Below are 286,966 nucleotides of genomic sequence, written 5' to 3'. Positions count from 1 at the left end.
ACGGATAAGGCTGTTGCCATTTTAGGGGAACAGAAAGAAACCAAACCCCATCTCCTGTCCTTCTCCCAGCCCTCTCCCTATCAACGGAGCCCTGCCAGCCTCCTCGAAGGGGGCCCCAGACACCTCGAGCGCCTGCGCTGGGAGTTCCTACCTGTTCGCTTGTTTACAGCTCCCCAGCTCAGACCTGATGTCTGCTCTCTCCTCTCAGCTAATTGGCAGACAGAGGCCTCGAGGGCTTTGGTTCGGTGCCATCAGACTCCTGCTAGCTCCGGCGGTCGTGTTCTTCCCCAGACAATGACTTCAGTAGCCTCCGGGCACCCCAGAACCTCCTCACAAACATCTCTCATAACTGCCTTATTAACTGATCGCTGTAGTAAGATAACAATTAACACCCTTACTTGTGTCTCAGCTCAGCCAAAAATATTCTCAAGTGGACTTAGAAATGCATAAAATGAATAAATGATTTATGTTTACTATTTTTAATGGAGCTATTTATTAGCAACGCTCTAATAAAGAGCACCATCAAAACACTCCTGATTTCGTTAAGGATTTAGAAGGTGGTAATGCAAAGCTGTTGGGAATAAAATGGGGAAACACTCCCCAAGCCAAATTCTGCTCCCAGTTGTATTTAAATATCTCACTGAGCTGAATCCTAGAGAGAATTTTGGCCAGAAAAGCATTGAAATGAGCGACATTGTTGTCATCTACTCCTTCCAGCTTGCCCATTCAGAACCTGTACCAGCCAGGGAAGGGTGCCTACCCTGGAAGTGCAGGCATGAAATCCCAAGGGCAGGATGTGTATATCTGCAGCGGATCAGAAGGGCTCTGTTTGCACACGCACTCTGCCTTCTGTCTGTACGAGGCACGAGACAGCGGGGAATTCGGCCGCAGCCGATGGGAGATGAGAGACAGGGAAGCTGTGCTGAGCTTTTCATGGGCCCTCCCCTGCAAACAGCACTGCCACTGCACCAGGCCAGTGTTCATTTCATGTGAAATAGTGAAAAAACCAAAAAAAGCTAGTGGGGTGATGAAAGATTTCTTAATGCAGGCACTTGAAATAAACTCTGTTCCATTTCTATCATGGCAGCCTGGGGTACTTGTGCTGGCTTCAGGATGCAGGCCATCATCACAGCACCAGCATCTCTGACCTCCATGGGAAGGGGGAATGTTCATGCAGCAAATCCTCCCTAATTGACATTGTTCCTTACAGTAATCACATGCTAGTTAGGAAAACACACTGACTTTTAGAGAGAGCCCTGATGCAGGCTGTGAATGCTGTGCCTTGCACTATTGCTGGGTGACAAGAAATGCTGCCCTTCCTCCATGTCCTGTCCAAAAGTGAAGGCACTAACTTTGTGTTTAAGGTCCAGGTGCATTTTGGAGCCTTGGCATATGAGAACAGAGCATGGGAACTCTTTGCAGTGGGTGGGTTTGCTCTAATTCTTCAGCCACAAATATTTTTTGCTGTGGTGTTGCTGAAATGAAGAGATGCGAATCCATCACAAGCTCCTGAGACACAGCTCACAACTCCCAGATTTATTTGACCAACCATCTAAATCACGTTGATTTATTCCAACTCTGAGAGAAGTCCTAAGCCCTGTCTCCCACTTGATTTTCAACAGCTCCTACTGACCTCTCCCTCAGTGGAAGTAAAGATGCAGGCACATAACCAGCTTGTGGGCTTATCCTGAGATACGTATTTGGTATTTAGGGTACTTCTGTTTGCACACACTCTATCCTGAAAATAGAATAGTTTTGTGAATACCATTAAATACCTGCAAATGTTTTCTTGCTGTCTTTGCTTACACAGTGTTCACCACCTCAAGTTCCCCAAAAGAATTTGAAATGCCTGGCTAGCAGCACCATTAGCAGCATCTGATTTTGCTTCTAGACGGACAGAATTTCAGCACATTCTGAAAAATCAGAGCCTTTGAAAGTGCTGGAGGTGGCAGCTCGTTAGTCTCTGAGGATGATGAAGATTTTGCCAAACTATCATTTTTTCACTAAGGTGTAAATAAAACATCCTGTGGATATTACCAGCATTTCTTAGACAGTCCTCTCAGTCGGTCACATACAAGCTGAAGGCTACAAAACCACGCTTGTCATGAAGAAATACAGCATGTTCAGATAACAACCATCCCAACCTCTCTGATGCATCTTAAAATGATATATTGCTCTATTTTTTTTTAATTTCCAGAAATAAAAACGAGCTTGCTTCAGGGTAGAGACAGTCTAAAAGCTTGTGCTAATAAATCTATGCAAGTTTAGTGGCGCTTAATACATATTCTGCTTCAAGTGCTTTTAAAATGCATTATCACCTTTAAGTAAATACAGTGGAAGGCTGCCAACTGCCTGGATGCTGTTCTGTGTAAATTTATGCATTTATATCATTAATGCAATGAAATGTTTAAACTTTCATTGAATTTTGCTAACTGATTTGCAGTTTGAATGGTAGTAATTTTATGCATTTATCAATTACCATTTAAGTAGCTGCTATAATATTTCTGTTTAGGCAGGCAAAGCACACTCACCAAAATACTTTTCATCTAAATTAGATTTGGGATGAAGTATATGAGGAATCACAAAACAGAGGGCACATCTCATAGTATGAAGAGTTCAGAGTTACTTGTTTCTGCTACAAAACAATATTGAGCCTTGCAGATAAATGTTGGGGCAGGGGTAGGGAGGGCATCTCAGGTTCTTTGCCTACTGGGCAAGTCCATCTCAGCAAGAGGGTCTAAATGGTGCCTTGTCAAAATTAGTGTCAGTCGATCCCGTGTCGGTGTTATGCTGACAAGCTGTGGCTCCATGGCACAGGGTGCTGTAAGGAATTCAGAAGATACCCTTTGCCCCTCTGAGTTGATGACCTGAAGGTGCATGGTTACTTCCTGTGGCTGTATGTGGCTGTACAGGGTGTGAGGTAGTGCTGGATGAAGGCTATGCTGTGTTTTGGGTCACCGTGCCACGTGATGGCTTTTGTGAGCTGTGGACGCCTCCCGCTCCCTTTGTTCTTGGCTGCTGGGTGCCTCCCCACCCAGCTCCCTGTCCTCACTGGTGTGGGTGCCTGTCCAGTACCAGGCATCACAATAACCATAGCAGCAACAGCTTGAGGAGGGAAAGGAGGGATTTCTGCAGGGACCCCCATCTCCATGTCCTGAACACTGGTAGTGTTAGGAGTGGCTGGACAAGGAGACCGGGTCTGCAGCCATGGGATGCTGATGGGCAGGACACAGCCCCATCTCCATCCTGGGTGGAGTGAAGGAGGCCACAGACCACATCTGTGTGCACACACATGGTATTGGCATGTTGGGTTTTGGTTGTTACTCAGAGAGGAAGTAGGCAAAGCTGAGTGGTGTTAAGACAAGTCTCCTTTGGGAGAGTGTTTCACCAACCCTTTTTTCCTAGTAAATTATGGAAATTTTGTTTTGAACTGTTCTTGCTCCAGCTATGCAGATCTGTAGGCTTCATGTGGGTTATGTATATGTAGCTGAGAGAAGATTTACCTACAAAGTGGCAGGAGGTATGGGGATCAGTAGCTGCAGCACTCTCACCTCCAATCGATGCCAATACACAGCAGCAGGCTATGCTTAGGACTTTTGATAAGCAAGCACTACCTGTTTGGGAGCCTACCCAGAGGTAAACATTACAGTGAAGTAATTATAAAAGATCTGTGTATTGACTTCTGGAATTTATGCTGATTTACTAGAAGTTTTTGGCAAAATAGTAACATATATACTAAGGATAACCTCTAATTTATAAGTGAGCTGATCTGCCTTAGCAGATGATAATTGCTCTTGAATTTTTATTATAAGAAAAAAAAAACAAAACACAACTATATAATGATCCAGGGTGGGGGGTGGGAGGGGTATTTGCCTGTTTTGCTCAAGTTACAAGTTTAGAAACAAGTGAAGAATAGATCAAGTGCCTTGTTTGAAGATACAGGAAAACATTTTCCAGTTCCCACTTGGATTTAGTTTTGAAGAGTGACTAATAAGAAGGTGGTGATTGCTTCATTAGTATGCACTGAACTGAGTGCACAATATAATTATATATTTCAGTTGTAATTAGGACATTTAATTGATTTGTTTTAACTAAATTAACAGACATCAGGGGAAAAAAATAAAATTGCTGCAGCTTTTGAAATGTTTTCCACACAGCCAGCTGGGTTCAGCTGAGCAGAAATATCTGTCTTGTTTCTGGATAACGTTGGGAAGATCAAACCCCTTGCTATTGAGAAACTGTTATGAAATAACCTTGCATTTCTTCAACAGTCTCCTTTATATGACAAAAATTTACCATTTGGTTTTCACCAAAATTCTTATGTGATGCACATGGATATCTTTAGGGAGAGAAAAAGTGGCAGAGTGACTCAAGCAGGAGATGTTTCCCTGCATTGCTGGAAGAAATAGGGTTAAAATGCAGATTTCCTGTTATTAGATTGGTTAATTGGTAACTGCTACCCTGTTAGGGAAATGCAAGCATTATTTAGAAACCAGCTTCTTCCTCCTTTTTAGGCACCTACTTCCCTCTGATTCTTTTCCTCGTTTTGCAACCTGGCTCCATACTTCTTCTTGGTTCTGGGTTATTCTAACAAGATGGCTTTTCACTTCCAGTTTTCAGCATGGAAGCAGAAATGCTGATACAGCATGAGAGAGGCTCTGCATGCGGTGTGGCTGCTAGAGACTCTTCGTGGAAGCATTACAAGGCCTCATCCATCATTGTTTTTACCAAGCCTTTCAAGAGAAGAGGAATAGTCTGTAAGTTGAGATCCATCTACAGTATTTACATTCAGCCACATGCTTTACATACCTGGACCACTTGATCCAGATGACCCCCAAGGGCTGCCAAAACTAGCCACCAACCGACCCTAGTGCTGAGAGGGCTGGACATCCCAACCCAAAAAGTGTTTAGATTATTGAGTTTCTCTGTGAAACTAGTTTGGCTTTTCACTTCTGTTTCTATTGATCATAAGCTATTCTGAATATTCCTGATTTGAGCACACCCACGTTACAACAATAAAGAACAGCCTCTGAAACTACACCATGCAACCTGTCCTGAGAAAAATGCTGCAAGTAAGTGTGGAGATATGACATGCCTTGGAGGCAGCGACGGTTTCCTGCTCATGCATATCTGTAGTAGCTGACTGCAAGGAGTAGTTTAGAAACCTCTGGCGTGAGAATGAGGTGGGGCAGCTGAAAGTGCTGTGGTTCCTAAATTTATTCCGCTCTTACGCTTACCAGAAGCTGTGGAATTGAGCTAAACACACATGGAACAGGAGAAAGAAAAGCTAAAGGAAAAGCAGTAGCTTGGTACCCTTCTGGTAAAACCTGCTGTAGTTTTTAGGAACAGTTCATAATCCACTGTTTACAAACAGCAGTGAATTCAACGTACAGCACAACTGACTCATATTGAGACAAAACCGCAAAAGAAAAAGAAGAAAGCAAGCAAAATCCCCAAATTGCCTCTGAGTTCTGACACAGGGCACTAAAAATAGGCAAATTCACAATGAGTGTTACAGCATGGCCAGCAGCTCCCCTCTATTAATGAGTGCAGAGGGACTCTGCACTAAATGGGTGAGACACAGATTTTACTCTGAAATGTTTTTCTTTGAAAATGCAGTTTCATTTGGACCCACAGATTTCTTCAGGAACATGTCAGAAACAATTTAATTTCATTGAGATATCTTGAGGCAAAGAGATCTTTTGATAACGTCAATCATTTCGTGTCAATATTTTCACAACACACAGTGCATATTTGTATTTCAGATGATCATTCACATTACATATTTTTTTCATTTCCCTTCAAGAAAATGTTCAGAATTAAGTTTGGAAGTCAGGGTGAGATGGATTCATTTGATCCAATGGAAATAATTCACTTGACAGATACTCCTTCCCTATTTTTTAATGCCTTTACTTGGGGAATAAGGAAATCTATTGCAACCCTGATAACACAGACTCAAAGCCTTTGGGAATATATTTGCTTTACCAGCAATGTGTCTTACCAGGAGATCTTGAAACGTGTGGTTTGCTCTAAAAACCTTTTTGTGTTAAGTGTGCTTGCATGGAGTGTTGGCTGGGTATTATGGTTCTGTTTAGGAATGAAAACAAGTTTTGAAATAGCAGCTTCCAATGAAAGAGTAATTGGAAGGGTTTTTTTTTTTTCTGAGCTGTAGGAGAAAGCAGAGTTCCCAAACACCCTTTAAAGCACGGGACGTTCTGAACTCTACAGTCAAACCAAATGAAAGTCATGGGGGACATGGAGAAAAAGCCTTGTACATGTGCTGTTGATTTGCACATGGGGTGTGAGGCTTTATTTTGCTTTGCTGTGAAAAGACAGCTCGACATTTAAAACTTGGCAACTTGCAGTGGGAGCAAGGGTGTGCCCCTGCTTGGGCAGGGCCAGCAGCTGCATCTGGGCCGGGGGTGCAGCAGGGAGATGCTGAGTGGATGGGGTTACATCTCCGGTGAGATCCAGAGAGCTGCTCATCCCTGTGATGTGGATCCTGGTTCTGATACCCCTTTCCTGTCCTCAAATCAAATCCTGCTTTTCAGACATTTGGAATACTCGTTGCTATAGTAGGATGACAGAATGTGCAGGAGCTTAGGATTTGCCTTATATGTGATGCTGTATTTCCATTTCCAACAGTCAAATGAGGAGACTGAAACTGCTGTTGGTTTTTGCCCTTCCCCACCCCATCAGGTTAGACCATTGGCTGTCTCATACTGGCTGTTACGAATCCAACTTCCATTTACATCTGTAAGGTCAATTCTGTCAGTGTTATTATTTATATATATTATACTTCTGCAGAAAAATATGGCAAAACAGGGAAGGAATTATGTATTTGGATCATCAGCACATCAGGAGGATTCACAGCAAGGAAAGAATTGGTCCATTTTACGACACTTTCTATCCCTTTGTATCCAAAATGTGTAGTTTATGGCTATAAAATGCTTTAAATATTTTATATCTTTAATGTAACAGTGTTGTCAAGAATTTTTCTGACAGAAAATACATGTAGGTAGTTGCTTGCTGTTTTGCACTCTAGGAAATCCAAAGTTGGCACTTTGGTGCCAACAGGAAGCAAAAAGGTCTGAAAGCAAAAGTGAAAGCACATCAACCCCTTTTGCCATTTGTTGGGGTGGGGGGAAATGCAAATTTTAAAAGCACAAAGAGTAATCAGAGCTCAACTTTTCACTTCCAATGAATATAGATTCCACAGCCAAAGAGTAAAATTACAGACTAGTCCCATGTCCCTTTTAAAAGTTGGAAGTTTATAGCCTTTATTTTAATTTAGGAAACCAAGAATCTGTTTATTTTAAGGCAAAAACACTTTAAAATGAAATCTTTTTGAATTCAAAAAGATGAAACCTCAAATTAAATGGCAGAGTTTGAATGCCCTGTTGAAGTCCTGTTGAACTCCTGCTGTATTCTGTTAGCAGAATACACAAGTTTCTGAAATCTGAAGAGAAACTGGAATAGGAGTAACAGTAGTAGTAAATTTCTTTAGGTTTGTAGCTATAAATGTGTGGGTGAAGAGTGTAAGAGAAGCCAGTGAAATGGGCTTAAGTGACTTTCTTAATTGGGAAGAAGCTGAAGTCAAAAGACAGAATCCATCAAACAAAAGGTAACTATTTCTTTACCCATGGGACTAGACCTGGGGAGCAAACCAAAGTATCAGTTAGGTGTAACCTTAGAGGTAGTCTACCAGTTTGCATGTAGCTGATGATCAGGCCTCAGTACTTCTCTAGGAATGCAGGAGCACATTCAGGCTATGGAAAGAGCCATGCAGATGGCAGGAGCAAAGGATTTGGGTGGATTGACTCATCAGATAATAAAATAGGGGAAACATATCTAATTATCTTGAAGAAGTCAACCTCAACAAAACCATAGTAAGAGAATTTGGGAGAACAGGAGATTGTTCTGCAGGGCCGTGGCAGGTTGCTGTATTGCTGATTCAGAGCTGAAGAGTGATGTACAAACAGTCACGTTTGAGAAGAGGCAGCAAGCTTGGGCTGAAGGCACACAGAGTATCAGCTGTGAGATTATAAAGAAAGTCTTTGTCTAATCCTAAAGAGGAGATCATTTTACCTGCATTTGCTGTCACAAGAGCAGCATGTTCCTTAGAAGGAGATATTTTATACCTGAATGTTGGACTCCACTATTGTGGAGAGCAAGCTGGGTTGAGTTTTGCAGGCCCTTTGTGGCCAATACGACCACATATTTTCACTCCTGCTAGAGAGATGCCAAGGCTAGGACCACTGCCAAGTAACTCTGGGGATTAGAAACCTATTTAACAGGTAACACACTAATTTCTGGCTCTTGTAATGTTACTCTTTGCTTATCTGTGTCCTCCAGGAGAATTTTACTTGCTTCAAGCCCTTGGGTTTGGTGTTTCAGAAGGGAAACGTGCTTGTGCACTAGTGCACCTAGTTGAGGTAACTCAGTTTTGGGGGTGTTTGGATAAAGGCTTGATTCAGAGGATCTCTTTAGTGATCACTTCAGAAAGCTTCCAATAGCACCTGGCACAAGGGTTCCTGAGAAACACTCCACATCTTGTTAGCTCTGCTTATTCAAGGGAAATGTTGAGTCTCCCTGTTGCTGTAGCAGAATTTGGTAAAATAACAATGTCTGTCTTTGAGCCTTTCCTGAAAGTGGTATGTGTTGCTTCAGTAGTTAATCATATCAAATAATCATATCAAATGCTTCAAACTGAGAAAAAAGTGTCTTTCTGGAGAACAGTGAGAGGCTGCAAAAAGGCACAAATATTTGCATTGGAAAGAATATTATTAATAACTCATATTCTTCCAAGAAATGTAACGTTTCAATGCCTGCTGGGCTTTGTTGTTTAAATCAATTAGCAGTCTGTACGGGTTAAGCTTCCTGACCAAATTATGAAGTGCAATAAAACTAAGAAACACATAGCAAAAGACCCCAAATTGTGTTGAGAGATAGATGGGATGTGTAGCAGAGAAAAAAACATGCTTCATGTGATGCTGGCTCATGAAGTATTTTACATTCAGCATAAACAGTATCCTGGCTGCTCTGTTGTGTAGATTCCGAATCTCATTTAATTCAATTTACTTTCCTCTTGTGGGCAGCTATAGCACCTTTTGCACTGATGTTAAGGGCTACAAATCCTGCATTCATCTCCTCAGCTACTACTTTCCCTGGGGCTCGAGGGAAAACTTAGATCTTGGAGGAGGCGAAAAGGGGTGCTTTGACCTGAGCTGAAGAGTTAATCTGATGAAGGTTTGAGTGTGGCCTCGGCTGAGCTCTATGCTCGGTTGTGGTATTGAGCCAGGGAAGGACCAAGCCAAAGAGCATATTCTGGCATCAGCTCTTGGAGGTTACAAGAACCTTATGTATCATTTTATTGTATTTTCTTTTCATGTGTATATAATCAATTCCAGTGGCGAGGCTTGTGTTTTGGTTCACACCGCCAAGCCAGGCAATTGCCTTGGCTCCATATTCAAACCTCTTGGCTTGCTGAACGTCAGAGCCTAAGCAGGGCTTCTATTTGTACTCCAATCTCATACAATTGGCCTGAGTTATGTGTGTTCCCTGAGAGCACATGCACGGCTGTGAATACTGATCCAACCTACTTAGGAGCCAAACACAGAGGTCAGTGAAGCAAATACTTTCACCTCCCCAACCTACCTTTCTTGCCTCCTGGCACAGTTTTGTGAGGCCCGAGCTTGACAAGTCTTCTAAGTCCCATATGCTGAGAACTGAAAATGAAATGAAGTAATAATGCTAATAGTGTAAATGTATCGACAGTCTCTGTTAACGTTCCCCAGCGACTTACTGGATTCTTGCAGTTCTGCACCTCAGAGAAACTCTAAGTTCTCTGGAAGAGGGAGGCACCAGCGGGGTTTTTTTGCAATGGCTTCTTCAGAGTGTTGGTTATCTTAGATTGCCTTAAACATTAAGTGCTGGAAAATACAGGCTCCCACAAATAAAAGTGATCAGTTCACCGTGAGGTATTTAAATTTCCAGTAATACCTAGGAAACGGTGGGATAGTGAACAAAGGAATGTATTAAATACATTAGCTTTGGATGAGCCTTACAGTCTTTGACTGAAGAGACTGACAGATGTGATTTGGCTACAGCTTTACTGGAGGCTGGTCAGAGATGCTATTCCAGTTGCAGCTGAACTGAATCAAGAAGCTGTGATTCTCAGGATGACCTAGCTCAAAAATAAGCAAATAATTAAATAAAGAAATAAGCCCAAACAATAATCTTACTAAGAGATATTTAAGCTAAGCTGGATCGTTTTGACACAGCCAGATTTGGGAGTGTCTGCACATGTGGTTATGTGGCTCATGGAAAAGGGTGGTAACCCCAAATGGGGGGCAGTGGATAAACAGCTGTGGGCAGGCTGGAGGTGGTAACCTCTGAACCTGGTTCAGCTGCTGCTGGAACAGCACCTCGGGCTGTGCCCTTACTTACACAACGCTGGGATTTCTTAACAGATGAGTTCTTAGATCGAAGAGCAAGCTGCTGGCCAAGTTTGCGATGGGATGTGCTGCATCCCAAAATGTGTGCACAAGTATACGCTCCCCAAACGTGTGTGCTAAGTGAACATTCAGTCCTGAAGAGCACCAGCACATAATACTGGCTCTGATTCCTCCCGTAGCCATCGTGGTTGGAGCACAGTATGTTCCAAACAGCACATTTTGCTGCATGAGTCTCAGCTGTAGATCTCGAGCAGAGAGCGGCTTCTATTAAATGCATCTGTACTTGTGTGTCTTTGGTCTGTATCAGATTCTCCTTAGGTTACTTAAACTGCTTCCAGACCAAGCTCACTCATGCCCCCACTGCTCCCTGATATGCTTAACCCTCTCCTCACCTACCATCCATCAATCTTTACAAGCCGCTTGCCTGAACCCGGTGCAGCGCCCAGCGCTGTTTCACCTTGCAAGAAGTTAGGAACTGGTTAAGAATGAAGCACACAAGCTGGGAATGAAGGCACTGCTCTACAAGTCTCTCTAAACACGAGGAGGAACCAAGGGCTGGGCTTTGCTGAAAGGTCACGGTGAGCTCACGCCGGCAGGAGGACAGCGTTTTGGGCAGGACTCTGACTGGGTGGAGGGAGCTGCCTGAATCGTTCCAGGACTGAACTGGCAAGAGGCTGTGCACAGGGGAAAGCCTGACCACACTAAAAGAAAAAAGGGTGGAGGGGGAATTGGATATGAGGGCTCCAAGCACTGGGTTGGTTTAGATTTGATGCAAAGAGATGGAAAGATGTGGTTTACCGCTATTAATACCTTTGTTTCATTTTTTTGCCCCCAGAGCATCTAAAAAGCTATGACAGGGTAATGAGGAGATGAACTGTGTGCTGTATCTTGAGGTTTTTCCTCAGGCTTTTTGTCCCCATATGCTCTCAATCTCTGCTGTGCTGCAGCGCTGCAATGCCTGTGAGAATGTGGATCACAGAGACCCTGTGGCAATTAGTCCTAGCCCAACCCATGGAAGGCCACAAAGATGATCAGGGAGCTGGAGCACCTCTGCTATGAGGACAGGCTGAGAGAATTGGGCTTGTTCAGTCTGGAGAAGAGAAGGCTCTGGGGAGACCTAATTGCAGCGTATCAATACTTAAAGGGGTCCTACAGGAAAGGGGAGAGGGGCTGTTCACCAGGGAGTGTGGTGATAGGAGATGGGTGATTGGCTTCAAGCTGAAAGAGGGCAGGCTTAGGGTAGACATTAGGAAGGAACTCATCACTATGAGGGGTGGTGAGCCCTGGAACGGGTTTCCCAGAGAGGTTGTGGAAGCCCTATCCCTGGAAGTGTGTAAGGACAGGTTAGATAGGACTTTAGGCAACCTCGTCTAGTGAAGGTCTCCCTGCCCGTGGCAGGGGGGTTGGAACTAGATGACCACTGAAGTCCCTTCCAACCCGCAGCACTCTATGATTCAATGATTCTAACTCCAAGTCTCAGGAGAAGCGTGAGAAACAGACTTTCAAATTGTATATTCACATTAGTTTTGCAATGTGAAGCTTGTGGATGTATGTTTGGTTGGGCATTGCTGAAGAAGGTGGATGCCCTGTGGAAGACCTTACTCTTCCCACCTGTGAGTCCTGCCCTGGGAGTCCCAGCTCTGCAGCGGACAGGCTGCAGCTGTCTGTGTCTCATCCAGAACAAAACACAGGGGCCAGACCTGCCTTTCCTGGCTGGTTTTTTTTTTCCTAAATGATAGTTCTGGTCATGCTCAGAAAGACCCGTGTCATTCAGCCCACACTGCAGGACTTTCCTGTCATGGGTACTGCCAGGGAGGACCATGTGCCAGAACCTGCCAAGCTGGAAGGATAAATTGCCCTGGACTTGCATGGGAGTTGTGAAACCTGTTGGACCCTGTGTCCTGCTGAGAAAGGAGGATTTCCTGGAGTGCTTGCACATGAACGGTGGGGGATGAGGACTGGGAAGCAGCTCTGGAGAAAGCATGAGAGGAAATAAACAACCAAGTGGGAATAGGAACTGATATGGATGTGTTTGAAGGCTCAGAGAGGGAGCAGGACTTTACATGCTTTGCTTCTGAATGCTTGGCCGTATGTTTAGACCTGTATAGAGACAAAAAATGACATTGTACAGAGCTTGTATGGTCTTCCAGCTTGAAAGGCTGAGGTCCAGTTTAGCTTAATTTGATTAGAATTATTTGATTAGAACAGATTTTATCCCTTCCAAAAATGAAGAAATACATGGTCGTTAGTTGTAGAGACAGTTTTATAGGTTCAGGTAGTCACCAGCGTGGCTTGAGAAGAGCATGGAGGCAAATCCTCAGTGTGGTGAGGACAGCAAGCTATCAAGATAAAGCAGAGGCAGTTTCTGTTCCCTGCAGAGGGTCATATTTATCTACTTCTTGGCTTAAGTTTTCTGAGTGACCATAGCCTGCTGATATAAATTTTAATTGCAACTTCAAATGATGCTGAGACCAGATGGATGAAGACTAAAGAAACACTGTTAGCTCTGCCCAGCTCCTCTCTGTTAGAGCTTTGCTTGCAGAATATGGAGAGTGGCATTGGGAGAGGACTTCTCTAAGTCTGATCTTGATCTATCAGCAGGGCAGGAATGAATGTTATCTCCATCAGTTTGTGTGGCAAAACTCCTCCTGAGCTGCACAGCCTGTGACAATGGGTTGTGAGGCCTTGCTCTGACCTACCTGGACCTGGAGGTGTTGGTACCTCAGCAGGGCCAGCTGCAGTGCTGGGACTGAAGGTCGTGTTTGCAGCCATCCTAACGTACAAATCAGGTTGTTCTGCCATCCAGCAACAGCGTTTTTCAGACACCAGAGAACCCCACTCCCTGCTCGCTGCCTGCTCTCCTGTGACTTGCTTCCAACACAAACGAAAGACTAGAAGCTTTGGGAGAACTTGTTGAGCATCTGCTGGGGTGACAATCGATGAATCCACTGCTTGACTCTTTCTCTGCTGGCATATGCAAGGCATGAGGGTATCCAAAGCAATGCAATGTCTTTGAGAAATGGGTAGTTTTATTTCATACCTAAAATTTAACGGTGGTTGCAGCTAATTTCACACAGCAAATTAGACAAAATACTTGAGCTACTTCCACCATCTGAACTCCACAGCAAATGAAAATAGCGTTTGGGAGGGTAACTTGAGAGTTACTTGAGAGGGTTAAATGTGTCTCACCGGTACGCTCAGTTTGACAGGCTGATGCACTTTGTCTAGATGATAGATATGAAAAACTAATATCTCAGTTTTCAGAGGGGCTCTGAAACCTAAAATCGAAACCAGATGTGCAACAAAAAAGAGCAGTGTATATTACAAAGTGTTGTGAAATAGCCCAAGGGAGGCAAGTAAGCAAAACCAGCCCTGTTTCTTAGCAACCTGCAAAACAAAACAAGCAACAGCTTGGTTGGCATCTGACAGGGCAGGTTTTGGTCTTTGCAGTGGAAAAGACTGGAGAAAACTTGGAATAATTCAGGAATTTTTGGTGACCCGGAAACACCTTTCTTTTCAACAGAGTAGTCACCTGATTTCTCTCTTTCCTGAGACCTCCTGCTGATGAATGTATGGCAGTTGAGAAACAGGGGTGCTCTCTTCTTGTCTTGCCCATCCTGCTCCATCCTGACACGCTGTGGAACACAGATCTCCCTCTTTTATTTTTCCTTTCTTTCCCTCTTACTAAACCCAATCATGCCAGTGAAAAGCAGGTGCAAAGTGAATGTAAAACCCAGTAAACTGAAAGATTTTGCAGAACCCTAAATGATGAGGTAAATATCCACGTGGGACTTTTGTGTAGGAATAGAAAAAAAAATCCAGTAAGTAAAAAGTAAAATACAGAATTAATAATTTCCAAAAGAGTATTTAAATCTGCGTTTGGAAACGGTGTTCCTTTCTAATTGTTTTCATTCAGCTTCTTAATTAAACTAATGCATTCTCTAGTCCCCACAAATAAAAAATTCACAGCTCAGCTCCCAAAATATTATAAGATAGGGAGAAAATTCAACCCCATCCATTCAGGGAAAGAGCTTCTGCTCCACAATGTCCATTGTAGGTGTTTCCCAAGACAGATCTACTGAGCAAATTCTTTCTGAGAAAATCCCTTCTAGCGTAGGCAACCCGTGGGGTATTCCTGTCATCTGCCTCACTCTAGGAGCTATAGCTTGAAGCAAAACCTCAGCATGCCCTGAGGTTTCTAATCAAAATTGCAAGAGGTAGAGTTTGTGATGGAGAGGGAAGAGTGGGTGGATTTCACTTGGCTTGGTTATTTTTAGAGAGGTTGAGGCTGCCAGTCAGCCAGTTTTGGTGTTTCTGGGTGTTTGGTTTGTGTTGTGGTTGGGGTTTTTTGGTTTTGTTTTTTTGTTTGGGTTTTTTGGTGGTGATGGGTTTTTTTTTTCTTTTTGGGTGTTTTTTTAACTGAATAAATTTCTTGTAGAAAATGCTATTCTGGCAGAATTAGAATTTTGGGGGAAGTTCATCTCAATGAAGTTTTCAATGGAAATGTTGATACTACTTGAGATTGAAATAGCGACTTTCATTTTGACTCCTTGTTTCAGACTTTACTTCTTTTTAGCTTCTAAAAATTACTCCAATATTAAAGATTAATTATAGATATGAATGGTTTGACATTATCAGCAAGAAATTCTTAATGAACTAATTTTGATCCTTTCAGCTAAAAATAACTCAGAGTTTCCATTCTGCAAAATATTTGGTGTTTTGTTTCTGTGTCTGATTAGCAGAAAAGCTAATGTCAGGGTCAGAACCTTCCATGGCATGAGACTCCCAATTTTTTTTGGCTACCTCCAGGGAAGTCTGTAAGTCACTACAGAGCTGACTGAATCTGAACCACTATCTTCAAAAGAAGGCATGGTTCTATTAGTCTTAGGTGCAAAGCTGGAAGGGAACGAGGTTGCGTTACTGACTTCTTTCTCACATACTGAACTTGTTGTTTTTCATGAGGCTTCTGGCAGTTCTGTAGGACATGAGGCATGAGCATGAGGCCTCCTCAGCTTCAAAGATGTGAGCAAGAATGATGCAAGTAATGGAAAGTGATCCTGATGTGACATGTGAAATAGGACAGTTATCTAACCTGGTCCTGTTTCATGGGACCCACGGGCACTGCCAGGGCTCAGCTCATTTTCCACACAGCATTTCAGTTCCACCTCTGGTGAATGAAAGTGTCAGGACTTGCTCTCTGGTGCTGCCAGGTGTCTGCTAGAATCAGTTTAACAATAAATTGTATCTCAAACAATGCACTGGAAGGAAAGCAGAACACTGGAACAGTACAACAAGCAGGAGGAGAAACTGCCTAACCCAAAGAAAATCAGAAAGGATCGAGACGGTGTCTGTGTGTCCTCCTGTACACACATTTCTTTCAGCAGGGGAGTCCCTGGCCCAAGCCCCTCAGTAACCAGCATGGATATAACTATCTTTTGGGTGGAAATGTGCTGATCTTTGCAACGTAGCATGATGCAGAAGTGCATTTTCCTGTTGATATGGACATACCCATCTATTTCAGCAGACAGATTGGTAGCTACAGGTACCGTGCAGCAAGCAGAGGCTGATCCCACGGGCGGTACGCAGCAAGCAGGGATGCAAGAGGGGTAGGTGTGCAGGTCTGGCCATCAGTGCTAGAGTCACCAAAGAACCATCTCTGTCATCAGAGAGCAGCAGCAGAGTGTCACGGGGATTCACCTCTCACTAACAACGTGACCCGCTTGCTCATCGTGCGTTTCTTTGTTGCCCCACACAACTCTTGCGGCTGCTCTTCCTGCACCAACAGGACAGTAATTCTTAGATTAAAAAATTACATGGCTGAGAACTGCCTCCACTCTGAGGTGTTTGCCAGTCTCCTATTTTTGCTGTTCATATTTAAGCTCACAGTAAGTACACCAGTGAGATCCTTCAGTGCAGGCCAGGTCAAACACAGCCGGCCAGGCAGGAGCAGCTGGTGTTTGCCATAGAGAGAAACATGTGGGCTTGTTTGCCATTATCCACAATGTTTAATAAATAAAAATGGTTCTTTTCAAATTGCAAAGGCTTTTATATTTGACTTGCATTGGCCAATAAAGTCCATTAGTGCCTGAATAAATGGTAATTAGTGGTAGGAGTCATAGTCATTAGTGTATGTTAGCTCCCTCTTTGTAAATCACAGTTGGCAGCCGTGGGATTCTTCAGAAGCCCTTGGCCAGTACCTGGGGCAGGAAGGAGAGGGGTCCATGGAGCATTTTGGAAGTGGCTGTTCCTGGGGATCTTTCTTATGGTTGCAATGGGGTAGAGAGCAGCTCATGATAGGGGACCTGCTTTGAGAAAATAGGAGACTTCCAGAGAGGGGATACTTTGGGGTAGATGGCAAGTCTAGCACTTGTAGGATATTCATGTCTCTTCCTTTGGTGTCCAAGATGCACCAAATTCATTACAGCCCTACTGTGTAAAATCAGCCCTGGATGATGTCTTCTGTGTTCCCCCATCAGGCTTCCAAACATCATTAGGTCTCTTCTCCTCCTCAGGTTGTGAAGGCAGCACTCCTGAAATGGCAGAGAGTAGGGAATGGTAGGGAAGGCACAGGACACAGGGATTCATTCACATAATTACAATTTTCTCTTGGGGCAGTGTTGCCTGAATTAACAGGCACATTTTGTCTAGTGGAACTTGGCAATATTTCAACTTTGGTAACACTTTGGAAACCAGCTTGACGTGGTTACACATTGGTTGTGCTCTTGCCACTCTTACTGGTCAAGGATTTCTCAGGGTGGAGGGTTTAGATTAGATGCATAGTGGTTACTTTTCTATTCTGTGTTTGAAATCAAAAGTATTTCTGTCTTAAAACTTCATTTCCAAGGGGTGGCAATCCTAGTCACGCCCTGATGCCAGTAATTGTCTTCACTTTATGCTGGTGAACCTGAGTATCTTTCACGATACAGCGCTATCATTCAGACTTCCAAGAAAGATGGGCAGAGAGATAGCCAGGCTGCGTGACTCAGTGTCAAATTATGTATCCGATCTAACACCCCTGAGTCAGTTCTGGTGCTTCTTGTAGGTACCTGTCCCAGAGATGGACAGATGAGGAGCTTCTAGTCACTGTACAGCTGTGTTTTGTCACAGGGTGAAAGTGTGCGAGATACAGATCAGATACAGCCGCTGCAAAACAAACTGAAACAGAGAGTCCCACAAAGAGGGTGGCTGCAGCCAGAGTTCATAAAGGGGCTCTATATGCTTTCTAATGTAATAAGCCTTTATTCTCCCTGGCTGGCTCTCCCAGTAATAGTAAGAGAAAAGCTAACATCCCTTTTCAATAGGAAAGAAGGACATTTATTTTATTCCTAACGGTTTTAACAAACCTCTCCATGATGAATTATATATTTATTGTAGCTGCACGCTCCACGGCCACAAATTCTTCCAGTCTCTTTCCAGCTGAAAGCTCCAATAAAAGACTTCCCCAGATAAAGGCCAGAGGACTTGAGCCACGGGGTTTGTACTTAGATTAATTCAGTTACTGTGATTTCTCTGGCCTGGAGACTTCACAGACCAAGTGAGTCAAGAGTACAGTAAGTGAAGATATAAAATAATTTAAAAAATAGTGATTGTGGAGCTGTGTGCCTCAGCTGCTACTAGCTTCCTTCCTTGATTTTTATTTTCCCTCTTTCCCCCATCAGCTATGGCTTTTCATCTCTTTCAGCCTTCTTTCCTTCTTACAAGACTGAGTCCAGGGGCGTTGACAACTTGTCTTCATTCAGAATAGATATAAAAAATAGATATATTCTTTTTGGAATAAAGGTGAAAAAGGAGCCATTACCCCCAAAGGAAGAATCATTTGCCAGCTAGGCTGAAATTCAGCTGTGTGGGCAGAGGGGATTGTTCAGGGAAGCTGCGTGCCCTGGGGAGCCGAAACACTGGGGAGTAGCCAGCGACGAGGCAGACAGACAATAAGAACTGGGAATAAGAACTGAAAATGCAGCCAGGAGAGATACTGAGGATAAAGCTGTGTGTCCATGGAGGGGAAGAGGAAAACAGGCTTTCAGCTCTGAGTGAGGAGCCCAACTCTGGCTGATCTAGTCCTGTTATGTTCTGAGAAACAGGACCTCATAAATAAGATTACACTGGGGAAATACCTGACACTGTTCTGTGGCTAATGGAAACATCTTAAAAGACTCTGAATATAGGCCAAGAATGTGGGTCAGTAGAGAAACTACTATTTATGTTTGGACCTGCCTATGAATACAGTATAATATCCAGCTGTTGAGAATACTAAGAGAAGTTGCAGAGAAGTTTTTTTAGGTATAAAATGCCAGAGACCCAGTCAGGTGATGCTGCTGTTAAAACTGCAACTCTACTTTCATCTCCCATGAATTTGGTGGGCAGCTTCTTAAAAGTTCCCCATTGGCAAGGTTATCTTCAGTCTGGTGAGTAAAAAGGATCTGTCCCTGAGTAAAAACCTCACTTAATCACAGCATAAAACCGAAATCTGAAGTAACATATACTGAAGGTGCATTTTACGTGGCTATTTAAGTATTTCTACTGACTTTCAGATTCAAAAAATGATCTCTCTCTACTTGTTGACTTGTCAAATCCATTTCTGTATTGGGAAACCTCCTGCTCGCAGGTTAGATGATCTCAGGGATGTTCACTGAGTTTGACCATGCAGGCTGCAAGTGAGCTGTACACACATGCAAAACCAGAGTTCTGAAAAGCTTGAGTTCCCCATCCACAAAACACTCATCATAAAATATTCTTGCCTTGTAAGGAACATCTGTTGCAGCATTTAGGATGTGATGCATCCCTTATAAAAAAAGGAGGAGGAAGGAAAGGTTGCAGGAGCCATTGATGCTGTGAAAAGGACGTTCATTAGAATTTCTCCACAAGAATAAGCAATGAGTGTTTTGGGATATGTAGGGCTGTGCTCCGTTTTGGAACTGGCCCATAGCATCAGCAGGAGCTTTCTGTTGGTGGGGTGGAGGACTTTGATTTCCATCAGAGCTGTGGGGTCTTGTTGCTTATTATAAAAAAATATATCACACTCTGTTCTTTACTACATCCATTGATGCAGGACAAAGGCTGTTACAGCCAAGTTGGGCTGTAAGTTTGTATTTTGTTTGGTCTAAGTTATTTTATGATCCAAATCTATAAGAAAGCAGCCAACATGCAACTCTGCACTCAAAGAAAATTACTTTTTTTTCCCCATAAATGCAATTTAGACAGTAATTGGAGTTAGCAAAGCTTTGAAGGTGCAGCTGGAGAGAAAAGTAGAGTGCCATGTAAAAGGGTGTAGTTGAGTAAAAGAAAGCCTTTCCAGAGGACATTGGGGGCCTGGAAGGGGAGAAATTGGCCATGAAACCTTCCAAACGAGGCCAGAGTGCAAGTTTATTGGAGTCTTCAACAGCTGCATTGCACTGGTGCCTGGAGCTCATGCTGATGGGCTGGATGTTGCACGCTACCATCTCTTGCTGAACCTAAGATGTGACTTACCTGTAACAGTATGAGTACAACCCTAGTTACTCCTGGTGGTGCGTATGAAGAGGGTGACTGAAAGCAGGCTTAAATTCCTTGTATGTGGCTATTAGCTCTGTCTGAAAGCCTTGAAGTTCTGCAAATAAACCCTTCCTGGGAAGCCAGAACAAATGCTGAAAATGATGTGCAAGAGAGGTCAAGTCACCAGATCAAGATGAGAGGGTGAGCCCAAGGTCCCAGTCAGGAACCGCCGGGTTGCCCCCGCCGCAGCGCACGGCGCCTTTCATCCCCCCTGAAGGAAGTGGAAGAAACTGTTTCATAACCCTTTGTCATGGGGTATGCTGCAGGTCATGTGGACAAAGCCATTTGTTCAAGTAGCTTAAGCTGCAGACTCCTCAAAAGCTGTTGAAATCTCACAGCCTCTCCTTCCTCAAAGGAGTAAAGCCCTGAATCCAAACTAAACACGGACAGTTCCTTCCCCCACTTAATCTTGAGCGCTGACCAAGACCTGCTTCTTTGTTCTCACAGTTCTCTATCTGGGAGATTTTTGCTGCCCGCTCTGCAGTATCCAATAGGCCAAGATGAACTAAAAAGTCATCTTTCACTCTGAAAAATGTTAAATCCTTGCAGTTTGTCAAACTTTTTCAAAGCAGCAGCATTAATAACGCTTGGTGTTTTGGCGGTTTGGCCCCGTCCCTCACTGCTGGTGTTGTTGTTGGTGTGTCACTGTCAGTATTTTGTACTGAACTATCTAACAGCTGTCTTGGCTTCCTTCCCCACTAAAACAACTGCTGCTTCACAAAGAACACAGATAATTTTGTCTTCCTTGATATTAACAGATCAAGAGAGGCCTTTGCCAATACAAACTCATCTTTTATTTTTACAGTCTGAGAGAGACCCTTGGTAGAATTTGTTGTTCTCTTTTATTCTCTGCTTGGAGACTAGTCGACATCTTATCTTTTCATTTCGAGTGATGCTGAGTGGGTGGGACATCTAGAAGGGGGATAAAATCTCTCACAAAAGAATCAAAGTCAAAAGGAAGCCAAAAGCAAAACAAAAAAGCCCTGCACAAGGCACCAAAATGAAAGGGCTTGTTTAAAGGCAGAACAGTAACAGAGCAGTCTTCATCTAGGTTTTAAACAGGCAGTAAGATGGGAGATGCTGTGTGGAGATTAACCTTCATCTCCAGCCATGTCCACAAATTCCATGCTTGAGTGTGGGAAGGATGGTGGCAACATACACCCCGTGGGAAATGCTGCTGTTCCTGCTCTAAAAGTCAGGACTGGACAAAGGTCTGCAGTACCCATAGCAGGACATTTTCCTCCTGCTCTACAGAGCTTCTCCATGTGGTGACAGAGGTGTTCATCATGGAGGTGTTCATGGTAGAGAGTCTGCAGGGTGGGATACTGGGTCATCACCAGTGTCTCCAGCAAGACTAAAGGGAAACCTGCCTATGGATGATTTCTGGGCTTGTCCTTAAGCTTCTGGTCCAGCTGCAGTCAGTGACAGGCATCCTGATGTGGGCACTGATTTCATACTCAATGGGAGGCCAAGACTTGGTATGTGGTATCTGCCATGGAAATGTTGATGACGGATGGTTAGTTGCACCCACTATCAAGCAGGAGGAGAGACTCCTTCCTGGTGTGGAACAGTCTACTTCTGTGATCATGCTGGGTCTAGTTTTTAGCACATCACATAGTTTTGGATAAAAGTAAGAACATTGCAAATAGTGGGGGATGGGTTAGAGGCAAATGCTAAACTCAAGTGAAATTTTGGGATAAAAATAGGGACAATATTTGGTTTTTAACCCTGAACCCCTTGAAGACTTAGCTTGTGATAGTTGCAAGCTATTCCTTTCCAGCAACTTGGTCTTTAAAATGCCTTCAGTTATGTGTTGCTAGTCTGTGAGGCCGAACTAAGGTCCTTCCCAGAGCATTCTCACATGCTGTGTCACAGTCATCTCAACACCCACAGAGCAGGCTGCCAGTGCTTCCTTTCACCTGCTTCTTCTAGAGTCCTCCAGCCAAAAATGTGGTGCTCTTCCCAGTTGTTTCCCTCCTGTTGCCTCTCTGCAGTAGAAGATTGGGATCTGTGGGTCTTTCTTATTCAGACTGGAGGAAGGTAACCCCATGTTTCAGTGCCCCATTGGCTTTGCAGTTGATAGTGGACTTCATTGCAAACTGCACAGTTCAGGGGGACAGAGGCAGCAGAATTAAGAGCTTTTCAGTACCCCAGATAAAACCCTGAGTTTGAAAGCAGAAGGGTGAGAATTTCATGCAATTTAACTCAAATTTAGAATTCCAAATTCAGGGCTTGACCTTCCCTGCATAAAATAAACACACACACCTGGTTGTGCATGTGTACACAGAGCCTGTTTAGCTGTGAAGGCCACCTCTTAGCACAGCTTGTCACAGAGCATTATTTCCAAGTTATATTCTTGGAGTCATGAGGGAAGCAAAGTAGTACAGCAGTGTGGGGGGGAAATCTGCTCGTTTCAGAGCAGTTAGGTGGGTAAACAGTAATACTTCTCACTCCCTTCCTCCCACATGGATAATGAGCTGAACGTGCACTATGAGTAATTTGTTTTTTACGAATTGAAATTGACCCTGGATTGGAGCATCTGTACCATACTTCATGTGTTGCTGAAGAAACTGAAGGCTTTATCATTTGAATTTGGGAAGGTGGCTGTTTCTGTAAAATGGAGTGAGATGAAATGACACAGAGAAATGTAAAAGATGCAAGAGATTGTTTTGAAGGGACTATGAGGTGGCTCAGCCCTGCCTAGAGGCCAAATGCCCAACAAAGCTGCTCTATCACTCCCCTTTTCAGCCAAAAAGGGGAGAAAGTATATATATTGGGAGGCTTAGGATTTGAGGTAAGGACAGAGAGGGATCAGTCTGCAATTAGTGTCATGGGCAAAACAGACTCAACACAGAATAAAGAAAACTAATTTATTACAACCACACTACACACCTGGTGATACCAGAGTTGGGTATGAGAAGTGCAGCCGGGTCTTAAAGCACCCTCCCCCCACCCTTCTTAGCAGACTTCACTTTATTCATGATTTTGCTCCCTTCTTCCCCCCCCAACATGGTGCAGAGAAGGGCAGGGAATGGGGAATAGGGGTTTTCAGTCCGTTCCTCCCGAGTTGTCTTCCTCCTTAGCTGGGGGGGCATTCCATACACACCCTTCCCCTGTGTCACCATGGGGTCCCACCCACACAAGACAGTCCTCCATGAACTTCTCCAGTGTGACTCCTCTCTATCAGGGAGTCATCTCCTCACCACATGCCTCAGCACAGCTCCTTCCATGGGGTGCTGACCTTTGGGCCCACACTGCTCCGGCCTGGTCCCCCACAGAGTCACAAGTCCCCAGGCAAACCTGCTGTGGCCTGGATCAATCTCTTCACAGGCTGTAGATGGTCTCTGCTCCCCATTATTATCCATGGGCTGCGGGGGGACATCTGCTTCACCATGGTCTTCTCCAGGGGCTGCAGGGGAATCTCTCCAGCACCTGGAGTTCCTCATTCTTCCGCTCCTCGCCACCTTCTTTCCTGGCCTTGGTATCCACACAGCTTCTTACATCTTCCCACTCCCTTCTCTGGTGGCAAAATGCACCTGCCTGTGGTTTTTTTTCTCCTAAATGTGATTCACAGAATCTTTTCCTAACATCTACTCTGACCCTGCCCTGGAAATGTCTCCCTGCAAACAAAAAAGGCCATCTGTTAGGTTGGTGGCCCACTCAGTGAGATGTTCCATGACTGAGATGTACCTTTACTTACTCTAATGATAGCAGACTCATGTACCCAACAGTCTCTTTGCCTTTCTGTGTTACCTGCTCATGTGTGTACAATACTCACCTTGTTTCTTTACATCTGGTGGCTTTTTTGCAGGCCTAGTTGAGATGCCCCCCTGTCAGATTAATGTGTATTTAATGACCAGTCTTGGGGAGCAAACAAGCAACTTGTAGATTGTGTGATGTAATCTGTGTAAAGAGAAGTATGTGTTGGCTGTGTTGGTGACCATCAGGTCACTCCATGACTGCAAATGCCACACAAAGCTGTGGCAGAATTGTTTTTTGTCTCCCACTTAGAAAAGAAAGCTCCTGTGATAGCTTGTGTGCCATAGCACACTGTGACTCTAATGGCTTTGCTATAAATAAAAGCAAAATATCTTCATGATATAATTCCTTCTGCAAATACATTGTTGGTGGTGTGTTAAAGGCATGTTTCGTAGCAAGATCAGGGTGCTCCACAACATTTGTGTGATACTAAGTGCCTGAGATGACTCCAAAGGCTGTGCCAAATGGAAGAATTCACAAGACTGCTCTTCTGCCTCTTTTCTGTGGGCTGTGTCTAGTCACAACCCAGCTGGCAAGCTGCCTCCAGGCAGAGAAACCTGATGGAAGTGGAGACCCGGCTCCCACTCCTGACTCATTGTCCAGGTGCAATGAGGTCCCACCACTTCGTAGGATGTTCCACTTAAACATAAGGAGGAACTTCTTTACTGTGTGGGTGGCTGAGCACTGGCACAGGCTGCCCAGAGAGGTTGTGGAGTCTCCTCCTCTGGAGACATTCAGAACCCACCTGGACACTGTCCTGTGCAACCTGCTCTGGGTGATCCTGCTCTGGCAGGGGGGTTGGACTGGGCGATCTCCAGAGAGATGATCTCCCCATCAGTCTGTGATTCTGTGGCTGCATGAAGCTCAAGTCTGTCTGTGAGCAAGGGAGTTTAGGCATCACCAAGATGTTTCCGTTTCAACGCTTGGTCTCTCAAGAACAAAAGAAAAAAGCAGAAGGGGAATTATTGCCCCATCCTCCCACACCACAGATCTCAGGCTTGTCAGGGTGAACAAATGGGAGGTACTGACAGGGCTGAGGGTGGGAGGCACAAGAAAGAGAGCCACATCCATGTTCTTCTCACCCCTTTCCTCACCAATGTAAATCCTGGTGAGCGTGTTCACTCCCCTGCCACGTTAACCCTCCTGAGGGCTGGTTGCATGGGAGCAGGACTCCAGTAGCTGGTGTGCAGGACCTTCCAACCATTTGCTGTTTCTCCCAGGCTTCCTCATCAATTTGCAAAATTCCAGCTCGAATCACTAACTTTGTATTTCCAGCTCCTCCTATGTGCTAAACCTGAGCGATCTGCTGGTGGCACAGCTCCACACTGAGATGGGTATGCCCTTCTCAGAGCTTCTGCATGGCTTGCAGGTTCAGTTATAAACTCTGTTTCAAGTTTACAGTTACACCCTGCCATGATCCCTGCCATGGTGGTCTGACTGAGGCACACAAGGCATAACTTTGGATAAGCATCACTTGAGTAACGTGCCCAAGCACATTTTAGTGCCCATCTTCCAATGGTGTCTAATAACTTGGGTTTGTTCCTTAATCAAACGTTTAGGTCTGACCTTTCCAAACTACTTACATAAAATACAAATATTGAGGCTTTTTAGAGCTCAGAAAATTATCTTCAAGTTGGAGGGAAGCAAAAATGATCACACTTCATCTGGAAATAGGAATAAGCAATATAATTGTTCCTCTTATGATGGTAAATATTCAGGTGAAACAATGTTATGATGAGTTCTACCTCTTGACAAGCACTCAGGTTCTAGAGTATAATTTTACTTTTACTTTACTTTTTGGGGTATAAGCTCATCCCTAAACTAGCAAGATCCTAAACTACCTTAGGTACATTCAGAAATTCTCCTACAAGTCTTGGGTTAGAAACATTGACTCATCAGAGACCTTAAGTGATGAGTGGTTTGAAACAAGATCAAGAACTCTGAGTTAATTAAATATACTGAAACCTCTTTCTTCCAAAATCTACTAATCCAAAGGACTTGGCCAGGGGAACGGTAATGTGTTATCCCTTCTGCCACTCCTGCTGCCATGGCTACACTTGGTCTTAAGTCAAAACTTTGGCTTTAAGGAAAAATAAAATAATAATACTAATAATAAAAAAGCAGCCCTCTGGTATGTCTGACTACAGACTAATATTAGCAAACAGAACCTTGAAATAGCACCGACGTTCATTAATCTGAACGCTGTTCTGGGCCAAAAATGCTCAGATTTCTGACGTTCACTGCAATTTTCTTCCCCATGCCACTATCAATAGCAGTCTTAATACCAACCTTTGAATATACTAATTACCTCAAACTGCCTTTAGGCAAATAAATAGTTCTGTGATGCAAGATGAGGGAAAGGACTTGGGTTTCTGAGTAGGTTAACTTGGAGGTTTTCCAGTCGGCAGATACGTATATGCCCTCATTGAGCTGTTTACAGCTTTGCTGCTACAGGAGTTTGGTCATGAATATTATGCCTATAGGTGGAAATTTAAGGCAAACTTGGGCATTCTGAGCTGTTCTTCAGCTGGTGAAGTCATCATAGCACAGCAGGAAGCAGGAGCCCTTCCAGCTGATGCCAGCTACCGCTTTGAGAATCTGTGAGATATCTGTGACCTCAGAGCTCAGCTCCATCTGTAAAGAAGGTTTCATGATTTCATACATACACTGAAGGCATGAGGAAGTATTCCTCATGAAATTAAAGGTATCAAAGGAGCATCTTCATGGGTTCTGAGAAAGTGAGAGCATGTCCTTCTAACATGGGTTTGTACATAATGCAGATTTTAAGTAAATGCTAACTGCTAAATTGTGTCTTCCTTTGTCTTCAGAGTATCTTCACTTGGCCTGAGAAAACAATCCCTAATGCCTACAAAACCCAAATTGTTGTCTTCTTATACACACCCTTGTTTGTCCTAATTGGTATCTGTGAATAAAGCTGGACACTCACTTACAGAGAGTTAATTTAGGATTTTAAGAATTATTCTTTCCTAGTGCTCTCTCAGCATCATCTACATAAATAGATCCAGAACATAGCTTGCAAATTTAGAAGGGACAGGCAGAGAGGACTTGGTTGTGGCTGGGTCAGCTGTGGTTGGTGTCCTGGCTTCACCATGGTGGATTCCTTGGGAGGATGACAGAGCCCGGTACCCACGTGCTTCACTGTTCCTTCGAGACAGCACGCGGTCACTGCTGTCACCTACCACCTCGCTGGAGATACCTCAGGCCTGGTCAGAAGGGACACGAATTGCCATTCATCGCTCAGATTTCTCTTAGGAGCTCTAAGCCAGTCAGGGATTATAAATAGGCTGAACAAGATAAGGAATGCTCGTGGTATTCCATATAGTTCCATTCCGTGCGCTCTAAACCAGCTTTGTCATCTCATTTTTTTCCCTAAAACTCTGGAAACTGATGGTTTTGCTAGGCTAAATGGTTTTGGTGACAGCACTGATTGCTGGACTTTTGGAACAGTACCCTAGGTAAGAGCACGCTTCCTAAAGTGTATTTTAAATATAAACCACCGGCTTCCCTCTGCAATAAAACACAGCGAGTGGGACTTGTCCTCATCCATTGTTCCCTCCCAGCAGTATTTAAAAGTGATGTGGTGCCTCATTTGAGCAAACACTTCATTCTGATCTCTCTAGCTTGCTGGGTTGTTTTTTGGGTTGGTTTTTTTTTTTTTTTGCCCTGGCTTTTGAGTCTTGCATCCCTAAACGGAGCATCATAGGCGGTCATGAGTCACTGCGCAGGAACTAAATGTCAAAGTTGAACTAAAGTTTACTGCCACAGTTGGTGTGAACAGTGTGACTGGCTGTGTGTCATTCTCATAGCATGGATGTCTGGCCAGGGGAAAGCTGGGTTACCCCCCTCTTAGAGGAGAGCATAGCTCGACAGGGGTGTCACCCAAAGCGTGGCAGCTTCTGCCTTGGTGATCTTTAAAACGTACGTTTGAGGGATTCAAGAGACCTTGAAAACAAATGTGGTGACCTGAAAGGATACGCAGGGCAAAGTGCCCTCCAAATGGAGCGAGCTGCCTCTGCGCCACGGGCTGACTCTGCAGACATGCTCGCACCCCAGCACCATGGCGTGCTTGCCCAGAACAGCTGCGTGTGGGTAACCCAGGAGATCTCCAACTTGAGGCGCCATGCAGAAGGGAAGGCTCTGCTGGGCTCTCTCCTGCAGTGTTATGCTGGAACAGTATGTGAAAATTGTCTGTCCCGGGTCCTCATCTGACCCCTTCCCGACACAACCCCTATAGCGCCTATGGGGAGAGCTAAGGGATTGGGATAGAAACTCTGCCTTGCTCCTGTGCTAGGAAGAAATGCTCACAATGCTTCTTTTGGCTCATTTCCTTCCCTAATGTCACCCCTGTCTTCACGGGCTCCCCTTTTTCAACTCAAAATGTTGAAAATAGGAGAAGATGGAGAGTCACTACAGCCTTGCTGGTGGCAGCAGAGACCGGGCTCCTTCTGCTACTGACTTGCCCAATAGCTCAAGTAAACTGTTTGGGTGTGTGAAGACTCTGGTTTGTCTGATGAAAACTGTGTGGGGGGTTTTCAGAACTATTTTCAGATCTATGCTGGAGCCTCTTGTTTCACTCTTAAGTACTACAAAACTTAACAAATTAAAATTAAAACCGAGAAGCAGAAACAAAAAAAGTTGCAAGAATTCCTTGCTACTTAAACTGAGACTCCTTGGGATGCAGGATCATCCTTTCTGAACACACAGCAAGCATTGGATGACCACTGTAAATCGTGAAAAATAGCTTATGACCATGGTTTTAGGCTATGATGTTAGCTCAGCACCTTGGATTTCTAGGAGCATTAAAGACGTACAGCATCTTGCAGTATGAATATTAGGTTTTTCTCCTTTCTTTTCTGGCTCTGAGGTTTAATTCCCATTCAGCAGAACTCCACGAATAAATAAAATAACTTAAAAAACTCCAACAGCTGACCAAATGCCCTCTTGCTATTTTTAGGTCTTTTATGGAACCGTGTTTATAGAATGTTATTTATAGATTTTTGATATGCTCCCAGCTAAGTTGCCTTGTTGGCTCTTTGCAGAAGCCTCTGCACTACTATAGTACATAGCAGCACCCCGGTAAGTGTCAACATTCCTCTGCAAAGCTGGCACTTCAGCAAGGACGTGCTAGGTACATGACCCAGCTCAGGAGGTACGTATTGTCCTACATAAAGTGTCAGTGCTGAGCCTGTTCCAGTTTTCTTAATTCCCATTGCCTCCATACAGCTTGAACATTATTACAGAAAAAGATTCATTCTCCTCCTAATTTGTGCCTCCTGTTCATAGTCCTTCATATTTCCTAGGGACAGGAGAGAAAAACTGGGAGCAGTGCCTTATGAGATTCTGAATCTCTGGAATGAAGTTCAGAGTAAGGAGGAGGGTTGCCATTTGCTACAGTTCCCTGGATCAAAGTGAATTAACCCAAACCTTTTTAGACAGGTATGAGACAGGGTAGGACATGTGGCTGGGACACACCTTGGCAGCAGAGACTTGGAGGACGTGAATAGTAGAGATGTGTGATTCTGACATGTGTCCCAAATCTGGTCCTTCCACAGATCAGTCATGGTTGTGCTTTGTGTAGTGGCTGGTTGGTGCTTGCTGGGACTGGGCTTGGGCTGACTGTCCCTGGTTCCAGAAAAGACGTAAGGTGCCAGGTCAGACTCTAAGCACTGCTGACTTGCAGCACCTGCAGCATGGCTTGGGTGCTGTCAGGATATTCCGCTTTGCTGTCAGACTCTGAATATTGCATGGACTCCTTGGGCACTTCTGGGACTGAGTCCTTTCCATAGGCTCTGCAGGAGTCAGCTGTTGTGACACCAAAAAGGCTGGAAGAGCCATGGCTAATGGTACGAGTGGTTAGGTTCAGCTGGAGGAGGCACCTGTAAGAAGCAGCTTTTCCCAAAACTTGAGAAAAGGTCAGAGCATGCAGAGCTGGCATTCTGGAACAGTCCTACTGCTTGTAACTCCTGCAACTCTATCCGTGTGAAGCCATTCCCACCTTTCAGCTCCTCTCCAGGAGAAAGTGAAACCATTTTAACTTTGCTAGAATACCTGGACATCACCCTTACCTTATGCGTAGACCACTTCAGCTTTGGCTTCTGTCTCATCAGACCCTAAAAATAACTAATTTTTGTCTCCAAAGTCTTGATATCTCTCCAAGCTCTGCTCTTATTGCTTTTGGGCCTCCATCTCTTGTGAGTCATATCTGTAAATTATATGAGTCGGGTTTCAGTGGTGACCATCTCAGATTGGCTGGCCATTTAAGGTGGAAAATCTCAGCACTGGTTCACGCTGGGTTTTTGGTCTAAGGAGGTCTTTGTGTTGTGAGTCTTTGCCATTCCCCTTCTCCCTTATTTTTTTTAAGCTGCATTTAGGGCTATTGCAAGGAAAGCTCTGTGGGCCTTGGAGGCATTATTTAAGATGTCCTTAAAACAGAAAAATGAGCTTCAAGGTCTCCAGTTTACCTAAGATGGGTGGTGTTTGCAGGTAACAAATAACTCGAGGAGCTGGAGTAGGCCTTGGCAAGCTGAAGGGCGCTTGGCCAGCCGGGCTGCGCTGAGCGGTGATGATGAGTATTGACAGGCACAAGCTGTGGGAAGTGCGTAGGTGCCTCCAGCTGCATGCCAGGAGTCTGCAGGGACACCCAGACAAGATGCACTTGCCATGCGGAAGGTAACACAGGAAACATTAAGTTTCCCGGAGCAGCGGCGGGGAATGGCAACGAGTGTCCTCTACCAGCTCCAACTGACAGAAAGGAAAGCACTTTGTCAGCTGCAGCTTCTGACAGAGTGAGGATTGTGGGTTTCTTCATTCAAAACCAAATTTCCTTCAATTGGCAAGCGGCTACTAGTGCTAATGTGAAGAGTTCTTCCAAACTCTGAGAGAGGGAATTTACACCGTGCTGAAAACAGCAATGAAATCACACTGCTTCCTTCCTCGCTGCAGCCAGCCTTTGTGCCGCGCTTAACGTGTGTGCTGTTCCAGCCTAGACAGGGGGACTGCTTAATACTGCTTGTCTGGAAGATCTGAACGTAATATAAGACAGCTATTCAAAGGCTACTGCTGTCTTGCCAGTGATTTATGGTACGCAGGAAAGATTCTGATGTGTCATGCTGCAGGGGGAAAGGAAAGCGGGACCGGGGTCATGAACAAAAAGGAATTTGCTTATCCGATTTCCGTCTCTTTCTGAGTTTGATTGGAACTCGCAGTTGTCAGGCTGTGTTTGAGTCTCCTCTTTACCAACGCCTCCTTAACTGCGGAAGGTCAAAACCAATTATTGTTTTGCCTCCAGGGACTTTCCTTCTTCAGAGAGACCTTACAGTGGAGATCCTCTAAACCCTTTTCCTTCCAATTAAGGCAGCAAATTCCTTTTTTTAGAGGGGGTTTTAGGGGGTGGGGGGGGGACAGTAATCGGGAGACTGATAGATTTATCAATAGCCTTGAAAAACAAAGCCTGTGTGTCTCAGGAAGCTTGAAATCTAATTCCTTTCAATGACTTTTCTCACTCTGAACTTTAAATCTGTCGTTTCATTACACAGGGAATGGAAAGCCCCTAATTTTCCCAGGCTACAGTTTTCCTCTGTTTTTTAACCCTCACATACCATATGGGTGCATGCCTCTGAGTACCTGTTGTTTTCAATTTTTCATGTAGATGTTAAAGTTCTGTTTTCAGAAGGAATTTACAGCCTTATGGACTGGGGGCACATGTGAGTGGCTGTGCCTATATTGACAGCTATCACCTGACAAGTAATTCAGAAGTCTTCCAGATCATCAGGGTGGAAAGGGAAAACATCCTAAGACTGCTTTAGATTCTCCTTTCATTTCTATTATGGACAGACTTGTTTTCAGTTTTATAGACTGTCGTCTCCTGCTCCAGTCCACTGATACCTACTAAAGCCTGTGTCAGCAGATGGAGAGGGTTTTTCAATTCACCTATGTATCACAAGCTGCTACCCTTATTCTTTCACCCATTGGAGGGGTAAATACACCATTTCCCCTGTATTTTGAAAGTGCCATTTATTGTGGGAGAAGTAGCAGCAAAGCAGACAGAAAATAATGCCTCTTGAGAAAGAAAATCCAACTGTAGAGGGACAGTAAGTAGAGGGGACAGTAGGTAGAGGATGCAATACTTCGGTGCTGCAATTGGTGCAATACTTTGGTACTGCAAGTGATACAATACGTTACAAAAATACTGTGTAATTGCTGTTTGTGTTGGGATGAACTGTAAAAACACAGTGCTTGGTGTGAGGTGTAACCCCTGCACTCTCCAGGTCCATCTGTATACTGTAACAACCAAGTGCTGAGATTATACTGACCACACCGGCTGCTCCAAGAAAAATACTAGGGTATGCATAATATTAAAGGAAGTCTGTGTTTCTGGAGCTGGCGGATTTAAGACCCTTGATGAAATGCATTCACAGCTTCACTGCAGAATTGCAGAACTATGATTATGTGATTCCAGGGCAGCTGCAGTCTCGTGGACTGAGGATAAGGCAGGAATTTGGAGATGTCACTCTTGTTCTTGATATGCCACAGTCCTGGGCAGGTTGTTTAAAAATCCTTTGGCTACCATTTTATGGCTCTATTTGAGATCACAGAATCATAGAATTGTAGAATGGTCTGGGTTGGAAGGGACCTCAAAGATCATAGAGTTCCAACCCCCCTGCCACAGGCAGGGCCACCAACCTCCAGGCCTGGAGCTACACAAGGTTGCCCAGGATCCCATCCAACCTGGCCTTGAACACTCCCAGGGATGGGGCACCCACCCCCTCTCGGGGCAACCTATTCCAGCACTTCACCACTCTCTCTGTAAAAAACTTCCCCTAATACCTAATTTAAACCTTCCTTCCTTTAGCTTTAATCCATCCCCCTTGTCCTGCCATTATCTACCCTTCTAAAAAGTTGATCCCCCTCCTGTTTCTCTGCTCCCTTGAGGTACTGGAAGGCTGCAGTGAGGTCCCCTTGCAGGATTCTCTTCTCCAGGCTGAACCAGCCCAACTCCCTCAGCCTCTCTTCATAGGGGAAGTACTCCAGATGTTTGCTTTTGGAGGACTCAGCTCACTCCTTTGACTACGTCACCCACAGAGAGCGTGGAGTGACTGGCTCGGATGCTCAGGTTCCATCCTAGATGCCTGCATTGAACCAGGTAGTTCCTGTCAGCTGTGCATAGCGGTGCTGATGAGTTCCCTGTCCCTCAAGATGCTGTTTGTGCTTGGTTAATAAAGGGTTAATCTATCACGAATATCTTGATGGGTCGTGACATACAAAGTTGAGTAAGCCTGGGGGGTGCTGACAGATGACTTACAATTCACTGTTCCTGTCTGCAACATGCACATGACAAGGGACAGCCAGGTATTAATCCTTAATATTCTCAGGTATGGCTGCGAAAGCAGAGGTGAGGGGGTACTGTCTTCCTTTGACACTGCACTAGCCCTTAGCCCTGAGATCACATCCAGCCAGACATCACAGCGGCAGCGCTGAGAAATGGTTTATTGGTTGAAAAGAATGATTCCTGTCTTACCCAGAGCAAAGAAGATCCTCCAGATCTAATAATAACAACTCGCTAATCTTGCCGCGCCAGACTAGCGCAGATAGCGCAGCGGAAATTTCCTTGTCAGCTTCGGGGAGAGCCTGTCCCCAAAGAGGGCTTTTCTTTTGATAAGGTGTCACTCCTGTCCCGTGCTGCTGAACCAGCCTGAATCAGCACGTCACCATGTGAATGCAGGAAGATCCCGGTCTCGGCCGCTGAGTCACATGAATAACTGGAATAGTTCTGCAAAGCAGAATTAATTCCCAGAACCTCTTCAGGCATCTACCAGCAGGCACATGCTTTTGCTCCAGCGTTACTTTACAGCTCTGTGATCTAGTGGAAAGGATACTGCTGATATTTTTAATTGAGATAGAGCAGTTTACCTGGTGGTGGTGGGGGGGGGGGGGGGGGGGGGGGGTAGAGTGTTAAACCTTACAAGTTTATTGTGGAGGCTCTCCTGCTTCCAAGAAGATTTAAGAATAAGCCACGACATAACAGAGCTATTAGGGTTAAGCTCAAATCAAATGTGCGATGACTCAGAGCTTGTAGTCCTCTCAAACCAAGTGCTGCTGGGGGAGGCTCGCTATTATTATTAACTATTGAGTAGCCTGTGGTTCCTGCAGCCTGTTTAGCCAGCAAAGACATCTAAGGAAACTCTGGGTTTTTTTATCTGTTGGGCTTTGTCAAAAAAGTCTGAGTTACAAGAACAGTAAATCACAGGGCTGAGATTCTGGTTTGGCAAAGCCCTTAGACTGCAGGCTTGAAATCTGGGCAGAGATATGAAATTCTCTGTACAACCTTTCAGTCCTAAAACTTGTAACTGCTGCCTGTATGTTAAGGAAATGAGCCCGGCTAACACAAGGTGGTGAGGGAACAAGGCTCTGTAGCAAATGCAGAATCCAGGTATGGCTCCAGAAATCAAACTGGGGTGTGAGGGCTGTAATAGTTGAGCAGAATGAAAGAGAGTGATAGGAAAGCAAGGAGAGGGTAAGTGGTTAATGAAAATGTTGAGAGTTTTTCCTTTTAAGCTCTATTTTTTGTTATCTGAATAACAGTGATAAGCTGACTGGGTACACAGGGGAATGAAGAGAAACACCACTTGGACTTCCACTTGTTGCTCTTGGATATATCTTGAATGAATGCAGGACAGCCTGCTCTACTGTCTGGCATCGCTGGTGGGAGGGACTGATTACCTGGCTTTTATTTCTGTCCTCTCTTCATTGCTCTAGGGTATTTAAAGTCCAAGTTTGTGCCATTGCTCTACAAAACACCGTAGTTTTTAATATACCTTAGTCCCTCAGACAACCTTCCATGGTGTTACCCTGGACCTGTTATTCTCAACAACCATCCCAAAAGAACTTGAAATTTAGAAGTTCAACAAAGTTGGGAACTATGACTGAAGAGATGCTCTGAGGCCAGTGGTTAGAAGTCTGGATGTCTGTGCTTTGTGTTCTACCCACAGATGAAAACGTGCCACTAGCTCGGGCTCAAAGGCAGTACCTTCCCCTCTGGTGTATCTCAGATGAACGCTCACCCAACCCAAACATTATTTCTGACATCTGTTGCTTGCTTGGATCTCAAAACTTGTGATAATAGTCAGAAGAAAGTATACAGTCCGGTAACCATGGAAACCTCATATAGTTTTTTCCTGTTTCTTTTTCTACTTTTCCTAGTGAATGAATTGCTGCTGAATCCAGCTGGATGGCAGCCCGAGAGACTGCAGTCCTCAGCCTAGCCACAGCACAGGGCAAACCTAGTCCAAAGCAATGAGCTTTCTCTTTGCATGCTCTCACCAAAATGCTATTTTCAGCAAGCAACTTTTTTCTCAGGAAGAGTAGTTCAATGCCCCAGGAAGAGTGACCGTTCCCAACTCTCTCTGGCTATGGCTAGAAAATAAAATAACCCAAACACAACGTAGCTCGTGACTCATATCCACATGATTCAACTCCTTCCCCCCATTCCAGCGTCCCAAGCAGGTGGCCTCACCCAGACGGCCTTCTGGGAACAGTCCCTGGCTGTTGCTGTCTCCAAAGTGTGCCCAGGCATCGTCTGGAAGAGCGCTAGCTGGGACAGGCCCATGCCATGCCAGGGACTGTCACAGAATCATAGACTGGTCTGGGTTGGAAGGGACCCCAAGGATCACAGAGTTCCAGCCCCCTGCCACAGGCAGGGCCACCAACCTCCAGGCCTGGAGCTACACAAGGTTGCCCAGAGCCCCATCCAACCTGGCCTTGAACACCTCCAGGGATATGCTTACACAACCTGAGGGATCATGGATCAAGCCTGTCCTGCCCCAAGGTTATGATGTAAACATATCTTCTGTGAAAGCTACAAGCAGAGAGGGCAACTAGTGCCAGTGGTGGCTTTGGATGTGTGATAGGGACATGAGAACAAGGCCAGTGCTGGCAGACTTCTGCTCTAAATGCTAGTTCACAGAAGAAACCACTCAAACCAGGGATTCCATCGGCAGAACAAGGATAGATGGGATTTTCAGGGACTGCCTGAGGTCATCTGGATGTTTTCACACAGTACCTACAGCTAGAGGATCTTGATGCATTCTTGCTGCACTGAGATGACACTATGATTCAGCTGCTACCTTTGGGTACACCACTGCAATAAGGTGGTTCAGGTGTACCTCACACAGCTGAGATGTTGTGCAAGTGTTCGCAGTGATGACATACACCTTGTCAGCACAATACATATCACAGACATACTGTCTGCTGCCAATAAAATGTTGCTCAAATTTGACTTGCTCTATTGTATTTTGCAATGAAGAGCATTTGCATGAGGGCTCAGTCCAAGGGATCACTGTGAGGCCCCCAGCATTTTCATTGTGACAGCAGCAGTGATGGAGCTGAACATCTCTCCTGGTGCTGCAATCACTGCTTTCAAAAAGCTATTTGCTTTATTTTCTGAGAATCCAGTCAGAAGCTTCACCCAAAAGAAACCAGTGTGTGGTTTCACTGTGGTCCTCTGAAGGAACTAGAGGAGTCCTGAAAACTATAGAGCTACTTTGTGTGATATTAATGCATGTGCCTTCCCATCTAGGAAGGGTTAAACAAATACATGGTGTGGTTCTGCTCAGCTTTGCCTCTCACTTGTTTTCCCCTCAGACAAACAGGAGGTTGATAGCAAAATCATGATTTTAGGGCTGTGTGGTTCAGACAATAGATCTGGTTGAGCAGTAAAGCTCAGTTTATGTTCCAAAATGAGGCAGGACAGGTATTTATTATAGGAAAGCCCCCAGAGTACAATAGTTAGTGGAATGCTCTTTCTATAAAATTTTACAACCAGTTTATAGAATTCCACAGAAAAGATTGTCAAGATGCAATCTTCATTATATTTCAGTCCAGATCTCTGTGTGGCTTCTAAGTACCTATATAAGTGTGCCTCTAAATGGACTTGTCCCTGGTCACATGGGAAGTGCGTCATGCCAGAATTGATATCATCATTGGATTATCCTACTTGTTAGCACTTTGAATCTTCGTAATGCACTTTGAAGTCTGCAGAGGAAGAGCTTCATGGGAATATTTGGAGAGCCTGATTCAGTTCTTAATTGGACTGACTCATGTTGAGTCACCAGGAGATCCATTAGCTGCATCTTAAAATCCAACACTTGGGTTTTGAGAGGACTGTGAGGAAATCAGACACCCCCAGCTGCTGCTGAGGTTCTGTAGGATTGGGATGTCTACTTTCATTGTGCTCTCTGGAAAATGCTGATTTCTAGTCCACCAAAGGCTCTGGCTGCCAAGGCAGCCACTTTCTATGTTCTTCTGACACCCAGTTGTCCAACTGCTTGCCAGGCAGCTTTGGAAAATTATCTCCCACTCCCTGGCTTCAGCATCACTGGCATCTATTACGCACAAAGAGTTCACCACACCCACACCTTGCCATGCTGCAGGAAGCACTTGGCCAACAGAAGCAAGTTAGAAACGCAAGAAGCATTTTCCTCTTCATTTCTAGGAAAGGCTTTTTACTCCATAAATCAAGTCCTTGAACAAAACAGCAAAAGGCAGTGAGTAAGGCACCTGATGACTAAAATAATTTAGGTTGTGGGAAGCAGCAGAATTTGATGTTGAATAAAAATCTGAGTGGGATTAATTTCACCTAACTTAAACCATTTTAAGTTAGGCATTCAGTCTAAGCAAACCATCCAGCTCATAATCTGTTGTCAGTGGGGACAAGTAGGTACTTTGAGATGGTGACTCATCCTGTCTGTCTTCATCCTGCCGGGTTGAAGTGAATTGCCCTTTGAAGTCGCTTCCTAATACCACTTCCTAATACTCTACAAAAAATGTAGAGAATCTGGGGTGGGTAGTTTAGCATTGCTGATTGACAGCTGAAGTTAGGTAAGATAAAGGCTAACACTAATACATTGCCATGTGCAAAGGACCATATTTAGTAAAAGAGAAGACTGTTAGTAAGACCAAAGTCTGATTTGTATGAAAACAACCACAGAAATTGCCTAAACTGTATATAATCATCCAGACTTAACTGGTCCTGAAAATGGTCATACTGGCACTGCCAGATACATGGATGTGGGATTGAGCATCTGCTCCTGCTTTGCAGATATTCCATGAGTGCCAGCAATTTTTCTCTGAACCTTGTTCCAGATTGCCCATGTACTGAAAGTGTCTTAGTAGCTTTCTTATAGGCAACACATGTAGTAGCTTTCAGCTCATCACCACTCCTTTTGGGGTAGAAAGAAAGGGAGGCATCTCATCTATGAACCACCCTGTGAATCTCTGCCCTGTAGGGCACTTTCCTACAGGAATACATTAGCAACACCACCAAAGAATGGATGACAGATGAGAGAACGAGCATTTCCAACTATTTGGATAATGAAAGGAAAAGAATTGGGCCACTCAGCCATAAAATGATAAAATTATACTTTGTGGAAGTTGGCCACACTCGTATATGTGTTGTGGAGCCACTTTATTTTCCTTCCTCTTGAGGATCCAGAGAAGGTTCTACAAACCCCAACAGCATACGAGGGCTGCCAAGATTTCCATCTTGTAGAAGAAATTTGGGCCAATATTTGCAAATTTGTGTTTGATGGAGAGAAAAAAATATATATATATAACCCTACAAAGGGTGTACAGAACTGAGGGTAAAACATTAACGCTGCAGCCTCACCTAAGGTGTGATTTTGCTTTTTTCATTTTGATACAATAAACCTCTAACACTAAGAAAAACGTGTCCTGACTTAGTTCCACTCACAAAAAAGGCCCCATGAAACAACAGAAGTGATCTGTGACAGCTCTCTGAACAGCAGAAGGTTTGACTTGAGAGTAACTGTGGGCAATTAAATATTGAATGTACTAAGAAGAATATTTCCTTTGTGTTCCTTACGCTGTTTCTTTGGTTAATTATATCATGCATCTATTGAATATGGAAAGCGTGCTGCTAAAAATGTTCCACTTCTAAAATTAATAACAATATGCCAGAAAACTAGAGGTGTTATGAATAATACTAGAAATGTTACAAATAATGACGACTATGGAGCCAATGGGCCTACTCCCACAAGTAAAAATTATCAGTCATGAGTAAGAATCGCAGGATGACAACTATAGTACCTTAAATCTTTGAAACACTTCACACACTTTCACCCCAGAGACACCTTGCAGCAAAAGAAGAGGAGAGATGCAGGACCTGATCCTGTACTGTTACGTCAAACAGACCTTTGCCAATGACTTCAATAGGTCTAGGATCAAGCTGTATAATTTGCCTAAGGTTGAACTGGATGTCAGTGGCTCAGGATGAGCTCAGGCTTCTGGACTCCAGCCCTGTGTACTGGCCATGAGAGCATACGTCCACTTACATAGTGTTATCTTTTAGCATGATGGTGACCATATAAATCACTCCTGCCTTCCAGTTTCACACCCTTCTAATGTTAACAGGGCTAGAAGTTTAGGAAGCAGCATTATGTCCCTTCCAACCCAAACTATTCTATCATTATACCTATCTGTCTGTCTATACATCTATCTATCTATACACACACATATACCTGAAAGCTGGACATGATCTCCCTTTCCTAAACCAGCTTGTGGACCATGGAGACTAATGCTGTTTGAAGTCTTTCTTTCTGATGGCCATGCTTACCACTCCTGGGAGAAAGAGTAGTAGTGGTGAAATACAGCTGGGGAAGTGGGGGCTGACACAGACCAGAATGGAAAAGCTTAGGGGACGGTGTAAATTACTGATTGGTTTTGGGGTTTTTTTGGTTTGGGTTTGTTTGGGGATTTTTTTTCCCCCCAGGAGATTGATAAATGTGTAATTCTGGAATAAAACCCATGATTTGGGAGGAGAGGAGATCCACAGAGCTAGACAGCAAAGGGAAGGGGTGGATCTGACCCTGGAGCTTACAGACTATTATTTGAGAAGAACATCAGGTGGGCTGTCTGACAGTGTGGTGGATATGTTGTCCTAGGGATAACATTTCCTATGTGCTCTGAGGACTTGGCGTAGACGCTGCACTTGTGTTCTGCCCACACCTGCACACGTATAATTCCCATTGACGTGGCTGATTCTTGTTTGTGAAAGGCTTAGTGAAGCCCCATCTTGCTTCACTTTGCATTATCAGCGTTCTAGTCTGAACTAACAGCTGAATTTGGGAGGATGGACTGAATCTGACTGACGTCTTTCTATAGATGTTACAGGGCTTTGGGCTGTCCCAGTTCTGTCCCAGAACTACTTAGGGAGCAACGAGTTCATCCCTCTCTAAAAAGAAATGAAGCATATTGGTTAATTGGGTGATTTCTGCTTTGTTAAGGGAAGGTGATTTTCAGAGGGTTTTAGAGAAGAAGGTGCCACCCCATAGTGGTAAGGACATCCCACGTGGAAAAAGGAGAGCTTTAAAATTGAAGAGAAATATCCAAATGGAAAGGCACAAAGCTAGAGGTGGCAGGAGAAGGGATGAGAGAAGGATGTTGAGAAATGGTGACTGGATCAGATGGGTGGGCAGTACCTCCTTGTGTCTGGCTGAGCCTTGGAATACAAAGCTTCACCACTGGTTCCGAGCACGTGAAAAAGCAAAAGGGTTAAGTAAAAGAGGTGCCATATGCAGAAGAGGGAGTGAGGAAGCTGATCTTAGCAGCAACGTTTGTGTATGTTGTGTCCTTTTAAAGCCACTGCACAATAGAGATGCAAGTTAAGAACTTCTATTTTGTTGGCAGAAGCAGAAGCTGGTACAGAGTGGGACAGGGGGTACTTCCAGTTACGAATGGCTGGGTCTGTCCCTCCAGGCAAGAACCTTGGATAGTTTTTCCCTGAGATGACACAGTCATTTTCCCTCCTTCTTACACTTTATCTAGCCCTGTACTTACTGACAGCAAAGGGAGTTTCCATTACATTTCCTCTGTCTTTGCCAGCCTTTGACATCTTACTTGATTTCAGATGCCAAAGAAGTTTTTTAGGGCTTAATTCTTGACAGATGTGGGGGTTTATCTAAACTGATTTTTAACACGCTTGCTCCGTCCCTCTGAGAGCTAGTGAGAAAGGAAAGGTAGGATGTGGGGGCACAGCATTACAGTGAGTCTGTGGGTGCTGCCTTGTACCCTTGGGAAATGGAAGTTAGCTTACTTCTCTTTTCCTGAAGGTGGCTTATTTTATGTTTACTGAAAACAAAAGCAAAGCAATAAACCCACTTTAAGAAGTTCCTTCTACTCTTGGAAGTTCATTTCTGCCCTCATGCTGCAGGTTACTGTCTTCCCTTTGTGCTACCTCCAACTGTGCATGGAGGTCTCCTTCAAATTAGAAATAATCTGAACTACAGAAAACAGACACCCCACCCCCCACCCCCCCCAATTTTTATTTGGATTTTTTTTAAATGCTAGTATTGTTTTAGTGACCCACTTCTCCCTGTAGTTCCACGGCAATTGTCTTGCCACATGAATGGGTGGCAAGTGTGGCACAGGGGCAGAAGCAAAGGATGGGGAAAGCCTTGCTGGTGTCATTAGGTTTCACTGAACCCTGGTTGCACAACTCCCTGCTGAGCAGCTGAAACACTTTGGTTTCACACTGTACCTCACCTTGCTTTAACTTGTTGCTGTGTTCGTGACCGGTAGCTATTAGCTGTCCCCTTCCTAAGCGAATCACCAGGAGCGCGTTGCACGAGAGAACTTCAGACCTCACTGAAGCTTCTTTAAGTTACTGACTTTAAGGCCTGGTCCTGCTTCCACTGTCATGACAGAACTCTCCTGATAGTGAGGCTGCCCACAAAGTTGAGAAGTCATTGTAAATGCTTTAATATCCACGGATTTAGGGATTTCCTCAAGCACTTTATAGTTATGTTCCCAGCTTTGTCTCTGTTTCACTGTCGATTGTCTACTGTTCTCCCTAATCCTCCCTGGGCTTTCTGGAGCTCTATCTTCCCTTCCCACTGACAGATAAAAATGTATCGTTGCTAGCTTTAATGTTCTTCATGTATTGAGATCTCAGTCCTTTCATGTAAACGGGGGGATGTTTTGGTGCTTTCTTTTAGTCTTGAGTTGTTTAAAGATAATTCATTCGATCTTTTATTCTGTTCCTATTAGCAACCTAACATCTGAGCTTTTAATTACTCTAACCTTGCTGTTTCATTAGTTAAAGCTTGCTTGTCACTTTGAAAATGGGAAGTATTAAATACTTTTGCCACATGATTATTTTATATTTGCCAAACAATTGACATCAGGACGTTTTTAATCTTCTCTTCATATCCATCGATGGGGTAACATCCCCTGTCACTTCCCTACAGAAGCCAAAGACATAGAATAAAACCATCCATAATTTCTTTAACATCATTTGAGTTCTGACAGGGAGAGACTGAGCTCTGTGCTACTCATCACTATCCTTGCCTCAGTTTCCCCCGCGTTTATGGTTCTCTTTCTGCTATGGATCCTTTCAAGTGGTTGCTTAAAAGGATCCCAGAAGGACTTGGCATAGTTGTGCTGATGCATCCCTCTGTAGCTCAGGACTTGATCTTTTTCTAAGACAATTTACCCGCAAAAGAGACGTTGATTTATTATTCAATAGTAGTCAACAAGTGATTCTCTGTTTGGTCTCGTGAATGACTTGCTTTCCCCAGGACGATTACTTTTACATGTTTGCCCTTATCATTGCTCCTTGTTATGTGCCACTTGAGCCACCACGTATTGTTTCCTTGTCACTAACTGGATAACTCCCAAACCCACAAAGACTCATCGCTTTGGTAAGGCGTTTTTTTGTGTGGATGATTGATGCATAGAGAGTTGTGTGAATACTCACAACAATGCTCTCTTTCAACATGCTCCCTCCTGGAGCTCTGTTAGGAACAAGTAAAAAAGAATTTGGCTGAAGGGAATTCAGTTTCTGTGCATGGGTACCTGCTGGTTGCACTTGCCCGAATTATACCACTCTCAGGGAGAGAAATATTTGGGTTTCCAGTCCACACTGATTTTAAGGCATGGAAAAATGATGATAGGAATAGAAACGGGGAGTTCTTCAGACTCAATTTTCAAGAAGACCGTTAGAGACCTTTTTCTGGTATAATTTGCAATCTTTTCCTACTCAGCGTTGATAATAAATATCTCTTGAGGACAGCAAACATGAATCTGTTGAGAATCTTGGACGAAGGGCTTTAATGATTTCATTTAAAGTGCAGTTCATTCAATTCCTGCAATCTGTCTGTCTCTTTCTTCAGTTCCTTATGTCTTTACTCAAAGAGTTCTCCTTTCCAATTAGGTGAATGAACCTCAGAATTGAGTAAGGCTGTCACAGGAAGTAAAATTAATATGACTGATTTTTATAATATAAATTGAAAGCAATTACCAGTTTTCTACCTTCAAGCTGGCTTGGAAAAATTTACACTTAACCCAGCAATACACCTTAATTAAAGGCCTATCTATCTAACCTTCTCCTTCTAGCAGAAGTCCTTCTGTGAGCTGTATTAAATTTACTACGGCATCATCTCTTTGCTAATAACCTTTTCGTGTAGTTTCAATTAAGTTTCTGGTCACATTGTAGCACTGAGGTAAGAGCTCTGTCTGACCTTTAGTAGGATATGGATAATAGAACATCCTTGGCTCATGTTCTCCTTTGGTAGCACAACCTCCTGGTTTTACTAAAAACATCTATGGAATATGTAGATGGCTAAACGTGCCTGTTGCATCAAGAAGGACTATGCCAGACAGCAGTAAAACAGGATGGACATCCGTTTGCAATCTCTGAGACTAGACAGTGCCTAAAAACCCTCACTTTTCCCGGGTTTTATGGCAAACACCACTGGGACAATGGGAATGATTCTTAGCAGAAGATAAAAATATTTTATTTTGACTGATATTTTCCATATGGCAAGGCATGCTTCTCCCCACGTGAACCCTGAGGAGCATATTTGGGACAAAGGGAGTAGTTACTTTCAGATGATTAGGACCACATCATATTTGAATTGAGATGTTAATGGTCTGGGGTTTGGACATCGAGTAGTATTGGCAGTTAATGATATAGAATAATAAGGGATGTTTATGATCCCTTCAAGCCCAAATTACTCCTGGGTGGGAAGGGTATATTTGGTAGCCAGCCAGAGTTTTGTCAATGTGAGTATCTGAACCAGCTGCTTTTCTTGCTGTTCTCCCGTGGTTGGATTAATCTGCTCTTCTTCATGTCTCTGTCTTTTTTCTTGTAACCTGTAGCTCATGATGCTTTGAAGAATTTTACTGCCAGAGGCATCTGTCGCATATTTTTCTCTTGATAGGTGGTTATCATTTTATTTCATGGAGTATGAATACCCCACTCCTCTTCAGCTCAGTCTTTTTGTTCTTGAATCAGCCTTTCCCTAATTTAGTTCAACAAATCACACGACCAGCCTCAGCTGAAAGTTGCCAAAGCACAAAGGGGACATCGTAGGTTAAATCTGCCAAGGTGACATATCTCTGCATTGATTCCTGTTGATATTTCTGTCCCTGTGGATGTCTGAGTGTTTAGGAAGCCTCATCTGGCATGTCCACTTCAAGGGGGGTCTAAAGATCAAAGCAGTACATTTGTCCCAGATGAGGCGGGGCTTGATATTTCAGATGGAGAACTTGATCTGGGACAGACCCTCACTGGATGCCAAGGGAAGAGCTCTGGGATGGGCTCAGCTCAGGGCAAGGTGCCACTCCTGCAACGACTGACTCACAGTTATTCCCACATGGGTTTGTCCTATTGACTCCAGTGCTGGTTTCAATGAGTTACTGGTTGAACCTGCTGGTAAATGTAGCGTATCAAAGAGTTGTGGAGCAATAACTTCCTCAGGCGGGTGCTTGGCTCGGAGCACTGCTTTGGAAGTAGCTGAGATCACAGATAATGCTTGGGGAGGTTGCATTATTTCTGAGGCAGTCCTGCCTTGGTTTAGATGCAGTCCAATGCATCTTGCCCTGGAGCAGCAGAATCTGACAGTCACTGTCTGGGCTGTCTCACCCTTAGTCAGCAGGACTCATGCTTCATCACTGTCCAAACTGAAAACGTATTCATCATCATCATCGTTTGTACACCTGTCATGATACCTCCTTCAGTTCTACCAGCATTTCCAGCCCAGTCCACCCATTTATCAGTTTCTTCCCTAATTATTTCCATACTTCCTTCTGTGTCATAGGCTGTGTTCCTGGTATGAACTCCATGACTTTTTCCACCAGGCTCTGAGCCTTTGCATATTTAGCCTTTCTTAAATACACATTTCAGCTTGTTTTTCTGGGGAACTGAATTTACTTCTAGACTTCTTAAGCTTTGTTCCCACTCTCCTACTCACTTTCCACTATCTGTCCAGAGATTGTTTAATATGCAAAGCACGCAAACACTTGCTAAATAATTATGCAAATATTTTTTCAATTGCTTTCATTGTGATTTTTATTATCATTGTTTTGGGTTTATGATTCGAAAGCGGAAGCTGAGTGAGCCAAGGTACCTGTCTGGGACTGGAGCTGGGACTAGACCCTGAACTTCCCAATTCCTGTTCAGGCTGGAGCACGTGGCTGTCTCCTCTGGGTGTTCTCCCCTGGAAAATTTTTATTTACAGAAACAGAAGTTCTGGAATTTGCATAACTTTTTAGCAGCAGTTTCTGCAGCATGCTCAAAGGACTGGGTTTTTTTTAATATTCAGGCCATGCCAGCTACTTTTCTGGTAAATCATTGTAAAGGAGATGACTGGGAACACTGACTGCTTCCCTCCTGCTAGACTGCCCCCCCGGAGTTTGCTGTAGTTGCTACCAGGCTGTTCTGTCACTGGGAGTAGGGGGGTGGCGTGAGAGAAAGCATTTCTGTGAAAGTGGGGTGCACACTGGAGAGTCTCCAGAGCCATGTGAGCCATGTGTTGGGGAATTGCAGTTGGGCTTGTGTTTTGGGGGATGTCACTGAACCGTGGTCCTGATTGCAGAGGAGGGAAGGGACTGTGGAGCAGCAGGTTGTGTTCTATAGATGAGGTGCAGAAGGGAACAGGAGGGCAAAGCCAAGGAGGGAGCTGCTGTGAGCAGTGCTGGTGCTCTGGGACTGGTCCCCCATCAACACCAGAGCAGCAGACTCATCCCTAAGGTACAGTCAGCTTTGCCCCTGCAGCCTGCAGGCTGGCTTCTGCTGCTTGGAGAGCTGGAACTGCAGAGAATAGCAGGGCTGGGGGCTCCAGAGGTACGGCAAGAGGCTCCACCACGTGCTGCACCATCTCCTCCTGTTACATGCCAAGAGGCAGCTGGCAGCCCGCTTCACTCATCATCATTGTCTTTCCCTCTTCAGGTAAATCCACCTCCCATCCAGTGAGAACATCCAACCCAGGGCTGAACATGCAGTGCAAAAAGGAGGGGACAGAATGCTGTTTTCCTGGATATCACTTTAGAAAGAACTGGAAGGAGGGAAACCTTTCCTATAACTTTAATTTCTGGAATGAAATAATTTTGGGATCTCATTTCTGGAACAACAGTTCTGCTTGCTAAGGCATGAACACAAGGGACTTCAGGGAAGGAACAGAGCTCTGTCCCTCTGTCCAGACACGCCTGCAACTGCTTCTGCTGTTTATCTCCCTCCCCCTGCACTGGAGACATTGGGAGGAGCTGAGGACAAGGTAGGAAGATCCTCAACAGACTGTGCAAAGCAGCACATCTTCCAATTGATCAGAGGGACAGTGAAGAATTCCACAGAGAAGCAATGCTATGGATCCTTGGAAAGATGTTCTGTAAAGAAGCTGGTAGTATCAGGCAGCCTAGGAGGCGGGATACTAGGAGTTCTGCAAGGGAAGGGCTTGGGCTGAGCAAGATGCCTGGCAAGAGGATGAATTTTTCTGGAAATTCATGAGAAAACATATGCACAATATTTAATTCTTTGGTGATTTAATCCAGAAACATTCTGTGTTTTCCATTTTTCAGAAATCTTACCATCTTGTTATGTGAGGCTTTTAAAAATATTTCTACTGGTTCTTCAGGTCGTAGGGAAAAGCTTCTCACAGATGATCCAGTTTGGAAGGGTGTCCAGAGTGCAAACTGCACCTCATCACAGCAACGTGTGGGTTTCCTCATAGAATTCACTGTACAACTATTTTTAGACATCACCAAGAGCCAGTCAGAGCTGCAACATGTATTTGGGTTTTTAGGCCATTCTTTCTACCTAAAATGTGGTAGAACTGTGAGAGGAATGATGGAACAGCCAGAAATGGCATCGTTTTGACACATGGAAGACAGTGATTCACTTCTTTCACAGGTACACGGACTACTGCAAACATGCAGCTCATAAAAATCTTGACAGTGTTTAAAGAAGCAGTTTGGTAGTGTCAGTCCCCTTATCATCATGCCAGCTTGCCTTTTTTTTTTTGACCATATAAGCAAAGGGCTTAAGGAACAGGTGAGTGGTTGAGCTGAGGAAATATAAGTGTCTTTTAAGGAAGAAGCAGTGTGCTTCAGTTGACATGTCTTCATCTGGACTTGTTCTGTGAATGAGGAGAGGACCTCAGTCTCTAAGGATGCTAATCCAGCACTTCTCACTGACCTTAAATCGACCTATGGAATTTAAACTGAACCAATGTACAAGTGACACAATTTCTGCTGAGAAAGTGCAATATGTGCCAACACTTTTAATATTACATTTCTTTCTCCTGCCTGTTTAATCTAGTATCTGATGTGAATGGAGGGAAAAAATCGTGTACAGCAAATTCATCGCACCCAAGTCTTAGAAAAGAAAGTGCAAATGCAAGAGTGTGACACAGAGTCCCCTCCTGTTAACAGACACTCACACAGATTCCTTCACGTTGCCAAAAGCACAGTCAGGCAACCTACAGCGTGTGTCTATGGAATTTGCTGAAGGGAGGGGACAGGTCTAATTTATGCACTTGGCCCTCAGACCCTGGTTTACCTCAATGCTTCTCAATGCACGAATTCTGTAAATCTTACTGGAAGGAGGAATGTCAGCCTACGCCAAGCTCTGGACATGCTGAAAATGTCGCTCGCACAGATGATGACTTGGGCTTAATTTGATGTTGTGGATGGGCCTGAACCAAACTCTCTTGTTCCAAACATCTCTAAATTTAGGAGGTTTTGGCATCCCAGTCCAGATATGAGTCAATAGTTCTCTGTGTTCCAAAAGAATAAGTATTAGGCTGCGAAGGTGGGAGTCGTTATGTAAATGGGATAATATAAAGGAATATCTATATTAATACTTCTGTTTGCCTTGGAGCTAGACTTTTGCCAAGGCTTAAGTGGACTTGGGATGAGCTGGACACATCCAATTAATATAAGTAATGTGACTTTTCTTGAACAAATGTGACTCCTCAGTGCACATTACAGCTGCTGAGCTCTGCTCTGCTGCATCTGGTCCTCGGAGGATTAGAAATCTGTATTCCAGTGTTGCTGCCCCACTTCTATTTTTGATTTGGTTCGGTACTAAATAAATGGGTTCTGATTTTCAGTGCTTCTGTCAGGGAAGTAAAAAATATTGGTGTGTGTTATTGATGGGTATACAAAAAAAAAAAGAAAGAATGTGAAATTAAGGATGATGTGTCCATGTGCAAATGAAGTGCATTGGAACCCCCAGATCTTTCCTGACGTCACTGCTGTGTGTGTATTTCTACGTCATGTAAAAGTCTTTTAAGGTTTCTCTCACTGCAGCATCTGAGTTTCTTCCACTGATGTCATCATCAACACCCAACACCCAACATGTTCTGTTGCTTCTCTCTCTTGACTAGAGGGAAACCACATGCATGGTTTATCGTGGGCTCAGGTGCTGGCTCGGACAGGTCAGGTGGAAAAAAAAACCTTGAGCTATACAGATCTACTGGGGGTTTGGTCAAGTGTGCAACTCTGCTTGGTTTTAAAGAAAAGAAAGGGGACTTAGATCCTCATCCTCAGACTCCTACAAAAGTTATTTAAATGTTTTGTGATTCACCTGTTGTCATTTACCAGTCTCACTCCAGGATGTCTCCTGGGATTCTCCCCTGGCAGATAAAAGGGGACAAAACCAGTGGCACTGAGGAACATTATTCCAACCTCTCTGATGGCTTCCCAAACTGGGAAGTTCACCCCGCTCCTCCACAGCCTTCTGCGTGGCTCACCACGATCTCCACCTTCACTTACTGTGTCCCTAACTGGAATTGTTCTTTCCAGTCCAGTGGTGCCTTGCTGCTGTGAACCACACTGGTTACACTGTGGTAGAAGAAGCCAGGCTTGTCCATCCTTCTTTGCTCTCTGAAATGCTGTGCATGTGGCATTGCCCACACATGGAAGCAGTAGGCAGGATAATGCAAGCATGGAGCAAGCACAACATACTACATGAGGATCAGCTTAGTATGTTGGATCGGTGACACTTTGCAGCATAACACAAACCTCTTGTTCTTTCTCACAGCTGTTCTCCCAAGCATTTTAAGCATACATTTGCCTTCAGCGTGCAGGAGATGTACATATTTCTCTTCCATTGACATGGTAGAAGAGACCCTTCTCACTTGCAGATTCGCTCTTTTAACAGGCATCCAGCACAAATGGGAATTAAGGACATGTGTGTGTCCAACAGAGAGTAGACCAGAACCAGCTGTAGGCACAAATAAATGCTTAGGAGGCCCATTTTTTCGAGCTGATTTGGTAACTCACAGTACAGCCAAATCTTCCTTTTTAGGAGTGGGAATAACAGGAAAAATAGAGGACCTCATCTTCAGATTGTATCACCCGTGGAAGAGGAGAGTCAGCAGGGAGAGAACTCGCCACATGAGGTTCTCCTCTTGCTGATGGAGCAGCTGGAGCAAATAAGGTTCGTCGTGGGCAAATGTGAGCTCATTTTGCCTCTACTCCAAGCTGGCAGAGAAGTCAGGGTGTTTTGGGCTCTGAGTCAATGCTGTGATAACTTGCTCGCGTGACTTTCTAATTGAAATTAGAGATCCCTCAAGATACTGAACTTGTGTGGCACAGACGTTCTCTCAGTCTGAGTTGTCTTACACTCCAAACCTTTTCAAATCATAAATCTAAGTGGAGTGTAGTGCCAATGCCAGGACCGTGTGGATGGTGGGAGAGACAGGCAGGGCTCTGAACACATCTCACTAGGAGATGCAGAGGTGAGTCATCCGCATTGTATGGTGACAGTGCAAGGACAAAGAGCACCGTCCTCAGCAAAGTCCTTTCAGAATTAGCTACACAAAAAGTTCAATCTTAAAAACAAAAGAAAATGGTATTATAGGAGGAAAGAAGTGGCAGTGAGCCACTTAATTTGATGCCAGTGGTATCTCAGAGTGAGCCATTTCCCAGAGGATTGTCAGAGATGCGAAATGAATTGTAAGAGCTGCTTTACAGGCATTTGTGGGCACACACACCTGCTTAGAGCAAGGGGAGAGACAGTGCGTAAATGTCTGGAATATTACATAAAAGCTGTCTGCTAGACTAGGCAGAGCAATTAAAATCCATCTCGCTTAAACGAACCCTGAGTGCAGGTCAAACAAATCTAATTTTTATTGTTCCTTAAGGAGATGTCTGTATAGGAGACAAAAGGGGATGCAGCCATCAGGTTAAAAAATCAAGATGCCTTTAAAAAATTAAATGTTCACAATAGTGCTACAGCAAGCTAGATAAATGATATATTACAGCGATGGTTTAAAACTAATTGATGACTAATGTTGTAATGCATTTGTAGCTACACTGATCTATTATATATCTTGGCCGAGCTGAAGGGACACTTCAAGGAGAAAAATTGCAAACTGTTTTAACCTGATGGAACTTGAGGAAAAAATAGTTACTTTAAGAGATAAATGGAAAGGTTGTGACCTCCTAATGTACATCTGGGTCTTGCAATGCAAAATCAAATTATCATTAAACAGAATGTGATCGGTGATGGAATTAAAACAACTACAAACCAGCACAGAAATTTCCACAGAGAAATACAAGAGTGCAGCTCGAGCTGGGACCATGAGCTGAGAAGCTGCCTGGCTGAAGAACTGGTGTAACAGGTTAGTATGGAATTGTATTGCCCTAAAATGAAAGTTTGTCTAATTGCAGACTTCAGGAAAAATGTAAGCATATTTACAGCAATTTACACATGTAAGACATTCTATAAACACTACTTAATTACTGTGTAAATAATTAACAATTTACCCTAAGTTCTGAATAACGTGTGGCTCTGGCTCTTGCAGGGGAGACAGGAAACCTCATTTTCCCCTCCTCATTTTTGTCGTGCCTGAGGCTCATGCCCGCTGGGTTTTACCCTTACGGTTGGAATTCAGAGAAGATGTCAGTCAGGCTCTGCTTATTTTCACATCTAATTCATGCAAAACCCAGGTTTCCTCCTGAGGCGGTGAACTGGCCCAGATTTGCTTCAAAGTTTGGCCTAGGTTAGTGAATGACTCACTTTAATGAAGGTACATCCATCTTCCTGGCTGGAACACAGTATGGGAAGTGTTGTCAAAGGGCAGATACCCCCCTAGAACCGGAGGTTACAGTTTCAGGACCGTAGAAACCAAAAGTAATAGCTCGATTCATCCCCTGGTTTCCTGTTGCCCAATATTAAGGACATTGAGTGGGTGTAAGAAGAACATCGTTACTCAACCCACAGCATCAATGTGGGGTTTTGCATGCTAAACAAGCTGCAAATGGCTGGAAGCTGAGCTGGGAGGAGTTGCAGCCAGTAAGCCTCTGTGGTCATAGGCTGTGTGCAAAGTTCTGTGGAATAAATATGGCAAGAGGTTGCAGATGAAGGTGACGCTTACAGGCGACTGCTCAAATATGGATTACCTTTTAAAGGCTGTGATTGAAAATCCCACTTAACACTGAGATCCTTAGGCTGAATTATTTCCTTTAAACAAGAGTATTATGAGAGCAGTCTCACAGAGACAGCCCTCACCATGGTTGGCACTAATTTTCTTCTGGCTATAAGTTTAGGCAGCAAGAACATGACTGGCCTGAGATATTATATGAGGGCAATGTTTGTTTTCCTCTATGATAAATGAACCACCCAGTGGGAAGGGGAATACCAGCAAATATTTTGTACCCTGAAGGGTATGACGTTCCAAAACCCCCAAAGCCTCTGAATATTCAGACTGCTGGGCGTTAGGCTTCCCCCTTTGCATTCATCCAGTTTTGGTTTGAAGCCCAATAGGAAAATAGTTCTCTAGCTCAAGATGGAGCAGCTGAAGTCTTAATTCTGGAGGTCTGTCTTTTAAAGGGGGGACTTGGCTCTCAGGTCAAAGCTTTAAGTTATTCAGATCATAGTGTTGGTGTCAATTTTCAGCACCATTAGAAACTCAGTGACACAGGCACCACTGAGCTGATTTAAAACACGCATTTTCTCAAAGGATGACAAACAGTCACATCCACAGCTCTGCCTGGGATTTCTTTCCCTTACAAATATACTAAAACAAAGCAACTCTTGTAACAGATATTTTTCCTCTAATATCAAGGTGACTTCCTAAGGCTTGGTGCTGAGGAAATAATTCTTTGATGGGCACTGACGAGGTGTCAGTTAAAATATCCCGTGCTATTTCCATGATTAACACATGCTGTAGGTAAGGAAACTGTCCTCGTGTTTGGATCACCCTCGTAAACAGTGATCCCAGCAACTTTTGGAGGAGGTGGTGTTGCGTACCCAGTCTCCTGTTCCTCCTACCTTTGAAACAATCAGCCACACCATACCCTGAAATAGGAGTGCAGTTACTGTTTATTTCCTTCCTCGATTTTTATCTTGCTTTGTAACATTTCCTGGCTGTGGCTGACAGAGATGGCAGAAATGTGCAGTATTTCTGATTTTTTTTTTTTGAGTCTTGCTTTTTATTTCACTTTCTGTTTTTCAGACTGGACAGTGATTGAAAAAGTTGATCAAAACTGTGATGGTTTTATCACTGCTTCAGAAAGACAAACTGTAAAAACCAAAGGTCAGCAACCAGAGTGTGATTTTAAAGAATGCTTAAAGCTGTTTCCTTCTGCTGCTTGTGCCTAACTCTGAATCCCAGCTGGTTTCTGTGCCAAAAGGGTTTTTAAACTTTTGTACATTGATTATTATATATGATTTAATTTACTGACAGCATTTGCTTCGTTTGATTTATGATTGTCAGATCAGTGTAAGAATGCAAGTAGTGAATTTAAAATGCACCTTTGATGGCTCTGTTATGTTTACCATCTTTCTCCATGTTCTTTCTAATACTATGTCAATAGTCTAAAGGAGATTTTGATGTGCTGCACTGAATATCCTGACTCACAAGAGAGCTCCACACTGGGTACATTGTTTACCAGTTCCCTACTGTCAAAAGCTCTTGCCTCCTTCTTCCCTCCTGACCCAAGATGATTAATCTTTCCCTAGTTTTGGTTCTGGTACGGCTTTGAAAGCGTGTTGATTTTCCCAGGAAGCCTTAAGTAAGAACCTAGGCATCTGCTTCGCGCTCTCTGGGCAGCTCAAACTGCAGAGGGAATAGGATAATCTCCCCCAGACCTCTGACAGCATTTCACTTCCACTGTTCACAACGCGCCCCCCGTCACGGTGCCCGGTACATGTAGCACGAGCAGGAAGAGCTGGGGAGACTCCTGTTTTCTGGGCCATGACCTGTGAAGCTGCAGGAGGTTAGGAAAGACCAGGTTAGCTCCAGGAAGGGGGAAGTGCTATAGCTCCTCTTCTCTGATTCTGCACGGCAGTCAGAAGTTTTCAGCATCAGTGAGAGCATCAGTGTGTATATTCTGATTTCCGTCTGTCATGCAAAGCATAAATCCCAAGCACCGTGTGAGATCAATCGTGCCCCAAATATTTAAGGTTACCTAAAATGAATTAACATGGAACATTTTTCTCCGGAGTCCTGTGTGGTGCAGACATTCCGTTAATCATATATCACAAGCTCAGGCAATACATTAAGTTTGGGAAATAGATTTGTGTAACAAAGATGAAGCAGAATTAACTGGATCCACAAATGTCTTTCTCCTCACAGCTGTCTGTAATTGTTTCATTACGTTTCTTTTTATCCTGTTTTGCTGTGACCACCTACTGGCAACATATCCATAAGGAAAGTAAAAAAAGCAGGGAATTCTTACGTGTAAGACATACAAAATAAATCCCGTGACGTTTTCTAGTGTGTGAATGCTCCTAAATGCCAGACTAAACCATCCCTCCAACGGGTTCTTTTACAGACTTTCCTTGTTCCAGAAACTTGGCCTGAGTTAGGAGAAAACCCCAAAACTGTCCCTTAAAAGTAGAATTGCATCAGTGTGGGTTAGATGTCGGGCCAAATTCTTTAATGGTGCAATTCCATGAAAATCAGAAATATTACACCAGGGCTGAATCTGCCCCGTGGTATAAAATTATCTCCCTAGAGGCAAGATTTTTGGAAACGGCATCATATTTTAATTATAAGCAGACAATTTGTTTTGGGTTGTATACAGAGCATGAAAATCGAACTGTTATAGAAACTAGCTACATATATGGTGATTTTATTCCTGTCTCTAGTGCTGTCTGGATCATTTGTGTACGATTTGCAGGTGGCTGAATGATCCTGCAGATTTCTTTTTATGTAGTTGAATAAGCTAGTGTTGAATTGAAGATTTTTCAAAGATAACAGTGCTGACTTTAGAACATAATTTTAGTTTTGCAATGAGTTTAGGAGAAAGGCTGCATGCTGTTTATAATCTGGGAAGTCCAGATTCCAGTTAACAGTCTTACCCTTGGAAAACAGACAATTATATTTTTCACAAATTAACAAATGCTGATGGTACTTTGCCTCCCATAACTGTGTTCACTAGTTTCTGAATTCAAAGGGCAAAACAAGATCTGCCTTTTGTTGAAAGTCCCAGCCACGGCAGCAGGACATGCTGCATGAAGTGTTGTAGAGCCTTCTTCAACCCTTCTCCACACTGACTGGATTTTGGCACCACTGTATGATATTTCCCCGCTGTAACAAGCTGTTTAAAGCAAGATGGTCATAGTCTATGGAAAATGTCTTGAAAGGATGTTGCAGAAAAATATTTAACCTCTTAGTTATTTTTCATGAGATGTAAGGTATTGTGAAATTGAAGGGGCTCAGCAGATTTTCGCATCTTGGCTTGTGAAATTAATTTCCAGCTCAAACAGATTGTGATTTCACGATTTTGCACATCTGGATTTTGCCATGCAGTTATGATGGAAGATACCTCTGACAAGTCTGCCTCCCAGACAGAGCTGGGCAGCGTGTCTGCTCCTGGTCAGTGCAGAGTCAAGTCCCGTCTGTGAGTTGTACTCTACCTGCCCTCACCTAGGAAGCTTCTGTCCCACCGGGTAAAGGCTGCAGTTGGCCCAGACATCAGCAGTCTCAGGAATTACTGGAATATAAATGTTAATGATAAAGTCCCATTTCTAATACTTAAGGAGTGTAAAGGGATATGTAGCAGTTGCAGGGATGGGTCAGGCATCAATGTGTGCAAAGACTATTGGGCACCCTCTCTGCTACTCTGCATGGTGGGCTGGTTCTCTGGACACACATTTGGGGAGCGGGGTCTTCTCCTTAAGCTGATCTGTGGAGATCTGGCAGTGTTCTCAGAGGGAAGCAGCTGATGGAAACATCACGTTCAGCCAGAATTCTGTCAGCATTCGCACCACAGAAGGAGACATTCTAAAGGTGGCAAAAGTCATGAGCATTTTCCCTTGGTGTATCACTGTGTGGCAACAAAGCCAACCTATTTTCCCATCAGGATCACAGCGAGTCGCAGAACTTCACTTGTGGCGGTGGCAGTGCGGTTTCGAGAGAAAAATCCCCGTGCTGTCTGGAATGCTCAACTGTTGGGTACCAGAGTCAGAAAACATCCTGCCTGCCGTGAACGTTAGGAAAACAGAGCAGCCCTGACTCAAGTGCCAAGTGGTTTTTTGGAAGGCTGACTCTCCTGAGAATAAAAGATTTTGGTATCCAGCCAAAGGGGCAGGCAGCAACAGGCCTTCGGCAAGACACTGGAATTCTGGTGGAGCCTGAAGTATGTATTGGCTCCTGAGTTTTGTATTGAAAGGTGAGCTACCCAAAAACTTAGGGGAATGGGTCACATTTATAAAATATTAATTATTTTTCTAGCTGTATTTAGAGCAGCGTAAAGCAGGGATTTCCCTTTTTGGCTGCATTAATATCAAAGAGTAACTTAATATCTCTTAAAAACAGGAAAAAGTCCCCCAAAGGAAATTTCCTTTTTTTCCTATTGTACACTCAAAAATCCCTTCTTGTCATTGCAGAGTATTCAGTTTTTTACTTCCCTATTTCCCTGTTTGGGTGAACAGTCCCAGTCTAATGACTCACTAAGCATTTCATCCAGAGTATTCCCCAGCTTCAATTTCCTATACGAGTGCTACACTGCTTCTTAAAAATGAGATTGAAACCCACCCTCAGGTGCTTCTATGAACTGCCAAAGCAAGCACATTAAGTGACCCTTTATAAATCTTTTCTCCCCTTCAGTTGTTATGCTAATCAATACCTAAGTAAGTGGATTTTTCAAATGCTCCAAGATCCATTTCTGCTTCTCTAAGTAAAACAATTCACTCTGCTTGTTTTGTTTTGGTGGATGGGTTAGGCTTGGATGAAGTTTTCTATATAGAGATTCTTGAAAACTCTACACGTAAGATTGCAAGAGAGGAGGAAATTGTTTATATATAACTTTTATATTACTAATTTCCTCTTTATCTTAATTTTAGAAGGTTTACCTCCCTTTGTGGTTTTATTTCTGCTGTTCCAAAGCCGCTCAGTAGCCAGCATGGCTGTCTCTAAGCTTCTACCTCTGAAAGAACTTAGGTAATGTGAAGTTAACTTAGCAATATTACTTATGCTGTCCTTGGATGTTCATCACTGAAGGATGCTGGATGAGAAATGCCCCAGCAATCTTTCTTTTTGTTCACACTTGCACTGAACCTGCATAAGAACTGTTTCCCCCCATCGTGGTAGTTTCAGCTATCAATATGTACCCATGCTTTCTGATGTGAGGCCCAAAAGCAAGCCCCACAGTGGTTTCTGTTCAGCCTCTGGGATGGAAGTCCACCCCACTGGACTGAAAGATCTTGTCTGACATATCTGAGAACCCAAAAACACAGGAATCAGAAGTGCCAGCAATTTTTCCACTTCTTTATTTGTACAAAACGCCCTTGTGACTGCAAAGCTCAGCCCAGTGTTGGCGTCTCCAGCACGGCTGTGGCGGGCCATTCAGGAAGGCATTCTGCATATGGTTTTCTGCTGGGCCGTCTCACTTATGTACATGGGCACTCCTGAAACGATGGTTCACCCAAACATTCAGCTGCAGGCTGGGCTGCTGGGTGGCTGAGAGACGTTTCTGTGTTGGTCTCAATGGAGCAGGACTGAATATTTCCTCACCGAGGCTGGAAAATGTTCCTTCCGTCTCTGTCCCCTTCACACACGTATTTTCTTTTCTTTATAGAATAAGTCATTTGTCTTTATCTCACCATTCACCTCTCCTTCTGATTGCAGTTAATGGAATTGTCACCTTTATGTACTCATGTTCCATTTCTCAACCTGTCTGGACTTTGGCCTCCAAAGGTTACCACTGCTAGTGAAGTAATATGATTAAGTGAGTCTTTTTAGACAGATTTATGCAAGATTTCTTCTCCAGCAAGTGTCACATCCAGTCTAGTTCTGCAAAAGAGAATATTTCAAAGATGCCAACTGTCATCTAAAACCACTAAATTGTTCTGCAGTGCCGGGTGAGAGGACTGCAGGCCGTCTCAGAGCAATGCTGATTTACGCTACCTGAAGCTGTATCCCCACAGCTTGAAATACGGGCTTTTGTTAATAATGACCAAATCCAGTGCTCCTGTCTCTCAGAAAGCACATTTAAAATGGAATTTTCATTAGTTACTGTGTAATGAAAAGGCAAAAGGGTGTATTTTAAGTGAATCTGCACAGAACCTTGGAAAAAGCAGGAGGTTACTTGAAGCTGTGGTATCTAAAGCAAAACTGCGACAGCAATGCTCTAAACAGGAAAAAAAAGATCTTGTGTTCCATCTAAGGAACATACATCTACAGGATATTTTCAAGTTTATAGAAGATTTTGAAATTGTAGAGGATTCTCTGAACTCGTATCTACTCTTCCTGCATTTGATACGAAACACAAATTAATCATCATTATTCTGCACTAATATAACACCTCTTAGCCCTCAGCTTTCAGAAAATTTCAAAGGACTAATGAATTAAGCCTCATGTGGTCTTGGGAATATATGATAATCTAAACTGATTCTTTCATTAAAAAAAAAAAGCCTTTTCAGCTCTTTGATTTTGGAGGCTGGAGGAGTCATAACTGTTCTTGAAAATATCTTCATCTGTCACCTGCTTAAAAAGGAGCCATGTGAGTGCTACAGAAGTGTAATGAAATGGAAAAAAAACATTAAGGGAAAGTTAATACATTTGTCTGTGTTTACAGACAGATAAGTATTTATTATTTTTCTTGCTGTTTATTGGAGCACAAAGACCTGGATAACTCAAGGTAGTAATGTGATACAGGTGAAAAATAGGAAAATCAATCTCTGTCTGTAACTAAATGGATGCATAGGGAATTCCTGTTGCCCTGTACAGTCACTAGCAAGACATGGTTTTGAACGTTACACATCATGCTGGGGTATGAGCACTCATCATCAGAAAAGATGGATTCTGACAGAAACAAGTGCAGAGAAAGCTTATTAAATAATCCAAAGCTTCCTGTTGTGAAGGAAAAAGCAAATGGTTAATGTTTAACTTAGTTTTACTTACAAAAGTAAAGAAGGGATTTAAACGGTGTCTACAAATTTGCTGTGGGAGGAGAACAGGTATTCTATTAAAAGAACGTGTCAGCAATCTGTGAGTGTACAGAGGACAGAAATAATGAAATTTGTTTTGAATGAATGGAGAAATGGGACTCTGGAACAAAGCATGGAAGAAGGGAGACAGTTGGGAGTGTGAAGAGCAAGAGGTCTAAGTGGAGTTCAGCACATGTGTGGAAAGGTTCACAGAATTTCATTGTCAGAGGTAGTAGAAGGACACTCAGGTTCTTTACTCTGGGCTTTATTTTACTGCTTTTCAGTTGAATAGAACATTTTGGTATATCTACAGTCACAGTACTTTGTTTTGGGTCACTGAACTAATGTGAAACAGCTTGTTTGTGTCTCTGAACTTTACACTTTCTCTCCACGGCACAGTTCCTTGGTCAGCGGTAGCCTTATGCTAAGATTTGTTCCCATGGGCCAGGTGCCCGAATGCCTGGACCGCTCTGACTCAGATGGGTCTCAGAGGAGAGAAATTTGCATCCCACTGCAGGAGGTGCGGACCTCCCGAGGAGCAGAGCTGAGCGTGAGAGCACACACTCCCACCGTGCAACGAGCTGACTGGGAATTACAGTCAGGAGGGTGGTATTTAAAAAAGAATAATAAATCTATCAAAGCAAGACTTTTGGACTGATCAAAAGAAAACTCCAAACACTTCAGTTTGGGTCTAATGTCCTTCCCTACTCCAACTAGACATGAGGTATTCCCAATGGAAAGTCGATTTTTACCCAGAAGATTTCAGTTTTGTAGAAGTGGTGTTTTCCATCAGAAAATCATTCCAACGGAAAATTACTAACTGGTTCTAATACAAAGTGACTAGCGAAGCTCTCAAAATGATTCAGTGGCAAAGCTGGAATGAGAACCCACAGCTCCTGACCACGAACCCTGTGCTCTAAACCACGAGACAACACTCATCTTTCCCTGAGCAAGGTCGTTCCTGCAGTATTTCTTCCCCTGGCCAAAGTGGGGAAACTCTGGAAATGTTGCAAGAGAGTTTTTTGCTACAAGATTTATTGCTGTAGAATATTTGGGGGATAATGGGAAGGCTCCCTGGAGCCTCCTGAGAAGCAGTCGGGCGTGGTAGGAGTGTGAGGGTTTCCATCAGCTCCTCCCGAGGTGGGTTGTGGGGGGACATGGTGGGGCCTGGTCCAACCCATGGCTGGAGCCTGCAGCCACTGCTGGCACATCTCTCTTTTCAAGGGACGCTTCAGAATGACAAGCGGATCCTACCGCCCCATCCTCCATTTTAAGCAAACCTTAAATAAACTCAAGGTTTATTCCTCACATCAGGAATTACCAAATTTTCAGGTAAAACTCTCAAATGGAGTAACCTGGTGCAGAAAATCTAACTTCTGGCTTGCAGTCCTGTTTTATTAATTTAAGAAGCAAGGATGTATTTATGGTTCAAGGTGGGGCATGTTTCAGACTGCTCTTGGTCCAGATGGACCCTTCTGCTTGTTTCCATCTATTTATTCTTCCCCTGGCTCTTGGTGTGGCTTCTTGCAAGCTGTATGCTTCTGAGACCCCCAGTATCTCTGCAGCCTCATAGGACAGTGGGGCCATGGCTGAGAAAAAAAGATTTAGCAACAACCCCTTTGACAAAAAGAGCCAAACCTCCTCCTCGTTTCTGTTTTATTTGCGTTTAAATAAAGGAGAAATACGATTCCCTTTCCGAGGCAAAAATACTCGGTATCAGTTGAATTCCTGACAGGGCACAGTGCACGCTCGGCTTTCCAGGGCAGTGCAGCTTGACAGCTATGCCTAACACACAGCAGATCCCTTTAACAGCGCTCGGGGCGAGCTCCACACGCGGGCCCCCAAATGCAAACCAGATGCCGGCACAGGCCGGCGCAGCCCTTCAAAGGCGAGCGGGGGAGGTTCGACCGCTCCCGCCTCCCCTTCCCCGCCCCAACAGGGGATGGCGGCGCAAGCGCGGCCGGGCTTGGCCCGGGGAGGTGGAGGGCGAGGGGGGAGGAGAAGCAGCGCGGAGGGTTTCCCGGCAGCGGCCGGCGGTCAGGAAATTGCCCTGTCAGGAAAAGCGCGGTTTCTGTACCCCGCTCCCTGCGCACCTAATTTAGTGTTTCAGTTTGGACAAGTAAGTGACTGACGCTCGCCGAGCCCTGGTTGCGACTGGCCGCGGCCGAGTGGGCTCCCCTCAGCCAGGCGAGGCGGGAATCGTCCCTGAGGCGAACGTGCTCCCTGAGGCGAACGTGCTCCCCCAGCCCCGCGCGCGCCTCCGCCGGCCGTTAACAGCCGTTAAGGTGCCGGCCCGGCCCGGCCTCCCCGAGCGGGCAGCCGGCCCTGACAGGCCCAGGCCGGCTCCTTCTCCGGCGCTGAAAGCAGAACGCGGTGACGTTCAGCAAACTCCTTCCCTGCCCGTGAGGTGCGGGCGGCTGAGAAGCCCCGCCGCATTTGCGGGGTTGCCTTTTAATTAAAACCCCCCTGTGTGTAACGGCCCCCGCCAGCCTTCCCTCAGGGAAGCCCTTGGCCTGCGCTGCCGGGCCGCACGCAGCTTGTCCGGAGCAGGCGTTGCCTTTGCGATTAAATAGCTCCAAATCAGTTTCAGAGCCTGGATTTTGCGTGGCTGGTGGAGCATTGTAGGATTTGCGTTCTCATCTCCCTGCCTGGCTTCCCAAAGCTCGCTCTTACTGATGTCTCTCAACATATAGCAGCCTATATATAACGGCTAGAGGTAATGAGATGGGTCTGCCCTTTCTCACAGTGCCTCAGGCAGGCGGCACAGGGGTGCACTGTGCCCCAGGAGGCACTGCAGGCTTTGCAGGGTTGGCGCAGGCATGTGGTTTTCTCGGGATGCCTCCTGCCGATCACGGTGTCGGAGTCACCGTCTTCCCAGAGCTTTAAATGGCAACGCTCAGGTGACCTGACGCAGGCAGTTGGGACACGTACATCACTTACATACTTGCTTAATCCTCCAGATCCCTGGGAGATTGCCTTAAATGTATTTCTTGCCCTTACTCAAGTGGTAGCTTCCAGTCTTGTATCTGGCACAGGTATTGCTGGCGCTGGCGTTGTGTTGCTGCTTACTTCTACCACTGCCGCCTCCTTCCTCTCCCTGTTCTCTTGCAGCTCTGCTTTCTCGCACCTTTGCAGCACTGTCTCCTTCATATGGCTGTTGCTCCTGCATTTTCACAAGGCTTGTGGGCTGGCATGGAGCCCACCCCACCTACCTGGTGGAGTTTACTTGAGCTCTGCTCCAGACCTCTCCGTAATGGCTGTGTTCCTTGCTAGTGACTGTGTAGGAACTGGTGACCTTGCAGATTCTTTTTCTACTGAGGTGCCCGGGACTTGTTAGCTAGTTCAGTAAATTTAGCATCAATATCTCTTCTTTGGAGAAATATATGTAAGGGAAAGAGAGGGCTTTCTCATCTCTGAGGGTCTTAGTAGTAAACAGACACATTCCTGTGAAGGTGGTCTCCTCTTTCATCCTTTCATCCTCATGTACTCCCTCATCCTGGAAGACCATTCACTTAATGTATTGAAATGAATACTTTTCTAAATGTATGTCAATAGAGTATGAAAATATATTGAAAATTTAAAGTGTCTTTAAATGTTAATGGCTCCTTTCAGGAACATGTACTGGCGTATGTTAAAAAACCCACAAAAACCCACAGGTTTTTTTTGTTTGATGTTTTGGTTTTTGTGTTTTCTTGATTTTTTTTTTTTTTCCTGGGAAGGGTGCCTGGGATGGGAGGATTAAAGAGGAAAACAGCGGGAATTGGGTTCTTGTAGGGACAGCTGTTCCCAGCTGTAAGAATAATGGCAGAAATAAATTTATAGTGTCAGGAGAGACTAAATAAGCTAGTATTACACTGGGAAGTTTTTTATGTGTATTCTTGGTCACTTTTGTTAGTCTGTCCTGTGTTTCTAAAAGTCCTCAGCTAAATTTTCATTATAAAATGTTTGTTCTCTTGAAAAAAACTCATCTTCTTTCCAAATAAGGGCTCTTAGCCATTTTGGTTTTTGTCCTCCCTCAACAAGTCTATCTTCTCTTTTTCATAAGCTGTTTTTCCTTTAAGTGTTCCTTTGATTGTTGTAGGGGTTGATCTGCTTCCTGGGAACTAGTAGATTTACAGGAGAGGATCAGAATAGCTCTCCTGTGTGTTCCTGTTTTGTGTCTGGGGCTTTTCTAATGACACGCTGAAATTTTCCCCTGGTACCTTCTGCTGGGATATCAAAGAGCCTGATGTACAAAATTGGCAGTAGTGGCATGGCCTTGGTAGAAATGTGTTTCTGAGCTTTAGTTTTCAAAGGGAAACCTCTGATCAGTGTTGTCTGGTGGGGTTTTTTTTTTTTGCTTGTGTTAATACTTTCTGATTGGTGTCTTGAGCTGCCTTCGGTTTCCCCTCTGTGTTTCCACATGTGAAAGGGAAAGTACTCACAGTCTTCATAAAGCTTGAAAATTTGTGACCTTCAGCTGTTTGAGGCAAGCAAGCTTAAAAGCTCTTGTTGGCTTCTGGGATGTTTTGAGAAAGTCATTGAAGGGAACTTAGAAGTGTTGGCCTGGTACCCTTTCAGGCTTCTTTCTGTGGGAGTTTGAAATGATGAGCCTGATAGGGTCAGTAAGGCAGCAGATTTTGCATTGATAAAACCAAAACAAACAACCTCCTCCGCCCCCCCAGCTGTGTGTGTAGGGACAAGGAAGAGAAATGACTGGCTCCAGATGAGCAGATGTGATTCTTCTTTAGCTGGAAAAAAGAAAGACGTAGACATGTTGCACATGTATAGTCTATGTAGATACTTATTTTTGTGCAGAATTTGTGTTTTAACTTAAGCTAACGTGCAGCCTCACTTGTTCTTAAGTAGTTGTGACAGGAACTTCAGGGCTAGAGTTTTTGGAATTGCAGCCCAAATAAATATTTAATATGAAAATGACAGATTACTTAGAGCTGTCATTCTTTTCATGCTCTTACTATGCAAGAGTGAACAAATACTGTATAGCAAACTGTGGATTCGGCCTGTAGACACGTTTGCTTCTGGGCCGTGCATCTTGAAAGAAGTGGTTTGCAGCATGTCTTTAAAAATTGATTTCACTGTTGCATCTACTACTGGCCTAAGTGTTCCAGTATCTGCCAGGAGTAATTATAGACAGTTGGTTCAGATGTTGCTCAAATGTGTAAGCCTTGATGGGAAATGCAGTGGATTTCAGCCAGAATGCTAATTTTGATGTTTTGTCATTTCATAAAACTCTGAACTCTGAACAAATTATTTTTATACTGATCTGATAAGTAATCACACAGCTAGTGCCAAATGTAACCTCGGTGTAGAGCTGGTCTCTGCAGATGTGAGTACATCGTCAGCATCAACCTCAGGTTGCTAATTTGGTATCTGCAGCAGCGTATTGGTGTTATTTACCCAGGTAACCACATGTACCCTGCACTGAAGCTCATGGTGCCGAAGCTGGTTTGACCCAGAGTGTGGTTTAAAGCTGGTGTGGGTATGGTTACATGAACTGCCTTTTGATTTGCATTCTACTCTAAATTATCTTTTATAGTCTAAACAGATATTTTGTAAATGAACATTGCTGTTCTAAGGATGTGTTTACTGCATGCTGCTTTTTTGTGTGTTTTGTTTGTTTTTGTTTTGTTTCTCCATTTCTGTTAAAGCATAGAAGAGAGTGAAAAAATGCACAAGTCACAGTACAGGCATCTGTCTCTCTTTTAAAGGCACTGAACAGAGAAGGTTCTTTCTGTCCAGCATGGGGTAGGTTAAAGTGATTGAGGCATATGAATAAGAAAGATCTTCCTCAGCATTAAATTAATAAGTTGATGGATCCAGCCACTTGGATCCATCCATCATTTTGGAGCCTGTTACCTCCTTTCAACTAGTCATGAAGCTGCTACAGCTAGAATTTATGTAATAATCAGGTGGCATTTTTTTTTCCCCTCAGAGTCAATGTAAACAAGATAGTATCTTCTTTCAGAGCTTCAAGCATTCTGCAGTGTCATTTGGGACATGTCTGTCTGCTAGATCATTAGCACAGCCTTTAGGGATGTGTGCAGCTGCAGTGTCAGAGGAGGGAATAGATCTAAATAGGTTGGTGTGCCTGAATTGTATCAATTGCTGTTTCCAGGCTGTGGAGGAGAGAGGGTGCTGCTATATACTCTCTTAATTCCTGAGTTTTTCCTGAGTGAGAATTGTGCCTCGGCATAAACTAATCAACATTTCCTCTGCTTGACAAATTGTAGGTTATGGCAGGCATTCAAAATCCTGCAGATGTGTGTGTGCACCTGTGATGTTCACAAGTGTCAAGAGTTTAATCCTGAGCTACTAACACGGCTGGGAGTTTTGCCACTGGCTTTAATGGATGCAGGATCAGACCCTGCCTTTGAAGTGATGGTCTGGGCCAAGAGAGCCCCGGAGGGATTTGGAGTTGTTGGGTTTCCCCCAGTAGTATGTGTCTCCTCATCTCATTTTGTATGTTCTTGTGGCTCTTTGCTCAGCCTTCCTTTTTCCTGAGAACTCCTCTCTGCAGCTGTTTCCTGCTGTTCCTGGTGTTGGACGAGCAGTGGAGCAGAGCGCTGAGCTGCTTTCTTTTGTGCAGCATAGTTAGAGCCTGGGAACAAATGGGGCAGCCCAGTTTACCACTCTCACGTTGCTTAATCTGAGAGAGAGCTGGCATGTCTTTGGTCTCACAGGCTGTCTCTGACCAGGCAGCCTGGGTGTTTTGCAAGGTGTTAGGCTCTGCATTGCAACAGGCATGAGACTATCAGGGCATGTGACAACCACGTGGCTGCCTCCATCTTCCTTCCAAAGAAAACAAGGGTGTCTTCTCTGACCCTATAGTTGGGAGGAGCTCCCAGATTCCTCTTTTTCGGCACTACTTTGAGGGCCAGTGTTTTGGGAACTGCCTGAACTTTGAAATCTTCAGGCTTCCACAGCCACCTCTCTGAGCTCCAAAGCAGCACCTCTTAGTTGACACCAACATGTTATTTTTCTACTGAGAGAGTCTGAGCAATATCTCTACCTATCCAAAGAGGTCCTGGGGTCATTTCTTGCTGCTTGTAAGTCCTTAGTACTGCACTGTACCATGGTACTTATCATTGCCACATCCATGAACAGTCATGGAGCAGAAAAATGCATCTTGACTTACCTGACCATGTTAAGATTGTGAGGTCAGCTCATCACCCATGGTCTGTAGACAGTTGCAGTGACCCCACTGGGGATGATTCAGAATACAATGTAATTGTGACTGCATGGAGAAGGTGAATGCAGAACAGTTACTTAGTGTCTCTTCTAGCTCATGAACAGAACTAGCTGGTGGCACACAGAGCAAATGAAAGGGCTTTTTCTTGCATTGTTTATACAGAACTTTCTAATTCATTCCCACAGTGCTTTGCAGTTACAAAAGATTCCCTGGATTTGAAAGAGTACAAACAAATTCAGAGAGGAAAATGCCTTCAAGTTCTGCTAATCCTAAAGAGAAGACTTCTGGCTCAGGAAGTACCTCTGCTATAGATAGCAGAAGGAAGAAGGTGTCTTGGGGAAGAATCAGTGAATGAAAAGGGTAGGCGTTTGCTTTTATCACTGCTTCTGCTGTTTGTGGCAGGATACTGTACCGTTCACTTGACCCAGGGCATCCACTCTCTAATCAGGGCCCAGGATGCCAGTGTTCATATTTGATCAGTGGTACTGTGGGCTCTGTCTGCCAGTGTGAGTTCAGGACACAAAGTGGAAGGAGAGCATAATTTTTCTGTTTTAGTACAAATCTCTTCTAGAGCAGATTCTAGGGGAAAAAAAAACAGCTCTGTTGTACATTTAAGAGCTGGTCATGCTGACATCTTTCTGCTGTTCATGAGTGAGGTATCTACGTAGGCAGTAGAAGCTGAAAATAAAAAAAAATTGGATCTCATTTCTTAGAATAATTTTGCTTAGTCATTTTAATTTCTCCACTAATTAGTTACACCAGGATAAACTGGGGTAAGTCTTGCTTTGTATTAGAGCAGGTGGAAATAGTTTGGCCTGGAAGTATTTAAAATACAACAGAGAGAATTAGAGGGCAGAAGGCAGTGATGAAGTCATGGCTTTGTCTTGGGTGCAGGGGAGAGAGATACTGAGAGACATTACAGAAGGTTAGTGCATAGTGAATTAATTATTTATAGGGAGAAAAGGAGATACTAGAAAGTAGTAGAATATTTTCAGTCCTGTGGTGGGATACAGTGGGGGTGCGGGCCAATTAGGAAGGTTCTGTTGGAATTAACTAGGTATTACGAAACTGAGAGTTGGGGTCTGATTTTGCTACTAAAACAAGGGCTCTTCCCTGTTTGTAGCTGTTTTTCCTTGTTCTGAAATGTGAGAAAGCCCTACAGAATTTACCAGGGAATAGATTAAATCTGGAATTACTTGGTTTTAGAAGGATACTTTCTCCAGCTTGTTTTTTATTTATTCCAGTTTTGTTACTGTTAACACAGTGCTCACTTTTCTGAGAAGGATGCCCTACATTTACAGGTTTCTCTTTTGGGAAGGATAAAGGGGAGATGAGGTGTGGTTTTTTTGTTCCTTGTCTGTGGTGTGTTTGCTGTTGGGTAACTGAAAAATAAATGCTTGTTGATAGTATAGCAAGGTCCTGTAGGCATTTAAGGATATTACTCTATATTTAAGGGTATTATTCTATATGAGTGCCCTTACTCTTAGTAAGGGTATTATTCTATATTAGTACTGCCCTTCAACACAGCATTATAATTCCCCATCTGCTCCCACTCTCCCACACAGACATGTGCTGCCTTTGTCTCTTTGCATCCAAACAGGAATTAAAGCTTCTGGAAGAGGAAAGGGAGTTTGTTCACTGTCTTCAAGGAGAGATTGCCACTCTACCAAAACCCACTTTTGATAGTATACTGTAACACTAGGATGCCAACAAAGTGCTGAATTTCCAGTATGATGTCAAAAGTGCTGCTTTTGTTTTATCTCCTTTCTGCAATTGAAAAGCAGTATTTAATAATTATTTATTTATTGTAGCTTTATTTTCTTTTAAACAGCTTTTATTTTTTTAGGACTTTCAACACGAAGATTATGAAGCCTGTTGAGCCTGTTAATCTTTTTTTTTTTTCTTGGTAATCCAAAGAAAAGCAGAGCTGTCCTACTAAAACTGTACTGTTTATCCATGATCAGTGGGACTGGGCAGCCTGCAGCGTTCCAAAGTTCAAAGTTTAAAAGAGACGTGCCAGTCCTTCATAATTCCTTGCATTTAAGGACAAAATACCACAGAATCTATACTTGTTGCTGATAAATACTTCTCCTGAGCTTTGTCCTGCTTGTGTGTGAGTGTGCAGCCTTCCTGTACTCTAGCTTTAACAGAGAGGTACGTCCTGGCAATTCGATACCCGTGAACTAAGGTAGGACAGACTGGGTTTAGTAGTTAGTTGTAATGAAGCAGTCATCTGGTTACTTAGTCATTCCTTTTAAATTAAAGTAAGCAATGTTAAGGATTTTCTTTTTTAAAAAGAAATATTTTTGCAAATGACACTTTCACCCCTCCTTTTTTTTTTCATTGCCTATGTGGGAAAACTAGCACATTTGTTTAAGGATAAACTGGGAAGTTTGTGGTTTCCAGCATGCACATTTTGAATAATATTTATACAGACTATTATTTAATGGGCCACATAAATATTTATCATATGCTGTAGCCCTTTGATCATAAATGCATGTTTGAAAAGCCATTCTGTCCCTGCTGTGATTTGCAAAGGAAAAGGCTATTGCTGTTTTAGTGCTTGGAGGGAATTTTGGCTTCTTGTCCTGTTTTAGCAGTTATAGTCATGGACTAACATGGTCAAGCTGGATGCATCTTTTAAAAACTTCCCCCCACCTCCTCCCCCTCTTTCTGTTTGCAGATTCAAATAATAAGTTGTAAATATGAGGCTGTAATTCTGCAGTGGACAGACTAAGCTGTGTTGAAATTTTGGAGGCCATTTTTCTTGATTCCAAGAGTCTAGGCTTCCTGAGGTACATAGTACATACTCCAGGGGTACAAAGTTAGTGGTGTTATCACCACTGCTTTCTGACACTTGGGAAATCCATAAACATGTATCATTTATGCATCAAATCATTTGGTGGCTTGTTAGGAGTATTGCACTCAAGGATTTGACCTCTCTGACTGGACCTTTAGGATTTACTATTTCAATTGTCTTTCCAGTTTGCTGTTTTCTTCATGATTGTATTGACTGTGGAAGCTGCATGCTAAGAATACAGTAGGTACAAAATCCAAACCAGAGCTTTAGTTACACAACAGTTTCCTTTGCACATGGCAATGAACGTTGGTGTCTGGATTCCAAAGCAAGAAGTTTGTGCTAAGGCCTTCTACCTCTGAACTCCATGAAAGTGTTCACTTCTAATTTGGAGCTGCTTCTTGTACCAAAGGAATCTTATGTAAACAAAACTGAATTACAACATTCCTTTTTCAATTCTTACTAAAGTACTTTGGCTAAAGATTTTTAGCCAACCTCACTGCTGAGTTCTTAGGTTCTGAAGAAACACCTCTAGGCGGAGTCCCTAATTGGTGACATTTATGACCTGGAGATGACAGTGCTTTTTGTGGACCCAGTTGACAAGTAGGTGGCATACCAAGTGATCAGTATTCCAGAAAAACCCTTGGCATCAAATGATGTTTTTGCAAGCAGATCAGATTCTGTTGCAGAGACACTATATCTTGGAAGGCCTTGGTAACATAGTGCTTGGTGTGTTTGAAAAGAGGATTAATATTTACTTGTAGGCTTTTTTCCTAAGATATCGAAGGATTGCTTTGTAAATCTAGTTGAGCTTTACTCAGAAGGACCTGCTAAAATGGGTTTGTGGTTCTTGTTATTGGACACTGTCACTTAACATTCTTGGGTCCACTGATGTGCAGGAATAAAACCGTGGTTATGCATAGGCTGGTGTGTACTGCTTGAGCATATAAACAAACTGCTTCCTGCGCAGTCACTCGCACATGCACATCCTGGTTGCTTAGTAAGGAAAAAGGAGAGTAAACATTACATGGGCTGATTGGGTTCCAGGTTTCAAATGTTTGTGGGAAGAATCCAATGCAAAGCCATAATTTTAAGTGCTGAGTAGGAGGTACTCTGAACTTAATTCTCTAACATCTGTTAAGCTTGTTCTCTAAGTAGCAAAAACACATTAATGAGCTAAAATCAAGGCTGCCATACAAGGAAGAGAAATAAAAATTCAGAGTCATATTATGCGTGTGTGTGACAACGTGGCAGGATGTAAAATACTCCTTTTGCTATTTGTATTTTGTGAAAAGCAAGAAAGATGCTTAAAAAAAAAATCTGCTTTGGTGCTTGTGGCTTATTCTTGTCTCTTTATGAGTCAGCAGCTAAAGGCAGTGCCGAAATAGGGAAAACAGGGATATCGGTGAGGCAGCTTCAGAAACAGTCTGATGCAATTTCTTTATAGTAAAATTTCTTGCAAGTAGCTATCAGAATCTGCAGCCAGCCTTTTAAGCTTTCAGGAGCTGGAGTGCAGAATTAAAAAGTGAACATCATCTGTTGAAAAGAATGTCTTAAAACTGCTTTTACAGCCAAGGGCTAAGAGGAAGATGTAGAGTGCTGTAAGTATCCCCAGCTGACAGATGCAGTATTAATCACTGATAGCAGGAGAATTGTCCTGTCTGTGATAGAGGCATTAGCTTGTTAGTCTGACCAGGTCACAGAGCCAGGGCCAGGAAAATAAAGTGAGCTTTCTTGCCAATATCCCTAGGAGTTGGGCTCATGGCTCATAGCTTGAACAGATGACCTTGCTTAGCAAGATCAGTGTGCATTGCATCTGATCTCCTGGGTGGAATCGATGTGCTGAAAGTATCACAATATGTTCTGTGGCTTTGAGTTTTTTTCTGGTTTCTGATATCATTAGAAGCTAATGATCTGTACACCTTCCTTTAGTGACCCTGCTGTGGTGTATGCAGAACACGGTGTGAAAATGGCTTTAGTTTTCACAGGCCTGCTCAGGGGCTTTAGTGATGGACAGAACTCACTCACCCTAGTGGCATCCAAAGAAAGAAGGAATAATTGTCCCTGGCCCCCAGCAATGGTAGTGGAATGACAGATTCAGGCCTTACAAAATGATCATATGAGACAGGCTGTGATAACAGATCTCCACAGGCTAACCATGTTTCTGTGAACCATTTAAGGATGAGGGGGAAAGTGGTAGTTTTCTTTAAACAAGGTGTTGACTTGCGCTGGTTGAAGTGCAAGTGAAACTTTGTCCTAGTTCATCTATCAGGCTGTCTAATTATTATCTGGCATGATCCTTGGAGTTTTCTGAGGTGGGGGACTGACCTTTTTTCATTTCTTTTTTTGTTCTTTATTTCACCTGCTACCTCTAACCCTCAGTGCTAATAGAATTGTAATAGCCATCAACGCAGTGATTACAGCCAAACAGTGAGGTGAAGAGCCACTTACATTGTGCCAACACTATGTTCAAACTGACGCCCAAGGATAAATCTTGACCTGTACTCAGGATATCAGAAGGGGGGAAAAAAAGGCTTGGTGTTCTGTTTCATAGGAACAAAAGAAGTTGAGTACAACTCATGAGGCTGTATGATCAGCTGTTAGTGCCTTTCAATGTTTTCTGTTCTGCTGCTATCTCTATCAGGGTTTTGGTATACTTTGCCACTATATAGTTGTGAAAAACAAGAAATAGAAATTGTGAATAATCATACTGTTCTGTAAGCAGTGCTTTGCAAATCTTCCCCCTTTGCCTATGCCTCTCCTTCTAACCAACCCATCTGCTGGACAGAAGTACTCCAGGTCACTTCTTTGGAAGAAGAAGGTGGGCTGGTTTTAAATAGAGTCATTTTGGTACTCTAAGTGCTGTGTATTCATCAAATTATAATTGATCCATCCATTTTCTGGAAACCAGAAGCTGTGTGTCAGCTGAGTTTTGCAGGTTTCAGAGGTTTAATAGGTTCATACAAGGACTAAGCTTGGTACTTTTCTGATGTTTCAAATACTTTTTATCAGCTCTTACTTGACATTCTCCAAGCTTGATTAAAATGTAAATGTTAGCTATTAATTAAGGACAAACTGTGAGAAATGAAGTACAGTGTATTTGTCACTGTATTAAATGTCAAATAGTTAAATATGAGAAGTGAAATAAGCAACTCATTGTGAATAATTAAATCAATTAACCTCCCTTTCTTTCCCCAAGATCTACACTTGTAGGTTGTCAGAGATTAGGGAGAGATTTCCTGGGATGTCCTTATACATTTTCAGCACATTATTTTCTGAATTTTTAAAATTGTGTGGATTGATGGTGAATAGCTCTTAAAAGCCTAACCAGTTTGTTTTGCAAGTTGGTTTGGTTTGGGTTTGGAGGGTTTCTTTTTCCTTTGGAGGACTCAAAATTGCATAATATGTACCAGATTGTAACTTTGCTACTTTAATTATCAGCATAGCTTTTTTGTTGAGAAGAAACTCTTCAGATTCTGCAGAAATTCAGCTTGACTTGCTGTCTTGTTGAGCAGCAGTATGCCTCTCATGAGCTGGTTGGTTCTGTGGGAGGCAGCAGCTCCTGGCTTCTCATTCTTCTTCAGTTCAGGGCTCAGTGGAGCTGGGCACATCACCCTTTCACTGCCTCAGGAGTATGATTTGTTTTCATGGAGGTAGTGAATCTGTGGGGGTTCTTGCTGTCTTGTCCAGTGTGAATCCAACTTAACAGGCGGCAGCAGCAGCTTCCCCATCTGCCTGAATTCAAGAAAACCCAGGAGTTTCTGGATTGAAATTTCTCTTCTGTGGAAAGCACCAGCTCCTGATTGCTGCTGAGTTTTGAACTGTATCCTTCCTTTCCTGTCTCTTTCCCTCTTTTTCACTTTGTGTAGGCATGAAACTGTATGACCATAACTCATTTCCTTGGTTGTGTGAGCGCATGGACTTTATAACATGCATATTTGTACATGTAAATTTACAGTTTGCTTTTCAGGAGCTTCTGTGCCATGTAGCTTACGTACAAACATTTGAGGAAAAACAGTACAACTAATGTAAGACTTGGAAAATCAAATTAATTAAAAAATGCCAAGTGAAGACTTGCTGCAGAAGTGAGTTACCGAGCAAAGTGCCTGAACAGCATCTCTTCTGTCCTGTTCAGCACAGTTTTCAGTCATTAGTCATTTTATCTGATTGAAATTCTTTTATTTTTTCCCCCCAAACAGGTTTTATTAAACATGGACAGTACGAAGCAGACCCCAGTAAAATACTATGTTGGAATCGATGTTGGGTCAGCCAGTGTCCGTGCGGCTTTGGTAGATGAGCTTGGGACAGTAGTGGCACATGCAGATCAGCCAATCCAAATTTGGGAGCCTCAACCAGACCACTACGAGCAATCCTCTGCAGACATATGGGCTGCCTGTTGCTCAGTCACAAAGGTATGCAAAGAAAGAGAAAATGAAGGAGCTATTTGTGGCAGGTAGCTCTTCAGGTTTTTAAAGTTTAAGGTCTTCCAGTCACTGGCCTTTAATGTTTATTTCAGTGCATGGTGTATTAGTGTCTGTCCTGTAACCATCCCTGTGCATTAAAGGCACCGTGGTGATGCAGCTGATGTGGCCTCACAAGGTCTGTTACACAGGTAAGGAGCTGAAGGCAAGCATGAAGGAAGCTCATGATCCAGCTGGCGGTAGAATGAAAGCCCTTCCTTTGCACTGTTAGGGCAGGGGAAGGACTTGCCCACATCCTGCAGGATTCACATCTGTGGGGTTTTTTTTGCTGGGTATGTTGTAGCTGCAAGACAGCTCTTTGGAGAGACAAGGTTGCTCAGAACGTGGTGATGCATGTGTTTAAAGATGTGCTTTGTGCTGCGCTGGAGTCACAAAGGAGAGTTTATCGTTGAGAAGTTGTAATCTGTTTTGTGGATGGTGCCTAACATAACGTCTGTCACCTGTGATCCTCATTAAGATGCCTGTCCAGTATTATAAAACCAAAATAAATTATATATTTCTGTAGATAGTATCAAGCATAAAACCAGATTGAAATTAACTTTCTTATAGGGAAATATTTGCACCCTCTGATCCAACAATCTGCCTCTGCGTGCTGGTGGTAAATTAGTGACCTTGCTTGGCAGTGCGCACGTAGGCCATTTCATCCTTCTTAATAAAGCCCCAGCTTGCTCCATGTACTAAGGTTGGCTTTTTAAATATTCATGGTATGCTTGGTAATTTGCAGATGGACAGTTCACCCATTCTCTTGTTATTGATCAGCCTTTTCAAACATTAATGAGCTTGGCTCTGTAGAAATGCCCTGAGATGAAGGAGACGAGGTGAGGGGGCAAGGAAGGAAAGGGAGTGACAGGAGTGGTAGGGAAGAACAGCATGATGTTAAAGCAGAGCAAGTCTTTTATTTTGCTTGTTCACTTTTTCTCTTTGTGATTGCTTTTTCTTGCTCTAGACCTCTTTAAATGCAATCTTTTATGTGTAAGCAATAAAATCTGGTCTCTGAAACTATAGCTTTACAGAACCAATAAGAGACTGGCACTGTAGCAAGTCCAGTGAAAGTCTTTTGTTATAGTGCTAATTAAAATAATGATTTTTTTATTGTTGCTGAGAAGTGACAATTTATTATTATGTTACAGTGTAGATGTCTTGCAACCTCACTTGGCACTTAATCTGTGTGGGTGTGGTGGGGTTTTTTTCCAGTGCTGCTGGAAGCCATGAAGTTCAGACCTTTTGGGGGTGGTGATTTTGTTTTGGAAAGTCTTCCAAAAGGTATGCTATCCAGGCTCTTGGTGGCAGAGCTTCTGAATAGGTGTGCATGGCAGAGGCATTATAACTGCTACAGGTTTTGACTAATTGTATTTTTTGGGACCCTTCATTATTGCAAGACAAAAAGCTGTGGCACAATATTGCCAAAGCAATTCTAGAAGAACATTGCTGAGTGAAGTCAGTGATGGAAACACTTGGCCCTAGCCCTGGATCTATGTTTCACATGCTGCTTATCTCCAAGTTTTTAGAAAAGAGAGAAAATTAACATCGCTAGTTTTCCATGCCTTTATTTTCTGATATTTTTGTGCTTCCTGCTTTTTTCCAGGACTGTGGCTAGTAAGATTAAAAGGCTCTTGAGCTTTTTATGGACCTTAGGAGACAGTTTTGAAAATCAAATAATTTTTTTGTGATTTGGTGTATTCTTGGTTAGTGGCAATGAAGAATACTGAATCTCAACAATTTCAGAGTTTGAGCTTGCATTTCTAATTTGCAACTCATTTTCTGTATTTATTAATTAACATGGTACATACACAAATATATTTGTATTCCTTTGTGTTGTGTATTTGCAGAAAGTTGTCTCTGGAGTAGATGCAAGCCAGATTCGAGGGGTTGGTTTTGATGCTACATGTTCCCTTGTTGTTGTGGATAAACAGTTCCAACCTTTGGCAGTCAACTGTGAAGGTGAGACTCCACCACAGAAATTGATGTTACTACTGTACATGTTTGGTCACAGTTGTGAACATACAATTTTACCCAAATGCCAAGTTAATGGGGTTGACTTGGAGGTACAGCTGATAGAAAATCTTTTTTTTAAACAAGAGGATTTTTTTTTCTGGTTTTACAATTTTAATTCCACTGCAAAATTAAATTTGGGATGAGAATTGCTTACTGTTTGGGTCTAATGTTTGGCATCCGAAGATCAAATCCATTTCTCTTTGCTCAGAGAGACTGCTTCTTAGAGAAATCTATGCTCATTTTCCTTTTGTACATGTTTTCTCCTCCTTTAGACCTTACTAATCCTGACTTTCATAGTATGTATAAATGCTCATCCACACTGAGTAAAGGAATGCTAAAAATGTGGTGTTAGTAGTGGTTAGTTAGTCCTAATTGTTTCTGTTGTGGAGCTGCAGGCAGGAGGCTCAGTTCATGTATTATATATTGTATATGTTATATATTGTATTGTGTATTTATTACAATGGTGTTCTATCTCTGTCTAGGACAGTTCTAAACTCCAGAAACAGTCTGTGTCCTTGCTTTAAAAAATTTACTTTTTTAATTAGTTTTTGAGTAGAAGGCTCAAGAAGACTCTGTGATGCACTTTTAGTGAATCCCATTTAAGATTAGGTGTGTGCTAAATCAGTAGTTACAGAGCCATAATCACAATTGTTTGGATGTTCCCTTGCTATTCTCAGATGTATTTGTCATCTCCTCCTGGCCTTCTCAGAAATACAGCTTTGCCCCCAAAATGTCCTTTGCTAAATTGAAATGAGATTATTTATTTTTCAGTTTGAGAGTCTCTTAGATCCTGTTCAATGCCTAATGATGTCTGGGGCTATTTTCGTCTATTGAGTCAAATTCAGTTCTCATTTTTTGGTCTCTGATACCCACAAGAAATTTGACTTTAAGTGGTGTTGTAGTTATATTAAAAGACATATTCAGTGTGACCAAGCACTGGTGTGGTTTCAGGCAGTCTCGGTTCTAAGCTGTATTTAAATCCATGTTAGAAATACCGGTGTGCCTCATACTTCTGCCTTGTCTTGGAGTATGTTTTCAAGTTTATGGTTGAGTGGCTGTGTTGTGAACATGAGTGCTCAGTGTACTTCACAAGAGAGGAATCTGAAGAGTCACCTGGATTACTCTTCCACCTGTTTATCTGTAGGTCAGTTTGGATAAAATGGTCTTTGCTTGTTTTTTCTCATGTGTTATGCAGACTTGCTAAATGTGTTTTTTTTTTTTTTTTTTGTTCCACATCCAAAATAAAAGCATTTCAGCAAAATACCCCCTGAAAGTATATCTGAAAAGATTAGGGTAGTAGTTCTCCTAACAATAGGAGAGAGAATCTCTTTAAGCAGCGAGCTGACTACCTGAGTTTGTAGAGTAATTACTCAGATTTTGTCACATTTTTAGTTCTTAGTCACCAAAATGCTGCTTCATGTTTTTAACTAAATATGCGTACTTAGTCAAGAAGATTGGATTTTTTTGAATGAAATACAGTCTACATGAGCATTGTATTTTGAAGTTCTTAGGTACTTACAAACCTTGTTCATTTCAGTCAGCGCTCTCAGTGCTCAGTATATCTTAAACTTGGTTCAGAGAACTAGAATTTTATATTTAGATGTCTACTGTGGATTATTAAAGTACTGAGATGGGGTTAAACCAGACCTAAAATAATCTTTTTTTTTTTTTTCTCCCCAAGGACAAAACTGTAGGAATATTATTATGTGGATGGACCATCGTGCAGTCAGTCAAGTTGACCGAATCAATGCAACACACCACAGGGTTTTGAGCTACGTAGGGGGAGTGATGTCTGTGGAAATGCAGCCACCTAAATTGCTCTGGATAAAGGAAGTGAGTATACCTAAGGCTGGTGCATTTTTACTAATGATTAATGGCCTTTTTTGTTTTCTGAGAGTGAAATTTCTAAAGAAAAAGTCTTCAGCCTTAGTGTTGAACCCAAATGGGTGCAAAGTAAGCTGTGATAAAATGTTTGAGGTTCCTGTTTTCCTCTCAGCTATTTTAGAAGTATCTTGATTTTATTGAAAATTAGTGATTTCTGATTGAAATATTTCATGTGCCTTTCTTAATTAATTTTATGTTTAGATATACATACAAATTTAGTTGCAGGTAATGAAAGAGTCCTGGAAGCATCCTAAGATTTAGTTATGGAGGCATGCTTCCTTCTCCAAGTATTTTAGCTGGGTATCCCTCCAGGCTTATAGGTGCTACTCCTGGGATTGGTTTACAGTGATTTGCAAACAGCCCCATCTCAGCAACAGGTATCCTGGCCAGAGGTACTGCCTTTGAGTCATTGCATCCAACAGCGAGGGTATGTGTGATGTCTTTGGTTGCTGTCCCATCTGTAGGAAGCAGACCATCTGTAGAGGGAAGGTGATCTGTTCATAATGTGGAACTCTGTCTCTTGTGTTTAAATTTGTGTTACAGAATGACATATGGCTTTTTAATAATAACTGTCAGATAAAAGGAGAAATACTTGCCACTTGAATTTTTTATAACATACTCCAGTCTGGCTTTTACATTTCATTTAAGTGATGCTTGCTGTCATTTTAACAAAGCTCAAATGTAAATTACTTTTTGCCAGTTTCAAGCAGCTGAAGTCTCCTTACAAACATGAAACATCATATAGTAACAAGGTACAGATTGAGGGAAGTCAAAGGAATTAACTGGTAGGAGATACTGACAGATTCGTGATAAGAGGATAATGAATGTTGTTTATAGATGCTATACTGAAATACAGATACCCATCTACTGGTTCTTTCCTTGTTGAGCTATGAGTATCATATGTCAATCATTTTATAAATAATAAAACATGAAGCTGTAAAAACCTTAAATGGATCCATTGTGCTTCAAACATTTCTGTATTGCACGATCTGGGATATCAGTACCTGACTGATCAGGAAAGGGCAGATTATGGGCTCTCCAAATGTGGTCACCCAGGGACATAAAACTATGCTATGGCCTCTGACATAACTGCTGTAGTATAAAGAGGAGGGCAAATATTGCAGGCCTTGTTCCCTCTGTGAGCAAATGGGTAGGAAATGGAATTCACCTTGCCCTTCACATCAGCCAGCAGCACAGATTGCCTGGCAGAAGGGCGTTACAGAACAGGGTTTGTTCATATGTCCCCTTTCAGCTCCTGACGTACCAGCTAAAGAGATTACTATCCTTAAGAGAGGGAGTTTTACCTTAGTATCTGCTTGTGGAACTGCTCACATGACAGTTTCTGCATCCTGAGTAGACTAGCAAAGACATACCATTAAACTCTTTAAACCTAATCCTGCTTAATCCAGGAACTTTACAGTAGCCCCTCAGCTGGCTCATGGGAAGGAACTATATTGTTTCTTAGGCAGTTGGTTGTAATCAGTTGAGATGCAGGCATGGAGCATTAAACTCTTTAGTTTGAGAGGTGTCTGATGAAGTTTTTGCTTATAGCTTCTATGCTTGGCTCAGTGTGGGAGAATGAAAGGAATTGTATGAAGAATCACAGTTCGTTTTCAGTGCCAATCACAGTAATGCCCCCATGCATTCCATGAACCTTTGCTGCTAGCCCTAAGAGTTCTGTTGGCCTCTGACAGGTAAAATTCAGCCTCATATAATGTAAATGTTCTCACTTTTTGCCAAAGAAGGCAAATTTTACTGTAACTTCGAATGTCAGGTTCTCCAAATAAGAGTGAAACTACCAGTTTGCACATAAGTTGTTATTCAGTGGAGTGTCTTCAAGTAGTCTACAAATAATGAATTACTTAAGTCTCTTCAGATTCTTTGTTATTAATAATTTATTAGACTATGACACAGTTATTAAAGGCACGGTCAAGAAAGCTACTTATAAAATAATGTTTAATTTTCCCTTCGTATTTTTTGAGTTGTATCATCTTTCTTTCCTGTGTTTAGTAGGTTTCTCTCCTGCTAATACTGCACAGTTCCCCAAGGCATGGCAGGGAGGGGGTTTTGATCTAGCTCTTCCAAGGAAAAACTGTTCTATGCTGATTGCAGGATTACTTCTTAAGCAAGTGATAGTATGCACGATGGCAAAAAGGAAGTTTGCTTTTCACATTCCTTGGGAGAGTTGCAAGATTAGCAGCTAGAAAGAAACATTTTCTTACTTTGTCCTTTTGAACTGAAAATATCCAAAGGCTTTGCAGAGTCCAAAGTGGAATTACGCTTCTCTTTCATTGCGGCATCTGATACTCAGAAGATAACTGTCCTGTACCTGGTTTGCACAGGTCACACGTTGAGTCATTTGGCCAGATGGGAGCTTCGTGGGCATAAAATTAGACTATTTTTAAAAATGTGGCCCTTGCTGTTGCTGAGGAGAGGGCCAAAGTGGGATTGTTATAAATACTGAATGTTACAGCTCAGCTATGCTGGCAGAACTGCTGGGAGGAGTTTCACAGTGCAGGCATCACTTCTCTGGAAAGTTTGATCAGGAAGCTTCTTTGCTTGGGATTGGTGATCGGTGCTGTGTACATTCTAGATCTGCTTGTATTGATCTAGGCTTTACAGAGAGGGTGCAGTGAGGGAAAGAACTGTTTTATATCTGAAGTTTTTACAAAATAACTTGGTTCTAATAATTAAAACAATTTATAGACCCACTGAAGTAGTCAACAGGGTTAACTTTTGTGTCATTGGGAGAATGTTTGGTACTTTTCTTTCACTTAAATCTCATGTATTTATAATAATAAACAGAAGTAATTTAAAGAACCTTAAAAGTAGACCTAATGAAATGTATTCTTTTCAGTGGATCAGTTCTTTGGAACTCTTAACATTGTTTTCTTGAGCTTCAGAGTTTATCTATGCTGACATAAATGTTTGAGTTTATTGCCCAACTGATTAATATTCAGGATATTCCTTTGACTTTTCCATAGTCTGTGGAGTCAGTCATATGAAACTACATTCTTGCTAATACAAGATAAATTGCACAATTGTGTCTGTAAACTAAATCAGTTTTAAACATCATTTAGGAGACTAGTGATGTATGGACTAACGAGATGGACTTTTGGAAACAGGTTATTTAAGATATTGATACTAAATGACCCTTTGGACTGTTAGACTTGCAGGTTACTCCTGTGTACGTTGTCATTAAGTCTCTCTCTCCATGCTAACCATACTGTGGAAGGCCACATTAGGACTAGATCCTGTCTTCTCTCTCTGCCATGGACTCTCCTAACTGTAGTATCTGAAAACCTGACCTCTGTGAGGGTCTGACACAGGTCAGTTCAGCATTGTTAAGTTGTAAAGTGATTAGCCTGTCCTTTAAAGAAAAGAATTTAATTTCTTTTACTTGAAGAATTTCCATCTAAGCAAATAAAAATAAAGAGTATGACTTAGCAACTTTACTCTGAATTCTTTAGAAGTAAAGGGAGGAGAAGGGGGGGGTGGGCTAAGGTGACCTAACTATGCTTTCCATTCCCATCACCTTCTTGATATTGTAGATGACCTCACTGCCTGTGAGGAATGAGATGATGTCATTCTACGAGAAGTAGATACTGGCCCTTATTTTTTATGGCTTCCTGTTACATTTGACTTTGCAGAAGGATGTTACAAGTTTTCTTCCAAGTCACAAGTTACTCTTGTCTGCTTCTTTCTGACTCTCTTCTCCATATAAGACTTTCTCTTGGAGACTTCTCTTCATGTCCTTACAATCCCACTGTGCACAGAAGAGATTAAACTGGAAAGATGAGGCTTCAGGGTGTATTCTGTTCTTCAATCTCTTCACCTTGATTCCATTTTGGTTTTGAATTAAGAAACTAAACTGTGAAGGCCATAATAGGTATTTTGAGATGTTTTGTTTGAATTGTATTGTCTTAACATTCAGTTAATTTTGATTGCTGGTGAATCATTTTACCCTCTAGTGCCTAGTGGTTAGTCTGCATGAAGTTAATTGGGTAATCTTGGTGCTTGTAGATAAGTGTTCACATGACAAAGCCACCACTGCAGGTGAGTTTGTGTGTTGGGGACAGCTGTTTGCAGTAAATCAACTAAATGCAGTAGCTACTGTATAGCCCGTGGGATGGTCTTGTTAAAGTGTGTATGTACATCTGTGGTCCACTTAGAAGGAACATTGTATTTCTCTGCCTCTGTAGACCAGGTGCGATAAGGAGTCCATCTTTGGTTTTCTAAAATAGCTACATTCTGGGGATACTGTTGCATTTGACTTCTGATCGTGGTCAGCTGAACTAAGAACATCAACTTTAGATAAGTAAAGAGTATTTTCCTTTCACAAATATTTAGTAATTAGCTGGAAGACAATTCTGACATAATCTTCCTGTCCCTGATAAGGAAAGTTTGAACTTAAACTGAAAAGCAAAGTAGTCCCTGGCAACTGGGTCTGGCAAAGTAATCAAATTCATACTGATTGCTGTTATTCCTTTAGTTTTCTCCATCATTTAGAATTACCTTGCAGAACATAATTGCAGTAGTTCTTTAGTTGCAAGTACATTATTTAATTTTTTTTTTTTCAGCTTTGCTAAGTGGGTTGTGCTGTCTTGTTGACTTTGGCTTATTAAATTGGATGTTCACTGCCAGAATGAGTATGTAGATAGTTCTGGTAGGTAAATGTGTGCATATGAGCTGAAAATACAGGTACATATTCCTTCACTTGGGAGTTGTTTTGCTGCAAAGGGTGTTTGTCAGGGCAACATGACTGTACTGATAGCTGTGCTATGGCAAATCAATGTGACAGCAGTGAGAGCATAGTTTAAACAGAACAATCTAAAAACTTCAGTGAGGGTTTGTCCAGCTCTAGAATTGGCCTGTTAGTATTTTCTTTTTCCCAGAGGTAGCAGAAGAAAAAATTTTGTTTACTAATTCCTGGCTGGAAATGTTGTTGTAGCTTGTGCCAAAACAAAAAGATGCTTATTAGGTTTTCCTCATACTAATGACAGTACAAATCAGCTATTTCTAAGAAATACTAGTCCCATTAAATCAGAGATGCTGCAGCTTTTTCTAAGTGGGTGGGGGATGCTGAACTGGGAGTGGGTATTTGCTTGGTAACTGTCTCCAAATGAAATGCAATCTTTCTATACTGTGCTTTCACAACTGTTCTTAGCATGGTGTATAAAAGAAAGGAAGAACCTCCCTTTAACAAAATAAAAAAAGTGTCACAGAGTGACTGGCTAGCATATCATCCCTCTGCAATCAGTAACTGAAATCAATAGGTTTTCAGTAATTTTCTTAATTATATTTTTTTCCTGGCACAGGGGCCAGTGATCTTCCTTTATGTTCCAGTTCACATCTTCAGTTACAACTGCTGTTTCATGCATCACTGTTTCTCTTTCTGTACACCTGTGACTTGCAGCTGCCAATGGGATAATTTGCAGAAACAGTTAAAACATCCTTTTCCCTGGTTGTGAAAGGAAGAAAAATAGTGGGTGTACTGGCATTAGTTTGGCAGCAGCCTCTCTGTTGATGTCTTCTCCGTTGCTTGCTGCCTTTGAAGCTGGCATTATGTTTTTTGAACGTGACTGAATGTTTTCCTATTAAAATAAATAATAAAATAATACATAAAAATAATAAGTTATAAATAACAAATTAAGAATTAGTTCAGGGTACTGAGTGTGGACCTGAACTTTGTTTAGAACTGTTTATAAATGCTTCCACAGTGCTGTTACCAAAATCCCTACAGAGTGCAGACTTATGAGTAAGTTTTACTTTGGACTGCTAAGTTTGACTTGTAGTTGCAGTTGCTAACCAAACTGGAGTACTGTTTGAGGAAAATAAAAAGGATTAACAGCTGGGAGATTTGAAGCACCCACAGCTTGAAGTATGTCTGTCTCCCAGCCGTATCTCTGTGATGAGGCTTACAGCATGGATGTGGATTGTCTTTCTTGCCTTGTTACAGCTTCTGCCAGCTCAGCCTTTACTGTGCTGTGTGTGTCCCTCTGTAGCCTGTTCTGACATGGACTCTGATTGCTCAGGGATCTGAAAAGACTCACACGTGTTTAAGACAGTGTCTTGGTGTAGAGACAGTGTGTTGCAGCAAGGCAGTTTTCTTCACATTCAGTACTAGCACTACCCTAAGACATTATTTTCCAAGCCTGCCCTGTCCCGCCACCCCAATTCCAGCCTTGAGATGAATCTGGTAATTCAGATACTTAATTCTTTACCAAGTAGAGTGCAGGTGCAGCTTGTAGTTGCAAAATTGATCAGTTTGCAGCCTTGGCCCTGGCAAGGACAGAATATCTGTTCAGCTCTGTCGCATGGCTTGGTATCTGATCTGAAGTGTGGGAAATCCAACTTCTGAGTCCTTGTCTTGTCTGAATTGGAGTAGGGCATGAGACATTAGTTTCTTACATCCCTGTGAATGTGTGCATTAAGTCCTCAGTAGTTCTCTTCCTTCCTTTCACACAATGTATGTTTGTTTTCTGTAGTTCAGAAAAAGAGGTATTGATGCACTACATACCCTGCTCTTACAGGTTACCTGGGAGCTTGAGATTCAGATTTGGGGTTGAATTGAGAAAAGCAGACAGTTCTTCAGTGAATGAGTATCACTTCTGGTTGTTAGATGACTTATTTTTTGACCTGATGTGGGACTTCAGTGCTCACACTAGCTTTCTTTTTTACACTAAACGTTTCTCTGCTTCCATCTGTCCCTCCTGGTTTTAATCTAGATTTCTAACACGCCAGTTTGGGATGATATTTGAATTTGTGGGTTTTGGCTGATTAGTAGCTATGAAATTCAGGCTTATAGCCTGTGCCAAAGGCATCAGGCATCTTCCTTCTAGCCCATCTTTAATCCTGTGGCCATCAGGGATCCAATATGAAGGCTGACTATAATGGCATTTAAGATAATTTGATTCATATTTAATCTGTATTACCAATAAAAAAGGCAGGGCATCTTTGCTTATATGCTCATTCTAATTCAGGTGGAAAAAAATGCATTTTCATGAACATTAGCTGTCTGAAGATCACTTTATCTTACAAGAAAATTATATACTTGGTAAAAGTAGAAATCAAATGATTCCTGTGCAGAAACAGACTGCCTCAGCAAGCCTGGAAAGTATGAATATTGAAGTAGACAAATACACAGTATTTAGCACAGTACAAAACTGTGCAGTATGGCTTCATGATAATATTTTGACCTGTCAAGGAATAAATGGGCAATGGCAGCTTCTCTTATGCTGTGTACCAGTTCCCTTACCCCTCGCTTTTCTAGACCCTTCTCTTCTAGGAAGACTAAAGGATACTGTACTTCATGATTCTTAAACTCTTTGCCCCCAAGTACTTGGGATTACCTGTAAGGGTCTCAAAAAAGAGCGTTTGGAGGTATAGTTGTTAAAAAGGCTCCAAACCCCCCAAGCAATCAGAGAGAGAGATGAAGAAAGGGGACTCCAGAAGTACCCGTGGAAAATAGAAATATTGAATTAGTTTCTTCACGAGTGAGTTTGGAGGGTGAGTCGCAGGATGTGAATACAGCATTGGGAACGTTCCCGGATCTTTTCCACAGTCCTTTTAATGTGGTCAGAGATTCCTGACTGTGAGTGAAAATAAATTAGAATTAACTTCAGTGAGTGTCGAAAACATGGAGACTTTTAAATTTGTTTGGAAAAAGCATAAGGGCATGCTATGATTACTTTTTTTTTTGTCTGTACTAATTAGTGATGACAAAGCATCAAGATGGCAAAGAATGAATCATTTGGATGTTCATGAAACAACATATTTTGGTGTCACTAACATGTGGCTTTTGGGAGTTCTTGAAGTAATAGACTGAGGATCCAAGTAGTATCTTTGATGAAATGGACTTGTTTCAAGAGGACAGTTATTCTTAAATCAGTTTCTTTTCTGGTTATCATTAATAGCCAAACTACTCCTGTTGCTTCTTGAGGACTGTCAGGTAATGTTAACAAGACATAATGGCCTTTGTTACAAAAATAATCAGGCTGAATGACCTTTGTACTGAACTATGGAGCACTTTTGCATTCACATATGAAGTTAAATTTTATGGGAGTAGCAGCCACATAGGTAAACTAAACCTGAGTGATGCAGAACAGGTATCTAAAGGTTGTGCCTTTTATGCTAAAAAGTTGTAATCAGAACATTTCTTTTTTGAACTTGGTAGAAACCCAGAAAATTTTAGTAGCTTTTGAAGATCTAAACTCAAAGAAAGCAGACTGTTTTGCATGATCCAAAACTAAACAAGATTTTGCTTTTTTTTGTTCTTATCCAGTTCCACCTTAGTTTCTGGAATTCATAAATTCCATTTCAGTAACTTTCTGAACTTCTAAGATACTGGTTTGATATGAAATAGTATCTGAATTAAGTTATAGAGCCAAACAGTATTTCTTAAAATGGAATTACCTTTGTTTTAATTCAGCGAGTTTATTCTTGATGCTGCATGGAATTAACTTTTGCTCCAGAAAACTGATGGCAGCTTTTAAAATGCAGATAATGTAAATTGTCAAATTGTCATGTTAGTTAATGATAATCTACTAAATAATTTCGAGGGGTGGGGGAACTTTGAAAAGCAAAGTATAACAACAAAGCTATTAGAACCTTTGCTGTAAATACTCTGGCCTCTTGCTTGACTCTGTACCCCAGGTTCTTACAGATCTTTTTGCAGGATAGGACTTGGAGTTGCTGTTGAGAAAGCTTATGCTTAGTGTTTAGTACTTCAGCTTCTCTGAAAAATCCTGTGCTGCTGGAATCTTCTACAAGAGTCTTAGCCTGAACTTGAGTAGAAGAACAAGGTGGGATCTGAAAGCTAAAGGACAAGAAGGCAAATAAATCATCCCTCAATTGGTTTTTTGTGCAGACATGAAGACCCACATAGTTTCCCATCTCACTTCTGAAGTGTCTCTCCAGCTCTGCCTTACCCTGCTAGATCCAACTGTTGACCTAACTTGTGTTCTTGCTGAAGCTGTGCAATCTATCAGGGCTTTGTGCCCAAAAGACCCCAGCTAGGATTTTCATTTCTAGCCCAACGGCTGTTCTGAAGTGAGAAAACTTTGTGCTGTTCAAGATATTTAACATGCTTATGGAGGTTTTTAAAGCACTCTTCCTGTGGAAGTCTGATTTGTGAACCTTGTGGTCAGCAGCACAGACTTTTGTTTGATTTTTGATATTCCTTAGCTATTTAAATGTGCTAAGGCCAGAGGTGGCCATTGTTTTATTGCAGGACAGTGTTACTCATTCTTTATGTCACACTGGAATAAAACATTACTCTTGGGGAGAGTTTCTTCCCATTCATCATCATCTGATACCTGTGGCAAGTGCAGAGATTGTTTTTGTGGAAAAGTAATTTTAAGATGCATTTCTATCATAAGCTGCAATCAGACTGAGCTTTGGTGGTAGAGAATAGAGTTTGGACCAGGTGACATGACCAGCCTCTTGCAGTAGACTTCTTGGTTTCTGGATGAGCTCTCTGCAGAGGATAGTGCTTGAAACTCTCTGTAAATGATCTATTTTAGTAGAAGATAATCTCTTAATTGGAGTTCAGCTGTCTTTAGTTGTCCCTCAGTTGAAGAAATAAGGTTGAATCTCTCTTCAGATGGCAGCAAGCAGTCGTACTGCTTTGTGTGTTAGGCATTTCAAGGAAATTTTGTGGAGGGACAGAGGTTGCAAAGAAAAACTTGTGTTAATTTTTCGTGTGAATTCATCTGCTTGCAGTGATGGCAACTGTAGGGTTGTAGTGTGGATTTAAAGCTGATGGTTACTGGTTAATCCTGCCAGTTGAGAGCTTCTGAATGTCCCAGCTGTGGGAAAAAAACTTCATTGAAAGCTTGCAGGTTCTTATACATTTCGATCATATTTTAGTCAGTTTGAAATAGATTTGAAAGCTTTGTTCTTTGTCTTCACAGAGCTGTTTGTTTTCTTCCTGTACTTAGAATTCAAAATACTAAATTTAAGATGGCTAATTTTAGAAAGTAGGGCATTCTTCAAGCAAATATTTCTTGAGAAAGTTCTCTACTGACTTTGAGACTATTCTGACATTGAACAGCTGACAGGGAACTCAGAGAGTCCACGTTATTGATCTGAAACATGTGCCTCTGAACTCTTCTTGGGAAGCTCTTATGGTCAGTGGAATGGGAAAGACTCAGTTCTTCAGGCAGTAGATCACTGTCAAGTAAGTAGAGCAGACTGGATGATCAGAATATTTGATTTGGAAAAACTGACAGTTTTACATAAATGTCAGGTTTTTAAATTGCATTGAAGTAAGGACATGATCGTGCCTGGCCTCTAATATCTGCATTTCTGATTTTTTTCTGTTAGAACTTGCAAGAATCATGCTGGGAGAAGGCAGGCTACTTCTTTGATCTTCCGGATTTCTTATCCTGGAAAGCCACAGGTGTCACTGCAAGGTATGTTAACTATAACGATATGATTTGGTCTATTTTCTTGTGTACATTTTTGCTTTAATTCATTTTGACTGGACATGCTGTTACATACATCTGTCTGTAATTCAGCCTGATCCAAAACATCTTGAACCTATCTTGTGCTTCCATCGTGCATTCCTGAACACAGTTGTTCCTGTGAGCAGGGTAATTCACAGATACAGTGTGTTGCTACAACTGTCAGTTAATTGATCTTGTACTCCATTTTGGAACATAAATATGATTGCTGTAGTTACTGTGAAATATGCTTCTAATAATTATTTGAAATCTGGTTTTGTTGACAAATTTATGGACTTTTTTGAGAACTGGAAGAATATACTTCTTTGCCATGTGGGAGAGATCTGGTAAGATCTTGTTTAAAATGGTCACTTTACTGTAAAACATGACAGTTCTATTGCTCCCCAGAAACATCCTAGAATACTCACTGAGCAGTTAAAACCGTTTGAGAAAACCCCTGTAAAATGTTGTTTAGAGTGTTATTTATTTCATATAAAAGTCTTCACAGACCAATTACATGCCCAGCTCACAGTTACTCTCACTGCAGTTTGTGAAGCTGAATCTGTGCAAAAGTTAGTCTAAAATGACAACTGGTCCCAGAATAGTTTTAACCTCTCTGGAGGTGGAAGATACCTCCATGTCAGACACGGTTCTCCTTGCCTGCTCAAATCTTCCTTCATTTGGGCTTTCAGTCAGATTCCACTGTATGCTGTGTAACTATGAGTTATGTAACAGGTGAACAACTCTCACCCCAAAGACTTTGCTATGTAAGCAGGCCTGTCCCCTGACCCAAATCTAACCTCAAGAAGATAAATCCCATGCTCCCAGATGATACACACATAGATTCCATCTTGTGAAAGTAGTCAAGACTTTGATTTAGAATTTAGTCAGGGGACTCTAGATGGAGAATGGTGACAGCCTTTTTCTCATAAATAGTATGAGTGCAATAGGTCAAATGCTCCTCAAATTTAGGCACAGTGACATGTGAGAAAAGTAGCCACCTGTCCTGAAGAGAACCTTTTTGAGGTAGTTGGAGGATATCATGACCAGAAAGTGGGTATGACTAAATGTCACGTTTACTGAGTTACAGATTCTTGCAATTCATCTACTCAAAGTTCTGTTTAACGGAGTGGGGGAACATTTTCCTCTGCCTTTACATGTGCTAGGAGTGTCTTTGTTCCACCATTCTGTTCTTCATTCAAGTAAGAAGGGTGCTTCTTGCTTGGTAGGGACCGTGGTTGAAACTCAATTCCAGACAGTTTTAATTTAGCTTTGTGGCCCAATGATGGTTAATAGATGGGATAAAATGTGTGAGCAAATAATGAAATGTTGGTCTTCTGGCCAGTAGCTGAAGAAGATAGAATAGATTACAGCCCATTTGAGTTTGGAATCAAATACTATTGGAAATTTATTTTTAAAGGAAAGGAAGTAGTTTTGGAGAGAGTGGTGATATATTTGAAAGAGAATTCTTAACTTGCTTGAACAGAGGAATTTCCAGCATTGATGAACAGAGTTCCCACTCTTCCTGGAGTCCTCCCTGATGCAGAGCATGTTCTTCGTGTCTTGTTTTTAATAGTGGCCAACATACTGTATAAAAGAAATCCTCTTCTGCCTGCCCGTCACTCTCTCCCTCTTTTTTAATCTCAACCTAGTGTAGCTTGTGAGGGGAGATGGAAAAGAAAAACAGTGCCTTCCTGCAGATTTAAAAAATGTAACTGTTACTGTGATTAATTCTTTAGCTGTTGAGCAATGAATGATGGTTTGAAGCTGCTGAAGTAATGGATCGCTGCTAACAACTGATCCCGCAGGAGTGGAGAATCTAGATTCCTTGTACTTGTTCCTGAACATTCCCATCTGCTGTGGTTTTCACAAAACTCTTGCCAAAGTTATGCCATGCTTGGTACTTGCTATTCCAACACAGTATTTGTCCATCTGCTTGTTTCATCTACCTGTCAGTGGTTATAATTTCTCTGAGGTCTTTGGGGAAGATCAGGTGTTTTCTTGGGTGTGTTTTGGTGCTGTCAGCTGGTGTCAGGCTGTCAAGGCTTGTCTAAACTTGATATGGCTCAGGCTTTGCTTTGGAAGTAGGTCTGAAAAGGATGGGTATGGTGGTAATGACAGCCTGGCTTTGGCTTGGTGTTCTTAGCTTTAACTCTGTGGAGGTGAGACAGAAAATCTCTTTAAAAAATAAATTAAAAAAATGCTGCAGAAGATTATACTCGCAAGTAGAGTTGACTGAATTTTTACTGGCAAGTTCATTTCCTTAGAAATGACATTTTGATTATTCAAAAGCTTCTGATTATATTGATCACAGAATCACAGAATCACAGAATCTTAGGGGTTGGAAGGGACCTCAAGAGATCATCGGGTCCAACCCCCCTGCCAAAGCAGGCTCCCTATCTCATATTACACAGATAGGCATCCAGACGAGACTTGAATATCTCCAGAGAAGGAGACTCAACCACCTCCCTGGGCAGCCTATTCCACTGCTCCGTCACCCTCACTGTGAAAAAGTTCTTCCGCATGTTGGTGCGGAACTTCCTATGCTCCAGCTTACAGCCATTGCCTCTAGTCCTGTCCCCACAGACCACTGAAAAGGGGCTGGCCAAATCCCCCTGCGTCCCAAGTCTAAGATATTTATAAACACTAATTAGGTCTCCCCTAAGCCTTCTTTTCTCAAGAATGTTGATGAATGTTGTAAGGGAGAAAGGAGCTTTGGGAAAAGATTTTCTGGATGAAATCTTCCTCTATCCTTTTGTCTGTTCCTGTTTTGGACATTCTCCTTTGCTGCCTTTAATGTGCTCCCCAAATTAAGCCCCTTGTTTTGGCTGTAGTAGAATGTTTTACAGGGTAACAAAGGAGGAAGAAAAAGACAGAATAAGAAATGTTTTTATGGAATCAAACCTTTCTTTTTTTTCCTCCTCTGCTTTACCCCATGAACACCTTTCTTGGGACTTTCCTTGTAGTTTGGTGAAGTTACTTCTCCTGATTATGCGCATAATACTAGGGAAACATGAAGTTATCAAGTATAAGACTCTGAGTACCTTTTCTTCCTTTGAGCACAAAGGAGCCTGTTCACAGGGCAAGACATAGTGTTAGTCATTGTGAATGATACATAACTTGGCCCTGATAAAAGAAAGATTTATTTAAATTTGTTTTGGGGATTTTTACCAAAATAAATGAAATTCTAAGGGTACTTTTATAGGAAACGCTTCTGCTTGCATCCAGACTATTACTCTTGCTGCTTTAAAATTTTTAGAGGCTCTTTAAAACATTTTGTATGTATTTAACATTTAAAAATATGTATAGTCTTTTTTTACTTCAGTGAGATTAGCAAGTGCACAAAGTTAAGTAGTGTGTGAGATCAGGTATTTGCAGTATTTGATGTGTGTTTCTAAGTATGAAATTGTTTGTCTTTCACCTTAGATTACGCTGACTGGAGTCGCCAGTTGTTTTTTCTATTAGATATATAAAAAACAGTAAATGCTTCTTATCTGAAAGGTGAAGACCCAAATCTCATATTCTGAGACTTTTACCTACTGACTTAAAAACTGCTATACGTCACACTGAGCAGCATCCAGCCATCAACTGCAAAGGATAACTTTCTTGATTCCCACTGTTCTTGTAAGATTCTTGTCTGTAAAATTAAAAATAGTATTTTTAATTATTTCTCCTTTGGGTTGATGAAGGACCACTGAATAGTTCTGAATGATCCAAACAGCTGGCTGTTCTGCATTAAAAAGGTTACTGACAGCTCTCCATGTAAAAGAAAAAATATATATAATTAAAAACTTTGGAACATTCCTACTCCTGGCCCCAAAGGTTGCAACAGTGAGTGTTGCTTTTGCTTCTAGAGTGCTCAGTTGTCTTATTTCAGAAATGTTGGTGTGGAGAGGAAAAGCGAGCTGTTTCTTTTACGGACACATAAGCAGTGCTTTTCAGAGGCTCAGCACTTTTACTCATGGTGAGCATGACTCACCCCTCTCTTCCACCCACCACCTACAACCTCTGATAACTTTATATGGTATTTTGGATAAAGCTATCTCAATAGAATCTAAATGCCAATCTGCTTTAGTTACAGGTTACTGTATTATGGATGGAGAGTTCTTATCAGAGATGCTCAACTGTAGCTGTATTAAGGATTGCATTGCAGATAAGAATATGGCTGAGCTGTTAAATTGGGTAGAATTCACACACAAATTTCTCAAGTAACCTGTGTCTTTAGATCCAGTGTTCAGTTTCAGGGCCATTTTCAATCATAAAGAACTCACTGTAAATTAGCTAGTCTCTACTGGATTTGTATGGTGTAAGATGAGCTGAAACCAAAAAGAGATGAAACTTGGGGAGGAGGATTTGGATACGTAGAGAAGAATATCATGCTGGTATTATTGAGATAGAGAGCATCCAACATCATTCTGCAAGCTGCCTCCCAAAATTATGAAACAAATTGTGCAGAACAATTCTTTTCTATTATTACACTCCAGATGTCTTGGTAGTTGGGGAAAGTAATGTGTTATCTAGTAGAGAAATCAGCTCATACCTGAATGTTGACCCAAATAATTTTCCTGTGGAAATACTTGTCCAGTCAGTCTTCAACTGATGCCATCACAACAGGGAAGATGATCTAACAGAGATGTCACATACACTTTTAGGGGATCTTTTGGAAATTATCTCCTTCTAACAGGTCTCGTGATCTTGAGTTTCTTCAGATAAAATCAAATTTATAAGAAAGAAATGGTTATGTTAATGGTATAGTAATTACAAATGGTAAAGTGAAAGACAAATGTTTGCAGTTCACGAACATTTCTGGGAACCACATAGCTGCTATTAGGTTTTATCTGTGTGAGAGTGTTATCTTTCTAATATACAGTATATAATCAACAGGAAAATACCTTGAATATTTTTTTCTTTCATTTATGAGAAAGAGGCTTGTCCCTTGGCTTGTGCATGTTTAAATAGCTGACTCTGTGTTAAGTAAGCAATGATTAAGTCCTTAAGGTTTATTTGTAACTTGTTCCCAGTTGCTTATCATTAGGGCTAGAGCTGGCTCTGTTGCACTGATTTAAATCCACAGCACTCCTTCAGTGTTAACAGGATTGATGCAGAGTACACTGGGATAAATAGAAGTAGAGTCTGGTCCATTGCTGAACTGCAGAGAGGGAAGTTTGTAATAAAACAGTAAAGCTAAAAAGGTCCTTTTGAATCCAAGAGTCTGGATTTGTCTCTGCTCTGTTATGTCCCCTGTGTGATCTGAAGTGAATTAAATCTACATCTTTGGAGGTGTTTAGACAGCTGAATACCTTTGAGGATTTGATTCTTGTTCATCCCTGTATTTGTTCTTCATCTGTTAAACTGATACTACATACACTCTTAGGAGGTTGCTTAGTTTAACTGCTGTGAGGTATTTCATCACTGTGGTTAGCAGAGTCCTCACCAAATATTTTATCCAGATAGGCTGGAAACTTTAAAAGAAGAGAGAGTTTGGAAGAGGAGCTTATGTTTAGAGTTGCTGTTGAAAAAACAAACTGGTGTGAGTTAAATGATTATCTGAAGGATGCCTGTGTCGTTTTAAAGGATTGGGCAATCCTGGTTAGTGAGTTGTGGTAACTGGAGCAGCACAGACACCAGATTCTCGGGGCCAGCTGCCCTTCCCTTCCTTCCTAGCCTTTGCCATGACTAATGTATACCCTTGCCTGGGATTCTGCTGTTTGACTGCTGCTTGTTTATATTTTGTGCCTACTTCAGAAGATGCCTGGTCTAGACATTAGCCCTCTCTCTGGTAGGAAAGGGGTAAGGGAATATTTCAGAAAGACTTCCTGATTAGCGCTGCAGCCCATGGGGCGGTGACAGTATCCTGAATTGCACTCGGGTTTTGTGTCCTGTTTATGAAATGAAACCCAAGACTTGAGACTTCCAGACTTGTTTGGAGAAGTCTCTGGAGAAGGGAGAATTATCTTGAAGGGGAGGGGAGGGATGGTATTTTTGTGGATTGGACAAACGAAGTACCATGAATTTCTTGTCAGGGAGCCAAAAGCAAGTGTCCCTGTGATGTTATCTTTGCCAAATGAAAGAATTCCACTCTTTCAGGCTTTTAATAAATTCAAAACATGTTCTTCAGAGCCTGGTGACACACAGACTGGGGTGGCGTAAGAAAATAGGAAACGTGTAGCTGTAAAAGTTATCAGAACTGTGAAGGGCAGGTGCAATGTAGGCCATTACTCTTAGGTTTTATTTTTTTAATTTAAAAACCGACACGTCCTTGAGTCTACAGAGTCATCTGAAAGAGTTCTGTGTGCTAAATAAGAAAATTGTTAGCAGGTCTCGTTAATGTTAGCCAGGAAGCACACAGGCAAACAGGAAGCTTTAGCTATTGTTATTGTACAAATGCCCTTTACAAAATATTAGCAAAAGAAGCTTAATGTGTTTTCCACAGAACAGGAGCCCTTCATAGCGTCTAACTGTATCTCTGCACACTGAAGAAAAACTGCATTGTCCCTTTCCAACAGCTTTGACATACATTGAGACGTTGCATTTCAGAGCCTTGTATTCAGTTCTTCAAATATTTACTGCTTTGATTATTTTTTTAAAGATGTTAGGATTGTTAATTAGCTGTGACAGTATCTAGCCCTTATTTTTCTATTGTGTTCATTTGCTGCTGAAAAAAGGAGTCAGCTAGGTCAGTATAGAAAAGGATTGGGGGCAGGCGCGGTAGTAGATGTATTACTGGCAGCGTGCCACAGAGACAGTGAACTCTGAGCCAACCATGAAGTCATTTTGAACTCAGGGAGTCTCACTAATCCAAGGCAATGTGTCTTAATTTGACAAAGCAAAGGCTGCTTGATAAGCAACCCCCGCTAGAAATGCTGTTAAACGGGGGTGTTTGTAAGTTTAGATTGTGGACAAGAAATGTGGTGATAGGAAAGGAATCATCTTGTTTTCAGGTTCTTACTCCCTCAAGCCCAAAAGCAGGCTTGGCTCTGTTCTCCCCGCAGTTCGGGCTGTGCAGTGGCTTGATGTGAAATTTGAGAAACATATGTAGTTTTCTATTTCAGGAAAATGATCTCAGGGATTGAATGTGTGTTTTGTTGGCTGTTAAGCTCTGATCTTGCCTAGTGTGGTAGTCTGAGAGTGTGTGTATATGTGTGTGTGTGCCTGTGTGATGGTTAAGACATTCTCCAGTACTTTACAAAAATAAAAATTTTTAAAAATCAGGGTTCGTGTATTCATTGCTGCTAAAGGTCTTGTTTCTCCAGTCTCAAAATGCAATGCCCTACATCATAAGAAGCCTCTTTATGTATATCAGAAAATGTTTCTGTCTTTTATTTTTCCATAATAGTCATTAACATTTAGTTGACCTGATGAGAGGTACGCGCACAAAGTTTTCCATCTATGCAAAGAAGCTGTGTTTAAAAAGACCTTTCATTGTTGATCCTGTGCAAAAGCAATGTGTGTGTATATATATATATGAACACAGCAATTATTAGTCACTCTGAGGGTAAGATAATAATCTCCCCTTAATAACGTTTGTAAAGAGATGGCCAAGAGTCTTTGAGATCTGGCTCACTGACGTCCTAACTAATGGTGGGACTGGATAACTCTGCTTTGCTGAAGCTGGGGCAGAGGTGGGAGGAGTGTCGGAGAAGGCTGTGGTGTTGAGGCCTGAAATTCTAAGGAAGACAAGGCAGAAACCACAGAGGAACTTGTTGTCTTTCAGTTCTCTTCATCTCATTTTTTTTTTTTTTTGCAATCATCTCAATTCTCTTCAGACACAGGCTGGGTGTTCAGGAGATGTATGTTTCTCTTGCTTTAGCTTCTGTGAATGCCATCAGGGATCAGGCCCTCACAGTACAAGGCATATTATAAACAATCTGTCATCTTCTTTGAACTTGTCCTTATGTGAAACACCATGGAAAGCCCCATGCAAAGCCTTTGTCCCTTGTGAAATTTGGTCTTTGTTTAGCAAAAGCTGTGTAACAATTGCTTTCTTGCATGGTTCTGAACCAGGTAAGAAAATAACCATGTTTATGAACTCTTCGGTCATTTACAGCCCCAGCAGTGTTTCAGTGTGCACATATATAATGAATGTATTCACAGTAAATTCTTAGAAACCACCCCCTGAAAACAATAACATTCCAGGAGTGTTCTCATCCAGTAAAGGAAAAGTAAGCTATGCAGCATAAAGTCTGTGCATTGTATGTGTACGCACAGTACTTAAAAGGATTAAAACTCACCTAAATTAATTAATCCATAAGGACCTCTTCCCTTTTTTTAAAAACCCACAACTTTTCTGTAATAGCTATCTTGCATATGAAAGGGTTTTAATAAATTCAGACTTAAAATGCTCTTCTTCAGCAAGAAGGTGATGTTATTATTTTATAGATTGGAAAATAGCCATGTAATTTGAAGGGTAACATTTGTTGAAGAGGTTAGCTGGGCACCCAGCTTTCTTAACTTGCAGTGAGAATTAAGTGTCCTATTCCATAGGCATTTTCACAGATCACACCATAAATTATTTATTCTGGACCAATTCTTCCTCCAGACTTCACAAACAGATGCTTTTCACCACTGAAGTGTTCCTCCCTTCACTTTCATTGTAATACATGGTTGTAACAACAGTCTTGGCCTGGAAGGCAGTGTGCTTACACATTTGGTTTATTTTTGTTGGCTGGCTATCTCAATCTGTTTAATGTTAGTAACTTTCACTGGAAATTCTCATCGTGCTTTAGGATGACACTGATGGTGTCAAGGTTGATCTATATTATCTCTTTAAAGCAGCATTAGCTTACATAGGACTTTTTCTCTTATTTGTTTTAACATTCATATTATCCAGAGAGGAGCCTTTTAACTGTGAAATATAAATAACCTGACAACGAAGACTTCAGAAGAAAATGATTCTTTGTCTGTGGCAGTGGTACCAACTTTGTCAACTCCCTAACCTTTAAAATCGTGTACTTTTATGCTTGACCTGTCATCTGCCTATAAAAATAACCTTAGATCAATGATACAGTGCCTTCAAGAATGTGTCTAAAGAAAGCAGACACTTCTGTATATGTGTTGTGTCATTTCTGCGTTGTGGTAGACCATCTGCTCTTTTAACTATAAGTAAGATCTGGTTATTGATTTCATGTAAGTGACTGGCTATGCCTTCTACTTGCACTAAGGTAGTGAATGCTTTTACTGTGGCTTGCAAGTTGATGTTTCCAGATAGTGTGCCTGGTATAATATAAATATATAATGTGTTACATGAGATCACCAAAGATTTGGTTTTTTCCTTCGTCCATTCTTTATTCCAGGGCCATTCCATGAAGCTGCTTGTTAGATGAAAGGTTGTAATTCAGTCTTCAGTGGATGAAATGTATATGTACTTATGGAATCAAAGACATTCCAAGAAAGATAGTTTATTTTCTTATTACCATCTTTAATTAAAATTTGATGGTAGGATTCCGACTGTCTGACTTGAGAGAAACAGATGAAGCAATAATGATTGCAGTGTGGTACAGCCAAGGTGACCAAAGTTACACTTACTGGTTTTCAGACCCTGCAGGCATGGGAAACATGGGATAGTTGAAATTTCAGGTTCCACTGTGGCTGTTAGTTTTATTTTGAAGTGAAGGGGAGAAGTGTTCTATTTTGTCTTTCAGTGTCAGCTGGCTTTAGATGATATTTGGAGTTTATATGTATTCGGCTCAGATTACTCGCATTTGGTTTTACATTGCCTCTGGAGCTGCTAATCCAAGTTAAAACCAGTGTTTGTCCACTTTACTTTGGTTCAAGTGCGCTATCTCAGATTTGTCAGCCTGAGTTATGGGCTTGCTGGTGTTCTGCTTTAAAGATGTATCCTCGGACTCTCCCGAGAGGGGGTTTGGAAACAAGAAGCATTCCTCAGAGAGCCTGTCCCTGCGTTACCCACAGCGCTGTCGTCAGCTCAGAGCCCAGAGCTTTGGCTCTCCGGTCACTCACAGGCTCTGCGTGCCAGTGGCTCTTAGGGTAGAAAGGAGTGTGTGGAAGTGGCCTAGCAGTTGCCTCTAGAACCCCCCCACAGGGCATTCTTATTAAAGTGGGAAAGAGAGCAGGAAAGCCCTTCTTACTGCAGAAGTTGATTGGGAAAAACTTACCCAAGGATGTGCAAAGAGAGATATGCCTCTTGTATTCCAAAACCACCCCACTCCCTGCCCAAAACCTGCTTAAATTTATACATATGTAATAATACACATTGTAGGTAATATACATTGTAGGGTGAAGGAAATAACTCCCAACTTAGATTCACTGCAGATTGAATCTTACCATTTTGAAACTTAGAGCTCTGAAAGATCCTCACCTCTCCTGCCAACCTAGTTTTCCAAGGTGAGTGAGTTCTTTTGAGAGGTGAGGCTGGATCTACACAATAAAGTGGTTTGAAGTTTAATTAAAAGTGTAGGGGAGGATATGCCACAAAATACACAGAAAACTATTTTCCTCCAGTTTCCATCATCTAAGATTCCCTCTGTGAGTTTGTTATGCTGGTTTCTTGTTGCAAATAACCTATCTAATAAAGGTTTTTTTTTGAGAAAAAGCATTGTGATACAATTTTACTTTCAAGAAGTAAAGTCAATGTGCTTCCTGTCTTAATGGAAGAAGTAGGTGTGATGTCCTTAATTCCTTGAACACAGCATCTGTATGCAAGGGGAATGCTGCATAGTACAAGAAGGGGAAGCAGGGAATGCGTAAGAGCATGATACGCTGTTGGCTGCTTCACGTTTGTCCTTCATGAACAGTGTCTTTCATCTGTCATACTGGGTAATGCTTGTCCATGTTGTATACAATTTGAATGTTTATCAAGGGTTCTTTAGTGTTCACCGTTCCTGCTGCTGCAGTACCACCAGGTAGGAATACAACAGGAGAGCTCTCTGGATGGGATTGCAGTTTGTTTCAGACTTCCTAGTTTTGTATACTTGTCTTGTAGCAACTCTTCATTTTGTGTATAGGGACAGTTCCTAAACAGATGTTGAATCTCAACATGGTCCTTGAAATTTCCTGCTATTTCTGACCTGCCTGTAACAAAACAATCCTTAGTTACCCCCATTAGCTCCACTGATATTTACTCCATCTAAGTAAATTTCCTCTTAAATATTTCTTTTTTAGGTTACTTAACTTGTCTTTGGTCCACATTTAAAGATATGCCTACTGAAAATGTTTAAGAGTCAAGAAATTTCTAATTGCCTAACCTATCAAGAGACTTAATAATTTATTCACTAAACTAGATAGTCATTTTCTTTGACACAAAGAGAATATTAGGTAGAAAAAGGAGGAGGGAGAATAAAAAGAAGGATGTCCAAATGGCATAGCATAAATTACCTTGTAGCTATGATATCAGCTGTGCTGAGGAAAAGCATTTCAGGCTGATCTCCAGTGCTTCATCCGCTATCTTGTTTATTTGTTGGTTTATCTGAAATGACCTCTGTGTGTGTGTTTGTATGCACACATGTGTGCATAAAATAGGGAATAGAGTTTTACCTTATTAAATTTGAAACTCTGCTTGGAGGAATATTGCTCAAGAAAACCACATCAGGCTAAACTCTTGAAAATGCAGTCTGGTTTAGAGAAAGCATTTTAATATATTGAAGCCCCAAGCCATCTACCTCTGCTCCTGAGAGCTCTACCTGAAAACTTCCAGGGCTGGATAATTTAAGGTTTGGGGGCTTTTAATCTTTCTGCAAGAAATACTAGTCTGATGCTTTATTTTCTTAAAGTCTGAACTTCACATAACTTTTTTTCAGAACTGTTTATCCTCACTCCAGACATGAACCTTGGAAAGGTGGCAGAAAAAACAAACAGCTGCTGTGTTTTTGGGCAGTCTGCATTCCTTTAAACTCTCTGAGATCAGACTTGTGCTGAGATTTTCAAATTATTTGTCCTAGGGCTTAACCACTTTCACTCCTGCTTAAAAGTCAGTGAGTTTGCCATACCGGTGCTTGTAAGAGCTGTCATGCAGAGCCTTAATGATTCAAGAACTATGAATATATGATGTGTTTTTAGGGCTTTTTATTATTGTTTCATTTCAATTTCACCTACGTTCCTCCCTAATCATCTTTCAGTTTTTGGACTCCAGTCTTTTTTTAACTTAATCATTTTGCTTAAGTTATCCTAGGGAATTTTGATTTCATCCTGGTTTTGGACTAAAGTTGATGAAAATAAAAATGTTGTTAATGGACCAAGGTGGGGGTAATTAAAAAGACTCTCACATTCCCAGCGCCCGTAGTTGGAAATGATCTTCTCTGAGCTTGGGTTTCTTTCCTTCACAAACGGGAGATGGGAAGAAGAGTCAGTGGTCCTGCCAGTGTTCTGTGCCCTCTTTACGTTCTGTGGAGCTTGGTAGAAGAGGTAGAAGAGTCAGGACAATGCAGGCTTGTGTGATGAGAGTATGTAATGGCCAGGGCCTTCATGTGGGTTTGCCTGTCAGACACATGTGCCTGTTTAGTAGCCTAAATCCCAGCATAGCTTGTAGTTTCCTCTCTTCCCAGTTCGTGGATCTTCCCTAAGGAAAGAGATTGGTTGTACCAGATGGGTATTTTTGTGATATGAGTTAAATATATTGGGCAGGATGCTGAGACCAAAGGCGTGTTTACTAGCAACTAGAGTTAATGGAAAAACAAAGCAGTCAGTCCAATTCTGAAGGGCTTTTCAGTTAACCATGTTCATTCTTTTCTTTGGGCCATTTTCCAGCAAAGCACTTAGGCACGTGCTTAAAGTTAAAGCATGTGCTTAAGTGCTTTGCTGGTCTGGGTCCTTTATTTGCTATCCAGGCATGTTGGTATGAACAGGCTGCTGGTTGTATGAATGTTTGTGGAGCTGTTCTGCTTAGACTGTTCACTTTCCTCCTCTGAACCTTTTGTCCACTTACCGCCCACAAAAAATACTTTGTGCTTTCAGTATGACACAGATAATGATTTGCAAACAGTCTGTAGCTTATTGATTGAGATTAATTGGCAGTGATTATGAATAAATTGTGTACTTGAAAAAATCAAAGTCAGTCCACCTAGAGAATTTTTCACTTCATGTCTTGCTTTAGCTGGGTAATCTGACTTGTCATATGATAGGAGCATCGTCAGACAGTTAAGATACTGTGGATTGAGCCCATTTTCTTCCAGAAAATTCTCTTTAAGTAACTACTGCCTTTTAGGTGTTGTTTTTTGATCTGGCTGTAGATTTCTTTGTTTGTTTCTGTTTTTCATTACTGCAGTCCAGAGTTGCGTATCTCTTATTACTGCAGGACAACAGGTCTTGTGCTGTTCCTCCTCCTCACTCTTATACCATCCATGGCAAGTCAGGGCAGGTGAACTCAGTTAAAATTATGACCTTAGGATTTCTCTCTGCATCTTGCAGCAGTGAAAGTTGGCCTTTCACTTCTAGAGCTATCTTAAACATCAGTGAGTTAATTTGCTTTGTGCTTTTCTTTGTCAAGGTGCAAACCACTTTACACTAAGGAAAATGGCTTAATTATGCAGAATGTACAGCCTGATATTGCTGACTTAATTGTTGGAGTTAGGACTCTGTATATAGAGTAAGTCAGGAACAATCCTGCAGTTGCTTATGCAAACAAGTGACTTACATAAATGCTCCAGTTGACGTCAAAGACAGTATTCGTTCAGGTCGGGTTACTCACACCTAGGTATTTGTAGGACCAAGCTCATAGATGAGCAGTAGTTTGCAAAATTGCTTTTTTTTTTAAAAAAAAAAAGAAGTTCTTAATTTCTCATACATAAAAATGTACAGAGTTTCTATGAGGAGTGATCTTTTTAATTCCATCACTCAATTTAGTAAAACAGACAATTGTGGAATTTTTTGCTTTTTTCTTAATTAAAAAAATATAAAGTGTTAAAGAAGGGAATAAAGTATGTTTTTATTTTTTTCAAGCAGCTAACCAATGGGCTTTTAAATGGACTTTTAGTCCGTTCTTCCCTGTGCTTGCTGCATTTACAAGTATATTTTCTGCAAGTATTTGCAGTATAATTCAAGTACCAAGAAAGGGAAAGACAAATCCTTGAGCATTGTTAGCACTCCATGAAAGGGTTCATTGGAGTTTACAGCAGTGGTAAACTCCACCCTTCTGGTTCAACCGTCACCTTTTGCAGTGTTTAGTTCAAGGCAAGCTGAGGCATTACCCAGCTTACCTGGGAGGGTTAGCTCCATCTCTGAGAGCGCTGTGGATGTTCATTCCCAGATGAAGTTGTTTTTAAGATTTAAATGAATGTAAAAACCATTCTGTCCACCTTCTTGTGTAACAGGCTGAAGCCTCTGAAACTAGTGCAGTAACTTTTCTATTAGCCGCTCTTCCAAGAACCCGTGGGTTGATTTGTTTGATTGTTACAGCAAATCAAAGTTGAGGTTCTTTTTGTCCAGTGTCTTCTCTTTTAGAAGGCTTAAGTGTTACTTAAGAGGAAAAAAAAGAGGGAGGAGTCCTAGAATTGTCATGTTAACTTCCTTGTGAGGGTAGTTTTTTTAAGTCATGCTCAGATAATGAGGGTTTAAGTTCTATTATGTTATTTCTCTCTATTATTATGAGTGGAAACAGTCTAGATACCCATGTAATGCAGTCTTTTTTTGTTAAGTTTTTGATCCCAGCAATACCCATCCTCTTTTTCAGTTGCATAATGGTTGCTTGATATTTTTGAATTAATGTATTACTGCTGTATTCAGAGGAATAATGACACCTGATTCATCTGCTTGTAGCCTTTCCTGTTTTCTGTACTGATCTCCCATTCCTCTCCCTACTGATGTAAATAAGCTGGGTTTTTTCTTTCTTACTTTATGGAAATTTATTTATGCCTTTACTCACTTCTGTTACTTGTTTCAGAACTCCTTGTGGTTCTACTTGGTGGGATTTCCTTTGGTTTGTGAAATCACACAGCTATCCAAATAAACCTGTTGAACTCCTTGCTTTTTTGAGATTAGCTCAAAAATTTGCCCTCTTCTACATGAATCAAATTCCATACATACAGTAGCAAGTATGTGGTGTACAGTGCAGCACATGATGTGTCTGAAATGAGCCATCTTGCTTTTTCTTTGATTTAAACACCTTATTTTAAAATCTAACCATCAAAAAAGTTTTTAAAGATTTATACTAATGTATTTAGTACTCAGGAATGACAGGACTTTTAAGAGTGTATGTGGACTGAACTGTGATGGGTGGTAACAGCACATCTCCCTGCCTGTGTAGGAATCCCTACTGCGCATCTTGGGGGTGCCTGTGGCAGCTCAATCCTGTCATCCTAACCTGAGTAAGACTTGAGGGAGGTTTGCCTGAGTGAAGGAGGAGGGTTTAATATTGGAGTTTAACATGTGAAATTGGATAAGTCTGCATCAAAATGTAGTTATTAAAACTTTCTTTTATTGCAGTAATCTTGGCAATTTCCCTGCTTCTGTTCTGGTTTCATTTAGGCTTTGGCCACAAGTGCATGACAGCCTAGGTTCCAGTTCAGCTCAGTCTGACTAAGCTGGTAAAAACTCCCATTAATTCAACTGACATTTCTTCAGGACTTTAGACTTGCACACACATTCAAGTACCATGTGAAATTTGCCTTCAAACAGTTTTGATGTTAGGAATAGATACGTTATTTACTCATGAATTAGTAAAATTCATAAAGTGAACTTGTGAAGAGATTTCTGGACTAGGAGTTGTCTCTCTCAAAATACCAATATTAGGGTTGTAAGGGTGGGTTTTTTCCTCACCACTGTAGTTCTACTCAATTGTATGAAAACAGCATAAACCACATCATGAGGTAGAGCATTGCTTATGTGAAGGTTTGCTTTCCTAATCTGTGTATAGTGTGTCAGTGTCCACATGGCTGCTGGCCAGACACTGCCCTCAGCATCATGCCACACTTTCTAAACCCCTGGAAGTCTACAGTTCTTCCCAAGTCTTTGCTCCCTGAACATGGATGTCAGCTGTGCGTGTCCTGTGTTTACCTTTCACACATAGAAGGATGAAGTATCTTGAAGCTAATAACTGCAGCCTTGCTATAGCCTGCTGATGCCAGTCCTGCAGAGTAATGAAGTTTGCTATAATCCAGCGAAGAGATGTAAGGATGTGTGTGGCGCTGTGACAGGCAGTGGCTGAAGCACCTACTGCTACTGACAGATGTTGGGTAGTGCATGTGTGGATGTGACTGCTGGTGTGCTGCCATTGTTGCACTGGGAGAAACGTGTGTTGCTGAAGGGAGTGATCTTGCTTTATCAAAAGCTGAGCTCTGGTGAGGGAGCTTGGCTGACACTTGACTTATTTTTTTATCAGTTACTTGTCATTGAGTGTTTGGTGCAGCCTTGAACTGTGGTAAATTTGCTCAAGCTTAGACTTCAGAGGAAGGCTGTATCCTGGCTCTGTATACTGAACCTGCCAGTTTTAACTGAGTGATAGTTTTAGCTGCCTGAAAAAGGCAACAGGAGAAGCTATATTTTTTTAAATACAAGCTCTTAATTGAAATAGATATTTGACTTCCTATTGCAGAGTGGTTTGCTTGAAATACTGAGCTTGAAAGAGTATATTTTCCTGACTACATTGAACTGAAACACTGCTGCTGTTGCATAATGGCAGGAGGTATGTCCAGAGGGCAGGCTGCCGGACTGGAGCAGCTACGTACGTGGGCTTTACTTCCAGTTTTGCTTTTCACTTGCCTTGCCATCTTTTGGATGATTTTTATAACCTCTTCACTGCTTATTAAGCTTTTAAAATTTACAGTGGCAAAGAGGTGCAGTTTTATATGTGTGCATGCTTTTTGTTACTCCCATATTTAAAGGTTTAGACTGTAGCTGTGTGTAGGAGATTTCTGTTATGTTCAGTGTCATTGTGTCTGAATGGTGTCTTTCTGCCTGGGTCTCTAGGCTGAGTCTCTGGAGTTCAAGATTCAATTCAGGGGTCTGAATGAGGTTTACTCCCTGACCCTTGTCCAAGACACTCAATTCCTTTTGCCTCTGTTTGCCATCTTTTAAGGGAATGGATTAATATTTCCAATCCCACATGCTATGTCTGATTTGTCTAGACAATACATTTTTGTGTCTAGGACTGCGTCTCATTATGTGTTTTTCAACAATGCTGAAGACAATGGGCTTGAATCTTGGTTGGGTGTCTGTAATATAATACAGAATTAAATTAATAAAAAAGCAAGCAGTCTGCTGACTGTTTGCTTCCCCTTGCCTCATGACATGGTGAGGCGCGTGTGGGTGGATAAAATAGTCTTATTTTGTACTTTCTGGTCCAACTCAACATGTTTAGCTCAATGCATCCCTGGGATGAATCCACTGAAATCACTGGATGTACACAAGGGATTAAGCTGACTCGGTATGTTGCTCTTGAGATGGGTGTTCCCCTTCAGGTCTGATGACATAACTTCTCCTAGGAATACTGAATTTAAGAGTCCAAGTCTTTAAATCTTCTGATACTGTGCTCCTAAAGAGAAACACACTTGTTGGACTCTGGTATAAACAGTAGAAGAAACATAGAAACAAACTCCTTTTAGTTAGTGTGATTCACCTTTTGCTATACAACTTCTTTTTTACATTTACAGTGTTTGATGCATTTTATTTATACTTTTTTAAATGACAGGTTTAAACAGATTACAGCAAACAATTACAGAAAGGTGCTTTCTCCCAAGCCAAAGTAAAGCTCTTTATGTGTATAAATACATGTGTGTATAAAAGTACAGAGTGCCAGTTTTCTTACAATACATACATCAAATGCATACTTTCACAAAGGTTACTTTTTTAAGGTACTTTATCCAACACAGCATTTTATTTATGTGGGTTGATCCTTAAGAGTCTTGAGTGTCACAGAAATGGTTTTCCCAACAGTCTGTCATTAAGTTCAGGTATATCTATATAATACACCATCAATCTCATACCTCTTCTGGAGTACAGGAAACATCTATGCTTTATACTTCTCAAGAGACTTCTGTGCTTATTGTGGTGGTAATTGGAGGTCACTCTTAACTCTGTTTGGGGTGGTTATTAGATTGATACCAGAGTTTAAAGCACTTTGCTGCTTTGAAGCCTTCTGCTGCTATGTAGTCTTTGAAAATGATCCTATTGTAGCTCTTTTTTTTTTTTTCTTTTTTTTTTTCTTTCAAAGTGGCACCCAGGGTTTAAATATAACATGGAATGTTGTCAGGGAGTGGCTGTAATTGGAGGAGATGAATTCTAGATGTGGGTGTAGAAAATTGTAAACTGTATTTTTTCATGCAATAAAATCTATCTCTCTAGGTAAGCAACATATTTGTGTAAAAAAAATTCTGTAGTTTAACAAGACAGCCAAAAAACCCTTAAGTGCTACAGCACGAACAGCAAATACTAGTGAGGTTTGAGTTAATTATTCCCTTTTCCCCTTCACAGAAGTAATTTTGATGTTTTGATTTACTAACTGAAAGACTTCCTTTCCTGCTCACTGATAGTTGCTGAGGACTGAGAGTGGGACTTCAGCTTGCACATGTGGTGTCATTTATTCACAATGGCCAAGAGCCTTCTGCCTCCTGTATCCTGACAAAAGACTGAAAAGCCCATCATCTGCCTTGAAATGATTCCTTGCATTGAGGTCCTGGAAATAATCTGCAAGGAAACTGTGTCGTGGTTGTACAGTAAATTATGTTCTTGTGTTTTCTTCCTGGATATTGTCAAGAGCTTTATATAATCTGAAATGCTGGTGACTAGCAAGTGGCCACAAGGACAGTATGTGTGAAATTTGCTTAACCAGTGCTTTTCTGCACATGGTGAAACCTTTGCCAGAGTTGGATCCCCTGCTTACTGCAGCACAGCACCAGTCATGGCCATACCTGTCTGCTCTGCCTGCCTCGGGACAGGTGCCCAAAGCCCAGGCACCGGTTTTGGCCTCGCATCTGTGGTGAAGGTTTCCTTGAGCTGCGATGCAGCCTGATCTAGTACCTCATCAGTCTGAAAGAGAAACTCTCCATTTCAGCTCACTGGAAACTGGATAAACCCCATTATTCCTTCAGCCCCGTGCATTTCCCTGCCTAATAGATATTTTTTGAAGTACTGGTGTAATACCTATGTATTTGATGGATGCCAGTCCCTTTAAAGGCTGTGATGTAGCTGCTGTTCCCTTCCTCTTACCTAGATTGGGCTTTGGCAGGGACATTTGCAGTAAAGTTGGTGATTGGAAGGAATCTCTTAGAACCATAAAATTTCATTGAATCATTAATGTGTCATGATGGAAATTCAATCAGATTCTTGAACTGTAATTTTAAGAGAAAAGCTGTGAAAACTTTAGGCCAATGTAGTACTGGGTGTTGGGGGGAGATTGGGGGGGAGGCAGGAATGTGTGTTTGCATCAGTTGCAGAAAAAGCACAAGAAAAAAGTGGTCTGAAAAGGGTTTGGAAAGGTCTTCTGTAATCAGGTATCACAATCTTCATTAACTTTGGTGTATCCAGCTCACAGGTCATGAGCTGTTCTATGTTCTTTGGGTTGGTGACTCTGTGGATTGGTATCTTCTACCAAACTGACATACTGTTAGTAGAAAAGTGTTGTTTTTACTACAACTTGTATTTTGTGAAACTGAAGAGCTATTTTCTGAGTTTCAGTTTTCCTCCCAGTGAATTCAATACTGAAGAGATTTCATGTGAGATAGTGAAGAGTTCTGGGGAAAAGAAAGAAAAAAAAAAAAAAAAGAAAAGGAGAACCCACATAATTTTTGTAACATTAACTCTTGAGGGTTGAGACCTGGAGTTTAATTTTAGTTCACCTGTGAAATACAACAAAATTGTCAAAGACCTCAGTGTTAACAAATATCATTTCATTGCATCATACAGGAGGAAGGAAATTCATCCTAGGGTTTTAGATGTATACATACTTACATATCTTTTCCTCTGCAGTTTTAGTGAAGATTTCAAAGTGGAGAGAAAGCTCTGTTTTTGCTGTGATAGTTAACATTTTTAAAAAACGTCTAAAAGGCAGTCCAAGTACCTTTTGCTGTTTATGATAAACATCAGTGCTATCCAGAGCATACAAAGGATGGACCGAGTAGAGCTGCTAATGCTGATTACTGTCATTCCCTTTCTGCCTTTATGGGCTGGGTTGAAGTCCTCAGCTGCTCAAAGACTGAAAGTCCAAGGCCTCTGAGTGCAACTGGAATGTGTCTACTGGTTGTCCCAGACAGGCTTCCCCACCTGTCCTTTTTGTTTGGCACGTTTAACGTCCTGGTGGAAGAAGAAAACCCATTTCAGGCGAGAGTCAAGTTGCACTGCTGTGCTGAGACAATGGCTTTGGGCAGGCAGGAATTTCATAAGCTTTGGGTCAAAGGCAACAATAACAGAAAGTGGTGTGCTGTAAATATTAGGAACTTGGGATTTGCACAGTTGGGTGGATGGAACAGACCCTGACGTGTTTCGGTTTCTGTACATGCAATTAAAGAGCTGTTGAATGGGTGAAAAGAGTAAAATGCAGACAGTGTATGTGAAATAGAGCACACCCAGGCTTACTTGACCCTGTGGTTTACAACTAATCTGCCTGAAAGATCTACTGTAGTAACTGAGTGACAACAGGTGCAGCTCTCTTACACCGTTGTGAACTTAACCCACCACTCTCTGATTCTGTTTAGCAAATGCTTAACCTGGGCAACATCTCATGGATTTTATGTGTTTCAAAACTCTCACACTTTTTCTCCTATTACCTGAGAAGCATTCCCTTAGGACAAATGGCACTCTTCTTTTCCTCTTTCCCCTGAAGCAGCCAAATACATGAGGCAGGCAGAGACACTGGTGTGGAAGGTATAAATAACAGTGGGGTGTGTGGATCTAATAATCTGGTTCTGTTTCAGAGGTTGTGTATTAATGTATATGGTGTTAGCTGTAATGGAGCAGGGTATAATTACATTTCCTACTGCTCTGTGATAACCTCTGCTGTATTTCAGGCTCTTGCAGTACCAATGCCCAGTTCTGTTTAATATAAAGCTTGGATGCTGGCAGTGTGTGGTGCTGTGCCTTAATTTTTTTGTCTGGAACATTTTTGCACAAACCACAGTCAGATCTGTGCCTGCATTAGAGTGGTGCAGTGCTTGTTTCTGTAAAAAGCCTTGAGACTCTGGGGTGCATAATTTGGGAGGACACTGACAGTTTGGTCCAGATGTCAGTCTGTGGAGATGCTCAGAACCTAAACTCTGGTTTTCAATTTGAATTCAAAAATCTGTTTTAAATTTGAAGTTTGCAGAACAGAAAGAAAACCATGTTTGAAGTTGTGGCAGTCACACTCCATTGTTTCAGGTCTCCTTCTTGCCTTCAGAATGCCACACAGCTTTCTTAGCTCTTGATTCTTTGTAGCTTTAAATAACTCTGGGCAACAGACCACAGAAAGTTACTTTATCCTACTGCAAAGCTATTTCTTTTGGGACCTGACCGTACCCTATCCAAGCTTCTGTAGGGCTTAGCTTTGGGACTGTCCCAAAGTTAACTATGCCTGTGAAATTAGTTATGTTAATGAGTTTTAATTAATTTCTGACCATTTAGGATGAATTAAACAGTCTGTTTTTCTTTAGAAGCAAGAGCAAAGCTTCCATTTGCTTCAGGATCAGCAAGACAGGGTACTCTGCCTTTAAAGCTGGTAGCTGACTCATTTCCCAGGCTAATTTGTATTTTGTAGTCCTGGAAAGTCATGTATAACTAACTTATAAATATATATATATATGAAAAATACCTTATGGATTCACTTTTTAGGAGAAAAAACATTTTTTCATTAACTGTCCTTGCTAATAGGACTTTGATATCAACCTATACTCAAAATATGGATGACTTCCAGAAGACTACTGCAGTTATAAAATAAGCCCCCAAAACTGTGCTTTGTTGTCAAAGATAGCAAATAGGGCAGAATCTCTGCCCAGTGAGGAGTCATGTCTTTGCTTGCTTTATCCCTTCTGGAGGGTGGGAGGTGGTGGTAGCAAAGAACAGACCAAAACATAAAGATCTGGAAACATCAGCAGGTGTGGAGAAGTTCTTTGTGACCTTTATCTTTTAGATACATTTTTGTGCAGATAACTAAGACCATACAGTATTTCCTGCTGCTTAATGAGTGCATCTGATTTCCCTCTCTCCAAGGACAGTGGGGTGAGACAGAATGCCCAGATTGATTAGACAAAGTGGGAAGAGCCATGTTATCAACTAACTTTGAGTGCCTGAGTTAATTTGACTGTGTGTCTAGTTGCCCTGGATGCTTTTGAAGGTTAGTGGGGGCAAACAGTTACTTCCAGACAGCATTTTGGGAATTATCAACGTTTATTCAGTCACTACAGGTTCCCTGAACATCATGGCTTTATTTTGAGGATGTACTGCTGGTGGATTTTTCACAGTGCTGAGATTCTGGTCATGAAGGGCTTCAGCACATCCCCAGCCAGTCCTCTGCTAAAGATGTGCAAAAACTCAGAGCTGGCCAGTAAGAGAAAGGATTGTGTAATATGCTGCACCCAGCCAAATCTACTTTGTAGTGAATGTGGCAGGGAGTCTTTTTTTTATCTTGAGGCTGTTGGATGCAAGTAGGATCCCATAGTTCTTTCTACACTAGAATTTGTTAGAAGCTCTAAACATAATCCTGTTCCTGTTAAAAATCTGGTTTAAATAGAAGTTTTCTACGCAAAAGGCTGTGGGTTGGGTTGGTTTTTTTTTTTTTTTTTTGCAGGAGGAGCAAATATGCAGGGGGAAAAAAACCCCAACAAACCAACAAGCAAATCCTTTTGTTCTGAACAGAGAAAGGAAATATTTCATTGGGAATATACTTGAGGACAAGAGACTTGAGATTTACAGTATTTCAGTCTGAGTACAGCCTGTGCTGCTAGCTGAGGGAACCCACGCCATGTGTTCTCAGGTCCTGCATTAGGTCAGGCAGTTGGGATAGGACTGTTGGGTAGATGATTGCCTGTTAACTTGGCACCTTTGGACATAGTTCATCCTGGTAGTGAAGTAAGGGGAACATTTGCTGCTATCTGTCTGGTTCATCCAGTTTCAGTTACTGGAAGCTTGGTGTTCATAGTCAAATAATTGAGGCAAGACTGCCACATAGTTCAGAAAAAAAAGGAATATAACCCAGTGAATGTCAGTACTGTTTCTGTTTAAAGTCTGCCCTTTGCCTCAAAATTTAGGAGTTGCCATGAAGTACAAAATGTTCTAATAGTTGTAGGTATAATGATTTGGTTCCTCAGCTTCCTCTTTACTGTAGTGCTTTTCCGGACATAGTTTTTCCCAGTTACAAATCTTGCTGCCACTTTCTCAGGGTGATACTCTGGAGGAGAATTGCTGAGCGAATGCCCATAAAGCTAAAAGACATCTATGCTCTTGATATTCCAAGGTTAAAAATCATGAGCAAACTGCTCGCTCTCTCTGTGCCTACAGCTCTCTAGGATATATAAATTGCTGTCATTATTAGAGCATCTCACCAGGTAAGTGGCAGGGATTTGAGTTTAACACATCACAGTTCTTTTGAAGCACAGAGTGAAGTTCATCTGTTATGGACATCTAAAAAAATTCCTTTATTCTTGAGCTGTTATTGAAGAGACCAGACTGTCTTTCTCAGAAATAATAAGGATTTGTGGGAAGGTATATTATTCAATTAAATATCTGCTCTTTATGTGGCAATTGAGTGGCAGCAAGGGTGGAATAAGGAGCTTAAATCCCAGAGCAATGTAAAAGCTCTGACTGTTTACAAGTGATTTGAGTTGGTTCTTAGGGTTATGAAACCTACCAGCATAATGGATTAGTGTTTTAGCTGAGATTTCAGGCTGGTTTTAATATCAGAACCTTCCATTTACAGATCTGTCAGTTAATTTACATTGGAAGAGTTGTCCTCCCCCACTCAAGTTTTCTGTGTTGTAATAAGTATTCAACCAGAAATCATCTATTTATCCTTCTTCTGTCAGCATTTTGCAGTTATAAATCTACACAAGGAGGATGAACATGCTCACAGCCCTGTTGCCCTTTCATGTTCAGGCATTTGCTGGATGGGCAAGGACCAGTCTGTCCCCATTCACACCGTTTTGGTGGGCCTGTGTATGTGATGTGATGTTGCTCAGAGTGAACTGTATGGAAGAACTGGCCCATTTAAAACATGCTCTTGGAGTTTGGCAAGGCTGCTCTGGTGTTTTTTCTGGATAAGCATGGAGTTTGAGGGAGTTGCTTTGGGATCTTGGAAGTGGGGAGCCATAACATCTAGCTCTCATCCTTAGAGCGTTTTTCAGGGTGTGGCAATAGTTTGTAGCATTGATCTAATTAGAAAAATACATATTCAGTTCTGATGATAATTTGTTATGATTTGGTATTCACCATATTTGGGAAAACTTGATGCATTGTTGTTTCATTCTTTATGTCTAAATTTTTCCTGAAGTGATGAAATAGAGATCATTTCAAATATTTGCCTTCTTTTTTCTTTTTAATGAGAAGCTTGAGCTGTTTTGGGGAAAATGTTTATTTTTTCTCAGTATTTTTTTCAGCCTAGAATTTATTTATTCACCCAGTTTTTTTCAAAGGTCCTAATTAGATTTCTGTGTCTGGCTTCTAAATCTTTGGAAATTGGAATTTCTTATATCAACATTGTCATTGCTGTAGTTACAGGTCATGTGTTTTTCTGCTTTCAAACCAGACACTAAACTCTAATTGTCTGATCTATTCTTAAAGTGATTAAGAAAAAAAAAAGGATGGGTGTGTATCAAAACTGAAGAGTAACCCTTAATCTCCACAGTACTTGCAAGGATATAAATAGTTATCTCTCTTTCTTTTTTATTCTTCTCAAGAATGTATGATGTTAATAAATTCTCTCCTTGCAAGGAGGAAATGATGCACCTTTATAAGCAGCAGATTGTGAATGAATATCACCAGTCCTCTGGTGGTAAAAACATGGTCACTCCAAAAGAACCAAATTAAATGAAACATGATGCATTTAAAATATGTAATACAGTAGTAGGACCTTAATTCTCTTATGCAGGTGCCGAAGTAGTTCACTTGGATGAAAGGGACGGTTTTCTAGAAATCAGTATTATTTGTAGACAGGAATTTAGTTATTTATTTTGCTTATGCAAGAAGTCAGACACTTCAGTACAATTCAGTTTGCTTTGAAGATACATGTCCAAATTGTCAACATCCTAAAACAAGTCTGTGAAAGCACACCTTGGCTAAAAATGAGTCCCAAATAAGCTGTCTCATAACACACCAAAGAAAATCTATCTCTGAAAGGGATTTCTCTTAGAGAACAGTTAAGATGTGTTTCCCTGAGATGCATCCAAGATGACCTTGCACTTGGTGGTATGGTAGGCAACTGAAATTTTCAGTAGCAGCTTTTTTAATACCTTTCATTTTACTGACTTTCGAAGCACAATTAAACACTGATCTTCTGAGATGCTTCTTAGTGTTCAGCCAGAAAAATTCTGTGCAAGACTAAACCTTCAGGGACATTATTTATATTTTGGGTGGGAATGATAGGTTGGGGATATGGATCATTCTAGGAGAAAAACATTCCATTTGGTAGAAAAGACATTTCTGCAGATTCTCTTGTCTTGTTTATATTCTGGTCCTGTAGTCTGCCCTTGGGATGCCATATGGTCCCAGGGATGTTCAGCATCAGCTTATCAGCAATGACACCCAAAACAAGAACTTAAAATTGCAGCCAGTTGCATCATGGCTAATGCTGCTTCAGCATGTCACTAGGTTGTCATCTGCTTCTGCTGAAATACAAACCCAGTTACAGGGGTTATGGAGAAGTTCTGATGGTTGGATGCCGTGTTGCTTATACACATTGACCTCATTGAGGCATTTTGTACCTGCAGGTATTGAAGCAGTGTCACTTAAGTTAAATATCAGTGCATCTCCTGGAAACTGTTACTCAGCTTGAGCACAAGTAATAGAAAGTTTTTCTAAGGACATACTGTATGTAAAACATTACATGAATCTTTCTGAGCTGCTTGCTAAAGAGCTGTTAGGTTCATGCTATGCTGTCTTCTAGGCACTTACATGGCCTGTTACTTGACTGATTTATGCAGTGAAGTGGCCAGACCAGGAGTTGTTTCAGCAGAGAAGAATCTTCAATGTAAGGTCCTTTTAAGGTAGCTCAAGACATATACTCCAAACAGCAATGACACTTTTTTTAAAGCTTAGCATTAAGCTGGGAATTTTTGACCAGGCATCATTTTGCACAAACTTCTTTAGAGTGACAAGTTTGAAACCAAATTAATTTTTCTGACTCTGTGTGTATATTGTCTCTTTTCTAGGTCCCTCTGTACTGTAGTGTGCAAGTGGACATACACATCTGATGGAGGCTGGGATGACAGTTTCTGGGAGACAATTGGTTTGGAAGATTTGGTGAAGGATAAGTATGAAAAAATAGGTATGTCAGGTTTGGGGGGAATTTTACACATATATAAAAATTTATATATATATACACACACACAATATATATACATATAAAAAGATGTTTTGCTGTATCCTTGTGAATGCCAGCAGAAAAGTTGCCAGATTTGATGAAGCGTCAGGTAGGTTGATAACAGTGCTGGAGGCCCATAGGTAAAAGCTTTCCCAAGTACACTTTTTACTTGGAATTGTCATCAAAAACTATGTTTAAATTTTGTATCTTCTAACCTTCTGAAAGGCCTCACTAGCTTTCCAGTACTGCTCAGTCTCAACAATAGGGAAGTAAATGGGAGTTCCAGCAATTGATTACATGAAGGAAGCAACTGGTGTGGGTATATTGGATGGCAGGCACCAAAAAATGCAATGTAATAATTTCTCACCATTCTGATAACATGTTTTGCAACCTGTACCAATTTCCCCTGTAGTAATTTTCAAAAATAAGTGCTACTTCTGCTTGTTAGTATGAAGATACTATTTTTTCACTCTCTTACAGCCTAAGTTTAATTAGAATGGTAGCCTTGCTAATAGCAATTCCTACAGCAGATATTCATTAGAAGTCCATAATGTTAATATACCAGAAAATTTCCAGGATAACTTTATTAGAATTTCCCTGTTAAGTTAATGGACTTTTAATGGATGTCCTAAGCAGACATGTCATTAACAAGAATATTACCAGACATGAATTAAAATACGCTCATTCATCAAAGTTAATTATCTGAAATATCCTTTGATTTTTTTTTTTTAATGTCTAGCACTTTGAACAAGTTTGTACAGCAGTTTAAATGCAGCAACAAGAAATGGAAATGGTGTAGGGAGGACTCTAGTGAAATGAAATGTAATGAAATCTATAAAACTTTCTGATCATCACAAAATGTACTATAAGTCATTTTCATGTTATCAGAAAATTGCACTTGAAAGCTTCCTTGAATAGATTTCAGCTTTACCCCTGCAACTGAAACTGCTTATGCAAAGGTATAAAACCTACTAGGACTATTATGCTTTTAGCTTCCTGAGGTTTTAGTTTGAATACAATTCTTACGACATCTATCACATGTGGCTTTTAGCAAATCTTCAACAAGTTAAAATAAGACTTGCAATAAATACATGGTTTTTACCAGAAAATTGAAAATCTTGGCAGCTGGTGGTCTTATGGAAGAGTATTTTAAAAATAAATTATTTATGAAGTGTAAGCTAAGGTTTTAATACAATATTTATGCAATGCACTTCAAGGACAGTGCAAAGCAATTTGCCATTTTAAGTAACTAAACATACATGTTTGAAATGATAAAGTAGCCATTAATGAAAAGGGCCTTTTGTTGTGATGGAAGCCTCATAAAGCTAATCTATATATGGCCCAACATTTAGCAAGGCAAAAATCATTAATTTTTCATGTCAGGCTTACATTTTTCTTAAAATGCAATGTTTACAAAATAAATCAGTAAATTAACTTCTGTTGATAGGCCTTTCTTGCAAGACAGAAATACTCTCCTGAGTTAATGGGGAAAGTGCTTAGTTCCCTGGGCAGTGGGATTGATTTTCAAGAAACGGACTGTATAGTACCTGAGTGCATCTCAGCTGGAATTGGAGCAGCAGAGTCTGACCTCCAGAATCGCACCAACCTGTGGGCTAGAACTTGAGGCTTCTGAAGAGCACGTACTTTTACTCACCTTGAGAAATCCTCTGATTTTCAGGTTCTTTAGCTAATTAATGTCTGTGTATCCAAAGTATAAAACACTTTTTGTTTTGCATAATAATGCTGAAACCTGGCCTTAGGTGGAGTCTGTGCTTTTTTCATGTCCATTTGTCTAACCTTGCCTTTTTAAAAGAGAAAGGTGCTGCATTCATTCTATTTGACTGTATGATAAAATCAGAAAAAAAGCAGGGTGGTCATCTTCATGTGTGTGTGTGAACAGAAGTGAGGAGTTCTCTGTATGAATATGGAAACGAAATAGCATCTATCCCTTCATTCCTTTGAATTTATCTTCTAAACTGCACCTGTTGGAATCTCTTGGGTTTAGCTTCTGAAGAAGACACAGACGCCAAAACAAAGCAACTCACTCCCTGCCCAGAAGCTACTCAAGAATGCTGAGGTCTGTGTTGTGAGCTGTGGATGTGCTTTGCTTTCTGCCACCCTGTACCTTATCAGTATATACATGGGAAAATGGGAATGATTACATAGTTCCAGTGAAAATTCTGGGGGGGGGGGGGGGGGGTTGCTTGTTTTTACTGAGTGTTCACAGTGTTGTTGGACTTGGGAAAGTGCACTCTGAGTAAGCTCAGCGTTCCTTTAATTTAAATTAATCAGGACAGTGTAGATCCACCTACCAGGAAAGTGCCAATCGGTCACTCGAGTAGCACTGGTCAAACTGTAGCTGGAATGGTCTAATAGACTGGAAGACTTCCTACCACCTTCCAAGGTGTCAGTGTTGGTGGTGAGGAACCACCAGTGCATAGACCTCCTCCCAGTAGCCCACAAATGCCACAGAGCACAATGAACACAGCATCACACCTTGCACAAACTCGACTCAAGCTATATGTCGCTTCAGGGTGTTGTCCTGTAAGTGAACAATCTCAGCTGCTGTTAACTTCAGCACATTAGGCAAAAGGAAGGCAATTTGCTTAAGTAACTCATATGGACAGAGAGTGTGCTTCCAGGAGGCACATCAGAGTGTGCTATGGCTGACGCAAAAGCATTCAAAGCAGTAGACTTTGCTGGCTTGCAGATCGAGGAAGTTGAAACTGCCAGATAACCTGGGTAGGAGCTTGAAGGCAGATTGTACATGGTCAAAAACTCCTCCTAAAATGAAAACAAAACCAAAACCCTAACAAATCTTTAGTAATTCTAGTGGAATTTCCTTTTCTGTTGTCAAGCTTGTCCAAGTCTGTGTATGTCTGCTCCGGGTTTACTTAGCTCAAATACAAGGATGTATTTTTATGCCTGCGAGTTCTCCTTGTAAAGGGAGATAACAGTATTTTTCTCACATATGTCTCCTAAATGGTTACCAGGCTCTGAGTCATCATTTCTTTCTAAACAAAGCTAAATGTCACAAGATAAAATTAGCAAAATTTTCTTACTGTAACAAAAGTAAATACATAGTTTACCAGTTTAAAATAGGCAAAAAAGCTATGTGGTTTTTAATCTCTAGTGAAACCATTATTGTTTTCAATCAGAGGAACTATAAATGAATAGTTATGACTAGACTTTTTTTTTAAATAGCTTTAACTTTCATGACACTGGAAATACTTATGGAAATTACATGAGAACAGCTTCATTAATGAGCATATTTCTTTATTCTGATAAATACATTTTAAAAATCACTTTTAAAATGTCTTGCCCTTTAAAAAAATATTTACTGTAATCAGAGTGGGGCTTGTGGTTCCAGGTAGTACGCTTCTCTTAGTTTCAGTTTAACTTAACATATGACCTTGTTGATAAGGGAGACCCTTGCATCTGACCTTTAGGATCTTCCACAAACATTTCCCACATCAAGGCGTGGGTTCACATATGAAAATTCCCAGGCCTTTGACATTTTACATTTCTCAGAGCAGGCTAACCTTTCAGGGAATCCACATAATAAGTTGTTTGTGGTTCCTTCCGTACATCATGAATTTACTGATCACGTTTGTGAAGGTAAGGAGTGTTATCTGGAGATACTACGAAATTTATTGATCCCATTAATTTGCCCACCAAGAGAGTAGAAGATGGCTTCTACTCAAAACCACTGTGAAAGTGTTGTCTACTACAGGCATTAGCATTTATCTGCTGTGGTGAGAGCACATGATTAGTATCTCTTTGTGGTATTATAAAACCTAGAAAGACATTAACAATTCCGTTAAAATTTCATGTACTATAGGCCTCTTAGGGTATTGAAGCATATATTCCATTTGGAGGCCAATGCCTGATAAATTTTCACCACAGCCCTCTACTTCAGTGGCTACTTAAGGGACCAAATAATGATTTTATTTTATTTTTTTTTTATTGAATGGTAATATTTCATGCCAGGTCTTTTTTGGGTTGAATATGGAGTGTTTGCCTGAGAGGCCACAGCAGGTACTGCAGAATAGCTTTTATTGTTCTTGTAGATCATGTATTGAAGGTTAAAAAGCTTATCTTTTGTAAAGGGGCGTTTGTCACCACCTTTCATCTGTGATGGGGTAGCACACTGATTTTAATGATGTATTTTTTTGAAAAGCAAGCTTTATACTTAGAAGCACAGTCTTCCAACGTGAGAAGGATTTCATAAACCCCTTTACCAACTTCTACTGACTAGGAATTTACAGCCACATCCTCAAAAGTGAATAAATACACATCTCATATGTATGGGATCTTTCTGAACATCTGAGGCAAAACTAGGAAAAAGCATTTGGATTGTTTAAATATCACAAGTTTTGTGGAGATTCAGTGCTTGCCTTGAATTCTGAGCACTTGAAATTAATATTCTAATGGAAATAACTCTGGCGTGGACAGTTTGTGGTTTCAACGGGTAAGAGTTTTGTAGACAAGCACCATCAACACTCCTGTTCACAAAATGATAAAGGCTTTCTTAAAATTACTTGGACTTTTTCCTTTAAACTTTCATATGACTGGTAGTAGGAGCTCAGAGTGTCTTAAGCCCTTGTCATTCTGTTTTGTAACTCTCAAACTGTAGCTTTCCTTACTCCGCTTTGGCATAAGCCTGGCAGGATTCTTTTGTGTTTGATTTTGACTTTGCAGGTAATGGTGTTGTGAGGAAGAACACCTTATGGTCTTTATACATCTCTCTGCTTATATCCCACTCTGGACCTTTTTACCCTCTCATCTATCTTAGCCACCTTCCAAAAGGATGCCTCCCATTTCCACAAATTGCCTCAGTACATCTCAAGTAGAATATTTCTTCTGATTTTTTAAAGGTTTTTTTTTTTTTTTTTTTCAATTAATAAGGGTTCAACATGATTCTGAAGTGTGTTTCTGGTTAGTGGTTTTTACTCCCATCCATCGGTACCTCAGTGTCACCCTCCCTGTGCCAGCATTCTGTTGGAGTGTGCAGCCCTGGCACTTTGCAATCTGTAGTCTGTAACCCCTCCCTTAATTTCAGAACTTTGGGGACTGAAAGCTTGATGTTTTCATGTAACTGGGCCCTTATATGTATCATTTTTGAGTGTCCTGAAAGGAAGGATCTGTAGAATTTTAAGACTGGATGTTCTTTTCTGATGTTCTGTCATTTGCAGTATGTACTCATACCATACATGATTTGGGACTTTGACGGGATAGCTGTGACTCTTGATTGGTACCTGCTGTCATTCTTACCAGGCACAAGCTTTGTGGTGTGCTGGGTTTCAAATGTAGGTGCAGCCCTATGTTCCTTTAGGCATTGAAAGAAGTGACAAAACAGCAAGCTGTTTACTCAAGGACATGTTACTACATGAGTGGTTATATTCTTGCATCTGCCAGGGTCTATTTCCACATGCAAAACTCAGGAAGATAATGGAAAACTAATGAAGGTAATGGTATTGTATACCTCACTTGTTACACTTAAATAGAGTCTGCTTAGGTTTTGTATTTTGCCAGAAGTAGTGTGTTTTCATACTTGGAAGTTCTTCACATTTATTTACATTCAGGCTGAAAACAGGAGATTCAGTCCAGGGTGGGAGAATACAGTCAGTGTTAACTTATGCTGCAGCAGCTGTGATGGGAGTGGTCAAGCTATTAGTTCGGCCAGATTTCTATCTCTTCCAAGGCCAGATGCTCTGGAGTATATGAGGGATTTCCTTGAAGACTGAGAGAAAGGGATGATGATTTTTTGTTGTTTTTTTTCAGGTCAGCTTGCAGCTGCCAGTTCTTCATAAAGCTTGATTGTAAGAACGAGCTTTAAACACCATACTTTGCAAATCCTAGAGAATAACAAGTAAAAGGATTAATTATGTGGTCCCTTTATCTGTCTTTCTGTAGTCTTTTGCTATCCCAAATAAATTACAACACGTTACAGCTTCAAACAAAATTAAAAGGATGAAATCAGAGGATATTTACACTTACATGATGTCAAAATCCATGGAATTTACAACTGAAGAGTGTTCCAAATATGCTAGGATTTTTCTGGCTTCCTGTCATTTCAGTCTGTCCAAGAGCTGTAGCAACTGTAAAGGAGCTGAAACTGGCACAGTGCAAAGAGGTTTTAGGGTGGCTCCTTCCTCAAGGCTTGAGGCATTATTTCATAACACATGATTCAGCACTAAGGACTTAGATTTTTTTTTTTCTCAGAAAAGCTACACATTTGTATGATTTCTGGTTTATTTTATGCTTTTTTCCATCTTGAGATTACTGAGTCACTTGAGTGGTTGAGGTTAGAAGGGACCTCTGGAAATTAGCTACTCCAGCTCCCCCAGCTCAGAGCAGGGTTATGTACAGCAGGTTGTCAAGGTGAGTTTTGAGTATATCCAAGGAAGGACATTCCAAAGTCTGCCTGGGCAACCTGTTCCAGTGTCTTGACCACCTTTCCCCAGTAAAATATGTATTTCTTTTGTTTAAATGTGGTTTCCTGTAGTTCAGTTTGTGCATGTTGCCACGTGTTCTTTCACTGGGTGCACTGAGAAGAGTCTTGCTCCATCACCTTTACTCCTTCCCATCGGGTATTTATATATGCATTGATAAGATCCACACCTCCATCCCACATCCAAGCCTTCTCTTTGCTGGCTTAAAGTCTCAAGTCCTACAGTCATGATGCCTCTGTCATTTTTGGGATCCTCTGGACTTGCTCCAGTATGTCCATGTTTCTCCTGTACTGGGGACCCTAGTATAAAACACAAGGCTCCAGAGCAGGCAGCGAGGAGCACCTCCCTTGCCTGTCAGTGGCACTCCTCCTAATGCAACCCTCTTGGCCGCCAGTGCTGCCAGGACGCGTCACTGGCTTGTGTTCAGTGTGGTGTCCACCCAACCTCATGGTCCTTTTCTGCCAAGCCGCTTAGCAGACAGTCAGCCCATCCTGGTGCATGGGGTCCTTCCATCTTACATGCAGAACTTTGCTTTTCCCTTTCTTGAGTTTCACAAGTGTCCTGTCGGCCAATTTCTCCAGCCTGAGTTATTCTTCCGCTTTCCAATAAGTGTTCTTTGATAGGCTGGGCTCAACTTGGGTAGCTCAGGTTTCTTCACAATGTTTCCTGGGTGACATTTTCCATTCCTCTTCCGCAGTAAGGAGAGGAACCATCGTTCACCCTGCTTATCAGCAGGCTGAGTCCTGCTGGCAGATGGCACCTTTCTCCCTCCTCTCTGTTTTGAGACATGAGGAGTACTGTGTGCTGTTCTTTCATCCTCAGGTTCCACCATAGCCTGGACAACTAATGCTAAAAGCTCGGAGCTTTCAAAAAATAACAAAAGATTTTTCCACTGTCCACTTGTAGAGTTCTGGTGTCAGGCTCTGTCTGCCTGGGGAATTGTATTTTCTTCTACTCTGGCAACACCATGGACTTGTGAATGTTCTTTTTCTAGTGTGAAAAGTAGGTGCTTTTTCTTTGAATTTCTGTTTTTGAAAGTAAGGAGAAGCTTTGAGCAGACTTTGAGCCTGCTGTGATTGTTTAATATTTAAATTTCTCAAATTTCTTTTCTTTTTCATACAGTTCTAAAAAAAGAAAAGAAAATAAAGTATTTCTCAGAATAGTTCTGGGTCATTTCTTCTTTTTACCCAACTCTTCCTCTGCCTGCTCCTGATTTGTTCTTCCTCTTTTTTTTTTCTGGGTGGTTTTTTTTTTCTGCTTAAGCCTCGTGCTGAGATAGCTTTTAAAACAGTGATGTCTGCTTTATGAGTCAGGACTCACAAAACCAGAAGGACTATTTAAAACAATTTGCTGACTTTTTTCAAGTCAGAAGCTGTTGGATTCCCTAAAATTAATGTTTAAGTAGTTTTAAGTGTATCTTAGAACCAATCTTGATTTTATAAGTTCCTGTGATGAGCAACCCACTTCAGCTTCCAGGTTGTTGTTTGTTAGTTGCTGTCGTTTCACAAAAATAAAAAATTAACTAAAGAATGTGCTTTATATTTCATCTGAACTTTAAATTCCTCCTCCTGTCTGGCAGACTGTAGGGACATGTCTGACCTGCACAGACTGAAATTTTCTACGTTTAAGGAAAACACAGAGCTGCTTAAGGTTTTTTACCCAAAACTCTTAGGTTAATTGTCATACCTCTCAATCCTTGTAATTGCTCTCCTGACTCATTTCTAAACTCATTTGTGTCTTCTCAGTACGGGTATTAGAACTGGATACTGTGTGAATGTGGTGGGAAATAAGATTGTGCAGGTATCAGAAGCTTAGCTGAAAGATTCACAAGTGTCCTTTGAGTAACCGATGGGGTTAGTTTTGGTTTGTCACTTCTTTCAGTTTTGAGAAAGGGGTAATTGTTTCTTCAGAGAGGAGTTGCTAGCATGTGCATTCTTAAAAACATCCAGGAATAAAAAACATTCTTAAGTAATAATCTGTAATTAATACAAGCTAAGTAGCCTGTAGAGCCAAGCTGAAGTCTGATTGCTTGCAACTCTGCAAGTATAGCAATAGTCATGCCACCTACATTGATGATCTTTGTGTTTAGCCCGGGGGGGATATTGTACTGTGAAGTGCAGGAAATCTAAATTATCTGCCTATTAAAACCATTGTTTGCAAGCAAAAATGTGAGATCAGGTAGGTGAGTTTGGATGCATGTACATTACATCTAGACACTTGGCATCCAAATGTATGTGCTATATGGTCACACACGTGTCAGCACGGTGAGTCGTGAGCCATACATTACGAGAGGTTTTCGTTCCACGCTCTGTCACTCAAATCTAGTAATGAAGACTCAGTCACACTGGTCAGTGTACACACCTAATGGCCCAATGATGCAGAATGGGTTTTTGTTTTTTTCCCTTGACCTTTAACTGGGAAAGCTTATCATTTATACTTGAAGTAGCTCTCTCTGATCTGGGCAAGAAGGCAGCAATCTTTGTTGAAGCAGGCACCTATGGTCTGCAGACCAATTTACTTTCCAGTTTAATGAATCAGGATCTGCATGCACATAGGGGGGTTTTGTTTTTGTTTTTTTTTGCTTTTGCCAGTATTTAGCAACCTAATATGTCTGCCTTAAGTAATTACATGCTAGGTAGTTGAGATGTAGTTCAGCCAAAGGCATAGCTCGATGGGACAGCGGGATGGAAAGGACCCAAATTAGATTTGCTTCAAGCTACTGTGGCAGCTCCCATGGACAGAGATGAATTTTGATGACTTTGTGATTTTGTTCAACCAACTAATTTTCTCACTTTTAAATAAGCCAGTCTATAATATCACAATTCGTTTTGGTTTTCCTGAATTAAAATTCTGAAGTTTTTAACTGCCAACTAGGAAATTTTATGGAGGGTATTTCCATGTTTAAAAGGCCCCAAATCTAACACTGTTTAACCACCATGCATTCAGTCCTAAGAAAAAAATGTTGTTATAATTGTATAGTGCAAATTGTTACCCTGTTTCCTTCTGATCTTAGTGCTATTTTTGCTAATCAGCTGGGTTAAATGTAGTAGAGCAATCAGCTGTACATATCTAAGTTAAATGCCAGTATTGTATGTCATTGGGAGGGGTATGTGGTAAGGTATGTGAGATAGGGTTGGGACAATGTATCAGAAGAGTTACATTATTTATTCCAATTCCTTGTATGTCCCAGACTTCTGGCATAGTGTGGATTATTGTAAAAGACACAAATTGTCTTTACAGATTGTCTGTAAGCTTTGTAATGAGCAAGGCACTGAGTGGGAAAATCCCTTATGTTGCTTATTATTAGATCCATTTGAATAGATGGTCCTTCTTTTCCTAAGATCCTCTTTTCTTTGGTGCTTATTTGGCACCATTCTGTTTACCAAGCTAACTTCTTCAATGCATGTTATATATGTTATATATGTCACTTATTTAATAGGATATCTGGCTTTTATGTTGTCTCTTAAATAAAAAAGCATTTAGATTGTCCAGTTTGGGGGAGGCTATAAAATGGGGACAGGATGTACTCATTTGGTTGTATTGCTTTCTGAGGCTGCTGGGATTTCAGCAAGGGATTGACATATCCAAGTTCAATTTGCTTATGTCAAGTTAGCAAAGAAAAAGGACATCTCCTTTTGATTTTCTCCCCTTTGTATTTTTATGCACTTGCAGAGCCAGATAAAAGTGCAGATGAAATTCAGCCACGTTTTGCATGATAGATGAAAAGCTGTTCAGTGAGTATGTCATAGTTGAGTCAGCTGGGCCCCCTGCTGCACTATGCTTTTGTTGTTTTTAAGAAGGTCTACTCCTAAAGTACTTAGTTCTGTTAAATATTAGTAAGCCTGTACAGTGAATTTTGATTACTGAAGTTGACTGAAGATGTATTGTCTGCCCTCTGTGTTGCGTCTGGTAAATAAGTGGTTGCTGTGGTAACCGCCTAAAAAGGTAGAGGGTCCTTGGTACCACATAAATTTGTTAAACAAAACCCGATCATAGCAAATTCTAACATTAGTCTTCGAAGAAGCATAAAAGAGGAGGAAGAGATTCAGACAGCTTTTTCCTTTTGTAAACTCACTGCTTTATAGGGGAAAAAATAGCTAGAAATAGTCCGTCTCGTCCGAAATGAAAAGGTTGTGGATTAAAGCATTGCATTAGTGAAACAGCTGTATGAATGTGAAACAGAAAGTTCTCCAGCTTCAGCCATTATGGGTTTGTTTGGTTAGGTCTAATTTTGGAAGTCATTATAGCAAAGGTAAATGACTTGCACAGGAGACTACTGTAAACAAAGGACTCGATACATTTACTTTGGCAGGAGCCCTGCAAAGAGTCGGTCCTTTCACTGCCTCTTTTATGCAGCCTTCGGTAATACTCCCGCTGCCTGCCTCTGTGTGCAGACAGCTCTCATTTCCCTTCCTCCCTCCCTGACAGCCTCTTTCCCTGGCAGGTAGGATTTAAGGGCGGCAGCACCTGCTGTTGAATGCTGCTGTGTAGCTGTAGAGTACCTTGATTTTTAGAGTAGCTGTCCTTTGACTTTTAAAGCTGCTGAGTTTTGCCCATGTAAGAATCTGTTCGCTGTCTCCCAGTCTAGGGCAGCAGTACAATGTGTTTCAGATGTTCTATCTTTAAATTGCAGTCCTTCCTTGGTGCCTGTTTGTGGTTTGTATTTTATCCTTTAATAGATTTATACCTACAGAATCTAAGCATATCGATGCTTAGCTGAGTTTTCCAGTTTTCTGTTGAAGAGTAAACCATGAGAATTCCAATTCCCTTTCCATGTAGTTCAGTCAAAGCTCTGCCTGTTCCACACCTACTTCCTCACGCTTGTCTGGTGAGGAGGCACCTTCCACAAGGACAGAGTGAGTGCCCATGCAGAGCCTGCCTCTCCCATTTTCCACAGCGCCTCATGAACATACCGTATGGGTGTAGCAGAGCTTTCATTGACTTCTGAAGCTGGGAGGAGGAAGTAGAGGGGCAGAGAACATCCCTTCCTTGCACTTTTTCTACACTTGCTGTTGGGTGAATTAGGAGACTCCTCCTTCACAAGCTATCTCACGGGTGACTTCTGTCTGCTGTCACTTCCAGACCTGTCAGGAAGTGATTTCAGCCACGGAATAATGTTCAGGTTTTACTTTACAAAACAGATGGGGTGTACTCTCCTGTTAATTATTATTTTTTTTTTTATTATAAGATTATTATGCTGCATGTTCAAATCACACGAAAACCATCCCTGCACATTCTTTCACACTTTATGCCAATGTGGGATAGCATTGATATATAACTAGAACCAAAGTAATGTAGAAGAGAGGATTATCTTTATTTCTGAAATTGCTCCCTTAGTGCTCATTAACTACAAATGCAGTAATTGGGAAGCTGGTAGGAAGATTATTTTTGTCTAATAGTAGTCCTGATCTCTAAAATGAAGTTTAACCACTTAATAATTAGACACTAAAATGTGTATGACCAGTCTGGCTGATACAAACAAGCCAACCATGGAACTGAGTGCCTGGAAAGAGGTTTTATTTCAGATTAATTTAATCTCACGCTTTATATACAAGATAGTTGTATGCTTTCAGGTCAGGCGATTTGATTCTGAAGAAAAAAGATGTGGTTTTAGCTGCATGAACTTTTTTGAACTTCCTTCCACCTGCAGGGTCTTTAAATGTCAGGATAAGCAGACAACTTTGTTTTTCTGGTGTTATTCTCCCATGTCTTAAAAAAACAGAAAGGTAATACAAAAGTTCTCTTTAAAGAGAAACATCCTGATCTCCAACTCATTGGGGAAAAAATGCAAAAGCTCTTTGCCTCTTGAAACAGCTAGCACAATATTTTCACTTTACACTAATGATGAGTAAAATGTAGACTTTTTCCCCTCTGAGGAGATAGTTTAATGTCATAATTTCCTTCTGCATAATCTATATGGGGAGGTTTGGTTACTGCCCCCTATACCTGTATATAAACACAAAATGAAGTGTAGAAGTTTGGGTTCTACATACTTGTTTTAATTTTCCAGTGTGAGATTCAGTCTGGTGTTTCTGTGGCAGTGGTGTAGCTCTCAGCAGAGTAGAAAGTCTGGGGGAAATGCATGCAGAGAAAGTGTGTGCTGTCTAATCCCAAAGTGCTCCCTGCACCACACCTGTCAGGAGTGGGCACCTTCCTTAACGTGAAGAACCAACATCGTTTAGAGCGAAGACAGTGTGATGTGTAAAATTGAATACCCTTTTCCACCTGTGAATTTACTATCATCATAATCTTCTTTTTGTCTAACATAAAGATAGTACAATTGCATTTCTAGACTGTGCTCATGGGCATGCACAATACTTTATAATATTCTGTTCCCCTTAACCTCTGTTGTGGAGGATGTTTTACTTCCTTTCTACACATCAGAGCATGCTTTAGATATAACATTTGCAATAGCATTGACTGTGAAGATAGGCTTGTTTTATGTTAAAAATGAGTTTTGTCAGCTCTGCCCTGAAGATATGTGGAAGTCAAAAGACACTACAGATAGGTGCTAAAAGCCACGGTATATGGGAGCTCCCATTGTGCCTTTCACTGCCCCTCTCCCACCAAACCTTTAGCTCACTGGGGAAGCGGGTGCACTTCCAGGAGCTGTTGGTCTCATGGCTTTGGCTGGGGTTATCCTCAGCAGCCAGAGGGATGGCTGCTGAGGGGGGGGATGTCCTTAAATTCTGAAAGCTTAATGAGTCTAGATTTGTTCTTCTAAGCTCTGAGCAATCTCCATGGCTGTGATTTACTTACTGAAACAATCTCTTTCCGCAAGAGAAAACTTAATGTGCATTATAGCAGCAGAGACAAATGCAGACAGGACCTGCCACCAGGCTCCCTGGTGACAGGACTGAGAAGGAAGGGTTGCACTGCTTGTCTTCGGGGTGACATTAATCTTCATCCTTTGTAAGGCCAGTAAGGACTCAAAAGGAGATCGTTTCAGTCTGTGAGGAAATACAGCTGCAATAGGAGGAATTTGCAGCTTAAGCCAGTCTCTTTTTCAGAGTTCCTGTTGCCATAGCTGCCCTATTCCTAGTAGAAATTGCTGGAAAGGGTGGAAATGGAAAAAAAACAATTGGCCCCTGCCTTGTGCAACAGGTGCAGTGTTCAGTTGTGAGCATGGGCTGAGCTGAAGCGCGTTCACACGCAGGGAATGGCTGCAGGCAGCCTCGGCAGTAACTACCGCCAGAACTTGGGATTTCTGCATAAGTATTTCCCTATCTCTTGGAAAGTTGCCAAGCAGAATTTAATTGCTTGTGGGGAAATCTTTTCTCTGTGGCTAAATAGGACATTGAATACTTTTGAACTTTTAAATTGCTGTGGGACAGCCTGCTTTAGCATGGTTGTATTTAATATATATAAAGATAATGAAAGACAGTTCTTCATCAGATAGAGTTCTTTGATGCTCTTTGTTGTTGTTGTTGTTTTATATATACCACACTAACTTGAGGGAGAGGAAAGGAGTTCTTGTAATAACATACACATTTGTTTTTCTGTTTAGTAAATTGACAGGTGTTTGGTTTTTCTTGTGTCTGCCCAGGAAACCACGTCTTGTCTCCTGGAGAGTCTGTTGGAAAAGGTCTGACGCCAGAAGCTGCAAAAGATCTCGGTCTCCCTGAAGGGATTGCAGTAGCAGCATCTCTCATTGATGCACATGCTGGAGGACTAGGTACTCACTCATGCATTTACTGTTCTTGGAAACAGGAGTGTGTTGAATTAATTTTAGAAAGCCATTTTTCTCACAGCCTTCTATGTATCCAGCAATTTGCTCTTACGAAATAGCATAACTCAAGTAAAAGAACCCTCACGATAACTGTTAATACCAGTATCTGTTTAGAGAAGGGGGCTGTCACTGTTTGTTTATTTTCAGCTGGATTTCTGAAATGTTTGTTAATTTCTCCTAGTTCCACTTTGAAATCCTGAACCGAAACACCATTGCATGTCAATGTGCTGAGAGTTTGTGTCTTCTGTTGCTCAAAACTTTGAGGATAGGCAAGAAAAAAAAATAACATTCTAAGGGAGAAGTGCTGTGTCTGAAGCTTGTTCACAGTTAATCTTTCTTTTTGGTTTCGAAGCCATTTGTGCTTTGTTTAAATAATGAAATAGAGACTTTTTCACATACAATTATGCTAGCACAATGTGGGATATATACCATAAAACATTGGTATTGGTCTTGAGGGTTTGAATATGTAAATACTGTGTGTCTAAACTAGCAAACAAGAGTGGAGAGAGAACTGGCTACTGCCTCAGGCCTGATGCTTAGATTACTTTTTTCTTTTCCAGCCCAGTATTGATGTGTGCCCAGTTTCAACTCTATTGAAATACATTTGGTGAGGCTCAACAGCTTCCTTTTCTTGCCATGCTGTTTGTCCTTATCTAAACAAAGTCAATAACAAAGTGATTCAATTTAACTTTTTCAGCAGGAAAGTGAGGGGTTTTTTTTAGTTTGATAGTTCAGAAAAAAGTCTTGACCTGAGAAAGTTTCAGTGTTACTGAAATAGTACTGTTCAATGGAAATCTATTGCTCATCAGAGTATTTTTCTCTAGATCTAAATGGAATATAATTAGCTACTAAAGTACTGGTTTTGTTTCAATTATTTTCTGGTGTTTTAAATCTTATTTGTTCTTCTAGAAGTTATGGCCTGGAACTTTAAAAATGTTTAAATCCATTTACTTGGCTTCTGATAACTGTTTCTGATGAGATTAAGTGGACATGCAGATTTTTTTTTTCTTACTGCCTCAAAAGTATTAGCTACAGGTTCAGCTGCAAAAAGGTAGACTGAGTTTTAGTGTAGTGGTTGTAGATGTGTTCCTCCTGTCTGTTTGTGTCAATTAGCAGCCTAATCGCATAAAAATGTGTTTAAAACTGTGCCCTGGCGAGTTTGTGTTCTTGTAAAGGATGTAATAATGCTGACCTGAAATAATGAACTTACTGAAAAACTGGACTGTCTCAGAGCACGTGAAGATGACAGTGGAGAGTCCTCATTTAATTGGCATCATTATGTGAATGCTGGATTCAGAGCACAAGTTTGCCCAGTGCATTTCATGTGCTGAAATCAATGAATTGAATTCCAAGAAGAATGGAGAGCAACTGTCTGTTCATTTGCTATAGAGTTGTGTAAAGAAACTCTAACATTAGAAATATGTAGCTGCTGGAATCCAGCAGAGTAAGACTTCATTGGATAGAGACAGTCTGCTTATGCTAGTCCTGTTTATCAGAATATGTTTTCCCAGATGGCACCACAAACACTAGCAGGCTACTGAAATCACTGCCAGGAGGAAAAAAAATGTATAGGTTGTTGTTGGAGAGGGAAGAGTTGGTGACAGGATGGGGGAACTGGCATGCTAATCACACACTGACTGAGCTGAGTCTGGGAAAAGAGGAAGATTTAAGATGGAAGTCTTCCTTCTTGCATCTGGGAAGGGTAATAAATAGGTGGGGGAACTAGTAGAAAAGAAAGTAAAATGTAAAACATTTGGATAGCAAAAGGGACAGCAGGAGAGTGTGAATGCATGCAAAGAGAATGAATAGCAAGGCTACATCTCAGATACTGAATAGCTCTCCTTCATCCATAGCTGTTAATAGCAAGAACCTTGATCTTTTTCAAGTCTAATTTAATCTACAGATTAAATACAGAGCTGAAAATCCTGAAGGGAAAACAGAAAAGCAAAGGGAGAACACAGTAGAACTAGGAAATAAAACTGCTCTGGTTAGATGTGCACTAAAGCATACTAATCTTTTAATAATGATAAAAGGAGCACAGATGAAGAAAGAGAAGAGATATTTAAAAGTGAATCAAAAAGTGAGGACATTGGAAATAAGTAACTCTTGATGTAAAATTTTTGTTTTGAACAGGCCCTGATGTGTGCTTCAGTGCTTTGTCATCTGTATTGAAATATTGAGGTTTACAGTTTGTTCGAAGGATATGACTTGCATATTAGTAAGAATCAGATTAGTCTGTGGGACAACAACATCTAGTGGGTGTCATTGTTCTTATTCCTGAACACGTTCTGCTGGTCATTTTAAAATTGTCTGTAACGAGAGAGTGGTGAAAAGGGCTCTTTTGTATCCTGCAGGCTAACCCAGAATGGCACGATGGACATCCTGTTTTCAGTGGTCATAATTTAGACACACTGTTCACATCTGCTTTTGGCTGGGTCCAAAGTGTGTTTCTGCTGGTCAGGTTCCTGAAGTTTGTGAAAGCTTCCAAGTTTTGAGTAAAATAAAGAATTATTTAATATGTATGTTTGTGGAGGCCACTTATGACTCCTGAAGTGGCCCATCTGATACCTATTACAGGAAAGTAAAAATCTAAAAGCTGAGTAGTTATGTCTTACATCTTGATGCACTGTACCAATTTAAGAGCCTACAGATAAAAATATGACTATGGAAGGCCAGTCTTTTGGGACTGGGCTCAGAAAAATGTTTACATTGTGCATTTTATAAAAGAAATCAGCGTTGTTTCATCAACAGTAGGTAACTTATTGAACAGTATTGAGAATACCTTGTCGCTGTGGAAGGGATCCAAAAGTACACATGCCAAAAGTTGCAACTTTTCTAAAATCTCTCCTTGGCTTTGTGTGATGTGCAGACTACTTGTGCTCAGGCTCTCTTGAGAATCTTCAAAAGATGTCGAATTTGCCTCAGACTGAAAAATTCCAATGAAGATAAAGGTGAAAGTGACTTATAACAGCAATTACATTATTTTTAGTGAACACAGTATTTAAGCTTTCATTGTTACAAGAATATTCCAGACTTATTTGCTGTCTGGCTTCAACTTATCAAAAATAGGAAGATTCTAGACACTAGTAAAGCCACTGACAAAATCCCACTGATTTCAGAAAGGCACAGAATGCATATTTTGCAGAAGGTGTGTTTTCTTAGTGATTAAAAAATACCTAAACACGAGGCTCTCCGTTCTTGTACTGCTTATGAAAATACATTTGCTGAAAGTTCAGTTTAAGAGAAGCGTCTCTGAAGTGTGATCAAGTTTTTAACTCCTTTAAGAAATTCTAATACAGTGTTGCCCAGTACAGGAAACTGCTTTTTTAGACAACCCTATCCAAAATTCTTAAAACGAGCTCATGCATGTCTGTGTTTAAGCAGAGGAAAACAAAACATATGAGGTAGAAGCCATACTTTCAGCTTTGTCTTACAAATAAAGTCTGTATGACAGTTATTCTAGTACATTGTTACAAGCCAGCTAGGATAAAGGATAAGTTTCTGAAGACTGTAAAATTTTACCCCTTGATTGGCTGATTGTTTGGCTAAGTTCCAACCATGATAATACCACGATAGCCATGGCAGTCACGATATATGAACTCCAACAGGCCAGTTGGATACCAGAATCTTGCAATGGTGACCTAGACAAGAAGCTGTTAATGGAATGTAGCATACTAACCAGCAGTAACACTTGGTGTCTTTCAAAGTGTCCAGCCAATGCTTGCATGATCCTGCTACACTGTGGAAAAAGATATATGCATTTTTATAGGTTTTTTTAGCAGGATTGGCCAACTGGTCACCAAACTGTGGGTTGCAGATGCAATGCAGAGTCTGGTGACTAGTTTGCCAGTTGAAAAATAATGCCTAAGAGAAGAAAAAGGTGAACAAAAGAATATTACTTGTTGGGTGGCTGCATTTTGCTGGGTGCAGCACAACAGGGTGCAAGAATGCAGCTTAGGAGAGGAGACAGGAGTTCCACTTCAGCCTCCCCTTATGTCAGTTAAGCGGGACGTGATGCATGCTGGAGCTTGGCTGTAGGTCTGTCCCATTCCATACACGAGCTCCTGGCTCCTCTCTGACATCTCCTGGGTATGTGTTTCTGCTGCAGGCTGAGTGCTTGCTGAGTTTGTCCTCTATCCTGTCTTGTCCTGCATGCAGAAGCTCCTCAGAGCCAGGCACAGTTCCTGTAAGGGAAGGAATAATCTGCCTTTAGATGGTTCTGTCTGACATGGACAGAACAGCAGCTGTCAAGACAACAAAACTGGCAGCCTTCCAGTCTCCTGCCAAGTTACTCCTTTCTCCAACTCATCCCCTGACAAAACACATCATGCACTATGTGCATGATAAACTGTGAACAAATAAACATATCTGCAGTCTACCCTACTGCCTTGCACAACGGGGCAGGCTTTAGTTCTGCACCTTACTGTACTACCTAAAAGAGCAAAGGTCAGGTTATAGTCAAAATAACTTAAAAATGACCATGATAAACACAAAAGAAGGAAGCAATCTTCTTGTGTCCTCATATATCTGGAATTAAAAATACATTTTAATCTGAGTTGATAAAATAATGTTTTTATTGCCTAAGTAGACTTTTTGCGATTTGTGGCAGCGGTGTGAGATACTCAGCAGTTATTTGTATGTGGAAAAGCTCTGTTTTGTGAGGGTTGGCTTGCTCTTTTATAATAGAATTTTAATTTTACTTTAATAGGAGTAATTGGAGCAGATGTGAAAGGACATAACCTACCATGTGAGAACCAGCCAATTACATCCCGAGTTGCTATGATCTGTGGAACATCTTCATGCCACATGGGGGTAGGTTGTATGTGTAGTCCTAATTTGTACAGGATATACTAATAATGGTTTTGAAGGGAAAAATGGCCTTTGTCCTTCTCACCCTTTTCCTTGATTTTTTTCTGGTAACTCTATCTTTACCTTTGGATATTAATTATATATTACCATGCATTTGCTATTAGGCAAGAACTTTAATAGTAGTAGAAATCAATACTGAAAAATGACATGGAAAGTAAAAACCATGATGCTGGAGTGGCTTAAAGAGCAGCCTGAAATCTGAGCCAAAGACCCTGAGCTTGAGTTATCCGTGACAAGCCTGTCACTAATGTGTTGCAGGAGTGTCTTTGGAGAAGGAGTGCATGTCTTCAGTCACAGCCCTTCTCCCCCACCTCTTCACTTAATCAGTATCAATCTTCTACCTCTGAAGTTGCTATGATATATAGAATTATGATACGTATCATGACTAAAAAGAAAGGAAAACCCCAATAAGCCGTTTTCACTTTGCTAATTTTTCTCAGTGAATTAATACAAAAGCTTTTTCAGAGATTGCAATTAAAATTTAGTGTCTGATTTTGAAATTTATACCTTTTTAAAATGTATGAGTCTGAAAGCATTCCATTTAGATAAGTACCCTTTTCTGCCACGTTTTTTATTTAAAACTCATTTTGGTCTTAAATTTAGACTGATTATAACTTGGATTTTTCCAAAATGAGCAAATGGCAATAGAAGTGCTATCGGTGTTAGAGAGGAATAACATGCTTTATGGAGAGAGCTCCAGGAGAGAAAAAGCAAGCAAGCTGATAATAAAATGTCAGGCTTAACAGTAAGTTAAGTTGTCGTGGTAGTAACAGCATGAATACATGGTGATCTTGAGCATGAATAAGTGGTGATCTTGTCGCATAGATTGTAGTTCAGCAAACCATTTGAGCACATGATTGAATTTAAAGATGTGAATAATCCCAGTATTGTGAAGCAGAGCATTTAACAAAAGCTTAAATCCTGTAGACCAGCTGGAATATGTTTGGATTCCTTCCTAAACAAGAGTTTGAAACCTCAGACTCCACTACTCTTAGCTTACTTTATCTCTGAAAAATGACATGGCTATCTCTGTCTATCACCGGGCAGGTAGGGCACACTGGAAATACTGGCTCTGAGAGAAGACACCCTCTGAACCTGCCACTACTTTTAATTATGTCCTCCTCTTTTTTTTTTTTTTTTTTTTTTTTGCAAGGAGGTTTCTGCCCTTTTCAGAAGAAGCTTTTTGTGTGAACTCTTCCTAACCTGTTTCATTTAGCTGAGTGAGTTTAAATTCTTAAATGAATTGGGCTAATAGGGACATAGTACTGGACCAAAATGAGCTGAGGTGCTCACAGACGGTTTCCCCAGGAGGTCTAAGGGCAATGTTGAGGAGCTGGAAATGGGCCAGTTGGCTTTAACTTATTCCTTCAGTATAACTAGCCCTGGAGGAGGACCTGTGTGTGGTTATTTATTAATTTTTAATATATGTATATTGATGATTTCAAACAGAGAACCCAGTTCACACCTGTAGTTTGCTTTTCTTCCGAAACAAGAGCTGGTATATCAGTATGACAACTTTCATGGCACTTTTTATGTGCATGCTCCACGACCATGAGAGTTGTGGCTGCGTTAAATATGCTAATGTAACAAAAGTGATAAAGTCCATGTTGATGCTAATCAATGTCTGTTATTAAAGTAACACCAAAGTCATACACAAACTGTGCACCACAGACAAGGTAGAAGCTTTAAAGTCTCTTAATTACTTGCATGCAAACTTGGGAATAGATGCTTTTGCCGTTTTTTGAGAGATTTAAGTAGATTTTTATTTAAATCTAACTACTCAGCATTTTATAATCATTTCTTTAACTGGCTTCCTTCACTTGGCTGCTCAGAGGTATAACAATCTCTAGCCAGCAGACAATAAGAAAACTCTAAGCTTCTCTGGATTTAATCTGCAAAAGGACTTTGGTTTTACTGTTCTTTTATCTATTACCTGCATAGTCTGCATGCAGCGAGTGTGGAGCACACAGAGCAGTTGTATTTGTGTTTTAATGAGACCTGTATGCAGCTGCATTTGGCTGAAATTAGCTGTTCCTTTTTTTAATTAGGGCTATAAAATGAAAGTATATTATACTTGTGTTTTGATAGAAATATATATTTTCTCTCTCCGTGTGCACCAAGGGACCCTCAGGGCTACAGAGATTAATCATCGAGTTTAATTTAATGCAGTGGGAGAGAGACCTGTGTGGTCAGGCGGGCATTAAAAAGTGCCTTTGATCTGCCTCAGGTGCACTGAGCCCCAGTGAGCCAGCAACAATAATACCTTTGTGAGATGATCAGAGACGAGAGAGGGAGAAAATGGCCTGTGTGGAAACTCAAGGCCGTCCTTTGTTGTGGTTCTGGCAAAGGAAAGAGCCAACTGTCAGGAGAAATTCAGAAAACAGAAAGCAGGGTGAAAGTACAGTTGGATTTCTTTCAAGGGATCGTAACAGGAAACTGTTCAGAGTCATCTACTACGCCTTTCTTTTCCCCCCTTCCTTCGTTTTTTGTGAGGGCAGAGGTACTACTGTTGGGGTGTGTGTGTGTTGGTACAGTATTTCCATTCTCTAGACCAAATAACTCTATGAGTCACCAAAGCAGGTACTGCTTGAACACAGCATTTACTTTAAACTTCAAGAGAAACTTCTCCATGACCCACTTTTCATTACCTCAAGGACTCTGGAGATCTGGAACAAAAGACTTGGCTAATCATGCCTTTGATATTTTAGAAAGTACAAATGTGGAACCTAATTTTACTCATGGCTATAATAGTTGTGGTAGAACTACCATTTTTAGGTGAGGATGTGCTTTTGGAATTAACTACTGACAGTTTGGGGTAATCAGACACACACAAAACATTCTGTGTTTCTGTTGAGATACTTGAATAGCTCACAAAAGCAGCAAGAAGCATCTTGTAATTAGGTTACTGATCCAAGTCCAGGTCTGAGTTGGTAGTTGCTGAAAGCCACTGCCACCTCAGGGCTCATCCATTATCCATGAGGAAAAAGGAAAGAAAAGATGAGTTTCTGAATATTTTTGAACACTTACTCATTTTACATGATTCTCTGCTGCCTCCTTTGCCTGAGCAGAACTCATCAGCAGAATTTACATCTAGAACAGCAAATAATCCGTCCTTTTACTTGTGAAGGATTGTCCCTTAGTTCAGGGCTGGGATTCATTTGCTGCAGCTTTGATCTCAGTGCAGCATAGGTATTGCTTTCATGTGAGGGATGCAGAGTGGCTGGCTTTTCTGAGTGGGCTGCTGCACGTCATCATGCTTTGTAAAGAGGGTGTCTAAGCTCCATCAGCCACGTTAGGTTCTAGAGCTTCTAGGAGACTTTGCTTTTGTAGGCATGGTGACCACACAAAACGTGAGAGTGGTTTTGCACAGTAAAATAGCAGCAAGTTTGAGGCATTGAAATAGGAGCTTGCATGTTATTCCTAACTAGCAGTTTGCATGGGTCTAGCAGACATGCCCCAACTTCTGGGAATAAGGTAATTGGTTTCCCGAAAAGCCTGTCCCTCTGCCAGTGTCTTACGGGTTTTATGGGATATTTTAAAAGTTTCAAAAATCCTTTGTTTTCTACTGAAACCTTTATGTGATCAGAGGGATTTCAGGTACAGATGTCTGTATTGTCTTGTCCCAGAACTGAACACAGACCATGCTTGCCTTTTTGCATGAGTTAACCACTGAGTTAACTCTCAGGTGCCAGTTAGCAAACAGCAGAACGGTACTATGAACAAGCAGCGTGACAGGGAACCTGTACACAGAAACTTCCTTTGTATTCCTTGGAACAAATGATCTAAGCAGTACAGCTGCTTCTTCCTGGCAGATAAACCTTGTGGTTTCCCATACCTGATACCAGCATAGAACTTTTCTTGAGGGCACTAAATTCCCATAATGATTTTTTTTCCCCTCAAAGTAAAATGTTTTATTAGACTGTAAGGTTTTTGCCAACTAGAGTATGTATTTGAGTAGATTTAGGCAACACCTAGCAGACTGGGACCAGACCAGGACTGGGTTTTGGTAGCCAGAAGTTGTGAAAGGAATTTTAATTTAAATGTTAAACTGAAATAAATGATCATTCTGGAGTGGGAAAACTGAGAGTGCTGAGCATTATGGAGTCACTGAGGCCTGTTCCCCCAGACTGGGACTTCTGTGGAGGATAAGGAGGAGTGCATGCAGACCTGCAGGAGTCAGAAATACTGAAGCCCAATCTAGGAGAGAGCTGGGATCTTCTTTTGGAACACCCCATGTTCTCTTTTGTTGTCTGCAGTATCGGATCCTTGCTAACCTTACATGTGTACAGGATGCATGCTCTTTATGTGTATTGAGTAAAATAGCCCTGTTCATGAAATGTGTATTAGCTCTCATTTCTGCCTGTTTTGTGGTGAATTAGGCTCACTTAGAGGTCAGTGTTCTCCTGTGCACTTGTCCCAGGACAGTTGTTCCATTATGAAAATATTTGTCATTCTTGCTCTAACACCTTTTTGGATTCATAGCTGAAGGAGGTATCCAGGGCAGCTTCTAATGGGAACATTTTCTGGCCCAATTTCAGCTTACTGAGGCAGGGGTGGTTGAATTTGCTGGCATTTTGAGTCCCAAATGCACAAGGTTTGTGTTCCTTCCTACTCGGAGTCTCTGAAATTTTTTTTTCTGTCTTTGATGACATGGTCTGTGTGCTTGCTCAGTCATTCCTTCTTCATCAGCTCTCTGTACTCAAAACTTCTTTTCTTGGGATTGTCAGGGTATCTTTTCACATTTAGATGGAGTCTCTTCCTTTGCATCTGTTTTTCTTAGTCGAGACTCTTGTCATTGGAACCGACTCACCTGGCCTGGTGTGCAGTTCTTTTTTCCTCAGGTACTACTGTGCTTGTGGTTTGAAGTTAAAATTGGAGAGGCACAAGGAATTTACCTCCTGTCTTTTCAGATTTACTTCTTGATCTAAAAGACAGAGCTTGGGCAACCACATGAACTGCAAAATGGGCAGATTGTTTTGCTGCCCTGGTGTTTACTATGGCTTATTTCAGGAAGAATATCCCATCCTCTCTCACCAAGCCTGGCTGGTATTTGCCTGTTTTCTGCTAAAGGAACTTCAACCCAATTTGCTTATTCTAAATTTGTTCATTTGATTCTTGTGATGACTGGCAAACACAATAGAGCTTCTTTGCTCCACAATATCCGCCCAAGCTGCCAGCTTTGTTCACACAAATAGAGTGTAAAGCACGTTTCCACCCCCAAAGCATGCACTGTACGTGTCCTTTGCAGTACATCCTGGAGTGGAGGCTGCAGAGACATGCTGGCTCAAAGTGTTCTCATAGCCTGATCTCTGTAATCTCGGTGGGAGCCAGACCAGCAAGTGGATTCAGTATATTTTGGCTCTGATACGATAGTCTCCTCTTCAGAACATGCCACGTTGTTAAAGCAGTCATCTCTTGAGTAATTACTACACAGGGACTTCTCAGCTGCTTGAAATCGTCTGTGATGAGAAGAAAACTTGCAGGGACTAAATAGGCTGGTGCTTGCTTTGCCAGCTATATTTAATCTAGTGGGGTGGCACTAAGCAACGTGTTTTTGGAGAGTGAGTCGGAGGACTGCGTGCAGCACTTCAGCCTCACACTCCTCAGCCACTGCTGCACACGCATCCCTGTCGTGAAACGTGCAGTCTCCGAGGGGACGGGGCCAGGAGCCCAGGGCATGGTGTCTGAGTGCCAACTGGCTGTGACCCAGGGTTTAGCAAAGGCAGCAATCTGTCCTTCTCCTGACCAGGGGAAAGGGGCTGGGTTTGGGAGGGTCAGGCAAGCGGGGAGAAGGGGGAGGAATGAAGTAGGAAAATAAATCAAACCAAAATCAAACCTATCGAAGCCTGGGCAGCCTAGATGAGGTTTTGAAATGTTCTGTGAGAGCTTTATGGAATTGGTAAGCGCCCATCCTCTTGGTTTTTTAATATTCTTCTCTTTTTGTAAGGCCTGCTCTGCACATGAGTCACAGAGCTAGTGTCTTTCAAATGGGAGAAATAAATTAGTATCGCAGGAACCTCTCCCTTGCTCTGTCCTCATTCAGTTCAATTCTGCTGGCTTATATATTGCATTTGGCAGCAGGCACAGTGCTGACTTCCCAGCTAATGAAGATGTTTCACAGTCAGGGAGGGCTGCATGAAATGAAAACCACATTTACTTCACGACTGTTGTTACAGGTTGCCTGTCCTTAGTTTACACAGATTTAGCCTTCAGAGGGAAAGGTCACAGAGCCCATTTAGGTGCCTTTTCAGCCTGTGGCCTTAGATGGGTTACACAGCCATAAAATTTCTTCTTCTACGTGTCCCTCAAAGAAGTCCTCCACACCCTTTTTTAATGAGACTGTCTTGTTCCATGTCCTAGCATCCTTGGTTTGAAAGAGAAACAAACAAAGCTGTAACATCCTCTTTGCTGGCATTAATTTGACATTGTATGCTTTGTTTGTGGCCTTTTGTTTTTAAAAGGCAAGAACTAAAATATTTCTGCTAGCAGGGTATATAAAAGATTGTTGCTTTTCTGACCTCCTTATTATATTAATAAAAGCTAGGAAGACTTCAGTAGTGGTGGGAGATCATGTGCAGGCAGCCTCCAAAACCCAAAGCACTTACTTGCAGAACTAGTAAACCACAAAGCTTAAGATCTTGAAATGTAAATAGGAAGTTGGAGAGTTTACTTTAGAGCCAGCAGTGGTGAGTCTGTATAATCTTTATTTCTGCTTGCCTCCCAGCCTTTCCTAAAGCCTGGCAGAGATGAAAGGGAGGCTTTCTCAGTAAATGAGTTATTAAAAGTTTCTATTATGAGCAAGATTCCTTTGTTCCTGGTCTGACATAGTTCAGAGCTCAGGTATGCCTTGGTGACTGGGAGAATGAGGCGTTCCTATTTAGTATGTGCCTATCAGAGACATCCAAGTTGGGCACCCCAGTGCTTTACTGGTAACCAGCCTGTTAGTGGGAATGTAGCTGAGAGCAGCGCCATCTCTGCTGTACGTAAACTGGGTAACACACAGCAAATTGCATACTCAACTCTCATTCCTATTGTGAGCAGGTCATTTGAGCTCAAAGACTCAGAAAATAGATGTGCCCAGAGTGAAGGCTTTGAAAGCTACTCTTGGATACTCTGTGAAGGCAGGAGGTATTCTCGAGGCGTCTCACTGACACGGGTGAAAACGCTTGCTGTGAAACTTCCAACAGACGTGGTGGTTTCCATGCTGCGGTTAACTGCAAACTCCCCTGTGTGACACACAGCCATGTATTAAGGTGTCAGATTTATAACACAAAGCTTTTCTGCAGAGTCTTCTTTCTCTCCGGTGGTCTTGCGGTTCTTTGCAGCAGCGCATGACTGAAGTAAGAGAATAGGACCTGTTATTTCGGTTTTGTTAGGTGGGAAACTGATGCACTTCATAGTTTAGTAAGGTTTTAATTGCAACGTCTTACTTTTAGAAACTTCCTCTGTCCACTGCTTTGGGACATCTTGACTTTGCCTTGTGTGTTGCGAAGCTCTTCTGCGTTCTGAAATGACAGCATTTGCACAGTACAGACAATAGTATGTCACACAGTATGATAAACACTGTAAACCAGAGATCTGTGTGCTTCCTTCCTTTGATTTGATATTCTTTTTGATGTAAGCACAGTGGATGTAAAGGCTTATGTTGGGCTTCTTCCAGGTCTGACAGCTAGTAGGACTCCTGTCCTGTTCCTCACTCCTTTTCCCATGTTTTGCCTTAGAGTGAACAAGAGAGACCGAGCTGCTTACATATTTATATTGACACTAGTAAGATTGATCTGGCCTGACTGCCAGAAATATTGGGCTGCCTAATTTGACCCTTTCTATTTAAAGCACTGTGGGACTGAAGGTTACCTGTTAGTAGATGTGGCTCTAGAAGATAGCACCTTGCCTTTTCATTTCCTAACTATATCAGTTGTGTATTTTAATAGGATTTGGGGGATCCTGTTTCTTCCATTGGTGGAAGCGGGTTGTATTCTGGATTCTGTAGCTAGGAAGGTTATTAAATTGCCTTCCTTCACTGACATTCAGATAGCATAGCATCACTGTGCTGTAGGGGACAGGATAAGACAACTTAATTTTGATTCATTCTATATTATTCTTGATTTGGTTCAGAAAAGTCCAGCAGCAGCAGCAGTGGCCCTTCACTGTCACACAAGATTTTTGCCTTTTTTGTATTCTTCAAAGGGATGCTAGCAGATTGGACCAGTAAAACACTCTCATCAATGCTGCAAACAAACCATTTCTGATGGGTCTCCTCTAGACCCAGAAGAATGTATTAGCCCAAAGCCTTGAACAAACCCAAGGTCTTCCTGAAGTGTTCTGTTCCAAGATGGGCTGGGTAAGGGGTTTCTCTCAGATCACAATCGTAGTTATGTGAAACAAATGGTCTTTCCAGTCCCCTTGCTTATCATGCTTTTGTGAATTTATTATGGTTCCTGCTTATTCATGTGTGTCTAGATCTCACAGTGAACAAAAAGGACTAATCTTTGTGCTCCTTTTCTTACAAGAATGTAGCTGAACTGTAGAAGAATAGCTGAGATACAAATTAAATGAGATGTGATAAGGGATGTCCTTGATCATAAAATACCGTATTGAATGAAAAACACTGTAGTAGTTTCCTCTTAGTTAAAATCTTTGAAGTAGCCAGATTTGCAATGAGCAGTGTCGTATTTAGTGTCAAAATCCCAGATTCTGTTTACTGTTGCTGGTTTGCTGTATGATTGTGTCACATTGTTGCCTTTCCTTTGTTTGCTCACTTGTAGTAGGAGCATGAAACTGAAGCTGTGCAGACAGAGGTCTTGCTAATGAAAGGTGTAGTATGTGAGTGCTGGGTATTCAGGGCTTTGTAGTGATGCAGATGCAGTGGTATTTCCAAGTAATTTTTTACTTTTCTTAACAGAAACAGATCCCCTGGGTTTGCCCCCAGGTAAACTTCTTCAGTATTTGGGCAGTAGGGCAGTAAGGCATTTTTCTCCTCTTCAAGTTGTATTCAGCCTCTCGTGAAGCCTCTCTTCATCTAAGTTTCCATTGCAGATCCAACTGTGGGTTGGGCAATATATTAGATGGGGCAAGGTTTATTAGCAAGAAAGTAAATCTCTTCCCATCTAATCATTCTGGAAGCAAAACGAGGAGAAGCATTAGCTGCTGTTTTTCTCCCAGTGTCAACTGGGAATCACAGTTTATTCTGAGTTCATTGTTTATAACTGTGGGTGAAGGCCTGAGGTCCTCTCTCAGTGTTTACTCTGTCTTTGGGAGTTTGTCTCAGTAAGTAAGGGCTGAATAAACACCAAGTAAGGTTCTCAGAATGTACCCATTTAGTTATTCTAATGTTTAAGAATACATTTTAAATTGTATGGGATAGCATGTCCCCTGTAATGTAAATCTCCTTCCAGTAACTCAGGGGTATCACAAGAGAAGATTTATTTTACCTGTAAGAATGAATCTATTGTTGGTAGTGGCCTTCACTGATGTAGAAGGAATACTTACCTAATGGGGAAAGAGGAAACCAAACCTCTAAAATGAATAAAAAGGGTCTTAAGGTAAATGGGAAGGGCTTCCAGAGTACGTAAATAGACTAGTCTTCATTTGATAAGATTTTGGGGTTTGTTGGTATTTCCTGTTCACTGCAGTGAGAACTGCAGGTTTTGAAGAATAATCCTCCCCCGTGAATCATAAGGTTAGGAATAATACCTACGTGTGAGAAACCCAAGGGTTTCCTGTTTAAAAGCCACATCTGAGATTTCTTTCCCACCCTTGCCTTGAATTTCTGTCACATCAGCTACTAAACTCCAAGTTCTTCAATGAACCAGCCATCAGATAGGACGAGTTGACTGAAGTGGGGTTACCAAGACCTGGACTGCGTGGCATGCCTGTTCGAGATCACGATGACATCACTGTGTGAGAGATGACAAGGATCTTAAGATACAATCTCCAGGAAAGGGTGTGAGACAGGATAGCTCTTGTCTTCTTACAGTTGACAGTTCTGCCATCTTTGGGTAAAGGTCAGCAACCCCTTATGGGAGAGCTTCTATTGTGCAAGCCCAGCACATCACCCTGCTGTCTTCTAGCCTTGGAGACAATGACTGGTCCTGCCTTGAACTGCACAGAGTTTGGCTGGGATGCTTGGTGGGGTTTTCTTAAGTATCATTTGGAGGTGGAGTTGTTTTCTTACCTGGTGGATGAGATGCAACATTCACCAGTGTGGGTGACATGGCTGCTCCCATGCACAGTTCTGAACCTTTCAGGTTGAGATGAGCTGGTATCTGAGGTGTGTTTAGGAGCCAGAACACAAGTGGAAGGGCTGTGAGCTAAAGGAATAATAATTCCAAGATCACTGAAAAAACTCCAGTGTTCTTGTAACAGACTTGGACTGATCTACAAGTCAGCTTTACAGTAAATGTCCTTTCTAACACACAAATGGAGATTTTTACTGTAAGGCTGCTGATGTTCCTGAAAAATATGTTTTGTTTGCAGTCTCAGATGGTGACTTTTGGAAACTGCGTCTCTTGTGTTGGTTGGAAGAAAGAACAGAATTGTGCTTGAACTTCAGCTCACTGGAGGCTAGGGGGACATTTTGGGGAAGAATTGTTGCCTGTTTACCCAGTTCATGTGCTCTTCCCAAAGCCATCTGCTACTGGCCACTGTTAACAACAGGTTAGTGGGCTGTATGGTCAGACTTTTGGATTTATTTATTTTTTTAAACCTTGAGAAGAGTTAGTTCATCTTGTGTTGAGCTTTCAGGAATTACATTTACCATAGCAGCACATCGTAGTGTTACACTGTGCATACTTAAAATGGCCTGCAGTTAGTTTTCTGTGCTGGAAGATTTATAATCTTCACATAAACTGGCTTTTTGTGACAGTGAGTATCTATCACTGGAAGAGAAATAAAAATAAATGGGTGGCATAAATTGTTCTAGCGCGTTTGAGGCCCTGTATCCCCAGTGAGCTATTGTTATGAGAGGCACAGAAGTAACTGCTGTGAGTCATAGAGCAGCATTGCTTTAGAAGGCTACATAATAGCATTTCAGCAGAGGACACAAGTGGAAGCTATCATGTAACCAGACAACCTTCCAGTCCATTTATCAAAACACTTGTAGTTCCCATTTCAAGGAAGGCGACACGGTAAATGTGAGGGGGGGGGGGGAAAGGTTAATCTGTATATCTGTATCCAGACATTTAACTAAATAAAACAATAAAATAAATCAATCCAGAACTGTTAGTGCTTAGGTGCTTAGCAAAAAGCTTCTGAATCCATCACAAATGTGAGCCTTTTTCTTTTTTCCTGTTTTGGATCTTGAAAACAATTTAATGGATTAAAGGGGATTTTTTGCCAATTTATGTAAGAAACCTTGACCTTTGGGAATACAAAAAAAAAAAAAAAGGATAATATGCTACTATATGCCTGTTGTATACTTTCCCAAGCCAAAACATAAAATATGCTTAGTGTTAATGCATACTGATAAAAGGCAGAAGTAAAGCTATGTGAACGTTCAAGCTTGGAACAGTCAAAATTCGTCTAAATTAAAGGGTTTGTTTCAAAGCTGAGCATCCAGTCAGGGTCCCTGATAAGACATTTGAAGTTCTTGCATTTCTAATCCAGGCAGATGGAAACCCTGAATGAGTCTGGAATGATTACCCATTAATTCATTCTTATTTAACTTCTTCCAGAGCAGAAACTCTCAAGTTGTCCCAGGCTGAGTTCCAAGTTTGCTTCCTGGAATAAACACAGGAGGTTAACTTTACACCCAAGGAACAAAAATCTTACAGGCATGCAAATTTTCTGCTGAGGACACCAGCATTGTTTTTCTCTGTCTGAGGATAGCAAACCCAGGGGCAGCTCTAGAGGTGGATGCTGTACTTAGACTTCTCTCTGCTCCCATTGTGATCTCCTGGACACCTGTGTCTTTTATGAGTCTGGATGACCTGAGTGTTACCTGAAACTACGCTCTAGACCCCCCTGACACTGTACCGATACAGAAGATCTTTGGTCCACTTGCTCCAGCAACTCTCAGGGCATTTCTAAGTTCTTGGGTCCAGTGTCTCAACCATCTGACAGTACACAGAGCCGTAGAATAGTTTGGTTCCTCATAAAACTTCAAAACAACGTTATTCTTCTCCAAAGAAAACAAGTACATCTGCCCCTATAATACCTTTAAGTTGATGCTGTCTTCTGAGAAGATCATCTGTTGGATCACAAGCAGCCTCCCCAGCCCATTGGTCTCAGGAGAACCTTTCTACCATTTTGGTCTTTTGGCCTGTTGCTCAATGCCAAGTATAGATCTTACTACCCAGATTTGTGCTTCATAAGTTTCAGTTTTATCTGAACAGTGTTCAGGACTTGCCTCAGGAGCCTTGGGATGCAACTTGCAAGGTGGTAGAGACACCTAACCCCACCTGCTGTTCTCTTCCATCACATGTGGGGATACTGACCCTGATTCATATGGATGACTCAGAATTGTTTTAGTGCATTATGGATGGATTACCCACATAAATGCAAATATGAGAGTCTGCTGCTCACAGTGGGCTAATAAAGCCTGCCAGCTCTCCATGGATCTCATAAAAGGTTGAGAAGGTTGTGTCTCTTCCAACACATTGACTGTATTTTTCTCCTCTTTAATTGCTTTTTTCACAATGTGGCTACAGGTAGTATGATTGCTTAATGCTGCTGGTACAGACACAATTAAGCCATGCTTTCCTTCTAGCCTGAATTTGTAAGTGGCCAGCTTCCAAACACTCATGTCCTATTACAGCTCCCATCTTTTACAAGTAGCAGGGAAAAGGAGGCCTGGAGCACCTCTCCTGTGAAGACAGGCTCAGAGAGTTGGGCTTGTTCAGCCTGGGGAAGTCAAAGCTCTGGGGAAGACCTTTGAGTACCTTCCAGTCCTTAAAGGTGCTACAAGAAAGCTGGAGAGCAGCTGGTGGCAAGGACATGGGGTGGTAGGACAAGAAGTAAAAGCTTGAAGCTGAAAGAAGGGAGATTTAGATTAGATATTGGGGAGAAATTGTTCCCTGTGAGGGTGGGGAGGCCCTGGCACAGGGTTCCTAGAGAAGCTGGGGCTGCCCCTGGATCAAGGAGCAGGTAGGGTGGGGCTTTGGGCACCCTGTCTAGTGGAGAGTGTCCCTGCCCATGGCAGAGGGTGGCACTGGGTGGGCTTTGAGGTCCCTTCCAACCCAAACCATTCCATGGTCCTATAGATGGTAGGCTGTCCCTTATGCTTTTACTGAGGCGTACATAGAAGGGACAGGCTCCTTATGTACAGCTAGGAGGTTTGTCTGAATGGAACAGAGCTAGAAGGACATTGCTGGAAGCCTTGTGAGAGTTCAGTGGCTAAGGATGGTACATTGTTTGCATTTCAGTATCATTTCTGGACTGGAGCACCCACACTGGCTTTGTTCTGTTCTTGTGAGGAAAAAATTGGTTGGGAAGGTTTAATGCAGCCCCAAATGCAGTGAGCCAAACTCGAGTTTCTTACAGCTGAGTTTCCTTGCCCTGATGAGGTAGGCAATATATAATGAAAACAAAATACATCCTCACCCTGTTTGATTTAATCATGCTGGGAATTTTCTTCTCTTTATGTCTCTGTCTCTCATTTTACTGACATCTTCTCCTGGCTGATAAGGAGATCTGTAAAAACACGTATTTTGTCAGAGGGGTGATATTTTTGTTGTTGTCTCACCATTTTTATAAAAGCTAATATTAAGGCAATGAAAATGAAGAGCATCTTGCTTCCAATATAATTTAAATTTTTCCCTGTTTTTTATATTCTGCTCTTGAATTTGGAGGTTTGAGTACAAAGAGGGGAAGTAAAAAATTTACAGAAGGAGAGCAGGGTACTGTCTTTTCCCTTCAGGAAAGTAGTAGAATTTCATAATGAGAAAAATACTATTCTTTTAAAAACAAATCTCAGTTGTTCACCTTTGCTGGTTAATATTTGAAGGCTAATATCGTTGCAAGCTTCTTTCATAACATAAGTATTAAAAAAATCCTAAAATCCTTTTGTATGGTCAAGTTAGAGTAGGGGTAGATGAAGACATTAACTGAATAATCCATAGAGTATATTTGCATGATGTCAGCAACTCTGCAGTAGCACTCCTGGCCCTGGTTTCCTGTGGAATGTGCGAGGTCCCTGGGATCTGTCACATGATACACCACAGAAAGATGATGAGCAGAGGTGGTTTTGCCAGGCAACTGACCTCCTAGTTTTTGCCTATAATTATTCATTCATGTGGCTGTACCCTAAGACATACTAATGCCATACATACCGTTGGCTGAAAACTGATGCAGCCTATTGAAAAAAATAAAATACCCCCAGTCAGCTCAGCTGAAGAGGCTGCACTTGGCTGCTGTCTGAAAATGGGCTGCTGCAAGGGTTCTGTTGCTCTGCTGAGGCTACAGTGAGTTAGTTAAGTCCCATAGCGTCCACTGTCAGGAGGTTTTCTCAGAAATGCAACTTCAAACTGGCTTCTGGTGGCAGACCTCCAAAACGCTGCTTATACAAGTGCAGCCTGTGACCTCTTGCATTCCCTGCTCTTGGTAGGAGCCTGGTCTTTTGCATTTTAAAAGGCAAAATAAAATACAGCTCAGAAAAACAGGGTGATTTTTTTTTCAAATGTATTTGTTGTTGTCGTCAGTTTTAAGTAATATTTTAATTGATGGCTTTAACTGCTTTAAGAACCAAAATCCTCTGGTTGAGGTGGGGTACCCTCAAACCCTGCCTTATTGCTTCTCCAGGGGATTAGTCTTAAAGCAGCAAATGTTTGAGTATGTGGTCATCCCCCTTGAGTGAGGAGCATGTCTAGTAAAGTCATGTCCAGTTCCTCCTCCCTCTTCTGTATCCAAGTATCTGGTGTCCTCCTTTTGAAGAGGTGTCTCTCACCTGTATGAACTTTGGCTAGCATTCTTAGTTACAGACACTAAATACTAGGGCCAACCTCCTTCCAGGATGGTGCCAGAGTCTGCATTTGGATACCTAAGGAGCTGGCTTCGTGTTCTGAGTTCCTGAGCCAGAAATGAATGGGAAATGAGGGTCTTTGGCTTTTTTTGAAGATCAGGGTACGTATTTAAGTGTCTACAAGCAAATGTTAGCAGGCATCTTCAGAGTATAAATCAGTGTATCTCCATGGAAGCTGATGGTTAATGTGTCTGTTTGTACAAGTGGAGGCTTTGGCTCCTCAGGCTGCATGCACTGGTCCAGATTAATTTCTCTTTATACCCATAAATATAAATTAAGTACAAATTGAATAACTAATATTATTGTGAATTAACATATTCTTTCATTAACAATCATAAAACAGTTTCAAATACTTTTCCTTATTTACCCTTGAATAAAAATCTCACGATGGAAATGTTTAATAATCTCAGTGACGTTTTCCTCTAATGAATTCTCATTAGATACAAAGCCAGGTTGTGCAGTCCTGTGTATATAGTCCCATTGCATAACTCACCTGAAATATTTTCAGAGGTGAGGCAGTCAGGTTGCCCTGGGAGTGTGGTTTCTTTATTGGGCATTAATCACAGACCTTGTTTGGTCTGTAGTTTGTAGACCACTTAATGTTTTATGGAAAATTTAGAAACTGAGAAGGAGTTCTGTGTGCGTCTCCTGCATATTTTGCTGCCCTTCTCACAAGGAATAATAGCTAACAGCAGTTCCAGAGACTTCATCCTACTTTGGGGTTGTACTGAAAGTTTTGTCTGGAAAATAACTGAACTGGAATACTAATTCCAAATTGCCATCAGAAATTTCACATCCCAGCCTGTATTTTGATGCATCCTCTCTTTATGCTTATAATTCTTTAACTTTTACTTAAAGGGATTACTGTGGTTGGGATTGGTTTGATTTTTGTCATACAGGTTTGTGATATTACTGAGCACAGCATAAAAGGTGTTTGTTTTAATGCTGCCACACATACCTTCAGTGGGTCTGCTGCACTTGCAACCTCGCTGAGCTGCTGGACTGGAACGTGCTGGACCTGTGTACTTAATGTCACTGTGGTGTGTAAATAAGCAGTCCTCTTCTCCCTTGGCCTCTCAATTACTTGTTTTGGGCGTATGCTCTCCTCTGAGCCCCCTCGGGCCAGCCGCCTCAGGCTCTGCGAGCTGAACAGGCAGACATTCCTCTGCCAGAGCTCTGGTCCTGCGAGTGATGGAGTGATCGCCCCTGACACTTACCTCCCGTGAGACTAAGGGCAGTGAGGGGGCATGAGGTGACATAAAAACATGTCTCCACTGCGGCTAACACAAAAGAAATCAACTGGGGCACAAAAATAGTACTATTGCAACTTTAGTGCTGCAGCTCATAAGTTTACGCTCTGACCAGTGCCCAGAACTCTGATTCTGTTGCCCGTTTTTTCCACTTTGGCTGATATCTGCCTTTCTGTTTGTCTCTTTCAACCTTTCCTGGCTTCACAGTCAGAAATCTTATGCTGCAAAAATATTGCCCCATGTCTTTGAATACTTCTGTTCCTCTTGCACACCCTTGGTAGATGGAGCTGGACAATTTGGTTTTGCTTTGATTGGTTCTTGTGCCATTCTTCTAACTTCATGGGAGTCTCTGAGGTTTAGTAACTTACTAGGTCCCTGAGTATGTAAACCTGGAACTTGGCAAAAAATGATGGAGTCTGTGTTCAGCAAGGCATTTATGAAAGTGATTTTGTTGCACAAGCCAAAATTCTTCAACTGCATGTAAACAGATTACCAAAATCATCCGTGGACAGATGTGCTCAGGCAGGATCCCCAAGTCCTCTTTCTGTCTCTGTGTTCTTGTCGCTCAAGTAACTTCCACGCTGCCAGTGGGATAAAGTTAGCCCTGTGCAAAGATTTGTGTGGCCTTGTCTTAATACCATTGCAGAGCAACTCTGTTGCTGTGGATGGCCCAAGGCATGCCAACCTGTCACATGGAGCAGAGCTATGTGACTTGCCACCACGAGCTATGCAGCTGCATAGCAAAGCGGTGATGGCCAGGGGACATAAGCTTAAAATATAATTGAATAAATTACCAGTGATATATGACCTATAGGAATTGGAATATTAATAAATTTTCATTTCCTTTGTGCTCTGAAGTACATTTCTTGGGTTCCAAGACCTTATTTTCTCAAGTATATTTTACATCAGGCTAAAGCTTGAATGCTGTCATGTTTTAATATGTAATTACTGCTAATAATAATAAATGTATTTTAAGAAGCTGACTGCATTCACTATAGTCTTTAACCTGGAGAATTGCCTCCAGAGCTGTGGAGAGGCTTAGTTTTCAACCCATTTAGTGCTTGAGAAGTAATGCCAGGGTGGCAGCTTTGGGGTAGGCATCAGTTCGCTGCAAATACAATTGTATTCCTCAGCTCCACCCAGTTGCTACAGATGCCACCAGAAAGTGCTGTTATTAAATCACACGTTCGGTAGCTATTACTATGACCTCGGGTTGAACCAGAAACCTAGAAATGAAACATTCTTGTGTTTCCCTTTGAATTCTCTCCTTTTTTTATGAATCTCTTTCATTCTTTGTCAGAGAGTTGTGGTTGGGTAGCTATATAAGACCCATCTGTCAGCAGAAGCAAAATGATACAGTTTTCTTAATACAGGATTTTATGCATCAGTGTAAACCCCCTGAATTGCATGAATGTCAGTGTTCTCAATCCACAGTCAGTCAGAAAGTTTGAAAGTTAAAAGTCAGCAGAGAAGTTAATGAAAGTATTTGATGTGTGGATGATCAAAGTTCAGAACTGTAAAGAGCATTTATTAGTTGGTGACTGATACAGTGGTTTTCCTTGTTTCTTTCCCTACTCTCCACTAATTCCTTAGATCTTTTCTCATACCTGCCCTTTCCTAACAAAAGCAGCTGTTACTCTGAATTTCTGGCTGTAGAAGCTGATAAGTGAGATGATTTTTAAACAAATTTTCTGACTTAACTTCACTAAAAAGGTTGTGACAGTAGAAGGAAGGCTTAATTTTGCTTTAATGTTAGTGGGTGTAAGTCAAGGATAGTTCTTCTGAAATTTGATTTTCTGTCTGCATTGCATACTGCGAGTAAAGAAAGAACTTGATAGTGCTACTAGAATGCTGCCAGAGATCAGTGGCCCAATATTTGGAGGCAGAAATGAAAATGGAATGAGATGGATATCACAGAATCACAAGGTTGGAAAAGACCTTTAAGATCATCAAGTCCAACCATTCCCATCCTAAGCTAAACCATATCCCTAAGTACCATCTACGCTTTTTTTGAACGCATCCAGGGTTGGTGAGTCACCCCCCTCCCTGGGCAGCCTTTCCAGGCCCTGACAACTCTTTCAGTAAAAAAATTTTTTCCTATCATCTAATCTGACCCTTCCCTGGTGCAGCTTGAGGCCATTTCCCCTTGTTCTATCTCCTGTCCCCTGGCTGAACAGACCATCACCCACCTCTCTGCACCCTCACTTCAAGTAGTTGTAGGTGGTGATAAGGTCTCCCCTCAGCCTCCTCTTCTCCAGGCTAAACATCCCCAGCTCCCTCATGGGATTTGCCCTCCAGCCCCTTCCCCAGCCTGGTTGCCCTTCTCTGGACTCGCTCCAGGACCTCAATGTCCTTCGTAAGTTGAGGAGCCCAGAGATATAAAGCAATATACCCTGTTAATATAAAGACTCAGCCAACTTTGCCCATAGTGTTATTGTAAGGAATCTGCGTGAGCCTCCGCCAGCAGCAGATGGTGTCAGCTAAGAAGAAAGCTCTGCTGAAGCTCCTGCTTCCATGAAACCGCTCTCATCAGCGTGGCCTGTTTTATTTTATCTTGTCTCTGATTGCCGTAACATTTACATAAACACAAGCATGTGCTTGATCATTATGGCTGGTCTAGCAAAACAAAGCGAAGTAAAATAAATCTCACAGCCTGACTTGCTCTTTTTATGGGATGGCGTATGCCTAGGTGATTCCCTCTTGTTAAGGTCTGTGTTGTTCCATTACTTGTACCAAATGACAGTCCTAAAAGCTGAACTGTCCTTAGATTGGCTTACTGGAGTTGTAAGTTACTCTGTACTGGTAAACAGTGCTTTTTTTACACATAGAATTTTAAAACAGAAGTGGATTTTTTTGCCTAAACTCAGTTAAATACATTACATATCTCATTTTAGTGCCATTTAAGCAGGTCCTTTCCTACTTTAGCATAGTTCTATATAGCATTATGTATTTTAAAGACATTTTTCATTTCTGTGGGCTGCCAGATGTGCTGCTGCTACCTTCTGATCTTAGATAGTTTGACATTGATTTTTCTAGCGCACACCAGGATTGAAATCTGGTCTGTAACTTGTCCAAATGATCTATTCATAACAAAAAGTGCCTTCTGGCAGTTGTACCACAGCTGAATATTGTTAAACCGAATTCATCATTTCATTTGTTTCTGATTGCTCTATAATGTTTACATATCTTACATATTAACATGATCTTTTATAAAGCACATGCCGAGGTTAAATCCTCCCAGATAGAACTTTTTTTTCCCCTCCTTTTTCTCCCTTTCAGAAGGTGTTGAACTCTTTTTGCCTTCAAATGAGCAGAAATCTTGGAACTCCTTAATGCTCCTCTCATCTGAAATGGTGGGGCCGAGTAAGTAGGAGTGTGTGTGCTGGGGAGACATGGGAAGGTGACATTTTCCTGCACAAAAGGATTCTTCCACAGATAGAATAACTGTGAGCTGTAATTGCTTGTCCAAGTATAATAGTGCTCTAAGTAAGCATCGTCATGGATGAGAGCAATAGTCTTCATGTGAATATGTTCAACTGAAATATTTATAGATTCTGCTTATGACTCAAAGTGTGAGTAGGTTCAGATTCTTCTCATCTCCCATCTTCAAATTCCTGCTGCAGTAACTGTGCAGAGATCATTTGAGTGTCTAGCACAGGATATTCTCTCTGTGTTTCAGTTTCACTACATGTAAAAACTAATAGACATTAATGTGCCTCACAATAGGAGTGTGCCACAGGATGGATTTAAGTTAAATAGAAGACAGAAAATCCGAGGCTCCCTTTGAATACTTATTTTAACTTTCAAAGAAGGATGACATCTCTTATTTGCTTAAAAAATAAAAATCAATTGCCTGTAAATCTAAAACAGATGTTGTTTTTCTACTGAAAAGATTAAGGATTTTCTTAAGCTCATTAAAGGAAAAAAAAATGACACCACACTGATGCTCCTATATCACCATAAGAATGTCTGAAGGCAGTAGAAAGCTATGAAAAGGAGGTGGTATTAGTGTAACAAAAATAGCTCTGAGTCTGGCAAATAGCGCTTAACTTCTGAGTGCTGTGGCAAACTTTGGTGGTTTCTCCAACCTTAGGCTTACGTCCAGTCCTGTGTTTTAGTGGGATTGGGTGGTGTGTATAGTCCAACAGAATTTGGACTTGTTATTAAGAAACTACAAATGCCAGCTGCTGTGCTGCGTGGCTTGAAAATCTCAAGCATCGTCCAAGTTATTTCACAGAGGGGAAATGGAAACCATTTGCTACTTCTTATGCATATATCTCTGGAAAAGGGTTCCTTCTATTGTTCCTCAAAGATTGAGAATCTTTTTTGGGGGAGTGTGATATTTCCCAATTTTCTTACTTTCCAAGTGCATCTAAACCCTGAGTCTACAAAATGTGAATTAAACTCATTAAGTGGAAGGAGGAGACAGGAAATCTGATGGTGCCGTATGCGGTACCAGCAAAGCTCAGCGTGATGGCTGGTGTTCTTTATTTCAATTAAAAGCTCCCAAAAAAGAAAAGAAAGGGTAACCTGGTACCCCAATGGCTATAGTCACCAGTGTGGCAATACACAACTCCCTTACATGTTGGGAGTTTGCTGGAATGTGGACAAACAGTACTTCAGTAGTAAGGTGGTAGGAAAGTCTCGCTGTAATTTGAGAAGAGCCAGCATGGAAATACCTTGCCCTGGCTAATTCATGTGGGCTTCCAAACTACTAGGGCAAAAATACTGGCTCCAGGGAGTTTGGTCTTTTAAGTAATCTGACCCTTTTAGTGGTATCAGATACAGGACAATTTGGTAAGCTGTGGACTAATGACAGAAGAAACATTTTAAAAAAATATAAAGTACATATATAAATTTAAAGTACATTGTCCTTCTTAATGTTTAGAACTTTCTGTGATTTCACAAAGCATCTTGGTGCCTATAATATCCTTAGACTATTCGGTTTCCTCAGCAATTAGATTTTAAGCTTGTTACATCTGGTGTAGCTGGATTCTTCCTTCAGAAATCACAGCAAGAGCAAAGAATACGGCAACGTTTGCTGCATCAAAAATATTTTGAGATGAGACTTCAAAAATCCAAAGCCCTTCTGCCCAAAACATTCCTTCCCACCTGTAGAGACACATGTTCTACCCACAGCTATAGGATGGGAATGAGACAAGGACACTTGGGTTCTCAGCAGGCTCCCATCACTAGTTTGGAGCAGATACTGGCTGGGGATTTTGACCTTATGCTATCTTCTCAGTAAGGTTTATTGTGTGGAATCGGTCTAAAATCAGGTTATTTTAGGATTTGCTTTCTGTTGCGCTTCACTTTGTTATTGAAATCTTAAAAAGAAGGCTCGCCCCATAGAGGTGTTGAAAACTCAAAGCTGTATTAATTTGTAGTTTTAAGAGAAAACAAAACAAAACCAAATGTCTTTGCAATGTTTTTGACGTAGCTTTGTCCACTTGGAGTCATAAATGCCTTTTTAAATTCAGAGCAGCTATTCTTGCTCTTTAATGGGTTTAGCCAGCCAAAATCTTACGCAGACGTACGGACTCATGTGCACACATGCATTGTTAGCAAAAGTAAATTGTCACGTTAGTCCTGATGGGAAGCAACTGAACAAGATTCTCACATTTGTTAGATGCTTTCCTAAGAGGAATCAGGTTTGCTTGAAGCTGTAGTGATGTATTTTGAGAAACCAGTTATTGTTGGTTTGTTTTCCGACTTCATGACAAGTATCAGCTGTAATGTAAGTTTATGGCTTGAGCAGACTATTGTTTGTGCAGCAACCACCCGGCTGGTGTATTTACTAAACATGTGTGATGCACAAATGCCAGCAAACTGCATCTTGGAGCATATTCCCTAGTTGCTAGCAAATACTGTCTGTAAAGTTTGGCCTCTCTAATTGTAGGGAGAATGTGCATCAGGTTCAACAGGAACATGCCTGAATTTTTAATTACTCCTCTTTGAATCTATTTTGACATGAAATCCAGGCCTTGTTGAAATCAGTAGTGAACAACAAGCATCCTTTAATGGGTCTACAGTTTTGGTAATGAAAGGCAAGGTCTAAATACAAAAAAGCTTTGTCCCATTGACTTAGACCTTCCTTTTTTTCTGTTCCAGCATTGTAAACGTGCAGACTTACTTCATATTAGGGAATTCTCATTTCCTCTTCTTGGAGCACCTCCCACCTCCTGGAGAGCAATAGTTGCAGCTTTAGCCTTCCCCTTAGCATGGACTAGTGGGAAGTGAATCCATGCATCATGTGGTGCTGTAGGACTGCATGTCTGCGTATATCTCAGATGTATATATCTGTTGGTCCTGGAGGAGCAAACAAGAAACATGCTTCAAAGAGAAGATGGGTAACCTGACAGTGGAGGGGATGACCTGTCTTCTCCAGGCCCTGCTGCAAGAATTATGCATTTGACCAGTGCAGAATACGTAACTAGTCTTTGTAGCAAGTACCAAGTTCCCCAGCCCTGTTCCCTGTCACGTGCTGTGCCTTACCAGACTAGATAGCATACCTGCATGTGCTTTCTGACTGGACTGGAAAGGAAGTCTAGAAAGTCTATCTAGTCTATTGAAAGTGGAACAGCTTTATAAGAGGAAGGAAGATGTTCTCCACCCTTAAAAACTAGTAATTTGCATTTTCTGAAGCAGAGAAAGGAAATGAACCAATGTCTCCCACATCCTGAGTGGTCTAACCACTAAAATATTGCACAGGAGCAGGTTATTGTATATGTGTGTGTTATATTTGTATGCAAGTGGTAGAATGTAGTCCAGTTTTTGAATGGTAGTGCTTAGATATCTGCCCTGATGAAAGGGGACACTAATGTGAAGGAAGGAGTGGTTTGTGTAAAGCTAAGCCTAAGTAAGGGGGAGAATCTGATGTTTACCCAGGTAGATGTTTCCTGTGGGCTAACACAGCCCTAGGTTTACAGCGCTGAAGCTCGCAGTTCTATGTAAGCCTTGGGAGTAGCTGGCAGATCTGTGGACCCCTCCTCGATCCTTAACTCTGAAGCCATATGTTATCAGTGCTCTGTAAGCACTGGTTGCCTGTTACATTGACTGTATTTTGTGAAAGCAATCAAGCTGAGTGTTGTATCCAACTGTTTGTTCTAACTAATCACAGAATCCATGGGGTTGGAAGGGACCTCGAGAGATCATTGGGTCCACCCCCCTTGCCAAAGCAGCTCCCCAGCTCATATTGCACAGGTCGGTGTCCAGATGGGTCTTGAATATCTCCAGAGATGGAGACTCCACAACCCCCTGGGCAGCCTGTCCCAGGGCTCCCTCACCCTCACTGTGTGAAAGTTCTTCCACATGTTGGTGTGGAACTTCCTGTGCTCCAACTTGCAGCCATTGCCCCTTGTCCTGTCTCCACAGAGCACTGAAAAGGGGCTGGCCATTTCCCCCTGCATCCCATACTTAAGATATTTATAAACATTAATATGTTAATTAATGGTGGGTTTTTTTCTGGAGATACAAGGTGGGTTCTCTCTCCCTATAAAACACAGCTCCTCTTCCTGAAATTCCTTATTTTGTGCATGGCCAGACCCAGCTGCACTGTAAGTCGGAGTGAATGAAGGCAGTTGTTCAACAGTGGCTGCAGCTGTGTGATCCCTACTAAAATTGATGCAAATGGGGGACGTATTTCTCCACATTCTCCTTAGAGTTCTCACCTATGCATCTCCACGCATGGTGGTAATGTCACTGGAGGAACAAGGATCAATTCAGTATTGGACTCTTTTTGCCAGACTGTAGTTGTGAAGTACCTACTTTGACAGGTAGTTTGATTCATGAGAACATTCTCTTGCTTTTCCAGGTCAGTGAAACACCCATTTTTGTGCCTGGTGTTTGGGGACCTTATTTCTCTGCAATGGTACCTGGATTGTGGTTGAATGAAGGAGGTCAAAGTGCTACAGGAAAACTGGTAAGTGTTAGGAGCCACAAACAGGCTCAGCATAGCTTCATCTTCAATTCAGCCACAGCTCTGCTTGAAACACCTCCATAAAATTATATTGCTGCTGAAATCAATGAATGATTAGTTGATCATTATGTCTCTTACAGACTCTTCATTTTCATACTGATTGGGGATTATGTATCAGGCAGAGCACTGAGGGCGTGTCTTCCTTTTATGATGGTGATTATTATCATTTTACAGGCAAATAGGAAGTCATTCTTTACTTTAGCAAGTGGCTGAGATAAACTTTGACGTGAAATATATATATATATATATATATATATATATCACTCATTGATGGGCATAAATGAAAGGTGTGTTGTATGGACAGAATAGTAATGTATTAACACGAGTCCTGTCCAGACAGGTACTACATGTATCATCACCTCAGTTCTTTCCTTGAGTGCAACAACTGACTGCATTAGTATCAATAAAAGATTAAAACCAGACTAGAGTCTCTAAATATGAATTTTCTTATTTACAGGAAGGCAGTGAGAGCTAAAGGTTGGACCCGATGATCTCTCGAGGTCCCTTCCAACCCCTACGATTCTGTGATTCTGTGAAAGCACTGCTGTTAAAATTAAAGAAAGGTTAGATGTATAGAACAGTATTTAGGCTTGAGCCCAAAAGTGTCAGCAACCTGGAAGCTTCTCCCCGTGTGTCTCCCTGCTCAGTCTGCAGAAACACTGCCTGCCCTTAGGGGTGAGGTGCCAAGCTTCTCTTGAGGAACTGCAGGAGGTGGGCCCAGACCTGTGGTATCCTGTTAGCTCACAGAATATCCAGGCGGGTTTGGTCTTTCACAAATAGCAGGCATAATTGCTGTCTTACTCAGGCCCAGCACCACCCACCTTTATAAAAGCCTGGTGATCCGACTACATGTCCAGGAAGTAGTAGACTGGGGCATCACAGCACTGATACATTCCATATGGAACAGTCACTGAATGAGAAACAGAAATAATCCTGGATTGGGAAACCCAGGCACACCCTAAGTGCTGAGCTGTGAACTGGTGTTCCCTTCTGTACTCTCCTCTGACGTTCCTCTCTGTACAGCGTCACAGCTCCAGTGGGAATCATCATCCCTCTTCCTCTCCTGCAGCCTCAGCAGCCCATCCCATCTCCAACCCATCCTTAGCCTCCTGGCTAAAGCGCTTTAACCGGGAGGTGGGACCACAGGTGCTTTAAATTTTTCAGGTCAACATAGAGCTGGCACCAAAGCATCCCATTTTATAGGTAACTGCTACAACCAGAAGTCAAACTAAATTACTGCCCATAACACCACCGTGTTAAAGGGGAGATGGCAAATCTTGTGTTTCTTTGTAAGAAGAGCTCTGGTTCTGGTACCAGAGAACAAGGTGCTCCTGAGTCATTAAAGAAATCGATGGGGAAAAAAGTATGGTCTTGTTAGGACCCTTAGCAGAAGTCAGCTCTGAGTACTGTTCAGTTTATTAGGGAAGCTGTTTTATTAAAGCATTCTTAGAATATCTTCTGTGGTTTTCTTGAGGTTGTTACGTAGAGAAAACACGTAGGGAGCCATAGGAGGAAACAGTGTGTGTGCTCTGTGTGGAGGATAGGTTGCATTCATTATCTTTGTCATTCTAAAGCTGTAGCTTTCTAAGATCCTGCTTTCTCATACTTGAAGCTTTCTGAAAATAAAAAAAAAACCCAGACATGTTTTGGGATTCTTTTCATTGCTTGATCACTCTCCAAAGGTGAATTCTTTTAGTGAAATTTGAACAGTCTGTTGAAGTTCTTAAAAGTAAAACTGATACACTTCCCTTTAAAAATCTCTAATTAGCTTTTTTTATTGATACAGCTGCAAAAAAGTGTGTTGGATTTTGAAAACTGATTCAGATAGAGACCAAATGAAGAACTAAGAATCCCACTTGATTGAAAAAGTTTGTTTGTTACGTATTAGATGGGCTTTTGCACTGGATTCTCAAAATTTATAGGGAGAAAGACATTGCACAACAGAGACAAAGGATGGCATGACATCATTACAAACTGTAAAATAACAAAGAACAGAAAGGGGTTTCTGGATGGAACCCTCATGTAGCCATGTCTTGAATTAAGGGCATTTGAACATCTAACTTCATAACTTGTGTACCATTTTTGTGTGAAGCATTTTCATAACACACCCATATATATGTGATTTTCATTTACAGATCTGTTTCTGAATTTATGAGCTGCTCCTGTGTTCCAAAGAGATTATACAAGATTGCAAAATTTAGGCCAGAGCTTTGTTTCTAATTCATGTATGTTTGAGTTTTGGTCTTCAATGCAGATCTCAGGAAGAAGAGGCGTGTTCCAATGTGTAGGCTTCGTTGTAGGTTTTCCTACCCTGGTTAAGGACTAGCCTCGTGCTGGTAAAGATTAAATACCTACTGTGCTTTGCTGCCAGTATCTATTGCCAGATATACTCAGTGCTCTTGAGTGGCTCTACTTTTGCCTCCTTAGTTTTTACTGTGACCTCTGATGGGGTATTATCAAGAGGCCACAAAATCTGCTGAAATACTGTCTGAAAAGCCCATGTCACTCTACCTGATACTGTGTTTTGTGAGTAATGGTTGCCACTCTGGAGTGAAGGGACAAACTGATCTATAAATTTAGTATGAGGCAGAACTTACATTGATTTTTTTTTTTTGCTTTTTTTTTTTGCAATAATTGCTTGTCAGGGTACATATTTTATTTCCTGCAGTCAACATATGGAGCATCTGTCAGGATGACAACACACCTTGTGTTAGTACAACAGTGCGATATAGAAAGATGTAGAGATTTGGGTAGGACTCAAGTGAGGGTGTGCACACAGGAGAATTGGAGGGACTAGAGGACATGCTTTCAGGTAGTGTTGGACAGAAAAAAGTCATCCTCTCAGCCTGCTCAGCTGACTGAGGAGTTGTGTGCTTAGCATTTTGCCTATTTTTGGTGCAGTGTTGGTTATGGTTTCTGTTTTTAAGCCAAATCCTGAATCCAGTAATGTCAGTGGGAGTTTTGGCATTGACTTCAGTAGGACTTAACACCTCATGAGTAATTTAGACACTCTCTTGTCTTTTTAAAGTTATGACACTGCTTTAACCTTTTCTGGGACCGAATTCTTAAGATTTAATCATCCCAAAAATGTTGCTTTCCTCTTTTCCAGATAGATCATGTGGTCCGAGGCCACGTCGCCTTCCCGGAATTACAGTCAAAAGCTGCAGCCAGGTCACTGTTCTTATTCCTTTACCACATACCTGCCTTACAAATTGATGATGCACTGCATTCCCAGCAGTGCTGTATCCTTATTCTGAAACTGGGGAAGTAACATTCTGATAGTGTCTTGGAAGTATTTACAAAGGCTGGCCAGGTGATTGCTCAAACATGAAAGCTTTAAACTCCCCTCAGATACCTTCAGTGGTGATAGTAACTTTCAGCTTTTCAACTTCTTTTATATCCAGCCCAGGTTATTTCTTGATTAGCCCTGGGCTAATGGTATGTCTTAATTTGTAGGTGACACTACTAAGCTCCAAGGATATGCTTTAGCTTCTTTAGAAATATAATATTCAATATTTTTCAAACAGCCATCTGAAGGAAGATCCAGCCACTATATGAACTCGTGAATGGCAGCACAAATAGAAACACAGGATGAATTTTCAGACAAAACTTAAGACATAGAAGTGAATTGAAGGTAACTGCAGGATTCCTTGAGCAGGAAGCTGTGTGTGATGTGGAATTTTAGTTTGGTCTGCTTTAGAAGTGGATGAAGACAGTCGAGACACTTCTGGCAGATCTGGCCTTTCTCAAGCTAGGCTTTGATTCCTGTAAAGATGGTTCATGTCCCTCCCAGGGAGATCTTAGCTGAATCATTAGGCACATTGGGTGAAAATGATTCTCTTTTAATTTCTTTTTCTTCCTTAGCTTAAAGAAAAAAACCCAAACCTACAAACAAACTCAAAACTGTCAAACTTGGCATTTTGTCTTCAGTTTATCTCTCTGACCTAAAAGCAAGGTTTGGTCCTGATAGGTGTGTTAAGCACATGCAGTTTTACAGTTATTTTCAGTCTTCCCTGGGGAATAAAACTACCTGGTTTCTCTGGATGACCCTTCCACACTTTGTAGTACCTAGTGCCCCACTTGTTTGTTATGAACTTGACCAGCATTCCCAGAAACGTATTGGACTTTGTTCAATATGAAATAGATTCATGCTTCCTAGAATTCTTTGTATTGTTCTTTAAAAGATGAAATCAGGAAATAAATGCATCTGTGTGTATTTGGAATAAGGATTGATCTGGGCTTTTTCCCCGAAATGTTGGCTTCCAGGCCCCTATATGAAACACAAGCATAAGATAAACAATTAGTCTGTAAACTTTTTTTGTTGTGTTGGAAAGATGAGTATAGAGTCACCTGTTTGCCAGTTCTAAGTCTGATACTGAACTGACTGACCACAGCTAATTTCGTAGAGCAAAAATCTTGGATTGCAATGCCAATGGCACACCAATTACAGAATATTGGGAATAGAGCTCCATGTTATCCAAGTGTATGGTGTCAGAACTTGGATTTGAGTCTCCTGCAGTCAGTAAATAGCACTGATAGAAAAGGTTATAATATTTTATTAGAAGGATGATAATATTTTATAAAGTTAATTTCCTCAATGCTTCACAGGTATTACTCTCCTAATTAAATGTTTGGATAGTTATAAATGTAATAAACAAGCCTCTTACTAATTCCCCCATCCCCCCTTTCCCTGTCCTTCTCAGATATTTGTTAGAGAATTTAATTTGAAGAACCAAAAAGCAAACAAGCCAAGAATTGGATACTTACATGTGCAATTGCATATGACCTTTCCTCCCCATGCTAGGTGTGACACTGTGAAGAGTGAGACTGGCTTTGTAGTGACAACACATGTGCATGGCTGGGTCATCAAAAAGCTACACCTGAGGTCACAAATCCATGGCTCCTACTTCTGCCTTCCCAAGCCCAGCTTTCCTTTCTCCCAGGCTCCCAGCGCTGCTGATAGGTTCTGCAGTGGCAAACTGCCTGCTGAGCAGCTGATCTCTGAAGCTTCTCTGTGCTGACTTCTGTTCCTTCACCTACACCAGGAGCAAGAGTTTGCAAGCTGTGTGTGCAATCACTCTGTCAGTAATTTGTGGTAACTTGTTAGGGCATGAGTGGCTTAGGCAGACTTGCCAGAAACCAGCTCCTACTGACCGCTTGCACTGAAGACTGGTCTTGTGCAACCCCCCCAGTACTATTCCTATGTTCTCTTTTCCCTTCTTTTACTGGAAGCAGAGAGGGTTGAATTACATGAGGATTGTCTGGAAAATTTAGCATTTGGTCTAACTAATTGGCATACACCATAAGAAACAAACCTTGGGGATTTTTTTCATGCTGTTCAGTTGCAGAAACTGCTGTGTGTACAGCACTTCTGGTCTTCAGTCTGTGTGCTGTGTAATCATCACTGATATGTTAAATCCTGTGTAGGTAGGATACAGTAGGGAATTTTTAAAAAATTTAAAATTATCATTTCTTTTAAAGTTTCAATGTTTTTGTTTCCTAGAATCACAATTTCTAATCCTCAGGAGGAAAAAAGATTATATCCCCTTTGGCACTTCATGAAGCACTATGTTTTAGGATAGAATTTCCTCTCCTATGCTTCTCGATGCCATTTCCCCATCTAAAGAGATGTCTCTGGAAAAAACTGTTCAAGTTACACAGTATCTATCAGCAATTCTGGGATCTTTCAGGCAGAATATAATAGTCATAGATTATCTGTACCTCTAGATGTTTTAGAGCCCTTTGTTTAGCTTTAGAAATCCAGGATTTTTTGGAATATATTTTTTTTTGAAAGCTACTTACTGGCATCTTTCAGGATTCCTGAACGGATTAAATACCAACCTCTTGTTGCTTTTGAAATTTCTGTCCTGAGCAGGAGAACATAACCCTGGGCAAACTTGCATTGGTTTCTTATTTTCCACTTGCAACATAGATCCTTTCTAATAGCAACAGCCCGTCCTCAACTCTGCAAGTCAGATCCAGTTGCTACTGATACCTCCTCGTAGAACTGAATAGAAAAAGCTGATGGTGTAATACTATGTATAGCACAAACATGGTAGAAACAGGAGCTGGCAGGTGTTTGAAGCAGTTTGCCAGTCACTCAGTCCAAATGTAGGGCCTTGAACCCGTATCTATATGTGGGGTGGTGAGGGGGAAGTAGAAGTTGTGGGAAAAAAAGTGGAATTCCAAGGTTATGTGGGTCCTAAGAATATTTGACTGAACTTGCACAGTGCTTGTGTTGTGTCAAAGCTCCAGGAATGGCTAATTCTTGAGAGAGTAATTGAGCAGGATGGAGATCAGGTAGAAGCTGGGGTGTCCGGTAGGTCTGTGCTTGAGTGAAGCTCTCCTTTCTTTTCCTTCCCAACAGTCAAGCCATGATTTAGACTGGAAATAAAATGATTTTGTCCGTAGCGTGTACTGCTGCTAGCACAGTATTCAGGGATGTAGAAAGCAGGTTTGCTTTTACAACAAGGGGGAAAAAATGATTGTGACCTGAAAATTATCATAATTCAGGTCCGGGAAGACACATAAAGTGCATTTTAAAGTACGTGAATAATGATGTGAATTAGTTATTTTAATGTCTTCCAAGTGGACTTCATTTTGAATGATATCCTCTGATATCATTACCATATACACATGGTAAGGTATAATTGAAAAAACATGCAGCTGAATGGTTGAATGCGAAGTATAAATATACAGCTGCTAGGAGGTCAGGAGTCAAACTAGTAAAGCATATGCCAAATTCCCTCAGGGATCTCATTAGTGCATGATTGAATATACATGTAGAGACTAAATGAATATCGCTGTTTGGGTCTACAGTGGATGAGACAATGACTAATCAATTGTAATTAGGGTTAGATGCTATTATTGACCCACATGTCTAGAATTAAATGCCCCGCTTGGAGATTTCCAAGGAGTTGAAAAATATATAGGAATCTGTTTATGATAGTGTGAGTGCTTGAAAAAAAATCTTCAGAGCATAATTGCAGCATTTTTCAAATGGAATGTCACTGGAGTCATGGCAAGCCAAGGCACTCAAGAATCCACCGTTAGTCCTAAGATTGCTCTCGGTCCGGGAAGGAGTCTGTTGGATGCTGTGGAGTTGGGTGTAGTATCTGAACTTAGATACAAGCGTATTTAGGCCCACGGTTGGCTCCTCCCTAAAATAGCAGCCACTTGCTTTCTCTCCTCCACCCTTAGTGCTGCATTTTAATCATAACACACACTGAAGTAATTATGGTTTAAAAAAGGAAAGCTGGAAGTCCAGTGCTGTTGATTAACCAGAGAAATTTTAAAGTATTTGTAAAGGAATTTGATTTTCATTTCTGTCTGGAATCCTCCTTATTCCTCTCAACTGTTTTTTTTATCTAGCTTTTGCTTTCACAGTGTCAGCACCTTTCTGTTTAAGACCAGCATCATCACATACACCCCCCACCCCCTCCAAATTATGAAAAAGCTCTGGCTCAGCTAGGGCACCTTTAGGAGGCAATGTCCAAACTCAGGATCACAACCTGCCTTTCTCTCCCCGCATCCCATCAAGGTGAGGGATTCAGGGGACTGTCACCATGCAGAGATTCCCCACCACCCGCACCCTGACACGCCACAGGCTCCTCAAGCAGTTGCTTTAGCCTTGCTCCCCCTTTCTTTTAAATTTGGGATTTGACATTCTTTGATGGATTTTCTGCATTTGATGGTAGTACAAATGTTTTATGTTTGATGAATAACCTCCCCCACTCTTTTTTCCAACTTGTTTTTCTTCCAGTGCTCACAGTATATATACATACTTGAACAGTCACCTGGATCTGATTAAGAAATCTTTGCCTGTGGGTTTCCTCACTGTTGATTTACATGTTTGGCCAGATTTCCATGGTAACAGATCTCCCTTAACAGATCTGACACTAAAGGGCATGGTAAGAAACAGCCTGTCTTTGCAAAAAGGTCAATACAAGGGGAAAAAAAAAGCTTGGAAGGAGATTTTTCCAATTTTGAGCATACTCCTCCTTAACTATTTAACCTATCCCATAGGATTTGGGTTTCTTGCTGCATTGCAAAGTGTGCTAATGTTTCAGTAGAAACCCAGAAATCATTATAGTTTAGATACCACCACAGCAATGTTTATTTTTTAAAAATACAAGGAGTGTGGTGTGTCTCCCAGTACCTTTCCTAGGAGTCACGTTTAATGACTGGCAATGCTTGCTGTTAGCTCACCTCTCCACCGAGTTCTGCGTATTTGTTGCAGTGAATTTCAACACAAATTTGGGTATTTCCCTCTCTAGGAAAGGAATGAAATAATCTGAGGAGAGAGTGCTTGATTTAAACAGATAAATGGTTGGTAAATGTGCTGTGTTAGACTTGTTGGGTAGTAAATTTCAAGAGGAATTGGAAAGCTCCTCTGCTTATTGTTACAGATGGGCATACCCACTCTCTTGATTGGAAATGGTGCACCATAGTGCTTCAGACATCTCTGTTCAAAGCTTAACCTGATCTGATTCTGACTTGGGGCTTTAAAATTGCTACTTTTGGAACTCAGAGGGCTTGAAATACTGTGTTCTCTACAAAGAAATTTTCAGAGCTTTTCAATCTGGAACCAGAAAGAGCAGGTTTTGGAAGCTCACCAGAGAACTGATGGGGAGGTTTTCAGCCCTTCTTTAAATGTTTGGATGTTTCTCTTCACTGAACTTGATGGTGGTAGATTGGCTAGGTCACAAGCCAGGATGTTACTGGGCAGGACTACAACAGAAGACTATCACAGGGGTATGATTGGATGATACCAAAATACCTGGTGATTAAGGCAATAATGTACTTCAAAATCGCATGTTGTCTTTGAAGTGAGCATCACCAGAACCAAAGTCTGCTGTATTTGAGGTTGGAAAGGGTGGGTGTCAGCACTGCAACACATTTGAAACCACAAATCAAGGAAATATTTTAAAAATTAGATGGCTTGTATATTTTTGGGTCCTGTATTATTTTCTGAAAGAAATGTTTTCTTATGCTGCAGCAGGATCAGAACTTCCTTGGTATAATGGCAGTATGCAAATACTGGTAATAGCAAGACATTTTTTTCCTGCCACAATTACGGCTGCATTCAGATTTTGCTTATGCTGATAGTAATCCAGAGTAACTACAGGGCAGTATTGATTTATGTCAGACGAAAGGAGGTTAAGATACAGTCTTTAATTATTAATTGTGTTTCAGTAGTAGGGTGCTTGGAAGGGAGGGGCAGAAATGCTTTTAAAAAGTTATTTTTATGTAATAGCATTTTCATATTAGTACATTAAATACATTCACGAGCAATATCTGAGTCATAACATAAAACTGTCAGAGTTAATCTATCTCTAATCCCATACAATATGCTGTTTGTTCTTTATTTCTTTGCAAGGGCAAGAACAATTTATGTGGTTCTTCCCCAGATCCAGGACTAACATGTTTAACATAACATTATGTGTACAGCTCACAAAAGTAGGGCTTAGAATTAGCACTTAAAACTTGTTACAGCAAGAAACCATAGAAAATTGTAACAGAGTTTTTGTTTGGCTGGGTTTGTAAGTTTTTCTTTTTGATCTTTGCACAGGTTGTTGGACTAACGTTGTCTCGAGGTCTGGATGAACTTGCCCTTATCTACTTGGCCACAATTCAAGCCGTTGCTGTAAGCCATTTTAAGTACATAAATGAATTGTCTTGTGTTCTGTAGCAGACTGATCGTTCCCTTCTGCTAAACTGGTTTCTAATAATAGATGAATTCACTTAACGGATTTCTTAAAGGAGCAAAATACTGTTTACCCCCATCGGTGACTACTCCGTACTGTAGGACAATCCCCAGCCAGACTGGGGAGGGGATCTTCCCCTGAGAAGTTTGCTCCTTATGGCAGTTTGGTAAATGAAACCTTTGCCTCTAGTGCAGATGTGAGCAGAGAGGCTGACGCTGCATGGGGCAGTGTTAACAGCATGGGCTGTCTAGAGGGAAGCTGAGAGAGTGGAAAAAAAAAGGCTTTGGCAGTTGGATGAAGGAACTCGTGCTCCCCTAAAATGCCTCAGCTTCGGATTGTTCCTAAATCCATGGATTTCCCCTGCTTGCCTGTTAGATGAGTCAGAACCCTGTACCACAGCGAGTCCGAATGGGTCTGTGATTCAGTTCCTAATGCTACAGACCGAGCAGACCAGGTCTCCTTCCTCCCCTCCGTTTCCTTGCTGCAAGGCAAGCCGTTGTCTTGCATGTGGCATATCCCACCCCTGGCTTTTTCTGTAAAGCAGAGAGAGGCTTTATGAAAATTACCTCTGCTCACGTGCAGGGGTGGGGAATTTTCTTGGAATACTTCTGTTTCTGCCCTAATTTTCTCTGAAACACAGGATTTCCAGCTCACAACAACAAATTCTATGTTAAAGTGGAAACTTGGGTCAAAGAAATTGCTTGGAAACCCTGCTGCAGGTTGTTTTCAGTGGGGCGTCCTGTCCCTGGGCATTTGGTGACTGAAATCAATGTTCCTTTGACAGCCTTTTTGTCATATATATTTTTTTTTTCCTTTTTATATATATTTTCTTAAGTTTGTTGAACTTGAGGTGTTTTTACAAAACAGTTTGATGAATTGGGGAGTTTTCCTGACAAAAAGTCTGTCCAGTTGGAAAACTTCCAAACTCCTCCAGTGGTTAAACAACAACTTTGCTAGGCTGGGTCAGCCATCTGGGATATGGAGGGTGGGCGGCTGCTGTAAATTTGCTGTGAATTGTACATCTTATGTGTTAACCCTCCCTCTTCAGCAAATAACTGAACTTAACCCCAGCTGGGAACTCATTGTTCTGAGTTTTGATCCTTTTTAAGATGAATGTAGCTTGGTTATACCTGATGCTTCAGTATAATCCCACCATTTAAATAAGAATGTCTAGCAGAGTTTAAAGGATGCCAGCAACTGATACTGCCCCCCTGTAAGAAACTTTCCAGTATCAAACAGGTGCTTCGTTACTGTGCTGTGCTAATGAAGTGGAAACGTTCTCTGCTGGAAATCATGGGAAAGTCACCTATTATCTCATTGTATGATACAACTCAAAATTTATCACAAGATGCAAATGCTGTGTTGAACACTAAACTCAGCATCTGCATTATCTTTTGGATAGCTAATTGCACTGACCATGGGATTTAATATAAAAAGGCCATGCTGTAGTTTTCATTGCAAATTAACAGAAATTCATTTTTCTTGGAACACTACAGAAACAGTAACTAGACAGTAGACACAGTAGACTTGGTTCTGGCTTTATATATTTACTAAATGTTGATGTGATACCCAGGAAATTTAATTTTTCCTCCCATACTCCATCAGTCCTGATTTTAGCTTCACTTTGGTTGAAGGAAATGCTTCTTGTTCAGGACAGCCCCAACCCTCTACTACTCTGTCTCACTCAAGTGCAAGATAGACTTTAAACGTAAGTAAAAACCTTGTAAAAAGTGTAGGCCTGCCCACAGAATGTTAATCTCTGGTTTTCTTTTCAGCAGGAGACGCTTTTTTCTTTCTATATAACATTTGCATTTGAAGCCCCTCAATTTGCATTTTCTCCAATCCAGGATTAAATTAGTTCCCCCCCGACCCACAGTGAAATAAGTCTGCCTTTAATTTCAATTGCTGTGTGAATACAATTTTCCAGGCAGGTAAACACAAAATCATTTTCACAGCGTGTTCTTTCTCAGGGTCTTTGACGTGTGTATGTTGTGAGAGAAGCTGTTAATAAATTTGAATTTCAGAAGCAGTGAAAGAGAATATCCTTTTAACTATTCATCCCAAAATGCGATGCAACAGTTAGACGATGAGAACATGATCAGAGATATAATCGTGGCCGTTGAGCCCCGTTCTGGGGAGACTGACTGTTTTTAGAGCAGTTTTATTTTTCCATAATTAAAACTGTGGCTGTGTGATTTGGAAATTAGCCCTCTGTGTCAATAGGGAAGCCATGGATTTAGTCGGCTGGTGTTAAAGTTCCTCATAACTGCTTTGCTTGAAAAACCGAAATGTATTTGAAGGCCTGTCCAAAGCAGTGCCAGTCATTCACAGCAAACCTCTCCAGTCTGATGAAATTCTCCTAGCTTCAATTTTCAGGAGTTTTTATTTGAAGAAGGGTTTATTTCAGGCTGTGGACCCCTTAATGAACTTGTGGTGTAGCATAAAGAAAACTTAAACGATAGTTTGTGAAAGCTTTGACCAGATTGTGTTTTGTGGGGAATCCACCTACAGTCAGCTTGGGCAAAATTTTGGCTTGAATTTGGCATTTTGTCAACATCTGAGGTATTACAAAGAACAGGGAATTATTTTTGGACAAATAGTTTGACAAAGAAATGGAAAATGTTTTTGCAAGAGGAAAGAGGGAGAGGGTTGAGAGGCAAAGCAAACAAAAAGAGAAAAGATTTTTTTAAGGAGGCAAAGCATTTGCTTTTATCATCCACTGAGTGAAAAACTGAGCGGTTCTAATTTGAGTTTCTCAGAATAGAGACTGTGACTGAAAAGTTTAAAAATATGCCTACATTTTTAGATGTTTCTATTAATCCAGGCATGAAATGGAACACTTCACACAGGGCAAAGGCCAAGAGAAATAGTTATGCCAATAGAAAATTCTTCAGGTTTTCCTTTTTGCTGAAAAGACAGAAAATACAGGGGTTTGTTTCCTCCTTTTTTGTTCTGTTTTGCTATTTGGTTTGAGAATTGAAACCTCTTTACTGAAGTAAAGAGCGATTTTCAGGTGCTGTTCTACAAAGTGAATAGGAGGTTTTGGTGGAGATGTCTTTGCCACGTAGGTTTTAGTTGTGGGTCTGGAAATGTTCTCTGTGCTCTGCTGCACTTGGTGACAAACACCTGCTTATCACACCCATCAGTTTTGCCTGGTGCCCATTTCTGTGTCTTGTCATAATCCCCATCTTCACCCTTATAGGTGCATCCCCCCCGAGCCCCATTTCCCTGTTATTGTATACAGATACATCTTCACTGCTCCCCAGCCCCAGGATGTTTTCCTGCAGTAAACTGCACCCATGTGCTTCCCAATTCCTTGTGCCATCTGCTTGATTTCTCTAGTTCTTAATTACAAAGCCTGTCCCTGGCTGGAAGCTAAGCAGCGGCTGTACCCATGCAGGTCTGTTCCCAGCCCTTGGGTTAGGTAACTGGTAGGGACAGTTGATACTATCACTGTTTTTAGCAAGTTGTGTTCTAAGATCTGTTCCCATGGCTGCTCTCCTGTACTCATATGGGTTTGTTGGGGTTTTTTTTTTTCTCTTTTTGAAGTTAGGAACAAGACATATTTTGGAAACTATGCAGGCTGCAGGGCATCATATCAACACGCTGTTTCTGTGCGGCGGGCTGAGCAAGAACCCTCTCTTTGTGCAGATGCATGCTGACATTACTGGTAAGTTAGAGGAAGTGCGGGGACAGGAGTGTAAACGGCTTTATTTTAGGTGGCTAAATACTTTGTCTTTGGAAAAATAAATACTTTCTTTATATAGAACTGGATTTTGCTGGTTGGCCAAGGAGCGTGGAATGAAATGTTACTTCCTGAAATACTGACTTTCCTGAAATTTGAAGACAGTTGAACGAAGCAGAGATGCGGTGCAAACAAAGCTCCATGCTCCAAACAGGATTCAGGAGAAAAACCCAGCGTGATTTCCAATCTGCAGATATCAGATTTGCAGGGTTTTAAGAAAATACAATGGGCATTTTTAAAACCAGTGTGTATAACTCACATGTCATCGGTGTTTCTCACCATCAGATTATTAAAAATCGATGTGTTCTATAGAAATTCTGTTTAGTCAAATTGCAAGACGTTAGATGAGCATAATGCCCACTACTTTGTGAGCATGGTATGCATAAGATGTGTTTTACTAAAACATCTAATAGCTACATCCTGTTTGAATTCTGTTGGACTTCTGACACTTCATTGTGGTTTAACCCGGCTGGCAGCTAAAACAACCACACAGTCGTGTGGGGGAGATGGAGGGGGGCGGTGAGGGAAAGAAGTGAAAAGGAAAAGGCAAAACTCGTGGGTTGAGATAGAGGGAGTTTAATAGGAAAGGTAATAAATAATAATAGTAATAATGATAATGATGACAATGATAATAATAGTAGAAGACTACACAGGTGATGTACAGCACAACTGCTCACTGCTCACCACCCGGAGCTGATGCTCAGGTAGTTCCCAAGCTGTGCCACCTCCCAGCCAGCCCCGGGTTATATACAGAACATGACACTGTATGGTATAGAACATCCCTTTGGGCAATCTGGGTCAGCTGTCCTGGCCATGTCCTCTCCCAGTTTCTTGGGCACCCTCCCCATTCACCTTCTCCTTGGCAGGGTAGTGTAGAAGCTGAAAGGTCCTTGCCTGCTTGGTCGCAACTAAAATGTCAGTGTGTTGTCAACATAACTCTCATCCTAAACCCAAAACCAGCACCAACCAGCTGCTAGGAAGAAATTTAACTATCCTAGCTGACACCAGGACACTCCTTGCTCTTGCGGGGCATTGTATCTGTTACATAGAACAATTATTTTCTGAATTGCTTCCATGTCTGTATCATTAATATGAATTAGGGGACAGTTTCTGGATCCTTGCTCCTGCCCAGTGTTGCATTTGATTTTGTGTAATTCTTGATGGGTGGAAGATCCTGGGTATGTGGTTCATTACAAGAGCAGGACTCAGACTTGCATGGTATTTTTGCTCTCTTTAGCCTGTTGTTGGAGAACTTAGCACACCTGTGAGTCAGTTGAATATACTTTTAAAAATGTGGGAAAACCAACAAAAGTTAGTGCAAAACACTTCAGAGAAATTTTGAATGATGTGTGTTTTGGATATACTTCAAATTAAGCCAACTGAGCTGTCGTGAATGAAGTTTAAGGCTCAGATCTGGGACATTTAGTCTGGAGATCTGACTTGCCCTAACATCAAATCCCACTTCGTAATTTTGATGCAGGAGGAAAGATGAAAATATGCTTTATTTACTTACCTGAAATGAAAACAGACATGGAGAAGCAAAAAACATAATGCCTATGGACCTTAAAATTCACTAAATACATTGTAGCCTAAGTGACACTTTCTGTTTGCAAAAGATGATGTTGTCAAGTGTGTGCTACCCCTTGTAGAACTCCAACGATTTAGATGAATTTCAGCTACGTGTAGAGTCGGGGCGCTGGTTCACCATGTGTAAAACAAAAGATCTGTGAAAAGGTATTCTGATTAAAATGTAATCAGAAGTTCTTTGACTGTAACTAATGGCCAAGTACAATTCAGTACAAAAAGGCCTTTTTGCAGTCTGGAGTTCTCCCCCATTTGTAAAATCAGTGACTGACAAGGGATGTCAGAGTTCATCTCACTGAAATGCTCTCGCTTGTGTTGAACTCATTAGAGCCTATCAGATAAAATAACTAACATTCCAGGATCAATCCCCCATTCTTTCCTGAAAAGAACAAAATCTGAATATATTATTGTTAGCTGCAAATGCCCATGACTCAGCCATGCAGACATCCAATAGATAATTTTGCAGGGCACTTAAAAAGTATCTTGATCTTTTTGTTTGCCTGGTAAGAATTCTGTATTCATTCTGATGATGCAGGAAATGTGCAGTAAATTTTGGGGGCACGCTGGAGATTGCTTACTGCTTCAACCCCTGGAAAACAGCTGTGTAGTTGTAAGCTGGAGCTTTAGATGGTCTTCATCTGTTCCAGGTTAACTCAAGTCTTCAGCTCTGGTCCATCCTAAACAGAAATGCTGAGGTGACCAGTCCTACTGTAATGTTTTTAATTTAAAGGATGCTGTAATCACGCTAGTTTGCTGTTAATAGTCATTCCAGCAATCCAACAACAAGGTCTCATTGTATCCACCATCTTTCCCTGTCACTGCCTGTACTAACTGCAGGAAGAGATGGCATAAGGACCATTGTGGCACCTCTGTGTCTTGAAAACAGCTTCATGCTGGTGGAAGAGTGCAGAGTTAGCACGATGTAACTGGGTGCCTGGGGTGCAAGGTGCTTTGTATCCACAGCTGTTTCTTCAACTAATGATTTTATTTCTCATTTGGAAAAGGGTGTTATTTGCCTTTTCCTTCATAGGACTTGTTCATGGCTCACATCAGACAGCCCTCCAAATTTCAACACCTTCTAACCTTACAGTTGCCCCTCAGGAGTAGCATTTTTGGGGGCATAGTGTCACTGAGGCGATTCACAGAAGGAAGTCCTCCTCCCACCATCATTCATTGCATGAAATTATCTCAGTAATGGAAATTTAGATACATGCCAAGTACTGTAGGAATATGAAATTCTTTGGCTTAGGGAGGATGAACATCTATAGTGTAGCTAGGAAAGTATTTAGACTTACAGTATTGTTTTAGGTTTTTTAAGAATTAAGAAAGCAGGCTGATTTTTATTTGATTATTACTTTTTTCCTGCTGTTTTTACATTAATAGTTGAGTTCTTTCAGAAAACTTTGTGAGCTGAGGGAAAGTATGTTCATGATGGTACCCATGGATGATGAAACAATAATGTATAATTCTACCTAAGAATACATATTGAGTTTGTTTGTTTATTAGTTTTTTCTAGTGTTTTAATCATGGTTTTGAATATCTTGCACAATTTGGAAGACAAGATCTCTCTTATGATTTCATACTTAGCTTGTGAAAGTTTCCTACTCATATTTTCATGTCTTCCAGCAAAACCAGTCTGACTTTGTTGGCTATATATTTAAAAACAAACACAAACAAAACTTTTTTTGTTGTCCATTGCAAAAGAAACAAAAAAGATACCACCCTGTTTTTCCCTCGAGGTCAGCTTTTAATAGGCATGTGGGTTTGGAGGGTATAGGCAACACGTTTATACCAACCCCTTTGAGATAAATAACCAGTGTCAAAGGTCTGGGGGTTTGCTCTTTGTGTGCCTGATGTTCTGCATTCGTATTTTGCTGAAATAGTTTTATTTAAATTCTGCAGTTTTCTTGGAGCCTGCAACCACAGAGCAGAGATACTTACATTAATCTCTACAGTCAAGTGCAGCTCTGAATGCAGTTGGGAACGTGGTTTTCACATCCTTTTTAATGCTTTTTTTTTCCCCCCTTTAATTATTTACTGTGCTGCTAGTGCAGTACTGCTGTGTTCCTCCTAACAGAGGTATGGCTTTTTCTTGTATAGGCAAGCCTGTTGTCCTGTCCAAAGAAGTGGAGTCTGTTTTGGTGGGTGCTGCTATTCTTGGAGCTTGTGCTTCTGGGGATTTTGCATCGATACAGGTATGTAGTACCTGATCTTTGTTTTCTCTTAATGTGTTTTAAACTTTGATATTTGGCACCATGTATGGACTTTAATTTGGGTGGAAAAGTTTGTACCTTCTGTGCAGCCAGGCAAGAACCAGCATTATGTTCTACATTCTCTCCACCCTCTTTTTAAGTCTGTATGTTATTTAGCTGTATTGAAGATACATTTTTCTTTCAACTTCAGGGACATGCAGGTAGAAGTGGCTGTCTTTGAAGATAGCCCATGTAATTCCACAGACAAAACCAGGAATTTGGCAAGGCTCTGATGCTGCACAACACTTTCATAGAATCCCAGACTGGTTTGGGTTGGAAGCAACTTCAAAGCCCATTGAGTTTCCACCCCCTGCCAAGGGCAGGGACAACCTCTACCAGCCCAGGGTGCCTAAAGACTCATCCAGCCTGGCCTTGAACCCTGCCAGGGATCCGGGGGCAGCCCCAGCTTCTCTGGGCAGCCTGTGCCAGGGCCTCCACACCCTAACAGGGAAGTATTTTTGCTTCATCTCATCTCAATCTGCCCTCCTTCAGCTTAAAGCCATTCTCCCTGTCCTTTGTCACGTGCCTCTCTCCAGCTTTTCTGGAGCCCCTTTAGAGACTGGAAGGTGCTCAAAGGTCTCCCCAGAGCCTTCTCTTCTCCAGGCTGAACAAGCCCAACTCTTTCAGCCTGTCTTCACAAGAGAGGTGCTCCATCACTTTCATCTCAACTATATTTGTCCTATTTTATTCCTTCATGTTGAGGAATGTTGAGCAGGAGAAACAACACAGCACTCTCTATGCAGTAAAAAATGACACACCTATACCTTTGTCTTGCCCACAGTGAATGCAGAATTAATAATGAGGATGGAACTTCATGTTTATTCATGTTACTTCAATCCATTAACAGTTGTAAAAGTAGCAGTAAGGATCAGCCAAAGCATGACTTAGTTGCATTTATATAAACAACAGTAGTATACAGAAACCTCCAAACAGGTCTGAATGCCCAAAACCTTACCTGTTTTCTCACCTGGCAGTTCCACTAGTATAAGCCATGCCCTCTCCTTGGGATACACAAGGACATTGAACAGTACATTGCATTTACTTGGACAAAGTTATTTAGATACTTTAAAGAAAAAAAAAAGATCATTTTGATACACTTCTTTATAACATCAGGTACAGATATTTGTAGACGAAATTTTGCACAAAAACTTACCTGAATGTGTTTTCTGAATTAGGGGATCAGCTTCTCAACCTAGTTAAATCGATGCAGTTCCACTGGAATCAATAAACACCTCAGCATAGGCTGAGGGGCTGAGCCATGTTTGGCATTTTTCCAACTGTGAAATTTCCAAATGTGAATATTCTACAGCACAATGCAGGTTAGCAGGAACAGCAGTTTCCTTTTATAAGAATTCTCATATTAACATTAATTGCACCAAATATCTATTACAATATATATCTGGGTTTAATAATTCCTGTGCTTTTAGGAAGAACTCACTTCGATAAGTATCATTTCGATCACCACTTTTGATGACAAGACTTCATATTTCATTCTTACTCTTCTGTTAATCTCCTCTCTTCAAGCACACAGATAACTTATTCCAAATTGAAGCTGTTTTCCACCACAGTGCAGTAACTGAACTTCTCAGAGGTGATTTTATGAAGTCCATTCTCATAACAATTAGAAAAATCTCATGCTGTGACATGTTCTGTGATGTGTTTTTATAGAACATTGTTCCATTCATTTACCTTTAGTTTTTAACCCTCCCCTTATGTACAGTATTTCACAAGCATGTGCAATAATGTCAGAGCAGGTATATTTTATCCCTACAAACACACCGCATCAGAAATCTTTTTCAGTGAAACTAGGTGCTTTGAACCAGCCATGTCACAGACTTTTTAATTTTAAAAGTGTTTGCTCTTTTACTGTTACGATGTATCAGGAGGTTTCTGCCTCTCTGGCTGTGGGAATGGTTTTTGGCTTGTCCTAAGGATAGGTTCTGTGGGTCTTCCTGGAATAAATTTCTCCTAAGGATTTACCTGTGGCTGTTGGGAGCAGGACTTGGTGACTTCTTGTGCTGCAAGTTAATAGCAGTACATGAATAAATACAAATTTCAACCCAGTGTCTCAGCACTGCAGGAGGAGTCTGATTTCCTAAGTGCAGCCTCTGCCTTTCCCAGTTACTCAGCAGCTATTCCTGTAAGGTCTGGTTCCAAGGACTTTGCTGGACAGCAGGAGAGTTTCACTGAGCCCATGGACTTTCTTGGGATGTCTCTGAAATAGAAAGTAGTTTGTGAACTACAGATTCCTGCTGGGCAACTGTAGCATGTTCCTTTCCATCATACTGCTTGTGGTGATCACTGGGATGCAGGTGAGGTCCTGAATACTACCAGGGTTGCCACAACACCTCTACAGCATGAAGAAACCATCTTCTAAGTGTTTTGGCTTAGTGTGTGTTCAGAAGATTTTTGGCAGAAAGTCTTTTAGATTATGTACAAATATTTTTTTATTCAGCTATATAAAATCATGAAACAAGAAATTGAATAAATGTCTTTTGGAGAAAGGGAGAACATCAATAAATGGAGAAGATCCTCAAAATCTACCTAGTCATCACTTTCCAGTAGAGGAAAGAAAAGATGGCTCATCTGGGGAAGACCCAACTCCGTGGTAACCTTATATAGTAATTAGACTTAGGCTTTATTTAGCTTCTTTAACTTCACAGTTAAGAAATGCGGATGGTATATGGATAAAGTATGTAGATGTGGTGGTGCTTGTTATACTCATGTACTATCCCGATGCTTAGTCCTGTGGCATTCCATCACTGGGGTTTGGAAATGGGAAATCTCTGCTTCAGAGACATATCAGAGGGTCGTTTCTCTAGGGACAGGTAGCTGGCTTTGCTACACATCACTGTGTGATGAGCCCAGTCAGAAGGGTATGTGAGACACTGGATTTCTCACCCATCACCTTCTTGGGCAGTTGGTCACAGTGGCTGGAACACTAAAGAGCTTTTCCTGTATCCATTGGTATCCCTGAATAAGTTTCTTCTCACAAAGAAACAAGCACCATCATCCCTCCTGTGTCTTTTCTCTTTCAGTACTGCAGCAGTGACTATTTGCAGGATGCAGCATTTTGATCTAATTCTGATTTTTCACATTTTTTTATTTGCATTTTGGATGATTTGTGGAGTAAAGGGTTTTGTGCTGTTGACTAGCAACGTTCTCAGTATGCTGAGACTTTACAAAGCAGCACTGGAAATGAAAGTTATCACAAAACTTGTAACCATACAGGTTAATTTGCTAGATTCTAGGGTGGGTTTAAAAGCCCCTTGAAGCTGCAATTTTGTCTTTAGGTAATTCTATCAAGGAAAGATTTATAACCCCCATCTCTCACGCCTGGTCACCATATGTTGTTGCTTCAAAGAATGTTGACTTCCCTATTTTCCTCTTCATTTACTCTCTGCATTTTTCTCCTCTGTGGTAAAACTGAATTAAAACAAGTGATCTATCCAAGGAGACAAAAAAAGAACTCGCAGTGTGGTGAGTTACTACTCCCTATTTCATCCTCTGGTTATTTAGTTTCTAGAATCTCTGGAAAGGGGAGAAAATCTTAGGAATTTCTTCTTTCAGCTTGGGTTATCTTTTCATTTGTCCCTACAATTGCTACACCTTTTTTCTTTTAGTGGTTTTGTTATGTTTTGATTGTTGTGCCTACAAACCGTGACACAGCCTGGCTGAGTCAAAGACAACGGTGGTGTTTAAAACAGAGTGATGTAAGGATTTCTGAAACACACACTGTGTTTTTGGGCTTTGCATATTTGAAATATGTGCTGCATTGAATGAAATAACCTTCACACTGCTGGTTAGGATGGGTCAATTTATTGGTTTTAGCCATTCCTTTCATGCTAAGCAGCAGGATCCTGGTTTTCTGTGTGATTGTTTCTGCAGTAAAAACACAGTTTCCGGTTTAGAAGGCCAGCAATTCCTTCAGAGTAAAAATGTTCAATAAATAAATGTCAAAGTTTCCAGTATATCCTCATTACTCTGCCTCACTTGTATGTAATTGAAAATAGGAAGAAGGTGCTGTTTGATTTGGCAGTCATCCAGCTCTTTTTTGGAGGTTGGGGTTTTTTTTGATAACCTACTCTTTGGGACAAAGCTCTCCACCAGGGAGTGGGATTATTGCCTCATAAAATCCTGCAGCCCACTGACTATTCCTTAATTGCATAGTAAAGCAATTAATAAAATTACTTATGTGAAATCAGATTACCAGATTTATTTTGGATTCGCTATCTTAATGTGGGTCATTGTTACTGGCTGGTATGGAAGAGAAGAAACTTCATGTGATTTACTAGAACACATTTTACTGGTGGTAACTTTCTGTTAATCATTTTTGGTTTATAACATTAAGCTTGAAATTACAGTCTACATGACTGCAAGATTTTTCAGGTATAAAATTGGCTTTTCAGGGAGGTGTAGTCTTTTCTTTGGTGGTTATCCAAGCTGGTGGTGTATCCTGCAAAAAGACAGGGAAGAGCTTTTTCACAGTTTTCATAAAGCAGATTGGAGGTATGTAAAATGTAGCAGATTCCACAGGAAGAGGTGTTAGGTAATTACCTAATGTGGATTAGCTGAATTATTCAGCAGCAGTAGCAACTGAGCAAGTGAAGTACCCCTTAGGTACAATTTGCAGCCCTGGACCAAGGTCACCTGGGTCACCTTCAAGATTACAGACATAACTTTGAGAGAGATGTATTGCAGGATTGAAGTGATGAGAGTGCAGGTGAAATAATTCACAACTCTCTGCTAAAGGAACTCAGAGCTTTGTTTGTATACTGCTTGGTTATGTTTAATTTAGTGGACATCTCTCAGTTGTGTAAGGAAGTTCTTGGGTGGTACAGAATAGAGAGAAAATCAAATGCTAACACCCCCCATCCCCAGATAACAAAAGTTTATAAGGATCATCCAGGAAGGACATGCACTATGCAGTGTATTCACCTTTTAATGATGAAGAAGTCGTAGAATATCATGAATGTAAAGAAGTTCTTCAGCACAACAGTTAGTGTACAACCTTGGTAATGTGACATGGCACATTTCAGAAGAATACCCATAAATAGTACTGGGACATGCTCGACATTTCTGCTTTCAGAACTGGAGGGAATGAGGCTGTTTCCAATCTCTGGTGTAGTTTTGTTCCACTAATTTCAGTGGACATGCTTCAGTTGGTGGTCTGATCCTCTGTTCCTCTTCCAGAGCTTTACCTGTCAGGTCATGGATTGAAGTTAATACAAGTGTCTTGATTTCCATATTTTCAAAAGCAATAATTGAGTGAAAGATCAGGGAGGGGATAGGTTTCTCCTTAGAAATGGTAATAACTCTGGAAGTCAAAAGAGGAAATAGAATGACTTCTCCCTGTCGAGTTAGGGAATGTTGCCTTTCCTCATCTCATTAAAAATTTAAAGCACTCTTGTTTTTGAGCAGGGTGAATTAGTAATTAAGTGCTATAATCAACTTGTGTAAACACAAAATTGAAGGAGAGCAGCAAATTAATCATTTTGTTGGCTTGCCTTACCCAATTAATGCACCTTTTAGTAAAGGCCTTCCTGCCGTGTTGGGATGGCGTTTCTTCTCCTGTTCCCTTAATCAGAGTGTTTTGGAAAGGCAGAGGAGGGAGGTGGTTGTTCTTAGGCACATGCTCTGCACAAGGAGTGTGTTAAGGTGCTCTGATCTTGCCTTCTTTTTCTTCAAAAGCTCCAGAGTCATACGTTTACAGTTTGAGCCCAAGATTTATCAGACACCATCCTTGGGTAAGGCTGGGTGACAGCTTTTGCTGAGTAGCATGTTGGCTGGGTATGGCCTCTTCATTGAAGTGATTTTAAAAAAATTCCTTCCTGGATGTGTGTATCATCAGTCTCAATAGACAGGGCATGTGCTCTGTTAAAAAAAGACTTTACATTTCAGTGCACAGCTTATGTATCTACTGTTAGAGACAGTATTTTAGTGGTGGAGAGACCTGAATCTTCACAGTCCCTTCATATGTTGTTCTCTTGCTTCTGACTAACAGCAAAGTTATCAAGGAACATCACTGACAGTTCATGATATGGATTGTACTGCTTGCTGAGAACCAAACTGTTCTCATGTAAGCAGCCAAGATATTCAGTAGTTGTGGAGTATATTTGCAGTTAACCAGGCCTACACTCAAAGCAGTCACTGGGCAGTGGAAGAACTCTGTCCCCTTACCTCTTTTCCTGGTGTTTTGACACTGAAATATATCTTTGCCTAATTGAAAGATGCTATTTTTCCTTGTGTAATAAAGTTAGATTCAATATGGCTTGCATGAAACCACCAAGATACTGGCAATGCCTCTGGCTTTTGTATAGAGTCAGATGCCTTCTTACCAGAAATCTTTAGAGAAATATAGATGAGAGAGAAAAATTAAAAGGCAGTGATTTGATGGCCACCATCCAGTTCCTTGTGGCCTAGTGTTTATGGTACAAAGAGTGCCTTTTTAGTTAGCATATTTTGGCCTTACTGTCAGAAGCCTTTGCAGTAAGGGTAAAAAGCGGATGAATCACAACTACTCTTTTGCCCTTAGGATGATCCTTCTGTATTAAAGCTGAGAAATAGAAATGCTTGCTGTCTGTGCCAAGCACAGAATGAGCTTTCAATCAGTTTGAGTGTGATTTTTTTTTTTCACTTTTCAAGCCACAGTAAATACACAGCAGCATTTCTACTTTCTTTCAGCTGACTTCAGAGAACAGTATTGCTGTGTGGTTGGAAATCCTCTCGTGGTGGGACCACCACTTAAGAGTCAAACAGCTGAGATGTGGCTGTAGCTGATAGCACGATGCTTTCACAAAAGTGCTAAGAAAAGTACCCTCTGTCTTGTTGCTGTTTACTGACATGTGATCCTGGTTGACATCTGTTGCCCTTCTCATTTCAGGACTGTTTGCTTTACTAACTTTAACATTTCCACATTGCTGTGCTGGTGAAGTGCAGATACACAAATCTCCTTGGAGTCCCCAAGGTCCTCTTATGAGAAGCAGAGCTGCCATCACTTGATACCATCCTGCTGCCTTTTATATCAAAGTTGAGAGAAATAACTCTGTTGCTGTGAAATGTTCTTGCTGGAGTGCGATGTCTACTGCTATATGTTGTCATACATTTGATGTATTATCAGATCAGTACAAGCTGTACAGTAGTGTTTGGTTCCTTGTCACATTAGATGATTTGTAGTCAGTTTATATCACTGGGAATTATTACAGGTAAAAACTTGTCTAAGAAAATGTCAAAGTTTGTTGTAGCAGGTCATACAGCTACTGAAATGACAGATGATCTTAGTCCCTAATCATAATGCAAAATTCTCAGTTAATGTAAATCAGCATTGCTCCAGGATTTCAGAGGAGTGACACCAGTTTACTCCAGTGCCCTGATCCAGTCAAGCACTTAGGTACATCATCTAACTTTTCAAGTAGGCAAGAAGCTCATTTGAAGATAAGCAGGACTGTCTGTGTGCTGAAGTACTTCATTGGATCAGAGCCCAAACGGGGATCTGACACACGGTTCACTGGTAGATGACACATCTTGAAATGATAAAGGCTATTGCAGCTCTTGCAGTTGGTTTGTATTATTCCCCATTCAGAATCAAGTTGTGGATGCTATAGGTAATAGGATACAAAGGCAGTGTCTTTTGTTAAGTGCTGTCCTTCTGCGGAAACACAGCGTGCTCCATTTAAATGTCACCCAGTACACAAATGTTCAGATTTGGAATCTCTCAGTAACTCTTTAATGACAAGGAAAGGCAGCTGCAGTAAGTCAGTGTAATATATTGGTTGTAAGATAACTACCCATTTACATTAGCTGAGTATCTGGCACAGCAGTACTGAAGTTGGAGGCAACGCTCTTGGAAACCAAATACTTAAAGATGGGGCCATATTATTTTTCTAAAGGTAGGTGGTTTAATGAAGTACCACACTAATGAAGTGAAACATGGCCTTGTGTTGGACCTCAGTGGAAGCAGATGAGGCATTGTGAATTACCTATTTATTAATTCTGTCTGAGGGCAATGATCAGGACTTCATTGCTTGTTTTTCACAGTTGTGAGGATGGACTGAAAAGGTAATAGACATCTCAGGTGCTCGAATGGCCAAAGAAATCTATTTCATCCTCTGTCTTTCTGCTGAAGGTGCAGCCGGCTTCACGCATTGGCATCGCTCCGTGGACGTACCTGAGTTGTGTATCTTGTATGCACATACTGATTTACTAGCAGTAGCAACCAAATGTATGTAAATACAGTGTCTTCTGCCTGTGGGCTCAGCATGTGTATTGTCACGCCTTTTAGCCTGTAATAAACTCACATCAGCTGATGTTGGCAAAGAGTAAGATTTAACGTTTTGTTAATCTGCAGTTGAGACTCTTACCAAACCAGTGGTATTCTTCTCATCTGTCACTAAGCCCCAGACCTGGCAAGCAGGAGAAAATACGCTGCCTAGAATAGTTCAGGTTCTGCTGCTGCTTGTTTTTGTAACAAACCATGAGATGACCACAGTGGAGTTTGGTTAAGGAGATGTACAATTAGTTGATTTTTATTTTTCTAAGTGGACTAATGCTAAGATCAGCTTGTAGAAGTAGTTTAGTAGTATCACAACCTTACAGTTTTTCTAGCTTCCTGGCCTTGTCTTTTCTTGAGGAAAACCATAAATATGAGGAAACCATAAATGTGTCTTTATAACAGATAGATATTTTCTTTAAAATGCACTGTGATCCATCTCCTTTCTATTTTAAGGACAGATTTTGCCCACATACACAGAGACAGAGCTGAAGTCATTTGGACCTTGGACTCCCCTTCTGTCCAGACCATTTAAGCAGGGAAAAGTGTGACAGCAATATTTTATAGGAAGGATGAGTACAAACGAGGATACCATGGATCCTTTGTAACTGTCAGGAGCCAGTAAGGTCCTTTTCAGAGCATGTCTTGCTTAAATGATGTTCGGGATGTCAAACAAGTTAAAGTCTCTCTGCCCTCACCTCTTCAGTAGCTTAGCAGAACAACCTTCAAGTTATGCACTGGAGAATTGGAAACTCAATCTGGCTACATTGTGAGATTGATTTTCCAACTGGGATTTGCACTCTTGCTATGTCAGCACAGGGGATCAGACTGTTCTGTGGCACAGCACAAGCGTGTAGAGTCACAGCACTAGCTGGCTGAAATGCTTGAGGGCTTTTTCATAGTAAGTTTTTTGAAGGACGTTGTGATCACTCAGTGGTGGGATTTGATGCCAGTAGTTCACACCACCAGGGCATGCTTTCACCCCCCTGTATTTGAAGAAGTTCTATAACTGAGGTGTACTCCATCCTTTCTCCGAAAGATGCCTAGAGGGGTTTGTTGCTCCAGATTTGCCCTATCTGTATAGTTTAACAAGATTGTTTACTGTCTAGGCCTGTTCAATACAGTTCATTTTATTGCAGTTAACTGTAAAGACATTTTTCTTTATTCCCTTTTATATAATCACAGATCTGAAATGGTGGAGGAGAGATCCCATAATCTTTATTAGTTTTCTTAGCAATGGAAGGCAGTTTCTTTATTAGCATACTGCCTTTCCTCATGCTCAGAATTGGAATCCAGTTCTCATTCTCCTTTCTTTGTTCAAGTAACTCATAGGTTCTTGTTTCCTTGATTTCTTGTAGACATATAACAACCATTCTCAGCCCTTGCTTTCTTGTTTTGAAGCAACTTTTCTCACCCACTGTGCTTAAACAGTTCTGAGGCGCAGTTTGATCCTAGAAATTGGACAGTGACATGTACAGAGAACCCATATGAAATTGTTTCATGGCTCTGCTTTGTTTTTATTGGGATAAGTGTTCATTCAGTGATTAGCAAGACCATAATTGTCACTTTTGAGGGAAATATAGGCAGAAAGCCTAACCACCAAGTGGGCATGGAAAAGCATAAGTTGCAGATTTTTTGCACAAACATACTGCTCCAGATGAGGGCTGAAAAACACCAGAAGAACACAAAGAAGAGCAGCCACAGTGCCTTTACCTTGCTGTGTCCTATAAGCATGTTTGAACAGCAGAAGTGAGTTGGACTGTCAACTTCCACAAGTGCACTTTTCAGCTAAGAGTGATGTACAGGGGATGTACTTCATTTGTAGTACTCCAAGGGATCACATTTGCCAGAGCATTACTGATCTGCAATACATAAATATATTTGGACCCATGTAGGGCCCATTTGTGTGAGCACCTGCCTTAAGTCACTGTTTCCTGCCCAGCTACCAGATAATCCTGTACTGGATAGAAGTTTTAGGGAGGAGCGTGGGTGTGGAAGCTCTGACGGGAGCACATGGTTCTGTCAAGGAACAGAGTGATGTGGCAATGCAGTCCTCACTAAGCAGACTAAGAAGTGCTTAGATCTCACCATGTCATGTCTTTTGGAGCTCTGGAAGCATAGGGGGCTCTCCAAGGCAAAAGAAAACAGTATTTTCTCCTCTGAAGAATCTCTCCAAAAGAAGAGTACGCGTGGAAGGCTGTACCATCGCCTGGCCCAACCTCCCCCTTTCCAAAATTAAGTGGTGGAGGATGATAGTGTTGCATTTGGAAGGTTTCTTTATTGCCCAGCTGTGTAGCTCAGAACTGAATTAAACACCCTGAATATATTGAGAAAAAAAAATTGCTGAGTCTAGCAGCCTTGTGTCAGACTCTTGCTTTCAGAATGTGTGGTAAGACTTGATTTTTGCCTCATTTTCCCAGACTGGTGTCTTCCTATCTGTTGTCTTGAAATCACTAATTTCTGTTGTAGTGGAGATACTGAATCCTGTATTGTTAGACCTGATGGGGGGAAGCAGTGCTTGGGTGTCTACATCAGATATATTGGGTATGTATTAGCCTCTGGATTGGAAGCTGGCACTTAGCTTAGGTGAAAGAGATGAGTTATGGCCCTAAAGATGCTAAGCTGTTTGAAGCTCATCTGATAAATGGGGTCTTTTTGTGATGAGCTATCCTCACTTTCTTTGGCTGGTCGGTCTAAAAGCTTTGTATATACAAGCACATTACTCATTATTTACTGGTCGTGGTTGTAAGGTTATTTAATTTTGCAATAGTCCCATCTAAGGGATGATTCTTGCATTGCATGAAAGGGAGGCTAAGCAAGCTTTGATTTTCATTTGCTTTGTGTAACTTCTTCCCTGTGGAAACACTGGGTAGCCGGCACATTTGCCATAAAACAACAAACTTGTGGCTTTCTGGACAGCAAAGTTCCCCTCACCTCAGAGGAGAACCAGAGGACTGATGTGGAAAGAGAATAACAGAAACATGAGGTTTGATGGAGAATGGAGCTTTTATCTTTTGGCACTAAATCCTTTATATCCCCACCATCTTTTTACTCCCACACTAATGACATTTATTTTTTCCTCTTGTATTTTTACCACCTTCATATTTGTACCATTCCTTTTTTTTTTACACACTTTTTTTTTTCTTTTCTCATCTGTTGATTGCTCTTCTTTTTCCTCCTCTTATTCTCCTATTTCATCTTATTCTTTCTCTTTTTTGGACTTTTTTTCCCTGCTCTTTCCACACCTCAGTCCCTTACCTGTGCCCTCATGTAACGAAAAGCACAAAGGGATGGATGGTTTGTGCCTCATTCAGTGCTGATCCCTCAGGTCTAGCTCAAGGCTTGTAGTAAAGCATTGGGGTGTATTATCCATTTTATGGGTACATTATACCCACACAGCACTGATTGCTGGTTTTCTTGGATTGGAAGAGGAAAGATTTATGATGGCATTGATCACAGTGCTAAAATAAACTGCCCTCCCCTAGCCAAAGGATTACGAGTTTGCAAATGCCAGTGTTTTATACACAAAACGAAGGACACTGGCTAAGGAAGCCAGCTGCTTAGGTTAGCTGTTCAAAGCCTGAAAACGGCAAGTCTTTAAAAGCGAAGAGCCAGAAAAAGTCATTTATATTAAAACAAACTCTGTCATGAGTCATTTGACTTCTTTTTCTCTTACACACACAGTTTATGTCTCAGACCTTCTAAGGCCTGAGTAACATCTGATACTCTTTAGGCAGAGCCGGCTCTAGTCGGAGTAGGATCCTGCTTCCAGTTACAGTCTACCACTTAGAACTCTATTTAATTTGAGTCTTGTGTTTACAGGCTGTAACTATTACTTATTTGTCATTTTTATGGTAATAGAAAAGATTGTTTGTCTGCCATGCAGTCCCAGCCATGCTGTTGAATAAGTCTGTGTCCTCAGCAGCAGCAGAGGAAAAGCAGCCCAAGAGAGGCTTTTACTTTTTGCCTCACTCATTTTGCTCGTGCGGCTTCAGTTGTGCAGGTCAGCAGGCACAGCTCAGGATGCAGGTTCCTTGTCATCCCTCCTGACCACCACGTCTGTCTCACAGCATCACTGTTCCATGTTTCTCACACGGTTTGCATAGGAGCTGCATGTGATGTTCCTTCCCTTCTTCTGTAAAAGAGCCAACACCAAAGCTTATACTCTCTGAAAGATACACCAGTGCCTGTTGTCCCATTTTTCTTTTCGTGGTCCTCTCCTTATTCTTCATCCCCTCCCTCTGCTCCCAAGGCTTTTCTTTGTTTAAATATTTTACCAGGTCTTTCAGGAAGGAAAATAGTGAACTGTAGCTAGAAAGTATCAAAGATGTATGTATTCTTCAGCTCTGGATAAACTGCTAGTGCCAAGGCCTGTATAGACCAGAAAGGGAAATATGAAACACAGATAAAGGTCAAAAAGCCTTTGTCTCACTCAAAAGCTTAGATGGAAAGTGCTCAAACACCCCGGCCAGCGTCTCTGGACGAGGATAACCCTCCTGGCCCACTGCACCTTAATTAAGCAGCATGACTCTTGTTCCCCCTGGTGGCTAATTACACAGAGCTCTTCCACACGAGCATTTCATTTCACTGTCTCTAAGCTTCCCTGCTAAATTCTCCTCCCGCACGCGTTTTTTGCTCTGCTTTGTAACTTTCTTAAGTTCTCCTAATTATGGCATTTGCCAGTCTCTTGACTGGGACTTGAGGCAGCAGGGAAATATGCAGTGGATAGGTAGTGCCTTCTGTCTGCCACACAGCAGTGGGATTTAGGGTTGGAGAGGTTTTTGCACATGTTCCAGCTATGCATGCTGGGTTTTTTCTGCAGCATTAGCAGTTTGTCTTGTAACTCCTCAGGTGTGGACAGATACAGGTGTCCAGAAATGTTGGATATCTCAAATCAACAGGCTCATTTGAGGTTCTTGAGATAAGAAATGTATTGCCTGGCTTCATGGATCAAACAAATGTAGCGTATTTCTTTGTGATGGGATGTGAATCTGCATTTGCCAATGTAGCTCTTATTAGCACCCTGGTAACGGGCGATAGTGCACGCATTGGGTGAAACTCCATCATCAGCTGTACTGGTTCAGATCTAACATAACCCCCTGTAGCATCAAGTTCTGAGTTTACCTTGGTATAAATAAAAGCAGAGTTTTGCAATGAGAATACGACGTGTGGTACCTGACTTGCGAGTCACAGAACACAGGGTTTGTTCCCAGCTTTGCCACTGACTCACTCAGTGACTTTGGGCAAGTTGTGTAACTTCTCCCACCGATTTGTGAAGCAGATCTAGTACTCTTGAAATACCTCACAGGCTGTTTTATAGGTGTTAAAGGTGGTAGAATGAAAAGCACAATGAAAACACATGATGATGCTAATGGTGGTGTTCTGGTGGGTTAAAATAACTAAGAATGGAAAGGCCATCAGACTGACAGCTTGGTTACTCATAACTGGAACATCTTCTGACTTCTGAACTGGAAAACAGACTCTTACTCTAGAACTGTGGTCAGTTTACTATGTGTGGTGATTTTCATTACCGCATATATAATAGGAAAGGTGGCCTAGATACTGTGACATGGATACAGCACAGAAGTTTCTATCAGTTTTTAATGTTTACAGCTTTCATGACTTTTAAAGGTTGTGCTATACAATGAAATGCACTTCATGTGCAGAATTCTTATTCTTAGAAAATATTTGGGCAGCAGTGGGAGACCACATCCTTTAAAGCACGAACTCACTCGTGGTTTGTATTGGCAATTCCTTAGGAACAGCAAAGGCTGATTCAGGATCAGCATTTTCACTCTCAGGCTGGTAGGTTTAGATATCTAATGCTGTACCTAACATGTCACCCGGAGACCGGGTGTTCTTCTTGTTGAAGTAGGGAGCCCTCTAAGCTGCAGTTGAAGCCACTTGCTGGAGACTCACGAAACTCAGTTGTCACCCTTTTTTAACTGTAGGATCAGGATTAGTAGAAACAACAGCTGCATCTTCCTTGCTGAGCTTTTTGTGATTTGCATCTGAAACTGGTTTCTGACAAGTCAGTAACCCGATGAATATCATGTAAAACCTTCAGCAGGGTAAGACCTCCTCCTTAGGACTGTATCCTTTCTCTTCCACGTCTGGGTTGTATATATTTTTTAAATTAAGTTACCAAGTTGTAGAATGGCTGGCATTCTATTCCTGTAAAAAGGAGATGACTGACAGTGTTTCAGTTGCATGAGCTCCTACCGTTTGCTGGAAGGGGAAAAGATGGGATCGATCCTACCAAATTTTTCATGTAATATATATAGAGAAAAGATTACTGAGCATGTGAGAACAACTTCTTAGCAAGCATTTTAGATGGACCTATTACTGATTCAGTCTGGTTTTATAGAGATCTTCATTAATTATTCTAATACCAATAACCAAGCCAGAGCAGAACAGTAGGTAAATGCATTTAGAAAAGTTGTATAGTAAAATGAAGACTTTCGTTAGATAAAAGTAATTTAATTTCCTTCTTCCCATTCTAGACTTGTCACAGCCAAAGAAAAAGCCTTTGAACAAAATCTACCTTGTTTTTTTTTAAGACTTGCTGTATTAAGCCATTTCCAAAGTACAAGATTGCTGCTAGTGGAGAAGCGAAACAAATCTGGGATTCTGAGCTAGTGTAGTTTTCATGCAAGTAATTAGCCTGTACAAAAGGAGCATTCCTCTTGAAATGACAGAGAAGTGCTAAGGACAGGATTGAAAACTGTAAATATGTTAACACTTTGAGCGAGAGCACAGCTTCAGCACTTGTTAGACTCATCAGCTGCTGTAAACAATATGGATCTTTGAGATGATCTCTGCTGAGATCTCAGCACATTAGATAATGATAGAGTTGTTCATTTTTGCTTCTTCTGTTTTGTTTTTTTTCTTTTCTTTCAGAAAGTACTTTCCACAAAGAATAGGCCTGTGATGCTGCCAGCACACACACACACACTTATCTTTCTCCATGAGCAGCCCCAGCGAGGGCTGCAGTGTCCCTGTGGGGAGTCAAGAACAAACCCGCGGAGCTGGGCTCTGCCTTTCCCGATTTATGCACGGGCGAGGAACACTATGTACAGCTGCAGTACAACTTTCCTCTCATGGCTGTGCCTCTACCCAAGGCTAGGAAAGGCTCTTTGAGGTCACCCAGGCTCAGTTCACAGTTAGGATGCTTCTTCAAGTATGGTTTTAAAAGGCAGTTCAGGTGCTGGTGGCAGTAGTAGCGGTTTCTCTTGTGTGGCTTTGCAAAGGGTTAACAGTGACTGAGCTCACACAATGGAGGGTTTCATGTTGTGAAAACTTCATACAGTAGAAATTGATTTGAAACCAATAAATCCACATTGCAAAGGACACTATAAAAAGCTTGCATACCACTCAGTGACCTCGCTGAGGTTCTGATTGGTGACCTACAAGTGAAAAGCTCCATGAGCCATTTGAGTCTCTGCTATTCATCTCTTCTCTCAGCTTGCTGTCTTTAAATGAAAGGACAGATCCTCAGCAGCAGGAATTGGCTCAATTCTTAGGATCAGCTGAATTGTGAAGCACAAAGTGTTTTTTCTTCAGTTGTGTCCCACATTGGTTAGATTTCCCTCCTAAGTGTTCGACATTAATCTAGTGGCATTATTGAGTCCAGTGGAATATACGAGAAACTGAGGTGCAGAAAGCTAGTGTGACTTAGGTCTGAGATTTAAATCCAGGAGCTGGCATATCCGACTGCCCTCCTTATGGTCACTGAAGTTGTGCTGGGAAGAGCCTTCACCCATAAGCACTTCAGGAGCCAGCACAGAAATTCCTCCGTAAAGCGAGAGTGAAGGTGCAAGGTTTGCTTGGAACAAGGAGCCCCAAGGTGCAGGTCCCTGGGGGCTTCTTAGAAGTGGGAAATGGGGTGGGACAGCAAAAAAGAAGTAGGAGTGGTGAGTGGCTGGGTGTGGTGTAAGGTGAGAACATTCCTCTGGAGGGATTTGATGCTGTTTCCCAGAGACACAAAAAAAAGGCAGGTCATAAACAAGCTCACCAAGTCCAGAATTTGGGGGGGTGCGAGGGTGGAGACTCTCCAGTGTCCTCAGCAAGATCTCAGCTTTAAAGATAACCCCCTGGGGCGGGATGGTGCTATATTAGATATCGGGCTGTGAGCCAGCCAAACTCTGCTACCACTTGATGACTCACTCTCATGGTAACTGCACTTTTAATTCTAGCTGGTATGTTTTCAGACAGAACCAGCTATTGTTTTGGGCACAGTCAATTATAAAATGTGCTCTTTTTCTATTTGCCAAATGAATACAAATGCTTTCTTAGAAGGTCTCCTAAGGAAAAAGATGCCTCAGCTACCTTCAAAAATTCCTGCTGGCAATGTTGGGTGGCAGGTTCAGATTTGCTCATTAAAAGAGGTTATGTAATATTACTGTGATCAAAGGCTCTTTTATGGCTCTGGGGCAGGTGGGGATTCATAGCCCTTGGTTTTGGCTTTGTATAGAAAAATGTCAGGCCTGACAAAGCAGCAGTGACGGAAACTTTTGACATTTACCAACAAGAGTTTCTTCCCAATGAATTTGGGTAAGTTGGTGTCTACAGGTTTTTCTATGCAATAAATGTCATTGCCATACAGAGAGAGGGTGTGTGTATATAGAGGTTCCTAGTCACAGAGAAGATTTGATGCTAAAGACAGCTGCATTTGCCATTTCCCAGGAGATACAAACCAAACTTCTTAGGAGCAAGGGAAGCAGAGTGCCTATTTTGGCAGGGCTATTACGATTTCTTCATATAAATCTCTCTGAGTTCTATCTCCACAGGAATCCCATGGTTCAGGTTGGGGTTCTGCCTTGCTGCTGTTAGCTCACAGACTAGATGTCCCATCCGACACACCAGGCTGCCTGGGTTTTTGAAGGAATCAAGAGCCTTCTGAAATTTCCTAGCAATATGTATCCAGCATTTGAAGTCTTTGTGAGGAACAACGTTCGTCCTTAAGGATGGTTTTCATGTCAGAAGAGCAAATGAGAGAAGTAGCTTCTCATCCCTGGCTGCCTCTGATTTTTCAGAGGTAGAGAAGAGAGGGACAGTGTCATCAGCTGGTCGGTGTGCCTGGCTTCATTTCTCAGTTTAGTCACTTGAAGCCTCTAATTTGGGAAAGTAAAATACTTTCTGGGATAGCATGCTAGAAGAGCTTTTAACTCCTGGTCTGTTGCAGTCATGGCAAAGAAACTAAATGCTTTCTGCCATAGACAGCTACCTTCTTCACTGTGCTTCACATGGGGAAGTGTGTGTGCAGTCCGGTTCTAAACTCAACAGATTTCTCATTTCTCCTAGGTTTTGCTCTCTGCCCACCTCATGCTGGGTATCTATAAAATACCAGTTTTCTCTTCAGTGATGTTTTCATTTTTTGTTGGAGCTGAGATGTTTGTAAGGTTACCAGAAAGGCTCATATTTTAATGCAGTTTTACTCACCATTTTAACATCTCAACCTTCTGCTGGTTTACAGTAGTGAAATACCTTTTTTTTTTTTTTTTAAGGTCTCCTGTTTTTTTATGAGCTCCTGTCCAGGGTAATTTCCCAAATGCAGTCCAGATTGGATAAAATGTAAGCATATTTCTGAGGTATAGTGTGGTTTGTTTTTTTTTTTAATAGTAAACCACACATCAGATTAACTAGATAAAAAATAATCCCAAATCAAAACTCACAGCAGGGATTTACCTCATTAACCTCAGGTAGACATGGGAGCATGGCAAAGAATGTATTTGAAAGATGAGGGGAAAAGGAAAGTCTCCTCAGCCAGTGTGGGAAAGACAGAATAATTAGACAGAGAAGCATGAAATGTCGCTAATGGTTTCATTTTCTTGATGGAGTAACCCTGAAGCATAGCATAGGCAGAAGTTGTTTTAATGACCAAATTCCAGCTAGATACCCCCAAAATGCTAAAACCCACCAAGTGGGGAAGTGAGCAGATAGCTGTGTGCAGATTAATTAGATCGAGAAAATGTTTTGACAGCGTAAGCGAACATATGGAAAGAATTGAGAGAACCTGATCCAGTTCCCCATGTGTAAATGATGCCTTAGCCATAGCTCATAAAGCAAATACAGATGCAGGGGGGAAAAAAAAAATAAAAAAAAACCAAACCCCAAACCCTTTCCTATCCCCTCCCCCAGCAAACCCCAGTGCATTGCCAGATGGCAAATAAAAGTTTGAACTCTCTGCCTACATGCGAGGAAAGCTGTATGCTCAGCGCGAATGGGAAGAGATGGCAGCTGAATAAATCTGAGGTTTGCACCTTGAAGGAAGTGGTGCAGTTCAGCTCAAATACTGTGTGAAGAACACAGCCCAGTGTCAGGATATCCTGTGCGGATGCAACCTCTCTGTTTTACCCTCCCCTGTCCCAGAGACTCCTTCTGCTTTCTGTCCTGCTCATTTCTTTTGTTGTGTGGGTTCACGTGGAGGAACACAACTGCCCTGCCTGCCCCAAAGGTTTTACCACCTAAAACTGAGGGTAAAAAGCATTAGGACAGATGCTGCAAGCAGAGGGTGAAGAGGGAGCCAGAGAAGCAAAATACTTTGTTTCAGGTCGTGCAGAAGAGCGGCACTCCCGGGCTGTGCGTACTCCATCCCCAGCAGCGATGAACGTGGAGAGGGCTGATGTAGCTGACAGCAAGAATGCAGTCCCCTGCTCTGGGATCTGATGGAGGAATCTGCTCTTTTGCCTCCCAGGTGGGCTTGCCTTCTGTTAAACAGAGCTGCCTGTCAGCATACCATTTCCAAGCCTGACAAGTGGCTTAAATCAATATATTTTCATGTCGTTTATATGGATAAACCTTCTTAGTATATTGTAACAGTGATGCTGTGTGTGGTTAGCAAATTTATTCCACCTCAGAAGGGGGTGATGGAAATGTGCTGCCTGTCCCAGCCAGCAGTGTAGTCGGGGTGTCTCCCCTTTGGTAAGGAAGCCACCCACGGCGTGGGATCGGAGAGGAGGCAGAGTGGGCCCCAGGTTGTGGGAACCAGCCTGATGGGCAGCCCTCTGTGCTGTTGTGGTGGCATCTCACCAGTGTCTGTGCTCATCACTGCTTTGGGTCCTTGTGCACAGACACTGTAAAGTGAACACAGGCTTCATGAATAGTTTATACACGCTCATGTCGGGGTGAGTGCGGCTAAACCGTGCCCCAGACTGCTTAGATGTTGCCCACAGACTGTTGATTCATGCCACCCAGTGCCAGCAATCTGTGAAACTGAAACAGGAGCTAAACACTTGGGCTCTTTCCATTGCCCGGGTAAGATGAAACTCCTGCTAAGCTGTCAAGTTTGCATCCAAGCAGCTTTGGGCACTAAGAGGTGCCAGCAATGGAGCCCTCACAAAGCAAACTGCTTAATTATTTGATAGTCAAAGGCAACTCGGGGGAGTGCAGAGTCAAATCAACAACAAAACAACCTATATTTAGTAGCAGTGTGGCTGGAGCTTAGACCCAAACATAGTTTCCAGCTGATAAATGATGTGGCAATCATAGCTGACCCTCATCCCATTCTAAATTTGGTCTGCGGAATAAGTAATTAATATCATCGCTAGCATGACAAGCCACCCTTTACAGCAGCTGCATTGCCACTGCTGCTCCTCTTATGGCTTTGTCTGCTGGCTGGCCAGCCTGGCTGCAGCACAAGCTCTGTGTGACACTGAGCTACAGTGGCCACAGCCTGTCTGACATTCAGCGTTGTCACTGAAGCAGAGTAAGGGTAGGTGCTCTGGAAGCAGAAGTGGTTCCGTGGCCTTATCTGCATATGTCTGTACTGTTAAGTGATCTCTTCCATTTGTTCTTGTCTCTGACAGTAAGGAGTGAAAGCTGTGCTCCTACAGCACAGGACAGGTCAAGCCATATTTTAATGAGGTGTGGAAGGCTGCAGCAGGACAGAGAGCTCTATGTGCCACCCACAGTACAGAACTAGGGATGAGCCTGGAGTTTACAAACTGCCTACGAGCCAAAACAAACCTGGGGGATCACAATGAGCTCAGCCTGTGTCAGAGAGAGGTAACTGAAAGTCAAAACAGTAAATTATGTGTCCCAGATAACGTGGGGAATCTGCCACAAACTTTCTGCATCCTGGTTCAGTACTTGAACCAGAAAACTACCTTGTTGCAGCACTGGGGATCCAGCCGGGGCCCATCCAGTTGGGTTTGTCAACTGAACTTGGATAGATTATTACCAATAGAATAATGTTGGGCTGTTTCTAAGCTATTTGCCTGATTCCCCTCCACTACAGTAACAGTCTTCAACAAACAGATGCATAAAACACTCCTCTAAGATGGGCCAGGGCTGTTATCTAACGTTGGGATAGCAAGATTCAAAAGGCCAGCGACTTCCTGAAAGACAGACTTGAACTCAGGTCCTGAGCTGGTGTCCTGCTCGCTGAGCCTCCATCCTTCTGTCCTCTTCTCCCTCCTCTGTAGTCTCTCTCACAGACACAGACAAAAACACCCCCTCTCTCTGAGGTTTGATACGAATGCAGAAATCTATGCTGGAACACAGCAAAAGGAAAATAAAGCTTGTGTGAAATTTTCCACCTTTTCACTAAATGAATGAAAGCCAAATTTTCACACTTTGGTCTTAGGTGTGAAATTTTTGCTCAGCTCTAATATTTATCCATAATGTGTTTTAAAACTTGGCTCACTCCATTCAGAATACCACAGAGAGTTGAGTTACAGATTTGGGGCTTTGTACACGCTGCCAAGATCTGCCCCTATAACTCAAACAAATTTAAGAGGGGGAAAAAAAACCCACTAGAAAAATATTGTATATGGTCCATGACATGCTTTCTTCATGCAGTCATATACCACTAAAAAGTTATGTTCTGCTAGGGCTCTGTTACACAAATACATTCATGTAACTCCTGTAAGCATAGATAAGATGAATTTTGCATCTCCAGGATATTGAGTAAGCAATCACTAAATAAAAGCCTATAAGAAAGGAGCAGCCTTGCTTACAACTAGAAAAGTTTAAAAGTGTTTCTTGAACATCAGCATTTCAAGAAAACCTATTTATTCCCCTCAGCCCAGATATACCTGTGCCTGGACTTCTTAAAATGATATTAGTGAGCATCTGTTAGTCTCAGTTTAGGTGTGTGGGGTAGCGATGAGTGAGAGAGGTTCCTCGCTGCTGAAGAATGGTAAAATATTATTACATATAATCTTATTTACTGCATTTTTTTATGAGGGCTTAGAAGTGTAAGTCTGTTATTTTAAAGGTACTTACACCTGCTGAGTTCTGCAAAGCAGAACAAATCCAGTGGGGAAGAATGTTCCTACGTTGCACTCTGTCATGTATCGGGCAGCTCTGAGGTTCTGTACCTGTGGTGCTGGGTCTGTACAGAAACACCATCGAGTTGAGACAGACCTGACAGGGAGTCTGGGTGATGTTGTCAAGGTAAGGAAGGCGAAATTCGTGTTTCAGAGCTCTGTGTGGTTCAGAAGTTCAGGCTGACCTTCCACACATGCACTCCTGTCGTTCTCAGGAATACGTGTAGAGCACATTTGCTGGTACAGATTTCTCACCACCTTTGGCTGTGAGAATGGCAGTGTTTGATTTCTTGGCTTGAGTTGCCATGATAAAAATGAATATGATTTTCTCCTCTTGCATAAATACTGTGATAAGGTGAATTAACTTTGGCTTGGGAAAAAGAAGAGCAAGCCATACATCACATTCCAGCTCGTTCTGAGATTCCTGAATTAGTTACGTTACAATTGATGATCCAAAAGTGGTTTACAGGAGAGTGATTTTTTTCATCCTTCCCACCATTGTAGGCCAGGTGTTCAGGGCTGTCACTAGACAAACCATAAACCAGTTTTTCACAGAGAAAATTTGCTTTGTTGGCATTTGAGTGCCCCCCTTGGTTTTCATATTGTATAAGGATCCTTCCTGCGAGTGGCTGGCACGCTGTTGCTGAAGCGTGGTATACCCAGGGCTTTGCTGTGTGCTTTTGTCTGTGCAGGCCAAATGCTTTCAGCCACCAAAATGTTACAGTTCCACTTCAGATGACAGGCAGTTGTTATCCCTGTTAATAACTGCACTAGGGAGAAGTCCAAACATTTCTTGAGATTATCAAAATGAGTAAGTGGGGAGAACACAGCTCGGAAATTGGTTTTGTGCTTGGATGCCTCATCCATTTCACTTCAGGTACAACTTTTCAAGTACCTAATAAAGCAAAAGCCCAGCTTCTTAGGGAGACTGATGTTCCCAGCTCATTAATTGCGATGGGATTTTGTTACTTGACTTCCTTACCTCCCATAAGGCTGGTGTCCCTAAATCTGATTTCACATTTGATGTGTGCTTTTAAGGGCTGACATCCCATTAATTTTCAGTGGTACTCAGCCATGTAAGTTCTTGAGTCACTACTGAAAATCAGACATAGGCACTGTTCACATGTGGGCTAATCCCAAGGGAGACAAGCTGCTCTCGTGGGTCATGCTGGGTTCTCTGAGATGGCCCTTGCAGGGGCCTCTTGGTTAGGGAATCAAAGGAATGGTGTCCCAGTCCAAAGCTGGTTCTTGTGTGCACCTCTGATGGGTTCCTGCTGCCAGACGTTCTGGCATGGTAGAGTAGCTTGCTGCACTGCAGCTGCCACACAAGCATTCAAACCCTTTTCCTTTCCAGTACTGGAGGGACAACAGTTGAAATTTCCAGCTTTTATACACTGTGTAAAAATGGGGTTTCCCTAGGAGAAACCTGGGTTCCAGAGAGGAATTCCCTGGGAGATCTACTGCCTGTTGAGGCTACACCGGGGTCTTAAACATATCCCTGCCCCAGATCATGCCAAACAAAGCTGAACAATTACTCATCTTCCCAGCTGGGTCATCCTTCCAGCAGCAAACCAGCACCTTGTTCTGACATACTGGGGAGGATTTGGTTCCCTGGGCCTGTGCCTTCTGTCCCGGGCAGGGTAACCCCGTTTGACTAATTCTGTCCATGGTAAGCAGAGTGTTTACTGGCTTGTATCTGTCTCAGCGTTGACGCTGTAACAAAAGGTTAGAAACCATGAATGCATCCCTTTATTTCTGCTCCACAGTGCCTCTCTTTTTTTTCTGTGTAAACCCTTCACTTGCCTCTTGCCCAGCCTTTAGAAATAATGATCAAATGCGAACTTCTGGGGTTTATTTATAGCATAGCCTTTATGGAAAGAGAGAAAAGAAATGATTAAAAAGCAATTTTACAAAATATTTTGTTTTAAGACAGAATTCATTATGTTTAAATCACTGTATTCATTGTACTGTCTAGACTGGCAAACAAAGAAGATAGAGCGTCATTCAAATTAAGATTGTGAAATTCTTGATGACTGGAATTATGGATTTGGATGTCAACCCTCAAACAAACTATTTCTGAACAGCAGTATTATCACTTTGCTATATTTAAGGCTTTGTTGGAGACGGAATAGTGCACAAGGTTGATCTGATTCAGTAATGCGATTCTAATGTTCCTTTGTTTCCCATTTCATTACAAATTCATATTTTCAATGTTCTGTTCTTCTTTGTCCCCAGAAAATTGTTGAAAAGACTTTCCTCTGGGAGTAAAGTTTTTGTTCAAACTAACAATGACCAAACTGACTTTAAAAAACAAAAAAACACACAACTGAAATGCAAATTAAGAGAGGGAATTAATTTAGGATATTTTGAGCAACCTAGAATGACTGACTTGTTGAAAATCGCTGGCTGGGTATTTTTTTAATGTCTTATGCCATGTTACTGGGGTAGTTTCAGTGAGACCTTAATACTGCAGATTCTCCAAGACCTGTGTATTTCCAGTAGATTTAAAAATACAACAGTATTTACCCAATAAACCAGAAAGACTGCATTGGCTAAAGGTGGGTGGAGGGGTGAGCCAGCAGATCAGCAGCAGCCAGCCTCTGTTCCCTAGTTTAGATCAGCACTTGGGGACCAGATTTCCTTTAGCGACCTCTTTGGCCTGTCCTGCTCCTGACCTCTCTAGCTTGTCCTGCACCTGGCCTAATGGTAGAGCCATTTAGGTTGGGAAAGACCCTTAAGATCATTGAGTCCAACCATAAAGCAGGAGCAGTGGCTCCCTCCCCAGCTGCGCCTGGGGTTCCAGGTCTAAGGAGGCCTCACGGGGCGCATAGGAGCTTTTCCTCAGCCCCATGGAGACTCAGTTTGGCCTTTTGAAGGCCGGTGCTGCAAAGTGCATGGTGTGACAGATGCCCCCTGAGGTGCTGGGCCCCGGCACCCTGGTGAAGGCACTGGAGGGGAGCAAGGGGACATGGAGGAGGGAGCCAGGGCTGAGGCAGGCTGCCCTCAGGCCTCTGCGCCTGACAGAGTCAGTGCTGGCCTCTCTTCTCTCTTAAAGCAGCCTGAGGAGACCTGGAGTTAGATGAATAACAGTGTAAAAATAAAACCTGTCCGAAGACGTGTTTATCTCAAAGGGCTGGCTTACTTCCCAAAGAAGCAGGAATGCATTTTTCAGTGCTGGAAGTCGTAAGAGGCCCCAGATTATGTGTGTGGAGCACTGACCGCAGGAGCAGGACGTGTCCTGGGAATGGCGCTGCTTGTGTCCCATTCTCTTCACACAGGCCCCGCCTGTGCACTGAGGGGGTGGATGGCAAAGTTTGTCTCTCCCTTTCATTTTTTGCTGGCATCTGTGAAAAAAAAGTGGATTTTTCTGAGACATTTAGGCCCTTTAGGTGTCTCGGGTTTATTTTTGTGCAGTATCTCCAGGGCAGTTCAAAAGGAGGGGTAAAGCAGGGAGCAGGAGGCAAGGGGACTCTTCCCATTAGTGACGGTGCTTCAAGGGGCTTTGCCTCTGCCTCGCATTTCTCTAAGACACGGTGCTACCTGGAACAGTGGTATTGATCCTAACAGAAGGAATTGTCTTTATTGAGGTTTTTTTTTACTGTGTTCATTCAGTTTTTTGGGGGTAGCTTCCAAATCCAGCTGGCTATGTAGGGGAGTTGTAAGAGAGAGGCCATTGTGAACAGGAGCAATGCTTGAGCTAGTATCACCTGTTAAGGAACAGGGAATAAAATGCCCGTTTCTCTTACTGGGAAAGATCCTGACCTTTCCGTGCCAGGATTGTAATCTGGCTGGTGTGCAGAGTCTGTGTGCCAGCAGGCTCACATGTACCAGAGAAAAGAACACACTATCTCGCTGGAAGTGTTATTTCAAGGGTGTTTCATGGGGAATCAAAGTGCAATCAACTTCTGCACACATGAAGTATGGGCCTACAGGCATGCAGCAATAGTCCCTGCTGTTTGGTCAGAAGCCCTAGCAAAGTGAAAGATGAACTGTACCATCACTGGCACTGCTTTTTGCTTCAGTAGAGCCCGCTTACATCCCGGCATTTAGGTCATGATCATATTTCTTTAACACAGGGGAAATGGGAAACCAGACGATTAAGGTCTGCCCGTCATCTGCCTTACCCACAGAGCCTCCCTGCCTGTCCCAGGCCGGTGGAACTGGGCTTACGTTTCTCATCTGCGTTGTAAAGTTCTGGAAGATCCTTGGCTGTAAAATGCTGGATTAGTGGGAAGCAAAGATTTTACTACAGCCTGTAAAATCATCTAACCCTTTTTGACATACCTAACCATAGTGTTTGACTAGATGACCTCCAGCAGCAGTATTGGCTGACTGTTCTCCAGGGTCATTCTGATGCTCTCCCAGTGCTGTGCATTAGGCACCCACAGTAACGCAAATTTATGGTCCTGCTTAGAAACTACAAACACTGATCAGATTTAGTCAGAATCTGATTTTTTAATCCTGATATTTTATGCTTAACAGTGTTTGATGTGAAAACTATTGCTTCAATGCTCTCTGTGAAATAACTTCCATGGCAAATAGCCTGTGCCTGCTGCCTCCACCCTTTCCTGAGAGCTTGGGCCTCAATTAACATCAGTGATTAGTGTCTCGTTCCAACAGGATCTTTCAGAAGAATCCACAGAAAATCCAAATCTCACAGAGATTGGGAAAGGAACCAAATTACTTAATCCTCTTCCTTCCACATGTGACTGTCTCAGAGACTCCTTCTGCAGGGGATTCTGTGAGATCCCTTTGTCTGCTTTTGCTTTGGCCAAAAGTGGAGCAGGATCAAAGCCTGTGTTTGCACTTTCAAACTGGAATGGGAATGGGAGTGCAGCTGTGGGCTCTGTGATGGCACTTTGCAAGTTTACCTTTAGCTCTGGATGCACCCGAGTCCTCCCTCGCTGCGGGGAATTTGTACTTTATGAATACGATTAAGGGATCTCATGTAAACTATCATTTTATTTGAGAAATCTGCCCTCTGGGGATGCAGCATTTAACATTTCCTTTGGTTAGTGTAAATAATAAAAGATAAGTCTGTTCTGCCTCGGACTCCCAGTAAGAAAGAGGAACAGATTTTGGTTTGCTGAGGGGTCTGCAGTACTTTGTTCTCATGACTACTATATAATGGGATTGAACATATTTTATGCCATCTGGCCTGCTCAGCCGAAACAAAATACACCAGTAATGTTCCGATTGGTTTTGAAACATCTTGTTCTTGTCAAAAAGTATTTTAAATCAAACCAGGCTTTTCCAGTTTGTGTTTTGTGTCTTTTACTAGGAGGCCATGGCGAAAATGGGGAAAATAGGGAGAGTCGTGCAGCCTAACCACGAGCACAAAAGGTAATTCCTGCAGGTGAAGTTCTGGTCTGTCTCTCTGCAGCCCAGCTCGAGTGCAGCAGCATTTGTCACCCAGTTTATGTGAGAATTAATGGGCACCTGGCCCCTTGCAGTGGCTGAAGCCACTCATTGGGGTCTGCGGGACAGGGGCGCTGGGGGCCTGTACATCTCTGCCTGTGCTTTGGGGAGCAAACAGCACCAGTGTGCCCAGTGACTGCGGGCCCTGGCTCAGCCCATTCCTAGCTGAGCCCTCTGCTCAGTGGGGCTCAGAGCCCTCTGTCTGCTCCAGCCCTCTCTGGGATACCACGAGCCCTCTGCTCCAGCCCCTTCTCTGCTCAGCAGGGCCCAGAGCCCCTCTGCTCCAGGTCTCTCTCTCTCTGGGATGCCCAGAGTCTTCCGCTCCAGCCCTCTCTCCGCTCTAGCCTTCTCTCTCTCTCTGCTCCGGGATGCCCAGAGCCCTCTGATCCAGCACTCTCCCTCCGGGATGCCCTGAGCCTTCTCCCCGCTCCAGCCCTCTTCCCGCTCTGGGAAGCCCGAGGTCCCACGGCGGCGGGGCGCGGGCACCCCCTGGCGGCAACGGGCGGCCCCGGGGGAGCGGGAACCGCCAGCCTACGGGCGCCCCAGAAACCTGGGGAGGGGGGTGGTGGTTTGGGGGTGTGTTTGTGTGTGGGTGCGTGTTAAACGGCTGGGGAGACGTGAGCTCTCCGTGCCGCGTATCCGACCGGGGATGAACGGGCAGAGGAGCCGCCAAGCCCCGGTGCCTCCCCGCGCCTGCCGCGGGATGCTCCGAGGACGATCAAAGCTGGCCGAAGGAAGAAGGGAAGGGAGAGTTGGAACCTGACCTCGCTCGTTTGGGTGGGAACTGGGCTCTGGAGTCCTGCGCACAGGACTTGGTGAAAGTTGTCCTTAGGAAGGAGTCAAAGCTGCTTTGATGTTAAGTGAAGGGAGCAAATACATCTGTTACAGAGGATTTAGATCTTAAAATCTCAGGCACTGCTGAAATTAACTTTCCTACACAGGTTTTATGACAAGAAATATGAAGTATTCTTAAAACTTGTGGAACATCAGAGAGAGTATCGCTCCATCATGAACAGCTTCTAATCCATGTCATGTACTCTAGGACAGCAGGGATAACGAATTTCCACTTAATTGTGAAGAGGGTAATTTCTTCTTACTGTACCACCCATGGTAAAAACAGACTTTATCATTTAAGGTGTCTGCTTTAATTTTTAATGAGAAATAAAATGCATGCACTTCGCTGTGAAGCACTGGGTATTTTCTGTCAGTAATCCCTGCACCCCAGGGACAAGGAATCATCGTTTGCTCCAGCCAGAGAAGACAAAATGAGCAAACCAGCTGCTGGTGCCTCGGTGCCAGGATCTAGACTGGCCGCAAGCAGGACCGGCACGAGGAACAACGTAATGGACTCAGGTGGACTGGAATCGCTGCCCTTTGCCATGCTTTTCACAGGTAACTGCACCTGGCATCACACACAGGCCTTTTAATTTGGGTATCTGTCATCTGTTGCAGCTAAGACCCAAACACAATTTCCATTGGAAAGTTCTGTTTGTGTCTAACTCTGATTATAGCACTTCAGTGAGAATCCCTTTTGCAACTGCACGATCATTTTTTCTCTGTTTTCTTCTGTGTCCTGGTCACTTTTTTCCTGTCTCTGTTCTTGCAGCCCAGTCGTTTCGCTATCAATAATTTGTGCCATTTTCTCTTCTGCAAGTAACTCGCCCTCAGTGCACACTAATCCCCGTGCAGATGGGAAACAGCCCACTGTTGACGTTGAAAGACTGGGCTGAGCAGACGCAGTTGCTGAAAATATGTTCATAACGCAGGTGAATTCCACCCGTCCTGCCAGCTGCCTTGCAGGGAGTCAGCCCTGAAACAACCCAGCTCTCCTCGTGTCCATTCTCATCACGTTGCTGCAGCCAGACCCAGCTCGGAGCCATGTGCGTCCGCACAGCCAGCCGGCTGCAGCAGGCACAGGGAAGGCAGAGGGACAGAGAGGGCTTTTCTGCCTTGGACCTGGATTTGCCAGTGCTCAGAAACCTTCCTGGCTGCTGGCTGGCCAAATCCAGTCAACAGAAGGCTTTTCTTTGTTCTCAGGTAACTTTGAAGGCTGCCCTGGATAGTTAGTGCTACGAGACAGTGCCAGGCACATGCTGAGAGGTCGTGCATGGCTGGGCTGTAGGCACAGGGAGTTTGGATGCCCTGGTTGTATACAGCAAAAATATTTCACCTCTGACAGCACAAATTGTTTGATCTTGTAAGATCCAAATACTGCCAAGTGGCTTAGTTGAAATGCTCTCAGAAATTCTTTCTTTCTCTGCCATTTGTCCATTACTTAATAAAAGACGCTGTTCTGTTTAAAAAGCAAAACCAGGGTCCCCAGCTGAAGGAGAGGATTAAGAAGTGAGTGGTGAGAGAACAGAAGAGCACATTCAGATCAGCCACAACTCTGTTACAGGTCAGTCATGAGAACCCTTCTTTTCTTCCACTGCCACCCTCTTGGTGAGCCTGTCTTAGGCAGGAGAAACACCCCTCAGCCCTTTCCAGGGAGCCAGCATCCATACAGATGGACTCCATCTTCGTACGCTTCGCTTGATAGAAATTCCATTTAGTATTGGCGTAGGCTGCGATTCCCAGTTAAATGCAAACAGAAGTTACACAATAACAGAATTACACTTAGAGAACTTGGAAAATAATTGTTTCTGGGTTTTTTTTTACGTTAGTAGTCAGCACTCAAAAACATCTGGTAATTTTTTTTTAAAGAAACAATGCACTTCCTGCCTTGTAGTTCATGGAAAAGCAATTGTTGCCATTTCCAAAGTACCCATTGTTAAGAGAAACAGCTTTACAAGTTCAGGGACATAATTAAAGACAATGAAAGTTGATGGGAATAAAATGAAGAAACATCATAACAAAAAGAGTGTAACAAGCCAGAAAATAACTGCAACATGTTGGTATATCATAGCTTACAATTCAAGGGCACAATAAAATATGTCAACTGAAAAGATGTAGAAGGAAAAACCAGTTGGAGACCAGCGTGTTGTGAACAGCAAATATTCATAAATGTTAATGCATTTTATTCACATGTAAGACTGAAGTCCACTGACTGCAGATACATAGCCAATGTACAGGTTGTACAGGGACAGATGTGTATGGATGTCTGGTCCTGCACCAGCATTTTTAACTCTTTGCAGCTCAACACAGACATGCATATGTGCACCCCTCTTCCCCCCACTCCAACCTCACCAGGCTTTCCATAAACTTCCGGCTATTTATACCATCGTCACAAAACTGGCCTTGATCTCACTGGCTGAACCGGCACCAAGACTTACAAGGAAATCACAAGGAGTGTATGAAGTCTAGAAAGGAAACAAACAGTCGTGCTGAGTTTGTTAAAGCTTCGATGCCCAGAGTTCAGGGAAGCCATGTACCTTACCCGGGCTTCTACAAACAAGTTACACAGACATTTGTTTGCATACCTTGCGGGATTTTTTTGCTCCCCTTAAAATACTTGTGCTTTATAGTTGCATTTTTGTTCCAAGCCAGTGTTACTACCAGTTTTATATTATCCATTTTATAATCAGGGTTGTACTCATTGCAGAGCTGTAAAAAATGTGCGTTCCAGTGGATGTGTAATCAGCTGTGACAACACAAAGCACTGCTACAAGATTTTGTAGTGATACTATCTGACATTGCTTGTGTTACACAAGACCTAGCAAATTGTGCAGTTTGCTAAGTTCTTAAATTAAACTTTTATTCAAATTGAGCCAAGATATAAAATGTTAAAGCTCAAGAGTTCTAAAACTCTGCAGCTACAAGCTGAGCGGCATTGTAGTTTTAGGCTCTGTTCATAGCTTTAGGCATTTTCAGCTCAGGCACTTTGTATGGAGAAGTCCAGTGTGAGAGAGTCTAGCAAGTACCAGTGGTGTGTAAAACCAGCCCTCTGAGTGCCTGCACACCACATCACTTGGCCACACCACGTGCTGCTGAGTCCTGCTTCAGCCTTTGTCAGCCGCAGAATGACAAGTCCATTACCCCCATCAGAGAAGCTTGTCATCGCTGGGTGAGGTTTGACTGAGGGATCCAGACGGGAGTCGGTCAGGACTCGGACAGCACGCTCTGAGCTGCCGACCGCGCCATGCTCACCCCGTTAGATGCAATTTGCTGGCAAATGTTTATCATGCAAATTAAAAGGAGGGAAACAACCACCATGTCATCAGCTGTTCCGAGCGTCCTACAGAGAGGCCCAGGCTTTGTGTCAAACGGAGAAGACAAGCATATGGCTGTTCCAAAGGAGCAAACAGCAACTCTCAGGAAAAAAATCCACACGAGACCACCCCAGGTGAAGATCCCTCGCAGGGCGAGAGTCAGGAACAGCGGCATGTCATACAGGTAATCTGCAAACTAAATACTCAGATGAGTTACACTGTTACTGCATTCTGAGGCCTGACATTCTTTCAGTCCAGTGTGTCTCAAGAACTTCTAGATTCACATCCCTGGAATGTAGAAACTTTCTGTGCTGTCCAAATCCACCTATGCTGTTCAATCACCCTGCAGTAACTAGAGGCACGCTTCTCTAAAAGGAAGCCCCACTCCCCCAGCACTTTGAAAGCAAAGAATTATGCTGGACATTGAATCCTTTTGGAAATGGCTGAACTGAAAAAATGCCTGTCCTTAAAATCTGGCATCAGTGTAGGCTGTGAATGACAGAAAACAAGGCATGTCTTGCCTTGGTGTGGACAGGAGCCATAGGGCTAAGGGACTCTTTCTCTTAGTTAATGCTAGTCTGTTGGGTTGAGAATATTCCCCTCCACGGTGCTTAGATTACTCCACAGACTGAAACAGACTTCACAGCCCTTTCTGGCCCCTACCAGGATGTGACAGGAGAGGAACATTTACTTTGGTGATACTCTACACCCTGTCAAGAATGGGCTTCACTTGTGCCTTCAGCCCTCATCTTTCACATCATTTCCATTGCCTGTCACATCTCTGTACCAGCTGGGATTCCAGCTCTAAAAAAGTGCAGGGCCAGCCTGGAGTGTTTGAATTTGGCAATACCTGGGGGAAAAACCAGCTGCTTTCTAAGCTGGAATCTGGTTTGAAATTTTAGAGGCAACTTAGAATTCTGGAGTTCAAATCTGAGTTCAGATTTGAAAGTTCCAGCCTGACTAGTTCTAGTTCTGCTTCGCTTCCTGTATTTCATCTCACACTGCTTCTTCCTCCCTGCCAGGGTGGCTGCAGAAGGTGTCCTCGAGTTAGGAACTCTGAAAAGGTGCCAGACGTAGCAGGGAGTGGAAGGACTTCCACTATGGTACTGCCATCACTGCATGGACAGGTAATTCACATAATGATGTGAACTTGTTCAATCCTCTACATGTTAATGCACAACTAACTAGATAAATGTAGATCTCTAAATACTTACGTGTCGAGGTTGCCCTGAGAAACGCTTGTTGTAATCTCTGATGTCATGTACAATTTGTTTACTTGGCTTATCTTGCTGCTTTTCACAAGAGATGCCATCCAGAAGAACCACCTTCATAGAAAAGAAGATGGACATTAGCAGTGTGTGTTTTAAAGGCCAGTACAACGTATAGTGTTCTGTAGGATGTGTCTGTCCACCATCTCCTCTCACAACAGGACCTTTGTCTGACTCCAGCAGTTCCACAAGAGCCAGAACATTCTCCTGTTATTACCTGTGTCCATCCTTCCAATGGAACAGGCAGCCCTAACCAGGGTCAGAGGAGATTAGGAGCTTCCAGACTGCTTTTTATGGGATGTTATCCTGCAGATTTAATAGACTATACAAAGCTAAAATCCTGGAGGCCTGTGTAATATTTCACAGAGTTGCCTGATGCGACATATGTCAAATCACACGTGCGAGTGGCTGCAGGGCCGCTCAGGTCTCAGTGGGTTTTGAGATGCTATGGAAAATTAGGAGGTAGATAAAGTTGATCCTGAGAGCTCATGCTTGTCATGTTGTATGTATCATAGTGCAGATGTGTAAAAGGGGGGTAGGTCTTACCTTTTGTCTGCAGAGAGGGCAGGTTATTGCTGCTAACCAGGGACTGAGTTTCCAGTATGTGATCAGACAGGAACCTACCAAGAATTAAAAAAAATTGTATTGAGATACATGAAATATATTGAAGGGTATTTATATATCCAGGGAACTTATCAGAACTGATAAACCCCCTTTCTACAACTGACTGTAAAAGGAATGTGATTCTTTGCTGTCACTTTACTATGTGGTTTGACTCTGCAAAGCAACTGTAAAAGTGGAGCCTGAGCTCTTCCACACCAGTCTGCACAGAGATGTGTGGACGTCCCCAGGGAGCCTTTGGGTCGGTTTCTTTTGCTGTGGACACCATGCTGTTCTGTGCTCCCCTGGCTGTGGCTGAAGCACTCGGGAATGGAGGTGCCCTTCAGAGCGCAGTGCTGGCTGCCATGCACAAAAGCAGGGCAGCTGCATGCAGGTGGGGTACCACCAGAGCCCGGGGGGCTTTACAGCTTATGAGGGCTGGTTATCACAAATGAACCAGCACACACAGCCAAAGGACAGCCTGGTGATGCAGGTTCCTGGTGCCACAGCACATATCTTGGTGGTAAAGTACCACAGATCAGGCAGTTCAGTCTGTTCGTTTGGGATTTTTTCTCTTTCTCATACTATATTTCAACTCCATTGCCCTTCTGGAACTGCAGAGCTCTGGTTGAGGGAGTCACAGCATTCTCTTTGATATTTCTTGACCAGACAGCTGCTGACTAATTTCCAAACAACCTCATCTCTTCTTATACAGACATCTCAGGTGTGAAAGAGGGCAGAGGCTGAGGACAGTAAGATCAGACTGCGTGTAGAGCTGACAGCAGCCATTGATGTACATGAATGTCAGTGCTGGCACTCACAGCAAAAGCAGCAAAGCACAAAAAGCATCTAATGAGAAGCAGCCCAGCTTGGCTCGTGGCTCCCGGGCTCGCGGCTCCTGGGCGTGGTGTGACAGGTCAGGAAAAAACCATCCCTTAACATTTCAACTGATGAGATTTGACAAGGACCCCAGTGAAAACAGAAGCAGAACGCTGCGCTTGGGGTCGTTTTATTGAGTTGAACAACGCTCTTTGTTCTTAGAAATAACCAGCAAACAGTTTCTTGTAAGCAGTGTTGTAAGGAGACGTCTTCAGGAGCCCTTGGTGCCATGTGCCTGAAATGCAGTATAGAAATGTTGGTGATGCTAACAGTTGTGCCCTGTGCATGCTAGGTTTGTCCCTTAGATATTTCTATGAACCTCACTCTGCCTTGTGCTTTTCACTTCTTCATTTGAGTGCAGGGTTTTTCTTTATGACCCCCGTTCTGTTCACATACTGGGCCCAGTTCCCTGGGCACGTGTCCGTGTTCATATCTGGCATCCCCACGCGGGACATGTGGCTGTGTTCTGGCAGACAGCTTCACGCTTTCCCTTGAACTTCTGTATCTGCCAGCCATCCCCCTGACTTCTTCAGGAACTGCTTTGACCCACTGGGTCCAGATCCAGTATCATGATCCACATGACTGCATTGATGTGCCTGTGTTGGGTCCCAGTGATGACAGTGGGGCACTGATGGATCCCATAGTTCCTCAAGGGCTTTCAGAAAGAAGCCCGTGGAAATTAAATTGTTCTGCACGCAGAGTCCTTTGTTTCGTGGAACAGGAAAGGAGGGAGTCCTCTGAAGTTGACCTATTTGTGCTTCAGTGCATTTTTCATAAAATAGACAAAATCCTGTTTTAATCTAGCCTGCTGCAGAACCTTCTGAGGGTGTCTGTAGGTTTCTCTAAAATACCTCTGCGGTTATTGTTAATTAGAAAAAAATAATATTGCTCAAGGATCGCTTTTCAGTTGAACTTCCTGAACATATGGTTCAAACTGAAGCTGAAAAGGAAAACTTCAGGACAAACTGTATGAATTACTACTAATAATAAAATCAGACATTTTTTATAAGTCCACATTAATCTTCTTTAAAAGCTCTGGGTTGACCACATTTTTTAAATAAAACTTTTACCAGAGCGGAATTTATTAAGAGAGCTCAGTGTTGCCTTAGCTCTGTTCCACAGGGCATCAAGAGACGTTTTATTACTGATTTCAGTCACAACAGACTTAGATCTATGCAGAATGGTTTTGATAAGCCCAATGTAAAGTTTTATTGGTTTAAGACATGAAAAACAGACACATTACAGAGGCCCCTTCTACTATATAAACACAGCCATAGTGTATTTAATGCTTTGCACTGGAGTCAGTGCTTCAGAGTGTAAATGATGATGTACTTGAGGAAAATAAAGCCCAGCTAAATACCTACAGCTAACAATAACAATATATAGCAAGCTTGATTAAGGTACTTCTCCTCTGAAGATCTCAAAATAAAATAAAGTCTGCATCTTTATGTCATATTCACAGATGGAAAAGGGAAAATTAACCAGGCCAGAGAAAGGGGAAAGTTGATGATCTTTGTTATGTCTGTCTTTGTACTTGAAACTGTAACTACTGTGACATGATTTGAAACAGGTTTTGAGGCCATATGCTTAGTGTTTGTCCTGGAGCGAGTTACATTCAAAGCATCCTTTTCCTGTGTGTTATAAAACAGTGTTATAAGAACACAAAACGACCCAAACTAATAAATGGTGTCACTCATGAGGTAGATGAACCCGCAAAGTGTCACTGCCTGTCAGTGATCCGCTGATTTGTTGTGGTTTCAGAGGATGGAGATCGTGGCAGTGGTGGTGAGGAGCTGTGCTGTGCCAGCATCATTTCAGTCTGGAGAAAAATGACAGTTGCTAAAGATAAAACCTCCATGCTTTTATTGCATGGGCCCTTGTTCTCATTTATGCTTGGGTCTTTTTATGACACTCTTAATGTGTTGAAAAAAGTGTAAATGGCTTGTAAATGGCTTGTAAACATAACTTGCACTTGCCTTAAGGTCTTTGTAAAATGCCAGAGCAGTAAAAAGGAGCTTCGTGGTTCTGACCAGAGCCTTTTGATGTACCTTGCTGCTGCAGCATCTGATAGCACTGCCTCCAGCTGCCTGCTGGCCAAAGATGGCTGATCTCGCACTGCACAGTAGCCTCTTCGTGGGCAGTTTCAGCTTCATCAGATCATGAATTGCAGTCCTCTTCTGCCAGCCCTGCTCTGGGGATGACAGCACAACCTGGTAAGCAGCTGGGGCAGTCAGGCTCTAAACTTGACCTGCAGATTCACTGGGCAGCGTAGTCCGGGGGCTGAGGGCAACAATGTCCAGTCCAAGTGTGCTGGTGGCCTTATCCCATCACCTTTCAGAGCAGGTGCAGAGCTCCCACTGGCTCTAGTGGTGCAGAGTGGGGGCCTTAAAAGTCCTGAAATCCTCTTTATAAATGCAGTTGTGAGTATAACTCCTTCCACTCTTCGGTGCTTCAGCCTTTTATTCCCTTTGAAAAATGATTTAAATTTTGTAATATCAGCCATATGGCTTAGCAGACTCAAAGAAGGTGTTTAGCAGACACATTTATCCAGGGAATTATGGTTTTACTTAAGATTATCCCCTGGGTGTTGGTGCACTGGGTGGGGGGGGAAGACCACACCACAGTCAGCCTCAGCAGAAGGCAGCCTCAGCCCCTCTAAACTTGGATCAGTCCCTTTCCTGCAAAGACAGATCCTGGGCTGGAATAAAGAGTTATGGAGCATGCATCATGATGAGATGTCTTCAAACGTTTTTTCCCCCCTTATGACTACACAGTTTACTTAAACAAAAAGATAAATAGATTAAAAGGAGCCTTGTGCATGACAAGAAATTCACTTTTTGAATTAATATATAACTCCTGCTATTTTATTTTTTAGAAAGGTTTTACAGGACTACAAAACAAGGTAGTTATGGGCTCTTGCTCTAGATCACGTCTGCTTTATTTTAGAATCATAGAATCATAGAATGGTCTGGGTTGGAAGGGACCCCAAGAATCATAGAGCTCCAACCCCCCTGCCACAGGCAGGGACACCAACCTCCAGGCCTGGATCTGTTTCACATGGGAAGGAAGCCTGTGGAACAGAATCAGACCTGAGCCCAGTGTGTTTTACTCCTAATTTTCACCAATATAAAGACAATTGGTCAATTTTATGGGATAGCTGGGTTTTTATGCTGTTCAGCAGTGACATGTAAAAAGACAAGCTGAGATTTCACGTTTTTACAGCGTGAGCTTTTACAGTCACAAACTGTATGATTGTTACACCCTTGGTTTTTATAAAAGGGTTTTTTTGGCATCACGAATACAAATTGTGGGGCTTCCTGGTGCATTTCACCCCTTCCATGAGTCTGTGTTGTGTTGTAACAGTGTCCTGTGAGATTATCTGTAGCTTCTTATCATCTTAAGACTTCTTGGGTGTTTGAAAAGTGGCAAAAGCAATGAGCAACTAAATATGCCATTAATGATTTCTCTCAGGAATATTACGATGGAGCTCTCCTGCTTCCAGTGAGAGCACCTTAATTAATTCCAGGGAGAAGGCCTTGGTCCTGGTTCTTAGACAGGACTTAAGATGCCTGTAAGAAGTGTACTTTATTCAGCAGCCTGTAAGAGCACTGCACTGTCAATCCAGAAATCTTACCACAGAATAAATGTCCACAGTTGGTTTCTACTGGGAATGTAGCTGTCTGGAGACAGATGGGGCAGCTGAAGTCGCTGTGATTACCAGGTCGCCAAATTTGGAGTGATTCCTGGAAAAGAAGTAGTAGAGAGTCCTCAATAAATTACTGTTTGGATTGACATATGCATTTAATAATAATTTACAGAGAGTCACAGAAGTTAAGTACAGATGTCACACACAATTGGTAGTTACACTAGCAGATAATGAAAATTAGGCAAAAAGAAACTAAGTGCTTTGTGTAATCCTGGAGAAAGGACCCATGGCAGAGTAAGAGCATGAGGTGGGCTAGGCAGGGTTAGGTTGTGGTTGGACTCGGTGGTCTTAAAGGTCTCTTCCAACCTAAGTGGTTCTGTGATTCTGTGATCATGCTGCCAGTGATATGTCCACACACTGCTGGATAATACCTGTGTTCTGAAAGCCACTCAGGTGTGAACTGCTGGCTTGCCTAGCTGTCACTACTAGCCAGGCAGTGCCTGAAGTCTGCCTCAGTAGGTTTTGGATCCTTTCCCTCCTCCTTTGGAGTCATATCTGTGACTTAAACCTACGGAAATCAAGTCCAGTGACTTATTTCAAGTCCAGTTCTGCCTTCCTTGGGTGGCAGAACGATTTCCTCCGTGTGTTCCATAGGTGATGTAACAAGACGACTCTTTTACTTAAGGAAATAAAATGCTTCTTAACAAGCCTTCCCTTTGCCAAGCAAACTCTGTAACTAAGAGTAATAGCGAGCTTTGTTTTTAGAGCAAGAAGATAAGACTTCTGTAAGCCTCTGGAGTGCTAAAGAGGCATTCTGAAGCACATTTGAATTGGGGAGGCTGAAGGATGGCTTTGCTTCTAAATCATTGCCTGAAGGCAGTAAAAATCTATTTGGCAGTGTATCGGTCTGGGCCAGGATTGTTTCATACAGGGGGAGATAAAAAAAAAGAAAGATTCTTGTATTGCAATGATGCCTTACCACACTGAAAGTTTCTGCTACCTTTATTACATTCCATAACCTGAAATGGATGATGTGAGTGTACTTCGTCTTAGCACACCGTGGAGAGACTTGTGTTGGACCACACGTTGGATTGCCACAGCCACAGTGAGATCGGCCTTTGAATAACTTGGCAGTGTCTGTCCTTTGTCATGACAGGGGAAAGATTTCAGTGTGTCTGTCAGTCCCAGAAGCAAAGGAGCACTTCTGGAATTGGGAAGGAGCTTCCAAGGAAGTTCCTCCACTTTAAGGCAGAGTCTTGAACAGGTTACTGACTGTCCTCCACTGTCTACACTTCCAAGTACTTGACTATTACAGTTTTATAAAGAGAAAATGGAATACATTCAATATTTTGCATGTCCCATACTGGAAGATCCTGAGTGACTGAAGATTTGAGCTCATTTGAAAACAGACAATTTTTTTCTAAAGCAAAAATAATTCCAAGGAAGGAAAGAGAGGTTGTCATGTCGGTCTGCCAAATGAGTGATCAGGAAACCAGGTCTCTTGCCAGAGCCGTGTCTAGAATTAGGAGCTCACTGAATTAGTAATTCTAAATCAGCACCTTTAATAGCAGCCTTTCCTTCCTATATTGAGAGTCTATAAATAAGAACTGGCGGTTTTAAAACAATGTGCCATAACTACTGGAAAAAGTCTTTCTCCTTTACTGATAGTGAAGTTATAAATGTATTTCTTTCTGATCTTCAACAGACAAATTTCACATGCTGAAGGCATTTACATTGTTTTCGGTTTTTCCTCTCCATGTACTGATAAGATTATCTCCTGCTGAGGTAACAACCACACAATGGCCCCATGACACTGGGATGACTGGATATGAATAACTAAAACACAACAACGATCAGACAGGTGAACTCCAGGTAAGCAGGTTTGAACACAATGCCACCCAAAATTCCTACAGCACATCACATGTACCTCGACTTCCCATGCAGTACTGACAGGGTATCTGCAGATCCAGAAGAGCATTATTTCAACTGATACAAACTCTTAATAGTTTTCCTCTGCTGAGGAACTGCCCCAGAGCACACAGCCATTGTGTTTATAAACACTGCATACATGACATAAGCCGATTCAGTATCTAGTCTTTATTTTTGCAAAGTAATAACACACACATTTCTTTAGCTTTGTCTCATACAACAAAGGGAAACGAATGTGTTTCCGATTATGCAACAGATACTGAGTCAAGGGAAACCCAGCATTCCCAGACCATAACCCATGGAAAGTTTGAAAAGCTCTCTTGCCCTCTGCAACCTCAACAAGTTAAAATCGCTTGTATATTTTGTATTAAAATGTGTTGTACAATAATTAACTTACTATATGACTCCTAAGGGACAAATGATTATCCCTTTTTTTTCCAGATGACTCATCTTCTGCTGACTTAATGAGCAAGGCTGCAGAAAGGGAGTTTGTGCTGTGCAGAAAACAGGAAAATTCGGTGTCGCTGCGTTGCTGAGTGATACTGGTTCTGGCTGCTGAGACTTTGAAACTGCTCGAGGATTGCTCTCAGAGCACTCAAGTTAGAGTTGGGACTAAAGCAAGGAGCTGGCAGTGGCACTAGGTGAAGAATAAGTGCATGGATGCAATGAAGAGAAATTAATTAATACAATGAAGAAAATGAAGCTGGGAGGGGACACAGCCAGGACAAGTAACCCAAACATAGCCAAAGAAGGTATTCTGTACCACGACATCATGCCCAGCATGAAGGGGACTGGTGGGGGAGGAGGGCACGGCTCCAGGACTCACAGTCTGGGGACAGTCCAGCTTTGGGACAGCTTTGAGCTGTACAGTCTGAGTTGTGCAGTTCAGTGAGGAACCGCATCATGTATCACCAGTTTGGTTTATTTTGCTGTAAAGTCCTGTTGGTGTTAGTTCTCCCTCCCTTTGCTTGTCCCAGTGAACTGTCCTCATTCCAGTCCATGAGGGTTGCCTTCATCTTCCTTTTTTGTTGTTGTTGTTTGTACTTCCCTCCCCCCCTTTTTTTTCCACAACTCCCCATAGGGTGAGAGGAAGCGAGAGAGCAGCTGTGTGGTGCTCAGCCACTGGCTGGGGCTAAACCACAACAGCTACTAAATACAAAGGTAGTACAGCTGACTGGCAAGTTCCTGAAATAAAACTTGCTGGAGAATGAAAGCATTCTGAGGAAACATCATGTTTCTTTATTCTTCTCCAGGCATCCACTGCTGGAGAGAGGGCAAGATGGCCCTGGTTTGACCTGGTTGTAGCCATTCTTAATAACAGAGCATTTGGAGGGGGAGGAAAGAGGCTTGGAGTCACCTTCAGCAAAGATATCGGTGGCTTAGTCTTTTCTTGGGTAGATAGATGAGGGAAAACATGCCAAATCTTTCATTTATTTGTACTAGATTATATCCACATAATCAAATTTCTGATTTATTTAGTCCAAGCACTCAAAATGGTGTTCGGGTTGGCTTTATCCTCGTTATAAAGGGACTGCCCAGCTGGATCTGATAGAAAGAGAAGACAGATGATATCTGACATAGCCATAAGTCTGCCAGAATTAATTTACCCCTTCCAAAATCTTGAGCCAGCCTTTGAATATTTGAATAGCAGACTGAATCAGAGATTGAAGTAGTGATTATGGCAGTTAGTATTTTGTGTCATCGGGCTTTGAGCTTTTGATGGCATTAAACAGTCTTAACAAAATAAAATATTTAGTGTGACTTTGCCTAAAGTGGCAGATGTTTAGGGAGCCTCTTCTCATACAATAGTTGTACATTTAATTACAGAAAGCAATTAAAATCATTCTAATGCCATCTAGAGGGACATTCAGAGGCTTGAGAGGTGGTACCAACCTTGCAAAGTCAACAAGGCCAAGTGCAGGATCCTGCACATGGGTCAGGACAGTTCCAAGCACAACTACAGGCTGGGTGGAGAATGGAGAGAGCACAGCCCGGAGGAGAAGGACTTGGGGGTGTTGGGGGATGAGGAGCTCAACCCGAGCCAGCAATGTGCCCTTGCAGCCCAGACAGCCAACTGGGTTGCATCCTCAGCAGCATGACCAGCAGGTCAGAGAGAGGATCCTCCCCCTGTACTCAGGTCCCATGAGACCCCACCTGCAAGGCTGCATCAGAAAAGCTGAAGAATTCCTCATACTTTATAACTGGAGTAGTCCCAGTGTGTTATGTGAAGGAAGATACCCAAGCTGAGACTGCATGTATGATTTTACTTAATACTGTTTCTAGCACCCAGTGTTAGCTTCATCTAAGATTCAACTTTAAAAACCCTAAAATACTGTTGGTGTAGCCCATATGTTCCTGGGAACCACACTACAGTCAGAATGGTTAAATGGTTAGTTCAGTAGAATTCCATTTACTTCATTTGGAAGAAGTGGGTACATCCCCACACACACACTCACTCAAAGTTCAGAAGCAAATAATTCTGAAAAACAGACTTCAAAGACCCAGAGAAAACCTTAAATTCTGCCACCTCAAATTCCAAGTGCCACAGTACCTACATTTTGTCTATTCTCCCCCCCCACCCCCGAATTCCCCAATCCAGAGCTAATTCCCAGGCACCTTACACAGCATAGAGACTGAGCAGTCTAAGGATTATACCCAAGTCACCCAGGCTTACACTAAGGTTACAGGAGTTGCAGTGGATGATGGTGTACAGCACTTGATGGCAGATTTTAAATTTGCTGTTTGGCAAAGGCCATGGGAAGTTGACCTGTGTATATTTAAACACAGTTTTTCTAAAACCAGGTCCTTATGTTTATATTCCTTTCTCAGTGAGCACCCCAGGTGTTACTTGCTTTTCAGGTCATATTTACAAATGATTTCTCTATGTAGGCACCTCATCAGGACACAGGCTGTGAAGCTCTTGATACCCAGAATCTCCAAAAGTGACAGACAGATTTTTGAGAACAAGGAGATCTTTTCAAATCCAGACTCATCTTTTGGCTTAAAATTAAAGATAAGCATTTCATAAAATAAATTTAGTAGAACTCTGAAAATTGAAGCCTATTGTACTGAAGTACCACTGCTGGATTTGGTACTTTTTTAATACTTGCATGCAAAAGGAAGGCAGGATGAAGATCAGATTGTTGCTTATGGTTTAAGCCTTTATCTCTGTGACAGTGCTCAGCTGATGACACCTTTCAGTTTTTCCACAAGGAAATGGAGTTTTAAAGCACCAGTGATGAGTCCTTTCTCATCAGTATGTTAGATGAAAAGGAATTAAAGTTTTAAAAGCATTTAGCAGATTCATTTTTTCATGAACATGTGGCATTATTTAGAACTAAACCAGACCTTGTTTTGAGGTTTAAACTTGTTAGGAAGTCATGATACAGTGTGACCTCTTGATCAGATACCTGTGACAGGTAAGCAGCTGCTCAGTGTCTCAATTACAAGGGCAATTAAGAAGATCAGGGAGGATACACTGGACAGCTCATTATTGGACAATGCATATTTAACCTAATCACAAGCAAATTAAAAATACGACATATTTTAAAGGGAAAGATTGATGCATGCAATTTTTCCAAAAGTAATCTAATGATTAGAAGTATAAATAAATAGTTCAAATTCATAGTCATTCCAATGAACACTTCCTACCGTGGTTCAGAAGATCTATGTTATGTTTGGCTTACCATTCCTCCTTCCAGAAATGTTTGAGAAGAGCTGAGCGGGCTACAGCAGCTGACACTGTTGGTGTAGAATCATTCATTAGGGCCAGCTATGCATCTTTGTCAATTATTAACTTCATTGCCCAATGGCAAGTGTCTGTCAGGTTTTCTAAATTAAGGTTATGAAAGAAAGGCAGCAGGGTTTGGGGGAATATCTCCCTCTCAAACAAAGCAATTCTGCTAAAAAAGCAGAGAGGACTTCTGAGAGGAAAAATATAACAGCTCTCCTCTTCTTCCAGATCATCTAAACAAATCTTCTGTCCCCAAAAGATGTTGAACATAATTGAAGAGATAACCTGAACCTAACAAAAAAAATGGCATTACTATTTTTAAACATTAACTTGATCAAGGGCACGCTACAGGTATTTTGAACATCTGATAGAGTAGCAGCTTACTGGTACTGTTGTGAAACGGGCTTAAAACTTGCCAGGCTCCTGGGCTGCTTTGGAATTGCGTAACTGTGGATTTGCCTGTGTAACACAATATTGTCCAATGAATCAAGTAAAGTTTAGAACTGAAGCAGAGGTCTAACATGCTGAAATAATTCTAGTAGATGGCCATGTATACTTCATAAGGTATTTATTCTTTGTCGTGCTCTGTGGTCCTTAAGAAGGCTTGATTTTGGAGATGATATTCTCCAATTTAATGCAGCAAAATGAATATGGAAACCTGTCAAGGGCTTGGTTTTGAGCAGCATCATCCATCCCAGTCCTGATTCAACAAGGCATCGAAGCACATGCCTGATTTTCAGCCCTCAGGTAACACATAACCTATTATGGAAGGGTGGAGTAGGAGTAAGTAATATTGGAATAGAAATACACTTAGAGCAAAAATAATGCCACTGGCGTTCCTGCTGGAGCACTGATAAGCTAAACAAAACACTTTTCAAAGACTAATAACTGGATGGGATTTGTAGCATAAACAATGCTCCTTGTTAGTCACCAGTCCCCAGGGCATCTTCCTCACTTTGTTACAGATAAATTGGCAGCAAATGAAATACTGTATGTGATTTCCTGCCCTGGGTATGCACGTGTCCTCGCATGCCAGTGTGAGCACTGTCATTTATTATTTATCCAAGTATGTATACAAAGCTACAGTGTGATTTAATTACTCATTAAAGGTGCCAGACTGACAGATGCAGAAGCTGGAGCTGTTTCTTTATCCAGAGAGCTGACAGAGTGTAAGCAGTGCCATCCTCTTCAGGCTGCCCTAGTAAAATGCTTCACCCCGATGGACTCTCCAAATATCTGAGCATAGCTTTTTCCCTCCAACCTTCTCCCAGCTACTCTGCTCAACATGTTAAATTCATAAAGGCTGCTAACAAAGATGTCAGTTATTCCTGTGATTTGTAGACAGGAATGTTTATACACTGAAAATTGGTTTGAACCAATTAAATCTATTTTGGCTGGGCAACTCCCTCTCACTAAAGAACAGTGAAGAAATTATAGATGTTTTGTAGAGGTGAAAAAAGCCCAGAAGATTTCCCTTTACTTGCCAGGGCTGTATGCATAGTGCTGTGGCTCTTTTGCCACAGTACTCTTATGCCCTTACCTATCAGACAACACCAGTCTTGGAAACTGGTTGCTAAATTATGCATTGTTTCAACAAGCAGGATTTTGGTTCCATTTTTTTATGGCACCCCAAACCTGTTGTCAGGTACTGTTACAGTTCTAAGTACACCCTGCTCCCCCCAGGCACAGTGAGATGCAGGGCAGCAGGGAGTCTGCAGTCTTCTCACATTTTCATCAGCCCCCAGTCCTTAATGGGAAACTGAGATTTTATGTTCATGTAGCTCCAGAACATTTTGAGACAGATAATGGCCACAAGAAAATCTTCTGAGCTTCTGTGGATCTGTAAGTTAAATCAGCAAAAACATGACTACCCAAGACCAATCATTCCTATTGCTTTACTAACTTGTATGGCCCCAGTACCTGCCAGAAAGTTGCAGTTCTGATCCTTTCTGTCTAGTTGTGGGTTGGGCTTTTTAGGTGCTAGATCTTTGGTTGAAGCCTTAAAGCAAAGCTACAGAGCAAGTAATACTGTTTACTAATAATAAACTCATCATTTTGGCTTTGGAGATTGAGCTGGCAAATGCTGAGCACACCTGAGTTATTCTGCATAGTCAAATAGTCCCATCAAGTGCCAATGATCTTATTGCATTATTAATTATCAAATATACAAATAAAGTTTCATATTCTACTCGACAGAAGCCTACCTAACCAAAAAATGGCCTGAAAACCATAAAGATAAGATTAAGAAGCATAAAGAAATGAAGTAACACTTCTGGCAGTGTTTTGGAGCAGGGCCTATGTAATGGCATTTGACACAAACCGAGGGGGTTTCGGCTGAGATGGAGTTTTGCATTATGAATTCTTGGTGTGTCACAGCTGTGACCTAATTCCATCCTGGGAAGTAAGAATGGCTGCTGGGTGTGTAGGCAGGCTTCAGAGTGTGCTGCTAAAATGAGGAGCTGAGCTATCAGTACGTTGTGAACCTGGTTCCTGTGCAACAGCTAAACACGTCAGAGCAACTGTCAGTGAAGAGCGTCAGGAAAGCAAGAGAGAAGTCTCTCTAGAGGAAACATAAGTGAACAGGTAGTAAAACCAGGCAATTGTAACTTTTATCTGAAAAAATTATGCAAGTGTAGAATGTAATTTTGTTAGAAATGCCAATAAAAATAATTGTAACCTTCCTGGCACTGCTTAGAACAAGCAACCTGTTAAGAGGCTCGAGCCCCTGCTGTAGGACTTGGCTTTCACTCTTTGGAATGTGCTCTATCAAGAGATCCTTAAAACATGAAAGAAAATATGTTCAAAATTTTTAGGCAAATTGAAGGTTATTTTCAAAGCAAAAAAAAAAGATACTGATGTAAAAATGATGGGAAATCTGAACTGGGTTTTGACAGGTGCATACTAACTTGCCTATTCAATGTATAAATGTTGCAGGGAGTATCAGAGCAACTCACCTCTTTACATACCTATAGCTGCCCTACTCTGTTTAGCTGTGTTTGGGATTTAAACATTGCTGTGTTACTGAATAGCAGGTGGTAGCTACAACATTTTCATGTTGTGTTTTTTGTTCTGAACACAGACATTTCTTCAACTAGAGACCACTAGTGTTTGAACACTCCTATAAAAAACACATTTCAGTAATGCTTCACACCAGCTGACAGAAAGGAATATGCTGCCCTGCCTTTCCAACACACATGTGGAGACAGGACCTGCGAGTGCCAATGTGGATTTGTTTGTGACAGACATCTGTCGTTGTTCATATTCTGGTACTGAATTTTTTGTTACTGGCAGCAACTGAAATGATACCTGAGATATTTAATACATCTGAACTTGTAAAGGCAGGAGCTGCTACCACGACACTGCACGTAGTTCTGTAATGTCAATTAATGCCAGCTAGCTGATACTGGAATTGCTTAAGCCCACTTTAACTTGTGACCTTGTTCACTGAAAGGAAGATAAAGGGTACCAAAATAGAAGTTGAGATATCTGTGTGAAAGTAAACAAAAAGACAGAAATAGAAGAACTTAGATATGAGATTGACAAATGTTAGAGAAACAGCCAAGGCAGCAAGAGAGCGTGCTAGGAGGGAAGGTTAGTGACAAAGCGAGGTCTCACTGTGGAGAAATGATGTCCTAGAGGTGTACATATTTTATCCTGCCCAAGTCATTGTTCATAAAAGTTTCCTGAGGTGTTGCCCAAAGAAAACTGAGGAAGATCATTCCTTAAAGATGTTAACTATTTATTCTGCTGCTGTGTGAAGCCAAAAGGTACAATGACAAAGATCTCGTCACAGTCTTTCCTTTAAATGAAAGCAGTTAGTTTTCCACCTCTGGCCTGCGTTGGTTTTGGTATAACTTTTTATCACAACTTTTGGTTCTGTGGCGTTATTTCCCCCTTTTTCTCTAACTCTGTGGGAATTACATTATACTAAAGCAGAGATAATCAGGCATTCTCTGCATTCATCTTTTCTGGTTCTTAAGCAGTGACCAGGTCAGGTAGTCCTCATACAGCCCATCTTTTTTTTTTTTTTTGAACCTGAAAAGTGAATTTCCTTTCCCCAAGAGAATTTAGAGACAGTGGACTGGCCAGAGACACTCACATATGTAATCTAAATGGAAGCCACATCCCTGCAGGCCCTGTGGCACTGAAAAGTACTAAGGCGAGTAACTTAATTACTTCAGATCAAGTCCAAGCCGTCTCTCCTTCAGTCAGCTCCTTTCCCCTTTTCTTTCTCTAGTACAGGATTAAAAACTCTCTACAAGGACCCTACCAGATTTTGTTTATTTGTCTTATGGATTAGATTAGCCATAGAGTTCTTTTGAAATTTAGTATTCTCTGTAATAAAATGTGATCTGCTTAGCTCATGTTAGCAGTATCGTTAAGGTAACATGTTTATCAATGCCTACTTCAGTGATACATGCTAAACATTAATATTTGTAAAAGTACTTGCTATTTTTTTCCAGAAACTTATAAACTAAGTAGTATTATTCTGTGTGACAGGTGTAATGTATCTGTACTCCACATACACAGTCACTGTATCACATGGGCTGTGATAACCATACCTGAAAGTTTGTAGCCAAAGACCCCAGAGATTACTCCAGCCAAAACTGAGTTCATTGTAGAACAGACTGGAAATGCCAGTCCAAGTCTTCATGGAAGGCTATTTCTTACCACCATTAAGTATGTGGGGATCAAAGAAAATGTTCACTGAGTTAAGCTGTGCTAAGAAAAGTGTAAAGAAGAGCATAAACGGTTCAGGAATCCCAGGAATCCCACTGGCTTAAACAGCCTTTTATTAAAAACAAGTGTTCTCATAGTTGAATGACTTCCAAGAAGGGCCTCAAGTGATGAAAGTATTTCCATCTAATGTGAAAGTACTTGAAAGATGCTTATTCCATGTGAAAATATTTCCACCTTTCAGAAGAGCCTGAATACAAAACTCCTTCAATGAATATACCCTCACACAAGGAATTAACTTTTCGGAATTAACTTTTCAGAATTAATAAAAAAATGTAGAGGGATACTCTTTTGATACTGAATAATAACTTTTATCTCCTACAAGAGCCAAAGAAAGTATTTTGGAGTATTTTACAAACTATATACTTTAGTTGCACAGTGAAAAATTTTACATCCAGCATCGTGATATTGCTCCCAGTTCGCTCTGGGCATAACTGACTGTGAAGTACCCTAGGGCATCTTCAGAGAAAAAACAGTGGGATCTCCTTCCAACACATGGGACACACTTCAGTCCTGTTGGCTAACTGCACAATACAGACATACTCTGTATATCCTATATCATCCCACTCCTCCAACCTGAACCTAAGCCACCAGTAACAGTGCCTCCCATCCTCACCAAAAATCATGAGGCCATAGAAACACGGACAGAGCCAGTTATCCCAGTAGTATTTGAGCCATCAGGAATGTGTCTTTTCACTGTTTCTGTTTTTATCCTTTCCTTTAACCTCAAGCTGGTTTTTTTGGTTAGAAGGAGGAGCTAAGCCAGATCACGTGCCCTTGGCAGATCACGGTAAGGTTTTCTCTACCTCAGCCAGCCCTGCTCTGGGAGTTGCTACTCTTGTAAAATGCAATTCGTGGTAAGATTGGAAAGCAGTACTGAAATAAGCTGTGCCCCCACCTTCTTACACCCCGCTGGAGTAGGCAACAGATTGGTATGACTAAGAGCTGACACAGGTCTCTTGGGTAAATCTGTGAGAGGCTGCCAGAGCCTGGGCACAGAGCAGTGACCACAAGACCACGGGGGCTGACTGCCAGTAACCCGCAGCTGTTGGAAGCCTCTTGTGCAATGAGGAACCACAAACCTGCCTGAGACCACCAAGGTACCGATAATCTTGAGCCAGTTCACATTGGCATCATGACAGGGTTTTTTCTTCATATTTTATGATTTTTTTAGGTCTTTGGTTATGCTGAAAAATCTTTATTTGATTATAGTAACTTCTAAACTGGCTGCATTTGTGGAATAAACAGGTAGCTGGTGGCTTTTTCATGAAAATAGAATGACCTCCAATACAGATAGATCTTAATTCAAAAGGAAGCGTGAGTGTATATGCCAGGAAGATATGAGAGGTTATGACAGGACATGAAGGGAATACAGCAAGTATAAATTCAGTTCCTATTGCCTATAACTAGCTGCACATATTTGGTAATTGGTAAGTTTCTAGTTTCTCCATCTGAAACATTCAAATATGCCTCAGCCCCACAGAGTATTGTAAGGCTGATGTGATGGTTCTGAAGCTTTTATAAAATGCTTGGGAAGTGGCAGACTTCCATAAATCGTATCAGCCGAGCTACTAAATGTGACTGAGAAGCTGAGGATCGTTTTTCACCTCGTGGATTCTAACGGCAAGAAATGTGCAAGTTACATAACTAACCACCAAGTGTCACTGTTTGGTATTTTTATATCCTGACGTCTTTGTTCCCGAGTGCTCAGAAAATCCCTTTTAGACGGGGTCCTGCAAATGAGGGTTTTCCAAACTACAAGAGACACATCTGCACACAAGGTATGGGAAAACTCAAGTGTCTGGATATGCAGTTTGCTTGTGGAATCCACCAAGTAATGTCTGACCTAAATACTGGTTTTATTACTGGATATAATAATGTAAGTCCCATTTAAAAAAAAAAATAAATCTTAAGAATCAGATTTATTTTTAAGCCCAGAAATTTCCACATATATTTGCATTGCAGCTGCCTGTGGAATTCAACATGCCATGTAAGTGTAACGCTCCTCAGATAGATCCTTGCTTTGTGCTAGTACTGGTTTATCTGGGTGAGCACTCAAACCATTCAGTCAGCCATTTGACGTGGCTGCACAGGTGAGCCAATCTCCTCTGACATAATCCCAGGTTACCAAACCTGTACAGCCTGCCTTCCATTTCAGATGAGTGCCTCTCCCACAGATGTCAGCCAGCCTCCCTGCATTGTCTACAGTCTGTAACACCCTTCTGGCACAGGCAGCACTTACAAGTTCTAGATGCTTTTGAACGAGGAGCAACCTGGAATGTTGGTATTGGGCCCTGGGTAGATCTGATTACCCTTCCATCCTGTCCACACTGTAAAACCGTTTTCTGCAGTATTTTTAGTGTGTATGAAAAATTACCTCACTGAAGCAGAGTATGTTGTGCACTAATAGGCCTTTATGGCCTCACCTGGTGCCTCCATCCACACCCGTGGCCCATGAGCTACTCTAAGCTTAGCCCTCTGCTGTCAGCTGAGTCACAGCCATGCCTGTGCCTGCCCAAGGACTCCACTGATCTGGACTCTGACCTGTGGACTGAACTCCCAGTGTGACCTCAGAGCTGCTTTGTCGCTGTGCACCTGCCTAGTGATCATGGGACTGCCTGACTCTGGTTAACCTCACTAGGCCTGTCCTTGACCAGCAGGTTGCCTTCTGGGCTTTACCTTGCTCTTACCTCATCACCATGAACTTACCTGACCACCTGAACTCGCGGTTGAACATGTCTGGATCTGCCTTGCTCCATACAGTGGGACGGGGCCCTGGCTGGTGAAGCCCCTGCCCTGCTGGCTTCTGTCTCCCTCTTGGCTCTGTGTCTCCTGAAAAGCAGCTGCCTCCTGCTGCTCCCTGGCTTATGTGGCATAAACCTAGGGAAGAGTAGGTGCCTGTAGAACCTATAAAGTAAACAAAAGCGTGTACAAAGTTGAATGTGCAGACAAAGCACATGTGAAATCATGAAGCTGAAACACAGAAAAAGGTGTGTTTCTGTGAAATGGGTCAGAGGACACTGGATGAGGGTTGGTAGGAAGTGACAGACACTAGGATGTGGTACTTGCTGAGAGAGGAAAGGATCTAAAATAAATGAAAGGAGAAAAAATGAAGAAATGAAGAGCAGTAAAGATAAAATCAACAAAATCTAACAGAAATCGTGAAAGAGGAAAAAGACTATAAAACTACTATACAAATCCTAGCATGGAACTCTGGGGTTTTACTGTAAAAAGCTTTTATTCCTTATTCTATTTTTTAATAAGGATTTTTCATGATCAATGGCAACCAAATCTCCTTTAAGAACCTCTGGCAGATTTACCATTCAAAAGCTTTCCAGAAATCCAAGACCATTCTCAAGTTTTTATCACTTCTGGACAGCATCACGGATGGAAACAGTCATGTAAATACTGTCCACTTCCTCTAACACAGTTATAATCTGTGCGCCAAAGTAGATCCAGTAACATGGAATTTACGTTTATATCTTTAGAACAGGAAAAAAGATTATATGGTGATCATAAAACAGCTATTACTCAGCTTAGTCCCCTCTTAGGCTATCCCACTGACGTGTTTAATGCTATCCTGCAAATTCCACTGACAACAAGCAACGTAAGAATCTTGATTAAAACAGAATCAACTAACAAAAAAAGCATTTAAATTCAATTAGTAAAAGAGGCTGGGGGAGAGGAACATGACTGAAGTTCTTGTGCTAAAACAGCAGAGGGACAAGAGTAATCGCATCTTCTTAGCGTAAGGTACTTAGACTTTTCTCTGGAGCGTCTGAGCCAGGGTATTATAGAAGACAAGATCCTGAACCAGGCGCACCCAAGACGTGATCAAATAAAATAGGTTTTCCAATTAAACAAATACAGCAGAGGAAAGCAAGCAAAAGGATTTTGTTGTTTGGTTTTGTTTTGTGGGTTTTTTGGGTGGTTTTATTGTGAAACAGAAAAGATCAAATAAAAAAGTACTCCTACGTTTTAGGTACCATGTAGTGAAATACCTAAGATGAAAAGAACGTGCTGTGCACCTGCCTGGCATTGTTTGACGTCCTGTGCAGGCAGTCATTACAGAGCCGCCTGTGGAGCCCTGGCAGCATGCCCTGCGCCCTGCCAGGTGGATGAAAGACTCGCTGGGGAGCAGCTCAGCGGCGCCCCTCGAGCTGTCAGGCCTCCTCCACTCCCCTTGCTGGGGGTTGACGACTGCTGTGAGACATTGGGAGTCTGGTGGGGTTCGGGTGGTTCTAATAACGGCCTCTGAGGCGGAGATAAAATAAACAAACGTAATATAAATTAAAGAGGTGAAACTGCCGCGGCCCTTCTCAGCGCCACCTATGCTGTTGGGCAGGGGAACACCCTGGAGAAGGGTTCAACAGGTTGTTCCCGCGCCTCATCCTTTCGCGCCTTCCATCCCTCACCTCCTCAGAGGGAGTTCAACTTCGGGCTCATTCAAGAATGCTGTTTTATTAAGCGATTCCGTACCCTGCTCTGAAAGCAACATTTGTGGCTGGTGTAAGGTACACTGGCCTACCTACGCCTTAGGTAGGCACCGCGGGCCTGAACCATGCCAGCACCCCTTGTTCCCCGCGACCTGCACGGAGCGTCTGCCCCCAGCACACCGCAGCGGCCGCGACAGCCGAAAGGCTGCCGGGCGGGAAGAGGCGGCCGCCATATTAGGACGGGGTGGCACCTCCTGCGTGGGCTCGCAGCCGCGGAGGGAAGGTAGAAGCTGTACCCGGTGACTTCCCGGCCCACGCTTCACCTCAGCGGTATGTGACGCGTCCCCACTCCCCCTCACTCCCCGTTCCGGGGGCCGCACGGAGCTGAGGCGGCGGGTGCGGCCGCTGAGAGAACAGCAACGGCGACGCTTAACCCCGCCCCTACAGGAGGGTCCCCCGTGATTGGTGCAACACCTAACTTGCTCTTCTGTGATTGGCCGGGCCAGCTGCCACTCTCGGCATTTGAAGGCATGTTCAGGGAGCTGACGTATACGTCCTGACAACGCGCCCGCTCCCCGCGTGGAGGTGGGCGCTGCTCGGGACGGTGGGCTGTTCTGACGCGTCACGTGGCGTCACGTCAGGTCAGCCGCGCTGGGCGTAAGCGCGCTCGGAGCAGCGGGTGCCTACGCAGCCGCCCTGAGCGGGGGCGGCAGGCGGTGGGAAGGGGTTGCCGCCATGGAGGCGAAGCCCGCGGACCTACAGCTCTGTGACAGCCTCATCCTCTGGGTGAGTAGGGCAGGGTCCTCCCTACCTGCGCTCCTCCCTGCCCTTCGCCGACACGCCCTGGCTGTCCCCGAGGGGTCTGCTGAGGACGAGGCGGGGGCGGCGGCTTCCCGCAGGAGCGGCCTGGGCCCGGCGGGGAAGCCCTTTTCCTGTCAGACCCCGGAGCGCGGCGGCGGGCGGCTTCGCGCCTGCGGGGGTGGCGGTGGAGAGCGGCGCGAGAGCACCTGTTGGTCCCGCGCCGTTGCCGCGGTGACGGGGGCGACGGCCCCGGGCTGGGGTTGGCGGCGGCGCCAGCCAGCTCTGCGGCGGGGGCTGCGGCCTGCGCGGCCGGGTGGGCGCCTTCTGCGCCCGGGCGGCGGGGGTGTGTGTGTGTGTGTGTGAACCGCCCGCTCTCCGGGGCTCCTGTCAGGTGCCCTGAGGGGCGGGAGAGCTGCCCAGGCGGCAAGGGGAGCAGAGATTGGAGGCGGTCGGGACGGCGGCGTGACTGCGGTAGCGCGGCCCGCCTGGGAAATCAGTGGTTTCACAACCGGTAAAGCGGTCCTGCGAGCGCCCTTGGAGCGCAGACGTGGCCTTTTGAATATCCTATAGGCCCAGCTGGTGGCTATTCAGCCGTGGCTTCAATGTGGAAACTACCCGGTAATTAACCATTAAATATATATATATATGCAAGTAATTCGAGTGGAGTTCACAGGACCAGAAACCGCAGAACATTGCACACCGCCTTTCAGCAGGTTAAACCATTCATTAGTCAGGCACAGTGTACCTAAATGTGTGGTGCTGCCTGGGCAAGAAGCACCTTATTTGCTCGGCTCATCAGTCAAGCTTGTTTTCTTTTTACCCCTTGTTCTTTCCACGCTTCTTCTGGTTCCCTGTCTGTAATTCTGTTCTTGCAGATGCGATGTTTTCGATGATAATGAGCCCTGCTAAATAAAGTTTCCCATCAAATCTTGGCAGGGAAGGCTGCAGTTACCTTGTGTGAGGGGTTTCTCTAGAAATAGCAGGTGTTTTACCTGTGTGGAGTGTTTTAGAAGCATCATGGAGATCCAGGAATGAAACTGGCAAAAGTGACAGCAACACCTACCAGAGTAGGTCAAACCAGAGTAGGCATTCCTTTAACTTTCTATATGACAGTACAGAAATTTTGATGAGTCCTTAATAATAAATCACTGAAAGCCTGTTTCCTCCTTTCTTTTCATCCTTCTGTTTTCCTCTTAGTCACCTTGTATGCTTTCAGTATTCTGTTGGTCTTAAGTATGTCAGTTGTCTAATAGATACCTCTCTGGAGTTGGTGTCTTTTGTTAAGCTATGTGTACTTTCTTTTTGTTTCTTTAACTCTGTGTTTTCCTCTTGGTAGTTAAGAATGACCCCATTCTCATTTGATTGCAAGTCAGTGAAGCAACTCGAGCAAATGCATTCCTGAACTCTGTCTCAAAATCCTTTCAGCAGCTGTGTACACTTTCTACAATTCCTGCTTAAAATATTTTAAGCCTAATTCTCACTTTTAGTGTCATCACAGTGCATAGCTCTAATTACATCATGAATCTTAAAGGGAATGTTAGTGGACCTTTAGGTAGGCTTAAACTGAAAGAGCTTTGTGTAGTGTTGTTTATGTAAATAACTATCCAACAGTGTTCAGGTTTTGTATACAAAACTCAGCAGATGTATTGCCAGATGCATGTTTTCAGGTTTAGCACCCTTTTTCGTGGACCTACTTTACAACTGGAAAGCCATTGTTAACACTTAAGACACCTTTCAAACATCCTTTCACCTGGAACTTCACGCCGAATATTAGGGGGAAAAAAATGATCTTCTGAAGTTGAGCATGTTTGTGGAACAGGGGCTGAAGTGCTGTACATCTGAGGAGAAAAGGCTTCTGCAACTGTGTGGTCCTAAAGATTTCACTGCTTACTCATTAATAAAGTGAAGCCATGCCCACTATTTTCTGTGTTCTGCTGCCAGAACTTTCTGTTTTAGCATGCATTCTCCAGAGGAGAAAGAGAAAATTGGATGAAAATGTTATCTGTTGGTTCTGCAACCCAGGTGTCATTTTAAGGATGTTATAGGAGAAACATAATAGGGTTGGATTAAATTACAGGGAAAATAGGTATGAGTTTCCAAGGAAATTCTACTTGAGCAGTATCTGTTAAGACTGAACTCAGAAGTCTGCTGCAGAATCAATTTTCTGAGTCAGAAAGATGGATTTGGTTAGTATCTATGAAGTAAGCCTGAACATTTTCTGCCTCTGGGTGGGAGTGTAGTGGTAATAGGAGCAGTGGTGGGCCTACCAATGCAGTAGTATCTGCTGTGTTTAGGTGCCATTACAGTAGGTGTTTACTGCACTAGAGCGAAAGGTTCTTGAGTGTCTTTTGGTACTGTAGTGCTCTGAGGCTCTCTCTGTTTTCAAACTAGAGCCTGGATGTAGGGTAACATCATAAACAGACTGCTTTCTCCACAATAGATGTACCCCTGTTTGGCCCTGCTGGCATTTGTAATTAACTCTGTTCAGTGGCTGAGTTGCTCTATTCTGGGATTCAGAATGGAAATGCTCATTGTAACTTTAAAGTCTCTTTGACTCTACAGACCTTCTGTACCTCCTGTGTATAATCTGGGTGTAAAATGAAGAACCTCAGCCCTACATCATCTGGATGAAAATGAGGGCATACCTTCCCCAGAGCTGGATAGGTTGATTTCCACTGTGTGAAGTGGACACTTTCATCTACAGCAGTTTGGTGGTAGAGCCTTCAGCAGATCCAGAGAAAAGGCATTAAATGTTATGTTCTATAAAATTAAATTTCCAGTTGTATATTGTGGGCATAATAGCTGCATGTCTGAGAGAATAATACTTGCTTCTCTTGCAAGCAGCAAGTGACAGGGTGTGTTTAAACTAGATTAATGAAATGGTTTTCAGTGGGAGTAGGAGCATGTCCTTGAAGCTATATTTAGTAAAACTAATCAAATTTGGAGGGGGAAAAAAAAAGAGAGTACTGCTACAGTCCTCAAGTCTGTGGCTGCTTCTACCAACCTCCTTCCTATGCCTACTACTTTAATTGGTTTTCCAAGTACAGTGAAAATCTGTTTTGAGGAAATGATTGGACTGGCATGGGGCTTGGAGAGCCATAATTAATATTTTTACTCTCATATTATTTCTATGTGCTGATGAAACTTCTGAATATATGGAGAAATTAGGACTCCCAGTCCTGCTTTTTGCTAAATTTTAATTAGCTGTTTCTATTCTGGGAGATACTGACATACATAAAGCGGTGTCACAGGGTTTTCTAAGGCTTTGTTTACCTGCTCTGACAGGCTTGGGTGAAATGGTAGTACCTGTGCTTAGCATTTTCTTTAGTTTAGAGTATCCAAATGGCAGCATCATGATGTTGGGCCATAAAACTCTGAATTCTGGCATGTTCAGTCTTGACTTGTAAGCTTGTATGTGTTGGCATTAAGGCTGTAGTAGTATTAGAAATCAGTGCTGTCAATCACAGCTGCTTCAGTTTGTGGCATTCTACTTAATCTTTTATGTAACCAGCCAGGGATTACTGACTTCTCACTTGTTGTAATACAGGATTTAAAGAAAACATTTCTTAAATAAATAAAAAAATTAAGAAAGCACCTTGGCTCTGCCTATTTTTCTTGGTTTCATTAGACTCCTTAGAGCTCTGAAGCAAGGAAATACTCAAGAGTATGTGGCCACTCTTTATAGACATGGAATGGATGACAACTGTCTCAGTGTCTCACTGTTAGGAACTGCTTTTCTACTGCTCTGATCCATTTCCCAAACACCCATGACAAAGTCATTCAGCAGTGACATCTGCAGATGCTTACCTTTCACAGTGTGTTTGGGAAAGCCATCTCACAGGTGGACAGGTAATTTAGGACATTGTAAACACAAGAAGTTTAGCAAGTCAATTTTTGCACAGAGAATGGAAGGCTTTGCTCTGGCTTCCATTCTATTCCACATATACATATTTCAATAGCATTAACAGCAAACTTTCTCCTTTTTATTTTATTAATCATCATAAAGAAGCCTGAACTTAAAAGAAATGCAGATAAGCAATTAAGAGGAAAAAAATGGCCATTCTCATGGAAGATGTGGAAGAGCTTCCATATGAGGATTGGCTGACGACTGTTGGTCCTGTGAAAGGCAGAGTGGGAGGAGAATGGATGTGTTAGAGGTTGATAAGACTTGAGCTCCTGGAGAAGGCAACTGATGTCTATAGTAAAGTTTCTTGGGTTTGAAGTTGCATTTTGAAACAGGAACATCTTTGGAGCAACCTTGGAATTCCTGAATTGCAAGGAAATATGTTGCCAACTCACAAGACTTGAAATGGTTCAGTATTCAGCAGCTCTGTTCATACACTTGAAGTGTGGAGTAGCTCTCAGGCACCTGTGCCATCCACTATTTTCGTATAATTTTCTCCCTCACTTTCTTAACCCCCAAATAATTTCAGGGGTGTCATAACTTGTATTACTAAGTGTTTCTTGTAGAAGACTGGATTTTCTTTTTTTAATCTGGACTACTTCTGATGCTGTTTTTTGTTTAGGTTGCTATGTGTCCAGAACTAAGCACTGCAACATAATTGGAGGGATGGATAAATATGACTTGAGTTTGCATAACCTGATTCACAACAGGAGAAGTAGCTTGAAAAAGCAAAGCATGGCACTGCTACTCATAACCAACAGTCACAAGTATTAAGATAATTGGGTTGGCTTAAATGGCATTATTCAAAAAGACATCCTGGTAATTGCATGTGCCTTAAAGAGGAAAAGGGAAATAGCTAATCTTCTGTCTACAGAATGAGAAACACAATGTTTTCCCCTGTTTTAGTTGCAGACCTTCAATACTGCTGCACCCTGCAGAGATGTTCAGGACTTGACTAATGGGGTTGCCATGGCACAGGTACTTCACCAAATGTAAGTTGATGCTTAAGCTGGAAGAAGAGGTATTTGATTTCTTGAGGGGTTTGTGTGTGAAATGCATGCTTGGTTTTCAAGTAGACAGAAACTTAAGAGTGAGTTTATAGCAGAAGATACAATATGCCTTTGGTGGTGTTTTGGGGATAATATTTTGATAGAATGGAGAAGGTGATGAGATACAAATTCAATACTGCAGTATTCATACTGAAGAGTAATTAGGCAAGAATGATACCATCTCTCACTTTTCCCATCAATACTATTTTTGTGGATATCCATGCTTCAGACAATGTGTTCCTCTTGGGAATAAGGAACTAAAAAGTTCAAAAGGCATGTCTTTGTGCCCATTTCCTCTTGGGATTGCTCAGTTGATTTAGATTTAATTTCTAGAATTAAAAAGATAATTTACCATTTGTGTGGAAAAAAAGGGATTGTGAAACTTCAATGGCAATTTTATTATTAAAAATAATAGTTTGCTAATAAAAAGCAAACTAATACTCACTGTATTAGTGTGATGACATGGTCCTGGGTTTAGTGACACAGTAGTTTTGAAACTTGCAAATTTGTTGCTTCAGTGGGTTCTAACATGAGTTTTATTGAAACTGTCATCACTGCAGTTTTACTGTTGTTGGCTCAGATAATAGTCTATATTGCCATCTCCTGCTCAAACCATATTCTTTATTACTAGGAAATTACTTAAACACCACCCTCCATGCCCCCAAAAGCCAAAAAACCCCAACCAGAACACCCCCCCTCTGTCAGCTTGAGAATGTGCTGTGTTAAAGACAGAGCTCATTCTTTTCCTGGGGCATGGCAAAAACTGATTTGGGAATCCCTAATGAAGATTTCACTGAGGGTCACTTCCCATGCATCTGTGGTACTAGGCTACCAAAAGCTTTGCACAAACTTCCTTACAACCAAGTTGCTTAATATGCAAATGGAGAAAGTAATTACCTTTTATTAGGAGCTTTGAGAGCAGCTAATAAAGAGTATGGTGTAGAAATTAAGGCATTTTTAGATATTCTGTGACTGCACTGCTTAGCAGCTCAGTGTGTGTAAACACCTCCCTTCAGCAACTCATCCTTTATCCTTATTCATGCTGTCAAAGTAAATACATTTCTGCCCAGGGGAACCAAAGGCATACAAAAAATATGAGATGCCAGTAGTTTGTAATGCTTTTCTTCTTCATAAGTGCCTTTGACAAATTGTACTGAATGTTGGGAAACCCAAATATATGACAGTAGGCGCCAAATTTAATGTCAGCACTACTCAAAAGAAGATGTTTCTTTACAGTGCTGTGATCATTTTATTTTGGTATAAAAATTCAGCCTGACAAAGGCCTTCACATCCTTGTGTCCTTAGCTGCAGCTAGCTCAAGCATGTATTGATATTCCTCCTGCCCTGGGAAATGGTGTCTTACTGCATCCAGCAAGATGGAAATTTCCTGTGACATAGGTATAACTTGCAATCTCCAGGAGTTCATGCTTCATTAGGCACTGCAGTCAGACATTGGATGACTTAATGCTGGGAATCTGGTATCTTATTTATTTAGGTCTGTCCTCATTGATATTTCCTCATCTAATTTTGTTTCAGAGATGTTGCTTGGTTTGATGCCTCTTGGCTCAATCGCATTAAAGATGATGTTGGTGACAACTGGAGAATAAAGGTATTCAGTGCTGAAGTGTGTGGGCTTGGATATGGTGTCTGTCCTGTGGGTACCTAGCAGTCCTAAAACTACAGAATTAAGCTCAGAGTTCTTAAGGCTATTTGAAATGAACTGAAGCTCTCTGATTATTGCCTGCCAGCATTGTTGCATGGGGATTTTCATTTGAAATATTTCTCTTGCCTGGTCATTATAGGGTCCTCTTGTGGGGCTGCAATGTAAATATTTTATTATAAGTTATTATTTTATTTCAGTAAAATTGAGAAGTTTAATAAAAGGCTGTAACCTTATCTTTCATGTGCAACAATTAGTCCAGTAATCTGAAGAAGATACTGCAAGGAATTATGGACTACTATCATGAGGTATGGCACAGCAGCATTTTTTTTGTTCTAGTTGTTAAACATGATGATTATTGTCCTTCTTCACCTTGGTTTTTTTTTTTCTTGGAAAAGTAGTTTATTTTAAGGAAAATTTTTGGCAGAAAGTACATAATAACCTGGTTAAGTGGGAGGTCTGAGTGGATATAAAAGCTGTGAATCCTCTTGGACATAGCAATAACTATAGCTTGCTCTTTCTCATGCAGAGTGAATACAGTAGCCATAAGAGTGCTGTGTTTTGGGTTTAAAAAAATAAACAAACAAATTTGTGTGCAGCTTAATTGCATTTATTTAATGGGTATGGTATAGAAAAACTAGCTGTATCATCTTCTGGCTTTCTGGTCTCACCTGGGCTTTGTTATGATACCAAGTGCCAAGCCCTTCTGTATTGCCAGGGCTGAGGCTCTCTGGCAAGCCCAGAAGTAGAACTTCTTCAGGCTTATGAGGAGTGTTTTGAAGGACTGGGAAGCAACTGAATTTGAAAGCATTTTTAATTATGTTGGTAGAATAAATTAATTTTCTCTAATTTGAGGACTAGTCCAAGAACTCTTAATTTACTATTGTTGCTTTTTCACATATAAGTGGCCAGTTAACTAAACCCCCAGTTAATAGACTTTCAAAACTTGTGGTTTGGTGAGAACAAGTTTATAGAACCCTTACTTGCACTAAATAATTGCTAGGTGTCTAGCATGTGTGTTTCAGTGCTGCTAGATTAAATTTAGCCTTATTCAGAGAAAACTCTGATGTGCCAAGTATGGTAAAGGCTGTTGGCTAGCAGTGGATTGAGTACCCTTTTCCCCCAAACACACATCCACACTGAGGGATGGATGTTTGAGAGGCACAGTGTGAATCACTTGAGTTTTAGCAATAAAGTCCTGTAATAAATGAGTTTAGAACATCTGCTTTATATAGGCTTCTTCACATTTCCTTATCTGATACTGCTATTTATATCCTCTCCCAAAAGGGGTATTTTTAATGTGCATCTACACATTTAATGTTTAAAATACTTCCCTTCCATAAGTTTCATAGTAACAAGTTAATTGATAGATCATTTTGTCTGGATGGCTTACTGAGTCTAGATTTTTTTACATGTTACCAGATATTCTTGTTGTACAAAAGTGAGAATCTCCTTTTGTTTTAGTTCTTAGGTCAGCAGATTTCAGAAGAGCTTATTCCAGACTTAAACCGGATATCGGAGAGCTCGGATCCCATTGAGCTGGGCAGGCTTCTGCAGCTTATATTAGGTTGTGCAGTCAACTGTGAAAGGAAACAAGGTAAGGCACTAGCTTGATCTGTTCAGCAAACAACAGGCTGCCTCAGGTGATTGTAAACCCATGTAGAAACTTTTTTCTTATGTATCAAAAAGTCTCTATTGTTAATATGTTGCATACCTATTAAGGGACTGAAGTCTACCTAAAATCAGAAAATCAAAAAAAGCCTGAATTGCATGTGGATTATTCATATTTGTTAAAATACATACAAAGATTTAACACAATTGAAATGCAAATCAAGCAAATTAAACTGAAAACTTACAGTAGAAATTGCCTTTTGTCTGCAGAGGCTTAAGGCTGCATTAGTTGAGTTATCTCTGCCTCAGGCTGGTTCTATTGGTAGAATAGGTGTGATTCCAAGGTAGTTTGAAATGACTGCATCACAGTGTTTGGGAAGTAAGCCATCAGGCTGCACTGGGAATTAAGATGCTGGCAATTACTCTTTTCCATTAAGTTTTATTTATTTACTCAATTGCAAGCTTGTTGACACTTTGGAAAACCTTATGTATATATGTACATATATGAAAAAAGAGCCATGTAAATACAGATGGCTTAATCTCCTTGCTCTATTATGCATGGTGTAAATTTCCTCACTCAAGTGATCATAATCTCTTATGTTTATCTACCATATTACTGGGTAATGATGTTGTTGGCTAATAGTAGTGCTTTGTATAAAGAGCACTGCCTGTTTTGAAGAAGCTTAGTAGAGTAGCTTTTTCTGGATCGTACAAACAGTGTGCCTCTACTCCATTAAGATGAGCACTCTCATGAGTCACTACAAATTCTTTTTTACAGAACACATACAAAATATCATGACCCTTGAAGAGTCTGTTCAACATGTTGTCATGACTGCCATTCAAGAGGTAAGTAATAATTCATAACCTAATGCTGTCACTTGAGAAGTCCAAACATGTGTTTCTCAATCTTTGCATTCTTTCATCCAAGCAAAGATCAGCAAATAGACTGCAAGTACTTCCCTGATTTGTCTGGATTTTTATTTTAGTCTCATATGCCCAGACTTACAACTTGTGGAGACAATAAATGCTTCAGATTTCCTGTTTCACCCAAGAAATGCATCTAGTTGCCATTATGCTGGAGTCAGGTTCTGAAATTCCTGTTCCAGTGCTATAGTCTTGGACCCAAGGTTCCCCTGGTTGTAACTGGAAATCAGATGCTGGAAGGTCTGTCAGAACAATGCAGCCTCACAAACAAACTCTAGCTTCATCTTTTATATTCTTGTCATGGTGTGCTTCCCCTGCTATCTTAATTTGATCTTAGTTGGAGCATCTTAGTGACCCAGCTCACAGCATAGCTCTACAACCACTTCCATGTGCAAGCTTCAAGACTGTGAAGCAAAATACTGACCTTGAAGAAAATGTGCTGTGTAATTGCACCCTTGTCAAGGTAGCAGTTGAGTTGGTAGTTGCTTTAAAACTTGGATTTAAACTGATTATATAGCTTCTAAAGCTATATGTGTCCCATTGAGAGAAATAAATTCATAAATGCCTTGTTTGTTGTATTCTCATTGATCAAACCTTTCTGAAGATCCAGAAATAATACTGTAATTCCTGTTGACAGACATACTGTGTACATAGCTCTTATCTCCATTATAACAATGTTTATGTTCCCATTCTTTGCTTAATGGCAATTAATGTGACACAAAGAAGTGTGATAACTATTAATTCAATAGAGTGAAATCCCATCCTCTGGTTTGCTCCATTTTTAACTTGTCTCAGGGGTAGCAATAACAGAGCACAGGTCCACCCAGGAAGATGTCAATGCTGACTTGGTTAATTTGGGGAGGGGGAAGGTAAAAAAAGTTTAAAGAAAATAATCTTCTAGGTTTAAATCGTTAATCAACCATGAAGTAGGGTTTTTTTACTATTTAATCTGTTTTTGATATATTAAAGGAATGCAAGGACATGGGGGAAAATACAATTGGTACTCAGTAAACAGTGGATTTACAGTTACATAACTTCTAATTTAACCTGCTTTTCCTGTGACTTTTCTGTAGCTCATGAGCAAAGAAGTAACAGGTCCTTCCACAAGTGATGCATCAGGTGAAATGGAACAGCAGGTAACTGCCTGATATTTGTTTCTGCTGTAGTTCAGGCCTCAACAATAAATTGGTATCTTACCATGCCTTAAATTAAGAATAGGGCTGCTCTTGCTCTTCAGCTCTAGAAGTTAAAAAAACCCCAACCAGCCAACCAAACCCTCAATTAAAAATTGCACTCTTTTCTATCTATGTAAACTGTTTGGTCTGTGTTCTGCTTGGAACTGATCTGATGAAACCGTGCTGGTCCACAAAGTGCACAGCAACATACTGGTGTGGGCAGAGAATATACACTAAAGTAATGCTATTTTTTAAGTGCTAGTTAAGTGACAAGTTATGTGCTATTTTATAGCTTCTTTTTTAAAAAAATAAAATAAATGCCATGCCATACAAGGGGGGATGGATTGAAGCTAAAGGAGGGAAGGGTTAGATTAGATATTAAAGGGAAGTTCTTTACAGAGGGAATGGTGAGGGGCTGGAAGGGGCTGCCCAGAGAGGGGGTGGATGCCCCATCCCTGGGGGTGTTCAAGGCCAGGTTGGATGGGGCCCTGGGTAACCTTGTGTAGATCCAGGCCTGGAGGTTGGTGGCCCTGCCTGTGGCAGGGGGTTGGAACTCTGTGATCCTTGGGATCCCTTCCCACCCAGACCAGTGTGTGATTCTATGACTGCCATATCGTCCTGGGTGGGGTAAAACTGGCCAGTACAAACCTAATTGCAAGAAGAGCTAGGGGGACAACAAAGTTCAGCCTTGTCAGGCTAAACACTTCAGGCTATTTCAAGGGATTATAAAAATTCTTGATAACTGGAACAGTACAAGGTGTTGTACATAAAATGAAGCTATCTTTAAACGTACGTGCTCATAAAGAAGCATCAGTAGTTCTATTCTGAGACAAAGGGCATTTGATTTAACAGGCAGAGATTTTGAAATTGGGACAACATAAATGTTCCAATGTTTGGTTTTGTTACGCTTTTAGCCTGAGTTGTGTTGAATCTGGGTGTTACTCTGAGCTTCAATAATTTACTTGCTGCATGTGGTAGTTGTTTAAAATGCAGGTGAAATGAACAGACACGTTTTGGAAGGTAGAACTGTGCTTTGGATATGGGCCAGAGTGATTGACTATCTTATTTTTTTTAAAAGCTTAAAAAAGCTTTGGAAGAGCTTCAGGAAGCACTAGCAGAAAAAGAAGAGTTGGCACAAAGATGTCAAGAGCTAGATTTACAGGTAAGAAACACCAAGTGGCTTATTTCTTTATTATGCAGTGGTGCTGCTGTTGAGATGCAGAAACTCTGAAGGGCAAACTGAATTTTGCATTTATTTAAGTTTCTGTCAGAATTCTTAGCTGTTTATTGGGGGGGAAAGTAATTGTTCTGTACTCCAAAATGCAATTGCTGTAAATAGTTTTCTGATGGAAGGGTAAGCTGAGGTCCTGTGCCAACTGTTAACTCAAAGGTTGTTTGGTCTGCTAGCTTTATGTTTACCTTTAGGTGCAGGTACCATAAAAACAATGTTGTCATTGCTTTAAAAATTGCCCCTTTAACTTTCTAGTCACTGATTCCTCTAGTCTTTTGAACTGTGTCCAAAACAAACCAGTTCATGTAATAGTCATTAGATTTAGTCATAGGAAAATTAAATCCTTTTCAGTAGGGGCTGATGAAAGACTAAAGTATGAAATTTGTCTAAAACTTACTTTTTCTTATACACAGTTGCAACATGGGGGTATTTCAGGAAATACAAATAATGGAAACTGATAGATCCTTACTGATGTTTTCAAACCATACTGATAATAGGCCTAATTTTGTTTTTCAAGGATGTAGAAGGTAATCATGTCACCCTTTAGAATAAGAAGGGAGTTCACAACAATTAACAGGAACTCTTCATTTCAATCAACTTTTTAAAGACAAAATTTTAAAAAATCCATTTGTTAGCCCTAAATCTGATTCCTCCTTCATAGCACTGTCATCTGAGAGTAGGAAGAGGTTTATCTGATAAACCAGTTCATCTCAGATCCTGTACAAAGAGAACGAACGTTTGGGTGGCATCCAGTAGGCAAAGCACTGTGCTGGCTGTATGAGCCTCCTGGGCTTGGAGGGGAACCAAAATGCCACAAAAAGAGGGCAGCTTTACATTTCTTAAAGCTGATGATGACTGGGAAAGTAGGAAGTAGTTATAAAAGTTTATTAGCTTATTGCTAATTGCCATGCACAGGAAGCTATTGTTAGAATTAAATTGATAATGAATTTCCTTTTTACTTGAGGCAGTAGTAAGGCTTCCTAGTGAAAGCAGAGATCTAGAAATGCTTGTGAGCAGAAGCTGCAGGAGAAAATATTTTCTTTTAAATGGTCTAGAGGATTAATTTGGCAGCAGGACTCACAGCTTACAGTTGGTAAACTTCAGAAAGTGTTTGACACTTCTAGAGGTTCTGGGATAACAGATTACTTGCACATTCTGCTTCCAAATGGAAACTTAGTGTGCCTTGCTAGAGAACTCCCAGGCTTTCTCCTGTCTCCCAGAAACTTCTCCTTAGAGATTCCTTTATTAATTAATCATAGGTTACAACAAGACAGTTGCTCATAGCATAGCATTGGCCAGGTGAAGGAATGAAAGGTTTTGGAGGGAAAGGTACTACTGAATATAAGCAGATGAGTTAAAGACACCATAGTTCTTTATTAATGTGACGTATTTTTCAAGTATCTCTTCATAATTTGTGTTGAATTTGTCACCACTTATGAGGAAATAATAAAAGAGAATGCTATCAAAAAGGAACAGAGGAGATGAAAACTTGCTCTGAATTGTGTTTATAGGAATTTCTTCTGTTTTTTTTTTAAGTCTGAGATGGGTGTGGTGGTGTTGGGTATTTTTTTAAACATTATTCTAAAATTGTGAATGTTATGGATATTTATGGAGTGGCTGAACCTCAAATAGCAAGTAGTATGCAGAGCAAAGCTCAGATCTGCTCTCTACTCACAGATGTTATGTGTGCATGAATATCTAAAGTGACATTTACTATATAAAAAAAAAAGGCAACCACAAGTGAACCTAGAAAGTCAACAGCTAATGACATGGTAGATTAACTACTATTTTGTTTCTTACATTTGAGTGCCAGACTTTTAAATTATTATCACAAATAAACAGTCTTAATACTGCATACTCTAGGTTATATCTGATGTTTAATCTAATAATGTCACCATTATATGCTTTTTATTTATTTGTTTTAATTATTTGAAGCCATAATATTGACTGACACTGCTCATTTAAACTAATTCTTAATAAATTCACTTGTAAGGTCTCAGTCTTCCTTGATATTTTCCAAGAGTATAAGAAAGGTAGGTTTTCTTTATGATTCAGGAAAACATAACCCAAAAAGCCTATTGTCCCTGTTTAAATGCCAGTTAACTAACACATGCTACATGCTCTTATGTTTGACAGGATGTTAAAATTAACCCAACAGCTCTCACTAGAAAAAACTTTAAAGGTTCTATCCTCTTAATCCTTCCCCATTTTTTTTATGGCTGTTAATATACTTACTGTTTCAATAAAGTGGTGTATTCTCATTTGCTTAGCTGTGAACACTTTTCAGTATCCAACTTGTTTGATTGTTGCCAAAAAATGCATGTTCTGTATAAAAGCTGTCTAGGTTTTTCCTTTTGTGTGTGTGCTTACCCAGCTTACGGCGCCTGAAACAGCTTCTTGCACAACCATCCGCCGCTGAGCGCACGGCAGTACTGTGTTAGTGTGCTAGCCGGTGCCATCCTGCTTATTGTTAAGTATGAGTAAGATGGAGAGTACCTTTACACCAATACTTAAGCTTGTTGTACAGCGTCCATGGTATCCTTTTAAAAAAGAAAGTGCCAGTTTCTCTCCATATCACATTGTCTGCCTTGACTGTGGTTTCAGTTACTAAAAATTTCTTTCTTTTTATTTTATAGAGGGACTTTCCCTTTAGTGCTTTGTAACTGTCACACACTAAAGCGTCTGTATGCTCAAGTATGCCATGTAAATTACATTCTAAAGTTTCTAAATGCTCAACCTTTTTCATAAACTAATTTGGTGATGTGCTGCTGTCTTGCTTCAGATCTTTCCAGTTGGACAGGTCTTACAGTGTTGATTCTGCTTTATCTGCACTAGGTGGCTGCTCTCCAGGAAGAAAAAAACAGCTTGATGTCAGAAAATGAGATTATGAATGACAGGCTAGAGCAATTAGATGACTCTCTTGATGATCCAAATACTGTGGTTGCAAAGAAGTATTTTCATGCACAGTTGCAGCTGGAACAGCTGCAAGAAGAAAACTTCAGGTATGAAATTCCTCACTTGTTATATCAAATATATCCTGAGATTTTGCTGGCATTCTTTCAGGATTTTCCATTTCATTTTCCATAAAAGCTTTTGAATACCATAGGAACATATATTTTAAAGACAAAAATATTACTTTATAATTGCCATATTGTAGTCATTTGACACTTGAAAAGAGGTGATGGAAAGGTGAAATGGGTGCTCAAATGCTTTATGTGTAAACAAAACAGTAAACCCCCCTAAAACCCACCATATCTTTCTATTCTATCTATTTCTCTTACATATTAGTCTTTCCCTCTGTGAACGCTGTGGGGGGGAAAGGAAAACTTCTCTTTTGATCCCTGATAAACTTGCAGTATGCAATTAATGCTGATTTAACAGGGAGACAATAAAATGTTCTATGCTTACAGTACCATTTTTCTACTTAATAGGTTTCCTTTGTCTTATTTAATAGTTGTAGCACTAAAATAACTGTGCAATAACCATGAATTCGTAACAGAGTTCTTGTTTTTGCTCTGGTAGGCTTGAAGCTGCAAAAGATGATTATCGTGTCCATTGTGAAGACCTAGAAAAACAACTGATTGAACTGCAACATAGAAACAATGAACTAACCTCATTGGCAGAAGAATCTAGAGCCTTGAAAGATGAAAATGATATTCTTAGGTATGTAATAGAGCGCTTCCCACACACACACACACGGATGACTAAATCCAAGGCTTTGTATTTAAAAGCAATTTTTCTGAGGCATTACTTCTGCAGGTATACCTTATCTGAACAAGATCTAAAATAAGTGTTGGAAAAGGACTCTTTCACAAAGCAGAGGTGGAACACAACCTTTCAGGCATAGCGTCTATTGTTTGCATAAGAATAGCAACATGAAATTTTTACGTGAGGCAGGATTAATTCTTTATGTGGGATGGAAGGTAAAATTCTGCAAGAACTAAGAAACTTTCAGAAGAGGGGTGGGCATTTGTGTTAAAGGGACACTTGTGCTGGCAAGAGAATGCCTCTTCTGCAGGAAAAAAGCATATATGCAGCTAGATTTTTGGCATAATGCTTGGTGTCAGTATTCTAGGCTGGATTTAGGTTAGCAACGTGATGAAGAAAATGAAGATGAAATATACATTAACCTTGATGAGACTAAAACTCCAGCTTGTATGAATTAAGTTATATACCAGACCTCCCAAGAAATATCCAAAGCAAATCATATTGCAAAAGTAGGTCTGCTATTCATAAAATAGTATGAATAAAGCATGGAAAGAAAAGTGGTTTCAGGTGTCTAACTTATAGTGGTTCTTAAATAACATCTGAAACAAATCTTAACTAGTGATATGACAGCTATTAAACACAGATATTAAAATGAATTTGTGTATTTATGATCCAGACACTTTCTTACCATGCAGATTTTTTTTATTAAGATCAGCTGGCAATTCTTGGTCATATCTGCTAATGATCACTGTCATAGTGCAATTACACATAATTATAGATAATCAGAACATAACCCCACAATGAGAACATCTCTGTTTTTCCTTCCCAGGTATAAGTACTTTGAGATGACTATCTAACACAGGATTTTGTGGTGTAGTTACACTGCACCACACAGAATTCCCTAGAGATATTTGACATAGTAACCCTGCCTTTTGCTTTTGGCATATGAATGTCAGTCTTACTCCCACTTAAACCCTGTGGTGAATTCAGTTTTCATAAGTGAACTTTGCATAATATGAGCTTGCATTGATTATGGATTTAAAAATAAAAGCAATAAAATTTAACTCTACTGTTCAGCACGCTGCATCTCCCTTTAGAAATACCTTGAACGTGCATGAAAGCAGAGTTTCAGTTTTTAATCTATTTTGAAGCAGCATACTCTTTCTTCTAATTCCTGTTCATACTTTAAGGACTACTGCAGACAAGGCAAGTAAGCTGGAGTCCACTGTTGAAGTGTATCGTAAAAAGCTGCAGGACCTGAATGACTTCCGCAGGCAAGTCAAGTCCCTGCAGGAAACCAACATGATGTATATGCACAACACAGTCAGTCTGGAGGATGAGCTGAAGAAAGCCAATGCAGCACGTGCCCAACTAGAAACCTACAAAAGGCAGGTAAGGCTGTATCTGTGCTTAAGATGTTACTTTTTTCCTCAGATTGTAGAATCACAGACTGGTCTGGGTTGGAAGGGCCCCCAAGGATCACAGAGTTCCAACCCCTCTGCCACAGGCAGGGACACCAATCTCCAGGCCTGGAGCTACACAAGGTTGCCCAGGGCCCCATCCAACCTGGCCTTGAACACCTCCAGGGATGGGGCACCCACCCCCTCTCTGGGCAGCCTGTTCCAGCACCTCACCACTCTCTCTGTAAAAAAAACTTCCCCCTAATATCTAATCTAAACCTTCCTTCCTTTAGTTTTAATCCATCTCCCCTTGTCCTGCCATTATCTGTCCTTTTTAAAAGTTGATTCCCCTCCTGTTTATAAGCTCCCTTCAGGGACTGGGAGGCTGCAATGAGGTCCCCCCACAGCCTTCTCTTCTCCAGGCTGAACAAGCCCAACTCCCTCAGCCTCTCTTCATAGGGGAGGTGATGATAGTGATCTTAATTAAGGTAATTTAATTTAGGTATGTCTGAATGAAGAAAATTGAACATCTTAATTTAATAACCTATAGACTTAAGGTGCGTTGCCCCTTAGAATTTCTTATTTGTAAAAACTTCATTCTCCACCATTGACTTCCTGTCTTTCTGTGTTAATTAAACTGGAAAGTTTAGCTGTAGTTGCTCTCTCAACTGACTGGTTGTGGTTTGCAGGCTTTTCTTTTCATTAACTGAGGTAATTTGTTGTTTAGCTTATAACTGAGATCACTTATATGTAATCTGCATAAAAAGGTCCAGGAGCTTCATAACAAACTGTCTGAAGAGTCAAAAAGAGCTGATAAGCTGGCGTTTGAAATGAAGCGACTTGAAGAAAAACATGAAGCGTTAATCAAAGAAAAAGAGGTAAGTCATTTGAGTGAGAGTGTGTTTGAACACCTAGTAAATCTCTCGAATGTTCTGCTTGAGGAAAACCTTTCCAGAAGTAGTGCTACTATAAAAATGAAGTTCAGTGCCTTCTGTGTATCTATGCACATGTAAAATGCAAAGTATGTCTTAAAATGTCTGTGTGTCAGTACTCTTCCTGATTAATTTTATTTGGTTATTTTATTTGGTTTATTGTCTTATATTTAAGTGGTGCAGTATGACTTAATTTCACTTCAAATATATGTTCTTAGAGACTGATAGTACAGTGTGATGCATTGAAAGAAACAAACGAAGAGCTCCGGTATTCACAGATGCAGCAGGATCACCTGAGTCAAACAGGTATTGCTCTGTCTTCAGAGGCTTTTTTTCCCCTGTATATTAGTGATTTCTTTAAGTTTGTTTAAAGTAAACTTCCTATGCAATTTCAGGTGCATCTCGTGACAAAAGCCATGAGAATCTTGCTGCTGAAATTCTGCCAGTGGAATACAGGTACGATGAAGGTTGAGGTTGTTTGGGGATTTTTATGGGTGGGACATAATCTTGTCTTCTGCAAGATCAATGGTTTCAGCAACACGACTCTGTATCACATTTCTTGCTTTCTCTCCATGATGTTTGTCTGGACCCCCATGTAGCTGGTCATAATGATTTCCCTGTACTAGAGTTACTTTGCATTCTTTCTTAAAAGCATATCGTGTAGCCAGTGGCAGACAGAATAAATAATACACAGCAACTAAGACAGAACAGCAAAAGCTTGGCTAGTATTATTTTTGAAGTCTGGCAGAGTGAAACATAAAGGCATAGTAAAATCTGGCTTTGGAGTGATTTAATTTAAAACTTCGTTCATCTCTTAAACCATTGTGATGTTTGGAAGTTGTAAGTTAACTTTTAATAGAAAATTGCTTTGTTACCCCAACAATATCCTTAAGAACAACAACTTTCCACTCACTTTAAGGGTGGGGAAGGGAACGGGGATATTACCTCCTGCTCTTAGGTATCTTTTTCTTAATTAACAGTGACTTCATTGTTTTGTTTTTGATTCAGAGAAATGTTTATTCGGCTGCAGCATGAAAATAAGATGCTTCTGTTACAACAAGAAGGATCAGAAAACGAGCGTATTACAGAGCTCCAGGAACAGCTGGAGCAAAAGCATCGGACAGTGAACGAGCTAGAAACTGAGAAGAGGTGATGGGTGAAACAGTAGCTTAAAATATAGCAAAAAGTGATCTCTGGACATTCAGAGTGGCCCTGTGGCTTGCATCTAGTGTAGCACTGTGCAGGAAGCCAATTATCCTTTTCCTTTTCACCAGTGTAATCATTAACCAAAGGTTATGAAGCAAACAAGTAGCTTAAATGGGGTGGTGTAAGATGCAATAGATCTGTGTGTAGTGTGCTCTGAAGGAAGCATTGCTCATGGGTTGCTCCTAGCTCTGAATGATTCTTGGTAGTCTGAGAATGGATGTAAACTTGAACTTATGTTATAACACTGAGATGTGAACTTCTGTATAGTTAATGAATGCTGAAAACAATTTCCTTGGATATGAGGATTTTGCATAGTTAAGTTCAAAACTTAAAATTATTTTAGGTCTTTCATTATGAAATACCTAATAAAACAGCCATGTGTGTTTTAGCAGAAGTTCAAGTCAAACTGAAAGCATTTGTAGTCAGTTTCTTTGTGGCTTAAATCCTGCTGGGTAAACCCTCTGAAAAACTATCATCCAGGCACCAAACAGAAAAACCAAATTGTCTGTTGTGATCTATTTAGATAGGTAATGACTGTCTTTTCCTTCAAGGCTAAATGAAGAGCGGATTGGGGAGTTACAGCAGCAGATTGAAGATCTGCAAAAGACTTTACAGGAGCAGGGATCCAAGACTGAAGGAGTAAGTGAAAGTTCAAACTACTTGACCTTGAAGACATCTTGCTAGTTTTTTTAAAATCTTTCAGTGTAAACAAAGGCCTGTTTTCACTTGTGCCTTTTCTTCCTTTAGTATGTCTATTACTGATAACACCAAAGCAGGATCCTGCTTTCTTAGTGGTTTCATTTTTCATTCGGGTTTTTTGTTGGGTTTTGATTGTTTTGGATTGGTGGTTTTTAAGTTTGAAAGGCACTAGTAAGTGCAGTTGTAAGAGTAAGCAAGCTCAGAAGACCTTTTGGATTGCCCAGAATTCCCCCTGACAATTCCAACAAATACACACCTTTCAGAAGACCTTACAAGCAAAGATCTTATTTGAGGCTGTTCATTGTCTTCTAAAATCTCTCTCCTGCTTGAAAACAACTTATTCAGTTAAAGTAACACAGATTTGGCTTCACTGCATTCATGAGTTTAGACTCTGTAGCATGAGAGTGACTAACCCCCCCCCCCCCCCAAATGAATTTCAGTTCGAAAGCTTATAGATTTTGGCATGCCTTCCCACATCCCTCCTTCCACTTCCTTAAGGAGCTGTAACACTTCTACCTTTTCCCTTTTAAAATCTCTAGGTTTATGATTATGGTGATATAAAGAGTTAAAAGGTGCTATAATTGGTATCTATGTGATGCAAAAAATATGAGCATAGTTACAGAAATATATGTAAAATAAGAATTTTTCTTAGGATTTTTTGTATTTGCCTTATTTAGGTGTGCTAAATATTCTCAGCTATTCATAATAGCACTTTAACATTGCATGGCATGAAATACTGAAATGCAGCTGAATTTTAACTCTTTCCTTTTCAGTCTAGCAACCTGAAGCAGAAACTGGCAGCACATATGTAAGTAAGGCACATGTATCCACAATAGCTTATTTGTGCTAAATAATTCAAATGTTGTAGCACACAAATTGCCTAAGTCCTTGTAGGGATATCTTGCTTTTCTAAGCCACTGATTTGAGAATCATGCATTTAGTGAGTTAAGTATTAGCATTCTAGTTTTGCCTTCTCTGAGCGTGATAATCTTGCAGTACTAGTATCCACTTAATAGGCTTTTCATCACCAATAGCTTTTTTAACTGTTCTGATTCTACAACAGATTGCTAAAACCATTGCTCTTACTGACCCCCAAACTTATTTAATCCTTCTAAAATACTTCCATCCTTTCAGCTAATGTAGTTCCTGCTAAGAAGCTGCTTGAGATCTTATTATTTTTATTAATTTTCCTTTTTGCTTAAAGTATTAGGCAAATAAGACTCAATTCAGAAGTCAAAAATTTTATGGTTCTCTAAAAATACATAATACTTCCATTTCCTCTCAGTAGCCAGAGTTTAAACACTCTTCCCATCAAGTTTCAGCTTTCAGTTCTTAAAGCTGTGCATGGAATTATTTGTAAGCTTAATCCTTATCCCAGCCTTTTGTTCACAGGGAAAAGTTGAATGAAGTTCATGATGAGTTACAGAAGAAAGAAGCTGACCTTGCAGAGCTCCAGCCTGATGTCACTCAGAACCGTAAGTTGGTTTCTGTGGATTTTTTTGTGGTTTGTTGGTTTGTGTGAGTTTTGTTGTTGGTTTTCTAAATAAGACTGTGTTAAGTTTCTTCTGAAACAATTCCCTTAGCCCCTGGGCTGTGAGGTACTTGTCTGGATAAGGCTTTGTGTTACAGCTTAGTTTTAAGACTGAAGCAGTGGTGAGCAGGGAGAGGTTTGTTGGGGCTTAGTTTCTTTGAAAGATACTCTGCAAAACAGGAGTTCAGGGTCAGTTGGGACCTTGTGGTACAACTGAAACAAAAGTAAGAACTTGGGAAATTGTGTCTTAGTAAGAGTTTGTTGGGGGTTGGCTAAATCAAGAGAACTCAGAAACCTTGAAAGTACCATGTCTGTTTTTATTTTGTTTGTCTTTGTTGATAATTTCTGTCAATAGCCCAGAAGATTGGAGAGCTGGAAGCAGCTCTACGAAAAAAAGATGAGGATATGAAAGCAATGGAAGAAAGATATAAAATGTACCTTGAGAAAGCAAGAAATGTGAGTGGCATGTTTCTGAACATACACATTCCTGCCTTATAAATGAACTAGATTGATGGAGAGTCTAGCTCCCAATAAATGTGTAGCTCCATTCTTCATTTTAGTCAGATTGCTGAACTGCAGTCAGTTAACTATGTGAGAGAACAGGGCTTAGACTACAGCATGAGATGTGCTAATGATTCCTTTGTACACTTTGATATCATCTGTTTGTACCCTTTGATATCTGTACAACCGGTGCAACAGCCTTGTGTTCATTGTAATTGCCAGGTTAGAGCTCAGTCTTTCCACATTTCTACTTTGAGCAGATGAGATGCTGAGCTGTTAAGAATCAAATCTGACTTGTAATGCTATTGTTTTGCATTGTACAGGTGATCAAAACCTTAGACCCCAAGCTAAATCCAGCTTCAGCAGAAATAATGTTGCTCAGAAAACAGATAATGGAGAAAGACAAAAAGATTGAAGCCCTAGAGGTAAAAATGTATATATATTTAATAATAATAACAACATCTGAATATGTTCTGCTGTCTGTACTAGATGTTCAAGTTACTGTTTCCTAATGATCCAGTATCCTTCAAAGCTACACTGAGTTAGAAACTGCACAGCCCACCAAACCTGGAGTTTTTTAGTTTGGCTTAATTAACCTTGTATCCTAGTATAAATCTGTCAGAGCAGTTTGAAAGTGACACTTAGAAAGTAACATACAACTGATAGCCTAATTAGGATGCTTTCTAAACACTTTGAAAAGCTGTAAGTGAAATACTTCGTAAGACTAATAGTTTTCCTCTGTACAGAGCTGCAGAGTCTGACCTTTTTCAGTAGTAATGTAATTTAGTTTGTCTGAGGGACTAGGTGTTTAAGCATTAACTTGTATCTGCTGGTCCTCTGATATCAGTGGTTTCATTTAGTGGAGATCTTGAAACTGTGGAAGAGTAAAATCTGGTTGACTGAAATCCTGAAAGGCCTGGTGGCAGTATTCCAAGGACCAAACAAGAAAAGAAGAGAGAAATACTGCATTCAGTTTTATAGCAATATTGATGGGACTGGTTAGAATAGTTACCTGAGCAAACACAAAAATTCTTCAACACGAGTCAGTAGGTTGAAAGATCTGACTATAAATGTTGTGGGTTCATATTTCTGCCCTGTGTATGTACTAGGTAAGTGTATAACAGCAGTTTGGTAACACAGTAAGAATGCTTAGCCTCTAGAGGTATGTTCTTGTCTTTAGTAATTTTTTCAACTGAAAGTCAAACTATTTATAGATTTTCCTGATACACTCTAGACTTTGCACTTCCCACACACCCCTTAAAGTTTACAAAATTTAGAAACACGCTTTGATCTGCTGAAAGTAGTCTACAGTGTGTCTCATAGTCATGTACAGAAGTGCCTTTATTAACACTGCTAAGCCTTCTAGTTACCTTGCAGCAGAAATGATTAAATATGCATATCTTTTATGGCATGGACTTTGATAAGCTTATGCAGACTATTTTTGTGTGGTTTATTATTTTTGTTCTCTGCTTGCAGGCTGAATGCAAACTTGCTAAGTTACGTGATTATGAGGAAAAGCTAATAGTAACTGCATGGTATAACAAGGTGGGTCAAAACTGATTTGTTGGTATCTCAGAAATCAGAAAGAAAAACACATGTGACAGTTAAATCTTACACTGCTGGATTTTTTCTTTTTAAATTCACTGTATAACAAGTGCTTGAGAGACAAAGCTAGTAGTTTGACTCCATGTAGGAAGAAAATTGAACATGCAGGTTGGCATTGGCCTTGTCCAAAATCAAGGAAGTAAGGAGAAGAACCAAGCTCTTCCACTTACTAATTCTGACTTCAAGCCACAATACAAACTTGAGTGAGTTCTAGCTGGAGTTTCCAATCCTACTGAGATAACTTGGGAAATAGCATCATAAAGAGTATTTTAGTGATTGTTTTGTTATGTTTTCTGGTTGCCTTTTGTGCTTTGGAATAGGGGACTTGAAATTTGCCATAGGCACAACTTCCTTTAGTAATGTGCTTTTTGCTGCTACAAGCTCCCAGCTGGATGCAGCAGGCTAAACTTCTCAACGTTCAATAGCACTCAAGTTTTTGGGCTTGAGATGGGGGAGGACATGGTTAAATGTTTTCCAGACTCCTGCTTTAGATGTTCAGTGTCCTTAGCACAGTACTTCTAAACCAAACCTAGAGCCATCCTCTTGTCCTGCAGCAGTACTGCAAAGATTTTTAGTATGTTGTTATTGTTTTGAAAAGGATTGGAAAAACTTATTTGTCTTCATCAAAGAGTTTCATAAAGAAAGACTTTAATAAGAAATTTTAAAAAAAGAAAATAAAAATAAATGGTTTAGTAAAGGAACAACTAGTATAATAAGCTAAAATTAACACTTTCTCTAAGAATGTGACAATCTTATATTCTTTAGTTTTGGTTCATATCTTTTATGGCAGCAAGAAGGTACATAAGAAATAGGGTAAAAGAAATTCTGTGTCCATACTGAGTAGGCATGAGCTTTCTGTATGAAAGATGTCCAGTTGTTTTCTTGTGTTATTGCTATAGTGTAAATGTTGTTTGAATTCTTTGCAGAGCCTAACTCTTCAGAAGCTAGGTATGGAAGCAAGACTGGTTGGCAGCAGTGGTGCCTGTAAAGACGGTCCTGGGCGCTCCTTCCTAGCTCAACAGCGTCATGTCACCAATACCAGAAGGAATCTCACTGTTAAAGTACCTGGTGCAACATCTGAATAACCCACAAGGACCATAAGGAAAACTTAATGCTAAAGTGTCCTTAAATGTTTTATAGTTTCCACTAACTACTTGATGAAAGAGGAGGTTTAGAATGGTGGGCAACTGCAAATTCAACATCAGAACCTGTCAAGAAGTGATTAAGTTGATCCGTGGTGTATCTAGAAGGTAGTACATAGTTTTCCAAGTAGAAGTAGACTTAACTGCAGTATGTATTTACAAGCACAACTGAAAAGATTTATATTTGCCTTCAGAATATATTGTAAATATAAAAATTGGCATTATATATTTAAAACTTTATTTAATGGGTTTGGGCTAGAAAGTTGACTTTTATAATGGGAAGATATGCAAAAAATGTACTTCAGGAAACTGGCAATATTGGTTGTTTTTGCTAGGCTCTTCTAGAAATAAATTTCAAAGATTGGTACTGTGTTTTAAAAAACACTGTTTATAGAACTACAAAGTACAATTCTAAAAGCCAGAAACTAACTGCATTTGAAGTTGTCTTGTTATATAACCGAAGACAGGATTCATTTTGTCATCTCCAGTGAGAAGCAGAACTAGTCAGTTTATTTTAAAAAGCAAAAAGTAAGCTTGTGTGTGTGTACATTAAGGAAAACCTGTCTTTACAATGTTGAATTCACTAAAGCCAAATAAGCTGTCTTTTCCTGTGTAAGAGAAAAAGCTATTGTAATAACTCTAAAGTCTGGGCTGTGTTTTAAGTCTGGCATATTGGTACACTGCATCTATTTGCAGAAGGGAGGTTAGGTGGGAAGGAACCCTATTTATTTCCAGCTATTTATACAACGCTGTGCACAGAAATTAATTTTCCTCCTTTTTTTTTATTTTAAATGTAGTTTCACTTCAGCTATTCTGAACTGTGTTAGTCACATGACTGAAAGAGAGCTTTGCTGGTTGTTGGCAGGGAGAAGAGGGCAGAAACTGTAATAGTTTTTGCATTATCTAGATTGAAGGTAGAATGGGGATTGATATGTGACATTTGAGTGTGGAAAGTTGCACTCTTTCACAAAATTTGTGTCACTATTTACCAAATGTCTTACTTTTGTTGTGAACTGTGGTTTTAGGAAACTTGTTAATGTTCCTTCTCAAGCTGTCTAGAACAAATTCGTTGTACCCATAGTTGAGTCAGCCAATGTAACTCACATATACAAGAAGGCATGGAAGGATGATCCAGGAAATTACAGGACTTCAATCCCAGGGAAGCTGATGGAGCAGATCATCCTGAGTATCATATTCAGTACATGGAGGATGACCAGGTGGTGAGGCCCAGTCAGCATGGATTCATGAAGGGCAGGTCCTGTTTGCCTAACATGATCTCCTTCTGTGACAGTGACCTGCATATTGGATGAGGGAAGGGCTGTGGATGTTGCCTACTTTGACTTTAGCAAGGCCTCTGACTCAGTTTCCCACATCATTCTCGTGGAGAAGCTGGCTGCTGGTGGCTTGGGTGCACATAGGCTTTGCTGAGTAAAACCCAGGTTGGATGGCTGGGTCCAGAGAGTTGTCTTAAACAGAGTTGAGGCCAGTTGGCAACCAGTCATGAGTGGTGTTCCCCAGGGCTTGGTGCTGGGGCCACTCCTGTTTAACATCTTTATTGATGATCTGGATGAAGGAGTGGAGTGTGCCCTTACTAAGTTTTCAGATGACACTGAGCTGGTTGGAAGTGTTGATCTGCTTGAGGGTAGAGGGGCTCTGCAGAGAGACAGACAGGCTTGATTGGGCCAAAGCCAGTGGTGTGAGTTTCAACAAGGCCAAGTGCTGTGTCCTGCACTTTGGCTACACCACCACCCAGCAATGCTACAGGCTTGCAGAAGAGTGGCTGGAGAGCTGCTCAGCATACAGGGACCTGGGGGTGTTGATTGATCCTTGGCTGAACATGAACCATTAGCGTGCCAGGTGGCCAAGAAGGCCAATGGCATCCTGGCCTGTGTCAGGACAGTGACCAGCAGGGCCAGGTCTTACCCCTGTATGGAGCCCTGGTGAGGCTGCACCTTGGGTACTGTGTGCATTTGGGTGCCACAATGCAGGAAGGAGAGTACAGAGAAGGGCAGCTGGGCTGATTAAGGGTCTGGAGAACAGGTCTTAGGAGGAGCAGTTGAGGGAGTGGCTGTTCAGTCTGGAGAAGGGAAGGCTGAGGGAAGACCTTACTGCTCTCTACAGTTTCCTGAAAGGAGGTTGTAGTGAGGTAAGTGTTGGCCTCCTATCCCTAATAACTAGTGATAGGTCAAGAGGAAATGGTCTCCAGTTGCACCAAGGGAGGTTCAGATTGAATGTGAGGAAAACTTTCTTCTCAGATGAGTGGTAAAGCATCGGAATAGACTGTCCCTGGGGTGGGGCAGTTAAAAACACAGGTAGATGAGGCACTTCAGGAGCTAGTTTAGTGGTTACAGCATATAAGGCTGATGGTTGGACCTAATGATTGTGAAGTTCTCTTCCAATCTCAGTTCAGTGATTCTATGAAAATAACACTACAGCAGCCCTTTCCTTTTAAGTATTTCAGGGTGTTGTACCAGTCCTTGATAGAAGATGCAACCACATGTGTGAATGAAAGCATATCTCTGTCTTAACTGTTAAGGCCATATTTGATTTGAGACCAAGCTTCAGCTTTGCAGAGTTTAAGCTTTGAATTGTGAAATGTGGTAGTTTTCCATTTTACATGTCCCCCAGTACGGCTTGTTCCTTCATTTCTTCCTTCCCCAGCAATTGACATTCTTTATTGGGCATTGCATGCAATGCTGGAGAAAAAGGCAGTATTCAGTTTTAATACTTAGTTAGCATTGCTTCTGCTTTGTGGTGATAGCTTCACAGTGCTATACATTCAGGCATTAAACAGATTTCCTCTTGGGAAACTTCTGCCCACAACAAGGTGTTGTTTAAAAGCCAGTCTCATGCTGAACGTGGTACGAGCAGCCAATATGCCAGCCAAACTGCTGCTGCAGAGTTTGGTCTGTCAGGTTGTCTTCTTCAGGACTATGCTTCTTTGGACTACCTCTTGGGTTTTGAGGTCTCTTATTGCTGCAGTGATATTATTGGGGTTTGTATTTTTAGGATACAATTGCTTGTTTAATATGCTAGTGGTGTGGGAGATGGTGGTGAGCAGTGGAACAGGAGACTTAAGTCTTAGTGAGATGCTTATGTTAAAGCCTGGTACTTTGGTGTGTTCTAGTGAAATGTGAAACTGTCACTGATGGTGTTGAATTGGTCTCTTAACCCTTGTTCTTTACAGCATGGAAACTTTTCATGGGCGTCTTTCACACACTCATCTAGTTAGGCTTGATGCATTTGTTGTACTTCTCACAGTAGAAGAGCTGTGTCAGTAGTCGTATTGGGTGCTGAATAGTGGAAAAACTGAGCAAATATCTTTGTGTGCTTCTCAAAACTGCAGACCCTGGGACCAAAAATGATCAAGAACCTCCCTATCATTTAATTGGAAGCTTGTCTTCTGATGAGTGATGGAAGAATTGAAATTCAGAACTACAGGCAGGGATCAGCCTTCTTCAGAGCCAGGTTGTCCCTAATAGTCTTACTAGGGTTGCCAAAAACAAATTGGGTTTTCAGGTATTAGATACAATTTGACTGACCTGGGACTTTTCCACACTGTTAAAAGTTAAGCCTGTGAATATAACTGAAGCGTTTCTTTGGGATTGAGAGCCTGTTTAAGAGTGGCTGGTTTATAAGTGGTTAAACTTGAGTTGTGTACTATGAATGAGGAACCAATCTATAGAAATCAATATTTGATTATAAGCCATGGTGTTGTATTCTCTTCAGCTCATCTGGCTGCACAGGAATAAGTTTCATGTCAATGCTTCATTCATACCAAAAAGAAAGGCTACTAATACCATCCCTGTGTTAGAGCTGAGTTGGATGTAACATGTAGCAGCAGAACACAGACACAAAGTTCTCTGATGTCATGTGCACCACTGCTGAGGCAGGATGAAGAAAGAGGCTACTTGTCTCTGCTGCAGGGTGAGTTCATATCATGCCCAGATAGCACAGGTAGGAACAGATTCAAATTGAGATGAAATCATTAAATATTGCTGAATTTAATCAGCATTGTTAGTAACATTAGCCAGTTTCCAGTAAAACGGGTAATATAGATCCAAAGAAACACAAATATCTTCTGATTGACATATCATTTGTTGATATTTTTTATATATATAATATTAAGAACAACAATGTTAAGCAGTATGGAAGATTAAGTGTTTTCTAGCAATAATACAAATTTTGGATTAGTAGGTTCTTTTACTCAAGGTGGATCAGGCAGCAGTTTTGAGAAGATTCTTCTGCAAGAACTGTATTATAGTGGATTAAGAAACATTCACTGAAAATAAATTTTTGCTTTATGGATTTTTGATCATTAAAAATATATATGGGTATTCTATTTTCTACAATATACACTTACTTGGAAATAAGTAATATAAGCAATACTGATGTTTTATTTAGGTAGCCATAAATAGTTTATGAATTAGAAAATGAAAGCAACTGTTTAAGAGTTGGTAATGTCTAGTAAAGTGACTTTCTTAACTTCTTTTGCTTTTTTCCCTTCCCCCCACTAGTTGAGCTGGAGTTGAGGTTTTCAGTGTATTGGTGTCTACAGCTTCTGTTTAAAACAAATGTAAACACTGTGTTGCATAGAACTTGAAAAATTGCACTAATTTTTAACCTTTTTGTTTTATTTTCCTTTGGAAAGAATTCTTTTATATTCACATAAAGACTTTTAAAATTAATCCCTTGGTGTCTTTATTCCAAGCAGCATATTTAATGGTCCATAGCTTGTGTAAGCATCCATCTTTCTGGGCAGCAAATGAACTGGGTCTGTATGTTGGTACAGTTCACCCTGTGACATGTCATGTGGCAGGCTGTGTAGTGTGTGTATGTTACACTATACCAACTACATAAGAGTTGTGCTACCTCCCCCTCTCTCCAGTTCATTCCCACTTACAGTTGTGCTCCCACCCAGTGATGGGTGCCTCTGCTCGATCTGCTGATGGGATTGGAGGGCTGGGCAGGTGACCTTGTGGAGAGACTAAAACCCAGGACAAATTAGCTGGACATGGGACAGGTACACACCTCTAAATCAGCATGCTGCTGCTTACTTGGAAAACTCACTGTCCTCTTCAGTCTGCTTTGTAAGTTATGTGACAAGTTCCTCATCTCTTGATAGCTTGCTTGGTCCCCAAGTACTGGCTGCCACCCAGAAGTGAGGGTGGGAATAGAGAGGCAGGCAGCCTGCCATCAATAAATACCTATTGTTATGGCATTGGGCTGCTACCCCTGTGAGGATGGGGGGCTGCATGATACCTCTGTGTGAAAAAGCCTTTGCACTGGCAAACATCCCAGGGGGTGGGAAATGAATGGCCAGGTATGGAAGAACTGCTTTTGCTGCTGCTTGAGGTAGAAAGTAAAAGCATTTTCAGACACTAACAAAGACAGCAGGTGTGTGTTGAAGAGTGAAGGGAAGAGACTCAGCTGTGCAGGAAGCCTGAGCAGAGCTGCAGGATGCTTTCAGCCCAGATGTGACCTGTCACAGCCAGTGCTGCCTTCCTGAGGGCAGAAGGAGCAAGCGAGGGGCGTGAGAAGCTGTGCTCAAATGCAGAGTGCCTGGGCAAAGTCTGGGTCTGTGACCCTGTTAGCAAACAGCTTTTTTGGTAGGTCTGCAAGAGCCAAGCACTGCAGCAGCAGGTTCGTATGCTTAGGAAGGGGTGTCCCAGGAAGAGGGGTGCAGGAGTACAGCCCTGAGCACAAAGAAAGGGTGGAGGTGAGGTCACCACGCATGGGAGGTGGCTTTGTGCAGGGAGTGGTATATCCAAGAAGCCCTTGTGAAAAATAGTCCTGTGAAATGTGCTCTGGTCGGAGTGCATCGAGCTCAGTGGAGACAGGAGAGGAAGGGAAGGAAGTGTTTGGAGATAGCAGCAGCCTGGGAAAGGAAGTAGGAGTCTAAGCCAAAGAGTGGGGGGAAAAAAGACACCTGCGAACTGGGAAGTGCTTTGGGAGTAATGCTGCACACAACAAACTCATCACTGCTCCCCTCTCTGGTTTCCAGTTGATTCCAGACACACTGCCCATTTCCAGCCTCCCCCTTCTGCTTCTCCCAAGGAAGGAAAAGAAACAACAGAAGGTTTAGAGAGTCACATTTAACTTCTTTGTTTCTGCAGCAAAGGGAAGATGTGAGAGCCCCTTACCAGGAGCAGGCCCACAGGGCAGCTGGAGTGGGGAAAGGAGGAGGAGCTGGTTCATCCCACTTCTAGTGAGAAGCTGGTCACGTCTCCTGTGTTTCATGAACAGGTTGGTTTGGCTTCCACCACGTGTCCTCACATCCCCACCTCATGGATCTGACAAATGGGAGCCTCAAGTGCCAGAAACAGCATCTGAATCCAACCTCTTGTTTCCACCTGGCTGCGCCTGGTGCAGAAAAGCAGAGGAAGGGGCAGAGGCTCCCCTGGAGGAGCCTTACCAGGAGCTGTGCTCAGCTGCTGTGAGTTTTGCTGTATGCTGTGTGACAGTGCTTGGCCCCAGTGGGCAGCTGTAGGGCCACAGGTGCTTTCTGCAGGGCTGTCCTGTCCTTCTGTGCCTCCTCCCCTCTGTGCTTGGAGGAGATGATACTGGTTTGAATGAAAGGATTTAAAGCCCACCTGGCCATGAATGGTTGCATGACAAAAGATGCTTTTGATTCCTTCAGGATATGATGTAATTCTCAAAAGAAATGCAGGGTAAAACTTGCTTCCTCTACAAACACCCATCAAGTACTCAGGGAAAAATTAACAAGAGAAGCTTGCTTTCTCCTTATTTCCTTGGCAGAAGAGGAGCTGCAGGTGTGTTACTGGTGCTGTGCCTGCCAGACAGCCCTAGTCCTCTCAGGAGCTGCAGCTTCTCAAGCATGGGGAGCTCTCCAGTGTTCCATGGTGTAACTAATCTTGATGTGTTCACTGGTATTAATATTCAGTTATTACTGGAACTCTTCTGTCTTACATGTGATGCTTTAAACTAATAGCAACTTGTTGCTGGTGTTTTCCAGGGAACCTTTTGGTTCATGAGACTGGGTGTCCCACGTGCTGGAGCACAGCTTAGCTGGACACCCTGTGCTGCTGGAGCTCATGCCTCTGCCACCCAGGCACAGCAGCCACTTGGTGGTGCTGGGCAGGTAAACAGGGGAGATTTGGTGTACCTGAAGAGGCAGGACCTGTGTGCCTGTGGCTGGGTGGGTGGGCTCACAGCACCTCTGCTGCTCCTCACACCAAAACATGGTGCCAAAGGCTCCTCCAGCCAGTGCTGGAACCTGCCTGTGTTGGTCTTTGCTTTGCAGAATGCATCACAACAAAGATGTTTTGATAAGGATTTATTGGTGTGTGAGGAAGAACTTACAGAGGCACTTTGATAATGGATGAGTTTGAGATGGGGAGCAGCCCTGGGCTCATTTCCTGCATCCCTGCCACAGGCTTTTCCCTGCAAGGCCAGTGGCCAAGGCTTCCCTAGCGAGGCACAGCACAGATCTTGTAGGGCTGTGGGGCCATTGTGATGCCCATCTTGAGCTGGAGGTTGAGGGTGGTGTCTGGAGGTGCCTGGAAGGTGAATTTCTGGAGCAGAGTCGTGAAGAAGAGGAAGAGCTCGGAGCGGGCCAGCGCCTCACCCAGGCATGCACGCTTGCCTGTGGAGACAGCCACCCACAGCATCCTCAGCCTGTGCTGCTTTATCCACCAAAAAAGCCTCTGCCTTCCCTTAGGACCATAGCCCAGCCACATTGCCCCTTTCTGGGGTGAGTTTTGCAGCTCCCTCCTAGGGGCTACACCAAAGGGGGCTACTGGAGAAGCAGTCTCCCCTAGGAAGCCGCTACCTCAGGTACCTGATGGTGGCAACGGTGAAGCCTCGGGTAACCTCAGACACCTGGGAGCAGGAGCACAGAGGGATGCTCTTGCCTTGGTGCAGGCATTTCTAGGCTCTAGGCCTTGTGTGTATGTGAAGAGAGGTAAGAGTGGCCTCTGAGGGTGGCTGCAGCCCTTTGGGCCAAGCACCACTTGGGCAGCACCTCCCAGGGTGCAGACACCACCTCTCCTGTTGTGATTCTCCTGTGTCTCTGCTAGGCCCCATCAGAAGCCCCATCCCATCCCCCCAGTACGGAAGCACCAAAGTCCAGCAAATCTTACCTAGGGAAAAGGGCATGAAAGCCTCCCGCTTCCAGAACTGCCCATCCTTCAGGAAATGCCCAGGGTTAAAAGAGTTAGGGGTTTCCCACTCCTCCTTGTCAAACATGACAGAGGTTAAATTTATCTGCACCATAGTGCCCTAAGAGGAGAAAAATAAATTGAGATTCTGTGCTTAACAGCAGGAGGGTTTATAAGTTATCTTCCAGTCTGTCCTTCATGAAGGACAAATTCTGCTGAATTTCTTTGTCTACCATCCCCTGCACAGCCACTTTTTTCTACTTGTTGCTCTGGTTGGAGATGCAATGACTAAATTCTCATCAGCATAAATTTTATCTGTTGTAATCGTGGGCCAAAGTACCCACAAAAACTGTATGAGATGGGATCTGTGCCTTGAGGGTGTGTGCTGGAGATCACTGGGTGGCAAATATACATGCTTGAGTGAACTCTGGACAGGGCAAAGATGCTGTGGCTCTGACCCTCCTGTCTGTATGGGTGGGACCTGACCCACTGAAACCTGCCTGGGGAACTGGGAGGCTCTTGTTAAGCATTGAATCATAGGGGTTGGAAGGGACCTCGAGAGATCATCGGGTCCAACCCCCCTGCCAAAGCAGCTCCCCAGCTCATATTGCACAGGTTGGCATCCAGATGGGTCTTGAATATCTCCAGAGAAGGAGACTCCACACCCCCCTGGGCAGCCTGTCCCAGGGCTCTGTCACCCTCACTGTGTAAAACTTCTTCCTCATTTGGGGCAGAACTTCCTGTGCTCCAACTTGCAGCCATTGCCCCTTGTCCTGTCTCCACAGACACTGAAAAGGGGCTGGCCATTTCCCCCTGCATCCCATACTTAAGATATTTATAAACATTAATAAGGTCTCCCCTTCATCTTCTTTTCTCCAGGCTGAACAGCCCCAGCTCACTCAGCCTTTCCTCATAAGGGAGATGCTCCAGGCCCTTAATCATCTTTGTACCCCTTCTCTGGACTCTCTCCAAGAGATCCCTGTCTTTTTTATACCAGGGAGCCCAGAACTGGACACAACACTCCAGGTGAGGCCTGACCAGGGCAGAGTAGAGGGTGAGGATCACCTCCTTAGACCTGCTGGCCACACTTGTTCTGATGCTCCCCAGGATCCCATCGGCTCTCTTAGCCACCAGGGCACACTGCTGGCTCATGGCCACCCTGTCACCCACCAGGACCCCCAGGTCCTTCTCCACAGAACTCTTCTCCAGCAGGTCATCCCCCAGCCTGTACTGATACAAGCGGTTATTCCTTCCTAGGTGGAAGACTCTACACTTGCTTTTGTTGAATCTCATCTGGCTTCTCCCTGTCCCACTTTCCAGCCTGTCCAGGTCTTGCTGCATGGCAGTGCAGTGTTCCTGCGTGTCAGCCACCCCTCCCAGTTTTGTATCATCGGGTACTTGCTGAGGGTGGATGCTATTCCCTCATCAAGGTCGTCAATGAAGGTACTAAACAGGACTGGATCCATCACTGAGCCGTGGGGAACACTGCTAGTCACAGGTCTCCAGTCAGATTCTGCTCCACTGATCCCCACTTACTGAGCTCGGTCCGACAGCCAATTCTCAACCCACCTCGCTGTCCACTCACCTAGCCCATGGTCTCTCAGCTTTGCTGGTTAAAGTCTCAGCACTCAGGAGCAGGGTTACCTTTGGTATGTGGAAGCCATCCACGACCGTGTCCTCCACCGTTAGTCTTGGCACGTTGAAAGGGATGATGTTGCTTTTCCTCTGCACTTCGTGGATGACGGCGTTGGTGTAGGGCATGTTGCTCCTGTCCTCCAGGGCTGGCTGCCGCGCTTGCCCGATGACTGCATCGATCTCGGCTTGCACACGGGCTGGTGTGAAAGAGAAGGGATCAGCCAAAGTCCAGGACAAAAACCCAAACCACCAGTGGAAGACTATGGGGTAGTTGCTGTAAGGGTCCCCCAGGAGTGGCCTGGGACGCCTGGCCCTGCTTGTAACTCTCTGGTGTGAGTCCAGTTCTGGGCTCCTCACTACAAGAAGGACAGTGAGGTCTTCGAGTATGTCCAGAGATGGGCAATCTGGCTGGGGAAGGGAACAGGCTGCCCAGGGAGGGGGTTGAGTCACTGACCATGGATGTGTTTACAAAAAGGGTAGATGAGGTACTTAGGGATATGGTTTAGCATAGGACAGGAATGGTTGGACTTGATGATCTTAAAAGGCTTTTCCAACCTTGTGATTACGTGATTGTGATTCCCAATCTCTGTCTCAAAACACAATCAGTCTCACAAAGCTGTGAGAGCTACAAGCAAGGGAAAGCAAGGAGCTGCTGCTAATTGTACCTTGGATTTCTGGATGTATGGCCATATATAGGAGAGCCCAGCGGATGGTTGTGGAAGTGGTCTCAGTCCCAGCAAACAGCAGGTCAAGCGCGCATGCCACGAGGTTTTCCTCCTGGAAGATGCTGTTGTTGCCCTTCACAAAAAGGTATGTTAGTGCCATGGTAACAACGAGGGAGGCCCTGACCCCAGGCTTAGTTCAAGTTGCCCCCCAGAATTTTGTCAGCAGCTGCTGGCCTCCATCCTCTTGATGGGTGCCCTGCACCTGACAGCCATCCTAAGTTCACAAGTGCCCACAGGGGTAGCTCAGGTGGACAGCTCGGGCTCATTTTTCACCCCTCCTGATTTTGAAGCCCCACTGTGGTTTGTTCTGCGTTACTGACCTTGGCCATCTCCTGCAGGTAACTGTCAATGAAGTCCCGGCTCTCCGTGGGGTTCCAGTCTTCCTTGTGCTTGTTGATCTTCTCACTTACAAAATTTTTCAAAGATCTCCAGTTTTTTAAAATGGTTTGGTGGGATCCAGGGAGGAACTTTATTACAGATGGGAAAGAGTTGTACAGCTTTGGGCACAAAAGGAGAAAGGCAAAGTGAATAAAGGCCTGAAAACCCCTTCTGTTATCAACCTTTGAGAAGCTCACAATGTCATGCTTGCTAAATTGCTGGAGGTGGTGGACACAGCTCAGCTCCAGAGGAGAGTTATGGGGGTTGGTATTCCTACTACAGAGAGCCTTGTGCGTTACCTGGTGTTACATGAAGCAGGTTGGCAGTCAGTGGTCAGGAAAGGTGGTTTTGGGTGAGGGAGAGGACCCACGGGCATGGCACAGTGTGCCAATAAGGCCAAAAGCAATTATGGACAAGTCTACCCTGAACAAAGGCATGGGGGATGACAGCAAGGTTTGGTGATGAAAACGCTGTAAGCTTTGAGGTTGACTCCAGAGAAGATACTGTGGCAGTGCAAATCTGAGCCCTGCCCATGATGATGGCAAGAGGACTGTACCTGACTCATGATGGTCCCGTGGAGGGTAACGGTCTCGTCCAGCAGCTGCAGCAATTTCTGGAATTCCTCATCATGGTACTCAAAGCGGTTGCCAAAGGTGACGGAGCAGATGATGTTTGAGACGGCGTTATTGATTTTAAAGTGAGGGTTGAAAGGATTCCCTGGGGAAGGAAGAGGGAACGATCAGTTCTTTTGTAGCCTTCACAGAAAAGGAGAAGAAAACACGCTCCAAAGAGGGAAAATATTGAACGAGTATGAGTGAAACTTGTGACCCCTGATGGGCACCCTCCCGTGTCACTGCTCTCTGGGACAGTTTGCCAGCCCCATGAGCTGGCCAAGCTTGGCTGGGTAGCTCCAGGGTCCAGCAAACATCCCACCCTTGGTCCTGGTTCAATCAGATTGTGGAGATGTTTCTTTGCTTTGGAAAGCAAGGTTTGCAGGAGAGTGGTCGTTATTGGAATTCATTTGAACCTGAAGTGTTTACACACAAAGAACAGAAGGCTGAGGTCCATGGTACTCACCCTGCTCCTCCCCAAATGCATCCACGAGGTATCGACACTCCTCCTGGATGCGCTGCTCCAGGCTCCTCTTGCCCAAGCCAAAGTTTCGGAGGGTTGTCAAGGCGAATCTCCTCTGCTGCTTCCACAAGAGCCCATTGGAGAAGACCAATCCTGGCAGAAACACCATGAGCCAAAGCTCCCTCCACTGTAGGGGAAAACCTCTGGGGCTGTGCAGCACCTCCAGCCGTCTTGGACCTCTGCAGGGTTCCTATGTCTCAAGGGATAACTCACCCATATTGCTGAAGGCTGTTTCAAAAGGAAAGTCAGGGCGGCCGATGAAGTTTTCCCCTTGGTTTACGAGAACTTCCTTAACCATCCGCAGCCCATTTACGAACACAAACGACATGTTGCCCATCTGCACGCTGAAGATCTCCCCATATTTTTCAACAAGCTGAGGGAGGCAATACATGAGAGGGGTTTCTTTGCAATGGCTGTGCCTGCTGGGACACACAGCCCTGGCTGAAGGTAAGGGAAGCTGAGAGTGGGAGAGGAGACGTGGTGTTTGCACAGGTGCTTTCTTGTCTGCATGTGGTCTTTTCTTCCCTCCTCTCTTCCCAAATCACTGCTCAGGGCTTGGTGCTAATTGGCCATAAATCAGGTAAAGCTCTCCAGGTTTGATTGTTCAGTCCTGCATTTTCCCAACTTTTGTTTCAGTCCCTTCTCAAAGGCCCTTCCAGTCCCCGGTCAGACCTATGGGGCTCGTACAGCCCTGGCTGTACCCATGGTGTCAGGCCATGCCCTTTACCCAAGTGCAGCTCCACGCCTGTGCCCCTCCTTGTACCTGGGCAAACTTCATGTTTCTGCCAAGGGAAAACCTCCTGCCCAGCTTGGGATGAGCTCCTTTGAGTCCTTGTGGGCCATGGGGCCTGGGTTAACCCCCTCCCCAACCCAAACTGGTTGTGTAGCCTTAATCCCCTTCATTCCCCTTCCCTGCAGTGCCCACAACCCCCATACCTTTTGCACCATTCTGAAGGGATCCTTGAAGTCCATCAAGTACATGTGTCCTATCAAGGGGAGAGCAAAGGGGCTGGGAGGGAAGTTCTTTGGCTTTCGGTGCTTCATGTAGTCAGCGACGAGCAGGAAGACGACGAGGGAGACGAGGAGCATCTGGATGGAGATGCTGTCCCAGAGGAAGCGCAGCATGGTTGGATGGTGGGGCTCCACAGGTATGTTTCTTGCAGCAGGTCAGGGTAGGTAGAGCTCGCAGGGCACCACCAAACCCCCCAGGGACAAGGAGAGGTGGGCAATGTGCTGGCACAGCTGTGGGCACCAACACAAGACAGACAGTTTGCTGACTGACCTGGAGGCTACATTTGGACTCCTGCTTTCCCAGGTCCCAGCAAGGACAATTTGATTCAACCCCTTCTTGATTAAACTAAAGCCTTTCCTTTGATCTCATAAAAGAAAACCACAAAACAAAACACTTCCAGCCCCCCTTCCTCTTTCTCTTCCCTTCTCCCACTGCTGCTTTACAAAAACCAGCCAGACCCGTATCCTTGTTTACAGGCCAGAAATGAGCTTTGTGTGGCTGGGATTAAAACCTTCCAGCAGCCTTGCTGTGCTGTTCCCACAATCCCATGGCTCAGCACAAGCCCCGCTCTCTCTCCTCCCCTTGGTGCCCTCACCGTGCCGTGTCCCGGCCTCAGCTTCCCAGTGCCAGGCAGGCTCCAGCTGCTCCAAGTGCCTTGTGCTTTCCTTGTGTTCAGAGGCTCGTTCACTGGTATGAAGAGTCCCAGGCTGAGCCCCAGGTCAGTGGGGACATCTGAGATAAGGTTGCACAAACCTTCTGACTCACAGGTTGAGGTTTCAGTATGTCAGGGTGACGTGGACTGGAAGCCAACTGCCACCCAGGCTCTGCACGGTCATTTTCTGATCTCTGCTGGAGAAGTGCGAGCAGAGCAACCTGAGTGACTGAGGCTGGCCCTGCCCCAAGCTCTCCGAAATCATCCCTTCCCAGCTGCTTTGGCCTTTGAGTCCATACCCCCCCCTCCCCCCCTCCCCCCCCCCCCCCCCCCCCCCCAAAAGCCATGTCCGAACATGACAAAACTAAAAGGCAGGTGCTGAACAGTCAAAGCAGATACCCGGCTCTGCTGGCTTCAAAAGTAGCTGGTAGCAGGCTGTGCCCATCTGATGGTGGCTTTGGGACAGGTATTTGATGGTGCATGTGCACCACATTTGACTTGTGTTGCTTTGTGTTGTGGAAGAAGCAGGGACTTCTGCAGCTTCAGTCAGCCATTGCACTGTGAGTCTCTGCCATGGCTGGTATCAGCTCCCGCCTCATGCTCCAGGTTTCTTGCTCTTTTGGGGACATTGTTTGTGGCTATTTTGGTGTTCCAGTGCTGAAGGCAAGGCATAGAGAAGCACCAGCGATGCTGGAGCAGTGCCTAATGCATAGGAGTAGAGCTGCTGCACAACTTTTCCACTTGACATAACAAAAACAACCCACTCCTTCCTTTATGGTATGGGATCCTTACATTCAAAAATGGGGCCTGGGGGCCTGGGTGTTTCCCCAGCTGATTCTAAAAAAAGAAGAAAAATGAAGAAAGAAGAAGATTCTAATAATTTATTCTGTCCATGAGTAGGGAAAGAAACTCTCATTGACAGGGAAAGGTGAGTTTGGAATGGAAGAGGGAAGCGATCAACATGTATTTGCTAAGGCAGAGCAAATAATTGTGTTATTTACAAATAACACATGTCAGAGGTCAGACAGACACCAGAGTGAATAATGAAAACTGAGAGAGACCAGGGACTGGTCTTCAATGGCTTTGAAAGCTTCTTAGGTGAAAAGCAGTCCCCAGATCTTAGATGTTTTCTCTAAAGAAACCCAAACGCGCCGGAACCACAGAACCACGTGAGCCTCTGACAGTGACACAGGACTTAGAACCGTGCTAGGATTGCAATGACCAGTCAGAAGGACGGCTCATTGACAGAATCCCGGTGTGACAGGGATGTGATGTGCAGAGGACTCTCCCATGTGGCATAAATCTGCCACTGCACAGCAGCCACTTTGTAGCACAACCTGGGGGCATGGCTCCTCATGCCATCCCACCTGGCTTGGCCTACAGTAGAATCTGCTTCTACCGCCCCGCAGCCTCCTAAATAAAACTCTAATTAAAACTCCAATTGAAGCCACTATGGACCCAGCAGTGCCCATGGTTTTGCAGCTAGCAGACACCTTCTTGGCAGGTGCTAATGGCAGAAGTTAAGGAGTAAGGCTTTTAAATCTCTGTGCTTTGACAAACTGACAGAGGGGAGGAGGTGGGATGGGAAGGGAAAAGCCTCAGTGATTGGGGCCCTTGGTGCAGGATGTGTTCCTCTTGCCTTTTCTGCTGCCACCCACATGTTGGTGTGTGCTAGATGCCCGTGGTCCATCATCACTTCGGCCTAAAATCTATGGGGCAGATGGGAGAAGGGACACTTCCCATCTTGGGGAGGGCTGAGGCAGGGGGGTCACAGGCTGGGCCTGTGCCAGCCTCAGTCACGAGGCAGCGCACGGATCTGGAAGGGCTTGGGGCAGCGTGTGAGGCTGAGCGTGAGGGTGAAGGTCAGTGCAGCAGTTGTTGGTGCCTGGAAGGTGTGAGGGCTGTGAAGAAGATGAAGAGCTCAGTACTGGCGAGCTGCTCCCCAGGACAAGCCCTCTGGCCTGGAAAAGGAACAAAATTTAAAAAAAAACCACGAAGTCCAGAACCACCTTCAACCACCTCTGGGCTAAAAATAGGAAAGATTAGGTCTAGAGAGTCACATTTAACTTCTTTGTTTCTGCAGCAAAGGGAAGATGTGAGAGCCCCTTACCAGGAGCAGGCCCACAGGGCAGCTGGAGTGGGGAAAGGAGGAGGAGCTGGTTCATCCCACTTCTAGTGAGAAGCTGGTCACGTCTCCTGTGTTTTATGAACAGGTTGGTTTGGTTCCCACCACGTGTCCTCACATCCCCACCTCATGGATCTGACAAACGGGAGCCTCAAGTGCCAGAAACAGCATCTGAGTCCCTCTTGTTTCCACCTGGCTGCGCCTGGTGCAGAAAAGCAGAGGAAGGGGCAGAGGCTCCCCTGGAGGAGCCTTACCAGGAGCTGTGCTCAGCTGCTGTGAGATTTGCTGTATGCTGTGTGACAGTGCTTGGCCCCAGTGGGCAGCTGTAGGGCCACAGGTGCTTTCTGCAGGGCTGTCCTGTCCTTCTGTGCCTCCTCCCCTCTGTGCTTGGAGGAAACATACCGGTTTGAATGAAAGGATTTAAAGCCCACCTGGCCATGAAAAAAGATGCATGAAAAAAGATGCTTTTGAATTCCTTGTTGTAGTTTTGCATTGCTGGGTTCTGGTGGAGAAGGGGAGGCTGTATGGGTGGCTTCTGTAAGAAGCATTGAGAAGCTCTCTGCAGACCCCAGAGATCAAATGCCAGCCGGCTCAAGGCCGTAGTCATTGCTGACCAAGGCCGAGCCCATCAGCGATGGTCACAGTGCTTCTGGGAATCACATTTAGGAGAAAAAAAAACCCTTAAGCTGACACTTTTTGCTCCCAGAGAAGTGAGTGAGAAGATGTAAGGAACTGTGCAGACACCAAGGGCGGGGAAGGGGGAGATGAGGCACTCCAGGTGCTGCAGAGAAAGATGCCCCTGCAGCCCCTGGAGAAACCCATGGTGGAGCAGGTGTCCCCCTGCAGCCCATGGACAAGGCCGAGATCCCACTTGCAGCCCGTGGAGATGCCCCACGCTGGAGCAGGTGGAGACATATGGAAGATGCCGTGACCCACGGTGGAGCAAGCCCCTGCCAGCACTTGCAGTCCACGGAGAGAGACAGAGACACAGAGAAGAGCAAGAGAGAGAGAACCGCGGAGGAGCAGGTTTGCTGGGGAGGGAGGGAGGGTTGTGACCCTGTGGGGGACCAGGCTGGAGCAGTCTGGGCCTGAGGGACTGAGAGACATTCTATGATTTATGACTGCACCCCTTAGCAGTGACCCACACTGGGGCAGCTGGTGAGGAGCCAAAGCCCCATGGGAAAGAACTCATGTTGAAGAAGTTCATGGAGGCCTGTCTCCCGTGGGTGGGTCTCCACAGTGCAGCAGGGGAAGGGTGTGAGGAATGCCACTCTAATTGCAGAATGATCTCTCCCTGTCCTTCTTGTGACTCCTCAGCCTCTCAGTATAAATATTTTCTTCTCTGTCCAACTGAAAAGGGGAGTGATAGAGCGACTTTGGTGGGTGTCTGCCCTCCAGCCAGGGTCAAACCACCACATTCCTTCGGAAGATGCTGTAATTCTCAGAAGAGATGCAGGGTAAAACTTGCTTCCTCTGCCAACACCCATCAAGTACTCCAGGAAAAAATGAGAATTAACAGGAGAAGCTTGCTTTCTCCTTGCTTCCTCAGCAGAAGAGCAGGAGCTGGGGGAGTGTGAGTGTGCTATTGGTGCTGCGCCTGTCTGCCAGTCAGCCCAGTCCTGCTCCCAGGAACTGCAGCTTCTCAAGCATCGGGACCTCTCCAGTGTCCCATGGTGTAACTGAGCTTGATGCATTTACTGGTCTTAATCTTCAGTAGGTGTTGTTGGAACTTTTCTGTCTTACATGTGATGCTTTAAACTAATAGCAACTTGTTGCTGGTATTTTCCAGGGAACCTTTTGATTCATGAGACTGGGTGTGTCACGTGCTGGAGCACAGCTTAGCTGGGCACCCTGTACTGCTGGAGCTCATGCCTCTGCCACCCAGGCACACCAGCCACTTGGTGGTGCTGGGCAGGTAAATAGGAGATTTGGTGTACCTGAAGAGGCAGGACTCAACTTCTATAGCTACATGTGCACATATTTTATAGAAAGGTAGGTGAAGGTGGAGAGCCCTACCCGTGCTTCATTGTGTGTGTTTCACTCGTCATTGCTGTGGCACACGTGGACCTGGTGAGAGGCTTTGATGGCTTCCCTGCTAGTTTCCTTCTACTGTCAGCATCATTTATTTTCATCAGTTCTGTAGGAATGGCATGGGCTGTTACAGTGACAACCTCTGTGCTTCCAGAGATCAGTGCCACCGCTGTGGGTCAGGCCCTGTGTGCCTGTCGCTGGGTGGGCTCACAGCGCCTCTGCTGCTCCTCACACCAAAACATGGTGCCAAAGGCTCCAGCCAGTGCTGGAACCTGCCTGTGTTGGTCTTTGCTTTGCAGAATGCATCACAACAAAGATGTTTTGATAACGATTTATTGGTGTGTGAGGAAGAACTTACAGAGGCACTTTGATAATGGATGAGTTTGAGATGGGGAGCGGCCCTGGGCTCATTTCCTGCATCCCTGCCACAGGCTTTTCCCTGCAAGGCCAGTGGCCAAGGCTTCCCTAGCGAGGCACAGCGCAGATCTTGTAGGGCTGTGGGGCCATTGTGATGCCCATCTTGAACTGGAGGTTGAGGGTGGTGTCTGGAGGTGCCTGGAAGGTGAATTTCTGGAGCAGAGTCGTGAAGAAGAGGAAGAGCTCGGAGCGGGCCAGCGCCTCACCCAGGCATGCACGCTTGCCTGTGGAGACAGCCACCCGCAGCATCCTCAGCCTGTGCTGCTTTCTCCACCAAAAAAGCCTCTGCCTTCCCTTAGGACCACAGCCCAGCTGGAAGCCTCATCCCATCCCCCCAGTATGGAAGTACCAAAGTCCAGCAAATCTTACCTAGGGAAAAGGGCATGAAAGCCTCCCGCTTCCAGAACTGCCCATCCTTCAGGAAATGCCCAGGGTTAAAAGAGTTGGGGGTTTCCCACTCCTCCTTGTCAAACATGACAGAGGTTAAATTTGGGAGCAAGACAGTGCCCTGGGAGGAGAAAAATAAATTGAGACTCTGTGCTTAACAGTAGGAGTGTTTGTAAGTTATCTTCCAGTCTGTACATCATGAAGTAAAATTCTGCTGAATTTCTTTGTCCAACACCCCCTGCACAGCCAGTATTTTCTACTCGGTGCTCTGCTTGGAGGTGCAATGATTAAATTCTCATGGTTTTCCCTCACCAGCATAATTTTTATCTGTTGTAATCGTGGGCCAAAGTTCCTACAAAAGCTGTATGAGATGGGATCTGTGCCTTGAGGGTGTGTGGGGGTGTCTCACTCTGCATTCAACGTGCTGGAGATTATTGAGTGCCAAAAAATACATGCTTGAGTGAACTCTGGACAGGGCAGAGCCGCTGTGGCTCTGCCCCTCCTGTCTGCCTGGGAGGGATCTGACCCACTGAAACCTGCCTGGGGAACTCGGAGGCTCTTGTTAAAGTCTCAGCACTCAGGAGCAGGGTTACCTTTGGTATGTGGAAGCCATCCACGACCGTGTCCTTCACCGTTAGTCTTGGCACGTTGAAAGGGATGATGTTGCTTTTCCTCTGCACTTCGTGGATGACGGCGTTGGTGTAGGGCATGTTGCTCCTGTCCTCCAGGGCTGGCTGCCGCGCTTGCCCGATGACTGCATCGATCTCAGCTTGCACACGGGCTGGTGTGAAAGAGAAGGGATCAGCCAAAGTTCAAGGAAAACACCAAACCACCCGTGGAAGAATATGGGGCAGTTGCTGTAAGGGTCCCCTAGGAGGGGCCTGGGACACCTGCCCCTGTTTTCACCTCTCTGGTGTGAGTGCTGAGGGATTCCCAATTTCTGTCTCAAAACACAGTCTCACAAAGCTGTGAGAGCTACAAGCAAGGGAAAGCAAGGAGCTGCTGCTAATTGTACCTTGGATTTCTGGATGTATGGCCATATACAGGAGAGCCCAGCGGATGGTTGTGGAAGTGGTCTCAGTCCCAGCAAACAGCAGGTCAAGCGCGCATGCCACGAGGTTTTCCTCCTGGAAGATGCTGTTGTTGCCCTTCACAAAAAGGTATGTTAGTGCCATGGTAACAATGAGGGAGGCCCTGACCCCAGGTTTAGTTCAAGTTGACCCCCAGAATTTTGTCAGCAGCTGCTGGCCTCCATCCTCTTGATGGGTGCCCTGCACCTGACAGCCATCCTAAGTTCACAAGTGCCCACAGGGGTAGCTCAGGTGGACAACTCGGGCTCATTTTTCACCCCTCCTGATGTCGAAGCCCCACTGTGGTTTGTTCTGCATTACTGACCTTGGCCATCTCCTGCAGGTAACTGTCAATGAAGTCCCGGCTCTCCGTGGGGTTCCAGTCTTCCTTGTGCTTGTTGATCTTCTCTCTCACAAAATTTTTCAAAGATCTCCAGTTTTTAAAAATGGTTTGGTGGGATCCAGGGAGGAACTTTATTATAGATGGGAAAGAGTTGTACAGCTTTGGGCACAAAAGGAGAAAGGCAAAGTGAATAAAGGCCTGAAAACCCCTTCTGTTATCAACCTTTGAGAAGCTCACAATGTCATGCTTGCTAAATTGCTGGAGGTGGTGGACACAGCTCAGCTCCAGAGGAGAGTTATGGGGGTTGGTATTCCTACTACAGAGAGACTTGTGCATTACCTGGTGTTACATGAAGCAGGTTGGCAGTCAGTGGGCAGGAAAGGTGGTTTTGGTTGAGGGAGAGGACCCATGGGCATGGCACAGTGTGCCAATAAGGCCAAAAGCAATTATGGACAAGTCTACCCTGAACAAAGGCATGGGGGATGACAGCAAGGTTTGGTGATGAGAACACTGTAAGCTTTGAGGTTGACTCCAGAGAAGATACTGTGGCAGTGCAAATCTGAGCCCTGCCCATGATGATGGCAAGAGGACTGTACCTGACTCATGATGGTCCCATGGAGGGTAACGGTCTCGTCCATCAGCTGCAGCAATTTCTGGAATTCCTCATCATGGTACTCAAAGCGGTTGCCGAAGGTGACGGAGCAGATGATGTTTGAGACGGCGTTATTGATTTTAAAGTGAGGGTTGAAAGGATTCCCTGGGGAAGGAAGAGGGAACGATCAGTTCTTTTGTAGCCTTCACAGAAAAGGAGAAGAAAACACGCTCCAAAGAGGGAAAATATTGAACGAGTATGAGTGAAACTTGTGACCCCTGATGGGCACCCTCCCGTGTCACTGCTCTCTGGGACAGTTTGCCAGCCCCATGAGCTGGCCAAGCTTGGCTGGGCAGCTCCAGGGTCCAGCAAACATCCCACCCTTGGTCCTGGTTCAATCAGATTGTGGAGATGTTTCTTTGCTTTGGAAAGCAAGGTTTGCAGGAAAGTGGTCGTTATTGGAATTCATTTGAACCTGAAGTGTTTACACACTCAGGATTTGCCAGAGATCTCCAAGAGAGCAGGAGGCAGCGGGTAAGCTGTGAATGATGCTTTGGGAGTTACCTGGCTGCATTCACCTGTCAGTTTGTGGGCAAAACACCTGTAAAAGGTATCTGGAATGCTGGAAAAATGCTCACATCGCTTTCAAGGTGAAATATGTTTAGGTATACAGTACATCATGGGTGAAATAGGCCATCCTGGTGCCTGCCTTCAGCACAGCTTGTAAGGTCCATGGTACTCACCCTGCTCCTCCCCAAATGCATCCACAAGGTATCGACACTCCTCCTGGATGCGCTGCTCCAGGCTCCTCTTGCCCAAGCCAAAGTTTCGGAGGGTTGTCAAGGCAAATCTCCTCTGCTGCTTCCACAAGAGCCCGTTGGAGGAGACCAATCCTGGCAGAAACACCATGAGCCAAAGCTCCCTCCACTGTGGAGGAAAAAGCTCTGGGGCTGTGCAGCACCTCCAGCTGTCTTGCACATATTCCTAGGTCCCCAGGGATAACTCACCCATATTGCTGAAGATCTCAATGTCAATAGGAATTTCAGGGCGGCCGATGAAGTTTTCCCCTTGGTTTACAAGAACCTCCTTAACCATCCGCAGCCCATTTACGAACACAAACGACATGTTGCCCATCTGCACGCTGAAGATCTCCCCATATTTTTCAACAAGCTGAGGGAGGCAATACATGAGAGTGGTTTCTTTGCAATGGCTGTGCCTGCTGGGACACACAGCCCTGGCTGAAGGTAAGGGAAGCTGAGAGTGGGAGAGGAGACATGGTGTTTGCACAGGTGCTTTCTTGTCTGCATGTGGTCTTTTCTTCCCTCCTCTCTTCCCAAATCACTGCTTAGGGCTTGGTGCTAATTGGCCATAAATCAGGTAAAACTCTCCAGGTTTGATTGTTCAGTCCTGCGTTTTCCCAGCTTTTGTTTCAGTCCCTTCTCAAAGGCCCTTCCAGTCCCCGGTCAGACCTATGGGGCTCGTACAGCCCTGGCTGTACCCATGGTGTCAGACCATGCCCTTTACCCAAGTGCAGCTCCACGCCTGTGCCCCTCCTTGTACCTGGGCAAACTTCATGTTTCTGCCAAGGGAAAACCTCCTGCCCAGCTTGGGATGAGCTCCTTTGAGTCCTTGTGGGCCATGGGGCCTGGGTTAACCCCCTCCCCAACCCAAACTGGTTGTGTAGCCTTAATCCCCTTCATTCCCCTTCCCTGCAGTGCCCACAACCCCCATACCTTCTGCACCATTCTGAAGGGATCCTTGAAGTCCATCAAGTACATGTGTCCTATCAAGGGGAGAGCAAAGGGGCTGGGAGGGAAGTTCTTTGGCTTTCGGTGCTTCATGTAGTCAGCGACGAGCAGGAAGACGACGAGGGAGACGAGGAGCATCTGGATGGAGATGCTGTCCCAGAGGAAGCGCAGCATGGTTGGATGGTGGGGCTCCACAGGTATGTTTCTTGCAGCAGGTCAGGGTAGGTAGAGCTCTCGGGGCACCACCAAACCCCCCAGGGACAAGGAGAGGTGGGCAACGTGCTGGCACAGCTGTGAACACCAATACGAGACAGACAATTTGCTGACCTGACCTGGAGGCTACATTTGGACTCCTGCATTCCCAGGTCCCAGCAAGGACAATTTGATTCAACCCCTTCTTGATTAAACTAAAGCCTTTCCTTTGATCTCATAAAAGAAAACCACAAAACAAAACACTTCCAGCCCCCCCCCCCCTCCTCCTTCTCTTCCCTTCTCCCACTGCTGCTTTACAAAAACCAGCCAGACCCACATCCTTGTTTAAAGGTCAGAAATGAGCTTTGTGTGGCTGGGATTAAAACCTTCCAGCAGCCTTGCTGTGCTGTTCCCACAATCCCATGGCTCAGCACAAGCCCCACTCTCTCTCCTCCCCTTGGTGCCCTCACCGTGCCGTGTCCCGGCCTCAGCTTCCCAGTGCCAGGCAGGCTCCTGCTGCTCCAGCTGCCTTGTGCTTTCCTCATGTGCAGAGGCTCATTCACTGGTATGAAGAGTCCCAGGCTGAGCCCCAGGTCAGTGGGGACATCTGAGATAAAGTTGCACAAACCTTCTGACTCACAGGTTGAGGTTTAAGTACGTCAGGGTGACGTGGACTGGAAGCCAACAGCCATCCAGGATGTCCAATGGTTTCCAAGCATGGTCATTGCTGGAGAAGTGCGAGCAGAGCAACCTGCTCTGGCTAAGAGGCTGGCCCTGCCCCAAGCTCTCCGAAATCATCCCTTCCCAGCTGCTTTGGCCTTTGAGTCCATGCCCCCTGACCCTCCCTCTCCGCCCCTCCCCCCTCCCCCCCCCCCCCCCCCCCGCCTCCCCCAAAAGCCATGTCCAAACCTGACAAAAGTAAGGTAGGTGCTGAACAGTCAAAGCAGATGCCTGGCTCTGCTGGCTTCAAAGGTAGCTGGTTCCGTTTGTTGTTCTTTTGGGGACATTATATGTGGCTGTTGGGGTGTTCCAGTGCTGGAGGCAAGGCACAGAGAAGTACCAGCGATGCTGGAGCAGCAACAAACAGGTGGGAGTGGAGCTGCTGCACAACCTTTCTTGATGTTCCTCACCTGAGGAACTTGAAAAAGTGACATCACTGCTTTATGATTGAAATTCAAGGGAGAAAACTGCTTTCAAGGAGAATATCTCCTTCTGTCTCTGGGTTTTAGGTACACTTAGGCATGAGCCTGTGGAGATGCACGCGCTCCCCGTTACTCACTCAAATAACTAAAACAACCCGCTCCTTCCTTTATGGTATGGGATCCTTACATTCAAAAATGGGGCCTGGGTGTTTCCCCAGCTGATTCTAAAAAAAGAAGAAAAATGAAGAAAGAAGAAGATTCTAATAATTTATTCTGTCCATGAGTAGGGAAAAAAACGCTCATTGACAGAGAAAGGTGAGTTTGGAATGGAAGAGGGAAGAGATCAACATGTATTTGCTAAGGCAGAGCAAATAATTGTGTTATTTACAAATAACACGTCAGACAGACACCAGAGTGAATAATGAAAACTGAGAGAGACCAGGGCCTGGTCTTCAATGGCTTTGAAAGCTTCTTAGGTGAAAAGCAGTCCCCAGATCTTAGATGTTTTCTCTAAAGAAACCCAAACGTGCCGGAACCACAGAACCACGTGAGCCTCTGACAGCGACACAGGACTTAGAACTGTGCTAGGATTGCAATGCTCAGTCAGAAGGATGGCTCATTGACAGACTCCCGGTGTGACAGGGATGTGATGTGCAGAGGACTCTCCCATGTGGCATAAATCTGCCACTGCACAGCAGCCGCTTTGTAGCGCAGAGCCCAAGAGGGGCGGAAACAAAACTCGATTTAATCTTGTTTTCCTGTTAACTGTTCGGAGCCCAACCTGCACATGGAGAAGCGACTTGGGAAAGGTGAGACAAGAAAGAAATCATCATCTTTGCTGTGACTATATTCCGAACAGAAGCATGCAGGGGTTGGCATTTCTAAACATTAACACTTGGTTAATTAACATTAACAGTTCACATATAAGGAAAAGTTCTCTACAGGGTGTGTATTTCATTAACTCCTTTCTACAGAGACCCCCAGTATGGGCAGAAGCCATGCCTGCAGCACAGGGTGCCACGCCCTTGGCCCACCTCCTTGGCCCCACGCTGTGGTCGTGCCCGTCATGCATGGCCACAAATCTCTGCTGTAAGCAGAAGGGAAGCAGGCGAGCCCATGACTTCCCCCTGCAAAGCCTCCACGTCGCCATTTCCTTCCTGATGGTCTGCAGTGAGTCGCCGCGGGCATCACCCTTGTGACACTGCTGCTGCTCCTCCTTCTGTTGGGCTTTGGCTAAACTCCTCTTGAGCAACCCCAAGCAACTTTTGCTTTGCAGCTTCTCTTTCCTGTTGTGTATTTCACTACCAGGAAGGTTTTTGGATGAACCTTTCCCACACATACAGTTGCAACACTGTGTTTTCACAGCCATTCCCAACCTGGCAGCATGGCTCCTCATGCCATCCCACTTGGGTTGGCCTACAGTGGAATCTGCTTCTACTGCCCCGTAGCCTCTTAGTTAAAACTCCCATAGATAGATGAGATCTTTAAAAAAAACCTGCACTGCATGCTGCTGCTGCAACAATCTCTATTGCCATTGCAAAGCAGCAACATGGTGGTGTGGGGAATGCACATCAAACCAAGGCTGAGGCCACCTCAGCCTCAGGATGGGCCATGGCCACTTGGACATCCAAACTGGTGCTGAGGCACGAACCCAGAGCTTGAATGTCCAAGGCCAGTTACCCCCACCAACCAGGGAGATCCCAGAAAACACAGCCCATGGCTATTTAGGGTGCTGTAGTGTTGGGATTTAAGAATTGGTCTCTGGGTGGTGGAAAAGCCACTATGGACCCAGCTGTGCCCATGGTTTTGCAGCTAGCAGACACCTTCTTGGCAGGTGCTAATGGCAGAAATTAAGGAGTAAGGCTTTTAAATCTCTGTGCTTTGACAAACTGACAGAGGGGAGGAGGCGGGATGGGAAGGGAAAAGCCACAGTGATTGGGGCCCTTGGTGCAGGATGTGTTCCTCTTGCCTTTTCTGCTGCCACCCACATGTTGGTGTGTGCTAGATGCCCGTGGTCCATCATCGCTTTGGCCTAAAATCTATGGGGCAGATGGGAGAAGGGACACTTCCCATCTTGGGGAGTGCTGAGGCAGGGGGGGTCACAGGCTGGGCCTGTGCCAGCCTCAGTCACGAGGCAGCGCACGGATCTGGAAGGGCTTGGGGCAGCGCGTGAGGCTGAGCGTGAAGGTGAAGGTCAGCGCAGCAGTTGATGGTGGCTGGAAGGTGAACTTCTGCAGGAGGGCTGTGAAGAAGATGAAGAGCTCAGTCCTGGCAAGCTGCTCCCCGGGACAAGCCCTCTTGCCTGGAAAAGGAGAAAAAAAATCCCAAATCCACAGAGTCCTGAGCCACCTTCAACCACCTCTGGGCTCCTCGCACACACTGCATTGCACAGGCTGTGGGAGCTTTTCTTCCTCGAAAGGTTAGGTGGCAATGTTCACCCACACATTTTGCAGAAACCTTCCCCAGAAGTTTACTGCTGAGCAAACTGCGACGGCTCTTCGGGCAGATGAAGAGGGGGAACTCAGTGATAAAAACCCATCTACTCAGCTTGCTCAAAAGGAAAAATACCCTTATTTTTTTTCATCCTGCGATAACAAATTGATTTTCCTCCTGCTCTGAGCCATCAGTATTAACTGTTGCTGTGATTTTCACTGTGGGGAAGGGCTGAAAGCTGGACAAAGCAGTCCTCCCTATTCTGGAGGGGGTGCCTTGGGAGAAAAAAAAACCCTGAAGAAAGAGCATTGCAGAAAGGAAAAACATCTCCCTATCCATCATCCTACCTGCAGAGAAGGGCAGGAAAGCCTCCCGCCTCCTGTACTGGCCGTTTTCCAGGAAATGTTCAGGATTAAAGGTGTCTGGAGTCTCCCACACGTTTTTGTCGAACATTATCGAAGTCAGGCTGGTCATCAGGGTGGTGCCCTGCAAGAGGTGGAGAAAATGGGCGATGACGTGAAGAAGAAGAGAGGACGTGTTGGCAGACTAGTTTATTATTAGCTCTGTTCCACACACAATCTAAACTATTACTTTTTTTTAAGGGCAAAATGTTTCTTCCTTAAGCTCTCTAATTAAATGAGGGTGGAAGCCTACAAGATTGTTCACTTCTGTGCTCCTCTATTTTATCACCACAGTGTTGATCCATACCTTGTGCTGCTGTCACTGGTGATGCTAACATAAACTATCTTTAAATTGATAACGTTGTGTTTTGATAGGAATTGGAAGCAATTTAACCAAATGGTTTTCAATCAATCCGCTTTATTGTGCTTTTTTTTTTTCCTCTTTTAAACCTGATCTGGTTTATCTTCACATTTTCCATCAGAAAAATGAAAATATTTTAATCAGTGGGGAGCAAAATGCCCAATTCTTTTTTTAAATTAATTTTCCTTGATACAAGCAGTCAAATACATGGAAGTGAATAGATATGTCTAAATTTGCTTTCATAATGCCAGAACAGTGTGTCCATATCAATACCTACTACCTGTCTTTTATCAAGTGCTACATTTAATAGATGGCTTTTAATACTCTGTGGAATTAATAAACCCAAACTTTGCTTTCTTATGTTTCTTGGCCCTCTATTCTCATAATGCCTGGAGGGCATCTTGTATAAAATTTAAAGGATAAACCTTGTAAAACTGAAAATTATGACCAACGCTGTAGGATCTCACAGTTCTCCTCCTTCAGGGGGTGCGACCCATGAGAGCCCTACAGCACCCATCAGGAGGGCTTGTATTTTCCATATAAGCGTGGTATGTCCATGAGATCCTGCTGATTCCCCTCCAGATGAGATCCTGGCACTTGGGCCATGAAGACCTTGCTTTGGTGAGGCAATGGAAGGGTTGGTGGTCTCCACGTACTTTGGGCAGGTGGAAGCCAGCCAAGGTGGTGTCGCTGGTGGACATCCTAGGCACCCCCAGTGGTACAACATTGCCCATCCGCAGGACCTCGCTCAGCACCGCGCTGGTGTAGGGCATGTTCTCCTTGTCAGCCATCGTGGGCTGGCGGGACTGGCCAATCACTGTGTCGATTTCGAGCTGCACTTTCTCTATAGGAAGAGAGTGAGGGAAAAGAAGACCTGTGCTCAAAAGGTTCCCAATAAGAAAACCTGGACATAGGCATGTCCAACATATGGCAAAGATGGAGATGACTTTGGGTTTTGAGTTATACTTATCAGGTTTTGGGCTAAGTGAAAGACCCATCAATGGCCTTACCCTGAATGTGGGGGTACGCAGCCATGTAGAGCAGAGCCCAGCGTATGGCAGTCGCTGTCGTCTCAGTCCCAGTTAGGAAGAGGTCCAGCGTGGAGCACAGCAAGTTTTCCTCATGGAAATATGAGCTGGTGTCACCCTTAAACTTGAGGAAAAGCATGACAATGAAAACTCTTATTAGGGAGAAGATGCTTTCAAGAACCCAATCCAAAACCAACCCATACATAAGTCCTGCTGCTGTTTTATTATCCACCTCCCCTGGACTTGGAAGTTCCTATCCCTTACTTCCATTGAATTTCAAGCCCTGTGGACTGCTTTGAAAGACACTCTGTTTGCTGTAGAGTGACTTTTGAAAGCAGGTAGTGTTTTTAAATGTGAAGTTTCACAATAGCAAAGACAGGGCTGTGAGCTCTCATAGAAACGTGAACATTTTCCCTGAGAGTCCTCCTACGCCTCATGACAGAATGAAAAATGGAAGAAGACAAAGTGTAAATACTTTCAAATGAAAAAAAAAGAAGAAATCTGTGTGTTTTCAGAGTGATCAGGCTCCTGCTGTTGCTAAAAAGTTTGAGGCAGAAGAGGTAAGGAGGAGAAGGCAATGGGGGAAGCACAGGCTTTTGTGACAAAACAGGTTTGCATTTCATCTCCTCATTTCTTGGGTTAAACTTTAGGTGGATTTGGGTATTTCTCTCTTACTTTTTCTATTTCCTTCAGGTAACAGTCAATATAATCTCCTGCCTCAGACTGGTCCAAATCCTCCTTGTGCTTTGCAATCACTCCCTTCACAAAGAATTGAAGTTTCTCCCAGTGCCAGAAGATTTTCCTAAAGGGTCCTGGTAGCCATCTCATGACCGAAGGAAAAGCATTGTATAGCTGGGGAGAAATCAGAGTAAAAGAGCATCTCTTGAGTTAAAAAAAGATAAAAGCAGGTATCACAGTTCAGATGATAGTGTAGTTCATTAGCTCTGCTAGGTACACATATGTAAACAAGCACAAACAAGGTAAGAATCAGGCAGATCTTTTATGCTGATAAAATTCTCTAATATTTGGTGGCCAAAGCTGTCACCTAATGTGAAGTAGCCACTGGAGTCAGAAGTGCAGAGAAACCCCTTACTGCTGGGGTCCCTGGAGGGGACAGGGGTCAGACCAGCCCCATTCAGAAGCTATGGCCTCACATCCACCTACTTGGTTTATAAACCTGGAGATGGGCTTGTCATTTAAAAAAAAAAAAAAAGTTATTTGAGAAACTGGTTGGGAAAGAGTTGGGGGAAAAGAAGGGAATTTACACTGAGAGTGCTACTAATTGGCTCTTCTTTGTTGAAGCATTGATATTTTTAAGGTTTTTCCACCGTTCCTTGGCTATGTCAGGCATAAGATGGGTTTTACAATCCTGCAGTGTTTTTTCTCTGTGTGCCTCAGTACTTTTAATTTGCTTCCTTGTTTTCCTGATGGATTTTTGCGTGTAAACCCAATGTAAAACGATACTCATGGTCATTTCCTTTATAATGTGACTCTTTTTCTACAGGGAAAAGCAGATTACGTTGGTGCCTTAAAGACTCCAGTTTCCAAGCTCTTCCATGCAGCTGAAGCTAGAAAAGCATCCGACAGGCTTTACCTGGCCCCAGAAGCTCCCGATGAGCAGCAGCGTTTCAGCCAGTGAGTGCAGTAATTCCTGGAAGCGGTTGTCGTGGTAATCGAAGCGGTTCCCAAAAGTTATGGAACAGATGATGTTTGAAACAGCACTGTTAATTTTGTAATGAGGGTCAAATGGTTGTCCTGGAGGAAACAGAATGAAAGACAGCTCTGCTTTTATTTCTTTAAAGTCTCAGTCAAAACTGCATTCTCTACCAGATAACAGTTGTGAAGCTGGAGTGAGACCTCACCTGCTTTACACCTAGGTGGTGTTAAGGCTTCACCCAATGTCCTGAGGTCCCCACCACCCCCATCAGCTCCAGCATCCTGTTGGGGGTTGGATGCTGTGTGCCACGACATCCTTTCTCCAAGAACACCCCCTCCTGTCTCCAGCCCAAGCTGCTGGCACACTGTGGTGCTTTGGCCCTGGCTAGAGGCCAAATGCCCACCAAAGCTACTCGCTCACTCACGGAAGAGAAACAGGCAGAGCCTCCGTGGGTTGGGATAAGGACAGTTTACTGCCAAAAATCATCATTAATATAGAACTATAACAGCCAGTTACACTCACACCCAGTGCTAACACAGAGTACCTTAGTGACCCAATGATTACAAAGGGCTGCCTGATGGCAAGGACCAACTGACCAACCAATCCAAAATCCTGGCAGTACTCCAACTGTCCTAGAGGCAAACAGCCCCTACCCTTCCCCAGCCAGCTGCTTTTATGGGGAAGTGGTGTCAGGTGGTGTGGAAAACAACCCCGGCTAACTCAGCTCATCTGGGCTGACTCAGCTCACCTGTGAACCCTGGCCTGGCCAGAACCAGGACACACAGGCTGACATAAGCACAGAGCTGCTGAAATAGGGTTTGGGCCATTTTTCAGGGACAATGACCAGGAGCAATGCCATGGTATGACCATTGGGTTTGCATGCTCCAACATGGTTTTAATGACAATTTTAAACACCAGGAGAGCATCCCTCAAAGCTTAGCCCGGGGCAGCATGTTCAGGTCTAACCACACTGCAAAAGTGCTGTTGCATTGGCCTTTAACTGTCCACCACAAATGGGATGGGAGAGAGGGGTGAGGATTGCAAGTCTCTGCGTCTGCCTATAAAATCCAGCACATAGCTCCCAAAAGAGTAAAGTGTGGAGTGACATTCACCACATCTGTGTTCCCTGGGAGAGCTATCAAGCAAAGACCATCATCTCCTCGGGCACGTTTAAGCACCTGGAGAGTTACTTGCCATGATATGAAATACTAGTATCAGTAACAAATCCAGTCCAGCCCCGAGCTGCTGTCAGTACGCTGGGGAGCATCACTTTGAAATGCAAGGCACTGCACACAGTACTGCTGATCTCTCCACTCTTCAAGAAAGTAATTAGACTGGGCTGGTGCTCAGATATTAGAGTGATGGACATGATCACTATTTGTCATTACTAATGGGAAGAAAGGCCCAAACCAGCAGCTTAATTAGTTTATTGATTAGGACTATAAAGGACTATAATCAATTGGCAACATGAAGTATTTGGCCTGTTCAGTGCAACAGCAATTAAAATGGAGCAAGTTCAGTATATAATTTCACAATTCCTATTTAGATCTTTCTTGTTTACTATATATAGCTCCATAGAATTAGCTAAACCCCATCTGCTTCTATTTAAAGCTGAAGAGCAACATCACCCATGTACCAACATACAAATTATTCTTACTAATATCCCTCTGGCACTTCTTAAAAGCTGGACCATAAAAGAGCAAGGCACATGCTTCATCTGTGCACGATACAAAAGGAAAGCCTGACTAAACAAGTTCTAAAATACTTTGCAAAACCAAGGACAAGCAGAGGTTAACTAAGCCTCTGAGCATACGTGCCTGACAATAGCAGAAGAGCTGCATTTATTCCTTCACAGAAGGCAGGAGAGACTTTCTTAGCCATATGAACACGCAAGTTTTAACAAACAGCTCTATATATTTGCTTAATATTACTAAGGAAGAAGTAAAATAGTAGGCCTGGAGTCCAAAAGAAATGCTAAAGGTGCAGTCTGGAAGTTTAAGATAGAGATTTGAGGCACTGAAGAAATGTTCTGTGTTAGGGGCTGCGTTGGAGTAAGAGTTTTACTTCTCATCATTCATTTAGCTGGAAGCTTAGGGCATGGTGCTGTACCTTAACCGCCCACCTTTCTCCTCCTCGATTGTCTCCACGAGGTACCGGCTCTCCTCTTGCACTTTCTCCTCAAAACTCACAGCGATGCTTTTCAGTGTGGCTGAAGCAAACTTCCTCTGTTGCCTCCATATATGCCCATTTGATGATATCAGCCCTGTAGGTGGGATAAAAAACCCCCCACAAGTGAACAAACCCTGCTCTGGGTCACGTATCAGCCTTGAACAAAAAACCCCCAACCCAAAGCAAACAATCCCTGCAGACATTGCAAAACTATAGCTTTGCCTGGGAATTAAAATTCAAGAGTAATTGGCTTATGCTAAAGATCTAGCTTTATGGATTTGCTTTAATCTGCTACTTTGTCACTTTGCGTGGGAAAAAAAGGTGTAAGCCAAAATACTATAAGTACTATCACGCTGTTGGCAGAGCTGCAGGCAGGAGCACCATACCCTGTCTCTGGAACTATATGCAACCAGGGGGAGAAAAAGTAAAGGAGAAATATGAAAACCAAGGGGAAAAGTCTTCAACTGTGTCGATCACTGGGCAGCTTGCATTTCTTTCTCCTCTTTCATCAATACTTGGCTCTGGTCCCATCATCATCCCTAAACCCCAGAGAGATGGAAACACACACCTGTGAGATTATGAGGCTGAATTGTGCAAGTTTTATGGGTGCAGTTAGCAAGGGTTGAATTCAACCTGTTTCTTCCACTCTGATATCATTGCAAATAGGTGAAAAAATTGGTACCAAAATCCTGGTAGCTCTTCTTACCAAAGCCTCTGAATATTTCTTGAAGGAGTGGAATATTTGGCCGATCTGTAAATATTTCAGCCTGGTGAACAAGAGCTTCTCTCACCATCTGGTACCCGTTGACTACCACAAAAGTCAGGCTTCCAAACTGCACGCTGAAGATGTTCCCGTACCGACCAGTAAGCTGAAAGAGAGTTCATTGACCCCTGAGAGCAAGAAGGTTGAGATTTTCAAAACCCACCTGGGCAAGACCTCAAGTAATGGCATCTAATTTTGAATTTAGCCCTGTTTGGAGGAAAGGGACTTACAAAAAAACCTGAACCTGAGTCTGCAGGTCCCATCCAACCCATACTAGTCCATGAAGGCTGGAGGTGGCATAAAAACATGCTAGATAGCTGTAGTGTGGGAGAGATGCTTTGCTTATATTTTTTTAGCAGGTATGACCTGGGTTTCTCCAGGCCATTGCATCAGTTTCACTTGTAAGAGGGACACTACTTGCTTTATAACTGCTCCACCCCTCTTCTTCACAGGAAGTGTATGAGAGGTAAAGGCACCACCTGGGTCACCATGCCCAGGCTCTTGCTGCCAAGGGTAAAGCACAACAAATGATCCATTACATGTGTCTAAAGTAGTGTGGTTTCTTGCCCCAGCTATCCCATTTAGAATGCAGTTCTGACTGCCAATGGCTAGAAGCCTACTTCTAATTTTAAGCCTGAATGCATTTATGGCTAAATTATAGACATTTTCCTTGCATGGACTTTGCTGCCACTATTGTCTCCTGTGCAGCATTCAACTCTGTGAGGTACCAGACCAAAGGGCGATCATATAATCTCTAGAACTCAAGCTATCCACTTCTTGGTATGAGTCTACATGGAAGGATGCACATGGTCACCCTGAACTGCTGTGGTGACTCATGAAAGTGATGTGAGGCCAAATGGGTGGCTCAGTCATTGTGTGCATTTAAAGGAATGAGACTAATTTTATTCATAATTGCGTGTGTTGACAAAATATCCTGAGCACGCTGCCTCAGCCTTCCCCAAGGGTTCCTGGAAGGGGCTAGTGACCTGTGAAGCACAGGGTAGATAGGCTGGTGTCAGCCTGCTAAGAAAAAGCAAGAGGTAAATAATGACCAGAAAGGTTACTTGCACCAGCAAGTCAAAATTTTCCTTCCACTTTTCCAGAGAAGCGTACTCAGCATGTTTAAAATATCTCTCATTGGCTTTGGTGGGAGTCAAAGCTCTGGAAAACTCTCCAGAGCAATCACTGCATCTTTCTGTGACACAGAAGAAGCCACAGGGATCGATAACTCCAGGTCTTAAATGTTTCTTTCCGTTGTAATGTGGGAAATTGTGAGCAAGGGCAATGATAGTACAACTTCCAGAGGTGATGTTCACAGTCCAAACAGTTCATTTCTCACACAGCTCTTGCCATCCCTCCCCCAACCTCTTCATTTTAGCAGGAAATTGTCATGGTCAGATGGGAAGAAAGAAGAGGACATTTAGGTCTTCCTCCCTTACAGGTTCCTTTCCCATTGGACTTTCCTACTCCCAAGGAAGAGGAGGTGAAAGTAAGAGATAAACCCAAGAAAGGTCATCTCTTATACATGATTATTATATAGCGAGTTCTTTGGAGGCTGCCCTTGCTTCTCAGGTTTGGTGACAAACACCACTAAAGAGGTAAAATATTGTTAGTAGAGAAATGTCCAAGGAGCTCTTACCTTCTGCAGTGCAAGATGGAGGGGCTGCTTAAAGTCCACAAAGGTTCCCACAAGAGGAAAGAGCTGTGGCCCTGGAGGAAAATTCTTAGGACGTCTCTTTTTCACAAGGTCAATAATCAGAAGAAGTGTGACTAGAGCCACCAGAAGCATCCGACCGTTCAGCTTTCCCAAGAAAGAAACCAAATCAGGCCAAAACTGAAGCTCCATCTTGGCTGATAAACTCACAGAGTTTCATCCCAGGAAGGGACTTGATGCTGGTGTTACATTTGCAAAAACAGGAGCAAGAAAGGACTGGAAAGAAAACAAAACCAGCAAGGATGCTGATAGTTTAGTGGGGACAGGACTTGCCATGGGCAAGCTGCTTTCTCATGTACAGGTACTTCCAGACCAGTTGCTGAGTAGCTAAGTTTAAACACTGGGATCTCCAAAGCCAACACCAAAACCTCAAACCTTTTGGCCAAATAAAAGCAATCTTACAATCATTTAGCTTTACATCTCTGTTAACTCCCTAAATTCCTTATGGAAGAATACTCCTCCTTCTGCCCTCAACAAGGCGCTCCTTTATACAGACACCTCACTGGGATTATGAGCATTACAAACATTTGAGGTTAGGAGAAAGCAGCTTACTTGGCTAATTACATATGGTGGGCATTGCATAATTTAAAAAACAGTGAGGCATCTGAGGTGATGGACACCATACAAGTCACTAAGGGGCTGATCCTGTTAAATGCTAAGCGCCGTCTGCAAAGGGCTGGGTGCCCTCAGTGCCCACCAAAGCCTGCCCAGCTTTGCCAGAGTCATCAGGTGAAGTTCAGACAAGGGAAGTACAGCAAGAGCTCTGCCCAGCCACTTAGACAAGAGTTAAAGGAGCTTAATTTCGAGACTGAGAATTTAGGCTCATGTGCTTGCCAGCTAAAGGAGAGATTGGAACTTATGCATTTAAATCTCCTGGGTTTTCTGAAAATCTCCTTTGAATAAACCTTCATGCTGTCCCAGGGGAAGGCTGCAGTGGACTGACAGTGATCTCTGTGACCGTAAGTCAACCTCACATCACCTGCCAATATCTCAGCTACAACTTGTTCAACTTGTTTCCAGGTCTTTGTTTGTTTGTTTGACTGTTTGTGTCTTTTAAGACATTTACTTTACAAATGGCATAAATTTTCACCAATGCAAAATTTTCAGTAATGATTTTTCAAATTATTTTCCTAGAAGCTATGGTGAGAAATTCAGAAGAATGGTACATTTTTCTCTCACATTTTTCAGAAAGCT

The 286,966-nt window shown here is 42.5% G+C and overlaps 6 protein-coding genes across 11 annotated transcripts; 2 read left to right on the top strand and 4 right to left on the bottom strand.

Moving 5' to 3' along the window:
* Positions 1–60,451: 60,451 nt before the first annotated feature.
* FGGY (FGGY carbohydrate kinase domain containing) lies at positions 60,452–202,275 on the top strand. Of its 3 annotated transcripts, XM_084266369.1 has the most exons (16): positions 60,452–60,562; positions 72,629–72,841; positions 74,740–74,851; positions 76,587–76,738; positions 87,116–87,204; positions 113,454–113,569; positions 127,607–127,735; positions 132,498–132,601; positions 156,678–156,785; positions 159,952–160,013; positions 164,605–164,752; positions 166,414–166,488; positions 170,099–170,219; positions 173,979–174,073; positions 200,952–201,013; positions 202,030–202,275. In XM_084266369.1, the coding sequence occupies exons 2-16, from the start codon at positions 72,641–72,643 to the stop codon at positions 202,109–202,111; spliced, it is 1,656 nt and encodes a 551-aa protein (XP_084122495.1). In that variant the 5' UTR covers positions 60,452–60,562; positions 72,629–72,640; the 3' UTR covers positions 202,112–202,275. The 3 variants fall into 3 exon arrangements, 1 of the variants encoding a protein (XP_084122495.1); XR_014617394.1 differs by lacking the exons at positions 60,452–60,562; positions 72,629–72,841; positions 202,030–202,275 and adding an exon at positions 192,952–193,095 and having other exon boundaries at positions 74,780–74,851; positions 200,952–201,008; XR_014617395.1 differs by lacking the exons at positions 60,452–60,562; positions 72,629–72,841; positions 200,952–201,013; positions 202,030–202,275 and adding exons at positions 192,952–193,095; positions 194,207–194,365 and having other exon boundaries at positions 74,780–74,851.
* A 2,616-nt stretch (positions 202,276–204,891) lies between these two features.
* Positions 204,892–225,194, bottom strand: LOC311193588 (E3 ubiquitin-protein ligase RNF170-like). 2 transcript variants are annotated; one of them, XM_084266445.1, is made up of 6 exons: positions 224,738–225,194; positions 217,245–217,299; positions 211,618–211,726; positions 207,051–207,124; positions 206,451–206,561; positions 204,892–205,432 (listed from the first exon to the last, which is right to left on the bottom strand). In XM_084266445.1, exons 1-6 carry the CDS (start codon positions 224,995–224,997, stop codon positions 205,127–205,129), a joined length of 915 nt encoding a protein of 304 aa, XP_084122571.1. In that variant the 5' UTR covers positions 224,998–225,194; the 3' UTR covers positions 204,892–205,126. The 2 variants fall into 2 exon arrangements, 1 of the variants encoding a protein (XP_084122571.1); XR_014617396.1 differs by lacking the exons at positions 204,892–205,432; positions 206,451–206,561; positions 207,051–207,124; positions 211,618–211,726 and adding an exon at positions 215,027–215,103.
* A 2,005-nt stretch (positions 225,195–227,199) lies between these two features.
* On the top strand, positions 227,200–251,486 carry HOOK1 (hook microtubule tethering protein 1; the record flags this gene model as incomplete). Its single annotated transcript, XM_084265856.1, has 22 exons — positions 227,200–227,250; positions 232,076–232,161; positions 233,755–233,827; positions 234,136–234,186; positions 235,343–235,475; positions 236,268–236,335; positions 237,487–237,549; positions 238,667–238,750; positions 241,655–241,821; positions 242,342–242,482; positions 243,718–243,919; positions 244,695–244,805; positions 245,078–245,165; positions 245,255–245,315; positions 245,868–246,008; positions 246,617–246,704; positions 247,538–247,572; positions 248,157–248,239; positions 248,651–248,751; positions 249,120–249,221; positions 250,273–250,341; positions 251,328–251,486. The coding sequence occupies 22 exons, from the start codon at positions 227,200–227,202 to the stop codon at positions 251,484–251,486; spliced, it is 2,157 nt and encodes a 718-aa protein (XP_084121982.1).
* Positions 251,487–258,829: 7,343 nt separating this feature from the next.
* LOC311193648 (cytochrome P450 2J4-like) lies at positions 258,830–265,198 on the bottom strand. 2 transcript variants are annotated; one of them, XM_084266548.1, is made up of 10 exons: positions 265,143–265,198; positions 264,472–264,777; positions 263,749–263,908; positions 263,479–263,628; positions 262,958–263,118; positions 262,344–262,520; positions 261,964–262,096; positions 261,308–261,495; positions 259,646–259,784; positions 258,830–259,149 (listed from the first exon to the last, which is right to left on the bottom strand). In XM_084266548.1, exons 2-10 carry the CDS (start codon positions 264,658–264,660, stop codon positions 258,974–258,976), a joined length of 1,473 nt encoding a protein of 490 aa, XP_084122674.1. In that variant the 5' UTR covers positions 264,661–264,777; positions 265,143–265,198; the 3' UTR covers positions 258,830–258,973. The 2 variants fall into 2 exon arrangements, with proteins under 2 accessions (XP_084122674.1, XP_084122675.1); XM_084266549.1 differs by lacking the exon at positions 265,143–265,198 and having other exon boundaries at positions 264,472–264,857.
* Positions 265,199–269,679: 4,481 nt separating this feature from the next.
* On the bottom strand, positions 269,680–274,139 carry LOC311193649 (cytochrome P450 2J2-like). Of its 2 annotated transcripts, none has more exons than XM_084266551.1 (9): positions 273,898–274,139; positions 273,172–273,334; positions 272,908–273,057; positions 272,169–272,329; positions 271,531–271,731; positions 271,175–271,286; positions 270,753–270,940; positions 270,142–270,280; positions 269,680–269,996 (listed from the first exon to the last, which is right to left on the bottom strand). In XM_084266551.1, exons 1-9 carry the CDS (start codon positions 274,084–274,086, stop codon positions 269,821–269,823), a joined length of 1,479 nt encoding a protein of 492 aa, XP_084122677.1. In that variant the 5' UTR covers positions 274,087–274,139; the 3' UTR covers positions 269,680–269,820. The 2 variants fall into 2 exon arrangements, with proteins under 2 accessions (XP_084122677.1, XP_084122676.1); XM_084266550.1 differs by having other exon boundaries at positions 271,175–271,307; positions 271,555–271,731.
* Positions 274,140–277,369: 3,230 nt separating this feature from the next.
* On the bottom strand, positions 277,370–285,904 carry LOC311193129 (cytochrome P450 2J2-like; the record flags this gene model as incomplete). Its single annotated transcript, XM_084265855.1, has 8 exons — positions 277,370–277,548; positions 278,027–278,165; positions 279,098–279,285; positions 279,452–279,593; positions 281,103–281,224; positions 283,249–283,389; positions 284,002–284,164; positions 285,698–285,904. The coding sequence occupies 8 exons, from the start codon at positions 285,902–285,904 to the stop codon at positions 277,370–277,372; spliced, it is 1,281 nt and encodes a 426-aa protein (XP_084121981.1).
* Between the last annotated feature and the right edge of the window lie 1,062 nt (positions 285,905–286,966).

This window comes from Gallinula chloropus, assembly GCF_964237585.1.
Source record: "Gallinula chloropus genome assembly, chromosome: 6".
Taxonomy (NCBI): Eukaryota; Metazoa; Chordata; class Aves; order Gruiformes; family Rallidae; genus Gallinula; species Gallinula chloropus.
This window is presented reverse-complemented; position numbering and strand designations above follow the sequence as displayed.

Excerpts from the sequence above, each read along its gene's own strand:
- LOC311193588 (XM_084266445.1), bottom strand. The coding sequence starts at position 224,997 with ATGATTTCACATGTGCTTTGTCTGCACATTCAACTTTGTACACGCTTT. Across the intron at positions 217,300-224,737 it reads CCGCGAGTTCAGGTGGTCAG|TGTCAGCTGCTGTAGCCCGC; the intron begins GTAAGTTCATGG and ends CTACACCAACAG. Across the intron at positions 205,433-206,450 it reads TCTCAGGGCAACCTCGACAC|TTTGCAGATTACCTGTATGA; the intron begins GTAAGTATTTAG and ends CTGAGTATTTAG.
- FGGY (XM_084266369.1), top strand. The coding sequence starts at position 72,641 with ATGGACAGTACGAAGCAGACCCCAGTAAAATACTATGTTGGAATCGAT. Across the intron at positions 127,736-132,497 it reads TGCACATGCTGGAGGACTAG|GAGTAATTGGAGCAGATGTG; the intron begins GTACTCACTCAT and ends TTACTTTAATAG. Across the intron at positions 170,220-173,978 it reads GATGCATGCTGACATTACTG|GCAAGCCTGTTGTCCTGTCC; the intron begins GTAAGTTAGAGG and ends TTTCTTGTATAG.
- LOC311193648 (XM_084266548.1), bottom strand. The coding sequence starts at position 264,660 with ATGCTGCGCTTCCTCTGGGACAGCATCTCCATCCAGATGCTCCTCGTC. Across the intron at positions 262,097-262,343 it reads ACCTGCAGGAGATGGCCAAG|GGCAACAACAGCATCTTCCA; the intron begins GTCAGTAACGCA and ends CTTTTTGTGAAG. Across the intron at positions 259,785-261,307 it reads ATGGCTTCCACATACCAAAG|GGCACTATGGTGCAGATAAA; the intron begins GTAACCCTGCTC and ends TTCTCCTCTTAG.
- LOC311193649 (XM_084266551.1), bottom strand. The coding sequence starts at position 274,086 with ATGCTGCGCTTCCTCTGGGACAGCATCTCCATCCAGATGCTCCTCGTC. Across the intron at positions 271,732-272,168 it reads ATGGGACCATCATGAGTCAG|CTGTACAACTCTTTCCCATC; the intron begins GTACAGTCCTCT and ends TTGTGCCCAAAG. Across the intron at positions 271,287-271,530 it reads GTAATGCAGAACAAACCACA|GAGGAAAACCTCGTGGCATG; the intron begins GTGGGGCTTCGA and ends AGCATCTTCCAG.